This window comes from Schistocerca americana, chromosome 6, assembly GCF_021461395.2.
Source record: "Schistocerca americana isolate TAMUIC-IGC-003095 chromosome 6, iqSchAmer2.1, whole genome shotgun sequence".
NCBI classification, from domain to species: domain Eukaryota; kingdom Metazoa; phylum Arthropoda; class Insecta; order Orthoptera; family Acrididae; genus Schistocerca; species Schistocerca americana.
The window spans coordinates 158,780,501-159,068,858 of record NC_060124.1 but is presented as its reverse complement, the minus strand read 5'-3'; the positions used below and the strand labels follow the sequence as shown (position 1 = coordinate 159,068,858).

At 42.8% G+C, this 288,358-nt stretch overlaps 1 protein-coding gene and 1 pseudogene across 1 annotated transcript; both read left to right on the top strand.

Annotated features, from left to right (window-relative positions):
* The first annotated feature begins 20,935 nt into the window (after positions 1 to 20,935).
* LOC124621182 lies at positions 20,936 to 21,053 on the top strand (annotated as a pseudogene).
* Positions 21,054 to 122,835: 101,782 nt separating this feature from the next.
* Positions 122,836 to 278,511, top strand: LOC124620025 (translation initiation factor IF-2-like). The gene is made up of 4 exons (XM_047146692.1): positions 122,836 to 122,936; positions 136,854 to 137,129; positions 158,193 to 158,534; positions 278,178 to 278,511. Exons 1-4 carry the CDS (start codon positions 122,836 to 122,838, stop codon positions 278,509 to 278,511), a joined length of 1,053 nt encoding a protein of 350 aa, XP_047002648.1.
* The last annotated feature ends 9,847 nt before the right edge of the window (positions 278,512 to 288,358 follow it).

Below are 288,358 nucleotides of genomic sequence, written 5' to 3'. Positions count from 1 at the left end.
TTCTTGGCCGAAAGCTTATTTTGTGACAGTCTTTTTATTGTGCCTATGTGAGATTCATCATTTCCGCTATGAGGTGAGTAGCAACTATTCTTTTCATAACACAGTTAAATATGTCACCTACACAATTGCATTACTATACATCAGTTATTTCTTGGTGTTTCGGGTTTTTTTTTTTAGTGTATTTGGTAATCACGACGAGTGTTTATTTCCATCAATCGACGAATGCCGGAGACTGCTTCATTGGAAAGAAAAAAACGAGGGACCTGGCAACATGAATACCACTCGAATACCCAGTTACGTAGAGAAGGTGCTGGAACGTGTTGCAGCAGACCCCACTGCAAGTACTCGTCGTATTGCACATGAAATGGGCGCTGCATGTACTACGTGTGATGAGTACTCCACGTACAACAATTACACCCGTATCATCCATAACGAGTACATGCAGTGCTTGTGACTGACATTGAGCCAAGGGTCGCATTGTGTCAGTGGTTGTCTCAACAATCGATTAACCGGCCACATATCCGTCAGATCATGCTGTTCACTGACTATTTCTGACAAAGGCCTTCTTGGCCGAAAGCTTATTTTGTGACAGTCTTTTTATTGTGCCTATGTGAGATTCATCATTTCCGCTATGAGGTGAGTAGCAACTATTCTTTTCATAACACAGTTAAATATGTCACCTACACAATTGCATTACTATACATCAGTTATTTCTTGGTGTTTCGGGTTTTTTTTTTTAGTGTATTTGGTAATCACGACGAGTGTTTATTTCCATCAATCGACGAATGCCGGAGACTGCTTCATTGGAAAGAAAAAAACGAGGGACCTGGCAACATGAATACCACTCGAATACCCAGTTACGTAGAGAAGGTGCTGGAACGTGTTGCAGCAGACCCCACTGCAAGTACTCGTCGTATTGCACATGAAATGGGCGCTGCATGTACTACGTGTGATGAGTACTCCACGTACAACAATTACACCCGTATCATCCATAACGAGTACATGCAGTGCTTGTGACTGACATTGAGCCAAGGGTCGCATTGTGTCAGTGGTTGTCTCAACAATCGATTAACCGGCCACATATCCGTCAGATCATGCTGTTCACTGACTATTTCTGACAAAGGCCTTCTTGGCCGAAAGCTTATTTTGTGACAGTCTTTTTATTGTGCCTATGTGAGATTCATCATTTCCGCTATGAGGTGAGTAGCAACTATTCTTTTCATAACACAGTTAAATATGTCACCTACACAATTGCATTACTATACATCAGTTATTTCTTGGTGTTTCGGGTTTTTTTTTTTAGTGTATTTGGTAATCACGACGAGTGTTTATTTCCATCGATCGACGAATGCCGGAGACTGCTTCATTGGAAAGAAAAAAACGAGGGACCTGGCAACATGAATACCACTCGAATACCCAGTTACGTAGAGAAGGTGCTGGAACGTGTTGCAGCAGACCCCACTGCAAGTACTCGTCGTATTGCACATGAAATGGGCGCTGCATGTACTACGTGTGATGAGTACTCCACGTACAACAATTACACCCGTATCATCCATAACGAGTACATGCAGTGCTTGTGACTGACATTGAGCCAAGGGTCGCATTGTGTCAGTGGTTGTCTCAACAATCGATTAACCGGCCACATATCCGTCAGATCATGCTGTTCACTGACTATTTCTGACAAAGGCCTTCTTGGCCGAAAGCTTATTTTGTGACAGTCTTTTTATTGTGCCTATGTGAGATTCATCATTTCCGCTATGAGGTGAGTAGCAACTATTCTTTTCATAACACAGTTAAATATGTCACCTACACAATTGCATTACTATACATCAGTTATTTCTTGGTGTTTCGGGTTTTTTTTTTTAGTGTATTTGGTAATCACGACGAGTGTTTATTTCCATCAATCGACGAATGCCGGAGACTGCTTCATTGGAAAGAAAAAAACGAGGGACCTGGCAACATGAATACCACTCGAATACCCAGTTACGTAGAGAAGGTGCTGGAACGTGTTGCAGCAGACCCCACTGCAAGTACTCGTCGTATTGCACATGAAATGGGCGCTGCATGTACTACGTGTGATGAGTACTCCACGTACAACAATTACACCCGTATCATCCATAACGAGTCCATGCAGTGCTTGTGACTGACATTGAACCAAGGGTCGCATTGTGTCAGTGGTTGCCTCAACAATCGATTAACCAGCCACATATCCGTCAGATCGTGCTGTTCACTGGCTATTTCTGACAAAGGCCTTCTTGGCCGAAAGCTTATTTTGTGACAGTCTTTTTATTGTGCCTATGTGGGATTCATCATTTCCTCTATGTGGTGAGTAGCAACTATTCTTTTCATAATACAGTTAAATATGTCACCTACACAAATGCATTCCCGATTTTTCTTTACTATACATCAGTTATTTCTTGGTGTTTCGGGTTTTTTTCCATCAGTGTATTTGGTAATCACTGCTTGCAAGAAGTTAATTCTTCAAACTAGAAAAAACATTTTATTTACATTTTGTAGCTGGATAAAGAAAAACAAACTTTAAATTTAACAGAAACTATCCTATAACTTTTTTCCAAATTCCATCAGGCTCTGCCTCAACTACGATGATAATTCCTAGAAGCGAATCTCGTACATATACCAGTCAATGTTATCCACTTCGACAAGAGAAAAATTCACTGATGGGCCAAAACATTCTGAGCAGCTGCTTACAAGCGCGTTGGTCCACATTTGGAAGCGGTATATCAGCGATTCTGTGTGGCGTGGAGTCGACGAGTCCTTTTTGGGTTCCCAGAGTTTTAGGCTCAGTTCTCGCAAACTGCAGGCCGGAGGATTTTGGACGCGGAACTGATGGCTGATGGCGTCCCAGTTACGTTCCATAGGATTCAGATCAGGCAAATTTGGTAGCCAAGACATCAACATGTATTCACTATCACACTCTTCAAACGACTCTACCACGATTGTGACACTGTGACGTGGAGAGTTATCTTGCCGGAAGATTCCATCACAGTCGGGGCGCGTTGTCCGATGACAACCCGAGGGATCTTGCTATGAAAAGAAATGACACCCCAGACCATTGTTCCTGACTGTCGCGCCGCATAGCGGGCTACCGTCAGGTTGGGATCCCACCGCTGCCCGATTGGTCTCCAGACTCCTCTTCTCTGATCATTAGGGTTCAATTAGAAGCGGATTTCATCTCTGAATACACTTCTACTCCAGTTAATGAGATTTCAGGCCTGAGACGTGTCTGGAGACGTCACAGACAGCGGTAGAATACCAACATGGACGTTGCACGCCATACGGCCCGACAAACAGGGGTTATGGTCTGGAGTGCCATTTCTTTTCATGGCACTAGCCCTGTGATTGTCATCAGCGCAACCTTGCAGCACAACAGTACGTCGACGCCATTCTATTCCCTATTTTGTTGTCCTCCCTTGCAAGCCAACCTTGGCTTACATCTCGCCAAGATAATGCCCGCACGCACACGACGAGTGTTTCTACCGCTTGTCTTCGTGCTTGACAAATCCTACCTTGCCCATCGAGGCTCAACAGATGTCTCTCTAATTGAAAACGTTTGGAGCCTTATGGTAAGGGCCCTCCAACCAACTCGGGATCTTGACGATGTAACGCGCCAATTGGACAGACTGAGCATGACATCCAGTAACTCTCATCAATCAATCCCAAGCGAAATAACTACTTGCACGAGGGCCAGAGGTGCGCTAACGCTTTACTGACTTGCTCCTTCTGTGAAATCTTCCTCTTGAATAAATCATCCAAATTTTTTTCCGAAGTTACGATCATTTTTAAATTTTAAATGTGTGGTAAGGTCTTATGGGACCAAACTGCTGAGGTCTCGGTCCCTAAGCTTACGCACTACTTAATCTAACTTAAACTAACATACTCTACCCCGCGCGGCCTATGATCATTTGGTTGTCTGTGTATGTATCATTTTTTTTTTTTTACTTAGAGTACATAAAGACATCGACAGTAAACAGTGGTAAGGGACATGCGATGAGAAACAGAGTAGGTTTATTGCATGTAAAGATTAAAATCGCTGTACTTCATTTATTTTATTAGTTGATAGTTCCACAAGAAATTTCAGATTCTCGGTTGTAGTAACAGACAAAAACATGGCAATCAGCAATAATAACGCATGCAGGGTCGAGCCGGAAAAACGCTTTTCAGGGACGATTTAGACGAATCCGAGGGTGATGTGGATAACTGTGACTCAGATAACGAGCGTCAATATGTTTCCGGACAAAAACGCGCGTCAACAGTCGCTGCTGATCAGGAAAATGTGAGTGTTTATTTGAGCAAGAAATGATGATGTCTCCCTTCCTATTGTTCATGTGAATTAACGGAGCAGGGTGACTGCAAAACTGTCAAGGGGAACACTTAACATTGGTTACTTCATATAGTAAGGTACCAGCTAAAATTAATTTTATATCGTGGTAAATCGTAGATTAATCTTAGAAATTGTTATACTTTAAAAATGTGTAATGCAAATGATAGTACCAAAAACTGAAATAATTTGTATTTTTTCAATTTATTTTTGAGAAGATTCGGAGTAAGCTTTGTTATTCGCTCAGCAAATAAACTGTGGCACCCCAACGCTAATCCACGTCAAGTGCACTCAGTTTGCCAGTAAACAACATGAAGCACCTATTGAAGATTTATTAAGTACTATGTTTTGGGCAGACTTATTTGTTTAAAAGTACGTCGTCACTGAAGATATATTAGAAAACAACGAGTTATCTGAATAAAAAATCACCTTGCATGTACTTGATGTTTTTCGAAACAACCGGGTTGTACCTGACATTGTTTAGAACCGAAGACTTCATACACTTTCTCTACCCGTTTTTTTTTTTTTCGAGTCATCAGTCTTTGACTGGTTTTATACGGTCGGCCACGTGATTCTCACCTGTGCCATCCTCTTCATCTCAGATTAGCACTTGCAACTTACATCCTAAGTTATTTGCTGAATGTATTCCCATCTCTGTCTTCTTCTACAGTTTTTGCTCTCTACAGCTCCCTTTAGTGGGATAGAATTTGCTCATAGATGTCATAACAGAAGTCCTATCATCTTACCCCGTATTCTTGTTAGTATTTCCTCTCCGATTCTGCGCAGATCCTCATCATTCCTTACCTTATCAGTCAACAAATTTTCAACATTCGTCTCTGTCACCACATCTCAAATACTTCGATTCTCTTCAATTCCGGTTTTCCCATAGTCCTTGATTCACTACAGTACAATGCCAAAGTACATTCTCAGAAATTTCTTCATCAAATTAAGACCTGTGTTTGATACTAATAGAACTCTCTTGGACAGGAATGCTCTTTTTGCTAGTGCTAGTCTGCTCCGTCCGTCATTGGTTATTTTGCTGCCCACGTACTAGAATTTCTTAACTTCATCTATTTCGTAACCATCAATCCTGATGTTAAGTTTCTCGCTGTTCCAATTTCTGCTACTTCTCATTACTTTCGCATTTATAAGATTTACACTCAGTCCATATTCTGGACTCATTAGACTGTTCATTCCATTCAGCAGAGCATGTAAGTCTTCTTCACTGTCAGTGAGCATAGCAATGTCATCAGCTAATCTTGTCATTGATATCCTTTCATCTTGAATTTTATTTTAACTCCTGAACCTTCCTTTTCTTTCCGTCATTGCTTCTTCGATGTATAGGTTGAACAGTAGGGGCGAAAAACTGCATCCCTGTCTTACAACCGTTATAGGCTGAGCACTTCGTTCTTAGTCTTTCACTGTTATTATTGCCTCTTGGTTCTTGTAAACGTTGTATATTACCCGTCGCTCCCTACATCTTACCCCTATTTTCCTCGGAATTTCGAACATCTTGCAGCATTTTACGTTGTTGAACGCATTCTCCAGGCCGACAAGGCCAATGAACGTGTCTAATTTTTTCTTTAGTCTTGTTTCCATTATCAACCGCAACGTCATAATTGCCTCTCTGGTGCCTCTGGCGTTCCTAAAGCCAAACTGATCATCATCTAACACCTCCTCAATTTTCTTTTCCAATCTTCTGTATGTTATTCTCGTCAGCAACTTGGAAGCTTGAGCTGTTAAGCTGATCCTGCGATAATTCTCGCACTTGTCAGTTCTTTCAGTCTTCGGAATTGTGTGGATGATATTTCACCGAAAGTCAGATGAAATACTGCCAGCCTCATACGTTCTGTACACCGACGTGAATAGTCATTTTTTGTCACTTCCCCCAATGATTTTAAAATTCTGATGGAAAGTTATGTATCCTTTCTGTCTTATTTCACCTTAAGTCTTCCAAAGCTCTTTCAATTTTTGATACTAATACAAGATCCCATATCTCTTCTAATTAGGCATCTGTTTGTTCTTCTGATACATCAGACAAATCTTCTCCCTCACAGAGGTCTTCAATGTACTCTTTCCACCTATCTGCTCTCTCCTCTGCATTTAACAGTGGAGTTCCCGATGCTCTCTTAATGTTACCACCCTTGCTTTTAATTTCATCGAGGGTTGTTTTGACTTTTGTACACTCCTGGAAATTGAAATAAGAACACCGTGAATTCATTGTCCCAGGAAGGGGAAACTTTATTGACACATTCCTGGGGTCAGATACATCACATGATCACACTGACAGAACCACAGGCACATAGACACAGGCAACAGAGCATGCACAATGTCGGCACTAGTACAGTGTATATCCACCATTCGCAGCAATGCAGGCTGCTATTCTCCCATGGAGACGATCGTAGAGATGCTGGATGTAGTCCTGTGGAACGGCTTGCCATGCCATTTCCACCTGGCGCCTCAGTTGGACCAGCGTTCGTGCTGGACGTGCAGACCGCGTGAGACGACGCTTCATCCAGTCCCAAACATGCTCAATGGGGGACAGATCCGGAGATCTTGCTGGCCAGGGTAGTTGACTTACACCTTCTAGAGCACGTTGGGTGGCACGGGATACATGCGGACGTGCATTGTCCTGTTGGAACAGCAAGTTCCCTTGCCGGTCTAGGAATGGTAGAACGATGGGTTCGATGACGGTTTGGATGTACCGTGCACTATTCAGTGTCCCCTCGACGATCACCAGTGGTGTACGGCCAGTGTAGGAGATCGCTCCCCACACCATGATGCCGGGTGTTGGCCCTGTGTGCCTCGGTCGTATGCAGTCCTGATTGTGGCGCTCACCTGCACGGCGCCAAACACGCATACGACCATCATTGGCACCAAGGCAGAAGCGACTCTCATCGCTGAAGACGACACGTCTCCATTCGTCCCTCCATTCACGCCTGCCGCGACACCACTGGAGGCGGGCTGCACGATGTTGGGGCGTGAGCGGAAGACGGCCTAACGGTGTGCGGGACCGTAGCCCAGCTTCATGGAGACGGTTTCGAATGGTCCTCTCCGATACCCCAGGAGCAACAGTGTCCTTAATTTGCTGGGAAGTGGCGGTGCGGTCCCCTAAGGCACTGCGTAGGATCCTAAGGTCTTGGCGTGCATCCGTGGGTCGCTGCGGTCCGGTCCCAGGTCGACGGGCACGTGCACCTTCCGCCGACCACTGGCGACAACATCGATGTACTGTGGAGACCTCACGCCCCACGTGTTGAGCAATTCGGCGGTACGTCCACCCGGCCTCCCGCATGCCCACTATACGCCCTCGCTCAAAGTCCGTCAACTGCACATACGGTTCACGTCCACACTGTCGCGGCATGCTACCAGTGTTAAAGACTGCGATGGAGCTCCGTGTGCCGCGGCAAACTGGCTGACACTGACGGCGGCGGTGCACAAATGCTGCGCAGCTAGCGCCATTCGACGGCCAACACCGCGATTCCTGGTGTGTCCGCTGTGCCGTGCGTGTGATCATTGCTTGTACAGCCCTCTCGCAGTGTCCGGAGCAAGTATGGTGGGTCTGACACACCGGTGTCAATGTGTTCTTTTTTCCATTTCCAGGAGTGTATATGTTGAGTCAGCCCTTCCGCTAACCATTACTTCATCGATTTCTTCACATTTCTCATGCTGCCAATCCGTCTTAACTTCCCTGTACTTCCGATTTATTTCAATCCACAACGACTTCTATCTGTATTCCTAAATTTCCCTGTACATTTTTGTGCTTCCATATTTCATCGATCAGCCGAAGTATTTCTTCTGTTACTCATGGTTTCTTCGCAGTTACCTTCTTTGCGCCTATTTTTTCCTTTCCTGCTTCTGTGATTTGCCTTTTTACAGATTTCCATTCCTCTTCGACTGTACTACATACTGAGCTATTCCTTATTGCTGTATCTGTCGCCTTAGAGAACTTGAAGCGAATCTCGTCATTCCTTAGTGCCCCCGTATCCCATTTCTTTGCATATCGATTCTTCCTGACTTATCTCTTAAACTTCAGCCTACTCTTCAACACTACTACATTGTGATCTCAGTTTATATCTGCTTCTGGGTACGACTTACAGTCCAGTATCTGGTTTCGAATCTTTGTCTGACCATGATGTAATCTAACTGAAATCTTCCCGCATCACTCGGCGTTTTCCAAGTATACCTCCTCCTCTTGTGATTCTTGAACAGAGTATTCGCTATTACTAGATGAAAGTTATTAGAGGTTTCAATTTGTCTTTCTCGTCTCTCACTCCTTGTTCCAAGCCCATACTCTCTGGCAACTCCGTCTTCTACTTTTTCCCCTACAACTGCATTCCAGTCCCCCATGACTATTAGATTTTCATCTCCCTTTACGTACTATATTACCCTTTTAGTATCCTCATATACTTCCTCTATCTTTGCATCTTCAGCTTGTGACATCGGCATGTATACCTGGACTATCGTTGTCGGTGTTGGTTTGCTGTCGATTCTGATGAGAACAACCCTATCGCTGAACTGTTCCCAGAAACACATTGTCTGTCCTACTTTCCTATTCATAACGAATCCTACTCCCATTATTATACCATTTTCTGCTGCTGTTGACATTACCCTATAATCATCTCACCAGAAATCCTTGTCTTTTTTTCCATTTCGCTTCACTGACCCCACTATATCTACAGTGAGCCTTCGCATTTCGCTTTTCAGATTTCCTACTTTCCCTACTACGTTCAAGGTTCTGACATTCCACGCCCCGGCTCGTTGGTTATTCAATTTTTTCCTCAAGGCCGCCTCCCCCTTGGTAGTCCCCACTCGCAGATGCGAATGGGGGACTATTGTGGAATCTTTTCTCAATGAAAAGAGGATCGTAACACTTTTTAATTACAGGCCAATGTCATGTGGATACACGTTACCTGTCTTTAATACAGTGGTTTCCATTGCCTTCTGCCTCCTCACGCCGTTGATCATTGTTAATTCTTTCACCATTAGGGGCAGTTTCCCACTCTATGAACAAGAGAGTGCCATGAGCTTCTGTCGGCCCTGCCTCCCTCTTTGGCAAGGTCTTTGGCGGGGTGTGGATGACGTCTTACCCCGAAAGTCTTCGGCCGCCAATGCTGATTATTATTAGAAATGTAAGCGGAGATGGTGTTCGCACCTGGGACCTCGGACGTTTTTATTAGTAATCAAAGACGCTACCCCTTTTTTTCTTCTACTACTAAACGAGCGACATTTATGTCAACGTATAAATCCCTTTGTCAAAACGTTATGCTCATCGTCTTAACTCTTTGATGTACAAGCACTTAGAAATATGTGAGTTTAGAAAATTGGCCATTAACGACTTTTTTTTAATGTCTGTGCCGCGTTTTTATTTGATATTACGTAAACATAAATACGTATGGTAAAAAAGTAGGCTTAAAGACATATTTACACTTGTATTGTAATATATTGATAATTATGATATATGTTGACTGGTTCTTCCGTTGGTTCCTGGTAGCACAACATTATAATAAACGAAAAGCGCTACTTTGCTTTTGTTCTACAGTATTACTTTTGTTGTGTTAACCGGTTTTCGGCTTACAAGGCCATCTTCAGACATTTAATGGGTATTCTCACCAAAGAAGTTAAAATGTTTATAAACATTGTGACGTGGTGACAATAGTCACTAAATGTCTGAAGATGGTCCTGTAAGCCGGTGGACACAACAAAAGTAATACTGTAGAACAAAAGCAAACTAGCAGTTTTCATTTATAATTCTGATACAACTAAATTTTTCTTGAGAGTCTCATCTTCATCCACGAAGAAAGGAATGAAAATATGAACCACGGCAGAGACTTGAACTTGGATCTCATCACCCCTAAATCACGGGTGCCATTCAAGCGACTCCTCTGCAGAAGGGAAATATCTAGACCTAGCTCTTGATTGTACGCAACCTACAAGCAGCACTGTACCGACGCCAAAACCAAAGCCTTTACTAGGCTCAGTACGTATCCTTAAGAACAGGACATGGGATATGAAGCCAGTCCTAATATGAATAGAAGTTACGGCATTCTACCACCGGGAACACAGTTTTAGGCTGGAGCGCCATTGCAAACGCAGACAATGTGAGCAGTGCGACGTGATGCGTGATGCAAAGTCCGATGCTGTGACATTAGCCGGTTACTGGCATAGCGCCCCCTCACGCGTGCCCGCGCCTTGAGTCACACGTGGAGAGGACGACGAGGGGTGGCGACCACCGCCTATCAGACTCACGGTGCTCAGCCAGCTGCGAGGGGTCCGCGGCCGAGGAGAAGCATCGTGCCAAGAACATGGCTGACACTGGACAACGATCGAAACCAGAGACCAGTGCAACTGTCACAGTGTCCTCACCTACAGTATGTATACAAGGAGGGTAAAGGAACAGACCCGCAAAATTACAGACCAATATCCCTGACTTCAGGTTGATGAAGAATACTTGAACATATTCTCAGTTCGAATATACTGCAAATTACAGACCAAAATCGCTGCCTTAGTTTTGCTGCAGAATCCTTGACATATTCTCAGTTCGAATATAATAAACTTTCTTGAGACTGAGAAGCTTATATCCACGAATTATCATGGTTTTAGAAAGCAACGGTTGTACGATACTCCGCTTGCCCATTTCTCATTTGATATACCGCGAACTATGGATGAAGGGCAACAGGCAGATTCCACATTTCTGGATTTCGAGAAAGCATTTGACACAGTGCCCGACTGCAGGCTGTTAACGAAGGTACGAGCATAGTTCACAGATATGTGAGTAGCTCGAAGACTTCTTAATTAGTAGAGCCCATTATGTGCTCGACGGCGAGTGTTCATCAGGGACAAGCTTATCGTCAGGAGGGCCCCAGGAAGTGTGATAGGACCGCTGTTGTTCTCTGTATATATAAATCATTTGGCAGAAAGGGTCGGCAACAATCTGCAGTTGTTTGCTGATGATGCTGTGGTGTACGGTAAGGTGTCGAAGTTGAGTGACTGTAGAGAGATACAAGACGACTTAGACAAAATTTCTGTTTGGTATGGTTTACGGCAGCTGGCTCTAAATGCGATAGCTTGTAAGTTAAAGCGAACGAGTAGGAGGAACAAACCTGTAACGTTCGCGTATAGTGTTAGTAGTTCCTGCTTGACACAGCCGAATTGTTTGAATATATGGGCTTGACGTTGCAAAGCCATATGAAATGTAACGTGAATGTGAGAACTATTATAAACTAAGTTAAATGTTTATGATAATTTTGAAATGGGTGGAATATAGTGCAATCGCTCGCGAACCGCACAGGGGGAATGAAGGGTACTAGGTAATATTTTCTACAAAAATGACTGACTAGCTAAAAAGAAGGGATAATTAAACGGTCGCCAGCCCACTAGGGCAATGGATCTCCAGAATCTTAAGAAAGGTAATGGCAAAGGAATTTAAGCGAAGAAACACTGGCGTGGCACCACAAGGTGATCACGCTTTTCCACGGCACAACAGTTCACGAGAAAGTAAATGAATCAGAAAGCACCGAGTCCGCAATTACGTATTCTGAAATACTAAGTCTTGAAAGTAAACTTAAATGTAGTCTCTGGTTAAATAAATGACTGGCTTAACTTGTTTGTTATGTAAAAATAATGACCTTCAGTAACCTCAGTGTAACGTAATGCAAAATTTAGAAACATGAAAGCAATTCACTTTCGGTTATTGAAAGATTGAATTGAATTTACTTCAAGTAAATGAGCAACTGATTTTACTTTTAAAGTAACAACAATAAAATACATACCAAGTCAACAGAAGTCACTCGCTAAGCTAAGTATAGAGTAAATGAAGTTGTACATTGTTAATTTGTGCTGTATCTTTAGTTATTAGTTTTGCAAGTGATATTTTACGTTACCTTAACTGAATGAAGTTAAAAAGGAAAACTGCAAATTATTGAAGCCTCTGTTATGCAATACAAGAATGAACAGTTACCGAGACAGAAAATTTAGACAAACTGCTCATTGAGAAACACACAAAACTGGCAGTAAATTGTTAATTAATGTCATGTTCTTATGACACTTGGTGACTGCTTGCAAAGGATAGGGGCCCTGCCTGGTAATAATGTCCGAGGACAATTACAACGCAGGTGTCATTCATGTTTTAGCTACCGCAAGTTATTGTTTACGTTAGTCATACTTTGAGAAAGAAATTCGAATGGGTAAAGCCTCTAGAGTACTATATCTGTCAGTTAACAGTCTTACAATGTTGTAGCCGTGTGGACGACGAAGAATGTAGCCGATGACAATGCTGAGTTGCCTTTGTTGCTGCTCCTGCTGCTTGAGAACCCGAGTCATCTCCAGAGCCGCGGATGATTACGGGACAGGCAATAGTTAGAACAGCAGCTTCGTCCACCTGTCCACTCCTACCGTGCTCTCAATACTCACGGGTTAACAAATCACGCGTGTGTAAACTGGCGCGAACATAGCTGGACACCCCGTCTGCAGGAGCGCCTAACAAACACTTCCGCACTCTTTCGTAACCCAAGCTGCTCTGTCTCCTTTCTGTTCGCAAGGCGATAGACTCTCTCCATACGCAAAGATAAACAATGGCACAGGTACTGCCATTTCGTCGTTTCTGTCGTTACGTTTACATAAATTCTTGTCCATTACCCAGCAATTTACAATATGTTCATTATAATTACAATCAGCTATATACCGTCAGATATAAATACACTATTACATCGATTACTTATTAAATACAGTTTCTGTCTTACTAAATACAGTTTCTGCAATACAGCTTTCAGATTCATATCAGAAGTACAATACAAGTTATCAACGGATATTAAACGGCAAAACATTTTGGATGGTGCAGAAGGTATTTTATCTGCATTTTTGGTGTCACAATCGCCTCCTCCATACTTCACTGTTGGCACTACACATGGTGGCAGGCAAATTTCACCAGGAATTCTCCAAACCCAAAACCCTCCACCGGACTGCCACAGGATATAGCGTGACTCACCACCCCTAATCACTCGTGTCCAGTCATTCAGCGTCCAGTGGCGTGTCTCTCTTCAATACTTCCAGCACCGCATCGCCTGGACTACCGAAATGGGTGGCTTACAGGAAGCTGCTCCACCGCTTTTGAACTCCCTACAAACAGTCAGTGTGCTAGATGTACTGTTGATAGCACTCTGGAGCTGATGGGACATTCTTCAAGTGACTGCATCTCATTTTTTTTTTCCAACCATCTTCTGCGAATGCCAAGGTTCCCTGTCCCTCGTACATGAGCTGTCTGCCTGTCTTTGGTTCAACTGCCGTTGTTCCTTCATGTTTACACTTTACAAACACATCACCAGCAGTCGATCTGGACAGCTTTGCATGGAGTCAAATGTCCTTGGTCGATGTCTTACTCCGGTGACGACCAGTGAGTACTGCATGTTGGAAGTCGTTGAGCTCTCCTGACCCACTCATTCTGCTGTTAACTGCTTCTCTACTGACAACAGAGGAGGGTCCGCTTCCCGTGATGTGTAGCCGTCAGTTCCACATTAAATAGGGTTGTATGGGTACTTTTGATCAGCTACTGTACGTCAATCGACATATACCACAGATATTTTGAAACAGATTATACTGAAATTTCACAGATTTTTCAAAAGTCACGTCGCATGGAATACAGCTTTATACACTGAACGGTCAAAGAAACTGGTTTAGGCATGCGCATTCAAATACAATGTAAACAGGCAGAATACGGCGCTGCGGTCGGCAACGCCTATATAAGACAACAAGTGTCTGGCGCAGTCGTTAGAGTGCTTACTGCTGCTACGAGGGCTATCCACAAAGTACATTACGTTCTGGAATTAAAAATAAATAAAGTATTGGAAATTTTTTTTATTATATACAGATGAAAGCCACACTTAAATACTACATTTTTACATGGTTGCCATTTAAATTAAGGCACTTATCGTAGCGATGGACGAGCTTGGAAATTCCTTCGCCGTAAAATTCGGCCGCCTGCGCCATCAACCACGTGGTTACCTCTTCATGAAGCTGTGCGTCGTCATCAAAACGCTGCATAGCCAACCACTTCTTCATTGCTGGGCATAAGTGGAAGTCGCTCGGTGCCAGGTCGGGACTGTACGGCGGATGAGGAAACAACTCCCACTTAAAAGATTCGAGAACTTCACGAGTGGCATTTTTCGTGTGGGCCCGGGTGTTGTCGTGAATCAGAAAGATCTTTGAGCCCAACTTTCCCCTGTACTTGTTTTGTATTGCTCTTCTGAGGTTGTGCAGAGTTTGGCAATACCTTTGAGAGTTTATTGTAGTGCCTCTTTCCAGGAAATCCACAAAAATCACACCTTTTCTGTCCCAAAAGAGGTAACCACGTGGTTGAAGGCGCAGGCGGCCGAATTTTACGACGAAGGAATTTCCAAGCTCGTCCATCGCTACGATAAGTGCCTTAATTTAAATGGCAACTATGTAGAAAAGTAGTATTTAAGTGTGGCTTTCATCTGCATATAATTAAAAAAAATTCCAATACTTTATTTATTTTTAATTTCAAAACGTAATGTACTTTGTGGATAGCCCTCGTACAATGACAAGTTATCAATACTTAACTGAGTTTCAGCCTGGTGTTATCGTCAGAGCACGTGCGATGGGACACAGCATCTCCGAGGTAGTTACGGTGATTTCCCGTACGACCATTTCACAAATGTACAGTGAATATCAGAAAGCCGGTAAAACATCAAATCTCCAACATCGCTGCGACCGGAAAAGATCCTGCAAGAACGGGACCAACAACGACTGAATAGAATCGTTCAATGTGACAGAAGTGCAATCCTTCCGCAAAATGCTGCAGATTTCAATGCTGGGCTGTCAACAAGTATCAGCGTACGAACCATTAAACGAAACATCATCGATATGGGATTTCGGAGCCAAAGGCCCCTTCGCGTACCCTTGACGACTGCACGACACAAAGCTGTACGCCTCTCCTGATCCCGTCAACTCCGACATTGTACTGTTGATGACTGGAAACATGCTGCCTGATCGGACGAGTCTCGTTTAAAATCGTATCGAGTGTATGGACGTGTACGGGTATGGAGACAACCTCATGAATCAATGGACCCTTCATGTCAGCAGGGGCTGTTCAAGCTGGTGGAGGCTCTGTAATGGTGTGGGGCCTGTGCGATTCGAGTGATATGACATCCCTGATACGTTAGATACGACTCTGACAGGTGACACGTACGTAAGCATCCTGTCTGATCACTTGCATCCATTCATGACCATTGTGCATTCCGACTGACTTCGGCAAATCCAGCAGGACGATGGAACACCCCACAATTCCAGAATTGCTACAGAGTGTCTCCAGGAACACTCCTCTGAGTTTGAACACTTCCGCTGGCCACCATACTCCCCAAACATGAACATTATTGGAATGCCTTGCAACGTGCTGTTCAGAAGAGGTCTCCACCCCCTCGTACTCTTACGGATTTCTGGACAGCGCTGCAAGGTTAATGGTGTCCGTTCCCTCCAGCAGTACTTCAGACATTCGTCTACTCCGTGCCACATAGTGTAGCGGCACTTCTGCGTATTCGCAGGGTCCCACACGATATTAGGAAGGCGTACCAGTTTTGTTGGCTCTTCAGTGTAGGTGATCTGCCCCAAAACTGAATAACGTAGTACGTAGAGCGAACTCTTTCGTAAGAGAGTAGTTTCGTGTGGTCACATAGCTCTACTGAAAGATTTTTTTCATTGCGACGTAAGTTACAGATGGAAAACGACAAAACTCAAGCAGTTACGGTCGAATGCAAATCGTGAATTGATATTCTTTATTAATTTGGCGTGTTTGCCACGTACGTGGACGTCATTAATGTGATCAGATGCCTCAAGGCAGCCTGGGTGCACAATAGTAACGGTACAAGGCTCCCGCTTATTGTTAAGGAATAAATGCACTAACATCATAAGTAGGCGATTTTTGTGGCCTAATGGAAATCTCGCTTGCCGAGCATGGCGAGTCAGACAGTTGCAGCTGGCTCCGAAAAATTCGTGGTTCGAAACAGTCTTCCCAATTCGGGAGACGTTATCCTATACGCGAATCAAGGCAGAAAATTGAGATGAATTTTAAATTACGCACAGCACTACACAAAATGTCATCCCATTTTGCGAGAATACATCTTTCATATGCATGCACATATAACATTGGGAGACTTACGTTTGGAGTCACTGTTTTTATTTACCATTTGCAAATGTTCGAAGTCATCTTCATCGGACGCACGACAAATATCCAGACGGTGGTCAGACTCGTCCAGCACTTTTGCGATCACGTCTGGAGCCATTGCTTTCACTGCTGCTGCTGAGCGGCGTTGCAGTTCACCCAGAGTTGTTGGAAACGGAGGTACATAGACGAAGTGTTTCGCAAATACCGACTAAAAAGAAAAAAAAAGTGAATGCCGTGTGTCCATACTTTGCCATTATGACGGGTTGAACCCTGCAGGTGAGACTTTCAGTGAAGTGTTTGAATGACTGTGGAGGGAAGGCAGCTCATTCTTACTGACGATTAGAAACCAGAGAAGGAACTGATGTTTGACGTTGCAGTCTTGAGCGATGTCGAGGTTCCAGCTCAAATCAGGGGCGTTCCACTACGTTCAGATCGAGACTCTGGGCATATTAGTCCATTTCAGGAATGTTATTGTCCATAAATCATTGCCTCACAAATGTTGCTTTATGACACGGTGCGTTCTCACGCAGCATTAGAGGCCAGTGCTGCAATGCGATACCCTTACATCCTTTAACCTGTCCTCACACACGGAGAGGCCTCTGACGTTGACGTGGACGCTGACGGGACATCCGATCTCACGAGGGACAGCGCATTCGACACACGGGACGAGCTGGTTAACGTGATTTGCACTCTAATAGCTCTGGAGAGGTCGTTATCGGATTTACTTGGCTCGCAAACCACACAGCTTCTTCACGAAATTGCATATGCGGAAAATAGCTGCGTTTGTCAGTGATTGTCGGAGAAGAGCGGAGAAAATTGCGAAGAAGATTCTAGACTCGTCGATGGCTTTAACGGCGAATTGCTGGTACAGAAACACTACATAACGGTGTGCAACGATCTCAGATACACTTTGACGGGAGTTATTCCTTAATTTCATTCAATTTTCAGCCACTTTTCGGTTTCAAATTGAAGACAGTTATGGTATATTGTGTAATGTCAGTTTGCACATGCATAATACCCGTATTCTCGATGTTGCATTGACTACCACCGCTCTGAAATGACGTACTTCATCACACAGATTTTAAGGTAGAGATTCGTTTTGCAATTTCACTCGAATGGAAGAGAAGATTTTTTCGAAGCCGATCAGCATCACTGAAAAAAATATTTACTCGCAAGATACAAACATGAGTCAGTCCATAAACCTAGAATTAGGTATACACATTTTACAGAAAGTTTTGTAATAGCAAAGGCTTCCAGCGTGTAACTTGCGTTTTCTTTCAGGCACATTCTGACAGTCACGATAAAAGTTCTGGCCGCTGGGCAAGCATTCCAGACCTTGGGCTTTGCAACACGAATTGCAGCAAATACGTTGTTTATAATAAATAATGTCGACTTTTGAGGTAGTAGATATATTAAATGAATAAGAAAGACACAGAATCTTTTAAAAAACAGAAGATGAAGAAAATAAAAAAAAATATGGAAGGTGGTGGATGTGAATCTTCACAGCTTACGACGGTTTCAATTACGTTACAACTTCGTCAGAGCAGCCGAACTTCCGAATATGGCATGCACTGTCTCAGGGCTGCATCTGAAACTGTTATTATTTGATAGTTAATATTCACACTGCATAAAAACCACGCGCTTTTGATAGATCATCACGGTGCCGCAGCACTGAAACGCTGCACTTTCGTAGCACACATGTTGTCACACTAAAAACATCAGCTACAGCAAACCTTTACCTACCGATGTGTAGTTTCCTATCATTTTATTATAACAATTCGTAACTAAAGGGACGCGTTTTCGCGAGACCTAATTTGTTGATGCTCTGAAACAGCTAACATTCATACCACCTACTCTATGAGAAATAAGACACAACAAATACAATATTTAGCGCGATACAGTATGGCGTCTCCTATGTCCTTCTTGTGACATCACATCTCACTGGCCACGTTCCTCTCCACGAACCAAAAATCTAACACGCCAGATTCTTCATTTCGTGAAATTCCACGCTGTGACGTCACCAGCTCCTCGCCCACCTGCGTTTTCACGTCCAGTGAGGGGAAGGCTTTCGGCTGTAGAGTCCCGTATTCTTTACAAAAATCGCAGAGTTGTGACTGAATTGAACCAGTTAAAACGAAGAACGTTAAAAGACTATTATTACTATGCTTTCCTACCTCGACAAGACTTACTTTGCGTAATAATAAAAAACCTGCGAGCTGCCTACACCAAGGCGGCGACTACCAACAATGACATTAGAACTGGCGACAAGGTGACCTTTTAGTTTCGTTGGTGTAGAAGGAATACTCATGTGAAATCAGTTGAATCTGTTTTGAACACCGAGACCGCACAGCAGGTGTACCTGCCTGAATTGTACACCAAAGTGGGAGATTCCGCCCAGCGGTTAACGAAAAACAGCGGCAACCCACCCAGTCGGCGAACAGCCTCAAATTATTTGACACATCTGAGAATATAAATACACTTATCTGAAGATGGCTCTGAGCACTATGGGACTTAACATCTATGGTCATCAATCCCCTAGAACTTAGAACTACTTAAACCTAACTAACCAAAGGACATCACACAACACCCAGTCATCACGAGGCAGAGAAATCTGAAGATGAAGAGACGCTTATAAGCCAGAGGTTGATTCACGTACTCGATACAGTCGCGAAGCTACAGGGGATAGGCAAAATAATGTGAATAGCGGTAGTAATGGGATGGTTGTGTTTGACAGTCAACAACGCCGATAAGGCACGCGTCACGCTGGACTGTGTGTGTTCAGTACGGACTAGGCATCAGAGCAGGTTGTTTACGATTAGTGCACACTCCGTATTTGCACTCAGAGGCCGAGGTCGACGTGCAATGAAAGACCTAACAGAGTTCCAAAGAGGGCAGATTCTGGAGGCCCGATTAGCTGGATCATCAGAAACCAACACATGCAACTTATCGAATGTTTCAAGAGCAACTGTTTCAACAGTCATGAGAGCCTGGACAAAACATGGAAACACATCATCGTGTAAACGTAATAATGAGCGCAAGTCGAAACTAAATGACGGAGATTGTCGTACACTAACACGCATTGTGGCAAACCAACACAAAACTACAGCAGCTAAAGTGACGCCAGAACTCAATAGCCATCTTCGATACCAGGTATCTAGCGACACTTTCCGCCGAGAACTCCATAAAGCGAATATTCATGGATCAGCTGCTATACCGAAACCATTACTGACGACAACCAACGCAAAGAAACGTAAAACATGGTGTCAGGAGTATAAATCCTGGATGGCTAATCAGTGGAAACACATAATATGGTCTGACGAGTTCGTTATCTCCAACATCGCGCGGGTTTTACGCCTGGAGAACGCCAAAAGATGCCTACAGTCCTGATTGCTTGATTCCAACGAGCATGGAGATGGAAGTGCGATGGTGTGGGCAGCCATATCATCGTATTCTGCTGGTCCCATCATTACTCTCAAAGGCCCTGTTACAGCCAACGGTTTTGTGAACATTTTAGGTGATCAGGTGCACCCCATTATTCAAATGCTGTTCCCCAACAATGATGCCATATTTCAGGATGATAACGCACCCATCCACACAGACAGGACGGTACAATCGTCGTGAGAGGAGCATACAATGAACTGCAGCGTCTTCCCTGGCCAGCACATTACCCAGTCTTGAACATTATCGAACCCTTGTGGGTGGTATTGGAGCGCAGACTCCGGAAAGATTTCCACCTCCCTCGTCACTACAGGAGTTAGAAGAGGTTCTGGTCGAAGAGTAGCATATCATTACCTGGAGACTACACAATCATTATATGCAAGTGTTCCAAGAAGAATCGCAGCTATATTCCGGCAAATGGGGGTCCAACCCCTTATTAAGAAACCATTCTCAAGTAATTACAGGTGTTCACATTATTTTGCCTATCCCCTGTACACTGCCTGACAAAAACGTGAACCAACAAGAAGGGAAAGAAGAAAAACTAAAAAAGAAATGAAACTTCGTGGATTGAAACATAATAGGATTTCATTTCAGTGATTACAACATCGAGTGAAATTTGTAACGTACTTGGAAGAATGAATCCACGTGTCATTGCATCCCCTCTGACCTGTAAGCTTGCAGTGATTCGTTTGGGAAGGGTATCATAAAGCCACTGTATCCTCCCCTGAGGCGAGCTGTCCCGCAAGTTTGTAACTGGCCCTTGCTACGGAGACTGGCACTGGGAAGGGGTTCTCCAAGATGGCCCCACACCTGTTCTATCGACGACAGACCTGGGGATCTTCCCGGCCACAAGAGTAGCTCGACATCACGTAGACAGTTCATACAGACGAGTGCCATGTGCGATCAGTGCGACGGTACCTAACGGTTACAGCAGCCCATACGAGCAAACCAGCTGTGTCTTTTCTGCAGTTTCTCGTACTTTAGCCAACGGCCTTTCCACAATGGTAACACGGGTTCCCATCGGATCACCAAAGTTAAGCACTGTCAGGCTCGGATAGCACTTGGATGGGTGACCATCCGGTCTGCCGAGCGCTGTTGGCAATCGGGGTGCACTCAGCCCTTGTGAGGCAAACTGTGGAGCTACTTGACTGAGAAGTAGCGGCTCCGGTCAGGAAAACTTACTACCGCCGGTAGAGCGGTGTGCTGACCACATGCCCCTCCGTATCCACATCCAGTGACGCCCCTGGACTGAGTGAACGACACGGCGGCCGGTCGTTACCGTTGGACCTTTCAGGGCGAAGTTTAGTTTAGTTCTCGTACTTCGGGTACTCGGGATATGCACGCTCGATGTAGGGGTCAAGCGGCACACGTCTGCTTCCACGCCTCGCAGCTAATTCGCTGCAAATAATAACCTGTAGCTGTGATTCTGCAGTCAATGCATTGGCTAGAATTGCGAATTTATAAAATACACGGAAAAATAAAAGAAAAGATAAAAGAATAAATTAATAAAAGGGGTTCTCTTCTAACGTCTCTAATTGATGAAGAAGACAGAGAATTATGATGAATAATGTTTATCTAAGGAAGGATATCTCAAATACATGATAAGTGGTCCTACGATATTCAATTACAAGACAGAAAACACCCTTATCAAACCCAGTAAAGTTACAGTGAGAGCGTTACGAGAATGGTAGCAAAATTCCCAAACTAAACAGTCAACAAAGACTCCCAGAAACTAAGTCCATTTTGAAACTAAGTCCATTTGGAAACGAAGTCCATTTGGAAACTAGGTCCATTTTGTAATCACAACACATGAAACATTCACCAGCTGAAAATAGTTCAGAGTTCAATATGATTATTCACAATCTGACACACATGATAAAAGGAATTGTAACTCATACTCTGTCTGTCCTCAGTTCCGTAAGTCAAGCTCAGTAGTAAAGCCGCTTTATAATAAGGGAGAAAGGTGTTGTGGATTGGCAAGAGAGCCAACCCACTATGAGAGGAAGCCGAAAGACACGCGTTTTAGCTCACGCAGGCTGGCGTGAGGTCTGGAACAGGTCAAGGAAATGAGACTAGCAAAAAACGTACGTAGCTGCTGGAATACTTAACTTTAATCCATAATTGGTGAACATCGCTCTTGACGGTACATGTTTTACAGCATCAATAGTAACTGGTAATGGCGCCTTGCTAGGTCGTAGCAAATGACGTAGCTGAAGGCTATGCTAACTATCGTCTCGGCAATTGAGAGCGTATTTTGTCAGTGAACCATCGCTAGCAAAGTCGGCTGTACAACTGGGGCGAGTGCTAGGAAGTCTCTCTAGACCTGCCGTGTGGCGGCGCTCGGTCTGCAGTCACTGATAGTGGCGACACGCGGGTCCGACGTATACTAACGGACCGCGGCCGATTTAAAGGCTACCACCTAGCAAGTGTGGTGTCTGGCAGTGACACCACAAAAGGGATAATGTAGATAATTTTAGACCTATTTCTATGCCATCAGTGTTTGCTAAAGTTATTGAAAAGGCTGTGTATGTAAGGGTAATTGGTCATTTTATGTCACACGATTTGACATCAAATGTACAGTTCGGCTTTAGAAGTCCTTTAACAACTGAGAATGCTATATTCTCTTATCTCTGTGAGGTACTGGATGGGCTAAACAAAAGGTTTCGAACGCTAGGCATATTTTTTGATTTAACTAAGGCATTTGATTGTATTGATCACAAATTATTGCTCCAGAAGTTGGACCATTACGGAACATGGGGAGTAGCTCACAATTGGTTCATCTCTTACTTTAGCAACAGAGAGCAAAAGGTCATTACTCACAATGTTGTGAATGGCTGTGATGTGGGGTCTGGGTGGGTTACAGTCAATTGGGGAGGGGAGGGGGGTTGCCTCAGGTGTCAGTATTGTTGCGGCCACTCCTGTTCCTTATTTATATGAATGATACGCCCTCTAGTATTACGAGTAAAGGATGTTGTGTGTAACATTGGCTCGGTTTCAAATAGTGCATTTCATGGCTTGTAGAAAATAAACTAATCTTAAATCACAGTAAGGCTCAGTTTTTACAGTTTCTAACACACAATTTAACAAAACCTGACGTTTTAATTTCACAGAATGAGCATATGATTAGTGAAACTGAACAGTTCAAATATCTAGGTGTTCAGATAGATAGTAAACTGTCGCAGAAAGGCGACGTTCAGGATCTTGTTCAAAGACAAATGCTGCCATTTTTACTATTCAAAAGGTATCTAAAGTGAGTGATCGTTCGACTCGAAAATTAGTGTACTTTGCTTATTTACATTTGCTTTTGTCGTATGGTTATTATATTTTGGGGTAACTCTTCCCATTCTATAAGGATAGCTTTGGCTCAGAAACGGGCATTTCTGCCAATAAGTGGTGTAAGTTCACGAACCTCTTGTCGACCTGTGTTCATGAGTCTGGGAATTTTTACATTGGCCTCTCAATATATATACTGTCATTTCTTCTTAAGAGTATTAGCTTATTCCCAAGAATAAGCAGCTTTCACTCAGTTAATGCTCGGCAGAAAACAAACCTGGATTACGATCGGAGTTCCCTAATACTTTTGCAGAAAGGTGTGAAGTATATTGCTGCATCCATTTTCAATAAGCTACTACTCGAATTCAAAAATCTTAGCAGTAATCCATGCGCTTTCAAATCGAAACCAAACAGTTTCCTTGTGGGTCACTACTTCTATTTTGTCGAGGAGTTCCTTGAAAAATTAGGCTTATTCTTGTTGATTGGGTTTACTTAAGATTATGGATTGACTTTTTTCCGGTTCCTAAATATTTTATTTTTACCTGTTATTACTTTTATGTTGTAATTTCATGTACTGCCACGTTCCATGACGTTGGAGATTTGCTCCTCAATTTGGTCCTACGGAACTTGACGTGTAAATAAATAAATAAATAAAGTCAGAGTCCTACTCTGGAGTACATCCATAAAGTATTGTAGCGGGCGTTCACTGCCCAGAATCAGTTACCTACAAAACTTCATCAGACACGCTACCGCAGGCAGATATGTGTCCTTCAATAAAACCCCATTGAGCTCTTAACTCCAACGTCCCAGTCTCCATTTGACTCCCATAGTGTTCCTCTACTGTCTGTTTATCCATTGGTTGAAGTCCATTCCCACCAAAAGTACATCGTCCTTAAGCTCTACAGACATAATCTGATTCAACTTTACCACTTCCCGGACTTAGCTAATACATTACAGCAATATTTCAATAAATAAATGCCATCAACATTCGGTTCCACTCAGATCATTTGTAATAAATTTAAGTAATAGTCGATTCATAAATAAATAAGCCAGAATTCTTGCGCAAAAGTGCTCACAACAGATGACAACAGATTGTTCCTAAGTATTGTTTAAACAGTTATTTATGCCTTCTTCCCAAAAGTGTCTTTTGGTTTGTCTTTCCAATTGTGGTGTCCACTAACACATGTGATTGGCCACTTTTAAATTAGCCGGACGCTGTGGCCGAGCGGTTCTAGGCGCTTCATTCCGGAACCGCGCTGCTGCTACGGTCGCAGGTTTGAATCCTGCCTCGGGCATGGATGTGTGTGATGTCCTTTGGTTAGTTAGGTTTAAGTAGTTCTAAGTCTAGGGGACTGATGACCTCAGATGTTAAGTCCCATAGTGCTTAGAGCCATTTGAACCATTTTTGAACTTTTAAATTAATACAGATTTTTAATAGCACTGGCAATAACCATTTGAATAAAAATACTGGCAAAAGAATAAACTCTTCGCTAAATGAATATACAAGTATGACAAAATATGAGGTATTCATTCTGGATGCATTTGTAGTGTAAATGTGGAGAATATGATCTTCTGGCAAACACTTTCATAATGAAAAAGATATAAAATGCATCACAAATCAATAAATAAAACTTTCATGGATGATACCTATAGTGCAACGCTATCCACCTGTTGAAATTGCAGGAAGCGATTAAAAGTAGTTAATTCAGAGGGTCATTGTGGAAATGTTTATTCGCTGTGAAATATTAACTTCTTTAGTTTTAAAGATGTTGAGATAATGTTCTGTCATTGGATGTGCCTCATTTTTTTCTGATCTTGTAGATGTACTCAGATCTGCATTAATATTTGATGTGAGTTATCGTCGAATCTCAAAGAGCTGCAATTAGCCATCTTTAAGACCGCCTGACGCTCCGCCATTTCTCGGAGCATTGTCTCCTGTACAAAGTTAATGCAAGTGACAGCCCCCCCCACACCAAATGCTCAAGATTTGGATTTACTCATTTCCAGTGATGCTGACCGTTCTCTCATCCTCAGCTGGTCTGGAGTGTCCACTTTACCCCACACTGAGCACCGGACCTGCTATCGTTCAGCTGTACTTCAAATTCATTTTACCTCATAGCAGTTCTAGATGGCTGATTAGCCCACTTACATATGTGTAAAGTTACAACAAGCACTGTCCTTTTGAAAAAGTGTACCACGATACTGTCGCATTAGAATCAACACCTGAGGGCCCGGTCACTATCAACTGTGACTTGTTGTCAAATGTAATGGCTCCTCCATACCACGTCTCTAGCATTAATACAGCTGTGCCTCTCTAAAACATTGGAAGAATGGGACCTCTCCCTATGTCGCCGATAGACTCGTCGACGATGATCGTACTGGGTATTACAGCACCACGAATCTTTGCTGAACACAATACGACAACTTTCATCGGCAGTCCATGCTTTCCGGTCATGGCACCACACTAGACGCAGTCATTGTAGTTCGGGTGTGAACGGCATCCTGCACCTGTGACCGTGATCTCGTACTCTGGCTGCTTCTAGTCTCAGGCCAATGGTGCAGGGTGAAAACATGTTTCACGGTGGCCTTTACTTGTTATCATGACAGGTGTGAAACGTCTATGATGCGTTTGGTGTAGAACACAGTGTCCACCCTTGTGGTGGTCAGAGTTGGTCGACCAAAATCTTGAAGATGCAGTCCAACATGGGGTCACTGTCGCGTCCGTCATCATCATATCGTTTTGGTTTACGCATACTTGCTGGTTCCAGTTTCAACTGGACTGCAGCTGATCTTCCCATATCTTCTTAGGACGCCCAATATTCCTTTTCCCTTAAGATATACATTTGATTATTAGTTGCATACGGGCAGTGAACGGCAGTGAACTTCCACTACAATAGTTTAACTTTTCAAAGGGCTTTATATTTCAAGAGGTCTGGACGTACTTCAGAGTAAGACTAACTTTTGCCGCTTCTTCTGATATCCCTTGAATAATGTTTCCACTCTATTTCTTTCTGCACTCCTCTATTTTCTGAAGTATACTTTTGAAACCCACTTCGTTCTTTACTTCACTATTTTTTATTCGATCCACGTATGTGTAACCAGCTAGAGGTCTTAGGAGTCTCATCCCTGCTGCCTCAGTCCTCTTCCTTCAACTAGCAACTACAGTCTAAGTCACTGACTGGTATTGCCCTCACATCATAAGAGATCACACATACCAGGCATTTAAAAGTATCTATTTGTTCTAGCGGTCTTGCGGTTTATCTTCGTTTTTTTTTCCTCTGAAATACTCCTTGTGATGGAATGCCATTATTTTACTTTTACCTTTATATATTGTCATATTATAAGTATTTGGCACTTTGCGCTAAGACCAAATTGCTCTCTGTAATTTATCTTCTGGGTCCGCCAAGATTACTTGATTATCTGGACACAGAAATGTATTCATATATATTTATCATTAACTTTTAATGGTGCACTTGTTTATTCTGCCATACCTTTATGATGTTGGATATGTAAATATTAATTAATCTGGGTGATAAAGGACACTCCTGTCTCACTCCTTGACAGATGTTTCTCTCAAATGGACTTTCTTCTTGTACTTTGATTTTGTTGTGTACATACATACTTTTAATTACACTTACGCTGGGGTGTACCACTCTTTTCTAATTTCCCGTAATCTGACTCTGTTAACCATATCAAAAGCTTTCTCATCGTCAATAAAGGCTATCTATGTGGGATGACTGTATTCTCTGCGTTCTTCTATTATTTACCACACTGGAAAAACACTGTCTAAACAACCATTCATCTTCAGTAAGAAACGTTTCCTGAAGTACGTTTAGTCTATTTCTTATTGATTTCGCATATATCTTGTACCCAGAGTTCAGAACCTCGATACCACATATCTCAATAACTGTCACATTTTCAGCGAACCCCTTTGTTTAAGTAATGGGATACCAATTGCTATTTGCTAGTTCTCTAGTATTTTGCTACGTTTCCAATAAATATTTACAAAACTGAATAGCTTTATCAGTAACGATTGCGAAGCATATTTAATTAATTCCACATTGAGGTTTTCTTCCCCTGGAAATGTCCTATTTTTAGATGTTTTTAACACAACTCTTTAGTTCTTCCATTGACATAAGATCAACATGATCGTCACTAACTGCAATCTTCACATTTTCCTCATACCTCTCCATAGATTTTGGTAATAATCCAAACACTTATTTTTTGAAATGCGCTTATTTGAACCATATCTCTTTCAACTTTATTAAGTTGTTTCAGCATGCTATAGACTTTACTTTGTTTACCATGTACATCTTGCTCCATTTCACTCAGAAAATTTTCCCAGCTTTGTTGCTTTATTTTTCTTGTCACTCTTTTGACTGTTGCTGCACGTCACTTGTGGGCAATGTAGTGTTCCTGTTCCTTTAATTGTAGATATTTCAGGTAGGACTGTTTCTTACATTGTATAATGTCTGCTAGTTCTTCGTTCCAGACAGGGAGTCTCATTTTGATTTTATATTTCATCCTTTTCCCTAAGGCTTCACCAGCAGCTACGACTATTACTCTTGCTATTTCTTTCAACTATTCATTAATATTCTGTTTTTCTTGCACGTGTTTTAATACTTCATCTAAACGTTTTCTGTATAAACATTTAATGCTTGGATCTTGCAGTAAACTTATTTTATGGATTTCTTCCTGTGTTTGTTTCTTCATTATACTTTTATTGTTATACAGTTAGTACTGATATTGCCAGAAAATGGTCAGTACTAACAGCATATCCTCCGTAGAATCTTGTGTCTTCTATTAATGGTATAGCTTTCTCATTTTCAGTATCATAATCTATTATAGATGTAGTATCGCTAGCACTCCATGTAAATGTATGAATATCTTTATGGGGGAAAAACTGTTAGTCTTACGTGATTAAAGGCAGAAAAATCTCTTAATTGGTCTCCATTATTGTTTTTAGTGTGTTTTCCATGCGCCACTACTGTTCGTTTAATGATAGAATTGACTATCCTTGGATTAAAAAGTGTGGCAAGTATTAAATAGGTTTGCTTTAGGTGTTCCTATAATTGTCGTCTCCATGTATTTGTATGTTGCTTGCGTTTTTTCTCTCTTTCCCCTCTCTGGCTCATATACACCAATTATATTCACCAGCTTCCCCAGTATACATAACCTTAAATGTAACAATCTTTCATTTACGAACGTATATGATTGCAACCATTTTCTATCGTTAGTTTTGATCATAGCTGCAACAGACTCTGTTGCTAGTTAATGCAAGTTCAGTTCTACGTAATCCACTGTGTATTTAAATTTAACCATTAACTTCTTTAGAGCCTTGTAGTTTCTGATATTACTGTTATATCAGTTTTTGCAGCGTTTAATCCCCTTGTTGTTCTTCTTTATCGCTCATTCCTCTAACATTCTATGTGGTTATTTTCAGCATTTTCCCGTTCCATTTATTCTTAACCTTTTTCCTCCCTTTGGTTGTGATCAAATCATCTGTCCGTCTTTTTTAATTTATTTTTCTGAGTAGTGTTGTGATTCCTCCGTTACAAGATTCCGACCTGTAGCCAGGGCAGCTACGTGGTGGGGCTGCCACCTGTAGGTGTCCCAACACACCTGATTTTCTTCAGGTGTTGTCTCCCCTTAGATGGTTGCCTTCACTACAGCTAGGAATTCACCACTCCAGGTTTTGTACAGTGCTCTTCCCTCTTTCTAATCAGTGTTGCCTCCTCTAGGAAGGTCGGATTCCCTACGCCAAAGAGCACCAACCCCCCTCCCACCTCCCTGCCCCACTACGTTGTGTACTGCTCTTCGTGTAACTCCTGGCCAAAATACATGCCTGGGTAGGGTAGTCCTGCCAGAACCCGTGTCCATCATAGCTCTCTCGGTCACAGCAGAGTGCACAAACCTCTTCACCACGGTAAGGCACCAGTCATCGAGGACTTTCAGGTCCAAATTCGGATATTTCACGATCTGTCCAGCTGGCCAAATGGTGATCCACAATGAGCCACGTTAAAACTCTGGCAAGTGCTGGTGACGATCTCTCAGACGAGTACATGGCATCTCCATGTCCTTCACAGCGACCATGCAACATCTCACGCTCTTCAGCCAGGCCTCGTAAATGTTCTGTACGTGTATGAAGTACCACTGGCATCTGACCATGTCTTCTGGGTGGTTTGCATTTTTTGTCAGGAAATAAATACACACATCAAAAAAAGTTTTGCATCACCCCTGTTCCCAGAACTCCTGAAGATAGACGTTGACTGTGGATATTGCATCACAGACACCGTCCCTTTGACTGTTCAGGACGGCCGGGGTGGCCGAGCGGTTCTAGGCGCTACAGTCTGGAACAGCGCGACCTCTACGGTCGCAGGTTTGAATCCTGCCTCGGGCATCCATGTTTGTGATGTCCTTAGGTTAGTTAGGTTTAAGTAGTTCTAAGTTCTAGGGGACTGATGACCTGAGAAGTTAAGTCCCATAGTGGTCAGAGCCATTTGAACATTTGACTGTTCAGAGATGTCACTAAACACGCCCAAATATATAAACAACCATGCATGAGCAGCGCCTATTAAATGGAGGAGGTCCGTCAGCCGATCAGTTCCTGTCATTCCGACAGGAAGGAGGTACACAGCTCGTGTTGTCTGTAGTTCAACCATGCCTAGACGGTCAGTACCACGATTCGATTCGTCCGCATTGTTACTTTGTGCCAGTAAGGGCTCTCAACAAGGGAAGTGTACAGGAGACTAGGAGTGAACCAAAACGACGTTGTTCGGACATGGAGGAGATACAGAGAGACAGGAACTGTCGATGAAATGCCTCGCTCAGGCCGACCATGGGCTACTACTGCAGTGGATGACCACTACTTACGGATTATGGCTCGGAGGAACTCTGACAGCAATGCCACCATGTTGAATAATGCTTTTCGTGCACCCACAGGACGTCGTGTTATGACTCAAATTGTGCGCAATAGGCTCATGATGCGCAGATTCGCTCCCGACGTCCATGGCGAGGTCCATCTTTGAAACCACGACACCATGTAGGGCGGTACGGATGGGGACAACAACACACCGAATGAACCTCTCAGGATTGGCATCACGTTCTCTTCGCCGATGAGTGTCGTATATGCAATCAACCAGACAATCGTCGGAGACGTGTTTGGGGGCAATCCGGTCAGACTGAACACCTTAGAGACACTGTCCAGCGAGTGCAGCAAGGTGGAGGTTCCCTGCTGTTTTGTGATGGCATTATGTGGGGCCGCTGGTGGTCATGGAATGCGCCGTAACGGCTGTACGATACGTGAATGCCATCCTCCGACCGATAGTGCAATCACATCGGCAGCATATTGGCGAGGCATTCGTCTTCATGGACGACAATTCGTGCCCCCATCGTGCACATCTTGTGAATGGTTGCCTGCAGGATAACGACATCGCTCGACTAGAGTGACGAGCATGTTCTTCAGACATGAACCCAATTTAACATGCCTGGGATAGATTGAAAAGGGGTGTTTATGGACGACGTGACCCACCAACCGCTCTGACGGATCTACACCTAACCGCCGTTGAGGAGTGGGATGGGACAATCTGGACCAACAGTGCCTTGATGAAATTATGAATAGTATGCCACGACGAATACAGGCATGCATCAATGCAAGACGACGTGCTACTGGGTACTAGAGGTAGCGGTGTGTACAGGAATGTGGACCAACACCTCTGAAGGTCTCGGTGTATGGTGGTACAACATGCAACTGTGGTTTTCATGAGCAATAAAAAGGGCGGAAATGATGTTTATGTTGATCTCTATTCCAATTTTCTATAGAGGTTCCGGAACTCACGGAACCGATGTGATGCAAAACTTTTTTTATGTCTGTACGAACATAGGCTGCACAACAGAATGTTTATCTTTGTAGTTTGAGGTGACAACCACAAAAAATAAAAGTCCACATGTCATAAGAAACTTCCTGGCAGATTAAAACTGTGTGCCCGACCGAGACTCGAACTCGGGACCTTTGCCTTTCGCGGGCAAGTGCTCTACCAACTGAGCTACCGAAGCACGACTCACGCCCGGTACTCACAGCTTTACTTCTGCCAGTACCTCGTCTCCTACCTTCCAAACTTTACAGAAGCTCTCCTGCGTTCTGCCAGGTTCGCAGGAGAGCTTCTGTAAAGTTTGGAAGGTAGGAGACGAGGTACTGGCAGAAGTAAAGCTGTGAGTACCGGGCGTGAGTCGTGCTTCGGTAGCTCAGTTGGTAGAGCACTTGCCCGCGAAAGGCAAAGGTCCCGAGTTCGAGTCTCGGTCGGGCACACAGTTTTAATCTGCCAGGAAGTTTCATATCAGCGCACACTCCGCTGCAGAGTGAAAATCTCATTCTGGCCACATGTCATAGTTTTTATGCTTTGGATGTGATTTTTAGGCAGCTTCCCACATCCGACTAGGCAAATACAGTACTGGTACCCACGTTCCAAATTCGTTGCACGATTCGCAAAAATTTCTAAAATGTCCACACTGTTTCTCATGGGCTAACACTAGACGCAGAAAGTTTGGGTACGCCTACTCCGTACTGGGTGGAAGGGATTCTGCCACTAACACGCCAAATCCAGCTTAACAAACCAACGTGTGGAGACACGGTATAAGGTTAGATAAGGAAGAAAATAGCTTGCGTATTTAAAATAGAAAGCTAACGAATATTTTTGTATTAAACAGAAATAAAACGAGATCTACGAAAGACATTCATAGGTGGCGAAATATGTTTGAATAAAGAAACAGGACAAAAAGGAAAGAGGATTAGGGTTTAAAGCACCGTCGATAACGACGTCATTAGAGGAGCACAAGCTCGCATTGTTTGAAAGATGGGGAGTAAATTACAATGAAATGAACACCCATAGCTGCTTACAAGCGTTGACATACGTCCACGGGGACAGATGAAAATGTGTGCTCCGACCGAGACTCGAACCCGGGATCTCCTGCTTATATGGCAGACGCTCTATCGATCTGAGCCACCGAGGACACAGAGGATAGCGCGACTGCAGGGATTTATCTCTGGCACGCCTCCCGCGAAACCCACATTCTCAACGTATTGTCCCGCACTACATTCGTAGTGCCCCCGCCCATTATTCTCATTACTCGCGTCGCGTTGCCGATTCCCGTAAGAGTTCGGGCACTGTTTGTGCATTCGCACAGAAGAAGAAGATGGTCAAGTGGCCGGTAAGCCTTAACTACATATATACTAAGTATATAGTATATATGTAGTATATACATGGGGAAGAAATTGGTCGCGCCCTTTTCAAAGGAACCATCCCGGCATTTATATGCAGCGATTTTGGGATATAGTGGAAAACCTAAATTTGGATGGTCGAGCGCATATTTGGACCTTCGTCCTTCCGAATGCGTGTCCAGTGTGCTGACCACCGTGTCACCTGGCACGGTAAACAGGAAAAGAGGTAAGGCGTTATGTTTTGTAGAAGTCCTTGTTTAAACATGGAAATTTAATAAACAAACGTGGAAAAGGGGTAATAGGTGCTGAACCGCACCAAGACAATTAACTCTTATTGTTACTTTTTCGAGCAATCAGTCTCATGGTTGATTTGTTGCTACAGTCTTAAGGCCGATGTCTTACGACCCGCCTTGCAGTTCATGAGTCTTGGAGCACTCTGCACCCGTGTCCACGAACACGGAACCCCGGACGTCAGTCCTCGTCACTATCCGGCGTTGTTCTTCCCAGCCGGCCGGAGTGGCCGAGCGGTTCTAGGCGCTACAGTCTGGAACTGCGAGACCGCTGCGGTCACAGGTTCGAATCCTGCCTCGGGCGTGGATGTTCGTGATGTCCTTAGGTTAGTTAGGTTTAAGTAGTTCTAAGTTCTAGGGGACTGATGACCTCAGAAGTTAAGTCCCATAGTGCTCAGAGCCATTTGAAGCATTTTTTTGTTCTTCCCGCCGTGGTGCAGGGGCGCAACGGGCAGAAACTGTCGGCAGGGGACCGCTGTGCGGCTGCAGGTAATCGGATGACGCCTTTGTGTACACGCAGAGAAACTTCAGTGGCCGCCACGGCGAACTCTTTAATGGCTCGGCGAGAAGTGAGCCTTCTGCGGTATCAAGTGTTCCAAACCGAGCCAGAGCGGAATAGCACTGAAGCTTTTGAGCAGGTAGGACACACGCTCTGGGTAGAGACTCTAAAATTCGGTCACTATTAAAATTACTTGTAAATTTTTTAGTCTTAAATGATTTGTTTCAGCGATGCATGTAAATATTGTATGCCAGGTAGCTATAATTAAAGTGTAGCTACTCACAGAGGCCCATTGTGGCCTGTAGTTATGGTATGGCAGCGAAACTTGGTAGGTATGCAATGCGTTAAGGTGCAACCACTTTACGCAGAAAAAAAGTTCCAGTTTTGGCCATCTGGTGAAAATCTTCCTGTATACACTCACCGCATGACTGTATGAAATCCAAGCTCTCATTTGACACGGTATTACGTGAGTGAGCAGTGTTGCATTGAGTCTGGGGAGAGACCCTACGTCATTAAATGGTTTACAGAAGATAATAATGAAATTCGAAAACAGGGACGAACTTGGTGTGACATCTAGAAGAGGAAGGTGTCCTATCCCGGTGGAACTGGCGAGGTTGGCGTTCCGGTAACTGACCATCCAGCACGTCCACCTGGGAGTGTTACTTCTCATCCAGTATCACGAGAATTGTTTGTCCTCTGGTCAACAGTACGGAAAGTTTTACGGTCTATTTTACACTGGTACCTTTACAACATCCAGATGGTGCAGCAACTGAAGTCTCATGATCTGCAATAACGTCCTCAATTTGCTGTTCGGTTTCTGGAACGGAGCCACATTCATGGTTGGGCAATGTTACATGGAGTGACGAGGCACATTTTACACTACAGGGTGTAGTGAATACACAGAACTGTCGAATTTGGGTTTTTGTTAAATCGTGTGTTGTGCACCAAGAACCATTGCGCTCGCCGTATGTGACTGAGTGGTGTGGATACACAAGCGCCTTTATTCTCGTTTCAGTCTTCTTTGTCGAAAATACACCCAAAGGGCCTGTCAGGTGTGTCGTGATGTCTGCGCGTATTGAGACCTCTTTATACGGCACGTGATTCCTGTTTTGGAAGAGCTCAAATATGTCGAAATCACTGCTTTCATGCGAGGTTAGGCAACACCTCATGTTGCTTGCCCAGGGAAAGATCTGCTTAATGCAACCTTCCACGAAAGTGTTATCTCCAGAGGGTTTCCAGATGCATGGAGTACAATATTACCTGATCTGAATCCGTGTTACTTTTGGCCCGCAGGATATCTAAAAGAGCGCGTTTACCAGAGACACTTTCGGTCTCTACCTATATGAAAGTCACTATTGAATAGAAACACGTTGCTAAGATTCCACTGGAACTGCTGCGAGCTGAACAAATTGTGTAAGTAGCAGTTAATAATAAAGTAAACATTATGCGTTTCTTACTTGGTTAACCTGCCCACTTCCCGTTCCTAATCCATTACATAAGGAAACATTTCTATCCGTCTTTCTTGCACTCACGGCGCCACATTCGCGCCTTGTGGCCAAAATTGGAACTAAGTTTTATAGCATAAACAGGCTCCGCATTAACACTTTAGCATATCTACCACGTTTCGCTACCACACGATGATTACCAGTCACACTGGACCTCTTTGAGTAGCTGCACTTTAACCCCCGTTTAAAACTATTCAAAGAATGACCTAACTCTTGTAGGTGCGTTAAGTGGTTAATATGCTGCGATTTTCCGACCAAGTTCTCTTTGGTCATTGTTAAATAGCAATAACTGTTGGTGGGCTTCTACAATTGTAAATAACCCTTCGCTCCATATATTTTACCCGTGATACTATCAAACAGGTTGAAATTAAACAGACTATCGGGAAATAGTCTTGTACACGTCCTGACCATGTAATTCGCGATTCTGCATCATGCATGCCAGCCGTTAACCGTAGGCACCGTCCACCACACCTCTCTTCCGTATTTTAAAATGAAAATAAACAGCCTCGACTACAAGAAACCTTTATCTTTGTGGTTACGGGTTTCGGTTAGTTAGTGACCATCTTCAGGACTCATACCATGTTGGTAGGCGGCGGCGGTGGCGGTGAGCGGAGCAGGCGTTACCAACTCCACGAATGTTGACTGCAAAGGTTTCTTGCGGTCGAGACTTTTTGTGTTTTTTTTAAAGTACTAAGAAAAACCGCTGTTCTCCGCGATAAATTTTCTCAAAATATATCTTCAATACGTTAAATGTCACGTTTGCGGTAGCTTACAGTTCCATAGAGTCCACTATTTACACATATTCCGTCGCTGTCTCTAGTGAGACCAATAATTATTCCATCAGCAGCATTGTGTATCGATGCCCTTGATGTTTCCTCCCCAATCAGGCTAATTTATTCATTGCAGACAAATTCTTAAAATAAACAAACAATAAGTAAATACAATTAGCAAATAAAAATTTTGATAATAATAGTTGCAAATTAATGGCACATGTAAATCTGATGCAGCTCGACCACAGATATGCAACTATGGAAAGTGAGGCCTAATTATCGGTGCCTTTATAATTATCAGTTTTCAGTTCTCGGTTAATTGAGACTTCCTACATTTTTACTCATTTCCAGCATGCTGTGTGGCAGTAGGTAGCATCTTACTATGTTTCAGTGAAGTTACAGAACCGTCGAAGTTGCACAGAAGTTTGTTTTTATTTAAAGGGCGATTATTTAGGACTCTGTCCATTATCAAGCCATCATGTAGAACAGAGTATACCGTTTTACAAATAACATATACAGTGCATAAGGGCAGCCAACCAGGAGGACAAATGACAGGATGATCACATACCAGCCGGCCGAGGTGGCCGAGCGGTTCTAGGCGCTTCAGTCTGGAACCACGCGATCTCTACGGTCGCAGGTTCGAATCCTGCCTCGGGCATGGATGTGTGTGATGTCCTTAAGTTAGTTAGGTTTAAGTAGTTCTAAGTTCTAGGGGATTGACGACTTCAGATGTTAAGTCCCATAGTGCTCAGAGCCATTTTTGATTACATACCACATAATCCTACTATAAAATCATAACGTGCGTAGGCTGACCATATTGCTTGTATCAGTGACTAACTGCAAGATACTATTTTCGTACGACAATCCAGTGTTGCGTGCAGCAGAACAATGTTACGTGATCAATGAAGATAGTTAGGTAAACTGAGATAGAGGGCACTGAAGGGCCTGGGCGATGAAGGGGCCGATGTCGTTTGTTTTATTTTACAAAATTACAAAATAATGGATACATATGATGATACATAATGTCCGGTTTAGCTTCATGTTAAGACACAGTCACAATATAAAAGATACATGTGAAAAAGAAATCTTACGAACACATATGCGTTGCGTATCGCCAGAATTGAAGCGTAGATAATGGTATAAAATACCGTTTTCTTAATATAAAAACACTAAAACACCCAAGGTACAATATAAATGGTAGCGTGTACAAAACGAATTTTACGAACGCTTACGCGTCATAAGTCTTAGCGCCACCTGTGCCCAATCAGTATAATAATAAGTGAATGTAACGTAGATGATACACAACCCAGATTACTTAAACACAAAAGCTGAAATGTCCCAAACCAGTTAAGCAACGCCATAAGAAAGCTCTAGTATACGTTTTTATTTAAAATAAAACTTATAGCAATGCATACACTGACATATGAACCTGGATTAATAAACGCATAATAGAACACATTTACTGCATCATCTAATGCATTATAGCAATGAGACGTTTAATACCATGCTTATGAAGTCCATTCGTACTGACTAGAACCGTCACGCTAGTAGTACCCTACCAACAACCTTACAACCATTATAAAAAAACAGAACAGGACAGATGACGCAGAAAAACACAAAGAATGCCTTCGACACCACAGTGAATAGAACCCTCTCGCAGGTAACAGAAACCGATATGTGACGTAAGCGATAAAAGGGATCAAGCCAGTTATCCTCTTCTAAAGGCATGCCGAAACTGTCACACACAAAAATTACAGCACCATCCTGCGGAAGGGGAGGCTGAAATGGAATAAGGGCAGGTGGAAGGGTAGTGGCAAGGGAGTAAGGGGGGGAGGTGCGTCGCGGGGAAGAGTGAACGAAACTGTGGAAAGAACAGAAGAATGGCCGGTGAATAAGTGGGAGGGGAGGGGGGGGGGGGAAGAGAATATATAAATACTACACGAAGCAACCTTACTGTACGTACACAACGGATACATCGAAAGGATAATCTAAATGTTGTAAACAGTGGTTTCTCAGTATCAGACAAAATCGGACTTGTCGGTGTGCTACGTTAGACCTGATACAGCAACATATAAAGACAGTTCTCATTTAACAATTACTTTATTATTCATTTCTTTTTATTTCTTATTAAATTACGTAAAATAAGTTTATGAAACAATCTACTGGCAAATTTTCATGCGTACGGCACAGATGAATATGTACCGAATGCTGTACCCTCCCTCGTTAACCAGCGTCAGTGACTTATTTACGATGAAACCAAGATGACAGAATATGAATCTAGCAGAAATGTCCAAAGTGGGAGGTGTAGGAGGAAGGGGGGCTTCGAGGGGAGGGGGAGGAGCAAACGGGTGGAAGACCGGAGTGTGGAGCGCTACAGGGGTAAGAGTGCGGAAGGGGCGAGGTGGTGTAAAAGAGTGGTGTAATCGACCATTGGAACATACAATGCTGAGACAGATACTTTGTACTTTGGTTGACCTTACGTATTGTGTATGATATTTGTAACAGGGTACGCCGGCCAAAGTGGCCGTGCGGTTAAAGGCGCTGCAGTCTGGAACCGCAAGACCGCTACGGTCGCAGGTTCGAATCCTGCCTCGGGCATGGATGTTTGTGATGTCTTTAGGTTAGTTAGGTTTAACTAGTTCTAAGTTCTAGGGGACTAATGACCTCAGCAGTTGAGTCCCATAGTGCTCAGAGCCATTTGAACCATTTTTGTAACAGGGTACACTCTGCTCTACACGATGCCCTAATAATGGACAAAAGTCCGAAACTGGTCGCCATTTAAGTAAAAACAGACTACTGTGCAACTTTGGCGGTTTGTGATTTCGCTGTGAGTGTTCATATTCATTGTCGGTACCGTTACGTATCCTGTGAATTACCGTCTCCGTAGAACTGGGACACACAGATTTCAATTCGACATGCTCTCATACTTTGTTGTGAGACTTCAACAAGAATCACATGACTAAAAGATTTGTATCTTCCTATATCCACTTTCATGAATTTTGCTCCTGTAAAGCCTCAACTGGGGCGGTCCCCGTCGGACAAACATCATCACTGTCGTGCTTCAAAAACGCACTGCTGCCACTGTCACCTTCAGCGATAGTGTTCTACGCGTGTTACTCACTAAGTGGTATTAGTGAGACTGCAGAACGCAGTGCCCTCTACCACTTACTCACTAGCCACAGAGCACGAAATCAGATTGGATAAAGTTGCGGAAGGCGTCAGCCGAGTCACTCACAAAGAAACCATGTTAACATTAGCTCTGAACCATTTAGGGCTACCAAAAAATAAGTCTGGATGGTCTGCCAGACTCTGAAACCCGCCCTTCCCAACTGTGATGTCCTAACTTTTGCCCCACCTCCCTCAGTGCATGAATGATGGACACCGTCCACATCCAGTACTTGCTTTCCGACATCATCATATAGGATACCTTTTTTTGGTCATCAGTCTTCTGACTGGTTTGATGCAGCCCGCCACGAATTCCTCTCCTGTGCTAACCGCTTCATCTCAGAGTAGCACTAACAACCTACTACTCAATTATTTTCTGGATGTATTCCAATCTCTGTCTTCCTCTACAGTTTTTGCCCTCTACAGCTTCCTCTAGTACTATGGAAGTCATTCCCTCATGTCTCAACAGATGTCCTATCATCCTGCCTCCTCTCCTAATCAATGTTTTCCATATGTCCCTTTCCTCTCCGATTCTGCGCAGAACCTCCTCATTTTCCTTACCTTATCTGTCCATCTAATTTTCAACATTCGTCTGTAGCACCACATCTCAAATTCTTCGATTCTCTTCTGTTCCGGTTTTCCCACAGTCCATGGTTCAGTACCATACAATACTGTACTCCAGACGCACATTCTCAGAAATTTCTTCCTCAAATTAAGGCCAATATTTGATATTATTAGACTTCTCTTGGCCAGGAATTCCCTTTTTACCATTGCTAGTCTGCTTTTGATGTCCTCCTTGCTCTATCCGTCATTGGTTACTATACTGCCTAGGTAACTGAATTCCTTAATTTCATCCACTTCGTGGCCATTAATCCTGATATTAAGTTTCTCCCTGTTCTCATTTCTACTACTTCTCATTACCTTCGTCTTTCTTCGATTTAGTCTCAATCCAAACTCTGTACGCATTACACTGTTCATTCCGTTCAGCAGATCATGTAATTCTTCTTCACTTTCACTCAAGATAGCAAAGTCATCAGCAAATCGTATCATTGATATCCTTTCAGCTTGAATTTTAATTCCACTCTTTTATTTCCATCATTGCTTCCTCTATGTACAAATTGTACAGTAGGGGCGAAAGGCTACATCCTTATCTTACACCCTTTTAATACGAGCACTTCGTTCTTGGTCGTCCACTCTTACTATTACCTCCTGGCTGTTGTACATATTGTGTATGACTCGTCTCCTCCTATAGCTTAACCCTACTTTTTTCAGAGTTTCGAACATCTTGCACCATTTTATATTGTCAAACGCTTTTTCCAGGTCGACAAATCCTATGAACGTGTCTCGATTTTTCTTTAGTCTTACTTCCATTATTAACCGCAACGTCAGAATTGCCTCTCTCGTGCCATTACCTTTCCTAAAACCAAACTGATCGTCATCTAGCGCACCCTCAATTTTCTGTTCCAATCTTCTGCATATTATTCTTGTAAGCAACTTGGATGCATGAGCTATTAAGCTCATTGTGCGATAATTCTCGCACTCGTCAGCTCTTGCTGTCTTCGGAATTGTGTAGATGAAGCTTTTCCGAAAGTCAGATGGTATGTCGCCCGACTCATCCATTCTACACACCTGTGTGAATAGTCGTTTTGTTGGCACTTCCCCCAATAATTTTAGAAATTCTGATGGAATGTTATCTATCCCGTCTACCTAATTTGATCTTAAGTCCTCCAAAGCTCTTTTAAAGTCTGATTCTAATACTGGATCCCCTACCTCTTCTAAATCGACTCCTCTTTCTTCTTCTATCACATCAGACAAACCTTCCCCCTCATATAGGCATTCAATGCATTCTTTCCACCTATCCGCTTTCTCCTCTGCATTTAACAATGGAATTCCCGTTGCACTCTTAATGTTTTTTATCACCCCTGCTTTGAACGTCATCGAAGGTTGTTTTGACTTCCCTATATGCTGAGTCTGTCTTTCCGACAGTCATTTCTTTTCGATGTCTTCAAATTTTTCCTGCGGCCATTTCGTCTTAGCTTCATTGCACTTTCTATTTATTTCATTCCTCGGCGACTTGTTTCCCGGAACATTTTTGTACTCCCTCCATTCATCAATCAATTGAAGTATTTCTTCGCAGTTACCTTCTTTGTACCTATGTTTCCTTCACAACTTCTGTGGTGGCCCTTTTTATAGATGTCCATTCCTCTTCATCCTCTGTACTGCCTACTGGGCTATTCCTTAATGCTGTATCTATAGCCTTAGAGAACTTCAACGGTACCTCGTCATTCCTTAGTACCTCCGTATCCCATTTTTTTTGCGTATTGTTTCTTCCTGACTAGTCTCTTAAACTTCAGCCTACTCTTCATCACTACTGCATTGTGATCTGAGTCTATATCTGCTCCTGGGTACGCCTTACAATCCAGTATCTGATTTCGGAATCTCTGTCTGACCATGATGTAATCTAATTGAAATCTTCCCGTATCTCCCGGTCTTTTCCAAGTATACCTCATCCTCTTGTGATTCTTGAACACAGTATTTGCTATTACTAGCTGAAACTTGTTACAGAACTCAATTAGTCTTTCTCCTCCCTCATTCCTTGTCCCAAGCCCATATTCTCCTGTAACTTTTCTTCTCCTCCTTCCCCTACAACTGGATTCCAGTCCCCCATGACTATTAGATTCTCATTCCCCTTTACATACTGTATTACCCTTTCAATATCCTCATACACTTTCTCTATGTCTTCATCTTCTGCTTGCGACGTCGGCATGTATACCTGAACTATCGTTGTCGGTGTTGGTTTGCTGTCACTCAACTGTTCACGGTAACACACTCTCTACCCTACCTTCCTATTCTTAACGAGTCCTACTCCCGTTATACCACTTTCTGCTGCTGTTGATATTACCCTATGCTCATCTGTCCAGAAATGCGGAATTCGAACCCGGTACCGAAGACGTTTTGATTATGAATGAAAGACGTTACTCCTAGACCACGTTGGAACATGCAGGTTATCTATCACAAGCCAAACATTTTTGTGTAGCACAATCGCATTAAGTAGACAGTTAGCACATTCTTCACGCTGAAAATTCGGCATTGCACATTCAGTCAAAATTCTCTGGGATACCTCCATCATTACTTCAAACATACCACGTTGTCAGTGCCTGATACAATGGAAGAGGCAGAGGTCCCAAGGGGAAGCAGTCATAAAATTCTAATTATCCCTTAAAACAGAAATTTACATTATTAATATTTTCTTTGTCTGCAGTTACATGTCTGCAATCGCTTACACAGAGAAGCCTCCGCGGCACAATAACGCAGAACGCCTCTAGAATAGTGAAATTAAAGCAGCGTAACCCATTGATAAGATGGAGATGGGCCGAGCCGTTTTGATTTTGAATCCCCTAGCGCCTTGGTACGGCAATGTGTAGTGCGGATTCAGATATGTACCAGAATTGCAGACACGGACTTCCCCGCAGGAAGCAGTACATTTTCATTTAGTTATTGTGAGGTTTACTGTAAGAACAATAATGTAAAACATTGTAATGTACATAGTACTGTTGTAAACACATTGTCATTAGTGAAAAGAGAAACTTATTCCCTAAAACGTACATTACGGAAATCTCTTCCATCATTCGTGATGCTTTGTTGAAGGCATTCGCGGAAGGTACTCATCACGTTCTCAGTCATTTCTTGAGGTGTGGACCGTGTCTCTCCCTAGACTACGACATTCAACTAATCAGTATCGTCGAGACACCGTGGAAGAGCATTGATCTTGAGATGTCCCTACCGAAAATAAATTGAGGGTTGAGACATCAGGTGATCAGGCAGGCGATGGGATATCGCTCAATCGTGAGAGTAGTCGATGTGGAAAGTGGCACCTCAGCGTAGTCACTGAACTACACTGAATTACTGGTCGTCTGAGCTAGGACTCTTGATATATTTTAAGAATATCAGTCATGCGATATATCGATATTTAAAAACATCATTCTGCGACAGCGATATACCGAGGAAAGTATCGATATCATGACAAACACAATGTCGACGTTGATGTCTATAAAAGTATCGGCTGCAGATTGTAAATATATTGTCGGTCTTAGAGCTGTATACTTAAGTACTGATTTATTATTAGATATTCTGTACATCGACAAGCTATCAGGCTGCCTATCCCCCTCAGAGAACGAATGGAAAGCAAAACGATGCACGTTAACGCTTGGCGTCAATCGGTTTGGTAACAATGGAAACTGCATGTGAGTGGCACATTTCGGAATTGTCCGGAACACTTCATGTCTACTTCCCCGTTTTCTTTATTTTTATTTTTTTTATTTCTGCCAGTACCAGCGACCAAGCAGTTGCAGTGTCAAAATTGCATCGTGAAGCTTAACACTGCAGTTTCTCTTGGTAGCACAGAGCACCGATTACGTCAGCATTTTCCCTCACACGTTTCCGTCCACCACAAAGACCAATATTGTGATTAGATTTTCGAACATCATTTTCCGTAACTGGTTTTGAAGAAAGCGAATGTGAAGAAATATCACAGTAGTTGCCTTATAAATTGTTCTTTAACAAAACAGTTTTTTTAGCTTAATGAAAGCTCAAAAAGTAGTAAGACTCCTTTACACAGCGAAAGTAAAATTATGTTCTATTACAGACTTAAAGGAACAACTTGAAATATTTACCGAAAATTACGAAAAAATATAATACAAAATAAAAATTTCGGCACACAATGTCGCCATTTTGATATCGATGTAACGGTGAAAGATATGTCGGCGATATGTAGATACTTTTGGAGAAAATATCCATATATCGATATCTCGATATTTTATTAACAGCGCTGGTATGAGCTGTATCTCCACATTGCTCAGATCTCACCCCGTTCAGGCAACAATGTCCCTGCAACTGTGGAAAGAAGAAATTATTAATCATGGCCGCATACCGCTTGGAGTTGGCGCTCATTGGCCGGCCGTAGTTGTTTTTGAAAGTATGGTCTAACGACCAAAGGACTGCTCAGTAGTGCACCAGACGATGACCTTTCCGCTACGGGTGGTATCGTGAATGATTCCTGGGTATGTGTCCAAGTGATATCGGACTGTTGTTTATTGACAAACAGATGAAAGCTTGGTCCATCAGACATCACAAGGTTTGTCAGAAATGAGTTATCCTGGTCAGTTCTGTCCAGTAATGTTGTGCAGAAATTGCGCCTACATACTTTATCTCCCAGCCGCAGCTGTTGAGCCACTTGCAGCTTATAAGGATGATACGTTAAATCTCGTTCGACAGTCTGCAGCGAAGACGTTCGAGGAATTCGCTATATTATGCAAAGGCGACGGACACATGGCTGTGCACTTCGTTGGAGAGGTACACAAACTCTTCGGATATACGCGGCGTTCGAACTGTCAATTCAAGTCCTTTATGCATCACACTGTTTAAGAAACCAGTCTCGCCCCATTGTGTTATCCACCTACATATTGTCCTTGTCGGACATGTCCGAAAGAACAGATTCATCACTAAAAGATGTGGAGACGTGTGTTGAAAAACTAGGTGAGGGCTCGACCTGAGTAAACACAGAAAGACGGTGGGGGCAAGAGGACTAGATGGCAAGGCTTATGTGTCGAACAGACACAGCATGGGGCGGGAAACTGTTCAAGAAGAAGAAGAAGAAGATGATGATGATGATGAAGAGAAAATGTGTCATTTCTGTTCGTCCCATAGTGCATTTGTATCAGTTACCTTCTCTACTATACTGCAGCAATTCATTTTATGCACGGTCCATATTTCATCAAGCTGTATTATTTGTCAGTGAAACATCATGCTAAAGTAACTTAGCTCTTTAAGTTTTGCACTCCAATACAGATAAATTAGCCATCAGAATGACGAGATGGGAGCCCAATTTGATGTGTACCAGACATGTTCCCAGGCATCGTTCCTCGAGTGCTTTAAGGAGATGTTCCTTCGTCCACGAGACTAAGAACCTTGTTCAGCTCACCATGAAGCGCTAGCTCTTCTACTATCAAGGAACTGGATTGGTGAGCGAATGAGTGCTGATGGAAAGACTGGGCTCATAGACCTCATCCAGGAAGTCGAATTAGGGTGAAAGGACACTGTCTGGCATTAACTTCGAGGAAATGGGCTTTAAATCGAAGAAGGTAGGAGCGTAACTGATGCTTTGCTGAAATTTGCGAGGTATCCATGATGGGCGAAATGAAAGGCGCGCAGAGCCGGTAGCGGCCGGAGAGCGTCGTGAGGGCACGCAGCGACGTGCTCCCCCACCCCCTTCCCTGCCCCCGTACCCGGCCCCCCGTAGCCCCCGTGCCCGGGCTCGCGGCAGCCACGCCCTCGTGGCACTTGCCGGAGCTCGCTGGCTGGCTGCAGCTGGGCTGATCTGCATAGTCGTGCGCATGAATTTACAGCGTGTCGTTGGCCGGCGCGGCGCGGCCTGCACTGGAATTTCCATCGAGCGCGAAGCGAAGGAGGCCTCGACTGAAGGTCAGGGGTCAGACCGCAAGCGCCGTAGCCGCAGCCGCAGCCGCTGCCGCCCGCCCGCCTTCCGGGTTCAAGGCCGCGGGGGCGGGGGGCGGGGGTGCGGGCGGGCATCGGTACCTGCGTCCGCCGTCCCCGCGCCCGAGGTCACTGGCCGGGGCCGGAAGACGCACCCGCAGCTTTCCCTCCAATCACGCCCCCAGTGAAAGGTTCTACGTCGGTGGCCGCACTCCCGACAGAGAGGAACGACTGTCTGGTGTCGATCAACGACTTCACGGAATTTTGGAGACTGCCCTCGGTACCTAGCTCTAAGGAGAGTTGTAACGCCCTACCTTGACAATGTTAAATTGTCTACAGAAACGCGCCCTTTCCTCAGGAACTGTTGAGTACATACACTGTACAGCCAAAGAAACTGGTACACCTGCCTCATATTGTTTAGGGCCTGGCAAGCACGCGGAGGTGCCGCAACACGACGTGGCGTGGAATCGACTACTGTCTAAAGCAGTGCTGGAGGGAATTGACACCACGAGTCATGCAAGGCTGTCATAAATCCGTAAGAGTACGAGGGGGTGGAGCTCTCTTCTGAACACCACATTGCAAGGCATCCCAGATACGCTCAGTAATGTTCATGTCTGAGCAGTTTGGTGGCCAGCAGAACTGTTTAACGCGCGGGCTTAGCCGAGCCGTCTTAGGCGCTGCAGTCATGGACTGTGCGGCTGGTCCCGGCCGAGGTTCGAATCCTCCCTCGGGAGTGGGTGTGTGTGTTTGTCCTTAGGATAATTTAGGTTAAGTAGTGTGTAAGCTGAGAGACTGATGACCTTAGCAGTTAAGTCCCATAAGGTTTCACACACATTTGAACATTTTTGAAGTGTTTAAATTCAGAAGAGTGTTCCTGGAGCCACACTGTAGCAATTCTGGACGTGTGTGATGTCTCATTTTCCTGCTGGAATCATCAAACTCTGTCAGAATGCACAATGGACATGAATGGGTGCAGATGATCAGACAGCATGCTTACGTTATGTGTCACCTGTCAGAGTCGTCTCTAGGCGTATCAGGGATCCCCTGCACACACCACACATCATTACAGAGCCTCCACCAGTTTGAAGAATCCCCTGCTGACATGCAGCGTACATGGATACATGAGGTTGTCTCCATACCCGAACACGTACATCCGCTCGGTACAATGTGAAACGAGACCCGTCCGACCAGGCAACGTGTTCCCAGTCATCAACAGTCCAATGTCAGTGTTGACGGGCCCAGGCGAGGCGTAAAGCTTTGTGTCGTTCCGTCATCAAGGGTACACGATTGAGCCTTCGGCTCCGAAAGCCCATATCGATGATATTTCGTTGAATGTTTTGCACTCTGACACTTGTTGATTGCCCAGCGCTGAAATCTGCAGCAAATATGAGGAAGGATTGTGTAGTGTTGGCAGTTAGCCAACACTACGCACACTAATTGAGAGAGGAGGCCGAAATGCACGCGTTAAACTCACGCAGGCTGGCGTGAGGTCTGAAACAGGATACGGAATGAATGCTATAAAGAAAAGTACGTAGCTGCTGGAATACTTAACTTTAATCCATCATTTGTATACATCGTTCTTGACGGTGTGGTATAACTGGTAATGGCGCCTTGCTAGGTCGTAGCAAATGACGTAGCTGAAGGCTATGCTAACTATCGTCTCGGCAAATGAGAGCGTATTTTGTCAGTGAACCATCGCTAGCAAAGTCGGCTGTACAACTGGGGCGAGTGCTAGTAAGTCTCTCTAGACCTGCCGTGTGGCGGCGCTCGGTCTGCAATTACTGACAGTGGCGACACGCGGGTCCGTCGTATAATAGCGGACCGCGGCCGATTTAAAAGGCTACCACCTAGCAAGTGTAGTGTCTGGCGGTGACACCACAGATTGCACTTCTGTTAAGCTGAACGATTCTCTTCCGTCGTCGTTGGTCCCATTCTCGCAGGATTTTCTTCCGGCCGCAACGATGTTGGAGATATGGTATTTTACCGGAGTTCTGATATTCACGGTACTCTCGTGAAATGATCGTACAGGAAAACCCCCACTTCATCGCTACCTCGGAGACGCTGTGCCCCATCGCTCGTGCGCCGATTGTAATAGCACGCTCAAACTCACTTAAATCTTGATAACCTGCCGTTGTAGCAGTAGTAACCGATCTGAGCCGGCCGCAGTGGCCGAGCGGTTCTAGGTGCTACAGTCTGGAACCGCGAGACCGCTACGGTCGCAGGTTCGAATCCTGCCTCTGGCATGGATGTGTGTGATGTCCTTAGTTAGGTTTAAGTAGTTCTAAGTTCTAGGGGACTGATGACCTCAGAAGTTAAGTCCTATAGTGCTCAGAGCCATTTGAACCATTTAACCTATCTGATAACAGCGCCAGACCCTTGTTGTTCACATTGGCGATGCCGTCCGCAGCACTGTATTCTGCCTGTTTGCATATCTCTGTATTTGAATACATAGTTGATTTGGCACTTGAGTGTAATTACCAAATTTTTGCCACATGTTCTCCCACGTTTTGTGAATGTATTGCTCTACAGTCACTTTAAAATAACACCTAGAAGAAAAGTCTCAATTTTTTTCCTAAAGCTATAAATTTTGGATCTAAATTTTCACAATTTTTCTTTTTGAAAGTTTAACTGTTAGAGTAATTGCTACTAAAGTAGACCTACAACGTTATGGTACTATCTACGTTGCGTGGTAAATAATTGATAGGTGTGGATTTGGAAGATCCTCAGAAAAAGGGGCATTTATTCTGAAAAATGTCATTTTGAGAAAATTGCATTTTAAAGAAAAAATTTAATACACACCCAACTGATGATACAAAATATGTCAGAATCCTCCTGGCTGGTAGTTCTCATCTCCATCTTCCTCAACCTTTCCTGGTCTCCTTTTCTTCGATCTGGCTTCTTTGGACAAATTGTTTGCTGCAATCTCTGCCTTCCTGATTCGTAGTTAGTCCAAACCCATCACATTTTTAGTGGTATTGTAAACTTTACGAATTCCAAGATGCTCCAAAACCTGTAGTTTCCCGTAACAGCTATCTCTAAAGGTAAGAACAGCATCAAAAACACCAATTTCGAAGACTAACCTTCCTACGATTTTTTTTATTTTTTATTTTTTTTATTTTTTTTTTTTTTTTGCATCCTCGACCACGGAACTGTATTACAAGATTCGCTGGAATTTCCTTTTTTGCCTGTGAGACATTTTTTCTACAGCTCATCCTGAATCACAGGTTTTGTGGCAAGCACAACATTTGGTATAGTAATTTTGTATGAGAAAGTGTCTAATTTATCTTCCGCTTTTGGTTCAGGTATTTACACCACTCAACGGAACACAGGTAGCGTTTTAAAGAAAACAGTTTTATACACACCCAACTGATGATGCAAAATTTGTTAGATTCCTCCTGGCTGGTAGTTCTTATCTCCTGCTTCATCTACCTCACCCTTTTCTGCCCTCCTTTTCTTGTTGGTTCAGCATCTGTAGACATTTTTCGGAAATAAATTGCCCAAACAGCCCTCTTCATACCATTTAAGTTATCCCCATTACTACTAATATCCATACCATAATACTGTGTAATTTGACCAATTTTTTTATCAGCAAGTCGACGCCTTATATTCAAACCATCTGATAAACTGTTACTTCCCAATTGCGGTCCTAGTCCACGCAGTCTCGAGCCCATCTTCTTCTGCACGTGATTGATCCACACTACTTTTGTAATTGACAAGTTGCCATAGGGTTTACTCTCCACTACTGCCTAGTACTATCGTGAGTCTCCATTCTCAAGAAAACTCATCTAGTGAACAGCACGATCAGCATCAGCGCTGGAAAATTCTCACTATAGCTGGAGCCATTGATTCTATAGCACATCTCTTGACACTATTGCTTACTACAGAATTATATTTGACAGAGTTTGTTGGAGGATTTGGGAGGTTGAGCAAACCACAAAGAACCTTACCAGCTAAATGGCCTATTCCTATGCGTCTGTCCATAGAAGTAACTTAGACTAGTGTCAGATACGTCGGTCTCTCAGAGCCATAGCTCATTAAAGATAGAGTGTGATAACATGCAGATAACCGTCGTCCTTCTTTTTCAGTACCTTGATCTTAGTGCTTCTCACGTCTAAAACATCGTTCAACAGTCGGTTTGAGTTGTCAGTCTACTTGAGCTCATCTGCAAAGACTGAGACTGATATTTTTGTCACAAATGTTTATTACTTCATTTCAATATTTATTACTCCATTTCAATATTTACATGATCTTTTTCAAAGTACCCCCCTTCAACTTGAATGCAACTTTCATAGCGTCTCTATAAATCCTCGGAAACATGATGCACGCCAGGCTTTGTTAGGTCCTTGAGAATCGCCCCATTTTTGTTGAGTACTGCTTCAGAGCTCTCAACCTGTATGCCTTTAGTAATAGGAATAAAGAGAATTGACAGTGAGCAAGATCGGGGCTATAAGATGACTGCTGTACACAGGGAATGTTGAATTGTGCCAGAGACTGCATGACTTGATTTGCGACGTGAGGCCACGCATTGTCATGATGAAGTTGTAGCGGGACTTTGAATTTCGCCGCGCTACACTCGTTCCCTCAGACATAAATTATACCGTCGCAGCGGTATGAGCGCTCGACGGCAGAGAAAATTCTAAAATTGTAGCTCTTTTTTTCTATCCGTTTCTTTTGTCTCTCGAGAGCGGAAGCTTAATGCAGACGTAAAAAACTTGTTAGTTAGTCTTGATCTGATTTTAATGTGTGGACATATTGTGGAAGTTGTTAAGAAATTCGGAGGATGGCAGTAGCAAAGTAAATTAAATTGCATTCAGTATCAAGATGATTTTAATTTGTATAAATTAGAAATTCCTGGGCAATGAAAATTATTGCAAGATTTCGGAGCAGATTTTTCACGCAGAAATTAAGTAGGAGATTTTTGAAGACCTGGACGCCGCACGAAAGAAGACATGTTAACATGGTAAAGGAAGAACTCTTATCTACGCCATTTCCCCCTGTCAGTTACATTTGTTATTCTCTGTCTTTTTTCAAATAATGTTTGTAGTGGAAATCGGTTTTACTTTTGCTCAGAAACGTCACAAGGACCACCCCAACAATAGCTTTTCCGAATCACGAAGTCCGATAACTTTTCTGTAATACGAAGTCCGATTTTCATTTCATTCTTTCACTTTTTTCACGGTCATTAGCGATTTTAAAACCCCCTTTTTATTCACCATTTCTTCCCACATTTTCAACCTTTTTCTTTTTCTTTTCTTCTCATTTTCTTTTGTATTAACCACTGCAAAGTCGTCACCCAGTCCGAGAAAGTTCTGGTCGTCTTCTTGCCATGGGCTTCCTCAGCTCAGCTAATACTGACGTGTTATACACTGCTGTAACAACAGAGTGAGGGGGGACTGCATGCTGGTAAATCATCCCATGACAGTCAATGTGATCATTATCACTTGCCCTGCAGACAGGACAACTTTCGCCTTTTTTGATGTTGGAGAACCTTGCGATTTTCACTCTATGCAGTCTCGTTCTTCATCATAATGATGCAATGTCACGATTCATCACCGGTGATTCCAGAAATGCATCCCTTCCATAAGTAAAGAGACGCGGCACCTCATGGCTTGTGTCCATTCACACAATCTATCGTTCGGGAGTCAATAGACCTGGCACCCAACGGGCACAAAGACGTGTCATATGGAGATTATGATGCATAATCTTAAAGGCATGGTCATATGAAATTCTAAACACTTCAATGAGGAGACGTAATATTATCCGCTGATGTTCACAGACAAACAGTCATGGCAGAAGCCGAAACACCAGGCCCCCTTGCTTGACACAGAGAAGTCGCCTTCTCTGCAGTTCTTGAACCACCGAAACACTGTTGCACGTGCTAATGCATCTTCACCGTACGCTTGCTGCAGCTTTTCGTAAGTTTCAGTGGCTGTATGGTTTAAACGAGCACAGACGTTTATTGTGCCTTAGAGCTCCTCTTCCGTCACCTCCATTGGTTAGTAAGAGAAATGCAAAGAGCGTCTACAAAACAGAGCATTACCACCAACCTACCGATGCGAGAGTGCTGGCACTCATGGACATTATACACAAAACCCAGCTATAATTCATGGTGCAGATAGGAAACTATCACGGCAGCTACAGGAAGAAATCAGCCTCAGTCTTTGTTGATCAGCTCTCGCAACGATAAAGTATATTACATACAGCTCAGTGCGAAACTGGGTACATGGAGCACGTATAATTAGTAAGTCCAATACACCAAACGTTTCTAATTACTAAATATTCTGATTTCAATTGGTTTTTTGCATTTTCTCATTTTGTAGCACTTCATTATATGCTTCAAGTAATGTTATTTTTGAGCTATGGCATGGTGCAAATTTCTAAGAAGAGAAAAATGTTTGCACCTGGTCTAAATTTGAACTTTTGCTGCAAGATTCTGATGCTGATCCTGATTTGTGTTAGTTGATGCTCACTATGAAACAAAAGTGGTACTACTGAAGAAAATACTTTACTGGTAGAGGAGCCTGTTGCGATCTGTACGACAGATAATTCATCACAGCAAACACAGTACAATTATGGAAAGAAAATTCAAGTGGGAACTTCTGAACCGGTTAGAGCAAGATAGACACTTCAGCGTAACATTTTCAAAGGATTAATGTCTTGACTAACTGTCACAAATCAGATTACCGGCGAAGGCCTACTAAATCTCAAACGTGGGAAAATTTATTTGATGACGCCGTGTTGGAGGTATTTCAAGTGACAGAATCGAAAAGTGGAAGACGTGTATGAAGTGTTTGGGTCCGAAGGAAACCAGCATACAAGTACACCAAATCTGAGTCAACCAATTTACGTGGAATATAGTACAAACAGATGCTTCGAATGTGCAGAAGTTCAGTGATTTAATATTTTCAATATATTTCATTTTTACTTACGTTTACATCTTCTGCAAGCTCCCATTTATATTCGTGAATATCGTGACTGGTGTAACAATATTAACAATGATTTGAAGACTGCTGTTAAATGACTGCATATACTCAAGATATTTCTTGTTTGTTTTAGACAATATAAAAAATAAACCCTTTATACATGCTGAATATAATTAAATTTACATGTAACATGAATTAGCTGACTGTTTACTCAATTTCTGTCAACTAATGTGCAGCTGTGTGACAAAAAACATTACGAGCTCTAAGCGACGGCATGCTTCTCGTTACACACATTTGAGAGCTCTTTCAGTCTAGAGAAATGTCTGAGTACGTCGCCCAAAACACCTCCTATTTTATGCTCTTACGAACTTCGTGTCGTTGTTATGGTCTTCAGTCCAAAGATGGTTTTGACATAGCTCTCCGCGCTATTCTATCCCTGCAAGCTTCTTCATCTCTTGGTCTCCCTCTATGATTTTTACCTCCCCCCCTCCTCCCCCCAGTTCCTCCCAGTACTAAACTTAATGACAGAATGTGTCCTATCAGCCAATCCCTTCTTTTAGTCAAGTTGTGCAACAAATTTCTTTTTTCCTCAGTTCTATTTACTTTCGATCCCATTACCTTATAAAAAGACCTAGCAACCTACATTCCACGTCAACAAATTCCTCTTTTTCAGAAATGTTTTCGTAGCTAATTGCCAATTAGCATTTTATATCCCCTCTACTTCGTCTGTCATAGTTATTTTGCTGATCCACTAGAACTTTACTATTCTACTACGTTAAGTCTCTCGTTCCCTAATCTAATTACCCCAGCATAGTCTGATTTAACTCGACTACATTACGTCACCCTCGCTTTACTTCTCTTGTGGCCTATCTTGTAACCTGTTTTAAGACACTGCCCATTCCGTTTACCTATTCTCCCAAGTTATTTCTTGTCCATGACGAAATTACAGTGCCATCGGCAAACTTCAGAGTTCTTGTTTATTCTCAGCGAACTTTAATTCCATTTACAAATATCGCGTTCGTCTCCTTTACTGCTTGCTCATTGTACAGATTTAATAACATCGGGTATAGTCTACAACCCTGTCTCACTCCCTTCTCAACCTCTGCTTCCCTTTCATGTCCCTCGACCCTTATAATTTCAGTCTGGATTTGTACAAGCTGTATACAACGAATTCGCTCCCTCTATTTCATCCCCGCTACCTCCAGAACTTAGGAGAGTGTATTCCAGTCAACATTGTCAAAGGCATTCTACCTCTACATCTACATTCATACTCCGCAAGCCACCTGACGGTGTGTGGTGGAGGGTACCTTGAGTACCTCTATCGGTTCTCCCTTCTATTCCAGTCTCGTATTGTTCGTAGAAAGAAAGATTGTCAGTGTGCATCTGTGTGGGCTCTAATCTCTCTGATTTTATCCTCATGGTCTCTTCGCGAGATATACGTAGGAGGGAGCAATATACTGCTTGACTCCTCGGTGAAGGTATGTTCTCGAAACTTCAACAAAAGCCCGTACCGAGCTACTGAGCGTCTCCCCTGCAGAGTCTTCCACTGGAGTTTATCTATCATCTCCGTAACGCTTTCGCGATTACTAAATGATCCTGTAACGAAGCGCGCTGCTCTCCGTTGGATCTTCTCTACCTCTTCTATCAACCCTATCTGGTACTGATCCCGCACCGGTGAGCAGTATTCTAGCAGTGGGCGAACAAGTGAACTGTAACCTACTTCCTTTGTTTTCGGATTGCATTCCCTTAGGATTCTTCCAATGAATCTCAGTCTGGCATCTGCTTTACCGACGATTAATTTTATATGGTCATTCCATTTTAAATCACTCCTAATGCCTACTCCCAGATAATTTATGGAATTAACTGCTTCCAGTTGCTGACCTGCTATATTGTAGCTAAATGATAAAGGATCTTTCTTTCTACGTATTCGCAGCACATTACACTTGTCTACATTGAGATTCAATTGCCATTCCCTGCACCATGAGTCAATTCGTTGCAGATCCTCCTGCATTTCACTACAATTTTCCATTGTTGCAACCTCTCGATATACTACAGCATCATCTGCAAAAAGCCTTAGTGAACTTCCGATGTTATCCACAAGGTCATTTATATATATTGTGAATAGCAACGATCCTACGACAGTCCCCTGCGGCACATCTGATATCACTCTTACTTCGGAAGACTTCTCTCCATTGAGAATGACATACTGCGCTCTCTTACCTAGGAACTCTTCAATCCAATCACACAATTGGTCTGACAGTCCATATACTCTTACTTTCTTCATTAAACGACTGTGGGGAACAGTATTAAACGCCTTGCGGATGTCAAGAAACACGGCATCTACCTGGGAACCCGAGTCTATGGCCCTCTGAGTCTCGTGGACGAATAGCACGAGCAGGGTTTCACACGATCGTCTTTTTCGAAACCCATGCTGATTCCTACAGAGTAGATTTCTAGTCTCGCGAAAAGTCATTGTACTCGAACATAATACGTGTTCCAAAATTCTACAGCTGATCGACGTTAGAGATATAGGTCTAAAGTCCTGCACATTAGTTCGACGTCCCTTCTTGAAAACGGGGATGACCTGTGTCCTTTTCCAATCTTTTGGAACGCTACGCTTTTCTAGAGACCTACGGTACACCGCTGCAAAGAAGGAGGGCAAGTTCCTTCGCTCACTCTTGTGTAGAATCTAACTGGTATCCCATCAGGTCCAGCGGCCTTTACTCTTTTGAGCGATTTTAATTGTTTTTCTATCCCTCTGTCATCTATTTCGATATCTACCATTTTGTCATCTGTGCGACAATCTAGAGAAAGAACTACAGTGCAGTCTTCCTCTGTGAAACAGCTTTAGAAGAAGACATTTATATTTCCGCCTTTAGTCTGTCATCCTCTGTTTCAGTACCATTTTGGTCACAGAGTGTCTGGACATTTTGTTTTGATCCACCTACAGCTTTGACGTAAGACCAAAATTTCTTAGGATTTTTTGACAAGTCAGTACCGGTACATAGAACTTTACTATCGAATTCGTTGAACGTCTCTCGCATAGCCCTCCTCACACTAAATTTCACTGTGTAATTTTTGTTTGTCTGCAAGGCTTTGGCTATGTTTATGTTTGCTGTGAAGTTCCCTTTTCTTCCGTATCAGTTTCCTAACTCTGTTGTTGTACCAAGGTGGCTCTTTTCCATCTCTTACGATCTTGCTTGGCACATACTCATCTAATGCATATTGAACGATGGTTTTGAACTTTGTCCACTGATCCTCAACACTATCTGTACTTGAGATAAAACTTTTGTGTTGAGCCGTTAAATACTCTGAAATCTGCTTTTCGTCACTTTTGCTAAACAGAAAAATCTTCCTAGCTTTTTTAATATTTCTATTTACGGCTGAAATCACCGATGCTGTAACCGCTTTGCGGGCTTTCAAAATAACTACGCACCCTCAGATTCAGAGTTGCGATATTTAAAGTTTTGGCTGGTTTCGTTGTCTAGGGGCTGGAATAAGTAGTTGCCGCATTACAGGCCAAATACTGCTGAGTCTGCAGTATACAATATGAATACACACATGAATCGAATGGTCGAAGGTTCGTATCACTCGGAAATTTCTTCATGAGTAGTATATATCGGATATATACAAAGACATAGATAAATAAATATATTTATAAGCATGCTGCTACGTTTTATCGTTTAACTGTGGAGTACTTATAGCCGGACGCGATAGATAGTAATCGGCCACTTTGACCTCCAATAACTCACGTAGTATTTTTAAGTTACATGCCTGTAATTCATACCAATTTAGGTTTACACTAATAGCTTTCCAAAGACACATAGATCGACGAAATCGGAAGAACCATTTAGATTTTGGAAATTCATTGCTGGGTGTTACTTGTATAATTTACCATCAGATACTAAACTTTAAACTAATAAAGATATTGAAATCTGATTACACCATCAGAATCGTCGTGCAGTTAATGGTAATGTACATGATGCATCTGGCTACTATTAATTTCTGTACGAACTGTGGAATGTCTGCCATTAAGATTTCACAAAGTCCGCCATCTTTGGCACTCCCGGCGTGTCTCCTTCATTGTCACAAAGCCCCGTCCTCGTGACAGCGGAATTCCCAGCCAGGCGGCTGGACCATGCGCTGGGGCTACCCCTCTCGTTCGGCTAACGTTGGCCACCACGTGTTTGCTGCTGGGCCCCGGCTTTGACGAGCGTCCAGTGCGGCCACGCCAACTTAGAATATTCTCAGGGCGCCACAATTCACCCGTTACCTCACATGCTTTATGATCGCTGATTTCTCTGTTTAACTGCTCAAGGTAGTTTTCAGATAATGCACTTAAAAAATTTCGTTGGATTCTTTGTCCCTGCCACCCGCTATAAACGTTCGAGTCTCCCAGTCTATATCTGGTAAATTAAAATCTCCACCCAGAACTATAACATGGTCGGGAAATCTACTCGAAACATTTTCCAAATTTTCATTCAGGTGTTCTGCTACAACAGCTGCTGAGCCAGGGGGCCTATAGTGACATCCAGTTACCATGTTTGAGTCTGCTTTAACCGTGACCTTCACCCAAATTATTTCACATTTCGACATTTCGAATCTCCGTCAATTTCCTTCGATACTATCGCACTTTTTATCGCTATAAACACGCCTCTCCCTTCACTGTCCAGCCTGTCTCTGCGGTATACATTCCAATCTGAGTTTAGAATTTCATTACTGTTTACATCTGGTTTCAGCCAACTTCCTGTCCCTAGTACTATGTGGGCATTGTGACCGTTTATTAATGAGAGCAGTTCTGGGACCTTTCCACAGACGCTCCTGCAGTTTACTATTACCACATTAATATTGTCATTCCCTGTTGCGTTTTGCCTACTGCTACCTTGTCGCGTCTCAGGAGGCGTCCTGTCGGGCCTAGGGAGGGAATTCTCTAACCTAAAATACCCACAAGTGCACTCCACACGTACTAGGCTACCCTTGTAGCCGTTTCCTGCGTGTAGTGCACGCCTGACCTATTCAATGGGACCCTACATTTCTCCACCCCATAGCGGAGGTCGAGAAATTTGCACCCTAGATCACCGCAGAATCGTCTGCCACTCGGCTCCAAACCAGAGGACCGCGATCGGTTCTGGGAACGAAACTACAAATGGCTCTGAGCACTATGGGACTTAACAGTTATGGTCATCAGTCCCCTAGAACTTAGAACTACTTAAACCTAACTAACCTAAGGACATCACACAACACCCAGTCATCACGAGGCAGAGAAAATCCCTGACCCCGCCTGGAATCGAACCCGGGAACCCGGGCGTGGGAAGCGAGAACGCTACCGCACGACCACGAGCTGCGGAAGACACTACAAATAGTTAGCTCAGATTCCACCCCGCTAGCGAGGCTTTCCGCCTTCACCAACTGCGCCAACCGCCTGTATGAACTGAGGATGACCTCTGAACCCAGACGGCAGGAGTTATTGGTGCCGATATGAGCAACAATTTGCAGTCGGGTGCACCCAGGGCCTCCTCCACATTTCGGGTGAGACTCCCTTCAAGCAGACAGAGTGAACACTGGCCTTCTACCCCGACCTTTCCGTTATTTCCATCCATCACCCGCCTAACATTGAAGCTCCCAGTCACTAATAAAACCCTCTCCCCGTGTGCCTGCTCGGACCTTGCTGAAGGAGTGGCCACATGTCCACTCACAGGCAGAGCGGGCGATGCCACACGGCCAGCCTCTACATTATCTAAATCTGCAAATGCTGAAAACTTAGATTTGCATTTCTTTAATCGATATTGGGACGGATTTGGCCCGCATGTTCCCACATTTCTCTGGAACCAAAACCGATTTTCTGCGATGTCGGCTTCTACCAGCCTTTCCACTCTTCTGGAAATAATTCGAGTCATCCAATCATAATTTACTAAGCTAATACACTCCTGGAAATGGAAAAAAGAACACATTGACACCGGTGTGTCAGACCCACCATACTTGCTCCGGACACTGCGAGAGGGCTGTACAAGCAATGAACACACGCACGGCACAGCGGACACACCAGGAACCGCGGTGTTGGCCGTCGAATGGCGCTAGCTGCGCAGCATTTGTGCACCGCCGCCGTCAGTGTCAGCCAGTTTGCCGTGGCATACGGAGCTCCATCGCAGTCTTTAACACTGGTAGCATGCCGCGACAGCGTGGACGTGAACCGTATGTGCAGTTGACGGACTTTGAGCGAGGGCGTATAGTGGGCATGCGGGAGGCCGAATTGCTCAACACGTGGGGCGTGAGGTCTCCACAGTACATCGATGTTGTCGCCAGTGGTCGGCGGAAGGTGCACGTGCCCGTCGACCTGGGACCGGACCGCAGCGACGCACGGATGCACGCCAAGACCCTAGGATCCCACGCAGTGCCGTAGGGGACCGCACCGCCACTTCCCAGCAAATTAAGGACACTGTTGCTCCTGGGGTATCGGCGAGGACCATTCGCAACCGTCTCCACGAAGCTGGGCTACGGTCCCGCACACCGTTAGGCCGTCTTCCGCTCACGCCCCAACATCGTGCAGCCCGCCTCCAGTGGTGTCGCGACAGACGTGAATAGAGGGACGAATGTAGACGTGTCGTCTTCAGCGATGAGAGTCGCTTCTGCCTTGGTGCCAATGATGGTCGTATGCGTGTTTGGCGCCGTGCAGGTGAGCGCCACAATCAGGACTGCATACGACCGAGGCACATAGGGCCAACACCCGGCATCATGGTGTGGGGAGCGATCTCCTACACTGGCCGTACACCACTGGTGATCGTCGAGGGGACACTGAATAGTGCACGGTACATCCAAACCGTCATCGAACCCATCGTTCTACCATTCCTATACCGGCAAGGGAACTTGCTGTTCCAACAGGACAATGCACGTCCGCATGTATCCCGTGCCACCCAACGTGCTCTAGAAGGTGTAAGTCAACTACCCTGGCCAGCAAGATCTCCGGATCTGTCCCCCATTGAGCATGTTTGGGACTGGATGAAGCGTCGTCTCACGCGGTCTGCACGTCCAGCACGAACGCTGGTCCAACTGAGGCGCCAGGTGGAAATGGCATGGCAAGCCGTTCCACAGGACTACATCCAGCATCTCTACGATCGTCTCCATGGGAGAATAGCAGCCTGCATTGCTGCGAAAGGTGGATATACACTGTAATAGTGCCGACATTGTGCATGCTCTGTTGCCTGTGTCTATGTGCCTGTGGTTCTGTCAGTGTGATCATGTGATGTATCTGACCCCAGGAATGTGTCAATAAAGTTTCCCCTTCCTGGGACAATGAATTCACGGTGTTCTTATTTCTATTTCCAGGAGTTTAGTTCGGTAATATTCATACCTGTTAACAAAGCAGAACAAGAAATAACCTTTCACTGAAATTTACTTGTTGCGACAACAACGAGTGGTTACTCTTCGCACTGTATTGCACTGCATCCACTTGTCTTATTAATGTACTCCACTCCACATCAAATGAATTCAGAGATTGTCTCCTGGGATTATTACAGATGGGTATAATCCATACGAAATTGTAATAGAAATGCTCTAAAAACTAATAATGAAAATCCTTAGAAGAAAGACAATATCGTTCTCGCGAAATACAAGTATCAAAAAAGTTTTGATTCACCTCAGTTCCGAGAGTTCCGGAACCTGTACAGAAAATTGGAATAGAGATCAACATAATCATCATTTTCGCCCTTCTTATAGCTTATGAAAACCACACATTGCATGTTGTACCACCATACAGCGAGACCTTCAGGGTTTGTGGTCCAGATTGGTGTACACACCGGTACCTCTAATACCAAGCATCACATCCTCTTGCATTGATGCATGCCTGTATTCGTCGTGACATACTACCCACGAGTTCATCAACGCACTGTTGATCCAGATTGTCCCTTTCCTCAACGGCGATTCGGCGTAGAACCGTCAGAGTGATTGGTGGGTCACATCGTCCATAAACAGTCCTTTTCCATCTATCCCAGGCATGTTAAATGGGTATCATGTCTCGAGAACATGATGACCACCCTAGTGGAGCGATGTCGTTATTCTGAAGGAAGTCATTCACAAGATGTGCACGACGGGGACGCAAATTGTTGTCCACGGAGACGAATGCCTCGCCAATATGTTGACAATATGGTTGCACTATTGATCGGAAGACTCCATTCACGTATCGTACAGCCCTTACGGCGCCTTCCATGACCACCAGCGGTGTACGTCGGCCCCACACAATGCCATCCCAAAAGAGCAGGGAGCCTCCACGTTGTTGCACTCTGTGGACAGTGTGTCTAAGGCGTTCAGCCTGACCAGATAGCCTCCAAACAAGTCTCCGACGATTTTCTAATTGAAGGCATATGCGATACTCATCGGTGAAGAGAACGTGATGCCAATCCTGTGCTGTCCATTCGGCGTGTTGTTGGCCCTATCTGTACCGCGCTGCGTGGTGTCGTGGTTGCAAAGATGGACCTCGCCATGGACGTCGGGAGTGAAGTTGCGCATCATGAGCGTATTGCGCACAGTTTGAGTCGTAACACTACGTCCTGTGCCTGAACGAAAAGTATTATTCAACATCGTGGCACTGCTGTCAGGGTTCCTCCGAGCCTTAATCCGTAGGTAGCGGTCATCCACTGCAGTAGTAGTCCTTGGACGGTCTGAGCAAGGCATGTCATCGACAGTTCCTCGCTCTCGCTCTCTCTCTCTCTCTCTCTCTCTCTCTCTCTCTCTCCTCTCTATCCCCTCCATGTCCAAACAACATCTCCTTTGGTTCACTTCGAGACGCCTGGACACTTCTCTTGTGGAAAGCCCTTCCTGCGGACCCTATCGAACCGCGGTATTGACCGTCTAGGCATGGTTGAACTACAGACAACACGAGCCGTGTACCTTCTTCCTGGTGGAATGACTGGAACTCATCGGCTGTCGGACCCCCTCCGTCTAAAAGGCGGTGCTCATGCATGGTTGTTCACATCTTTGGGCGGGTTTAGTGACATCTCTCGAGAAAGCGTAAAAACTTGAAGTGGATGAGGATATTGTGACCTCAATGCCTCTTAATACCCATATCTCTATTGGTATTGGTATGAATAATTATGACTTCTGTCCAACCCTTGGCTATGTTCGTGTGAAAATAACGTGCCGACGATATTATCCATCTTTGTAACGATGTATAACTTATATTTTGAAAGTCACACGGAATATTCAACCCATCTAAATTATTCGATACCCCTGCCATACTCATTGATGAACGACGGCACCACTCATTTCCATTTTCAAGCTCTCACACAATAGACACATTATGTTTTTTCGTTTCGAATGGGCTCCTGAACTAATTGTTCAAAATAACTTTCTGAGAAAGCATTCAGAACGACTTCGGATGACGTCTCATGTCAACCACTGACTTTAAACATCTATCTTCGCCAACATGTCTAGGGTAGATTATAGTCACCACCAACTATAATAGTATGGTTTTGGTTCCTATTTGAAATGAGACTCAAGTTTTCTTGTAACACTTCAGCAGCTGTATCATCTGAGTCGGGAAGGTCATTAAAAGGAACCAATTATTAATTTATTCCTGTTGTCAATTATAATGTCTACCCACACTAAATCACAGGAACTGTCTACTTCGATTTCACTACAAGGTAAACTACTTTTGACAACCATAATCGCTCCACCATCAACTGTATTCAATCTAGCCTTTTCTGACATGGTTTGGTCCTTTCTAAAATTTCGGCTGAAGTTATTTCTGACTTTAGCCAGTTTTTCGTACCTATAACGATTTGAGCTTTCTATTAGTACTTGGAGCTCTGGTTCTTTTCCAACACAGCTACGACAATTTACAACCACAATACCGATTGCTTCTAGGTCTACCTTCCTGTGTCGATACTGCGCCCTTTTAGAGTGACGCCCTTTCTGTAGTATACCTAGATCCTCTAACCTAAAAAACCGCTTAGTCCCCTCCAGACAGCCCCCTCTGCCCATGAAGCCAATTCCTGAGCGCAGTGGGCCTCTGATCTAATATGCAGAACCTGGAAACCCTCCAACCTGTGGTGGAAGTCGAGGGATCTGCAGCCCTATCTGTCGCAGAACCGCCTGCTGCCCTACATGCGGCTCTGGCCAAACGACCACAGTCTCTTCTGTCGACAATGCTACAGGCTGTGAGCTGCGCCTTCATCCCGCAAGAAAGACTGGCAGTCTTTACCACATGAGCTAGCCGCTTGAAACCCAAGAGAATCTACGAGGTGCATTCAAGTTCTAAGGCCTCCGATTTTTTCCTAATTAACTATTCACCCGAAATCGATGAAACTGGCGCTACTTCTCGACGTAATCGCCCTGCAGATGTACACATTTTTCACAACACTGACGCCATGATTCCATGGCAGCGGCGAAGGCTTCTTTATTAGTCTGTTTTGACCACTGGAAAATCGCTGATGCAATAGCAGCACGGCTGGTGAATGTGCGGCCACGGAGAGTGTCTTTCATTGTCGGAAAAAGCCAAAAGTCACTAGGAGCCAGGTCAGGTGAGTAGGGAGCATGAGGAATCACTTCAAAGTTGTTATCACGAAGAAACTGTTGCGTAACGTTAGCTCGATTTGCGGATGTGTTGTCTTGGTGAAACAGCACACGCACAGCCCTTCCCGGACGTTTTGTTGCAGTGCAGGAAGGAATTTGTTCTTCAAAACATTTTCGTAGGATGCACCTGTTACCGTAGTGCCCTTTGGAACGCAATGGGTAAGGATTACGCCCTCGCTGTCCCAGAACATGGACACCATCATTTTTTCGGCACTGGCGGTTACCCGAAATTTTTTTGGTGGCGGTGAATCTGTGTGCTTCCATTGAGCTGACTGGCGCTTTGTTTCTGGATTGAAAAATAGCATCCACGTCTCATCCATTGTCACAACCGACGAAAAGAAAGTCCCATTCATGCTGTCGTTGCGCGTCAACATTCCTTGGCAACATGCCACACGGGCAGCCATGTGGTCGTCCGTCAGCATTCGTGGCACCCGCCTGGATGACATTTTTCGCATTTTCAGGTCGTCATGCAGAATTGTGTGCACAGAACCCACAGAAATGCCAATCTGGAGTCGATCTGTTCAACAGTCATTCGGCGATCCCCCAAAACAATTCTCTCCACTTTCTCGATCATGTCGTCAGAGCGGCTTGTGCGAGCCCGAGGTTGTTTCGGTTTGTTGTCACACGATGTTCTGCCTTCATTAAACTGTCTCACCCACGAACGCACTTTCGACACATCCATAACTCCATCACCACATGTCTCCTTCAACTGTCGATGAATTTCAATTGGTTTCACACCACGAAAATTCAGAAAACGAATGATTGCACGCTGTTCAAGCAAGGAAAACGTCGCCATTTTAAGTATTTAAAACAGTTCTCATTCTCGCCGCTGGCGGTAAAATTCCATCTCCCGTACGGTGCTGCCATCTCTGGGACGTATTGACAATGAACGCGGCCTCATTTTAAAACAATGCGCATGTTTCTATCTCTTTCTAGTCCGGAGAAAAAAAATCGGAGGCCTTAGAACTTGAATGCACCTCGTATTCCGATCCAAAGCGACAAACATCGTTAGTACCAATATGAGCCATCTCCTGCAGTTGGCTGCACCCTGTGCTCTTCATGGCTGCAGAAGCAGCCTTTCCCGGTATGCACCCATATACGCTGGATTCCTTCCCCTCCTTGGCAGTCATATTCCAAAGGGGCCTTATTACACGCCCAGTGTTGGAGCTCACAGCCACTGGTAATCCCATCCTCTGTGTTTTCCCAGACCCTACCAGCCGAGAGGCTTCCTCTGGAACAGGGAAATCAACTGCATCTGGCTCAAGGACCTACGTCAGCCATAGATAGTGCCCGAAACCTGTTCGTCAGACGAACTGGGGAGGAGCTCTAATCGGTCTCCTGGATTGGTTTTCGCCGCCTGACACACCTTGGATATGTGGGACTGCTGGACGCCCCATGGATCCCCACGTCCGGCCTTCCACAGTGACGCCGATTGACTACAGCCTCAGGCTGTGTGACTGAAGCCAGCACCAGCTGGAGCTGTGTGCGGAGGATCACCAACTCAGCTCGCATCTGAACCCAGCAGTCACTGTCCCTGTCCATACGAAAGACGACATAACTGTGCAATACACAGTTGTGATAACGGAGGACTGTGCCTATGTAAGGTGCCGGGACATGGGCACTTACACGTTAGCTTACCAACATTAGTATTATTAGGGACTGGCAAGGGCATCAGATCATGACTCTATTGAATTATGATAAATATGAAGCACTCTCTAGCAGTATTCCCTGCATACCTGCATGATTGAGCCACTAACTTAGAGCATTGGTGAAAAGTGTCGGAAGTTGAGAATTGTGGAAGATAAAGTCTGCAGATGGCTCGCCGGGCCGCCGCAGGTAGCGGTCACCGGAAACGTGGGACAATACGGCGCTTTTGGGGATAGCCCGGCATCCGGAGCCACCTGTGCTGGGCAACACGTGGCGAAGACGGGAATTTCGTTTGCCTAGGGGCGATATGACCCACTCGAGCATTGGGTAGATCTCAGAAATGCCGTTGGAGGGATTTCGACGATGATAGAGCGTTCGACATTGGCCGAAACTGAGTATTCTTCCGCCACGTTTTCGTACGCGTGGGACACGGGAGAATTGTGGAGAGAGAGGACTTCGCCTTCAGCCATCGAGCGGTACGGACTTGGAGACGGCGTCTTGGCCATCGTCTTCGAAGGAAGATATACGGTCTTTATAGCAGCACTGCAAAAACGCGTGTTCCGTGCTGAGTTCCGCGGTTAGAGCTCTTTGTGTGCTCAGAAGCGAGATGTTCACCAACGCTTAACCACTTCCAACAACTTACCTAATATTCTTGATCTGGTAGTTATCCTTGCGAGGTGCCAAGTATTTATCGACGTAGCTGCCGGTAATAGGGGCGCGTAATTGCAAATTGTTAATGTACCATTCTCAGGAGTGTGTGGGTGGACAAAGAAATTTACATTTTTTTGTAAATTTTGTCAGTTGTGGGGATATAGAATTAAAATGCCAGTATTACAATCGAATTATCGACTTCATTGTAGCTAGCATTTACCCTGTCCCAGTAAGCTTTACATGTACTCTAGTCACTGCACAGCTTGCCCAGACGGGTAGGAAAGATGGTTTGCGGTCTTCTATGTCAGCGACGGACAAATAAGCTTACACCTAGTAAGCACAACAACATGTAAGAAACTAGAAATCTAAACTAGGATTCACACCTGAGAGCGAGGTAACAGCCGAAACCGGTTTGTAAAATGATAAATACTATGGAACATTACACCGGTGTTGTGTGTTTTTTCATTCATAATGTATAAAATATTTTACTAAGAAAGAACGGAACAGTAAATTATCCCCAAACATAAATCATAAATAGGCGGCGCGAACAAAAATGTTGAAGGTTCTCTTCTAAGCAAAATGAAGACACGTCATTGCCCCGATCAGCAAATCAGAAAGTAGCGTTCTAAACAATTTGTTAATTAGATATTAGGAAGGGCATGGTTGGTACGGAATATCAACAAGGAGAGATCAGTATTCTGGCAGGCTAATTGAGCTTCAAATTACATAGAGTGTCAGAAGCTGATGTCGTTGTAGTAGCTGGAAGCAGTCCTCTTCCCCTCGCATCTTCTACAAACTCATCAGCTGCCGGGTCGACTGAAGAGGTCCTAAGACCTACTCTGCTTCAGGTGAAACATGCGTAGATGGTAATCTGGCGTAGTTGTAACTAGCACTGCTCTGTGTTGATAGTGAGTACGTTTTATATAGGAAAATGAGTCGATTACTGTGCAACTAGACTATTCATGGCCATACAATATCTAGGAGCAACCATCTAGACCCATCTTAAGTGGAATGACTACATCAAACAAATAGTAGGAAAAGCGATGCCAGACTGAGATTCATAGAGAGAATCTTAAGGAAGAGTAACTCATACATTGAAGGGTTCCAAGGCGCTTGTTCGACCGTTTCCTGAGTGTTGTTCACTAATATGATATCCTTACTGGGTAGGACTGATAGAGGAGATAGAGAAGAGCGGCGCATTTCGTCACAGGATCGTTTAGTCGATGCGAAAGCGTTACTGAGGTGCTCGACAGACTCCATTGGTAGGCATTATAAGAGAGGCATTGTGTATCACGGAGAGGTATACAACTGAAATTTCGAGAAAGCAGCGCGATGAGTTGGACAACATATTACTTCTTCTCACAAACATCTCGTGTAATGACCGCGACGAGAAACTTCCCGAAATTAGAGTTAATACACAAGCTTACCGACAATCATTCTTCCCACCCGTCATACTCGAGTGGAACAGGATAGGAAGTATGAGTTAGTGGCACCAGAAGTAACCTCCACCTCACACCATAAGGTGGCTTGCGGATTATGATGAAGACGTAGATAGACGTATTTTTTTAAAATTTCAGTTCGTGCATGTTAACTCTGTTACTCTGATTTACTCATTGTGATGATGAGAAGCTAACAACGCGAAACTTTGTCTCTCATAGATGTAGGTGTTAACGAATTATTCTTCTCTGCAGAATATTCTAATAGGCTTCACATAAATGTATGTAACAGCCTAGATGAGGGCTGTTAGCTGAGGTAGCTTGCAAAAGTAAATACGTTTGTGTAGAGAAGGCAAGTGTTTCAAATACATACGTTTACTACGTTTATTATTGTTCTGAATGAGTGTTCAGTGATGATCTGTCTCTATAAGAACAGTGATTGCTACTGATGGGTTCAAACTTTCTCAGCACATAGTCTGAGTCCATGTCGCGTCGAGTTGTTGCCCTATGCTCGGCAAAAGAAGGCCCAACAGATTCAGTGTGGAAGCTGTATATATTTTTCACGTCTTCTCGCCTGCAACTATCAACAACCACCACCAAAAGAGAGCAATGTGTGCCAGGTTGGCGATGCTACATGGAGCAACACACATTCTAGCTTCATGAGCTTAGTAGCCCATTCTAGTTGCCTTCATGAAGTAACACTGCCCGCCAACTAGGCAGTTTCTGGTGCTAAATGTTAAATATCAAAAACAAAGATGAAAAGAGAATTGAAACTTGCTTTACACATTTGCGAAGCAGCTCGGTGAAGGGTTAACGTTTGCTCCGTTTTGTTTTGTTTGTGGAAACTAGTCTAGAACGTTGACACTGTCGCCCGCTGCGGATTCCGCCGTGTATCAGCGGCTGGCGAGACGCAGCGCCGGCGGGCCCTGCTCTAAACACAGTGTCCGGCTCGGCGCCATTGTCCGGAGCACGCAGCCGGCGAGGGCTTTCACCGCACGGCCGCTACTGTAGTATCGGCGCCGGCGGCTGGGCGCGTGTATAAGCTGTGAGCTGTGAGCGGCACACCTCGCCACGCCTCGCCCGCGACAGCTGCGGTTATTAACAGCATGCGCATGCGCCGTCGGCGCTTGCCGCTGCAAAGCCCATTGTGACGCCGCCCGTGTAACTATGTAGCCGACGTCGCCGCGGCGGAGTGAGCCGCTTTTTGCGGACCAGGCGATCGCTCGGCAGTCGGCGTCATCACGCACGCACACCGCCGGGCCATCAGATTCAACAGCTAGCGTGGGACAACAGCACACAATCTCTCTCTCTCTCTCTCTCTCTCTCTCTCTGTCTCACACACACACACACACACACACACACATACACACACGCGCATATACCGTCAAATGGTGCGCAACAATCAGTGTCTATCTCTCCACAAGCAATCTGCACCAAACTCGACTGACACATCGAGAAAAATAAACACCAGCTGTGTTACCTAACACGTTTATGTGTATATTTTCAGTTGTAGCATTAGCGAACTCTGTTCTCAAACTGTACGTATTAGTCCTTTGGTATGATAGATCGATACCACCACCACTGGCGTCATACAGTTGGCAACGGAAATGCATGTTTCCGACAGATGGCGATAGCAGTCGCACGGCGACCCTGCGGATCCAATGATGCGCGCCCGCTGAGTCACGGCTAAGAGCGCCCTCTGCCGCCGCGATATAGGATGGCCAGCAGCAACTACACGGTCCTGTCTAAGTGGCAGTCTTCAGTCTTAGTCAGCCTTCGACAGTTCACTCGTGTCACAGTAGTTCGAGTCTTACACTGCTCTATGTGCTTCAGTTCACTTCTTGTACTAGCTGGACTTTATTGCTGTTTGTTCATTTATAAAGTTTGTTCGAAACTCTAGGAGAAAGCTGCAACTTAATCCACCAGTGGCGTGTAAGGGTGTAGTATCCCCAAACAACGAATTTATATCGTTAATCGCTAGATGGTATGTCGCATGCTTTGTAGTTCAAGGTAGCTGCCACTGATGGCCATAGTGTGATACAGGTGAGTTTCCATAACTTTAGTTGTGAACAGGTCTTTATAAGTTGCTGCTGGAACAAGTTGGAGCACGCTGAGCTTTATTAAACCCCAACATACCGCTCTAGTCCCGCAAGAAGAAAAGTAAGGTAACAATTTTAGTGCATTTTTGAATGTCTTTTCCGTAAGATATAACGTTTAATTGAATAATTACAGCAAATATTGTTACAGATGGATCCTTACGGGCCAGGAGAGGACCAACTGCGAGCGTTGGTTGATGATGTACTTGAAGAGGGGCCTGTCGATTCCGATGATGAAGATGAAGTAGATGTTGTTATTGTTAGTGATCACGACACATCATCAGAGTAGGAATGAGATGAAAATGGTGAAAATAAGGTCAGTGATAGTTATTATCTTGGAAAACACGGAACGACTAAATGGTGTAAAGAATTCCCAGGACCTAATGTTAGAACAAGGTCGCACGATATTATTATTCACCTTCCACGCGTCGTTGGTGATGGTAATCAATGTACTACACCATTAGAATGTTTCAATCTCTTTATATGTCTCGACATTACTGAACAACTTGCTTTGTGTACATTTAGCGTATGGAGAGTCAGAGAGAGAAGTATTCACAACAATACCTACGAAAACCTAAAACGAAACACGAAATGATGGCAGTACTAGGACTTCTGTGTTTAGCAGGGACACACAAGGCACGTAGGTTGAATTTAGAAGATCTTTGGGTATCCGATGGAACTGTGAAAGAGATTTTTCGGCAGTTATGTCCCTCCAAAGATTCCGATTACTCTTGTAGTGTTTTCCTTTTGACGACCAAGATACTCGAGCAGCCAGAAAAGAAGCAAACACACTTGCTCCAATTAGAGATGTTCTTACCCAGTTGTGGGCAACTGTAATAAACATTTCTCTGTCAGTGAATGTCACATTAGCCACGTTTCGTGGGAACTGCTCCTTCAGAAAGGACATACCCACAAAGCCATAAAACTACGGTTTGAATGTATCTGCCCTAGTTGATTCCAGGGTGTATTACACCGTGACTTTGGAAGTCTATGTACGTCAGCATCCGGACGGGCCTTTCCAGTATCACGACATATAATTGGTTCACAAGTTGCAGCCTTCCCTCCAAACTTCTCAAGGAACATAAACTTATGCTGGTTGGTACAATGCAGAAAAACAAGAGAGAGATTCCACCACCATTTGTAAACGCACGAGGTCGAGAAGTTCATTCCAGTATTTTCGGTTTTCATGAGGACAAAACTTTAGTTTCATGTGTCCTCAGAAAGAATAATATGGTATTACTGATGTCAACAATGCATCACGATGCTGCTATTGATGATTCCACATGTGTTACGTCCAAACTGGAGATCAATACTTTCTACAATATTACAAAATGTGGTGCTGATATTGTAAATGAACTTTTTGGCTCATATAATGTATTATGAACGGTGGACGGTAGCCACTGACCTTATCCTTTGCTATAATGAATGTGGCAGGAATTAATACTCAAATAGTTTATGTTTCTAATACAAAAACGAAACATATACGTTGGGAGTTCTTGAAGAATTTGTCTCTTCAGCTTCTTAGGAGCCAAGTGAATCGGAGACAAAATGTATATCTCACTACAGAACTCGCTGTAAGTGACAGCCGATATTCAACAGAACATTTACCTCAAGGACGTCCTAACAAAGTCAGTAAAAACAAAGTGGTTGTGTCTAATGTCGAAGAAATAAAGACTGCAAATCAAATTATGCTTGCAAAAGATGTGACAGATATTTATGCATGGACCATTTCGTACTGATGTGTGATGATTGCGTCAGTAAGGAGAAATTAGGTGATGAATCATGAACATGTTTTCCATAATAAGTGTGTTTGGTACTGTCTACATCAAACACATTTTCTTGACTGTAATCTTGTAATGAATAACAAGTAAATGTATCTCACGTAATTTAGGGTTTTTACGTTTTCCTACATTATATTGATCTCTTTTGTTAATCTGATGTATTCAGTTACTTCAGTACAATAGCTTGCACTTAAAAATTTATCGGTATTGTGTGACTCAATTCGTATGTGACTAATAATTAAAAAAGAAATTCAGTTTTATTATTGTAACTATATATTACTTATATGCAATAATATTAGTAGATAATAATAACTTACAATTGATTAAACCACTGATTTCAGTGCTAAAATATTCAAAATATATATAAAAAAACTACGTGGGGTGTACTACATCCCACACACCACTAGCGTAAGAATTACAGGCCACAGTACTGCCAGGTTAAATAAAAGATGTTTACTCTATTTACATTTCGCTAATCTTTTCTAATGGTGTCCAGCTTCCACTCTGCAGCCCATCTCGCTTTACTGTTGTATACAGAGTAGCACACGGGTTCTGTAAGAAATGCAGATAGATTTCTCCGGGGAGGCCGAGCGGTTCTAGGCGATTCAGTCTGGAACCGCGCTACCGCTACCGTCGCAGGTTCGAATCCTGCCTCGGGCATGGATGTGTGTGATGCCCTTAGGTTATTTAGGTTTAAGTAGTTATAAGTTCTGGGACTGATGACCTCAGATGTTAAGTCCCATAGTGCTCAGAGCCGTTTGAACCATAGATTTCTCAGCACACAAATGAAATTATAGTATAGCATAAACGTTTTTCTAAACTATAGAGGATGAGCTAAAATTTTCCACTGGAAGGCGTTGCTGCTGTGTATGTGCTACATAACGTGACTTCGATGCAGGTATATAAGCACCGACCTGTACGCAAGATACGACCTGTACGCAAGATATTAGTGTGGCATTCGTGTCTCTCTGACAAGCGTGCGGTAGACGCCGAAACGTGAATTATGCTGACGTGATTACCAAATGCCTCCAAAGAGGACCAACGTGCTCTCATTCTTTCCTTGGCTGCCGATGGATTAACACCGGTAAACGTCCATCGGAGAATGAGTAATGTGTATGGGTCAGCATCATGGCCGAATATCACTGTTGTGCGACAAGAGGTGGTGCTGCTTCATGATTTACTCATACCGCAAATGTCGTAGCTCAGAACGCACGACAGCTCAATTCGGAGACACTCGAATACCCTCTCAATAGTCCTGAAACCTCTCTCCCCCCCCCCCCCCCCCCCGCCCCTCGGCACCACAACGCGAGTATCACGCTTTCACTCCCTTGAAAAAGGTCTTGAACGGTTGCCAATTCCTGTCGGACGTGGATGCGTAGCAGGCAGTTAAGGACTTTTTCAAGCAGCAGAACACTTTGTTTTGCGAAACTGCTGTATTCAGTTTGGTGCGTCGGTAGGATCATTGTCCACATGCTGAAAACGATTTAGTCTGATTCGCATATCAATTCTGGATTATACGGTCTTCGAATGGAAACTTTTTGTTCGGCCCTGAGCCGTGTGGCTCGATCAGCGATATTCCCGCCCCCGGTATGGGTCATCTTTCCGGCAGTATGCGCAGAGCAGGCGGTGGCGCCACCTACAAGGCCGATCGGGAGCGAGAGGAAAAGCTGAGGAAGAGGAAGTGGTTTTGGTTTGGGACGCCGAGCAGTAACGGCGTTTTGGGAACTATGGCGGACAGCTAAGGTCCGGTGTCAGCCAGCAAGCAGTGCACGTCTAAAAGGGGCTGTTTACCCGGGTGATGGCGCCGTGGCAAATATCGCCGACGTGTAAAGAGACATTACTGGGAAGCCGTTGCTGTTTTTCCCGCTTGCTTCATGCCTCCTGGCATCAGGATCTGCGGCTGCTGGCTTCGTCGAACAAGCAAGAGGGTAAGGGCCTTGCTTGTCCTGTAAATTGTGGTGGGAATCCACTACTGGGTTCTGTGCGGTTGACTGTAATTTCTTGGGCGACCGTCGCTACTCCTCCTGAGTCTGGCCTTCAGTGTGTTGATTTTAATTGGTTTAGTACGTAATGTTTTAAGGTGTATGTGGTGCGATCATTAACATTTACGAGGGCCTGGAGTGCTGGCCTGGTTATTGTATTTATATCACATATTTCTCTGGATATATTTATCTCTGAATTGTAATAATATTACTGTTACGTTTCTGTCTGAACTAATAGTGTGTCTGAGAGAGACGTGTATAATATTGAAATTAGTACTTTCCTAAATTCTTACAAGTTATTGAGAGGCCAGTTGTTACCGTATATTTAATAGCCTGAAACGGATTCTATTAATGGTGGTACTAGAATTCCTTCAATGACAGTAGATTGATATTGTAATTAATTTCATGCATTAATTTAACTGATGATGTGTTGTAATGAGTTATTGTCTTTCTAGTTATTTAAGGCAGATGTCAATCTGTTGTAGATATCCACTAGTTCTGGGATTTTCTCGTGCCCATTCGTGACCGTTGCTGCTTCCGTCTGGGGTCCATGTCAAGCCTGTACTGGAAACAGCTGAGCGGGTGGGCATCCGTTTTCTGAGCGTAGTTGTTGAATCTCACGAGCTTGTTTGGTCACATGAAATCTTATATGCTAAATTATGTGGTGTCTACCATTTAAGTAGCCTGTTGTGTGCCATGGTATCTGATTGTTGCCTGAACTCTGAATTATTTTGGTAATAACAATCACTGTCGTAATAAAAGAATACACTAGTTAAATTTTAGTAAATTTTTCTTCAGCTTGATTACAATTTAGAGTATATAAAATTTTACTCATTCAGTAAATGCGTAATAGGCCATAAGTGCCGCGTTTTCATGAATGTTTAAAATTGAAGTAATTTATTTCCACCTGAATCGTAATTTTTAAAGATGTGTGGTAGTTTTAAACTTGGTTTTATTTCTCAAGTTCTCTTGTTTAAAGGTGCCAAATAAAATGTTCGGTGCAACTGTCGATGGTGATTGCCTGATGTGTTACTTTGGTCCAGTCCTACCACCCTACAGCCTATTGTGCTGACTTTGTGTCGTTGCACAAAAGGTGGAATTACATGTTGTTTCGACACTTTAGCACGTTATACATTCACGGAAAAAAATCTCAAAACCGAGAAGGAGTTGTGCGACATAAACAAAAGCTGGTAGGCGTGTTTCTGCTTCTAAACTGTGATGTCTGTCCAAGTTTCTCGTCAGTCGCATAAGAGTGGCGCTGGTAGCCTCACTACGAGGATGAAAGTCCTGTTTGCTTTAAACACACGCTGTAACGGTTGTTAGCGTTAGTTCCCTTTGAGACTGAACGTGGTGAGTTGATGTTGGTCAAGAAGCTTTTAATGCGAGAGAGACGCCATTTCAGCATCTCACTGAGTTTGAACGAGGTCGTGTAATAGGGTTACGAAAAGCTGTACCCTCCTTCCCTCTGTTGTGTTGTCAAGTTGGTTCTCCCTCAGTGCCAATGACAGCCGTGTCTTGGTTTGGTTAGGAGGAGGCCAGTTGAGGGCCTGCAACCAACCTGTCTGTGTGACAGACCAACTGGACCTGCACCTGGAGTTATGCTCTGGGTTGATATTTCGTATGACACCAGGAGCATTCTTACGGTTGTTCCACGCACCCTGACTGCGTATTTGTAAGCCTGTCTTGTGATTCGACCTGTTGTGCTGCCCTTCATGAACAGCATTCCAGGGACTGTTTTCCAACAGGTTAATGCTCGCTCACACAGGGTGTTACAAAAAGGTACGGCCAAACTCTCAGGAAACATTCCTCACACACAAATAAAGAAAATAAGTTATGTGGACATGTTTCCGGAAACGCTTAATTTCCATGTTAGAGCTCATTTTAGTTTCGTCAGTATGTACTGTACTTTCTCGATTCACCGCCAGTTGGCCCAATTGAAGGACGGTAATGTTGACTTCGGTGCTTGTGTTGACATGCGACTCATTCCTCTACAGTACTAGCATCAAGCACATCGGTACGTAGCATCAACAGGTTAGTGTTCATCATGAACGTGGTTTTGCAGTCAGTGCAATGTTTACAAATGCGGAGTTGGCAGATGCCCATTTGATGTATGGATTAGCACGGGGCAATAGCCGTGGCGCGGTACGTTTGTATCGAGACAGATTTCCAGAACGAAGATGTCCCGACAGGAAGACGTTCGAAGCAATTGATCGGTGTCTTAGGGAGCACAGAACATTCCAGCCTATGACTCGCGATTGGGAAAGACCTAGAAAACGAGGACACCTGCAATGGACGAGGCAATTCTTCGTGCAGTTGACGATAACCCTAATATCAACGTCAGAGAAGTTGCTGCTGTACAAGGTAACGTTTGAAACGTCCCCTTTGAAAAATAGTACTTGACTGTGCTTAAACTGACACACAATATTTTTGGCGCAACGCAATCTGACTTTCAGTAATCCCTACAAAAGAATGGCCCTGACTAACATTAACCTATACGTTTCACAAATCACTTACCTCACAAAAATCTTCGTTACTCGAACTACTGCAAAACAGCGAGCGCCACTACTGCCAGCTAAATAAAAGATTCAAACTATGGAAGGCACTAACTACTGATAGGCATAGTTAGCAAAAGATAGATTTTGATAGAGAACAAACAATGTATTTACCATAATAGTCATAATATATATAGCAGTTCATGACATCCATTCTTACAAATGTCAAAACTCCGCCATTTCTCTCACCACATCCACCACTGCTGGCGGCTCACCTCCAACTGCGCAACGCTACGCGCTGTTAACATCCAGCTGCCCAACACTACAATGGCAGACAACAATGCAAACTAGCCACAGACTGCACACAGCACAGCCAGTGATTTTCATACAGAGCTCTACGTGGCGTTACCAATAAGAAAACCTAAACAGCCTACTTACATAGCCCCAATGCTCCCCACAAAAAATTTTACAAATTGTTTTGGGCACTGGCCAATACATATCTGTTAAAAAAATTTCACAATTACAATAACAAAGAAATCATATGCACACACTTATTGATACAATGGCCATTACTGCCAGCTAAATAAAAGATTCAAACTACTGAAGGCACTAACTACTGATAGGCATAGTTAGCAAATGAAAGATTTTGATAGAGAACAAACAATGTATTTACCTTAATAGTGTTCAAAGATCATAATATGTATAGCAGTTCATGACATCCATTCTTACAAATGTACTGTTTCTGATGGACACACGTCCAGATCATCCGCTCTCAAAATTCCTCCATTTCTCTCCCCACATCCACCACTGCTGGCGGCTCACCTCCAACTGCGCAACGCTATGCGCTGTTAACATCCAGCTGCCCAACACTACAATAGCCAACAACAATGCAAACCAGCCACAGACTGCACACATCACAGCCAGTGATTTTCATACAGAGCGCTACGTGGTGTTACCAATATATAAAACCTAAACAGCCTACTTACACGTTGACCACGTCACTGTATGGAGAGTGCTACGGGAGAACCAGTTGTTTCCGTACCATGTACAGCGTGTGCAGGCACTATCAGCAGCTGATTGGCCTCCACGGGTACACTTCTGCGAATGGTTCATCCAACAATGTGTCAATCCTCATTTCAGTGCAAATGTTCTCTTTACGGATGAGGCTTCATTCCAACGTGATCAAATTGTAAATTTTCACAATCAACATGTGTGGGCTGACGAGAATCTGCACGCAATCGTGCAATCACGTCATCAACACAGATTTTCTGTGCACGTTCGGGCAGGCATTGTTGGTGATGTCATGATTGGGCCCCATGTTCTTCCACCTACGCTCAATGGAGCACGTTATCATGATTTCATACGGGATACTCTACCTGTGCTGCTAGAACATGTGCCTTTACAAGTCCGACACAACATATGGTTCATGCACGATGGAGCTCCTGCACATTTCAGTCGAAGTATTCGTACGCTTCTCAACAACAGATTCGGTGACTGATGGATTGGTAGAGGCGGACCAATTCCATGGCCTCCACGCTCTCCTGACCTCGACCCTCTTAACTTTCATTTATGGGGGCATTTGAAAGCTCTTGTCTACGCAACCCCGGTACCAAATGTAGAGACTCTTCGTGCTCGTACTGTGGACGGCTGTGATACAATACGCCATTCTCCAGGGATGCATCAGCGCATCAGGGATTCCATGCGACTGAGGGTGGATGCATGTAACCTCGTTAACGGAGGACATTTTGAACATTTCATGTAACAAAGTGTTTGAAGTCACGCTGGTACGTTCTGTTGCTGTGTGTTTCCATTCCGTGATTAATGTGATTTGCAGAGAAGTAATAAAATGAGCTCTAACATGGAAAGTAAGCGTTTCCGGACACATGTCCACATAACATTTTTTTTTTTCTTTGTGTGTGAGGAATGTTTCCTGAAAGTTTGGCCGTACCTTTTTGTAACACCTTGTATACCGGCGTTTTAACCGAACAGGCTCCACAGGTTGTCCACGTGTTGCCTTGGTCCCCTGTCCGATCACCAGATCTGTCTCCGGTCGAGCACATATGGATCATCATCGGACGAAAACTCCAACGTCATCCGCTAACGGCATTAATCGTCCCTGTATTGATCGACCAAGTGCAACAGGCATGGAACTCCTTACCCCAAGCTGACATCCGGCACCTGTACAACACACTGCTGCACATATGCATTCCTGCTGTCAACATTGTCCATTACATCGATTATTAATGTACCCGCATTTCACTTTTGCAACGCCGTATCTGTCGCTTACATTCACCTGTGATCTTGCAATGTTAATCACTTATATCTGTTGCCTACAAAAAATACTAGGGCTATTCGGAAAGTAAGGGAAACCACAGTGAAAATCAAAACTGTTTTATTTTCAACAGTTAGCAACAACTTCCAGTCCGCATCTCGTGGTCGTGCGGTAGCGTTCTCGCTTCCCGCGCCCGGGTTCCCGGGTTCGATTACCGGCGGGGTCAGGGATTTTCTCTGCCTCGTGATGACTGGGTATTGTGTGATGTCCTTAGGTTAGTTAGGTATAAGTAGTTCTAAGTTCTAGGGGACTGATGACCATAGATGTTAAGTCCCATTGTGCTCAGAGCCATTTGAACAACTTCCAGCTACTTATCTCCATAGTCGCCGATCCGACTTACACATTTGTCGTAGCGTTGTACCAACTTCCCAATAACCTCGTTATAGAAGGCAGCTGCCAGTGCTTTCCGCCAATTCTCTACGCTGGCCTACATCTCGTCTGTGCCAAAGTGTTGTCTTCATAGCCAGCGGTTCAAGTGAGCAGAGATGAAACTCAGAGGGAGACAATTACAGGATGTATTGTGGGTAATCAAGCACTTCCAATTGAACACGATGCAGGAGCATCTTTATTGCCCCTGCAGAATGCGGCTGAGAATCGTCTTGAAGAAGAAACCGCACAACAGTTATGTAATTTTGGCTGCATAGCTTCAGGCGAAATTTCTCACCAGGCCGTCACACTTGTTCTAGGTATCTTTATGTGCTTCCTGTGTGCTCAGAACTAAAACGAACGAAACTAAAACGAACGACGTAAGTCGATCGATGGGCATACTAGAGACACTGCCCAACACACCTGTGTGCACAATCTTGTCCGATTTTCACTGTGGTTTCCATTTCGCGACCGATCATTCCTTAGTTTCCGAATAACCCTCGTATATTCCCGCAGTTTAATTACTCTACATTAATTATTTTTTGATGTTGCAATTTTTTCCGTCAGTGTATGTTCAAATAGAAAAAACAGAAGTTCATTATTGTTTTTTTGTGTTTTTCTGCCGCAAAAATATTTGTCATATGTTGTGGAGAAAGGGAGGCCTAGCGAGACAGGAGGCGAGTGACAACTGGGTATGAAAGATGAAAACCACCTAGGTTGTCTTTCGACGACGAGATTGGTATGTGTGAGTTGGCGATGTAAACTTGAAATAGACTATTAAAATCTGCGGCATTTGTGTGATTATTCAAGAGTCAATATTCTTTGCTTTAGATATGCAATTAGGCTGTCTATAATTTTCTATAACTTGTACAGAGACAGAAAAGTTAAGAAGGCGTATGTGCATAAAAAGGTAGTTATTATTTGCAGTAATATATATTACGGTTTATTATAGACGTAAACAGATGAATTATGACAGTACCTGGAGCGCAAGATGGAGCGTCAGGACGCCGGGAATAGGTCACAGACGATGCTTCTTGTCCTGTTTCTCCATGTTTTGCTCTAGCTGCTACAATAAATTATTACATTACATTCCCCACCTCCTCAGATAAATCTAGTCTCCCGATTTCCGTTGAGAAGTACCTGTAACATAAGCACTAATTTATTTACAACTATTTACACTTCCGTAGTAGGCTGTAATACATGTATAGTACATGCACTATCGACTGTCTAGGATGAATATGTACCTGTGAAAGAAATTACCAGCTGCTGTCAGTTACCATATTGCTGTAGAAAGAGCGAAAATTCGAATACGATCATAAAAGGTGTCGCTGTAGTGTGCATCCTTTCGTAAAATGACGGAATATGGTCAATTTTTACTTATAATTAAGAGTAATTTGAAAATAACATGAAATACGTGTGTTACAAAAGTAAGTAAAAAATTTGTAGAGTAATGTTTTGTCTTAATGTGAGACGTGTAATGTGTTACTTATACATGACGATGTATGCAGACAACTTAGTGGTTTTCTATGTTGGTTTTACAAGTGCTTGAAAATGACGCTTAGCTAATCGCACGATTAAATAAACATCTCATTACAGCCTACTACGGACCATGCTTACGTTTATTAAGCATCTGGAGGCTGTGCATCGCCACAAATACAAACTTTTGAATTACACTTCGTGACTCCTACTTCTCTCGCTGTCCTTTTCATTACTTACTCTTCTTCTCGTCCTCGCTGGCACTTGGTTCACACACGGAGTTTTCTTTCATGGCTAATTCTGTCCTGTATCAGAGTCTTCCTCATTGGTGTCGCTATTATTGGTTTCATCCGCAGTATGACTGTTGGCAGCTACGGAATTTGGCCCACTTTCCACATGAAATGGTCGTATTCAGCCACTATTATGGCTAAAATCATGCAGGCACTTGATGATGAGCTTCCTATAGTTACGAGCTCGCATTGTTGTTCTGTATTAAACCTTTTTACCTGATCTGAAAGGTGCTCTATTGGTATGCAACCATTTTGTGCACCTAACATCTGATCTAGTGGGGTGAAAAGGATCAGGTCTGAAGTGTTATTTAGAAAAGTCCAGTTTTCAGTGGGTAGGATCTCTAGAGGTAGGTTGGGTGAGTAAATTAATATGTGAGTGATATTTAAGTTGTTGGGTTCAGCAATGACAGTGGGTAACCGAAAAGCTGGTCTGGAAAAATCGCATCGAGTGTCATTGATCAATAACCCTTGACCCTGTAATTTTATGTGCTGTATTCCACTGTAACGTCCTTGATGACAAGTAAACGTAATAGTTTGGTTTATTTTGGGGGCATACAGTTAGGTTATCGGTTCCAGTAAACATAACAACTACCAGATGAGTACAATGAATTTGTAGCTAATGTGAGGTGTCAGCTGGCTTGGTCTATTCTTAGTTATAGCAACCGCATTTATAGGATACGTTTTACCTTTGTTTTTTATCATTGGTTGCAGTCCAGTGGTGTCTTATTTCCTCTTCGGTTACCGCCATAACGTTGCTGTCTTCTCTCCGTGAGTGGCAGCAACATGTATCGATACTACTACTGTTGTGTTATCTTTGGTGTGGCGGATACATTTTCCAGGTGTGCTGTGTGTCGTAGTCGGTCAGTTGGGGCAGAGCAACGAGGCAGTCTCTGTGGCGCACGGTCAGGCCGGAGCCGCTGGCGGCATGCAAGCGTGCTTGCAGTTGTGAGGCGCTTTTTGCGAGAGTTACGAAGTTCGTCGCCCACCGATCCAGGACACTAAAGTTGAGTGCTCACTTAACCTACTATCAAGCCTCAACTTCATTTGATCCTGGTTGTCGCTTTCTGGGATATTCCCAAGACCAACAACGTGTGTGCATTGAAGTCGGCTAGAATTGCAGCCATCTTCCTGTGTCGGGTTTAATTTAATTCATTCCTTCATTAATGAATTGTACCAGCGGTATTTTGTGCCTTGTGGCCGTTGACGTTCCGGTGACCAGCCCTGGTCGTTGACGTAGTTTTCGGCAGTGTATTTTCCTCGTCGTGTTGATGCTGTCCAGCAGGTAGTTTTGGGTGCTTATTCTGACTTGGCTGAATTGGGCACCAGTGTCTAGAACGTTTTGCTATTGGCATCTTGTTGTCGTTTTGCTGGTCGGGTGGAGTAGAACTGATCTTGTTGGTTGGCTCGTCGGCAGGCTTTCGGTTGGGTTGCCTTCCGATTAAGAGGTTGTCGGTCTGGCTGCCTGTCTCATCTAAACGTGCGTTAGCGTTACCTTCCGAGGCCGATCTTTGGAACCCTCTGGGCGCTGCTCCTTATGTTTTACATAGTGATTTCCTTTTTAGTCTTAAGTATTCTGTGTGGCCTTCAGCTGAGTTTTAGCTTATTAAAATTGGAAGGCTTTTCTTCTTAGGCCTTAAGCCACAAAAGAATTGTTTCTTTTTTGGTATGTGGCCTTCAGCCCAGTTCTATGGGAAAAATTTAAGCTAAAGCTTTCGGCCTTTTTATATTGAAGATAATTAATTTTTCTAAAGAAGTGAAACCTCCAGAAGAACTCCTGTACATCAATTCCTTGCTTAGGACTTGTGTCCTGGATTTTCGATGTGGCCTTCAGCCGATCTAAATTAAATAAAAGGAGGTCTTTCGTTAAAACCTTGAGAGTTTTGATTCTTGCTTGAGTGATTGTGTGATAAACTTTATATATTGAGTGCAACTGACAGTAACTTATTTTGGCCCTTTTCCACAAATATAACCGCATCCACTGTGTCCTGCTAGCTCAGGGATTTCAATCTTATTTGTTTTATGTCATGTATCGATACTACCCCAGAGGCATCGCGAAAATGGTAACGCGACATCAAGTTTCCGATAGTGGTCACACGGGGTATACCGGACCCAGTGTGTGCAGCCTCTGAACAACGCCGCCACTGGCTGCGTACTGCGAGCGCCCTCTGTTTCTGCGATACGGAACGCCCGGCAGTAGCCTCTCAGCCCACTTGTACTCCGAACCACTTCGCTATGGGACACTAAGCTGATGCTGCCCAGTCGTGACTCTCACATCATAGTTCGTGCCATGGTGCACAGAACATTTTCCTTGGAGACGCTGTAATACCTGCACTCTGTTTCTTGCTGCATTATTTGCAATGAGTCTTCGTGCATGTCGAGAAATACAAATAAAGTAAGTCTTCTGTTTGTTGTGTTAACTGGTTTGTTAATCAGTTCTGCTCCTGTCCAGATTTCCGAAGACGACAGTAGACGCACCCCTCTGTAGGCCACAGCTCCTTACCATCGTGTATGAAGTTGTACACAACATTATTAAGTGAACATTATTAGGGGCGATGCAGGTAAGCATGAAAGTATTGGTATCACACCTCACACAGTCATATTAATGAAGGGATCTGTGAAACTACAAAAGGAAACTAATGGTCACTATCACAAGGGTCAAGGGATTAGCAAATGTAAACTATAGTGCGTGGATACATAGAAGAATGATACGACGCTACGTCGTGAATGTGGCCAATGACTGCGATGAGGGTTAGTGTTTCAAAGCAAGAGCCTCAGGAGAGCAGAAACAGTCACCAATACTTTCAGCCAAGTATATGATGGGTGCAGCTATCTGGCTGCCCAAATTAGATCTGCAAAATGAAGCCCTGACACAACTAACTGACTTCACATTCAGTGGCTGCAATCATGCACATACTTACTCAAGCTGCGAGAGGGTATAAGACTGCTGCACAGGTGGTTGAAAACTATAAGCCCTGCTCGGCCTTTATTCTGCTCTAAAAAGGAGACATATCTTTCTGCAGCTCTCAGCAATGACCTGAAGCATGTGTGAACATTTTAGGTTATGCTTTACCTTATGCTTTACCGTGACTGTTATTGACATTAAATGAAACAACAAGTTTACTGTTGCCAGTCACTGTTTATTTATCTCCGCGACGCGTTTCAAATGTTTAAACTGCCATCATCAGGTGGATTTACATTTGTTAGTATGATATTTGTGTGTGTGTTGTGAGACGATTTTTTGGAGGAATTTGGGGCACTCTCTAATCGATAAATGCTCTGAAATAGTGTTTCGTTTCTCCACTAGACAGTCCACAATTCCTCCATAAAATCCTAACACAAAGCACACACAAATATCATAGTAACAAATGCAAATCCCCCTGATGATAGAGGTTTAAACCTTTGAAACGCGTCGCGGAGTTAAATATACAGTGACTGGTAACAGTAAACTTGTTGTTTCATTTAATGAAGTAAGTGTGTCTATGGCTGACTTCCAGAAAGTGTGTTCTCTTCAATCTCACTGCTTAAGTGTGTACTATGGCGGCCTAAGGCGAAATTTCCTCTGACCTTACTCTAAAAAACTTAGCTTGTTCTGCCAGCATTGAACTCTCGCCAATCAACTGCATCAGACCTTGTGAGCTACAACCATTGATTATGGTTTAACGAATTCCTACTCGTGAGGATTCTGACGTGGTTAACCAATAAAATCTATTTCTCCTATGACGCAGGAAAGAAGAAAGAAAATACTTCCCACTACATGACAGACTTTCAGTCACAGACAATCAAAAGTCGTGCACAGGTGGGAACTCGCCTCCACTACCGATATAGTTACTACGATTCAACCTAAGAATCCCTTATTGGAACTTGAACAAACATTGCAGCAGGCCATGCCTCTGTTTAATTTCTGCTCTCACACTTCATTGCCTTGTGTTTTCTCCTGTTTAGCTTCTTATAGTAGCTAAAAAGGATTCCTTTTTGCTTCTCACATACTGCAGTTTTATGGAGCCCCAGCCACCCTCCTTAATTTTCCAGCTGGGCAGGATAGCGTCTCCCTCTGCACTCTGCCTGCATGGAGAACAGATTTCAGCAGCAAACAACTTTATGAGTGTTTCATTCCCCTAAATGAACTTCCCTTTGGGAGCCGGCTAAAGGATCCAAGACTGCCGAAATAATAAGACTCCCACACTGCGCCAAGAACAAACGAGAAATAGAAATAATTAGAAATTAAATCGTTGGCAGTGGTGAATACTGCCTTCAGTTGCCACGCAGCATGAATGATTTGACTTGACTGACTATTGGAACTGCATATTAAATTATAATATATACATATGTAAATACATTAATCGTTGTTACATAGATAATGAATACGACATTTCGTAATGATGTGGAACGCATCACTTTAACATAAATTTTCTTTACACAAATTGATTAATTAATTTTTTTACAGTTACTACTTCATATCTAAGAATTCATCTATTGGGCAGGAGTTGTCATTCAGAAATTCTTTTAATTTGCTTTTAAATTTTGGTTGGCTGTGTGTCAGACTTTCAATACCATTTGGCAAATGACCAAAGATTTCTGTGGCAGCATAATTCACCCCTTTCTGTGGCAAAGTGAGATTAAATCCAGAATAGTGAATATCATCCTTTCTTCTAGTGTTGTAGCTATGCACTTCACTGTTATTTTTGAATTTGGATGGGTTATTAATGACAAATTTCATAAGTGAATATATGCAGTGCGAAGGTACTGTGAACATTCCGAGTTCCTTAAATAAATGTCTGCAAGGTGATCTTGGGTGGGCTCCAGCTATTATTCTGATTACACGCTTTTGTGCAATGAATACTTTCTCTCTTAATAACGAATTGCCCCAAAATATGATGCCAAATGAAAGCAATGAATGAAAATAGGCATAGTAGGCTAATTTACTGATATGTTTATCACCAAAATTTGCAATAACCCTAATAGCATAAGTAGCTGAACCTAACCATTTCAGCAGATCATCGATGTGTTTCTTCCAACTCAATTTCTCATCAATGCACACACCGAGAAATTTTGAGTATTCTACCTTAGCAACAGACTTCCGTTCATAGTCTATATTTATCAATGGTGTTATGCCATTTGCTGTACAGAATTGTATAAACTGTGTTTTCTCAAAATTTAGCGAGAGTCCATTTGCAGAGAACCACTTAATAATTTTCTGAAAGACATTATTTGCAATTTCCTCAGCTGATTCTTGCTTGTTGGGTGTGATTACTATACTTGTATCATTGGCAAAAAGAACTAACTTTGCATCTTCATGACTATAGACTGGCAAGTCGTTAATATATATTAAGAACAATAAGGGACCCAAGAGTGTACCCTGTGGGACACCATTCTTGATACCTCCCCAGTTAGAGGACTCTGCTGGTTTTTGTAGACTATCTGTACTGTAAATTTCAACCTTCTGCATTATTCCAGTTAAGTATGAATTAAACAATGTGTGCACTGTCCCACTCATACCACAATGCTTAAGCTTATCTAGAAGAATTTCATGATTCACACAATCAGAAGCCTTTGAGAAATCACAAAATATCCCAATGGGTGATGTTCGGCTACTCATTGCATTTAATATTTGATCTGTGAAAGCATATATAGCATTTGCCTTTGAAAAGTCTTTCTGAAAACCAAACTGACATTTTGCCAGTACTTCATTTTTACAAATATGTGATGCTACTCTTGAATACATTACTTTTTCACGAATTTTGTATAATGCTGTCAGAAGTGAGATTGGGCAGTAGTTGTTAGCATCAGATCTACCCCCTTTTTTATGCAATGGTTTAACAATAGCATATTTCAGTCTATCTAGAAAAATTCTCTGTTTCAGTTACTACTACATTTGTGGCTGAGAATCCTACTTATTTGTTGGGAACAAGCTTTCAGTACTCTGTTGGAAATGCAATCAATTCCATGTGAGATTTTACTTTTGACTGAATTTATTATTTTCCCAATTACAGTAGGCGAGGTGGTTTGAATTTCAATTTTATCAAATTGCTTAGGCACTGCTTCTTCCATATACTGCCTTGCATTTTCTAATGAATAGCTTGAACCTATTTTCTCTACAACACTTAAAAAATGATTATTAAAAATGTTTTCTACTTCTGGCTTCTTGTTAACAAACTTTTCATTGTGATTGATAGAAATACAGTCTTCCTGTGCTCTCAGTTGCCCTTTTTCCCTTTTCACAAAATTCCAAATTGTTTTAATTTTGTTATCAGATGTGCTAATCTCAGACATAATGCACATACTTCTGGACTTTTTAATAACTTTTCTTAATATAGTGCAGTAGTTTTTATAATGATTCATTGTTTTGGGATCATTACTCCTCCTAGCTATTAGATACATTTCCATTATCTGTTTACAAGATATTTTTATCCCTTTAGTAAGCCATGGCTTTTTACATGGTTTCTTACAATTATATTTCACTGTTTTCTCAGAGAAACTGTTTTCAAATATGCTCACAACGGTATTGTGAAAAAGGTTAAATTTTAAATTAGCATCATGTTCCCTGTACACCTCACCCCACTCTGTTACAAGCTTTCCCTAAAATTCTGAAGTGTTAAATCGTTAATGGAATGCACTATTTTGGAGGACTGTTTTGCATTACTGTATGGAGCTATGTCATATACTGTAACTAGCTGTGCATCATGATCAGACCATTCTTAACAGGAAAAGTTTTTATTTGATTAAATTTATCTTGGTCTATGAAAATGTTATCTATCAGTGTGCTGCTTTCCTGTACCACCCGAGTAGGAAAATCAATAACTGATGTCAATTTGAAAGAACCAAGTAATACTTCAAGGTCAAGCTTTCTATCTGACTCTTTCAGAATATCTACGTTGAAATCCCCACAAACAATAATTTACTTTCCTTTGTCTGACAGGTAGCACAACAAAGAATATAACTTTTCCAAAAATAGTCGAAAAATTTCCCAATGGGAACGTATACAAGGCCGCAATTATAAAAGTGCCTTTATTTACTTTAAGCTCACATGCACATGCTTCTATGTGTTGCTAAACGCAAAATTTTTTCGTTTCGAAATTTTTCACACTATGACTGATTTTAACATATATGGCAACTCCTCCTCTCCCATAGTGTCTCTGCTTACATGTGCTGAAAGCTTATATCCACCTACATTTACCATTTCTACACCTGTGACTATATGATGTTCAGACACGCATAGTACATCTATTCCACCCTCAGTTTCTAAATCTCCTATACGAACAAGAAGCTCATCTACTTCGTTTTTTAATCCCCTGAAATTCTGATGCAACATATTAACTTTATTTTTTACTGTGCTTTCATGTGAATCTTGTGATGTACTAACATTATTTGTCTCTGTACTGTTGTGGGAATCTCGTGATATATTCACATCTCTAGTACCTGCCTGTCTGAACTTTTCATTAAACTTAATTTCAATCAATGTATGATGATTGATCTTAGCCCAAAAAAGGATTCCCATGAGTTTCAGTGCACCCTTAAAGATTTTGGTATCATCCCAGCCAGTTTATCCTTCCCTTTCCTACTGAGATGCAGGCCATGTCCTGTGAAGTCCCACCTACCAATACCATCAACAGGAACCAAATCTTTGCTTGACAAAGTAGCCGCCTGAAGCAGCTGATTTAGCTCCATATTGACCCTCCTGACAGAGCTGTTCAATTGGGCCTGGTCATACCGCATGAAAGCAGGAACCGAGCCATCGTTTGTATGGTTCGTTGCAGATGCTATTTTTACCAGGTCACACTCAATATTGTAACCCTGATCCCTATCAATACTGTTTCCCGCACCACCCACTACCACAACATGATCCTGTTTTGTAAAACCTTTGCACAATGATCCTAGATGCTCTATCCCTTGGCTAAGACATGCACTGAGCTTGAAAATACTTGTGACCTTGTATCTGTCACCTAATTTTTCCTGCAAAATCTGGCCCACACCTCTTCCGTGGCTACTACCTAACAACAGAACTTTCCTCCTACTTTCTACTTTTTTTGCAACCGTTGGTTTCCTAGTGAAAGTCTGTTCAATGCTGACTAAACTTACATCTACTTGAGCCTCTTCCTTAGCTGAATGAGGTAGCAAGGCAAATCTGTTGTTTGTGCCTATGATGAAACTGTCTGATACTGTTCTCTTTCTCTGCCCCCTGTTCCTTGCTACCACTTCGTACCTGTCTTCACCCTCCTCCCCCCTTAACCTCCTCCCTAGCACTGCCCAGTTCAGCCTGAAGGGATCTAATCTTCCCTTCCTGTTCTGCTATTTTCCTATACCTGGAACATAATCTACAATGCCATGGAAGACACCCATTTACTTCCCCGATTCCCATGTCACTACATTCACCCCAATGTAACCATTTGTCACAACAGCTGCACAGAACCCCAGAACTGACTTTCCTACGGCAGCTCAAACATTTCTCGCTCATGGTTGTTTACAATATTTTTTACAAAATTTATCTAGGCAATAACAATAACATTCTATTAACTACAGATCACAAAAGCCACTAAAGTTATGTGGAACACTAATATACGTGTATACTATTAATATAGTACCATAATGCAGTTAAACTAAGGTTAAAAATAAAAAATTGTATACCCGAAAAATTAGGCCTAAGATCGTGTATGCGTGATATATACTTTACGATTTTTGAAAGGAAATATACGATAGATCTTAAAACCTTTAATTGCCCGCGTAGATACGGTACTACTAAATATATGTGTAACGAAAAAAACCTAAATTCTTCAGGTAATAGTTAAAGAAATGTCTTAAATTTGTATGTAAACCTACGTCAAAAATACACCGAAACCGGCCCTTATGTTTTTTTTTTCGAGTGAAACCTTAAATAGATAATATAAAACAGACTCTAATTAACTTCGTTACGGTGTAACATTAACTTAATTGACAGTTATTATAGAATTAATTACTTATCTTGACGAGCTTAATATTCAAGCGTGTGCGATCTGCACCAGTGCTGCCATCATCTCCTGAATAAAACATGGGATGGGTTGTTACTGTTGTATAGGGCAGATGGGATCGGTCTCAATCAACAGCACAATAATTCCTGCATGAAGAGCAGTGTGTGGACTCTTTGTTTAACTCTAGTCTTCACCTTACATGAATTAACTGACGTAACAAACAAACTTAGAAGTTAAATACGTGTAAATAATGCTCACACATACACACACACATCCTCAGTGTGCCTGCAGAGCATAAGCAATTATTTTCACATGACCTAAACACACACTCATCTTAAAATAATTAAGCAATTGCACTACGTAGCACTGATGTTGCCTACCACCCTAAGCAGTAAGGTTCTATTACCATTAAGTATATTGCAAGTTGCAGCCAAAATTTCTTTAGTCAGTATTTGCACAAAATGTTTCTTTTATGTTCACTCGAGAGTACTTTCGCAGAGCATCACTCTATAGAACTCAGTACTTCCGAAAACGTAAACATAGCCATAACATATATGTTGTTGTTGTTGTGGTCTTCAGTCCTGAGACTGGTTTGATGCAGCTCTCCATGCTACCCTATCCTGTGCAAGCTTCTTCATCTCCCAGTACTTACTGCAACCCACATCCTTCTGAATCTGCTTAGTGTATTCATCTCTTGGTCTCCCTCTACGATTTTTACCCTCCACACTGCCCTCCAATGCTAAATTTGTCATCCCTTGATGCCTCAGAACATGTCCTACTAACCGGTCCCCTCTTTTTGTCAAGTTGTGCGACATACTCCTCTTCTCCCCAATTCTATTCAATACTTCATCATTAGTTATGTGATCTACCCATCTAATCTTCAGCATTCTTCTGTAGCACCACATTTCGACAGCTTCTATTCTCTTCTTGTCCAAACTGTCTATCGTCCATGTTTCACTTCCATACATGGCTACACTCCATACATATACTTTCAGAAACGACTTCCTGACACTTGAATCAATACTCGATGTTAACAAATTTCTCTTCTTCAGAAACGCTTTCCTTGCCATTGCCAGTCTACATTTTATATCTTCTCTACTTCGACCATCATCAGTTATTTTGCTCCCCAAGTAGCAAAACTCCTTTACTACTTTAAGTGTCTCATTTCCTAATCTAATTCCCTCAGTATCACCCGACGTAATTCGACTACATTCCATTATCCTCGTATTGCTTTTGTTGATGTTCATCTTATATCTTCCTTTCAAGACACTGTCCATTCTGTTCCACTGCTCTTCCAAGTCCTTTGCTGTCTCTGATAGAATTACAATGTCATCGGTGAACCTCAATGTTTTTATTTCTTCTCCATGGATTTTAATACCTACTCCGAATTTTTCTTTTGTTTCCTTTACTGCTTGCTCAATATACAGATTGAATAACATTGGGGAGAGGCTACAACCCTGTCTCACTCCCTTACCAACCACTGCTTCCCTTTCACGCCCCTCGACTCTTATAACTAGCATCTGGTTTCTGTAAAAATTGTAAATAGCCTTTCGCTCCCTGTATTTTACCCCTGCCACCTTTAGGATTTGAAAGAGAGTGTTCCAGTCAACATTATCAAAAGCTTTCTCTAAGTCTACAAATGCTAGAAACGTAGGTTTGCCTTTCCTTAATCTTTCTTCTAAGATAAGTCGTAGGGTCATTATTTCCTCACGTGTTCCAACATTTCTACAGAATCCAAACTGATCTTCCCCGAAGTCGGCTTCTACCAGTTTTTCCATTCGTCTGTAAGGAATTCGCGTTAGTATTTTGCAGCTGTGACTTATTAAACTGATAGTTCGGTAATTTTCACATCTGTCAACACCTGCTTTCTTTGGGATTGGAATTATTATATTCTTCTTGAAGTCTGAGGGTATTTCGCCTGTCTCATTCATCTTGCTCACTAGATGGTAGAGTTTTGTCAGGGCTGGCTCTCCCAAGGCCGTCAGTAGTTGTAATGGAATGTTGTCTACTCCTGGGGCTTTGTTTCGACTCAGGTCTTTCAGTGCTCTGTCAAACTCTTCACGCAGTATCCTATCTCCCATTTCATCTTCATCTACATCCTCTTACATTTCGATAATATTGACCTCGAGTACATCGCCCTTGTATATACCCTCTATATACTCCTTCCACTTTCCTGCTTTCCCTTCTTTGCTTAGAACTGGGTTTCCATCTGAGCTCTTGATATTCATACAAGTGGTTCTCTTTTCTCCAAAGGTCTCTTTAATTTTCCTGTAGGCAGTATCTATCTTACCCCTAGTGAGGTAAGCCTCTACATCCTTACATTTGTCCTCTAGCCATCCCTGCTTAGCAGTTTTGCACTTCCTGTCGATCTCATTTTTGAGACGTTTGTATTCCTTTTTGCCTGCTTCATTTACTGCATTTTTATATTTTCTCCTTTCGTCAATTAAATTCAATATTTCTTCTGTCACCCAAGGATTTCTACTAGCCCTCGTCTTTTTACCTACTTGATCCTCTGCTGCCTTCACTACTTCATCCCTCAAAGCTACCCATTCTTCTTCTACTGTACTTCTTTCCCCCATTCCTGTCAATTGTTCCCTCACGGTCTCCCTGAAACTCTGTACAACCTCTGGTTCTTTCAGTTTATCCAGGTCCCATCTCCTTAAATTCCCACCTTTTTGCAGTTTCTTCAGTTTTAATCTGCAGTTCATAACCAATAGATTGTGGTCAGAGTCCACATCTGCCCCTGGAAATGTCTTACAATTTAATACCTGGTTCCTAAATCTCTGTCTTACCATTATATAATCTATCTGATACCTTCTAGTATCTCCAGGATTCTTCCATGTATATAACCTTCTTTCATGATTCTTGAACCAAGTGTTAGCTATGATTATGTCACGCTCTGTGCAAAACTCTACGGCGGCTTCCTCTTTCATTTCTTAGCCCCAATCCATATTCACCTACTATGTTTCCTTCTCTTCCTTTTCCTACTCTCGAATTCCAGCCACCCATGACTATTAAATTTTCGTCTCCCTTCACTACCTGAATAATTTATCTCATCATACGTTTCTTCAATTTCTTCATCATCTGCAGAGCTAGTTGGCATATAAACTTGCACTACTGTAGTAGGCGTGGGCTTCGTGTCTATCTTGGCCACAATAATGCGTTCACTATGCTGTTTGTAGTAGCTTACCCGCACTCCTATTTTTTTATTTATTATTAAACCTACTCCTGCATTACCCCTATTTGATTTTGTGTTTATAACCCTGTATTCACCTGACCAAAAGTCTTGGTTCTCCTGCCACCGAACTTCACTAATTCCCACTAATCTAACTTTAACCTATCCATTTCCCTTTTTAAATTTTCTAATCTACCTGCCCGGTTAAGGGATCTGACGTTCCACGCTCCTATCCGTAGGACGCCAGTTTTCTTTTTCCCGATGACGACGTCCTCTTGAGTAGTCCCCGCCCGGAGATCCGAATGGGGGACTATTTTACCCTCGGAATATTTTACTCAAGAGGACGCCATCATCATTTATCCATATAGTAACGCTGCATGCCCTCGGAAGAAATTACGGCCGTAGTTTCCCCTTGCTTTCAGCCGTTGGCAGTACCAGCACAGTAAGGCCGTTTTGGTTAATGTTGCAAGGCCAGGTCAGTCAATCATCCAGACTAATGCCCCTGCAACTACTGAAAAGGCTGCTGGGCCTCTTCAGGAACCACACGTTTGTCTGGCCTCTCAACAGATACCCCTCCGTTGTGGTTGCACCTACGGTACGGCCTTCTGTATCGCTGACACACGCAAGCCTCCCCACCAACGGCAAGGTCCATGGTTCATGGGGAAGGATAACACATATACACACACATAATTCTAATAATTAGTAAGCAAACGCATGAGAAGGGGGAATTATATATGTATATATGTATATAACATATATACACACACATAATTCTAATAATTAGTAAGCAAACGCATGAAAAAGGGGGACATTATTGTGTCCTCATTTATTTTGAAATCTTCTTATTAGCTCACCAGTCCTACTCGTGGCCTAAGTACATAGCAATCTGTCAGAATAACTGTAGGAGAGTCCTGTTATTCTTGTCTAATTTTATCCTTCTTTTCCTTTTTCCCGGAGATTCCCCTCCCCCTTCTGAAGACACTGCTGGCAATGGAGGCAGCATCTCTGGGGTTCCTATGAAACGATGGACACAATTTATGTGAACTATCACGGCGCGAGTTAGAAGATGTAACTTCACATTGATAAATGATGCCATTTGAGTTATTGTTTCATGTGACAAATTCTTGTAATTATAAGTTGAACGTAATATATGCTACAAAACCCTAAAATCCTAATACTCATTTTGGAACAACCACTACTATTATTATGGTTATACAAACTGTAATAAAATTTGGAAGGAAAACAGTCTTAGTAATAATAAATCGTGCTGAATATGGTCATAGCAATGGGGGAGTTTAATGCTCGTTTAGGTGATACCTGAACTGAGAAGTATGTAGGTCCTCACGGGGAAGAAACATGTAATTGTAGTGGGTAGAGTTTAATTCTTAAATGTGTTCAAAGTGAGCACCACTCGTCACACGGTACACATTGAGTCGATAGGCTAATTGCTCCTAAACCATGATTAGTTCATCTGGAGTAGTTCTTGCAACAGCTGCTTGAATCTTGTTTCTTAAGTCGGGTAGATGAGCTGGTAGTGCAGCCACATGCAAGTGATTCTTTATTAACCCCCAACGTAAAAATCGCATGACGTCAGATCGGGTGAATATGGAGGCCATGCGAAACACGTTCTGTCAGCCGGTCCCTTGCGGTCAATCCAGCGGTCGGGTACAACTTGATTTAACCAATCACGGATGGAGTTACGACAGTGAGGTGACGTACCAGCTTGCTGGAAATAAAGTTCTGTGGTTCAGCGGCCGCTGTGGCCGAGGGGCTCTAGGCGCTGCACTCCGGAACCACGTGGTCGCAGGTTCGAATTCTGCCTCGGGCATGGATGTGTGTGCTGTACTTAGGTTAGTTAGCTTTAAGTAGTTCTAAGTCTAGGAGACTGATGACCTCAGATGTTAAATCCCATAGTACTCAGAGCCATTTGAACATTTTTGTGGTTCAGCTTCTTCCAACGAAAGAGCCATAGTTCTATGGCATCCAGATAAGAAACACCATTTATAGCTGCTTCACCGAAAAAGAAAGGCCCATAAACTTTCCGCCGTGATATGGCACCAAAATCCACTCAATTTAAGAGTGTCTCGTTGCAACTGTACCATCTCGTGCGGATCTGCTGCCTCCCAGATGTGAAAAGTATGTGTGTTCCCAATTCCACTTAGGTAAAATGTCGATTCATCACCGAAGATGACACCATGCAGAAAATGTTCATCGTCACGTAGTAACATTTTCAGCCAGCCGAGGTGGCCGAGCGGTTCTAGGCGCTACAGTCTGGAACCGCGCGGCCGCTACGGTCGCAGGTTCGAATCCTGTCTCGGGCATGGGTGTGTGTGATGTCCTTAGGTTAGTTAGGTTTGAGTAGTTCTAAGTTCTAGGGGACTGATGACCTCAGAAGTTAAGTCCCATAGTGCTCAGAGCCATTTGAACCATTTGAAGTAACATTTCATTTGCAAAGTTGGCATGTAAATCGTAGTACACAGGCTTTAGAGCCCGTAAGGTCTTCAAGCGATCAGGACAGTCGGCCGAGGTGGCCGAGCGGTTCCAGGCGCTACAGTCTGGAACCGCCCGACCGCTATGGTCGCAGGTTCGAATCCTGCCTCGAGCATGGATGTGTGTCATGTCCTTAGGTTAGTTAGGTTTAAGTAGTTCTAAGTTCTAGCAGTTAAGTCCCAGGTCATGTTAGTGCCTCCTTAGTAGCCTCAGACGTCACTAAAAATGATAATTCACGACTAGCCTACCGAAATGATTTCTTCTGATTACGCGTGCATGTCTCTCTGACTCATTCAACACGCCCTTGAGCAACAGGTTGTCCCGTTCTCTTCCCTCTGCAACGACAGCCAGTGTCTTCAGACTGGTAATACCATTTACTGGTGTTATTCCCACTTGGAAGACTACATTGGAACTTAATGCGGAACGCACGTTACTTTGGACTCGTAACAACAGAGTCAGTCACTGCGAAATGTAAAACACAAAAAGCTTTCTGTTCACTTGTCGCCATCTTAGCTACTAGCGGTTTCTACCAGAATTCACAGCAAACAGTGCATGTTCATGTGCACAGGTAAACAGACAGAACTGTTTGAGGTGGTCTTTCATTTGATATATTATACACAACTGTAACTTCAATGTAATAAATGGTGCACAGCCGTAGTTCTGTGATGTTTTCTTCCGTGTGTTTTTTGTACAACGAGTTGCGCCTACACTCTGAGGTAACTTTGGACATAAACCAGACGATTATGCGTCATTCCCGATTCGAATTTCCCAACCTCCGCAAAATGGTGTGCACAGCACAAAGGAACCAGATACTCTCGTAGCGGAGTAACTGTGACCTGCAGGTTAGGGGTTTTGTGTGTTAGAGAAACTTTCCTTAGGTTCAATAATGTACTGCCTTCCTAAAACTAAGAGAGATTTACCACATTACTCAGCTATAGAATAGGAGATTCGTGCTCTTAAAACCAGTCCCAGAGATAGTAAAGCGAAGAACGAACAGATGTGTGGGTCACAGCGCATATAGGAAACCAACGGACACACATCTGTATCTCCGTAACTCGAAGCAATCAGCAGTCGATAGAAAAAAATTCGGGTCTATAGACCTCGAACACCTTCAAATATGAAGGTCCTCAGCGTAGAATTAATTAATTTATTTTATCGTATGGCTAGAGGAAAATTGTAAAGATGTAGAAGCATATATCTCTTGGGATAAGATAGATACTGCCTACAGGAAAATTAAAAAGACCTTCGGAGAAAAGAGAACCACCAGTACGAATATCAAGACCTCAGATGGGAAACGAGTCCTAAACTAAGAAGGGAAAGCAAAAAGGTGAAAGGAGTATATGGAGGGTTTATACAAGGGAGAAGTACTTGAGGGCAATATCATGGAAATGGAAGAGGACGTAGAGAAAGATGAGAAGGTAGATATGATACTGCGTGAAGAATTTGACAATGTACTGAAAGACTTAAGTCGAAACAAGGCCCTGGGGGTAGACAACTTTCCATTAGAACTACTGATAGCCTTAGGAGAGCCAGCCACGACAAAACTCTTCCATCTGGTGAGCAAGATATATGAGACAGGCGAAATACCCTTAGACTTCAAGAAGAATATAATAATCACAATTCCAAAGAAAGTAGGTACTGACAATTGTAAAAATTACCGAACTATCAGTTTAATAAGCCAGCAAAATTCTAACACGAATCCTTTACGGAAGAATGGAAAAACTGCTAGAGGCTGACCTCGGGGAAGATCAGTTTGGATTCCGGAGAAATGTTGGAACATGGGAGGCAATCTTGACCCTACGACTTCTCATAGAAGACAGGTTAAGGAAAGGCAAGCCTATGTTTATAGCATTTGTAGTCTCAGAGAAAGGTTTTAACAATGTTGACTGGAACACTCACATTCAATTCTAAGGGAGGCAGGGGTAAAATACAGAGAACGAAAGATTATTTACAACGAACATCAACATAAGCAAAACGATGATAATGGAATGTCGAATTATATCAGGTGATGGCGAGGGAATTTCATTACGAAATGAGACACTTAAAGTAGTAAATGAGTTTCGCTATTTGGGAAGCAAAATAACGGATGGTGGTCGAAGTAGGGATGATATAAAATGTAGACTGGCAATAGCAAGAAAAGCGTTAATGAAGAAGAGAAATTTGTTAACATTGAGTATAGATTCGTCAGGAATTCCTTTGTGAAAGTATTTGTATGGAGTATAGCCATGTATGGAAGTGAAACATGGACGATAGACAGTTTAGACAAGAAGAGAATAGAAGTTTTCTGAATGTGGTGCTACAGAAGAATGCTGAAAATTAGATGGTGCGATCACATAACTAATGAGGAAGTACTGAATTGAATTGGGAAGAAGAGAAATTTTTGGTACAACCTGACTAAAAGAAGGGATCGGTTGGTAGGACAAATTCTAAGGCATCAAGGGATCGTCGTACTGGAGGGAAAGGGGGGCGGGGGGGAATCGTAGAGGGAGACTAAAGCATGAACACAGTAAGCAGATTCAGAAGGAAGTAGGTCGCAGTAGTAACTAGGTGATGAAGAGGCTTGCACAGGATAGAGTAGCATGGAGTGCTGCATCAAACCAGTTGTTGGATTTAAGGCCATAAGAATATCATCGCACAAGTACAACTTTAGGTATAGAAAACAACGGCACCTTGAAGAGATGAAATTTTTGAACCTGATTTGTCTTCGTAGCAGCGTCTTCTCTTCTCGAAATTCCGAAATAATGGAACTTGATTCGAAGGAAGCCCTTAGCCAGTTAAATACCACACCGATATAAATATTTATGATCAAAATAGCTAGGCGCTGAAGGGATGAACTTTTTGACCCTTCATTTAATATATAACATTAGCTGTTCGTAAACTGTTTTAATTTTTTCCAAAATCGCGGATTAAGGTTTGCAACTATATTGATAATTGCAAAAAATTATACGTTTTTTTTTTCAAAACTGGACCTTACGCTGATCAATTTGATACCCCATTTTTTCCATTTCCCCCATCTTCGTTTAGCTATTAAAATTCGGACAAATTTTCCCTCAAATCACAAATTAAATTTTTCTTAATGACCCTTATTACTTTCAAGCAATTAAATGTTTTTTTTTACAAAATCAGACCTCGCGCTGATCAGTTTCATACCCCATTTGTCTAATTTCCATCCTTAGATTGGCTGTGAAAATTCGGACTGTAAACTATTGAATGATTTGTAGGGAATACGGTTTTCGATCCGCTCACATACTGAAGTCGGTCGTGTAACGTAGCAGTCCGCCTGGTGTTGGTGAATTATGGAAGTATTGTACACTGCTCACACTATCGTCCGTGTAAAGTCAAAGTACTGCACTGGTTGCGGTATGGAGAAATTAAAAACAGTCATTTCTATCTGTTGAAAAACAGGGATACATTTGCTCCCAAAGAGCAGCGAATACTTCTTGTGGCCATCTTTTCCGACTATGTGTTATCCTAACAATAGCGCGCGGTAAAAAATCATTAGTAACGATATTGTCGTATCACGGATCCTTCCTGGAATTTCACTTAAGAAGATTTTACAAAGTAAGAAGGCGTTCGAAACGTTATTTGAATTAATGAGGGCATCAGGAAGGCAGTGCTGACGTAGCAATTTTGTCCAGTATTCGGTTCAGCTTGTTCACAGATGCCTTAATAATCGCCATTACGCCGCACAATAGAGCATTCAGGCGAATAATGGACTTCAAATCGTTTTCTATTTCAGCTGATACCCGCCAGCTATCGGATAATAGCGATGCGTCAGTCAAAAACGCAGAATATTAAAGGCGCCAATCATGTTTCCAAGATCCATAAACTATTATTAGCACGTATCTATGGAAAAAGGATAATTACAAGATTTCTAGAACTTCTGTTTGTGCAATCTGCGATGCAACCTCAGTCACTGTCATCTATAAGATTAGACAGAACTGTATTTATTTAGTGACCATTGACATTCAATTGCTGGTACCAAAGACCAAAAACGAGCTGAAAGGCAAGAATAGCATTACGACTCTCTCTTACCTTTACACAACTTTTGCGTTTCAGAGAAAATAATGTAACAATGTTGTAGATTGATCCAATACCAAATCCTGTCATGACTTGTGCTACAGAATAAACTGTGAATGAAATGAAAATTTCGCCGGCAGGTGTGTCCGTAAAGTTCTAGGCGCTTCAGTCTGCAACCACGCGACCGCTACGGTCGCAGGTTCGAACCCTGCCTCGGGCATGGATGTGTGTGATGTACTTAGGTTAGTTAGGTTTAAGTAGTTCTAAGTTCTAGGGAAGTTGACCACAGATGTTAAGTCCCATAGTGCCCAAAGCCATTTCAATTATTTTTGAAATGAACATTTCCGTGTTAATAAGGTAGTCTCAGACGATTTATTGGAGGAGAATACTTTTTTTTTTAATTTTCTTGCTAAACATATAAGGGGTGATCATAAAGTTTCCGTTCGAATGCCGTACATTGCATAATCGGTATGCCAACCAGCGTACATCGCCATGGGCATTGAGGCAATCACACCACCGACACACCAAACTGAAGATACCATTTTTGTAAAACACGGTGTTCTGCTGCGTGAAGAGCTCTTAAAGGTGAGCTGCACATCCTCGTCCGTCAGAAATCGACGACCATCCATGGCCTTTTTTAGGGAACCGAAGGCATGATAACCGCATGGAGAGAGTTCAGGATTGTTGGGCGGGTGCGCGAGTGTATATGACTTGAGCTGCCATAACTTCATTTGCGATGTGGGTACGTTCGTTATCATGAGGAAGCAACGACCCTTGTCTCAGGTTTTCCAGGCCTTTCGTCTTAATTCTAGGCCATAATTTCTCCAGAGTTGTGCAGGACTGTTCCCCTGTGATGGAGCCACCAGGGTCCTCGAAATCAACGAGCAATTGGCCCCGGTTATCAAAGAGGAGGCTGAGCATCACCTTCCCAGCAGACGACTGGCTCTTGAACTTCATGGGACGTTCCCAGTGGTGGCACCAGCTTTCGTCGGCTGCAACAGTCTGCTCAAGGAACGCGTTGCGCTCAGCATTCAAACTCTCTACGTGCTTCAGGTAATCAGCAATCCAGATTGCTTCTTGTTCAGCATTCAGTGCCCGGGGTATCCACTGACTGCAGATCCTACAGTAGCCTAACACCTGCTGTATAATATGTGGCACGACACTGAGGCTGATGTTAATATCCTTTGCTAACACACGAATGGTTATGCGCATTCTACTGTAATCGCCTCATCAGCCATCCACTTGTTTATGTCAGTAATGGATGAGGCTGGCCCGCCAGATCGACCGGCGTCTTGCGTCAGATCGCAAACAGCACGGAACTTGGAAGACCATTCCATAATGGTGGTTTTCGACAAACAGTCTGCCCATACACATTCTTCACTCTCCAATGAATGTCTGCCGGTATTTGCCCTTAGGTAACGAAGAAAAGAATAACGGTACGCTGATCCTATTTGGACGCATTTGGTAGTAATGTCACCAAAGTTCACGTTTCTGCTGCATTTACCACATGCATATCAAATGGCTCTGAGCACTATGGGACTAAACATCTGGGGTCATCAGTCCCCTAGAAATTACAACTTAGAACTACTTAAGCCTAACTAACCTAAGGACATCACACATATCCATGCCTGAGGCAGGATTCGAACCTGCGACCGTAGTGGTCGTGTGGTTCCAGACTGAAGCGCCTAGAACCGCTCGGCTTCACAGGCCAGCACACGCACATCAGAAAGAGGTGAATGCCACATTAACCCATGTCCCATATGTCGCTGCTTATATACCTGTTTCGGAGGCGTGCTACGTTGCATATACACTGTGTCAACACCCTGCAACAGAAACATTTTGATCGTCCCTTATAAGTTAAGTCCTGCTGGTATTTTATGATCTTGGACGGTACTTTACACTTAAGCGGCAAAGAAACTTGTGTAGGCATGCGTATTCAAGTACAGAGATACGTAAACAGGCAGAACGTGGCACTGTGGTAGCCAACGCCTATGTGAGACAACACATGACTGGCACAGTTGTTAGATCGATTACTGCTGCTACTATGGCAGGTCACCAAGATTTAAGTGAGTCTGAACATTGCCGTACGACCATTTCACGAGAGTACCTTTAGTATCAGGAATCCGGTAAAGCATCACATTGTAAAGTATCAGGCAAATTCAACACCTTCCATGAAAACCCTGACATGATAGCAAATTCAGCAAGATGTCACATAGCTCCGAATAAATCCCGACATTAAATTAACCAAAGTAATACGATCAACGAGTGACCAAATGGAATACCACAGACTAACACAACAACGCCTAAATGCATGTCATACCTTCCCACCGTGAAACAGACGCAGATCCGAGGGGAGAAACGAGAACAGAAGCTGAGAGCAGAGCCGTGTAGGCTAGAAGGCCCTACGATAAGGGACACCCTCATCGCCGGCCAACCGCTGGGAGGTACATCCCCCAGCACATGGTAAAAGATAGAGCCCTCCAGAAGAACAGTATAGATCTTACGATAACACTAAAAAGGTCACACCAGCAGCAAGTTTTAGCGCGAGACTATACACATCTCTGTTTTGTAGCAAACATTAATAACATTGCCCCACCACGAAAAGTATAACGTTTCTCATTCGACAGACAGAATTTTCGTAGGCAGAGCTTAAGGTTAACATTGAGATGCTGATTGGCCAGTTGAAAACACAGCCCGATACCTTTTTCTTAAACCAACTTCGTTAAACAGTAGTAATGACAGGTTCGAGAGAGTTGCTATCGAGACGGTGAGGTGTGTGGAGCTGCACCGCCCGCCGCCCCTGACGCTGCCTAACAACCGACGAGGTAATGAACACACACGATACAGCATAAGTGCGCATCAGGCTTCACTCAGAACTGCGGAAGTCTCACCTGTTACATCCCCTTTTTACGTAACACTAGTGTCGATCGTCAATTAAACTTTGTGCTATTCACATTTGCAGGTAAAATCTGAAACGCAATGATTTTTCTGTTTGAGAGGTGGCAGAAGCCCCCTCTCATATTTCTGTCTTACTCTGAGTAGTTCGATTTCCCTCTCTAATTGCATGTGGTGAAAAGTTGCTATTCCTTCACACGCAGACTTCCCACGCAGCGTCTCTCATCATGCGGATGGTCTGATGACAGGTAGGGTCTGCTGATCTTGGAAGGGTTAAGCTGACGGGTGTGAGGGAGTCGAGTGAATGCTTTCCAGACGCCGACATTGTCATAATAGCGGCGGAGACACGCCCGCAAGGGCCTGAAGGAGCGGCTGGGCCAGAGATTCCGTTACTTCGCAGAAACTTAGCGAAAACACTTTCTGGCGGGCTACCAGCGAGGCGTGGGAATGACTTGTGTTCCCATGCAGTCTTGGCGGGCAAATTCCCGCGTTTTCTGCAAAATCAGAACTGTGATTGGCTTGCTCAGGGCATAGCTCCGTGACGTACCAAAATCGGCGCAGAAATTGGCGCCAAGAATCTCCATTGGTGGAATGGTAGTGCTTTGGCAATAGAGTGGAATTTTCCGCAGGTTTTCGAGTTGCTGATTGGAACGTTTAGCCACGACCACTGTCGTGGGGGCGGGAATGTTCTGTGTTCGGTTTGTACGGGTGCTCTTGTGGTAGTCGGCTCTTGCCTTTCAGCCGGAGTAGATTACAAGGCTGAGCTCTCGCTGCTCTGGACAGCCTGCCTTCCGTTGGCTGTCTAATATACTTTTATTTAATTGTAACTGTTTGACGAAGTTGCTGAAGTTTCGACTTCAACGTAACTTTCCGAGTACAGTTGGCAATTGAGCGTTCTGTGTACAAGGGGCCTATGTAGTCTATCTTGAGCAGTTTTGGCTAAAGTTGACTGTATCGGAGTTACTGTGTGACTTCGCTTGTTAAAATCAATCACTGTACCGTCAGTGATTGTGTGGCGAGCCTTCTTCGTCTCCCTCAGAGGCACATTTGTATTGCTAGAAAGTCTTTAGTCTGGATCAACCAGACCTGTTTCGGGCTATACTCGCGACATTATCATCACCACGACGGGACATCGAAGCAACCAGCCATCGCCTCCGGTACGCCGATTCGTGTCTGTGCAATTAAGAAGACAGCTTGGTAACCTACGTCCGCAGCACTGGCAAAGCAGGCAATTTTGCTAGCCGATAATCAGAGCTCAGCAGAGCGCGCCTGTTTGTCATTTCTAACTTTGTTCTGTCTTGGGTGTTCATTGCCTGAGTTCTCACTAATGTAGCAGCAATCAATGTTGGGTTGGCTGTGTGTCTCTCTTAAGATTCGAGTTGCAAGGAATTGGCTCCACATACCACTTCGTCATAAATGTCACAATCTAGTTTAGGGACAACTTCACCTTCACAGCATTTATTTGAGTATCCATTTGAGCCAATTTTATGTATTGTAAATGTTTCAGGTGTTTTTGCTTATTATTTTGAGTTGAGTCATAAAAAATCATATTGTTATTTTGGACAGGACTTTCATTCTGTTAATTGGTGCAGCAACCCTATCATTTCTCACTACGTTAATGAAACTTTCCTTTATTTATCTTATTTATCAAATTAAATTATTGCAGGTGCCAAACTCTTTTCTACTCCGCTTGCAGGGTCGATTACAGTCAGTTCACGTTTCTTTTTAATCCATGTGCAATAGCAAAAGTCGGAGTTAGAATAGGGGGGGCTTAGAGCATCATTTACATATGTAGATTCTAGAAGAATTTAGTGTTAAATACACTGCTAGCCCCGGCACCTCGCATAAAAGGGCGACCCTTAGCCTCGGATCTTTCCTGTGAATCACTGATAAGCAAACAGTATTCTTAGTAGGAACATTCAATTTTTTTCTCTAATTTTTTTAATGATTAATACCCAAGTTCTTTTTCTTGTAGTTCCGTGATTAGTTTTAAGTAACGGCGCATGATTACTGTTTTTGTTTTCAGCGTATATATTTGTTTGTTTGTTCATTGTTTTATGTGTTTCTTTGATGTGGTGTCCGCACCACATCACATTTTGTCGGGTTTGTGTGCAGTTTCTGTACCAAAACAAATCGTGCATGTAATTACAGCGTTGGAACGGCGTTGTTGAAATTTTATGTCTATGTGGAAAAATATATGGTGTAGATTATTTTTGTTGTGCATTGTAGATAAATTAGTTTTTCATAAATGATCACGAGAAGTAAGGCACGACTATTATCCAGCGAAGCTAAAACAAAAGTGGATAGCATAATGGATAAGGGGCAATTTACTGATGGGGATAGGTTCGGAGATGAGATGGGCACATTTTTAGCAGGACAGGACGACCGGGCCATTCATGAGGACGGTGATTTGGACGCGATCTTAGAGCAACGTCGCTGCCGTGATTATGATAGTGAGGTAGAGGATGAAACAGAGACAGGCACACACGTCGAGACGGTAGCAGAAGTTTATAATCAAACGAACGAGAGCAGACAGGGTCCAACTTGGTCACGTCAGAGCTCTAGCGCCCAGGTGTCCAGAGTTACATCGCCCATGTGTGACGAGGATCAAAAAGATGACATAAACCCAATACTGAGCTTCCTACGGTCAATGAAAGAAGAAGCTGACGAACAGAGTAAGTAGGAGAAGGAAGAAGCTGACAAACAGGGTAAGAAGGAGAAGGAAGAAGATGATGAACAGCGAAAGAAGGAGAAGGAAGAAGCTGACGAACAGCGTAAGAAGGAGAAGGAAGAAGCTGACCAACAGCGTAAGAAGGAGAAGGAAGAAGCTGACGAACAGCATAAGAAGGACACTCAAGCAATAATTTCGCATATTGGAGAAATTCGAGTGGAATTACTAACAATAAAGAAAGAATGTGGAGAAGTAAAACAAATGTCAATGGCTGCACAAAAAGTAGCAGGCCTGGCCAAAACGGCAGCAACAGGGGCAATGAAAGTCGCGGAAGCAACTTCTAAACTCGCAGGGCGCTTGCGACGTACAACACAATCCCACTCAAAATCCCTAGCGTTCTTAAAAACCCAAGGTAATATCGCGGTTGCGAACACCACGAAACGAATGGAAGAAGTAGAGAGTCGGATAGCAAAACTAGAGCAAAACGGGCACACGAGCACTGAGTGTTCGGATACCAATGATGGAGTACACAGAATTGTGTCTCCGAGGAAAAGCCCGCCGTGCTCTAGCCCAATGACCGAGTGCGGAACTAACAATGCACACGCAGAAACAGCGAGTAATAGCTCCAATAACTGTAGCCCACTTAGGAGAGTGAATCCTTAGTGCCACTTCCACTGTGATACAGAGGTAGCACATCACAGTTATCAGCAAGATAGAACAGGACACTCAGCAGACGTGCAAGTATCGGAAACGAGTGACAACACCAGTGCGAGGATCAGACAGGATTTTGATCACAACCACTTCCTGTCGATACTAAAATTCCAGAAGTTCAAAGAAAATGGAGGGTCGATGCATCCGAAGAGCTGGGTGATGCAGTTTACAAATTCATTACCGGCATCATGGCCAACCCAGATAAAATTAGAATTCATGTGTGCACACATCGAAGGCCAAGCCGCGGAAAAGATGCGGGCTGTGGCAGCGACGTGTCGGACTTATCAGGAATTTGTTGGTGCATTGCTGCGGACCTACTGGTCAAAGGAAACGCAAGACAGGATTAAAGAGGAAATAATATTTTGTCCTGAACTGGAAGTGTCCGGGCATAGGAGCGCAACCAAATTTCTTGATGATTTACTCAAGAAGAATCAATTTTTAGATAGTCCATATAGCAACGGAGAAATCATTAAATTTTGCTTTTCGAAATTGCCAGTTAGGTACCAACAGACACTTGCCGGGAAGTGTGGATCTGACATAGAAGCATTCAAGAGTCTATTGCGCGAACTCGAAGTAGTCTTTGATAAACAAGACGCAAAGGACAGGAAGAAGGGGCAAAGTAACAAATACCACGGGCCAGGATGGGAAGACGACTACAGATCGCATAATCGCACTGGTCAGGAAACCAGGGTTACGGAAGTCAAGGTTGCGCTATTCACGGTTATGGAAACCAGAGACACGGAAACCAGAACGTCAGGGAACAGGGTCAATCTAGACAAGGAATCTGGGATAGGAGGAATAACGAACGGCAAAGCGACCGTAATTGGAGACAGCGAAACCAAGGACAACAATGGAGCCAGGAGACTGAAACTATACCCCCAAATCCTAATGCACGTCAGAGGAGGGGGAGCTTAACAAGGGATTGACGCCAGACTAGTGCGAACACAGGCCGCCGGAATTTCGCACGTAATCTCGGACCTGGCCAACTACGGATGATAAATTACGAAGATTTATCAGAAATCCTGCTCGAAGAACATAAAACAACTCCTCGACAGGATCGGCAGCCTCTTATCACAGTAGCAATAGCTGAAAAGAGTATGAATGAGATAATAGACAGTGGAAGCTACATAACAGCAATATCTGAGGCAGCATACAAGAGGTGCTCTCAGGAGATGGACTGGCCTGTCCTGTCGGTTAAGAAAACCAAAATAAAAGGGGCATTAGCGGGTAAATGTACGGAGGTCACCCAACAAACAAGACTGGAATTCTCCTGCCAAGGACACAAAATAGAGTCTAACCTCTGGATCGTGCCAAATCTGGCGATCGACATGATAATAGGAACGGACTTCCTAAATGAGCATGAAGCGATAGTTGATCTAGGACGAGGTGAAGCGGTTTTGAGGAAAGGGAATCCCGTCCACATTAAGTTCGACGACCAGCTGATCCCAGCTCAACTACCGTCTAACTGTGTATGGATAAACTATGCGTGTCTGAAAGACAGAAAGGAAGAACAGGTCGACGTTGCGGGTAGGGGAGAGGACACGGATGAGAATGAAGTCGGAATAATGTGATAAATAAAGGAGAAAATAGGAGAAAAAGTGGAAGCAATAAAGAATATAAGGTGCGACCACCGCAAAGAACTTCATAAATTACTAGTAGAACTTGCGGAGGTTTTCATTCCCAAGACAGGATCAATAAAGAACTTCCAATATGAATTCCTTGTACGTCCGCACAACCAGTTTCGTGTGCCACCCTACCCAATCCCCTTGGCATATGGACAGAAAGTAGCAGTTGAAATTACGCGAATGCTGAGTGAAGGAATAATAGAACCTACGGCTTCAGCCTATAATAACCCGTTAAGAGTAGTCGAGAAGGCAGATGGTAGTATTCGTTTAGTCTTGGACTCGCGACAAATTAATACCGTAATAGAACCCGAAACAGACAGACCGGAACGATTAGAGGAACTCTTACAAAACTTCCATGGAATATCAATCTTCTCATCAGTTGATCTAAAATCGAGTTTCTGGCAGATCGAGCTCCACCCAAATTGCAGAGAGTACACAGCCTTTTTAGCATTTGGAAGATGTTACCGGTTTCGTCGTCTACTATTTGGTTTGAACATTTCGTCTGCCGCATTCATTCGGGGGCTGGACGGCATACTAAGCGATAATTTGAAACGTCATGTCACCAGCTATGTGGACGATTTGCTGATCGCGGAGAAATCTTGGGGAGAGCACAATGCGGTCCTCGGTGAACTCCTTGCGACATTCAAGGAATTCGGAGTGACTATCAATATCGAAAAATCAAATTTTCGGACGTCCTCTGTCAAATTTCTAGGACATATCATCACGGGTGAGGGCGTTGCGCCAAATCCCGAAAAGATCGAAGCGATTGAAAAGTTTCCCATTCCTACGACAAAGAAGCAGTTAAGGGGGTTCTTAGGGATCATAAATTTTTACAACCGCTTTATACATGTCAAAACTCAGAGCAGTCCTAGGTTGCATCAACTTACAGGAAAGAAGATTCCTTGGGAATGGGATGAGGCGGCCGAATCCGAATGGAAAGCATTAAAATTCGCATTATTACAAGCACCCATCCTCTCACACCCTAATTTAGCAGAAGAGCTTTGCATAGTAAAGGACAGTTCATACTCAGGTCTGAGTGTCATGGTGTTCCAAGACTATGTACGTGAAGGAAATAGGGTGTGGAAGACAATTGCGTTTGGTAACAGAGTACTAACCAAGAGTGAGAGGAATTACTCAGTAACCGAGTTAGAGGCGCTGGATATTGTATGGGCGTTTGAAAAATTCAGATACCTTCTGATTGGTCGCAAGACGAGGGTCTACACAGACCACAAGGCACTCGAGTTCCTGATGACTGCAAAGCTTAATCACAGGTGGCTCATTAGGTGGGCATCATATCTGCAGCAGTACAATTTTTCGATAGAATATATCCCTGGCAGTCAGAACATTACTGCAGACGCCTTATCACGGTCACCGATCGGCATTTGAGCACAACATGGAAAAAGATCTGGAGGAAAATCACTACTGCCTTTTCTATATGCAGAAAGTAGCCTTTGAAAATTTTATTACCTGTAGTATGTAGGACATCAAGAAGGAGCAAGACAAGGACCCTGCCCTAGTGTTATTGAAACAGAAATGGATAGACACCGTCAGGCAGTTCAACCTCTTGCGGAAAGGCATAATTTTCCACCGAAATTATGTCAATGACACTGAATGGGGGGTATGCATCCCTGAACAGCTAATAAACAAGGTTATATGGCATACTCACCTCAGCTATGGACACTTCGGACCACGCAAGTGCAATCTCAAGCTAAGGACGATGTGTTACTTTCGAAACATGGAGCGTCCAATTCGGAGGGTACTGTCGGTGTGTAAAGACTGCCAAAAAGGCTAAGCACACCACTGTGAGCATGCAGACACCATTATACCCAATCGTACCGACCAAATTAAGACAATTAGCGGCAACAGATTTGATGGGGCCTCTGCCAAGAACAAGAAGAGGATATACTTACGTATTAGTGTTTTTTGAACTAACGTCCAAATACGTTACCTTTACGGCACTGAAGAGGGCGACAGGACAAACTGTATCACGAGCCTTTATCCGGGATTTCCTACCACAGGTTGGTCATGTGAATAGAATTATTTCTGATAACGGGCCACAGTTTAAGTCAAAAACATGGAAGGAGACGTTGCGTCGATGTAAAATTGATCCCATTTTTATATCTTCACACCATCCGAGCTCGGAGGCTGCAGAACGGGTTATTAAGGAACTCGGTTGTACTGTAGCAAACAGCACACTACATGGGACGTTTTCCTTAAAGACTTCCAGGAAGTGATCAATGAGACACCCCATGGGATAACAAAATTCGCACCCATTACAGTACTGAAAAACCGGATTCCTAAGGACTTGATAACCGAGGTCGTAAACTTTCCACCAAGGGCGCGAACGCAGCACCGAGCCATAGTGGATTTGGCTCTCAAGAGGATACGGGCTGCAGCAGAGGTCAGGAAGAGACTTGCCGACAGGGGAGCTCGTCTACGACACTTCCAAATTGGACAAAGGGTGCTCGTGAAGTCTTTCCGACTCTCTAACAAACAAAAAATGAAATGCCAAAAATTCTATTCTGTTTACAACGGCCCGTAGCGTATAAGGAGAGCAGCTCACCACAATGCTTATGAATTGCAGACGCTGAAAGGAAAGAAGTCCATAGGACTCCACCACATCTCTCACATAAAGTAGTTCGTGGAATAGTAGTAGTGTAAGTGGTGTACATAGTAGAATGGGCAAATACATGAACCTTGCTATAGTAGTAGTGTAAGTGGTGTACATAGTAGAATAGGCAAATATATGAACCTTTCTTCGGGGAACAATAATCGTTGCATTAATAGATTAAGATTGCTAAAGTATTAACACGCTTCGTTGTCTCGCATAAGAATTTACTGCTGCTATCCTTTTTTTGGTTTATGTTCGCGACTTCCAATGGCGATGGAGTAGGAGACACTACCTTTCCATGAGCAATGTTTTTGTCCTTTCCTGTCTGGTGTCCATGTTGAGGGATAATGATGAGTGAGGGGATGTCGCACAAACGGGAGCATACAAGAACGTGCTCGTAGAAGCGTTCTGAGAAGTCGTGATACGCTCCATAGCGGCCACAACCAGTTCGTGAGACGTTCATACCAATGCTTGCAGGCACGCGTCAGTGCACTGCAAGATTGTGGTATATTGCGTGATTTCGAGGATGAATATGGGCAGTATAGTTTTTTTTCAGAGCTGCGCCAGCATTGTTGTCTTGCAAGTCGGTGTGAACCTGTGAGCGTTTGACTCCAATGGTGCCCTAGACGGTAGAAATGCGGGCATAAAGCCTACCATGCCAATGTGCTGATTGGGGATTTAGCGTGCTGCTTGTGAGTGTCACAGATGAATAACCAAGGAATTATACTTGGAGATTCGTGACATACTGTGTAGCTGGTGTGTGGTGGGCGACGGAATCCTCAACAGGAACCAGTCCTGGCTTGGTCATATTACATTGCCTCTGGAAAGGTGTGTTCTGATCGCGAAAACCGCTTCACATAGAAAAAGAAGTTGCAACTATAAATTTATTGTCTTGTATAGCCATGGCTAATCCAGTCTCTGGAGTTTCAGTGAGGCGTAGTGACAACTCGGAGGCCATGTCGTACGGCGCGTACGTCACTGTCGTCAATAGCAGCGAGCAGCGAGACATCTCAGCGTAACAGGAATTATGTAAGAGTGTTGTATAACGTAAAGAGAGAGAGAGAGAGAGAGAGAGTACCATATACTAGGATAAGTTAAACTTAAGGATTTAACAATAACTAGATCCTTAATATTGTGGGGGTTTTCTACCACAAGTGTTTGGCGCGAGGCCTTTTGGGATGCTATTTTTCAGGTCACCAAACCACAGACCCGAGATGGAGGGACGACGGGCGAGCGAAAGTAGAATAGTTGCATGTTCTTTATAGCACAGTAAAACTTTGACCGGCATAATAACATAATTTATTCAAAAGACATAGAATGTAGATCGTTGGCAAATGGTAGTTAATTCTTGAGCATGTCTACTGTCGATCTATATAATTAATAGTAATATTAGTGCGGGCCCGCACATTTAGTTGTTCATCCAATATAGCGTCACACACCATTTACAGTAGTGAGATCGGTCTCTACACAAATATCAAGATAGATTATTTCCATGTCTAGATTAGTTATAGCAAGATTTTGTTATAATGATAGCCATAGATTGATAACTATAAAATTAAAATAAGAGTGTCTAAAATGACAGACCATCAATGTATCGTTACGTAAATTTATTATAACATAGAAGGTCATGGGAAAAAGTTAGGCGTAAGATTTTTGTCAGAACTGTGCAGATGACGAGAATCGTGGCAAAGCAGAGGCCGGCCGGAGCAAGAAACAAGAGGTCATCGGCTATCTGCAAGAAGGGGAGCGTCAGCGTGCCACCTGACGAGAAGGGTGCGGCAGCGTCCGGTCCGACAAGCTGACAATCACCGGGCCGTATACCTGAGGGATTAGGCGTCAGACAGCCCTCGCCGGGCCAGAAGCGAAAGTGTGGCTGGCCGTTGACACTGACATGCGACCAGCACGCAACAGCCAGCTAGCTCTCCAGACACGGCAGCCGTTGGAAGGGATTCCCTGTGGCAGACCACGTTGTCGTGAGTACACGAAGATCACATAAGGTTTCAGAACCTGCGCCTCATGTGTCTCAGGACAGAAAGGGACGCTATATAATCACCTATTTGAGTTTTTACAACTCACTAGCATTGGCTGATCTGCATACACAAAGCAGTATCGTGCCACAAACTCTAACAAATGAAATGTCTCATTTCTAACTCCTCCTCTCACCTAGAGAGCAGTTGTAGCAATCGTCGCTCCTAGTTCGATCATGTCTGGATGACCTCACACACTTGTGGAGTCACTCCACGTGCCATCATCCCTCGTCGAACTGCAATGCTGGGAAACGCAAAATACCGTCCAGAGAGAGAAGAGACTTGGACTAGTGATGTATCCCAACTAGTAGACCTCAGAGACAATTAATCGACGTGAGGAGAGCCTATCACTATGTCTTCCTACCGTACTGCCGTGATCATACGTGTGGGTCTTGCTGCAATCTCAACAGAGTACTGCAGATGCTCCAGCACACCCTATTGCTGTTGCAACAATGTAGCAACAACACCCGACGTTTAGCCCTATGTAATGTCAGTACTGTGGTCCCCATCCCAAAAGCCCCCCTCCGATGCTCAAGACATGGAACCACGTGCATCAATGCATATGACTCAACATACCAACCCCCTCGGAGAAACTAACGAATTTGTGAAGTGCTTCGAATATTTCTAACAATGTGATTTAGTGCCTCATTCTCAGCACAATCGTGAACATTGTGCAATGTGCAAGCACAACTTGACACCCCATGAACCTTGTTTTCTTTCTTAAATTTCTTTCTCTAGTGTTGTTTTTGTAATGTATGTTATACCTTGTATGTGTTTGTGAATTTGCACTGTAATTCTTATGTAAGTATTGTTCTCTACACCATGTTTTTTTTGTATTCTGTACTTTTTTGTTGTGTGTATGCAAACAGTGTGCCTGAAGTCCCCATAAACTGAAGCAGATACCACCACTGTCATTGTGAATGGACCATCAGTTCAGGGAACATTTTGTAAAGGTTATTCTTGCTCCAGGGACACAGAATAAATCAGAGGTTGTAATTAGATTCTGAAAGCTCACAAAGAGATTGTTAACTTAAATATTATCATGTGTGATTGAGTTCAGGTTAGTTTGATGATTGAAATTGTTGTAACATCTTGGGCATTTAATTGCGGAGCACTCCAACTCTGATTGTAAAGAATAAACTGCTCCATATTTGGCTCACGTGCCCGGTCCATATTTAGAGCGTGAATGTCTGTGTGAATCGGTGTTTTGAAGGGGCTCCCTGGGTATAGATGTGTGATGTGAGTGTTCGAGTTCCATATTAAGAAGGTGAAGTTGGCTACATCATAAATAATCCTCTCTCTATGAGCTGCATTTTTCAGTTGCAGTGAATTTTTTTTATAGAGTGCGGCATGTGGAGTCAGTTTGCAAGATTGTTCTTGGGCGATTGACTCACTACCTTGCTCCTAAGTGAGCCAACCGCTCACCAAATACAATCTAAAATGGCGTAGGGGCTATGAGAGGTGGCAGAAGCCCCCTCTCATATTTCTATCTTACTCTGAGTAATTCGATTTTCCTCTCTAATTGCATGTGGTGAAAAGTTGCTATTCCTTCACACGCAGACTTCCCACGCAGCGTCTCTTGTCACCCAGGTGGTCCGGTGACAGGCGGGCTCTGCTGATCTTGGAAGGGTTAAGCCGAAGGGTGTGAGGGAGTCGAGTGAATGCTTTCCAGATGCCGACATTGTCATAATAGCAGCGGAGACACGCCCGCAAGGGCCTGAAGGAGCGGCTGGGCTAGAGATTCCGTTACTTCGCAGAAACTTTGCGAAAACACTTTCTGGTGGGCTACCAGCGAGGCGTGGGAATGACTTGTGTTCCCATGCAGTCTTGGCGGGCAAATTCCCGCGTTCTCTACAAAATCGTAACTGTGGCTTGCTCAGGGCATAGCTCCGTGACATAGCAAAATCGGCGCAGAAATTGGCGCCAAGAATCTCCATTGGTGGAGTGGTAGTGCTTCGGCAATAGAGTGGAATTTTCCGCAGGTTTTAGAGTTGCTGATTGAACGTTTAACCACGACCACTGTCGTAGGGGCGGGAATGTTCTGTATTCGGTTTGTACGGGTACTCTTGTGGTAGTCGGCTCTCGCCTTTCAGTCAGAGTAGATTACAAGACTGAGCTCTCGCTGCTCTGGACAGCCTGCCCTCTGTTGGCTGTCTAATATACTTTTATTTAATTGTAACTGTTTGACGAAGTTGCTGAAGTTTCGACTTCAACGTAACTTTCCGAGTATAGTTGGCAATTGAGTGTTCTGCGTACAAGAGGCCTATGTTGTCTATCTTGAGCAGATTTGGCTAAAGTTGACTGTATCGGAGTTACTGTGTGACTTCGCTTGTTAAAATCAATCACTGTACTGTCAGTGATTGTGTGGCGAGCCTTCTTCGTCTCCCTCAGAGGCACATTTGTATTGCTAGGAAGTCTTTAGTCTGGATCAACCAGACCAGGATAATTTGTTTCGGGCTATACTCACAACATTATCATCACCACGACGGGACGTCGAAGCAACCAGCCATCGCCTCCGGTACGCCAGATCGTGTCCGTGCATTTAAGAAGACAGCTTGGTAATGTACGTCCGCAGCACCGGCAAAGCAGGCAATTTTGCTAGTCGATAATCAGAGCTCAGCAGAGCGCGGCTGTTTGTCATTTCTAACTTTGTTCTGTCTTGGGTGTTCATTGCCTGACTTCTCACTAATGTAGCAGCAATTAATGTTGGGTTGGCTGTGTGTCTCTCTTAAGATTTGAGTTGCAAGGAGTTGGCTCCACATACCACTTCGTCATAAATGTCACAATCTAGTTTAGGGACAACTTCACCTTCACAGCATTTATTTGAGTATCCAATTTGAGCCAATTTGATGTATTATAAATGTTTCAGGTGTTTTTGTTTATTATTTTGAGTTTAGTCATAATAAATCATATTGTTATTTTGGACAGGACTTTCATTCTGTTAATCGGTAGAGCAACCCTATCATTTCTCACTGCGTTAATGAAACTTTCCTTTATTTAACTTATTTATCAAAGTAAATTATTGCAGGTGCCAAACTCGTTTCTACTCCACTTGCAGGGTCGATTACAGTCAGTTCGCGTTTCTTTTTAATCCATGTGCAATAGCAAAAGTCGGAGTTAGAATAGGGGGAGCTTTGAGCATCAGTTTCATATGTAGATTCTAGAAGAATTTAGTGTTAAATACACTGCTAGCCCCGGCACCTCGCATGTTATATAATTATTGATAAGTCACATCAGCCACTGTAATTTACAACAAGTTAAATAATTAATTAAAGATAATTGAGGGTCACTGTAGACCATTTTTGATAGTTTTCTCTTTTATGAAAATTAATTTAAACCTAGATTATAGATGTAATATGGCATAGGTCATCCTTAGATCCATTATAGAACTTGGAAACCCATTCAGGGAATATTCGTTCACATTTTTGTTGAACGCAGTTGGTTTTCATCATCCTGTATTAAAATATTTCCTTTTACCAATAGTGCAATTTATAAACAATGTTTTGTGAGTAGAATAAAAATTCTAGTGGTAAACTTAACTGCTTTTTTGACGTTATTTCACCAGCTAACTAAAAATAGGAAAGCGTTAAACTCCTACCACTAAATTTAGTTAGTATTAAGATTGTTTTACAGGGAGTGCAGTGGAGCTGACGCTGAAATCATTAAGTATTTGATTATATCATCGCTAGTCTCACTGAATGCTTCTGAACTCTACATGTCATGTGCGGTCTGGCGTCTTCTTGCCAGCAACAGGTCCCAGGTTCAAACTAGTCAATTCCCTAAAAAGCACGCTCACAGCGTCATTGCCCAAAAGTGGTAGGGAGACACGACTTAGAACAAACAGACACCACGCAGAATGTTAGAACATCTCTGATATCGCTACGACCGGAAAAAGGTCCTTCCGCAAATTTTTGTAGATTTCAGTGCTGGGGCATCAACAGGTGTCAGTGCGCGAACCATTCAAAGAAACATCGTTGATATGGGCTTTTGGAGCCGAAGTCCCACTTGCGCACCTAATGCGACTGTTGACACAATGCTTTACGCGTCGCGTGGGCCCGTTAACACCGACACTGGACTGCTGATGATTGGAAACATGTTGCCTGGATGGAGGGTCTCGTTCCAAATTGTATCGAGCGGATGGGCGTGTTCGGAAACGGTGATATATCTAGAAACAACTCTGACAGGTGACACGTACGTATGCATCCTTTCTGATAACATGCCTCCATTCATGTCTATTGTGAATTCCGACATACTTGGGCAATTCCAGCTGGATTCTGAGTTTATACACTTCCGCTGGCCACCACGCTTCCCAGACATGAACATTATTGGGCATACCTGCGATGCCTTTCAACGTGTTTTTCAGAAGACATCTCCACCCCCTCGTACTTTTACGGATTTATGGACAGGCCTGCAGGTTTCAGGTGTCGTTTTCGTGCAGCACCACTTCAGACGTTAGAAGATTCCATGCCACGTCGTATTGCGGCACTTCTGCGCGTTCGCGGCGTTCCTACACGATATAAGGCAGCTGTAGCAATTTCTTTGGCTCTTCATTGTAATATAATAATGTCTAACGTATTTCTTAAAGGGACCATTCTTAATGACCAACTTGTTGATGATCTTATCATCGTTTTATCAGATTTGTTTCGAAGTTCCCTAAAATTTAAACGCAAGCTGACCCAGCATTAACGATTCAGAGAGAGAAGCCCGCAAAAGACAGATTGCATACCTACTGAGGAGCAGTACTCCACATCTGATTTCGGATGCGGCCATTGCGATTAGCTGTAGTTATCTTTTCAAGCAGGTGGCAACCGTTAAACTCAGATAAGAACTGAAACGGGTCCTTTCTTCTTCCCCAAGAATGTGCAGTGGTACAAGGACGACCGCGTTTTGACATTTTGAGCCAAAGTAGAATGTGAAACTTTTCTGGGCTGCAGAATGTTGTCTCTTCTCGAAGTTCCAACAGATAGTTCTTGGTCGGTTACGTCGCGGAATGAGACGCATGGCCTATTATTTGAGGTCAGAACCACACTATAGAGAGGGCACTTCACGTCATAAAACCCGCAGCCTAACTCCACAGCCACACTTTTTACCAGCTTCTCTTTGGATCAACAGTTGCAGCAGCCAGACAACTCCGATGCGAACTCACTCTGCTCTTGCCACTTGGTGCCTTGAGTCGCATTACCGTTCGCCTGTTCGTTATCTTAAGCAGAAGGCAGCTGTGTCACTCGCGCACAAGTGTCACCGTATTCATTCAGGGTGAATGGCTACATCGCGCTTTGTCCGTGAGGCGACATCTTCAGCCACATGGTGAAAAATCACCGCAACCGCCCCTGCTTCTCTCGTCGACTGTTATCTCATCGCTCTACCTCTCGAAGGCATTTAAGGATTCTCACATTCGTTCTGCTCTTTCAGGAATGGCAGTCGTACAAGTGGTGTTTACGGTGTGTTGTACAAGAGGCGTTCAATAAATAATGTAACAGTTTTTTTCTCGGCCAATGTCAGTTGAAAAAATACAGAATTTGCTGTGGAACATCATGGAATATTCGTGCCTCACCTCCTATAGTTTCATGAATTTCGATAGGTGGCGGCATTGTGCGTAACCGTCAAAATGGCGTCTGTAACGGACGTGCGTTTCAAACAGAGAGGTGTCATATGTTCAAAACGTTCAAATGTGTGTGAGTTCCTAAGGGACCAAACTGCTGAGGTCACTGGTCCCTAGACTTACACACCACTTAAACTAACTTAAACTGACTTATGCTAAGCACACCACACACACCCATGCCCGAGGGAGGACTCGAAACTCCGGCGGGAGGGGCAGCGCAATCCGTGACATGGCGCCTCAAACCACGCGGCCACTCCGCGCGGCCAGAGAGGTGTCACTGAATTTATTGCACACCATTACAGATATTCACAGGAGTTTACAAAACGTCTACGGGGACCTGGCAGTGGACGAAATCGCGGTGAATCATTGGATGAGGCGGCTGTCATCTTCCCAACAAGGTTGTGCAAACCCGTCCTGTCACACGCATACCGACGGCCGCGTGCAGCTGCGCTGCCCTCAGGAAACTGGAGAAATGACTTCAGCGTTCTTGTGAAACACAACTAGCTCTTTACACACACGAAGTATTGAGTGTTACTGACGAGGTGTATCAAATTAATTCCGTACTTCTAGACTTCCAGAAGGCTTTTGACACTGTACCACATCAGCGGCTTGTAGTGATGGAATATCCTCTCAGTCATGTGACTCGACTCCTGATTTCCTGCCGGAGAGGTCACAGTTCGTAGTAATTGACGGAAAGTCATCGAGAAAATTAGAAGTGATTTCTGGCGTTCCCCGAAGTAGTGTTATAGGGTCTTTACTGTTCCTTATCTATATAAATGATTTAGGAGACATCCTGAGCAGCTGTCTTAGGTTGTTTGCAGGTGATACTGTCGTTTATCGTCTAGTAAAGTCATCAGAAGATTAAACAAATTGCAAAACGATTTGGAAAAGATATCTAATGGTGCAAAAATTGGCAAATGACCCTAAATAATTAAAAGTGTGAGGTCATCCATATGAGTGCTGAAAGTAATCCATTAAACTTGGGTTGCACGCTAAATCAGTCAAATTTAACGGTCGTAAATTCAGCTACATACCTAAGAATTACAATTACGAACGACGACAATTCAAAAGAACACATAGAAAATGTTGTGGGCAAGGCAAGCCGAAGACTGCGTTTTATTGGCAGAACACTTAGAAAATGTATCGTATCTACTAATGACAATGTCTACACTACGGTTGTCCGACATCTTTTGGAATACTGCTACGCTGTTTGGGATCCTTACCAGATAAGATTAACAGAGTACATCGAGAAAGTTCAAAGAAGAGCACTACGTTTTGTATTGTGTAGAAGTAGGGGAGAAGACTGCTGCATGCTCCCTACATCTACAGCTACAAGAGGCTCCTCTCCACTCAACTATGACAGTTGTTACCAATATTAGTTTATTCCCAGGAATAAGCACATATCGAAACTGAAGAGTTTCCTCATGGGGCACTCCTTCTATTCCGTCGAGGAGTTCCTTGAAAAATTAAGCTGACTTTTATTGTATTGCTGATAGCTGTTACTTAAACTTATGGACTGACTTTTTAGAAGGTTAATGAACATTTTTTTATCTGTTATTGCGTTTATGTTGTAATTTCATGTACTGACACGTTCCATGACCTTGGAGATTTGCTCCTCAATTTGGTCCTACGGAACTTGACGAGTAAATAAAAATAAAAAATAAAGAGTGTCACCGACATGATACAGGGTTTCGGGCGGACATCATTAGAACAAAGGCGTTTTTCATTGCGGAGAAATACTCTTATGAAATTTCAGTCACCAACTTTCTCCACCGAATGCAATAATATTTTGTAAACGCCGACCTATATAGGAAGAAACGATCATCACAATGAAATAAGCGAAATCAGAGCTCGCACGGAAAGATATAGGTGTTTGTTTCTTCCGTTAACTGTACGAGACTGGAATAATAAAGAATTATTGTGAAGGTGGTTCGATGAACCCCCTGCCAGGCACTTCAATGTGATTTTCAGAGTATCCTTTTAGATGTAGATGCAGATGTAGCTTTTTCTTCGCCACTGAAAACGAACTTCTCCTTCTGCATGAAAACTAAAGGCCTCGGATAAGTCTGCGCACTCGAGAGGAGCTCAGAAAACTTCACTGGATTATTCTGCCTCATCCTCCCTTCAGCCTGGATCTCGCACCCTCCAACTTCACCTGTTTGGCAAAATGAAGGATTCATTCCACAGGAAGCTGTACGTGGATGATTGGGAGATTACTGATGCAGCAAGACATTGGCTCCGATGCCTGTCCTACATTGAAGAGCCAAAGAAACTGATATACACATGCGCACTCAAATACAGAGTAACGTAAACACGCAGAACAATGCCCCGTGGTCGGCAACGCCTAAACAAGACAACAAGCAACTGGCGCAGTTGTTGCATTGGTTACTGCTGCTACAATGGCAGGTCATCAAGATTTAAATGAGTCTGAACGTGGCGTCATACTCGGCGCACGAGCGATGGGACGCAACATCTCAGTGGTAACGATGAAGTGGGGATTTTCGCGTACGACCATTTCACGAGTGTACCGTAAATATCAGAAATCCAGTAGAATATCTAATCGCCGATATCGCTGTGGCTGGAAAAAGATCCTGCAAGAACGGCTCTAAAAACGAATGAAGAGAAATTGCTGCAGATTTCAATGCAACCCCATCACCAAGTGTCAACGTGCGAACCAATCAACGAAACATCATCGATACGGGCTTTCGGAGTCGAAGGCCCACTCGTGTACCCTTGATGACTGCACGACACAAAGCTGAACGCCTCGCCTGGACCCGTCAACACAGACATTGGACTGCTGCTGACTGGAAAGCTGTTGCCTGGCAGAACGAGTCTCGTTTCAAATTGTATCGAGCGGATGGATGTGTACGGGTTTGAGACAACCATATGAATCCAAGGACACTGCATATCGGAAGGGGACTGTTCAACAAGGTGGAGGCTCTGCAATGGTGTGGGGCGTGTGCAGTTGGAGTGATATGGAGCCCTGGTAGGTCTACATACGACTCTGACAGGTGACACGAACGTAAGCATTTTGTCTGGTAAACCTGCAACCATTTATGTCCATTGTGCATTCCGACGGAGTTGGGCAATTCCAGCAGGACAGTGCGATACCAGACACGTCCATAATTTCTAAAGAGTGGCTCCAGGAACACTCTTCTGATCTTACAAACTCCCGCTAGTCACCAGACTCGCCAGATATGAACATTATTGAACATATTTGAGATGCCCTGCAACGTGCTGTTCAGAAGAGATCTTCACTCCCTCGTACTCTTACGGATTTATGGACAGTCCTCAGGATTCATGGTGTCAATTGCCTCCAACACTATTTCAGACATTAGTCGACTCCATGCCACGTCGTGTTGCGTGCTCGGGGGGTTCTTCACGCTATTAGGCAGGAGTACCAGTTTCTTTGGGTCTTCAGTGTGTATCTGTCTCTGTTGCGAAGTCACCCATCCTATCAAGAAACCTGACCGTCTTTCCCACACAAAAATACACACTGTTCTAGTTAAAAATACCATTTGTCTCATTCTTAGCCTTAATTTGGAATACCTCTTCACCATCAAGTACCAACCCACAAATAACAAATGGAGCACAAAATCCTACCTGGAACGATTATAGCCCAAATCTCCCCGTCTCTCCCATAGCCATTCTCTTCAAACTTTCCAAGGTCTAGCATTGCTTCTCAGTCTGTCCCTAGGTATGTTACTGAAGCCTCCAGGTGAACCTCTTAAACCAAGCACCCATATTTTTTACCTACCGCCTATGACACACGGAGGTGACGACACTGACCATTTCACTGTGGTAGTATTAAATCTGCAACCGAATGTATCTCACTTCTGAGAGACGAGAAACTACATTACATCATCCAGAGTTTCCCCTCCCACACAAAAGACACGAATCACTTCCCGGTGTATTTCAAACACATTCTCATTCAATAAGACCTTTCTCTCTGCACTGATGTCCAACACACAGACGGCGTTTCAATTAGTGAGCGCCATCTCTTATAAATCCCTGCTGAAAGTTCCCTGGAAGCCTCATTCATTACCGCGCTTGTTAACGTCACCCTTCCTCGATAACTACTGGGCCTTCGAGATCCAGACATACAAACAAAGAACGGGGACAGTTACTGAAACCAAAATAGCCCAATTTTATGCCAACTTCTTCTATCACATCAGACAAATCTTCACCCTCATAGAGGCTTTCAATGTATTCTTTCCACCTATCTGCTCTCTCCTCTGCATTTAACAGTGGAATTTCCGTTGCACTCTTAATGTTACCACTGTTGCTTTTAATGTCACCAAAGGTTGTTTTGACTTTCCCGTATGCTGAGTCTGTCCTTCCGACAGTCATATCTTTTTCGATGTCTTCACAGTTTTCCTGCAACTATTTCGTCTTAGCTTCCCTGCACTTCCTATTTATTTCATTCCTCAGCGACTTGTATTTCTGTATTCCTGATTTTCCCGGAACATGTTTCTACTTCCTCCTTTCATCAATCAACTGAAGTATTTCTTCTGTTTCCCATGGTTTCTTCGCAGCTACCTTCTTTGTACCTATGTTTTCCTTCCCAACTTCTGTGATGGCCCTTTTTAGAGATATCCATTCTTCTTCAACTGTACTGCCTACTGCGCTATTCCTTATTGCTGTATCTATAGCGTTAGAGAACTTCAAACGTATCTCGTCATTCCTTAGTACTTCCGTATCCCACTTCTTTGCGTATTGATTCTTCCTGGCTAATGTCTTGAACTTCAGCCTACTCTCCATCACTACTATATTGTGATCTGAGTCTATATCTGCTCCTGGGTACGCCTTACAATCCAGTATCTGATTTCGGAATCTCTGTCTGATCATGATGTAATCTTATTGAAATCTTCCCGTATCTCCCGGCCTTTGGCAAATATACCTCCTCCTCTTGTGATTCTTGAACAGGATATTCGCTATTACTAGCTGAAACTTGTTACAGAACTCAATTAGTTTTTCTCCTCTTTCATTCCTTGTCCCAAGCCCATATTCTCGTGTAACCTTTTCTTCTACTCCTTCCCCTACAACTGCATTCCAGTCGCCCATGACTATTAGATTTTCGTCCCCCTTTACATACTGCATTACCCTTTCAATATCCTCATACACTTTCTCTATCTGCTCATCTTCAGCTTGCGACGTCGGCATGTATAACTGAACTATCGTTGTCGGTGTTGGTATGCTGTCGATTCTGATTAGAACAACCCGGTCATTGAACTGTTCACAGTAACACACCCTCTGCCCTACCTTCCTATTCATAACGAATCCTACACCTGTTATACCATTTTCTGCTGCTGTTGATATTACCCGATACTGATCTGACCAGAAATCCTTGTCTTCCTTCCACTTCACTGACGCCTACTATATCTTGATTGAGTCTTTGCATTTCCCTTTTCAGTTTTTCTAGTTTCCCTACCACGTTCAAGCTTCTGACATTCCACGCCCCGACTCGTAGAACGTTATCCTTTCGTTGATTATTCAATCTTTTTCTCATGGTAACCTCCCCCTTGGCAGTCCCCTCCCGCAGATCCGAATGGGGGACTATTCTGGAATCTTTTGCCAATGGAGAGATCATCATGACGCTTCTTCAATTACAGGCCACATGACCTGTGGATACACGTTACGTGTCTTTAATGCGGTGGTTTCCATTTCCTTCTGCATCCTCATGTCGTTGATCATTGCTGATTCTTCCGCCTTTAGGGGCAGTTTCCCACCCCTAGGACAAGAGAGTGTCCTGAACCTCTATCCGTTCCTCCGTCCTCTTTGACAAGGCCGTTGGCAGAATGAGGCTGACTTCTTATGCCGGAAGTCTTCGGCCGCCAATGCTGATTATCTATCAAAATCTGGGCAGTGGCGGGGATCGAACCGCGACCGAAGACGTTTTTGATTATGAATCAAAGACGTTCCCCCTAGACCACGGCGCCAATCTTAGCTGGTCGTTTTCGAAATACAGTTTCACCTCCTTTGATGTTGACCTCCATCATTTAGAAGGTCGCATCTTGAACGCAGTCCGCGTCAGCCCAACCACTAAGCAACAATATCTCCGTTTCTACAACTGCCGTTCCTTCAACATCAAACAGAATCCTACAGAATAGGCATCCACGGTAAATGTATCCACTACAACACAAAATTCTTTAACATCTACACAAGTAATCTTCCTCAGACCTGCTTCCGCTTCAACACTGCTAAACCCTGCGACATAAACGACAGAGTGACGCTTAAAGCCACTTAACCCGATTACCAGATAACACTGTTAACTGAACAGTTTTTTTGTGTAGGAAGTATCACCATCAAATTGGCAAAATGCTTGAATAGGCGCTGAGCTTGATGATATTCAGTACTCAGCTGCTTAGCCTGCTCGAGAAAACTGAGAGCATCTTACTCGTGAACCATTCAATCTTTCTACCCACCACAAGTTTTCATGTACTCTTAAGACGAGATTTTACTCTCCAAGACGTACTCTCATCTTTACACTTCCACTGGACACAACTTCTGCTAACATAACTTCAGTTTCGCCATAGGAAAGCTCTCTGTCTTTTAATTATACTCATAATATCAGCACTAACAAAAAGAAATTTACAATAATTCATGAAATGTTTCCATTTGTTTACAAGCCATCATAACAACCATCATCTACTTGACACCTAGTGTAGCATAAAAGCCTCTTCCAACCTTCCCCATTCAATAAAAGCCTCAATTATACGTGCCCACGTTCCTCCATCATATTTTCTGTTGTATTTAACCCACTACCTTCCAGTGCGTAACCTTCTACAGTTTTTCGTACCTCCTGGAATCCAGCAAAGAACTTCCGTGGTCATCCGCCATCCAATCGCTTGGAAAGAAGCTAGAAATGAGAGAATTGGATAATGATGAAGGAAGTGGAGAGGATGAAACAGAATTTAGTGGTAATGAATCAAGTGATAATGCGAAAGATTTGGAAGATGATATTGAGTATTGAGGAGGAGGGTGGCGGGTATAGTCAAGTAGATGATTTTGTCGGCACTGGCGAAAATAATGAAGGACAGGAGACAGCCAACAACGAAAACATCCAAGAAACTAAAGACGAACAAAACAATTAGATCAACATGTTGACAGATTAGTTGGAAGTAAAATATTATCAGTGCAATAAATTTGTTGGAAAGAAGGGAGAAAGAGGTAAACTCAAAAAAGGTCGAAAATAAAGATAAATTCTAGAGAAATATTGCGCTGCCGGGACAAATGAAGATGATTTGCTAAGGGAACAAAATGAAAGAGGATTAGCAAAGAAGGGGCAACCTGTAATAATGATTAACATTTATAGCTTAAAGGAAAAATTTTGCTGGGCATGATCTGAGCTCAAACATAATGAGATACCTCCTCAGTGGCAACCAGCATGGATTTCGAAAAATCGATCATTTTGAAACCAACTCGCACTTTTCTCCCAAGACGTACTGAAAGCTTTGGATCAAGGCAGTCAGGCAGATGCTGTATTTCTTGATTTCCGAAAAGCATTTGACATCTACGCTTACTGTCAAAAGTACGATCATATGGGGTATCAAGTGAAATTTCGACTGAGGACTCCTTGGTAGGGTGGGCGCAACATGTTATCTTGTCTGGCGAGTCATCGTCAGATGTAGAAGTAACTTCAGATATGCCACAGGAAAGTGTGTTGGGACCCTTGCTGTTCATGTTGTATGTTAATGAGCTTGCAGACAATATTAAAAATAAATCAGGTTTTTTGCTGATGGTACAGTGATCTATAATAAGATAAGATGCGTAAATATTCAGTCACATCTTTATCATATTTCAAAGTGATGCAGAGATGGGCAACATGCTTTAAATGTTCCAAAATGTAAAATTTTGCACTTTACTAAATGAAAAAAAAGCAGGACTTTAATATCATTGAGTCACTGTTGGAATCGGCCAACCTGGGTGTAACACTCTGGACGGATATGAAATGGAATGATCACATAGTTTAGTCATGGGTAAAGCAGGTGGTAGACCTCAGTGAATTGGTAGGATACTGGGGTAGTGCAATGAATCAACAAAGGAGATTGCTTACAAATCACTCATGCGACTGTTTCTATTGTTCAAGTGTGTGGGACCTGTAACAGATAGGCCCAACAGAGGATACTCAATGTATACAGAGAAGGGTAGCACGAATGGTCACAGGTTTGTTTAATCCCTGGGAAAGTGTCACAGAGATACTGATGGAACTGAACTGGAAGACTCTTGAAGATAGATATAAACTATCCCGAGAAAGACTATTAACAAGGGTTTCAAAGAATAGCTTGAAATGATTACTCTCGGAATAAACTACAACCCCGTACGTATCGTTCACACAGGGATCGTGAAAATAAGATTGGGATAGTTACTTCACGCACAGAGACATTTAAACAATCATTGTTTCCGCCCTCCATACATGAATGGAATAGGAAGAAACCCTAACAACTAGTACACTGGGGTGTACCCTCTGCCATGCATCTCACGGCGGTTTGCTGAGCGTAGACGCAGATATATGTAGAACAAATTTTGTCTCTGTTCGAAGCATCACGAGAACACTTAAAGAAAAATAACAAAACTGTCGAAATGTCTGTATCAAGAATAAGTGTGGGTAGTGCTTTAGGGAAATCGCGAAAAAAGTAAATTTTAAGCGATATTATTTTATGAAGGTGTGGGAATCAAAGGCCATTTTATCAGGTAATGGGTTGCAATTGTGTTTAAAGTATGGAAAATGGAATGATAGACTCAGATGTAGAATTAAAATGTAAAATAGCTTACTACCCAGCCACTAATCCAGTTGAACTTTATATGAGAGAGTTGGGAAGACTATATAGAACATATTGTAACCAAAGCATAATGAACTGTTTAAGCCCTGAGACCACTGGGTTAAATCCTGATGAAATTATGACCGAGGTAAGGAAGAAGATTTTGATTGAAGAAATCCTAAAGTTTCCACACAAACAAGATATGAGCATCCAGACAAAGAAAAAGTTGATAAATCAACGTATGTAAAAACAGATCTGGGTTAGGAAAATGAGGGATGATTTGGAAGTCAGATGGCAAGATTAAGATAGGGGACTTGGTATTAGTAGAGAACCATGGGAAGACCAGAAAGATAACATCTCCGATTTCCAAGTTCTTTAACACATGTCATAAACATTTGAGGTATCTGACATACCCTAAGCTAATGCCTATTACTTAGTTTTTCCAAAATCTCAGAAAAAGTTTGGTTTAAGAAACATAGTGGATTTCAAATAGTACAAGTAGAGAGATAACTGATGAATAGACCTCAGGAGGATTCCCATTTTTTGTGATAAGCACAGTGCACCAAGCTACGCAGTGCTGTTTTAGATTTTCGTTTTTATGTGTTGCATTTTATTCCAACTGTCCTGCCAATCTGATATTTCAATATGACATTTATTAGCATTAAGTGGATGATGTACATCTTACTGGTTTTCAACATTATGCAAATCTGTCCATGAAAAGTAATATCGTTTATGATATCGGTTTTATCCATGGTCTTAAGTATGTTTCTGGATGTTGCTTGTGATTATATTCTATTTGAACTTCTAAGTACTAATTTTACTGACACATAGAGATGTTTTCTTACTTTGTCAAGAAATGATGTAGGAATAAGAGCAGTGATTTAAAACTGAGATCATGATGTAGAAACAAGGTTAATGAACTAATAGTGAGTGTGGTACAATTATTTAAACTTAAATTGAATAGCATGAGTTGGTCCATTACATATTAAGTGTCAGATATGTTCAATCAGTTACACTGTAGGAACTATACATGGTACAACAATTGGTTGTGTCATTAGTTAATCACTAATTTTATTGTGGTTATTCATAAGTAACTGTGATTCTATATGTGAAGGAGTAGGTGGAAATGGGGAGAACAGTATGATTTTTGAACAGAACAACCTTACTTGTTGTGGAGTAGAGTTTGGAGTAAGTGCACTTTATATGGTTTGTAAAAGAATCTGGTAAGAATTTGTCAGTGTTAATGTACTTTAATTTCTGAAACTAATTAGGCCAAGGGACAGTAATTCTTATAATTATGTTATGAGTTTCCAAGGCTATTATTTTTATATATGTCTAGGGATGGACATGAATGTTGGTATGAGTGAGAAGTAGTATTACTTGAACCATTTGTATTATTGTAAACTTTACAACACTAACTTAAATGAATGTAATATTGATTATCGTCCTGCCTATTCAAAGAAGAATAATGACAAAGATGTCAGGAACCTACCAGACAAGAATATAAGAGCATTCTACTTGTAGATTTTATGTTAGCAAGGACTGATAGATTTGTTTCAGATGAGATGACACATTACTTGCAATTGATGAAATATAAATGGTAAATATAATAATGTGCAGTAGCGCCCAAGAGGCAGATGAGAGTCAAAAGAAGGCCTCAGAGAAAAGACAGACATGAGGCACACTCCACTGTGAGGACATGTCCAGGGGCAGTGTTAAAATTATGCTGAATGTCCAGCAAGGAATAATGAACCAAAAAATGATGATTTGGAAGCAAAATAATAAGATTTTTCTTTCACTAACCGTGATAAATGTGAAAGAGGTGTGTAGGAGTATTTTCTGAGTGTTTTCATTGGTGCACAATGTGGAAAGATACGTAAGACTTTGTTTTCTACTAACACGTTTCTGACGACGAGCGGTAGCTAATGGAATAAACTAAACGCCCTTTTTTTCAGGAACACACATAATTTTGTGCATTAATAAGACTTTTCTTTCATAGCCTTGAGCTGCATAATTATTTTCCAAGTTTTTTATTGGTCCATAACGTGGAAACGTACATAAGACTATGCTTTCTATTAATATTTTTGAAAATGTAATTAATTCAGTTCAGATCAGAATACCAGATTTAGTGAGATTAAGATTTTGCAGTACAGTGCTCATTTTGTTTGTAATACATTAATCATATAGATACATCAGTTTTCATATGTAATAATAATGGAAATAATGCGTCCACACTAGGGTGACTGATTGTTTGCCCGCTGAACTTACGACGTCCTTGAAACATTTCAAAAGAATCGATATAGATAAATGGTCAAGAACATTGTAACAAATGATACAATATGCAAAAGTCAAATTCTCAAAGCTTTTTTAAAATGTTTCTAAGTGTTCTGTGTCTCTACATAGTGCCACACAGCATACATCTAATTAACAGTCCACTGTTGGCCGTACCCGACCCAGCAATTAGGGCTGACAGTAAGAATAGCTGCCGTCATGCGGTGTCGCGAGTCTTTGAGGTTTCGTGGTGAAAGTGGAACATAAACGCTATCCGTGTGATACAATTCCCTCTCCCCCCTCCCAAAAACAAAAGTCTCAAGGCGTCAAGTGCAGCGGCCTCTGTTGCCACTAGACTAGCGCCAGGTCGACAGTCCATCCAGAGATATGACGGCGTCTCATTCAGGTAATCTCCTGCACAACTGCGAAAATGTGGAGGGACGGTATCCTGTTGAAAGATGAAATCCCTGGTACCAGTTTTAAGTTGTGGCATGAGCCACAACTTCTGCGTGTCGGAAGAAGTGATGTCATTGAGCGTTCCTTCAGAGAAGAAAACGGGTCCACAGACTGTCTTGTTGGACATGGCAAAGAATACGTTCACTTTCTAGGAATTCCGAACGTGTTCGACAGTTGTGTGTGGATTGTCTGTCCTCTAGATATGTGTTTTCTGTCGTTTGACTCTACCCGAAGGATGAAAAGTGGTTTCATCACTGAAGATTAATTTGCTTGCAAAGTCGTCATTATCAGATGCTTCTGCATATCACTGAAGAACCGCAGACGGCGTAATTTCTCATCATGGCTTACGGCTTGCAGGAGCTGCACTTTGTACGGCATCATTTTTAGTCGCTTACGAAAAGTTTTCCAGCACTAGCTCTACAGGTGGACTACATGAGCCTTGGCAACATCGCTTCCCTCAAATGGTACACTGTTTGTTCTGACACTCGCTGTCAGCCCGAACGTTTTGCATCGCACATACAACCATCCTCCTCGATTTTCTTGTGCCAGTTCACTACGCTGTAATAAACTGGTGGTGCCTCCTGTAACTTGGCAGGGAAAGCTCTTTGAATGCTTGCTACCGATTGGCAACCGGGTAGATTCTAGCACACAAAATTATTTAATGCCTAATTTGCCACCATTTTCAGCAGGTACAATCAGTGGCGTGCCTGCGGCATGGACAGATTTGCCCACTCCACGTAAAAAAAAAGAAGCTTTCAGAATTGTTTGTTAGGTTATGTTTGGACATTTACTTATACCTGATACTGGTGTTACTTACCACCTGTTTGTTTAACCTTTAAATCTAAACGGCGGGGAAGGGCTGACCCAATAAAGTGAACATTTCAATTTCAATAGGTTTACTAACTACCCAAAACAATCACATAAAATTTGACAGGCGCCACTCGGACAAGATTATTCAAGAGACTCGCATTACATAAAATCATAAGCAAGTTAATAAATCATTCGGCAAACATTAAGAACTGACACTCACGCAAAATATTTACGAAGTTTTCATTACATAAAATCGTAAGTTAATAAATCATTAGCCAAACATTAAGAACCGCCACTCAGCAAAATATGACCATAACTTTAGCAAAGCAACTCTAGTTAAGACACAACAGAAAATGTGTACCAACTGAAGCAAGGCCCAAGCCTGTAAGGGCGAAGTTTAACCACGAACGGTGGAACCGACTGAGAGAAGTAATACTTAACTTCGAACCAAGACGTGGCTCCGTTTGCAACCCCACGTCGAGTAGGCCACCAAAATGCGAACCAAGCAAACGCTACCGAAGAGGAACACACGAACTCAGGCGAAGTCCACTGCCCGTTAGCCAAACTTGTAATCTAAAGGGAAGCTCTACGCTTCGGTTGCCCGCTGCCTCAGCTCACTGAAACACAGACCACACCCGACAACAAGAGGCAGAAAATTTTTCTTAACTTTAACATCTAAGATAGACCAGTAAATTAGCTCTATAAAATCCAGGCTAAACAACAACTAATTTCACTCGTAAGTCCTTCAAGTGAAACAGTACTTGATAAAAACTAAGAGTGGGAAATGAACTGGCTCACGAGAACTGACACTGACTACAACTTATGGACACACATCTGCAAATACAACGATATTACGGGGAAGCAGAGCACACGCTTAGTAAGAGGCCTCAAATGAAATCAAACAAACACAACATCACACGTCTTGCAACGTCTTACTGTACCAATAGCGATCACAATGACAATTAACCAAGCGCTCTTTGTAAATAGCGTACTTAACTTGGTGTCTTGAAGCTGGGGCGATTTTGCGAAGACGTCAAACCATCTCTTCGCAAGACCATAACAGCGTGTCCCTCCAAGGAAGTGGGCACGTCCACAGCTCACGAGGTCGCCGGAGAACGCACAGCGCCGGCCAACTCCCGCCGACTCCAGTACAACCTCGTGACAACCGCCGCCCGGCCTCAGGCACGCCGTCTTCGCTTCTGTCCGCCAGCCAATTGCCGACTCGCGCACCGCGGCGTAACCTTCTCAAAGCGTTGTGTCCCCTTCTACTCGCGGTCAGCACTCGCTTATATCCCAACCCGGCCAAGACCAACGACAAACCTCTGTACTAGGAACACGATCATACTCGTGCCAGAAACACTACTCGCGCCGGTCCCGCCACGGCTCAATACCAATGTATATCAATGTCTTAAAACATTTCATCGAATTAATCATTACCCTATAAAGTGTTGTCCCTTCTAAGAGCCGTCAGGAGCATTTTCTCCGGCGTTTCGGCAGGTATTTGAAATTTCGTTCTTGCAGTTTGTAGCTGAGTCAGCCCAAATAAATACTGCTCACCTTGTGCTTCATGCGACACGCTGTGTCAAACGAAACTGGTTTCCTTCCCATTACAAGCAAAACGATTTTTGAGGCGGGCCTTTTATTATGGCACCATACACAATCATTAACCCGGCCCCAGGGAGGCAGGGTCCCCTTCCCTATTCCTCTACTGTGGTAATTCCTGTCTGGCGCGTCCACTTTGTGGGGGTGGGCATCGTACACTTTAGTAGGGCGGAGTGATAGGATGGCTGAGTTCAGACAGGGACCCAGTCCCATGGGGTATAACACGGAATCCATGCCCAGAGTTACGGGTGACGGTGGAGAAAAAAGACTTCGGAACGGCGAAGCTGGCAGATGAGGCAACCCCCACGCCCGGGTTCCCGGGTTCGATTCCCGGCGGGGTCAGGGATTTTCTCTGCCTCGTGATGGCTGGGTGCTGTGTGCTGTCCTTAGGTTAGTTAGGTTTAAGTAGTTCTAAGTTCTAGGGGACTGATGACCATAGATGTTAAGTCCCATAGTGCTCAGAGCCATTTGAACCTTTTTTTTTTTTTTTTGATGAGCAACCCTCCTTCCTGGGGATTAAATGAGAAGGGAAACACTGCCTTGTGGTGGAGGAGAAAGTCCAAAGGCTAAGGGAGACAACCCCAACAGAAAATCCTTTGTTGCGTTAGGCCTAGCAAGGCAGTAGGAAAGTCTTCATATATTGCTTTCAAAACACAGACGAGCCTCGGAACAAACCACTCAGGATTTGACCCACTGCTTCTTCAAGTACTGGTGCGAATGATGGGAGACCTGATCATATTCGTCAGTACATCATTAATATATTAACCATCAATGAAAAAATGGGTGAAATGACAGATGTACGAACAGAGAGAAAGTTAGACATTTTGGGGTTAAACGAAACGAAGTGGAAGGGAAAAGGTGAGAAGAATTTGAGTGGAGGAAAACTGTACTGGAGTAGGAATAACAGGTTTGGAAGAAACGGTGTGGCAGTGATGGTGAATAAGATGCACAAAGCTGTATTGAAAGGGTGAGATATATAACAGACAGCATCATAATCTTAAGCCCGAAATTCCAAAAAGAAACACTAAAAGTTATCCAGATTTATGCACTTCAAGTGAGATGTAGCGAATAAGAGAAGATGGACGTTAAAAATGAGTTAGAGAACCAAATAGAGTGCTAATGTAGTGATAGGAGATTTTAATGCATCGGCAGGCAAAGTCAGAAAGGGATTTGAGCAAGTATTGGGATGTTTTGGATATGGAGGCAGAAATGATTTTCTAGATTTGTGCCAGAGGAATAGAATGAAAATAGCAAACAGCTGGTTTATGAAGAGAGAAAGTCATGTTATAACCAGATACAGTTGGGATGGAAGAACCAACAGTGTAATTGGTTATATTCTAGTAGATAGGGAATGAGGAGAGAAAGTAACAGATGTGAAGGTAATTCCAAGTGTGAGTGCAGATGGAGCCATAGATTACTGGTAGAACAATGGAGAATAGAAGACAGAAGAAAGTGATGAGGAGACGAGATTGGAAACTAAAGGAGAGTGAAAGTGCTGAGAAGCATAGAGAATTAATCACACAAAAATTTTCAATAGAAGTTTTCTGTGAGGTAGAAAAATAATAGAGTTTATTCAAAGACGCTTTAGTCGAAGCAGCACAAAAAGTATGTCGTAGAACATCTGGAAAGGAAAAAGTAAGACAGACAATTTGGTGGGATGATACCACAATCCAAGCGGTTAGAAGAAAACCTGGATGCAGTTTTGTCATATGATGACATGGTTGGAGACCGTGGCTGTTATTTGAAAACAAATGTTAATGGTGTTGGGACAGCAACCAGCCACAAATTTACTTTCAGTTTCTTTATTCAAAGGGTACCGTTACCGGTTTCGAATCGTTGTGATTCATCTTCAGACGCTTTACATCCTTTTCTTACAACATGTGGTGTGTTTCTTTTACAGATTAATTGTCCTAAAATATAAATAATACGTTATTATAAGCACACCACACAGATGGATGCGTTCCAGATTTGGAGAAATTGCTGCAAAACTAAAAATGACGAGGACCTTAAAATATATATAGATGAAAAGAATAAGTGCAAAGAAATAGTGGAAACAGCAAAGAAAAAGACATGGGAAGAGCTTACAAAAAAAAAAAAAACTTGAAGAAGATGTGAAGAGCATTAAGAAAATGTTCTATAAAATGACGAAAAATAAAAGGAAGGTTTCTGAAGTACCAGTAAAGATGGAAACAGAGGATGGTACTGTGGTTGAAGATCCAGGAAATATAAAAGATCTCTGGAGATAACATTTAAAAAAACTGTTAAACGCTGCGGAGCTGGTACACGAGAAAACAACAAATAATGGAGAAATTGAGAGAAGTTGGGAAGCAGAAGTAGGACAAACTACACGGGAAGAAATGAAAATAGCTATGAAGAAGATGAATGGGGGGGGGGGGGGGGGGTAAGCCCCAGGACCTAATGAAGTATCAGTGGACATGACAAGAGCAGCAGGCCCAGTGGGAATGCAGTGGCTGTACAGAGTACTATCAAGTGTGTGGAGAAGTAGTACAATACCTGACGACTGGAGAAGAGGAGACATTGTTCCCATCTTCAAAGAAGGCAATAGAAGACTTTGTAAAAACTGCAGAGGAATAACCCTTGTGAGCCATACAGCCAAGATTTTTGAAAGAATTTTATTAAATCGAATAAGTGAAAAGATAGAAAACGAGCTGAGTGAAGAACAGCATGGGTTTAGGAAAGGAAGAAGCACGATCGACCTGATATTTTCTATCCGTCAACTGATGGAAAATTTTGGGAGTATAACAAAAGGGTGATAATGGTTTTTATAGACATAGAAAAGGCATATGACTCAGTTAACAGGGAAATACTCTGGGAAGAAATGAAGGAGACAGGTATAGAAGATGGCTACATTAATGTGAGAAAGACAATGTACAGAGGACACAATTGTAGAATCAGAACACCATTGGGGAACTCTGAATACTTACAAATAAGACAAGGACTTAAACAAGGAAGTACTCTATCTCCCGCACTTTTTAATGTTGTGATGGAGGGAATGAATAGGGCAATTAAAGATATAGTAAAAGAAAAAGACATAAATATGATTTTTGCAGATGATATTGTAATATGGGGCGATAAAGAGGAAGGAAGGAAATAATGAAAAGGTATGGATTAACAATAAATAAAGATAATGAAGTAATGGTATTTGGAAGAGACAAAGGGATCAACGGGAATATTACTTTGAATGGAGAACCCATCAAAGTGGTAGACAGCTTCACTTATTTAGGGAGTGAAATATCTAGTGATGGAAGAATAACCAACGAAATTAATACGAGGTTACAGAAGGGACGCAATTTCTACCAAACAACAAAACACCTGATTTGGAATGAGGAAGTTTCAGAAAAAGCAAAACTCCTTATGTATAAAAGTTATTACTTCCCTATTTTCACCTATGGCACTTGGGCAATGACAGAAATGGACTGGAGCAGACTGCAAGCAGGGAAAATGAAACTTCTCAGAGCAGTTAAGGGAAATACAAGAATGCACAGAGTAAGGGATGAAGATATTAGAAAGGACCTTAAACAAGAAAGTAAAAGAGAAGAAATCGGAAACAGAGTTTAAGATGGTACAGGCATGGTAAGAGTTTGTGTGGACAGAGACTTCCCAAAATTATGGAAGAACTAAATATGGCTGGAAAAAGAGCTAGAGGGCGCCCAAGAACACGGTGGAAAACGAGAGTGAGAGTATCTGTGGAAAGGAGAGGTGTGACCTGGCAACAAGTGGAGGAAGAAACGTGCTGGGAGGACCGAGCCAAATGGAGAGGACTCATCAGCACCCAGCATGGTACAGGCATGGTAAGAGTTTGTGTGGACAGAGACTTCCCAAAATTATGGAAGAACTAAATATGGCTGGTAAAAGAACTAGAGGGCGCCCAAGAACACGGTGGAAAACGAGAGTGAGAATATCTGTGGAAAGGAGAGGTGTGACCTGGCAACAAGTGGAGGAAGAAACGTGCTGGGAGGACCGAGCCAAATAGAGAGGACTCATCAGCACCCAGGCCCAGCTGTAGCTGGAGCGGGATCCGGATACAACAACAACCCAAATTAGTTTGCGCAATATCTGCTTTGTCTACAGGTATTTACAGTGACAGAAAACACGAGGAATAACCATTACTCCATCAGCGACTGAACAGCGCTGCTCTGTGGCGGTAGCGGTCAGTGCTGACCAGGGCAGTGCTGGAGTAATGGTTATTCTTCGTGTTTTCTGTCACTGTAAATACATGTCGACAAAGCAGATATTGCACAGGCTAATTTGGGACAGCTTTATCGAATGGGAAGGTAAATTTTCGCTTCAAAAATCACTTTGTTTACATGGGGAAAGAAACGACAACTTCCCGTTGACACTCGAGCGTCTTAGGAGAGAAGTGATGAACAGTGTTTGGGGCAATTTCATCTATACATTGAAAAAAACAAAAGTATAGTGCCGAAACACCAGAGAAAATACGCCTGAAGGCTTAGGATGGACACTCTATACACGCTGAAGTGACAAAAGTATTGGGAGAGCAACATCTGCGTATTGTAAAGTCCCCTTACAAAAATTTATGGATGACTGTGCTAGTAAGACTCTTACGTTATTTGATTTTCTAACAGCTGAGCAAAACTGAACGTACTCAGACAGTTCTCTCTTTACTTATTCTGATCATCACTAAACTGACACACAATATTTTTTAGCGCAACGCAATCTGACTTTCAATAATCCCTACAAAAGAATGGCCCTGACTGACAATAACTTATATCTTTCATGAATCACTTACTTCACAATAATCTTCGTTGTTCGAACTACTGCAATATAGCGAACGCCAATACTGCCAACTAAATAAAAGATTTTAACTACTGAAGACACTAACTTCTGATAGGCATAGTTAGCAAATGAAAGTCATCAATTCATGCTATCCATCTTTCCAAATTTCCTTTTTCTGGCGGACACACTTCCAGATCTTGCTTATAGCAACCTCTCAAAACTCTGGAATCTCTCTCTCCACATCCGCCACTGCTGATGGCTCACCTCCAACTGCACAACGCTAAGCGCTGTTCACATCCAATTACCCAACACTACAATAGCGAATATTCCAACAATGCCAACCAGCCACAGACTGCACACAGCACAGTCAGTGATTTTCATACAGAGCGCTACGTGGCGTTACCAACACAAAAACCTAAACAGCCTACTTTCAGTATACAGCCGGCGGTAGTATCGCGGAACATTGTATAAAAGTGCAGTGCGTTGGCGGACCTGACATTTGTACTCAGGCGATTCATGTTAAAATGTTTCAGACGTGATTATGGCTGCACGACGCGAATTAACGGATCTTGAACGCGGAATGATAGTTGGAGCGCGGCGCATGGGACATTCAATTTCGGACGACTTGACGCCACTTCGGCGACTTGCGCGTCGATGGGGATGAAATGATGATGATTAGGACAACACAACACCCAGTCCATGAGCTAAGAAAACCTCCGAACCAGCCGGGAATCGAACCCGGGCCCTTAGGATTGACTTCCTGTCGCGCTGACCACTCAGCTGATGGGGCGGACATTCAGTTTCGGAAATCGTTGGCGAATTTGATAGTCAGAGATCCACAGTGTGAAAACTGTACCGAGAATAACACTTTTTGAGGCATACCGCTGACCATGGAGAAGGAAGTGGCCAACTGCCTCCCCGTAACGACCGAGGGCAGCGACGTTTGCGTAGAGTTGTCAGTGCCAACACACAAGCAACACTGCGTGAAATAACGGCAGAAATTAATGTGGGAGGTACGAAAAACGTGTCCGTTAGGACAGTGCTGTGAAATCTGGCGTTAATGGGGTATGGCAGTAGACGACCGACGCGAGTGCCTTTGCTAACAGCACGGCATTGCCTGCACCACCTCTGCTGGTCTCGTGACCATATCGTTTGGACCCTAGACGACCGCAAAACCTTGGCTTGGTCACAAGAGTCCCCATATTAGTTGGTAAAAGCTGATGGAGGGGTTTCGAGTGTAGCGCAGACTACAAGAAGCCATGGATCCAAGTTGTCAGCAAGGCACTGTACAACTGGTGGTGGCTTCATAATGGTGTGGGCTGGGTTTACATGGAATGGGCTGGGTCCTCTGGTCCAGCTAAACCTATCATTGACTGAAAAGGTTACGTTCGGCTGCCTGGAGACCATTTGCAGCAAATAACGTTGAAATTTTTGTGGTTCAAATGGCACTAAGCACTATGTGACTTAACATCAGAGGTTATCAGTCCTGTAGACTTAGAACTACTTAAACCTAACTAAGCTAAGGGCATCACACACATCCATGTCCGAGGCAGGATTCGAACCTGCGACCGTAGGAACAGCGTGGTTCCGGACTGAAGGGCCTAGAACCGCTCGGCCACAGCGGCCGGCTGAATTTTTATGGACAGTGCCCAGTGCCACTAGGCCACAATTGTTCTCCATTGGTTTGAAGATCATTTTGGATATTTCGAGCGAATGATACGACCACACATATTACCCGAATCCCCTCGAATGTTCATGGGACTTAATCGAGAGGTCAGTTCGTGCACAACATCCTGCACTGGCAACACTTTCGCAGTTATGGACGGCTGTAGAGGCAGCATGGTTCAGTATTTCTGCAGCGGGACCTCCAACGATTGTTGAGAGCATACCACGCTCGAGATGCTGCTTTACGGAGGGCAAAAGTTGCTGTGACACCATGTTAGGCGGTGTCTCTAGCACCGTCACTAGGTTTGATGGTCTCGGTTTCATTTTTTTTTTTTTCTCAAGATTTATGATTACCCATTGTAGACCGGACGGTAGGTAGCGCAGAGAGGTGACGATCACTAATATGAACCAACAATGCGCAGCCACCAGCCGGACGACCCAGCCACCTAACACACGTACCGACGCCCTATCGTGCGCTGGCCGGCAGCGCTGAGCGTAGTGGGGGCGGCGTCGCAGGTCGGTGGCGGCGGTGGCGCTGGGGGCGGTGGTAATTAATTAGGGCCGCGGCCCTCCGCCCCCGACCAGCACTGCCGTCAGCCGCCAGCCGCCAGCCGCCAGACGCCGCTATTGATGCCGTCTGGCGCGGTGCTGCCGCCGCCACTGCGCACGCGCCGCCTCTGACCCAGTTGCGGCGCCGCGACGCACCGTCTGGCCGCCGGCCTCCGCCATCGCCCCCTCCACCCCCGCGCGGCGCGGCGGCGCGTGCGGCCTCTGCCCCCCGCCCCCGCCCCCGGCGCCGGCACGTGGCGGCGCGGCCTTGGCCCCCGGGCCGGCTGTGCGTACCCTACCTAGGCCGTGCCTAGGCGGCGCCTAGGTCCGCAGCGCTCGCTGCCCCACCAGCCAGCAGCCAGCAGCCGCCTCCCCGGGATTCGTCCGCCACGCGCTCGCTCCCCTACAACAGCGCTCCGCTTTCTCCTTCACAAAACTGACAGTGAAGAGGCGTGTCGTTGCGCCGACTCTGAAAGACTGGTGCGAGTCAAACAGACCAGTACAGTCGTGTTACGACAAAACTGAGCTCCCCTAGGGAGATCTCCTTCATTTTCATCTGTAATGCACAAGCAACAGTATGGTGTGTGGTGGAGGGTACTTCGAGTCTTCCACTCACAAATGGTAGGTTGCCACTTACGGTACACTTCGGCATTGACTATGAACTCAAATTATAGCGTCGTGGTTATTACACGATATATCAGGGGGTACCAATATCCCTCAAGACTACCTTAATATTCGAAAGTATTTTATTTGCGTATCGAGTTTATGTCCAGCGGCGATTTAGTGAAGAGCGCTGCGTTCTCAGCAGTCGGTTTGAAGCTTGTTGTGAATGCAATTCTGCAAAATGTCCTTTTCAATCGAACAAAAACTGTTTATCGTTGTAACTTTTTTGACATAAATCCTTTAAAACGAGCTGCTCCTGCAAAAAGTGTTGCGCTGAAATTGATCACTAAATTTATAGCCACAGATTCAGTTGCTAACGCCGATGGTAGCCGTGTAAAAAAAGTTTGTTTACGGTAAAATACTGAACGCGTTCACGAGACTAATGATAAGAAGTCCACGGAAATCAACTAGACGTTAATCCTCCCAACGAATCATCAAATGAACATGTTTAAGCTGTTACATAAGCGAGCATACAAAGTAAGAGTGAAACTAACATTACAACCTACGGATTACGCACAACGACAACAACAAAAAATTGCTCTGATCACTATGGGACTCAACTGCTGGGCTCATTAGTCCCCTAGAACTTAGAACTAGTTAAACCTAACTAACCTAAGGACATCACAAACATCCATGCCCGAGGCAGGATTCGAACCTGCGACCGTAGCGGTCTTGCGGTTCCAGACTGCAGCGCCTTTAACCGCACGGCCACTTCGGCCGGCACAACGACAACACTTCTGCGAATATCGCTGATGGATATCTAGATCCAAATCTTTACTTCAATTCAGACGAAGGACGGTTTCACCTTAGCGAGTACGTGAAACAAGAAACACGCGCTATTGGTCTACAGACAGTCCTAGGGAATGCTTTTAGTTGCCTCCGCCTGATGTAAAAGTAGTCATTTCAGGCCATCGGACTGTAGGCCCCGTTTTCTATAAGAACACCATGACCTGTCTCGTGTATATAACGAAATTATTGCAAACGGAAGAGCAAGATGGCTCAACGGTGCAGACTTCACGGTTTCCAATCTCATACGCTCATGAAGCTTTCAGTGAAGAACGTACAGCTTTCGCTGGTTTATAGTCTTCCATATCGCCCGAACTCTCTGTGGTTTTTATTTCTACACTAATTTAAAGGGTAAATTCTATGGTAACAACCCGTATATAATTGAAGAGAGGAAAGCAAACATTCTCACTGCGATTGAGGAAACCACACCAGATGAACTGACAAAAGTTTCCTGTAACATATTATGATGTGCTGTGTTTCTATCAAAGTACATGGAGAACATTTTCAGGACCTTCTGTGAACTAAGGACCTTATGAATATCCAGTACGTTGTCTTCTTAACAATAATTTACTACTCTGTATTCTGTAATTGAAATAAACGAATGAACTGTCTGTATGTTGTTGTAAGACATGCGACCTCTTTTATTTTGGCCACCATGTAGAAGAAGAAACGTGAGTCGACAGGGAAGAGACAGGAGATCTATTAATATTAGAGTCAAAATTTAAAAAAAGGTTTGTACAACTCAAGATCAAATAAGTCTGAAGTGATAGGTAACATGTTGTTGTTGTGGTCTTCAGTCCTGAGACTGGTTTGATGCAGCTCTCCATGCTACTCTATCCTGTGCAAGCTTCTTCATCTCCCAGTACCTACTGCAACCTACATCCTTCTGAATAGGTAACATACCATCGGAATTTGTAAAGCCATTGGGGGAAGTGGTAACTCTCGATAGTTGTAGATTGTATGAGACTGGTGACATGCCATTAGACTTTCGGTGAAACGTTATCCACACAATTCCGTAGATAGCATGAGCCGACAACAGCGAGGATTATCGCACAATCAGTTTAAGAGCTCAGGCATCCAAGTTGCTGACAAGAGTAATGTACATAAGAATGGAACAGAAAACGGAGCATCTGTTAGATGGCGACTAGTATGACTTTATGAAGGATAGTGGCACCACAGGGGCAAATCTGACGTTGTGGTTAATAATGGAGGATAAACTAAAGAACAATGAAGACACTTTCATGGAATTTGTCGACCTGCAAAAACCCTTCCATAATGTAAAATGGCACTAGACGTTCGAAATTCTGACAAAAACAGGAGCAAGCTACAGGGACGCACGAGTACTATACAGCATGTAGAAGAACCGAGGTGGAACAGTAAGGGAGGAAAATTAAGAACGAAGTGTTTGGATTTAAAATAGCGTAAGATAGGGATGCAGTCTTTCGCCACTACCGTTTACTCTAAAACCAAAGCAGCAATGACGGAAATGAAAGAAAGTTTCAAGAGTGGGATTAAAATTCAAAGTGAAATGTTACCAATGATAAGATTCACTAATGACATTGCTATCGTCAGTGAGAGTGGAGAATAATTATAGGATCTGTTTTATGGAATGAAAAGGCTAATGCGTACAGAATAAGGGTTGAGAGTAAATCGAAGAAAGACGAAAGTACTGAGAAGCAGCAGAAATGAGAACAGCGAGAAACTTAACATCAGGATTGGGATCACGAAGTAGATGAAGTTAAGGAATTCACCTACCTTGCCAGGAAACTAGCGGATCATTAGACGGAGCACGGAGAACATAAAAAGCATACTAGCAAGGGCGTTCCTAATGACGTCAACCATAGGCGTTAATTTGAGGAAGAAATTTCTGAGAATGTAAGTCTGGAGTACGGTAGTGAAACATGGACTGTGGGAAAACTGGAACAGAAGGGAATGGAACCATTTGAAATGCGGTGCTACAGAAGAATGTTGAAAATGAGCTGGATTGATAAGGTAAGAAATGAGGAGATTCTCGGCAGAAACTGCGAGGGAAGGAATATATGGAAAACTCTGACAAGACGAAGGGACAGGATGGTAGGATACGTGTTACATCAGGGAATGACTTGGTTGGTTGTTTCGGGGAAGGAGACCAGACAGCGAGGTCATCGGTCTCATAGGATTAGGGAAGGACGGGGAAGGAAGTCGGCCGTGCCCTTTGAAAGGAACGATCCCGGCATTTGCCTGGAGCGATTTAGGGAAATCGCGGAAAACCTAAATCAGGATGGCCGGACGCGGGATTGAACCGTCGTCCTCCCGAATGCGAGTCCAGTGTCTAACCACTGCGCCACCTCGCTCGGTCAGGGAATGACTTCCGTGGTACTGGAGGGATCTGTACAAGATCGAAAGAGTAGAGGAAGACAGAGATTGGAATACATCCAGAAAATAATAGTCAACGTAGATTGCAAGTGCTTCTCTGAGCCGGCCGCGGTGGTCTCGCGGTTAAGGCGCTCAGTCCGGAACCGCGCGACTGCTACGGTCGCAGGTTCGAATCCTGCCTCGGGCATGGATGTGTGTGATGTCTTTGGGTTAGTTAATTTTAAGTAGTTCTAAGTTCTAGGGGACTGATGACCACAGAAGTTAAGTCCCATAGTGCTCAGAGCCATTTGAACCATTTTGCTTCTCTGAGATGAAGAGGTTGGCACAGGAGAGGAATTCGTGGCGGGCCGCATCAAACCAGTCAGAAGCTTGACGAGTAAAAAAAAAAGGAAAAAAAAAGAAAGGTTCGTCACCCGCAGAGTTCCTCGACTTGAGCTGTGGATCATCCACCGCATGCTGACGGATTCTTCTTGAGAGACACGGTGTTCCTCCTTCTGCTCCTGGATCAGCAGCCTAGGAGCCTCGGGACCAACTTGGATAAACTACTCTGGAAATGTTTCGATAGCCACCTCTGTGTTGGAGGGCGTAGTATGTTTGATTACGAATTTCGAAACGTGCCCTCTCGTTTTTTGTGAGTGAATCTCCCGAGCAAGACAGTCTTTCTTGTGATGTCTGTCCTGAAGGTTGCTGACCACTGCTGCGGGGTTCTCACGTTGGCTCAACAAATCCATAAGTAATCGAGCAGATCTTGGTGTGATCTTTTCTGTTTCTTCCGTTAATTCAACTTGGTAACAGTCCTAGAACAACAAACAAAACTCAAGTATTCTTCCATTAATTCAACTTGGAAACAGTCCTAGAATAACAAACAAAACTCAAGTATTCTTCTAGCAAGGTGACAATCGATGTGTCTCCTCCACATCACTCGCTCACCTTACATTTTTAATACCTAAGCACGCAGTTTGCATATGGTTTTGCGGAGTCATTCTAAACATTTCTAGTTATCCAGAATGAGATTTTCACTCTGCAGCGGAGTGTGCGCTGATATGAAACTTCCTGGCAGATTAAAACTGTGTGCCCGACCGAGACTCGAACTCGGGACCATTGCCTTTCGCGGGCAAGCGCTCTATCAACTGAGCTACCCAAGCACGACTCACGCCCCGTCCTCACAGCTTTACTTCTGCCAGTATCTCGTCCCCTACCATTCAAACTTTACAGAAGCTCTCCTGCGAACCTTGCAGATCTAGCACTCCTGAAAGAAAGGATATTGCGGAGACATGGCCGAGCCACAGCCTGGGGGATGTTTCCAGAATGAGATTTTCACTCTGCAGCGGAGTGTGCGCTGATATGAAACTTCCTGGCAGATTAAAACTGTGTGCCGGACCGAGACTCGAACTCGGGACCTTAGCCTTTCGCGGGCAAGTGCTCTACCAACTCAGCTACCCAAGCACGACTCACGTCCCGTCCTCACAGCTTTACTTCTGCCAGTACCTCGTTCCCTACCTTCCAAACTTTACACAAGCTCTCCTGCAAACCTTGTAGCAGAAGAAAATAATTTAGATAGTGTCGGTTTCTGTGACTGAGCCACAACGAGAGAACGGCCGAGTCGGGGCGGCTTATAGCGGCCTCCCCGTGTGGCCCTAGAGAAAGCCAGCGACGCGCCGCTCCCGGCGGGCGGCAGCCTTTGTACAGGGCGGGGGTGGGGTGGCGCCCTCGTCCAGTACCGTAAAACTGAAAGCTGCGATTTCTCCACTACTTGTAAAGCTGGCTCAGACTTAATACTAACACAAAAGACGCGCCTGCCGGCCGCGGTGGTCTAGCGGTTCAGGCGCTCAGTCCGGAACCGCGCGACTGCTACGGTCGCAGGTTCGAATCCTGCCTCGGGCATGGATGTGTGTGATGTCCTTAGGTTAGTTAGGTTTAAGTAGTTCTAAGTTCTAGGGGACTTATGACCTAAGATGTTGAGTCCCATAGTGCTCAGAGCCATTTTGATGTCGGAGATTTGATGTTTTACCGGATTCCTGATATTCACGGTACACTCGTGAAATGGTCGTACGGGAAAGTGCCCGCTTCATCGCCTCCTCGGAGGACCTGTGTCCCATCGCTCGTGCGCCGACTGTAATACCGCTTTCAAACTCACTTAAATCTTAATAACCTAGCATTGAAGCGGCAGTAACCGATCTAATTACTGCGACAGTCACTTGTTGTCTTATATAGGCGTTACTGACCGGGGTGCCGTATTCTGCCTGTTTATACAGGGTGGAGAAAAATTGTGTAACGAAATTTTAACCCCGGACAGCTGATGCCAGTAGGGACCCAAATTACTAATACTGTGTACGCCGACAACGCACCATTTTTAAACTACGGCAACTTTGCGCCACACGCTCCGATTGGCTGTGGGAGTGTCCTGTTGCTGTTCGTCGGTTGGTGGGGAGCGCTATGTTTGTCGGTTCACACATACAAACCTCCCTCGCCCCCTCATTGCCATTGCCCAACGTCATAAGCACAAGTGTCGGATATGTCTTGCTATTTGTCTCCACCTCACGTCAGAGGCAATTCACAAGTAAGCTTCGCTTAGGAGCACACACACGTCACCTGCGATTTAGTCATATAGTAAGCATGGCGGCACAATGTTCGTTTGATGAACAACGAGATATGGTTTTTATTTATGGTCTAGCCAAAAGAAATGCGCATGAAGCTCGACGGTTGTATGACGAACGGTACCTAGCAAGAAGCCACCCACACCCGCAAACGTTTACAGCAATTCACCAGCGACTTGGCGAAATAGGCTCGTTGGCGGTACATCATGGTTATGCTGGAAGACCTCGAACGCGACGGGATGCTGCGTTTGAAGAGACTGTTCTCAAGTGCTTCGAGGAATATGGCAAGTACTCGAGCGGTTGGATACGACATGGGGGATCACTCATCGGCTAGTCTGGGGGGTTTTGAGGGATGACAGTATCAATTTAGTTTCCACTCTGTCCAAGACCTAAATCCTGTGCTATGAACACATCCTAGGGTTTTGCCGGTGATTTCTGCGACGTGTTGCATGAGATACGAACTTCCCCGCCACTGTGTTGTTTACCGACTAGTGCACCTTCCATCGGGATGGCCACTACAAAACTCGAAACGTTCACTGCTGGGCAAGAGGAAATCTTCACGTCACGTACGTCCACGGCCACCAGGAACGATTTTCGGTCAGCATTTGGCAGGCATTGTGGGTGACGATCTGAGTGGGCTGGTCCGTCTACCTCCTCGACTTACCGAGGCAAATTACCTTCAATTTTTTCAAGAAGCTCTACCTGGCCAGCCGGTCGTGGTGGCGGAGCAGTTCTAGGCGCTTCAGTCTTGAACCGCGCGACCGCTACGGGCGCAGGTTCGCATCCTGCCTCGGGCACGGATGTGTGTGATGTCCTTAGGTTAAGTAATGTTTAAATAGTTCTAAGTTCTCTAAAACTGATGACCTCAGATGTTAAGTCCCATGGTGCTCAGAGCCATTTTCTACCTGGCCTGCTGGAAGGTGTTCCCCTGGACATACGGCTACGCATGTGGTTGCAGCGTAATGGGACGCCCGCACATAACAGTCGTACTGTGCGCGGATATTTAAATGAATTCGACGGCCGGGTAATTGGCAGAGGTGCTCCTAGGACATTGCCCCCGCGATCACCAGACCTCACGCCACCGGACTTTTTCCTTTGGAGACTCTTCAAGGTTCTAGTTCACCCATCCGGACGCGAACAACCTAGAAACGAAGAGGAATTAATGGATCGCATTCAGCATGCCGCTAATCACTCTGGCAATACCAGGAATCTTTGACAGAGTTCGGCACACCGTTCGACTTTATCAAGCTTGTGCCGCGTCAGAGGATCGTCAGTTGGAGCACCTGCTTTAAGTAAACAATGTCCTAGCTGCAAATATGGCCATTTTCAGGGCCGACACAATTTGTAAAAGACTTTCCGTACTCCAACTGACAGCTGTTGGCGGGTTTGTTCCCGGTAAGTCTTATCATGAAACTACAATGGATGTGTTGGGACCCCGCGGATTCGCTCCCAGGCCCCCAGAGTGGCAGGCTGGCGCGATACCAATGAGCGTGCGGGCCCCTTTCGATACATCGCGTTCTCCGGCAGGCAAAGCATTCGCGGTCATGTGTTGTCCAGAGCATCCGGCAACAGGGCAATCCCGCGGCCAATCTGAATGCGTGACACCAAGTTCCCGTAGTTTAAAAATGGTGCGACGTCGACCTGCACAACATTAGTAATTTTGGTTCATACTGGCAACAACTATCCAGGGTTAAAATTTCGTGACACAATTTTTCTCCACCCTGTATCTATCTGTATTTGAAAATGCACGCCTAGACCAGTTTCTTTAGAGCTTCAGTGTATTTATTGTTACAGTGTTACACTGGTAGCACGTATGTGCGTGTGTGGAGAGGACCGAAGTCTCCACAGATGGCAGACCAATTACACTCCTGGAAATTGAAATAAGAACACCGTGAATTCATTGTCCCAGGAAGGGGAAACTTTATTGACACATTCCTGGGGTCAGATATATCACATGATCACACTGACAGAACCACAGGCACATAGACACAGGCAACAGAGCATGCACAATATTGGCACTAGTACAGTGTATATCCACCTTTCGCAGCAATGCAGGCTGCTATTCTCCCATGGAGACGATCGTAGAGATGCTGGATGTAGTCCTGTGGAACGGCTTGCCATGCCATTTCCACCTGGCGCCTCAGTTGGACCAGCGTTCGTGCTGGACGTGCAGACCGCGTGAGACGACGCTTCATCCAGTCCCAAACATGCTCAATGGGGGACAGATCCGGAGATCTTGCTGGTCAGGGTAGTTGACTTACACCTTCTAGAGCACGTTGGGTGGCACGGGATACATGCGGACGTGCATTGTCCTGTGGGAACAGCAAGTTCCCTTGCCGGTCTAGAAATGGTAGAACGATGGGTTCGATGACGGTTTGGATGTACCGTGCACTATTCAGTGTCCCCTCGACGATCACCAGTGGTGTACGGCCAGTATAGGAGATCGCTCCCCACACCATGATGCCGGGTGTTGGCCCTGTGTGCCTCGGTCGTATGCAGTCCTGATTGTGGCGCTCACCTGCACGGCGCCAAACACGCATACGACCATCATTGGCACCAAGGCAGAAGCGACTCTCATCGCTGAAGACGACACGTCTCCATTCGTCCCTCCATTCACGCCTGTCGCGACACCACTGGAGGCGGGCTGCACGATGTTGGGGCGTGAGCGGAAGACGGCCTAACGGTGTGCGGGACCGTAGCCCAGCATCATGGAGACGGTTGCGAATGGTCCTCGCCGATACCCCAGGAGCAACAGTGTCCCTAATTTGCTGGGAAGTGGCGGTGCGGTCCCCTACGGCACTGCGTAGGATCCTACGGTCTTGGCGTGCATCCGTGCGTCGTTGCGGTCCGGTCCCAGGTCGACGGGCACGTGCACCTTCCGCCGACCACTGGCGACAACATCGATGTACTGTGGAGACCTCACGCCCCACGTGTTGAGCAATTCGGCGGTACGTCCACCCGGCCTCCCGCATGCCCACTATACGCCCTCGCTCAAAGTCCGTCAACTGCACATACGGTTCACGTCCACGCTGTCGCGGCATGCTACCAGTGTTAAAGACTGCGATGGAGCTCCGTATGCCACGGCAAACTGGCTGACACTGACGGCGGCGGCGCACAAATGCTGCGCAGCTAGCGCCATTCGACGGCCAACACCGCGGTTCCTGGTGTGTCCGCTGTGCCGTGCGTGTGATCATTGCTTGTACAGCCCTCTCGCAGTGTCCGGAGCAAGTATGGTGGGTCTGACACACCGGTGTCAATGTGTTCTTTTTTCCATTTCCAGGAGTGTATTACACTTAACATGTGTAACATGTCGCCCTGATTACTTAAGGGTATTCAAAATAACAAGTTATGTAAACTGGACAGAAAAGAATCTCTGACCACTGGAGATACAAAGACGTGACAAAAGTTATATCTAATTCTAATTCCAACTCTAATATCGGTATTTTGCAGCAACTCGACGTATCATGCGCTCGACAAGTCGTAGGAAGTCACCCTGCGGTAATACTGAGCCATGCAAAGTGTTGTCGATGCAGGATTTCGTGCACCAACTGAACTCTCTAACATGTTCCATTAGCTGTGGCCCAGTGACGCGGTGCATTGTCCATAAAAATTCCATCTTTGTTTGGGAACATGAAGTCCGTGAATGGCTGAAAATGGTCTCGAGGTAGCCGACCATAACAATTTCCAGGCAGTGATCTGTTCAGTTGGACCGGAGGACTCCGTTCATTTCATGTAGACACAGCCCACACCATTATGCAGCCACCACTAGCTTGTACAATGCCTTGTTGACAATTTAGATCCATGGCTTCGTCGAGTGTGCGCCACACACGTACTGTACCATCAACTCTTACCAACTGAAACCGAGACTCTTGTGACCAGGCCACGTTTTTCTAGTAGCCTAGGGTCCGACTGATACAGTCACGAAACCAGGAGAGGCGCCACACACGTGCTGTTAGCAAAAACACTAGCGTCAGTCGTTGGCTGACATAGCCCATTAACGCCACACGGATACGTTCGTCGTGCGTCCCATGTTGATTTCTAAGATCATTTCATGAATTGTTGCTTGTCTCTCAGCACTCACAACTCTATGCTGCTCTCAGTCGTTAAGTAAAGGCCGTGGTGAGAGGTAATGCCTCAGATTTGGTAGGTTCGGCACACTCTTGTCACTGTGTATCTCGGAATACCGAATTCGCTAACGATTTCCGAATTGGAATGTCCCATGGGTCTAGCTCCAACTACCATTCCGCCGTCAGAATCTGTTAATTCCAGTCGCGCGGCCTTAATCACATCGGAAACCATTACACACGAATCACCTGAGTACAAATGACAGCTCCACTAATGCACTACTCATTTATACCTTCTGTAAGCGATACTACCGTCATCTGTACAGGGTTATTACAAATGATTGAAGCGATTTCACAGCTCCACAATAACTTTATTATTTGAGATATTTTCACAATGCTTTGCACACACATACAAAAACTCAAAAAGTTTTTTTAGGCATTCACAAATGTTCGATATGTGCCCCTTTAGTGATCCGGCAGACATCAAGCCGACAATCAAGTTCCGCCAACACTCTGCGCAGCATGTCCCCATCAATGAGTTCGAAAGCATCGTCGATTCGAGCTCGCAGTTCTGGTACGTTTCTTGGTAGAGGAGGTTTAAACACTGAATCTTTCACATAACCCCGCAGAAAGAAATCGCATGGGGTTAAGTCGGGAGAGCGTGGAGGCCATGACATGAATTGCTGATCGTGATCTCCACCACGACCGATCCATCGGTTTTCCAATCTCCTGTTTAAGAAATGCCGAACATCATGATGGAAGTGCGGTGGAGCACCATCCTGTTGAAAGATGAAGTCGGCGCTGTCGGTCTCCAGTTGTGGCATGAGCCAATTTTCCAGCATGTCCAGATACACGTGTCCTGTAATGTTTTTTTCGCAGAAGAAAAAGGGGCCGTAAACTTGAAACTGTGAGATTGCACAAAACACGTTAACTTTTGGTGAATTGCGAATTTGCTGCACGAATGCGTGAGGATTCTCTACCGCCCAGATTCGCACATTGTGTCTGTTCACTTCACCGTTAAGAAAAAATGTTGCTTCATCACTGAAAACAAGTTTCGCACTGAACGCATCCTCTTCCATGAGCTGTTGCAACCGCGCCGAAAATTCAAAGCGTTTGACTTTGTCATCGGGTGTCAGGGCTTGTAGCAATTGTAAACGGTAAGGCTTCTGCTTTAGCCCTTTCCGTAAGATTTTCCAAACCGTCGGCTGTGGTACGTTTAGCTCCCTGCTTGCTTTATTCGTCGACTTCCGCGGCCTACGCGTGAAACTTGCCCGCACGCGTTCAACCGTTTCTTCGCTCACTGCAGGCCGATCCGTTGATTTCCCCTTACAGAGGCATCCAGAAGCTTTAAACTGCGCATACCATCGCCGAATGGAGTTAGCAGTTGGTGGATGTTTGTTGAACTTCGACCTGAAGTGTCGTTGCACTGTTATGACTGACTGATGTGAGTGCATTTCAAGCACGACATACGCTTTCTTGGGTCCTGTCGCCATTTTGTCTCACTGCGCTCTCGAGCGCTCTGGCGGCAGAAACCTAAAGTGCGGCTTCAGCCGAACAAAACTTTATGAGTTTTTCTACGTATCTGTAGTGTGTCGTGACCATATGTCAATGAATGGAGCTACAGTGAATTTATGAAATCGCTTCAATCATTTGTAATAGCCCTGTATTTCAGTTTATCGCTTCCCACCACTTTTGTCACCTCAGTGCAAAACGTTATGACTACTGACCACCACGAGGCTGAGTGCCTCCTGGTGGTCTTGCGAGCACGTGACGCAGTAAGGGACGCACCAAGGAAAGAATGTAATCAGAAGAGAGACGAATGGGCAGCCATTATAACGGAGATACGGGCCGCAAATGCGGAAATCCACTGATATAAGCGATTTCGACAAAGGGCACATTGTTGTGGCGCTGCGTCTGGAATCTTTGAAACTGCGAAGCTGGTCGCCTATTGGCGCACTGCTGCCGTGAGCACCTGTGGAAAGTGGTTGAAGGATGGTGGAATACCGAGTAGGCCGTGTGGTACTGGATGACCACGTCTCATCAGAAAGCGTAGATGTCGGAGGATGCCCCACTGTATAATCCAGGATAGGCAGCTATCTGTGGCAGACATGACTACAGAGTACAATGCTGGTGCAGACAAGTGTTTCGGAGCACACCACTCAAAGGCCGTTGTTGAAAATGGAGCTTCACATCACACGGCCCTAAGTGTTTCTATGTTGACCCAACTACAAGGCCTCTCTCCTGATAGGTGTGCTCGATCCATCGCCCGCTACCGATCTTCTCGCAACCTCTTTGCCGACCTCTGTGCTGGTGACAGCTTACGCCAGCCCTGTCAGTCACAATCTCAGTCTGCCACTATTCTAGTTGGCATTTGTCAGTTCACGTCACCGGCTACGAGAGTGTAGAGTTTATAGCGGGACTTGTACTTCACCAGCAGTGCGGCTAATGTGAACAGTTACGGACAATCTTGTACCACGACTATGGACTAGCTTAAAGATGAGTAGCTTTCTGTTCTGGAATATAGAGAACCCTGTTAATACATGTATGCAGTTGTGTTGTAGAAAGAGGATACCGGCCACCTAATAACATCCTTTGCCTTGCTTCCCCTGGTGCAACACTCTACAGTGGCAATGACGACACAAAAGTTACAATGAGCATGAACGTCAACCTCAGTGACATCCAATTGTCAGCTATAGACCTCTAGGAGAACTTTTACTACCACGTGGACCTAAGAGATAACCCAATGAAAACTTAAAATACAAGAGAAGAATCATTCTACGCTTGGGACACCTATAAGATATGAAACTTCCTGGCAGATTAAAACTGTGTGCCGGACCGAGACTCGAACTCGGGACCTTTGCCTTTCTCGGGCAAGTGCACACTCCGCTGCAGAGTGAAAATCTCATCCTGGAAACATCCCCCAGGCTGTGGCTAAGCCATGTCTCCGCAATATCCTTTCTTTCAGGAGTGCTAGTTCTGCAAGGTTCGCAGGAGAGCGTCTGTAAAGTTTGGAAGGTAGGAGACGAGGTACTGGCAGAAGTAAAGCTGTGCGGACAGGGCGTGAGTCGTGCTTGGGTAGCTCAGTCGGTAGAGCACTTGCCCGCGAATGGCAAAGGTCCCGAGTTCGAGTCTCGGTCCGGCACACAGTTTTAATCTGCCAGGAAGTTTCATATCGGCGCATACTCCGCTGCAGAGTGAAAATCGCATTCTGGAGACCTGTAAGATATGGCTGGAAGTCAACGTAATTTTGCACAGATGCGCCATCCATGGGTATATAAATGATAATAGTTGCACTTATCTTGCTCCATTAGAATGGAGGGTCACCAGAATGACTTCGTGTTGATCGTGTTTGTGACCAGTCCTGGTAGGCTGTGTAAAGACTGTGAACAGAGTCAGGTGTTGAGTGATCATTGAAGGACACAGAGATGCTGAGCATTCATATGAGACAGCTTTATCAGCACCTGACAGAGGTGGAAAGGGGCCTCATTGACCAGCTGGTCGAACTGTTAAGTATCCAGATTTGTGGGGCATTCAGATGTGATGGTGACTCAGTGTAGGACTGCATGGAAAAGTAAAGGCAGGCGTACTCTTCGTCAAGGCTCCAGTCGCCCATGTATGACCACCAGAAGGGAGAATCCCCATACCGTGCATCAAATACACCTTAACCCCTCCACATTTGCGCCTGTCATCCGACAACAAGTACTGGAGTCTGTGCAACATTCTGTGTGATCCCACATCACTGGTCAGAGACTAGCAGCAACTGGTCTAGGGAATTACTACCTATGAGGCTGCAGTTAACACCACCGCCCAAACAGCTCCGTTTGGCGTGGTGCCATGACTGGGAAGCATGGACTGCTGATGAATGGTGACAGATCGTGTAAATGCGTGACTAGCAGTTCTGCACTCCCTCTGATGGCTATCGTCGGCGGGTATGGTGGCAATATGGGGAGAGATCCCGTTCTTCCAATGTTTTGAAGAGACACAGCAGCATTATTCCAGGCTTCATTGCATGAGGAGTCATTTGATATGATTGCACGTCTCAGCTGTTAGTGATTGAGTGAGCTACGATGGCATCTACATCTACCTGACTACTCTGCAATCCACACTTCAGAGGGTTCTTCAAATCACCTCCAGGCTATTTCCCTACCGTTCCACTAGCGCACGGAAAAATGGACGTTTAAATCTGTGCGAACTCCATTTCCCTTATTTTATTATGATGATCACCTTTCCCTTTGTAGGCTGGCGACAATGAAATATTCTCACATTCAGAGGTGACAGAAATTTCTAAAATATCTCCTCGCAACGAAAAATGCCTTTGTTTTAATGATTGCCACCCCAACTCTTTCCCCTATTTCGCGATACTTCCAAACGAGCTGCCCTTCTTTGAACTTTTTCGATGTTCTCTGTCAGTTCTATCTGGTAAGGATCCCATACAATACAAAAATACTCTAGTACAGGACGAACGAGCGTACTGTACGTCCGACGCCCAGTGTCAACGAAAAGCGCCGCTTTGTTTCCCGTTACAAACAAAACGAGTTTTAGAAGGGGAATTCTACGTCCCCATTCAACAGAGGGGTCCAAAATTAATCTAGTGCGATATTCCTTTTATTGAAGTGTATTTAGAGGAACAGTAAAACACGAAAAATAACCAGCTCTCCAGCAACTATAGCACTGCCTTGACCCGCGATGACCGCTACTTCCACGTAGCAGTGCTGCTCATTTGCTGCTGGAGTACTGCTTGTACTTCGTGTTTCACTGGCCCTGTTAACACATATCGATAAAATGAATATCGCACTAGACTAATTTGCGCCCCTCCGTCAAATGGCGACGTAAAATTCTCATTTAAAAATCGTTTTGTTTGTAACTGGAAACAAACCGAAGCTTCCTGTCGACATCGATAAAGCGGTGGTTTGTTTCCCGTTACAAACAAAATTATTTTTAAAGTGGAATTTTACTTATCCGTTCGATAGAGCTAGCCTAGAGAGATATTCGTTTCAGCGATATGTATTAACATGGACAGTACATTACGAGGCATAACGTGATTTTTAAATTGTAAGACATTTCCAGGGGCAGATGTGCACTCTGACCGCAATTTACTGGTTATGTACTGTAGATTAAAACTAAAGAAATAGCAAAAAGGTTCGGAAATTAAGGATCTGAGACCTGGATAAGTTGAAAGAGTCAGAGATTTTTCAGAGATGAACCGTGAGCAATCTGCAACTGTCGGCTCGAACAGGAGAAGGAAATACAGTAGAAGACGAATGGGTAGTTTTGCGAAATGAAATAGTGAAGGCAGCAGAGGGCCAATAGGTAGAAAGGCAAGGTCTAGTAGAAATCCTTGGATAACGCAGGAGATATTGAATTTTATTGATGAAAGAAGGAAGTACAAAAACGTAGCAAATTAAGCCAGTGAAAGGGATACAAATGTATAAAAAATAAGATTGACAGTAAGTGTAAAATGGCTAATCAGGAATGGTTAGAAGACAAATGTAAGGATTTAGAAGCATATATCGCTAGGGGAAAGATAGGTACCGCCTACAGCAAAGTTACAGAGGCCTTTGGAGGAAAGAGAAGCAAATGCATGAACATCAAGAGCTCAGATGGAAAACCAGTATTAGGCAAAGAAGGTGAAGCTGATGTGTGAAACCAGTGTATATAAGGTCTATACGTGGGGGATGAACTTGAAGACAGTATTATAGAAATGAAGGACGACGTAGATGAAGGTGAGATAGGAGATACGATACTGCGAGAGACCTAAGTCAAAATAAGGCTCCGGGAGTAGACGACATTCCGTCAGAGTTACAGGTAGTCCTGGGGGAGATATCTATGACAAAACTCTGCCACTGGTATGAAAGATGTATGAGACAGACGGAACGTCATCGGACTTCAAGAACGCTCCTTGAACTTCAAGAACGTAATAATTCCAAATCCAAAGAAAGCAGGTGCTGACAGGTGTGACTATTACCGAACTATCAGTCTAATAAGTCATAGTTGCAAATTACTAACACGAATTCTTTACAGACGAATGGAAAAACTGATAGAAGCCAATTTCGGGGAAGCTCAGTTTGGATTCCGTAGAAATGTTGGAACAAGCGAGGCAATACTGACCCTACGACTTATCTTAGGAAATACGTTAAGGAAAGGCAAATCTACGTTTATAACATTTGCAAAATTATGGAAAGCTTTTGACAAAGTTAACTGAAATATTCTCTTTGAAATTCCAAAGGTAGCAGGCATAAAATGCTGGGAGAGAAAGGCAGTTTATAAGTTGTACAGTAACCAGACGGCGGTTATGAGAGTCGGAGTGTTTGAAAGGGAAACAATGGTGAAGAAGGGATTGAGACAGGATTGTAGCCTATTGCCAATGTTATTCAATCTGTACACTGAGCAAGCAGTAAGCAAACAAAAAAAATCTGGAGCAGGAATGAAAGTTCAGGGAGAAGAAATAAAAACGTAGGGGTTTATCAATGAGATTGTTAGTCTGTCAGAGACAACAAAGGACTTGCAACAACCGGACAGTGTCTTGAAAGGAGTATATAGATGAACATCAACAAATGTATGATAAAGATAGGGGGATGTAGTCGAATTAAATCAGGTGATGCTGAGGGACTTAGATTAGGAAATGAGAGAGTTTGAGATGTGTTTCGTTATTTGGAACAGCAAAATAACTGATGACGGCCGAAGTAGAGCGAATATAAATAGTAGATTGGCAATGACAAGAAAAAGAGTTTATGAAGAAAAGAAGTTCGTTAACATCGAATATAGACTTATGTCTTAGAAAGTATTTTCTGAAGATATTTTTCTGCATTGTAGCGTTGTATGGAAGTGAAACTTGGACAATAAGATTTGAGATGAAAAGAGAATAGATGCTTTTTAAATGCGGTGCTGCAAAAGAAAGCTGAAGGCTAAGTGGGTAGCTCACGTAACTAATGAGGAGGTGCGGAACAGAACTGGTGAGAAAAGAAATTTGGGGCACAGCCTGGTTAGAAGAAGGGATCGGTTGACAGTACCTCTTCTGTGACGTCAAGGGATCACCAATTTAGTATTGGAGAGGAGTGTACGGATTAAAAATTGTAAAGGACGACCAAGAGATGAATACCTAAGCAGTTTCAAAAGAATGTAGGTTGTAGTAATTATGAAGAGACGAACAAGTTTGCACAGAATAGAGTAGCGTGGTGAGATACATCAAACCAATCTTCGGACTGAAGACCACAAAAACACATCAGCCAGTGACAGCACTGCCCAGGAACCTGCTGACTGCTACCGTCACGCAGAGGCGCTACTCATTCGTTGCTGGAGTACTGGTTAGTCTTCTTGTTTTGCTGTTCCTATCGATAAAACGAATTACGCACTAGACTAATTTTGGACCACTCAATCGAAAAGGCACGTAAAATTCCATTTTAAAAAGCGTTTTGTGTATAACGAGAAACAAATCGACGCTTTCCGTAGACACAGAGCGTCACATGAAAGACGTATTGGATTGCATTTCTTTGGACTGACTTCAGCTGCACACTGGAGCAACGAAATTCCAGATTTCTGCGGAAAGTCGGAGAATGTATATACTGCCCGGCAAAAAAAGTGAAGCAGCTAGAAAATATGGTCAGGTATCAGTGTAATTTAGCACACGTACATATCGTTGGTGGGTATGTAAATGATTAGAGTCATAGTTCTCTGTGACAGAGTGCCCACCATAGTACCTTCGAATTATTCATGTTTACTGTAGGCGCCCCGGTGGTCCCAGTCGCCTATGGTGGACAGGATGGCCGAGCAGTGACCTCTCCAGTTGTCAGGATGCTAGGAAATAGCTGTAGAAGCGTCAGAAACGCCAAAGAAACATTATTAATTCACAACACCTTTATTCCTGCCGAGTATAATGTGGCTTGCTGATATCAACGACCTTCCCAGAGTCCTCGCTGACTCCTAGGGATGACACCAGATCCGGGGCGCACAGTCTTGCTAGCGCAGCGCCGCGTGCTGTGACGAATCGGAGGAATGTCCTTACTTCGTACTTCAGCTGCGTGTGGCTGGCGGCTCCCGGCTGGGCGGCCGGGTCGGCTGCGGACAGCAAGAGGCTCCGGGTTGGAGTCCCGCCGCTGTCGGCACGAGAGGCGTTCTCGTAGTGCGGAGTGTACTCTATCCCACCCCGTCTTCCTCCCTGCTCCTCCTGGTGGTTCGTCCGCGGTGGACGGGCGGAACGGGCTGCAATCCCCCAGCGTCGTCGGCTCACCCGGTTGTGACGGCGGATGCACAGGGCCTAGGCCCCACACAATCTCGACGACGGCTCACTGATGTGGTCACCATCCGCGGTGAGCGAGTCTGCCGCGATGTCTGCTAATCCTGGGTTGATGATTGACAGCGGCAGCAGAGAGGACCAGAGCTGGTACTGTCCCCTCACGTCTGTTGCTGGATGGGCTGCCCTTACTGCAACATCTCCTTAATAAAGATTAACATGTCGATCACCGAGCTGGGCGCTACGCAGCGACCCAGTACACATCCAACTGTAAGTCTAACTGTGGGTGCCTTGTTGCTATCAAAGCTGGCGTATTTAAAGGAAGCAAGAGCGACGTCCTGGCGTCACGCTCGTTTGTAATGAACGCATTCGTTCCACTTATACTGCTGATTCATCTGTCGTACTCGCCACTTAGGTGTTCTTGCGACAGAGTTACGTGTTGTTACGGCAGACTTACGCGAAGTTGTGAAATGCAGTAGAGCTGACGTTATACCTCTGTCTTGCACTGTATGAAAGTCTCCGTCTAATGCAAACCCGCGTGCTAAGCAGTTGTCTTTCGCCTGTTGTGTGTAACCAGGCCATTGCCCCTGTGTGAGGACACATTCCGACATATGTGCAATCCTGCTACCTCTTGGCTAACGCCGGCCGAAGTGGCCGTGCGGTTAAAGGCGCCGCAGTCTGGAACCGCAAGACCGCTACGGTCGCAGGTTCGAATCCTGCCTCGGGCATGGATGTTTGTGATGTCCTTCGGTTAGTTAGGTTTAACTAGTTCTAAGCTCTAGGGGAATAATGACTTCAGCAGTTGAGTCCCATAGTGCTCAGAGCCATTTTTTTCTTGGCTAACTTACTGCCTCTGGTTCTCGGCATAGGCAACGAAACTTTGACAATATTCCACGTTTCCAACTCTTTACTATTCCGCGACACTAGAGGACATATAAATGGCATGAAAACGTTAGATTTTCAGTAATAACTGTGAAGGACACTAAGATGCTGCATATTGCTGTGATACAGCGTTACCAGCATCTGAAAGAGTTTGGGCGGATCCCTCACCGTTAGTTTCCATTTAGCAGCTGGTCGAATCGTGGAATATCCAGATTTGTGGAACATCTGCTTGTGACAGTGGCTCGACATTGAGATGCGTGAGGGCGTGAGGGCTGTTATCGACAAGGTTCTGGGCAACAACTTCTGACCTCCTCAAGGGAGGATCGCAGCCCTGTGCACATTGTAACTCCTTCACCTCCGTGCTTGTCACTCGATAACAAGTAATGGAAGGCCTGAAAAAGCCTGTGTCTCCACGCATGCTGGTCAGAAACTAGCAATTGCCGGACACGGGAATTACCGTCCAGTGCGCAGGCTGTGTTAACACCACAGCGCAAACGGCTGCGTTTCCAGTGGTGCTGTGACAGGAAAGCACGATCTACTGACGAACTGTGTTGCTTTATGTTCAGCGATGATCTGTGCTACCGCGGATTTCCATCGTCAGCAGGTTGTTGGTTGGTTGATTCGGGGGAGGAAACCAAACAGAGAGGTCATCGGTCCCATCGGATTAGGGAAGGATTTGGAGGGAACCATCGCAGTGTTTGCCTGCCCCGATTTAGGGAAGTCACGGAAAATCTAAATCAGGATGGCCAGACAGGGGTTTGAACCGTCGTCGTCCCGAATGCGAGTCCAACGTGCTAACTTCTGCACCGTATCTGTCGGTCGTCAGCGGGTATGGTGGCGATTTGAGAGGAAGTCTCATTGTTCCAATGTTTTGGAGAGGTTTAGTGGTGTTACTCCTGGCCTCATGGTGTGGAGAGTCATTTGGTTTGACTTCAGGTCTCGACTGGTAGTGATTGAGGCAACTCTGGCGGCAAAAAAGTTTATCACAGACATCTTACATCTTCATGTGCTACCTCTCATGCAACAGTATTTCCATGCCATATTTCCACAGGACAATGCTCGTCTACGCGTGACACATATCTCTACGCAGTGTTTGCCTGCTAATAAGCTGCTCTCATGTTCAGCAAGGACTGGTAGAATTTCTAAGGCACCTTATCAGACGAATATCCCATCCCAGTACCAGCATCTAGAACACCAATTGGTCCTTTGGTGATGTCAGAATGTTATGAGTGGAACTTTGAATTCACAGTAGTTTCCCAATGGAATTGTTTAGCCATGTCGCCACAAAACTCGTCAGGTCCGTCGGTAGAAAGCCTGTACATGTCCTGATATTGCATCATGGATCCTATGTAGGAACGCCATGACAGAGCGGGGTCCGGGTGGTATAGGGCCTCGCTATCACTCATTTCAGCAATTAGGCAGACCTCGCTCACACCACACTGCAACACGATTTACAACTGTTGCGAGCCAGTTTGTCTCAAAAGAGCACAAAACGGCTTTGTGACACCCTTCCCAACCAAATCACTGCATTATCCAGGAGAGTGGCACTGAAATGTCATACTGATAAGTGGGCTTGTACCACCGTGTTCTTCGTCAGTTTGAGGCTATTTTGTAATAAAGTCACTTGTCCTCTCAACCAGTGAAGTTTCGTTTCCCCTTACCATTCCGCGTGCTTCACCTAGAGTTTTGTCAAGTGTTGTTAAGCTGTTGTGGATCGACGAGAGGAGTTAACAGGCTGCGTGGCTGTCGGAAGATGTAATTTGCGTCTGCAGGGCAGTGATAAACCAGAAATCGAGTCGGGCGGAGTGCGCTCCGGCGATCCGCAGCAAATTACGGCGAAAGCGAGGTCCGGCGAAGGGGCGCCGCCCCCGCCCCCGGCTGCACGCGCCGGCCGCCCACGGTCCGCCCTCGGTGGCGGCGGCGGCGGCGGCGGCGCGCACGTGCGGCCGTTGGCAGAGCCCCGGCGTCGCCCACGCGGCGCCACGTGTCCGCCCGGCGGCCGTGACCTTGCGCCGCCGCGCCGCGCCGCAGCATCCCCCGGCGTCCGGCGCACCCCCGGCGCCGCGCCTACCCCTCACCGCCACCGACTCCCCTGCAGCGCAGCCCGCGCGTGGGTACCCTTGACATTCGCACTTGCGCTTGCTGCGCATGAAAGCCCCCGGCAAAAGCGAGAACGCGAGCTCCGCTCACGTCGTAAAAACTTTACAGCTAAAAACAAAGTTTATGATGCTTCAAGTTAAGAACGTCACAAGAGACTTCATAACATCTACTGGAGAGACTGTTAGAGTACAATATTATTACATATCACTAGCTATTCCCCACGAGGTCTTACTGTGTCTCAGTCAGGTTAAAGGGAAAAGAAGGAAAAGAGAAAGTACAGACTTCTAATATTTATGGGAATTGGACATGTGTTCTAATCTTCTTCTCCCCTCCCCTGTCTCTCTCCATCTCCTCCTCCCCCATATTTTTCCATCTCCTCATCCTTCCCCTCCTCTGCCTGTCACCTTTCCCCCTTTCTCTATCCACCACCTTATCCCCCCACATCTCTCCATCTCCTCCTGCCCCCTCTCTCTTCCCCTCTTTCAGTCCATCACCTCCTCCCCTCATGTCAATCTTCTCCCCCCCCTCCCTCACCATCTCCTCGTGTTCCCTGTCTCTGTCCATCTCTTCCTTTCCACTTTCTATCCCCATTTCCTCCCACCCCTCTACCCATCTCTTCTTGTCCTCTCTATCTGATACTGAGCTTTGCTTATTGTTATTTACTTTTACATTACTTTACTTTAGATGTGGCAAGGGCCTTATCGACCATACGCCTGCTCTATGAGCCTCCTCCACTTCTGCCTGTCCAATGCGCTGTTTGTCCAGTTGCTGTTGCTGCTCATCCTAGTTGTGTCGTCCTGAATGTTATCCCCCCATCTGATTCTGGGTCTCCCTCTTCCTCTCGTTCCATCTATTGTTCTGCTGAATGCCATTCTAGGTAGCCTGTTCTCTGTCATCCTTGTTATATGTCCTGCCCAATTCAACCTTTTCCTCTTGAGTACTTCGACGATGTTAGGGTGTTTGTACAGCCCTCTTAATTCTTCATTTCTTCTTATTCTCCATACCATGTTACTTTCGTCGTATACAAATCCAAAAATTTTCCTTAGTACTTTTCCTTCGAATATTAACAGTTTTTCTTCATCTTTCTTTCTAAATATCAATGTTTCACATCCACATAATATCACAGGTGTATATATATATATATATATATATATATATATATATATATATATATATATATATATAGTTGTATGTACAGATTACATCTTATGATTTGAATGATACTCCAGAATATGAATTTGCAATAACAATAAGCAAGGCTCAGTATGAGAGAGTGACGGCAAGAAGAGATGGATAGAGGGGTGGGAGGAAATGGGCATTGAAAGTGGAAAGGAAGAGATGGACGAAGACAGGGAACATGAGGAGATGGAGGGGAGGAGAAGATAGAAGATTGATATATATATATATATATATATATATATATATATATATATATATATATATATATATATATATATATATATATATATATTGGCAAAACGCCAATTATATATGTTGTTGTTGTGGTCTTCAGTCCTGAGACTGGTCTGATGCAGCTCTCCATGCTACTCTATCCTGTGCAAGCTGCTTCATCTCCCAGTACCTACTGCAACCTACATCCCTCTGAATCTGCTTAGTGTATTCATCTCTTGGTCTCCCTCTACGATTTTTACCCTCCACGCTGCCCTCCAATGCTAAATTGGTGATCCCTTGATGCCTCAGAACATGTCCTACCAACCGATCCCTTCTTCTAGTCAAGTTGTGCCACAAACTTCTCTTCTCCCCAATCCTATTCAATACCTCCTCATTAGTTACGTGATCTACCCACCTTATCTTCAGCATTCTTCTGTAGCACCACATTTCGAAAGCTTCTATTCTCTTCTTGTCCAAACTATTTATCGTCCATGTTTCACTTCCATACATGGCTACACTACATACGAATACTTTCAGAAATGACTTCGTGACACTTAAATCAATACTCGATGTTAACAAATTTCTCTTCTTCAGAAACGCTTTCCTTGCCATTGCCAGTCTACATTTTATATCCTCTCTACTTCGACCATCATCAGTTATTTTTCTCCCCAAATAGCAAAACTCCTTTACTACTTTAAGTGTCTCATTTCCTAATCTAATTCCCTCAGCATCACCCGACTTAATTAGACTACATTCCATTATCCTTGTTTTGCTTTTGTTGATGTTCATCTTATATTCTCCTTTCAAGACACTGTCCATTCCATTCAACTGCTCTTCCAAGTCCATTGCTGTCTCTGACAGAATTACAATGTCATCGGCGAACCTCAAAGTTTTTATTTCTTCTCCATGGATTTTAATACCTACTCCGCATTTTTCTTTTGTTTCCTTTACTGCTTGCTCAATATACAGATTGAACAACATCGGGGAGAGGCTACAACCCTGCCTTACTCCCTTCCCAACCACTGCTTCCCTTTCATGTCCCTCGAGTCTTATAACTGCCATCTGGTTTCTATACAAATTGTAAATAGATTTTCGTTCCCTGTATTTTACCCCTGCCACCTTTAGAATTTGAAAGAGAGTATTCCAGTCAACATTTGCAAAAGCTTTCTCTAAGTCTACAAATGCTAGAAACGTAGGTTTGCCTTTCCTTAATCTTTCTTCTAAGATAAGTCGTAAGGTCAGTATTGCCTCACGTGTTCCAGTGTTTCTACGGAATCCAAACTGATCTTCCTCGAGGTTGGCTTCTACTAGTTTTTCCATTCGTCTGTAAAGAATTCGTGTTAGTATTTTGCAGCTGTGACTAATTAAACTGGTAGTTCGGTAATTTTCACATCTGTCAACACCTGCTTTCTATGGGATTGGAATTATTATATTCTTCTTGAAGTCTGAGGGTATTTCGCCTGTTTCATACATCTTGCTCACCAGATGGTAGAGTTTTGTCAGGACTGGCTCTCCCAAGGCCGTCAGTAGTTCCAATGGAATGTTGTCTATTCCGGGGTCCTTGTTTCGACTCAGGTCTTTTAGTGCTCTGTCAAACTCTTCACGCAGTATCATATCTCCCATTTCATCTTCATCTACATCCTCTTCCATTTCCATAATATTGTCCTCAAGAACATCGCCCTTGTATAGACCCTCTACATATTCCTTCCACCTTTCTACTTTCCCTTCTTTGCTTAGAACTGGGTTTCCATCTGAGCTCTTGATATTGATACAAGTCGTTCTCTTATCTCCAAAGGTCTCTTTAATTTTCCTGTAGGCAGTATCTATCTTCCTCCTAGTGAGATAGGCCTCTACATCCTTACATTTGTCCTCTAACCATCCCTGCTTAGCCATTTTGCACTTCCTGTCGATCTCATTTTTGAGACGTTTGTATTCCTTTTTGCCTGCTTCATTTACTGCATTTTTATATTTTCTCCTTTCATCAATTAAATTCAATATTTCTTTTGTTACCCAAGGATTTCTACTAGCCCTCGTCTTTTTACCTACTTGATCCTCTGCTGCCTTCGCTACTTCATCCCTCAAAGCTACCCATTCTTCTTTCCCCCATATATATATATATATATATATATATATATATATATATATATATATATATAATTGGCGTTTTGCCCTTAAAGAGTGCAGCTGGACTAAACTGCATGGCCAGTTCCTTTTGCTGCCTTCCTTGCTGCCCAAACTTCCCTCATTCGCTCGCTGTGTTTCTGTTTCCGGTCTTCTGTCTATGCTTCTTGTCGGCTTCGTGTCTTCAGCTTCATCTTGGTTGCCTTTATGGTTGCCCATATTTCTTTCATCTTCCGGCTGTGATCTTGTTTGCGTTCTTCGGTCCATTTCACGCCTGTTCGTTTGTCACAGTGTATCTTATGTAGTTTACTTTTCTTAATGGTGTTTCTGAATTTTATTAAAAAAAAAAAGGTTCAAATGGCTCTGAGAACTATGGGACGTAGCTGCTGAGGTCATCAGTCCGCTAGAACTTAGAACTACTTAAACGCCGGCCACGGTGGCCGTGCGGTTCTAGGCGCTGCAGTCCGGAACTGCGTGACCGCTGCGGTCGCAGGTTCGAATCCTGCCTCGGGCATGGATGTGTGTGATGTCCTTAGGTTGGTTAGGTTTAAGAAGTTCTAAGTTCTAGGGGACTGATGACCTAAGATGTTAAGTCCCATAGTGCTCAGAGCCATTTGAACCTTTTTTCTTAACTACTTAAACCTAACTAACCTAAGGACATCACACACATCCATTCCCGAGGCAGGATTCGAACTTGCGACTGTAGCGTGAATTTTATTCTTTCGTTTATTGTGTCTGGTGTGATAATGAATTGGTTCAGGTCGTTATTTACCTCTGCCACCCATTTGTTGTTTGTAGTGGTTACCCAGCCAAAGAACTGTTTGGTCAGTCTGTGTGATGGCATTCCATATAGGTGTCCATAGACTTCTAGTCTGCGTTTTCTTATCTTTTCTGTGATTGCCTCCGTATGTTTGTATAGTTAATCTGTAGGTTTCTTGATCCATATTCCAGTGCTGTTAGTTGCGCCAAATATTTTCCTAAGTATTTTCCATTCTACTTTTTCTAGTTGTCTGATACGTGTATGCCCTAGGATTAGTGTGGTCTCTACTGCATAGTGTGCTTCGGGGAGTACCACCATGTCGCAGTGGCGTAATTTGGCTTTTTGTGAGATAGACTTCTTGTTGTAATGATTCCACACTACTTTTTATGCCTTTTCCAGCTTAGTTTTTCTTTCTTCGTTTGAGCCTCTGTTATGTTCGATCGTTTGCAGTGTTTTGCCTAGGTATCTGAAGTTTGCCGCTTTGTAAATTGTGCCACAATTTGTGTTCAGGGATGAAAGTTTCTTTATGCTTATAAACTGTGTCTGTAGTCCAGTTTAGGAAGCCGTTTCGTGTAGTTTTTCAATAGCTTCTTTCGTTTCGTTTATACCTTTCGTGACAATCGCCAAACTGTTTGCAAAAGCCAAGTATTTAATCTGCAGATTTCCTAAGGTTATCCTCTGTTGTAATATTTCCCATCCTTTTATTACCTTATCTAACACTAGATTGAAAACGAGAGGTGAGAGGCCATCGCCTTGTCGGACACCTGTGCGAATTTCAAAGGGCTCTGATAGTTCCCCACAGAACTTTAATTTGGAGGTCGTGCTGATCAAGGTGTTCTCTATGATAGTCCGTGTTTTGTTGTCTACTTTGTATTCAGCTAGAATTTTGAAGAGAGTTTTCCGGTCGACAGAGTCGTACGCCCTTTTGAAGTCGACAAGGGTAACGATCAGGTTCTGTTTATGTTGTAAAATCATACTCAGCTTCCAAATTTGTTCCGCACAAGATAACCTTTTACGGTAGTCTACTTGGTATTCCCCAATCAAGTGGCCGGTCTGGCATTCTAGTCTGTTTAGGAAAGCTTTAGACAGGATCTTGTGTGTGAGCGGTGGTAGGGATGTTCGTCTGCAGTTGTTCGGGTCAGTCTTGTCACCTTTTTTTTGTAGTGGGTGTACCACGGCAGTTTTTCAGTCGTCAGGAATTTTCATGGTCTCCCAGATATCTTCCAAGATCCTGTGGATGTCTTTGGTGAGTTCTGTGTCTTGTAACTTCCAGATTTCCTCGATGATACCGGCTTCTCCTGGTGCTCTGTGATTCTTGAGTGACTGGATTATTTCTTTAACTTCTTCTAGAGTTGGAGGTTCACTATCTGGATTGTACGTACTCGTTTCTGTCATCAGTTCTTCCGTAGGGGGGTCCGTATTGACGAGTTTTTCAAACTACTTTGCCAGAATGTCACAATTGTTTTTCGTATTGGTTTCTATGGCTCCATCCGGTCTTCTGAAGTAAAAGTTGGGTGGTTGATATCCAGTTATATTTTCTCTGAACGTTCTGTAGAAGTTTCTCGTATTGTTCTTCGTGAAGGCCGATTCGATCTCCGTCAGTACTGTTGTTTTTCACTGCGAATGATTTTGCTTGATTGCTTCTGTGTTTTTAGGAATTTCATCCAATTCTCTGGGGATTTACTGCTACTAATTTTTTTTCATGCACTGATTCGTTGGTCAATAACTTGGTCACATGTGTGGTTCCACCAACGGTGTTTCCTTAAGCTTGGTGCTTGTGCTAGTTTTGCGGCCTCTCGGATTCTTCCTGAATGTTGTGTCTGGTTTAAAGTAAGGTATTCTGTATCTGGTCTAACAATTTTGTTCTTCTGGAGCTTTTTTTGGGGGGGGGGGGGCAAAAGACGAATCCTGATTTGTAGTAGGTGGTGGTCTGAGTCGAAGTAGCCCTTAAGTGTGTCTGTGTTCAAAATTTCTTTTGTATGTCTTCCTGGACTAATGCGTGGTTGATTTGCAGTTCTTGCTCTCCGCGGGGGATTTCCAGGTGGTAAGTTTCCGTGTTGGTTTCTTGAATTTTCTTGACATAATGGCGAGGTCGTGGCTTTTGCAAAGGTCTATCAGGTGTTTTCAATTTTTGTTTGTGTCCTGTGTGGAGTATGTTTTCCTGTGGTATGTCTGTATTGCTTTTCTTTTCCGAGCTTAGCGTTGAAGTCTCCCAGTATTATTCTGACTCTATGTGCAGGAATTTTCCTGATAGTTTCTTCCATTGTCTTCCAGAAGTCACCAATTTCGTCCAGGTTTTTCCTGTTGTAGTCATTAGTCGGTGCATGTTCGTTGATTATTGTGTAGGATTTGTTGACTGATTTCGCTGTGACGGTGCGATTCTTTCGTTTGGTGACGAAAAGTCGATTATGCTGTCCGTGATTGACCTGTGTACTGCAAATCCAGTGCCAAAAAGCCACAGGTTTTTCAGTTGGCTCGATGGTTTTCCTTTGTATATTCTAAAGTTCTCCATGTTGAAATGGTCTTCGTCTGTGATTCATGTTTCTTGTAGTGCACATATTTTGATTTTAAATTTTTCGAGTGTGTCTGTGACTTCATCTTTCCTGTCTTCACCAGTGTTCTCTCCCTGAGTGTGCCGATGTAGTGTTTTCGTTTGATCTTGAGGGAGTTTGAGAAGCTCCGATTCTTCTCATGATGTCCGTGAGCCCCCGGAATCCGATGCTCACGGCGATCCTAATCTATTGACTGGGGTGGGGCCCGGGGTAATAAGATTTTTCTCGTTGTAGCATCATGATGTTTAGTAGTGGGTATATGGAATGCTACCGAGTACAACCTGACTTTCCACATCAGGAGGCTGGTGAGGCCGCCACTGACATGTGGAACAGACGCCGTTTGTAGCCGCCCACTATGGGAACAGACGCTACTGGTAGTTTTGGTCCACCCCGAGTATTTCATTTCCTCAGTACCACCTATATCTAGGAGGCATTACCCTATCCGCCACCTGGGGAAGCACTCGGTTGCTGGTCTACTAACCTCCCCAATAAATAAATAAATAAATAAATAAATAAATAAATAAATAAATAAATAAATATATATATATATATAGCATAAGCCCATTCTCATTATTGGGTAAAAAACTGAAGCAAATCGATAAAGAACTTTCCAGCTTTTTTGATAATAGTCTTTCTCCTATATGTATTAAAAATATATTTATGTATTACATATATTTAAAACATTGATATCTAAGAACACATGCATATTTGAATGCAACATTTCGAAGCAATCGATGAACAACTTTCACAGATCCAACAAACCATTACATATTGTCTCTAGTAATATATAAATATTTATATATTTTGTGGAGTTCCAGTAGGTATATAAAAACACATGCAGATTCGTGTACAATGCTGTGTCAAAATTTCAAAGCAATCAGTGAAGAACTTTCAGAGATTTACGATGTTATACAAACATTATTATTTACGTAAATGAAAATGTTCATTTGTACAGAATGACAAATCTTCGAAAGTTTTTCACCAGTTTCTTTGAAATTTAGATACAATGTTGCATTAGAATACACACATGTATTTACATACGTATTGTAGCACCATATGGTAATAAAAATTATATATATATATATATATATATATATATATATATATATATATATATATATATTGAGGCATTTAGAATTTTTTTGTCGTAATACTTTGCAAAATACACATTGGGTTCAAAAAATGTAATAAACAACATTTCCACCTCAAAGAGAGACATCCATTAACACAAAGCTCGACCCCCCCCTGTACCACCCCTGGGGGTGGGAGGGGAGGTAACATGGATTTGTTAAATAGGAACCCCAATATTTTATTGCAAATTTGGATTTATATATATATATATATATATATATATATATATATATATATATATATATATATATATATATATAAACAGTGTCAAAATTTCAAATGAATTCGTCAATAAATTGCAGAGATTTAAGACTTTGAACAAACTAACATCAGATTTTTGCTAACAATGTATCCCATAAATATATTACATACATATTTATACACCACATAGCTCTCCATCAGGTATATAAAAATGCACTCTTATTCACATGCAATGTTATGGCAAAATTTGAATGTATTCGGTGAAGAAATAGGTAACGGATTACTAAAAATTTGAGTAAGGTAATGTGATACACGTGTTTTTGAGACAATCATTTTGACACCCTCATGTGTCCAGCCAGGTGTACCGTGAAATGGATGTCGTTTGTATTGCCGTCTTTTGCGCTCCTGTTACCTACTATCACTACTTTCCCATTTTAGCGAAATAGAAGGCAAAAATACAGACATGTGTTTATATGTACAAATTGTTCTCTATAAGATGATTCTGCTGGTTTTTTAGTAATAATATACTTTTTTAAAACATATTATGAAAATTGTATGTCTATTGATTACCCTTCTGTAAAGAAGTCAATAGTTTGGCTTCTCTGTGTCTGAACATAGTGTCTAGGGGATGATGACCTACGATACAAGGCATTCGTTAAGCCTGGCACCCCAGTAATTAATGGATTGTTCATCTTTCAATATTTTGTGAAATTTGTATTTATTTTAAATGTTATTTTAATGTATTATTTAAAACATTTTATTATGTTTGTTTCTATGCACTTCAATAGTCTTTGTTCACCTAGTATCTGATATACAACTGATCAACTAGCTCTGGCACGCCACTAGAGTATGTAATGTTCCTCTGACTTTTGCTACCCATAGTTCTTCAGTGTTTGTATGTATGTGTATCTTTGATAACATTATATCAAATGCTGTTAGTTGTCAAGCTGTAATACCTGCAGCAAAGTTTCCAAAACGACGTTTAAAGCAGTCTCATTGATGCGGATCTATTCCAGATATAGAGGTAGATTATAACGTCTACTTTTTATGTGTAGTGAAAAATAATTTGACAATTACATGTTATATGTACTGTCATACATGAAGTAGGAATTTTGCACAGTATGCTAATGTGAGTTGCGTATTCTGCTTCTTATAAGTGGCGATGTCTGAGGATGTATGCAGACAATATGTTTACAGGTGCCTGAAAATGACAAGTCGTCGAAATTACCGGATCGCACGGTTTAAATGAAGATCTTTTGCATTACAGTCTGCTATGGACCAAGTGTTCTTTTAACGGAATTGAGATGTCATGTCTGATGCTGGAGTTTCATTACATTAACTGCGAAAATGAGAGTAGCCGCTGATCTTTTTTCCTTTCGTCAGTTTATGGGGAGTCTCAGTGAGAATAAAGTTTTGAAAACTTTGAAATTATTTGTCATATTTGTTGGTAGCTATTTAGTGCTCCCATTCTCAAACACTGGATGAATATAGGCGGGGCAGTTTGTCAGCATGGGCTATGCTACCTCAATACAGTTTTTTACAGTAACACTCGTTTCACTGTGAAAAACCTTTACTATTATACCTCTTAAGACTGTGGCAGCCTTTTGAAATTTTTAAATTTGGTCAATAATTGTATGAAATATTGAAAATCTAGCTTTTTTTGCCCCTGGAAGCCGTTACATTCGTAGTCAATGTGGGACAGGGTTGGCTGTAACAGATTCCATTTTCATTTTCTTGGTTGGCACTACCTTTCCATTAGTTGCCTTTACGTAAGATATATATGGGGTGGAAAGCGAAAAGGACATCTCCTAGAAAAATTTGGGTTTTGACCTGCTCTAGCTCTAACTTTCAGTATTAAATACAAAATAATTTGTAAAACTAATGTATCTGTCTCTAAATATGAGTGAGTTATGATAGGATGATGGAAAATAGTTGTTTGAGATAATGGGTTTTAAAGTTTCACTTTATTACCATTGTTTATTTTGACACATTTAAAAAAACAAATTCTGCATGTATGTTACCCTCAAAATGTCCTTTGTGAAGTGTTACAGACGTCTTTATATTAACGTTGTACATTAAGTGCTTAACCTTTTCAGACCTGTGGCACCTTATAATGTACAAAATTTAAAACCAAATCAGTTGGCCCCAAATTAATAAAAGTTAGCGTGCTCTCCTCATTTTTTTAACAGAATATTGGCATTTTCATTCTGTCTTATGTCATCTATCATACCAAAATTGGATTTGAAGCGATTAATGTCCCTAAGCAATCGATAATTTTGGATTCACAAAACCCGCAAAAATAGATTACTAAGAACCCATATTTTATAGCGGTCGAAGGATTTGATTTGCTACTCTCTCACAAACGGCGCTTTCGCTTCCTCTTCGTTGGTTCTGGAATATGTGGCTGGTCACGTTCTTCCTCAGGATCTTCATTGTCACTGACTTGACGTTCTGATTCTACTTCAGAACACCAAATGTCTCTTTATTCCACTTTGCATCTGGTTCTGCTGTTTTTTTTTAAGAAAAATAATCTTTTCGTTGCCTTGCTATCCCCGCTGCAATTACTGCACCAGGAAACACAACGGCCTTGTTTTCTTCGAGACAGATGCAGTGCACAAATTCATTTTCGATGTTGGCCATTTCGCAATGTATGCTATCTTTGTAGCTATGAACTCAAAGTGGATATATTTAGTTATGAGAGGTACTTTGTTAGCATTAGTATTCCTCACGACGTTTAGCCAGCCATACGTATTCACAGCAACTTCATCTTCAAATTTCTAGCAGCAGCACCTAAGTTAAAATGTGTTGTAGGTGTCGGTCTTTGTTGCTATAGTACCGTCAGCTGTCAGCTGCCGTCTTAGGGCTCCCAACTGCAAGCCGGTAACATCTGTAGGCATATATAACTATCATGTAAAAAGGGACCACTAGTCTTGCTATGCGTTCTTGTATTCATAAAAAGTTGTCCTTTTGCAGAAAGGTACTCTGAGCCCCATAAATGGCTACAAAATTTAGGAGATACTATTTTTGAAGCACAGCATACGCAACTGCAAGATTTGGAAAAGTGGCCTCTTGTCGGATCAGTGTTATTTCCGCATAACGACAAGACATTCGCTTTCAGAAGACTGACATCAATTGCTTTTAACAGCACTATTGATTGCTGTTGGATTCAAATAACTTACAAATCGATAAGATTGTGTACAGAATGAAGTAAATTACTGCAATATGCAGAAAAAAACCAAAATAGGTATTTTAGACATTACTGAACGTTTCTGCTCGTACTAAAAATTTTACTTCTGTGACAAAAGGTTCCTTCTCACTTTCCGTCTCACATGGTCAAAAGGTGGCAGACTTCTTCAGAAAACTTACAACTTTCGGCGGATGTGCAACGTTATTCTAGAGATCTAACTGTTCACAGGAAATCAGAAATTCAGAGAAAGAGAGAGATAGAGAGCAGTCCACTATGGACTGCTCTGTAACAAATGTAGGGTCTATATATATATATATATATATATATATATATATATATATATATATATATATATATATATATATATATATATATATATATTCTCTTTTTATGAACTGTTCCGTCGGTTAGATGCTGCCCTCCTCTTTCTCCTATCTGTGCTGACCTTTCTGTACATAATGTGCAACTATTACTCCCAACATATACATAATCTGTTTGTCACATTCTCATTTTTGTTTACCTCTTATCATTTCTCCCCTGCTTTGCTTCTTTCAGCGCCAGGTCAACTGAACCAGTGAACCAAAACGTTGTAGCAGATTATCTCCTAACCTATCCCTTCTTCACATTAGTGTCTCTCATATAATTCAACTCTTGTCTTTTTGTTTTAATACCTCCTCATTGGTATCCGTCCATTTAAGTTTTAAAGTTCAAATGGGTCTGAGCACTATGGGACTTAACTTTTGAGGTCATCAGTTCAGTCCCCTAGAACTTAGAACTACTTAAACCTAACTAACCTAAGGCCATCACACACATCAATGCCCGAGGCAGGATTCTGACCTGCGACCGTAGCGGTCGCGCGGTTCCAGACTGTTGCGCCTAGAACCGCTCGGCCACTCCCGGCCGGCTAAGTTTTAAGGGGACTGGCTCGTCACCACAAGGTTAAATCTTGAAGAATGTCTCAGTTTTCTAAATAGCATAGGCCAGAGAAGAAGAAAGAGAAACCCACGTTACATTTGCCATCTTTTAGCATTTTTTTGGAACAATTTAATGCACGATCTGCAACTTTTGGTGTCACACTTTTTTCTGAATACTTTTTGGTGTTCCAAGTGAAGTAAAGCATGTTAATTATTTATGTACGTCATGGGCATACACACCTCGAAATAAAAATAAAGTAGACGCTTGATTTTTTCCTTAAAGTTCTTTACACTATGAAGTTTAAAGCAGACTTTTAAAAACATGTTACTGTTATAAATTATGGTTCAAAAATTGTAGTGATGATTATCAAAAACTTCAGCAATCAAATCACGCTTTTTCTCTAAAAAGGCATTTAATTTACAGACTTCAGTAATAAGAAAAGTCTACGTATTTTTGAAACAGTATACAAAATTTCTGAACTTCCGGGAAATTCTAGTTAAATTTAAAGCTTGTTTCTCTACCTATCCTGCATAACACGAATGCGCCCCAGGCCCATATTCATCTTCTTTCTGGTGTTGTACTCTCTCTCTTTTCTTTTTCAGACTTCTTTTTCGTATTCCTGCTTCTTTGGTGGCTGCCAACACTGATTTCTCTGCTTCGAAGGGTCTCCTGCGGTCAGTGTCAATTAAAGTTCTTTGCATATTTCCAGCCACTCCCACCAATTCCATAGCACACATATTTTCAAAGTATTTAGTCCTACCGGAAAAGTTTTTGGTATACGTTCCTATATGTGATTGTTAAAGCTCTCAACTTGGTATAGAGTCCTACCATGAAATTTTTGTTGTTGTGGTGGTGGTCTGATGCAGCTCTCCATGCTACTCTATCCTGTGCAATCCTCTTCATCTCAGAATAACTACTGCAACCTACATTATTCTGAATCTCCTTACTGAATTCATCTCTTGGTCTCCGTCTATAATTTTTACCTCTCCCCCTTCACCACACACACACACACACACACACACACACACACACACACACAACATTTCCCTCCAAGACTAAACTGATGCTCCCTTGAAAACTCAGAATGCGTCCTGTCAACCGATCCCGGTGCCACAATTTCCTTGTCTCCCCTGTTCAGTACTCCGTCGTTAGTTACGTGGTGTACCCATCTAATCTTCGGTATTATGCTGCAACACCACATTTCAACAGCTTCTATTGTCTTCCTGTCTGAACTGTTTATCGTCCACGCTTCACTTCCATACACGGCTACACTCTAGGGAAATACTTTCGGATAAGGCTTGCTAATATTTGAGTCTGTAGTCAACATTAACAAAGTTCTCTGCTTCAGAAACACTTTTTTATTGCCATTGGCAGTCAAGATTTTATGTCCTCTATACTTCGGTCAACATCAGTTATTTTGCTGACCAAGTAACGAAACTCTTCCACTACTTTAAGAGTCTCGATTCCTTATCTAATCCCCTCTGCATCTCCTGATTTAACGCAACTACATTCCATTATTATTTGGTTTTTGTTGATGTTCATCTAGTATCTTCCTTTAAACACACTATCCATTCCGTTCAAAAGCTCTTACAAGTCCTTTGCTGTCTCTGACAGAATTATAATATCATCGACAAACCTTCAGGCTTTTATTTCTTCTCTCCGAGCTTTAATTCCTACTCCTGATATTTCTCTTGATTTCTTACTGCTTGTTCAATGTACAGATTGAATACCATTGCCGACAGATTACAACACTTCGTCTCTCCCTTCTCAACTATTGCTTCCCTCACGTGCCCCTCGACTCTTATGACTGGCGTCTGGTTTCTGTACAAATTGTAAATAGCCTTTCGCTTCCTGTATTTTACCCCTGCCACCTTCAGAATTTCAAAGACAGTATTCCAGTCAACTTTGTCAAAAACTTTCATAAAGGTACATTTGCCTTTCCTTAACCCATCTTCTAAGATAAGTCGTAGGATCAGTGTAGCCTCGCCTGTTCCTAAATTTCTCCGCAATCCAAACTGAAATTGCCCGAGGTCGGTTTCTACCAGTTTTTCCGTTCTCCTGTAAAGAATTCGTGTTAGTATTTTTCAACCATGACTTAGTAGACTCATAATTCGGTATTTCTCACACCTGTCAGCAACTGCTTTCTTTGGAATTGGAATTATTTCGTTCTTATAAACAATCCTGCTAGAGGAACATCCGCAGCTCAACATTATAACGTAGGTTCAAAATACCGCTTCAGCTGTAGGGTTCCCTTTATTTTTAAGTAGTTAAAACACATCATCAGGTGCTATAATTTGTGCTATGGCCCCGACAGCCGCGGTGTAAGAGTACAGGTCACGGTGCATCACCAGCAAGCGTAGGGCATGGTGTACCTCCACTGGTGATACACAGAGACCTGCACTCGTCCATCGCGGTGCTGGGGATCGTAGCAGAAAGTTATAGCACCTGATGATGTGCATGTAAAAACTCGAAACCGGTCGTGTTTTAACTACTGAAAAATAAAAGGAACCTTTACAGCTGAAACGGTATTTTCAACTTCCACTTTGTCATTCTTCTTGAAGTCTGAGGGTATTTCGCATATGCACCCAGTTTCTGTTTCCCCGCACGTCCTGTGTTCCACGATGCTCCCGATTTAAAGTTTCAGTAGTTCCTTCCTCCCTACCATATCGATTTCTGGAGCTCTGTTATTGGAGACAGATTTCTTCACCTATTACAGTCTTCTTCAGGTATCTGCCTCGCTAAAGCCATCCTGTGTAATCTTGCTTCCTAGATGCAGATTCTTCCATTACTTTATCGTTCTAATTTTTTAACGAAGTTATGGTTCTCGTCCCTGCTGCCCTTCACCACCTTAGAATTTTCTTTGTTTATCCTTAAGCCACATTCCACGACAAATATATTGTCCATTCGCTTTAAGGGGTTCCGGAAAGGCTCAAAGTCATGAAAAGTTCAATTTTTACTTTTTTGCGTTTTCTGAATCTGCAGACTATTACCTTTTAATAGATATATAATTTATTCAATTCCGAAGACTACAACTATTTTTAAATTTTTTTTGAAATGTGTTCTACATGGGCGTGACCCACTGTGGCGCTGTTAAACTGCTGTCAAATGGTGTTATTATTAACGTCCGTGTTCATCAGGTACATTTTAGTGATGTGAGATAAAGTATGTGTTGTGGCTAATCTGTGATGGTTCAATATATATCGCTGGTGTGATTGTCGATTGTTTCATGTTTATATACTCTGTCGTTATCTCGAAAATATTAGTAATTAATTCTATTTCTTGAGTCTCTGTTTTGTTGAAGTATAATAATGAATAAAAGTAAAGTTATTAGAAATCCTCTGAAGGCTTTTAAGAAAAGGAGAAATGTTGGAAAGCCAAAGGTATGTGTTATTACTGTAAACAATAAAGACGATAACAAAGTGAGTGACCCTAACCTCTCAAGTACACCTGCCCATAGCAGTCAAAGTGGGAAAGAAAATACTTCACAGAAGAAGCTTGGTTCAATGAGTGAAAACTATGAATGTTTTATGGGCGAATCGTATGTGAATGAAATATTTGATATGTCGATGCTCAAAGGAATTTTTTCAAACTGTGTAAGATGTATTCATTGTAGTGAAGTTGGTCTGGAACTCTCCATAATAAAGCACGTAGGACTTGCTAGTGAAATACAACTGAAATGTGATAAGTGTTCATACATGACCACCTTTTGGAACAGTGTTGCAGTAACTGCAACTGAAGAAAATGGTAGCAAAATCTACGAACACAACAACGAGCGATGCTTGCTTTAGGCAAGGAACACCTTCGGGCTGCAGACAGGGCTGTAAAGAGTCTAGAAATACAAGCAAGAGTAAACAGGAGGAGGAACAAGAGGAAGCTGGAGGAGGAGTTTGCAGAGGATGAAGATAATCCATCCTATGGACCTGGAATGCACTAAAAAGTTAATCCAATCTTTGTCGCTCGATTCCCAAAACTTTTATTTTCTCATACTAATTACATGTTTTCTAAGGATCTTCCAAACATATTTGTTTCAAACTTTGAGTAAATGTTACACAGTACCTTCTGCATAATTTAACACAACCTTTTTCCAAAAAACTGTATATTTTTGAATATATAAATAAAAAATTGCAAAAAAATGTTGTGAATTTTCATTACAATTGAAAAGACATCATCTTTAATAACTGAACTAAAATTTTGTAAAATCCCTGTGTTAAGTTGTAGCCCATACTCCAATAAATAATCTGTAAAATGTTCAACTTCCTACCTCAAATACTTTGTGAGGAAAAATGTAATTTATAAGCGTTATTTTAACATTGCAAGTATAGGGCGTTCCGGAGCCCCTTAACATATCTCCAAAGCTTTCCTATATTTTGTAAAGAATTGAGCCGTGTATCGACTCGTGCTGCACCTTGTGTTTAGATTGTATTGGTTTTCCTTTTCTCCCCCTGACATGTTTGTTTGATATGTTGTCTGTCATTAAGTGACTGCTTGGTTGTCTTTTCCCTCTGCTATCAATATCTGCGTTTTTGCTTCCGGGAAACTGCTATGGAGGAAGTGAGATCTTTGACCGGTTGTAACATCGTGTGGTGGTGCGGAAGCAGGGGCGTTGCGCGGAGAGAGTGTGGTGGACGCGGGAGGGCAGTGTGGCTCTCCAGCGCGAAGCAGGCGTGGTCCGTTGTACCGAGTCGCCACGTGATGTATGTCAGTTGTGTGTAACGATCGGGTCGAGTTGCTTGTATACCGAATCGCCCCACGAGTAGTTGCTGTTCATTTCGCCTTGGTGGGACGTTAGCAAGCTTCTTTAAATCCTCCGTTTCAACACTGGAGTTTAAAAGGAGACACCTAACATGAAGGAGCGGTCACTACCCGTCAACGTTGCAGATAAGACGTGAACTCCAGTGACAGAGCGTGTTGTCGCGTGATCGTGGCGTGTTGGCTACGCTGGCGACGCGTGCGCGGTCGGATGTGTAGATCCTTGCCATCGGAGGTCGTGTACTGCCTGCTCGAGCATAATTGCAAGTTAAGTTCGTGGAAGGTTGAACCATTAAGTAATAATTTTGTGTAACCAGCGCCTCTTCTGCCTTGTGGCCTCCGGCGACCGGGTTTCCTGTCCCTGGCACCAGTGTAATTGAAGACAGTGATCTTTGCTCCTCCACTCGTTACTGTCCGATGGGAGGTGTAGTTTTGGCAGTTTAATTTTTTCGCTATTCTGTCCTGGGTTATGAGTAATTTCATGCTTCTTGTTGGTTGATCATGTGATCGCTCATTCAGGACTGTGTGGTGTAATGTTTCCTTGCACGAGGTTAGCTCTAATTCTGTCAGCAAGTTAAGCCAGCTTATAACACGTTTTCGCAGGCTAAAAGTCGGTGCAGTGACCAGCCTGAGGTTAGCAGTTGTGTTTACAGGCGTATTTAAATTGGTCAGTATTCTGTCTAGCCTGAGCACCCCTGAGTGGGTGATTTGTGGCCGCCTTACCCGGGTCCGTCATATCTGTTATGTTCTAATGATATTCCAGGACACTTTTATTTAAATTTTTTTAAAATTACTCCAAGTTTGTAAATTCCTTCTATTGCCATTAATCGTGTGTTTGCTGAGACCTGTTTAATATTTTTAATGGCGGTGTTTGTAGCTTCACTACTTCACCGTACCTTGTTAACAAAGTTCTGTATTTACTTTAGTAGCCTGTTTACTAATGCTCTTTAAATTTTTTAAAATTGTTGTACTACTATAAATTACTTTCATTGGCGTTAGCGACGTGTTTTAAAAGGTAGTTTATTGCCGTACTGCTAGCTTCTGTGTTCTTTAAAAAAAATTTAACTCTTATATTGCTATAAATTACTTGATTGCCGTTAGCGGCGTGTTTAAAAGACTGTTTATTGCCGTAGTGCTAGTTTCTGTAAGATACGTGTGGTGTCACCGCCAGACACCACACTTGCTAGGTGGTAGCTTAAATCGGCCGCGGTCCATGTAGTACATGTCGGACCCGCGTGTCGCCACTGTGATCGCAGACCTAGCGCCACCACCAAGGCAGGTCTCGTGATACGAGAGAGCACTCGCCCCAGTTGTACGAGAACCTAGCTACCGCCCAGTTGTACGAGAACCTAGCTACCGACCAGATGTACGAAGCCTTTCTCTCTCATTAGCCGAGAGACAGAATAGCCATCAGCTAAGTTAATGGCTACGAACTAGCAAAGGCGCCATTTGTATCAGTGCCTATAGCTTACGAGTATTCAAGAGAGATGTATTCCAAGGACTAATTAAAAGATAAGTAATAAGCATCTACATACTTTTCTTCTTATTCATTTATAAGTTCTCATGTTCCAGACTTCACGCCCGTCGGCGTTAGCCTTGCGTGCCCTATCGGCTACAGCGTTAGTCTAGCGTTCATTTTCAGCCATCTCAACTTCACGGTGTCGGCCCAGATACCGACACAACAATACGAATAAAACATTTGTGAAAATCTCAACTCGACAGTAAACTACTAGAAATTTGGCCCCACTTCCCAACTTGTGGCATGGCTTGTAGTAACCGTAGCCACTGTGTGTTTCAAGAATCTTTTGTCACAGTATGGCCCCTGTGTTAGAGGCATGATTATGATAGAGCATTATGTATATTTGTTCAAAGTTGCAACTACATAATTAGATTTTCGTCAGAACAGCACGTTATTCACAGCTAAGCAAATAAAGGTCGGTTTAAGGCCTCTGCAGCACTGCTTCGTGGACCTTACTGTTTTATGTATGGCAGATTTTACTCACGGCATTTGGTAATAGCTCCGTGACACAATACGTTAAATATAGTGTCTATGAAGTGGTTGTAAATTTAGCACACAATGTTTGTTTTGTAACACAACGGTTCTTTGATTTGCATCACACCGTACTGTTAGTCCAGAGATGGCGCCTCAAGTCCACACGACACGGTTTACGTCAGTGGTAGTCATTCTGCTCCCCACCGTCCACCAGTGAGCGTTCAAGCCTTCATTGTGGGCGGTAGGCGGTTGGAAGTTAAAGATATTTTCATTGGATTTTCATAAAATTTTGATCTACTGCATTTGGTAAACTATTATTAATATATGCTTTAACTTGCTGCAACTCTGCTGTATAAATTTTATAAAGTAAAGTTACTTGCGTACTTCATAAATCGCCAGTACTGTGGAACTGCTGGGTGGTTAGGAAATTTTACTGCCAACAGAGATACAAGAGTGGGCGTTAGGTAAAGGAGGTTAACAACCTCTGGTTTACGATGTTATACCTCACTGTACGCATTCTCAATGTTACATGGTTTTAAGCATATTCACATACTTTAAATCTTTTATTGGCTGAATTTTTGTGAATGAATTCTAATTCCTCAGTCTTAATATTGAATGCAACAAGCATTTGTCGTATATTGATTTCTATACAAGACACTGCATGTCCTTATGTCTTAACTCACATACCTTTTACGAATTTGTAAACGCTATGCATACACTTTCATAAGAATCACTTATCAGTTATGGTTTTATTACAAAAATGATTTTTAGACAAATATTAAATCTTTTTATGTATACTCCAATAGGGGGCACCACAGTCCCTCGACGATGTATGTCCAGGTCGACTTCGATTATGTAAACAGTGCCCTCAGTTCTGTCAGTCACACGCATGTAAACATCATGTATCAGTGTTTATACCTCGACACACTGGCACCTATGTCACCTGTTCGCACCTGGTATGTTGTTACTGCGTACTTACTTATGGACTCCTGTACCTGTGGTATTCGATGTATAATTTGTACCCGTTGTTATCCACTTTTCCTTGTACTTTTTAACATCGATGGTATGAAACAGTCGAAATCTAGATCTTCTCCAATAAAAGACGGATTTTGCGACTGGTTTCTGTCCTTTCCTTAATGCTGGAATTCTTTATGTCCTTTCAGAAGGGCTATGTCATATGAGAGTCTCACCACCTACCAGGTGTAGAAGTATGGAGCCAGAATTTCCCTATGCATGGTGCTAGTCGTCAGTGTAGGGCCCGTGAGACCGCGCCTGCAGTGCCATCTGCTTCCTGTAACGGCTGACGGCGAATGTCAACACACAGTAACCCAAGTTACATACATCGGTATCTATTTCAGACCTGTAAACCTGTCGCGTTTTGTGCCCACGAACTACGGTTTGCGGACAGCATTGGTTTTCGATTGTCATTTGAAGAAAACTGCTGCAAAATCACGTCGAATGCTTGTCGAAGATTTCGCCGAACATGTTCTTGAGAAAACACAGTGTTTCGAGTAGTTCAAAAAATTCAAAAGTGATGACTTTGACGTGAGAAACGACGAACGCGGGAAACCACTGAAAAAGTTCTAAGACGTCGAACGCAGGTGTCATTAGCTGAAGATGACACTTAAACTCAACAGGAACTAGCAAAACAACTGAATGTGACGCAGAAAGCCGTTCCTCATCGGCTGAAAGCTAAGGGAAAGGTGCAGAAAGTGGAAAAATAGGTTCCACATGAACTGAATGAAAGACAGCAAGCAAATCGAAAGACCATTTCTGAAATACTGCTCGCCGGATACAAAAGAAAGTCGTTTCTCCATCTAATAGTAATAGGTGATAAAAATAGATATATTTTGGTGATTCTAACCGTCGTAAATCATGGATGAATCCAAGCAAACCAACAACATCCACTGCAAGACCAAATCGGTTTGGTGGGATTAGAAGGGTGTCATCTACTATGAGCTGCTAAAACCTGGTGAAAGCGTTAAAACTGATCGCTACCAACAGCAAATGATCGATTGAAGTCAAGCATTGCGTGAAAAATAACAGGAATATGGAAAGAGGCGACACAAAGTCGTATTTCTCCATAGGCTCTAGATACCGGCTCCCAGGTTGATGCCAATTTCTCGACTTTCGAAAGGCGTTCGACTCAGTTCCGCACTGTCGCATGCTCCAAAAAGTGCGCGCTTATGGTCTATTCGATGACGTATGAGGTTGGATAGGACGTTTTCTAACAGACAGGGAGCAGTATGTCGTCCTGAACGGGGTGACTTCAACAGAAACAAGCGTAACTTCAGGTGTGCCCCAGGGCAGCGTAATAGGTCCGCTGCTTTTTACGATTTACATAAACGATCTGGTTAATGGTACTGACAGCGGCGTTAGACTGTTTACCGACGATGCTGTAGTCTACAGGAAAGTACTATCACACGAAAGTTGTGAACAAATCAATCAGGATTTGCAGAAAATAAATGCGTGGTGTAATGACTGGCAGTTATCTCTAAGTATTAGTAAGTGTAACCTACTAAGTATAACAAGGCGAAAATCCCCATTAATGTACGACGAGTACAAAATAAATGCCCAGTCTTTGGAAGCGGTAACATCGGTCAAGCATCTGGGTGTGACTATTCGAAATGATCTCAAATGGAATGATCAGATTACACAAGTAACGGGTAAGGCGAACTCTAGATTGCGGTTTATTGGTAGAATCCTGAAGCGATACAGCCCTTCAACAAAGGAAATAGCTTACAATACGTTAGTTCGTCCAGTCTTAGAGTATTTTTCGTCTGTATGGGACCCTTACCAGTTGGGTCTGGTTCAGGAGATAGAAAAGGTCCAAAGAAGAGCGGCAAGATTCGTGACTGGTACATTTACCCATCGCGAGAGCGTTACAAATCTCATGGAAAATTTGAAGCGGGACACAATTGCAGACAAACGGCGGCCTAACCGGAAGGGGCTGCTCAATAAATTCCGAAATCCGATCTTTGCCGAGGATGCAGAGCATATATATTACCACCAACTTTCAAATCGCGCAATGATCGCCATTCAAAGATAAGGGAAATTAGAGCTCGTACTGAGGCATTCACACAGTCGTTTTTCCCTCGCGCGATCCGCGAGTGGAACAGAGGGGAGGAAATATGACTTTGGCGTGAATTGTGCCCTCCGTCACACACCGCTTGCTTGGTGACTAGCGGAGTATATATGTAGATGTAGATAATGCCCCATCACACATAGCAAAACATGACCCGGACACGATCGAGGTGTTCAGCTGGGAAATACTAGGTCATGCGGCTTGTTCTCCAGACTTGGCTCCGTCCGATTATCATCTATTTGCGTCACTGGGACATGCTCTTGCTGAACAACGCTTCAATTCGTACGAAAATGGCTCGCTGACTGGTTCGCTTCAAAAGAACTGCTTTTTGACGTGGCATTCATAGCCTGCCGGAGAGGTGAGAGAAATGTATAAACAGCAATGGAGATTACTTTGAATAAAATATTGTTTATCAGTTTCAAACAACAGACGTGTAATTATTGTATCCCAATTCCGGGTTCATACTTCTACACGTGGTATATTTGTCACCCTTGAAGTTTTATTCCTGTTTGGAAACTTTAACTTCCTTTATTGCTTCTTTGACGTATCACTTCAACAAAACTATTGATAAACTGAAGTCCTTTAATTGCATCATAACGGGAACTTATGTTTTTCGCGCAGCTTACCCCGTCGGAGATTCGAGTCCTCTCGCTGGCATGGGTGTGTGTGTTGTCCTTAGCGTAAGTTAGTTTAAGTTAGATTAAGTAGTGTGTCAGCCTAGGGATGACGACCTCAGCAGTTTGGTCCCATAGGAACTTACCACAAATTTCCAAAGAACTTATGTTTGTTGACGAAGACGAGGTCTGTTAAAATGTCTTACACTGTCTTGCGTGCAATAATGAGACACACGAATAGGACCTAATCAGTTTAGTACCGGGTCTAAATCTGGGAGGGAGCAGTATTTTTTTATTCTGAGGTGATGCTCATTTAGCCACTGAACGAAAAGTTTATATACACTATAATCCAGTATCTCGTATGTTGCCTTGTACTGAACGAGACATATCACTATGGGCCGCGGTTGGTTATTATCAAAAACAACTGTTTTTCTTAAATATGGTTTCAAGAGCTGTCGACTGCCGAGGAGCGAAACGTCATCATCATCATCAGCGTCAGTGACAACAACGCGCCACCGGCACGCTCGACGCAAACTTCTGTTGCAGGGAGGCAATGGAGACCACAGTCGTTTATCAGCGTGGGATGTAACTGCATTGTAATAAACAGCAGAATCACATTGATGGCCCGAAATATCCATGCTTTTATCGCGCAGTAATACACTTTACTTCTTTACTTCGCTAAACTCATCGCCAGTTCACGTATGTAGGGCATTATGTTATGGAAATAGACGCACAACTCATTTCCATTCTGTCAAATTTAAGAGTGTACTCAAATTGACGTAGTGCCATGGGATACCTATGACGCTTTTTTTAAATTCATAACAGTAGCATGTAGAACCTGGTACTGTAAATCACATGGTTTCTCATATCTCAGTATGCAGCGCAGATGCTGTATGGGGATAAAATGTACTGAAGTTTCCTTATACCACGCTGTGCCATAAGTTGCAATAAAATGTTACGTTTGTCTACCATATTTAGTCTCTAGCGAACCATGAAAGTCGTCTCCCTGACGAGAGGCAGAGTTCCATATCAGTTAAATAAGGATTGTAAAAGGGAACTATCTTAATTAAATTATAAACAGTCGACCAGTTGCAATGGATAAAGAAATTCTTTACCTAGGTTTCGACAAATATAAATTTGTCTTCTTCAGACGGTAGCAATTTTACATTATTAAGGACTAATGTACCATGAGAGTCGGTTGTGAGTTCTGCAAGATCCATTAACTATTTTATATTTACGTGACAAGCCCTAATTCAAATGGTTCAAATGGCTCTGAGCACTATGGGACTTAACTTCTGAGGTCATTAGTCCCCTAGAACTTAGAACTACTTAAACCTAACTAACCTAAGGACATCACACACATCCATGCCCGCGGCAGGATTTGAACCTGCGACCGTAGCGGCCGCGCGGTTCCAGACTGAAGCGCCTAGAACCGCTCGGCCACTTCGGCCGTCCAAACCCTAATTCTGCGGCTATATTTCATTTTTGACAAATGGATCTATGCCGACAATTGTAAAAACCGTGCCGGCCGAAGTGGCCGCGCGGTTCTGGCGCTGCAGTCTGAAACCGCGAGACCGCTACGGTCGCAGGTTCGAATCCTGCCTCGGGCATGGATGTGTGTGATGTCCTTAGGTTAGTTAGGTTTAACTAGTTCTAAGTTCTAGGGGACTAATGACCTCAGCAGTTGAGTCCCATAGTGCTCAGAGCCATTTGAGCCATTTTGTAAAAACCGCGATGGTACATTAGTCCTTGCTAATGTAAAATTGCTTCCTTCTGAAGAAGACAAATTTATATTTGTCGAAACATAGGTAAAGAATTTCTTTATCCATTGCAACTGGTCGGCTGTTTATAATTTTATTACGTCGAACTGTTGCTGTTGTGCAGCTATGTTTCAAATATTGAAACTATCTTAATTATTTATGGGAAGTTCCTGTAGTGTAACATTACGAAATCAGTGTCTTAATAACAACGCATAACACCATAAACTTGAAGGCTTGGAGTTTAAAGTAACGGAAACTGAGAATAATTTTATTTTTATTCACTGCTTTTAACTCCTAGAAATTCTTCTCTGGATTCCTATAAAAATTATAACCAATATACAGTTGTTGAGTTATATGGGGTGCGCCAGGAGGAATGGACAATATTCAAGGATATGACAGGAATAGTCATTAGAAGCAAATGTCTCTCGTAAACACGGGCTGTACAGAACGCATACCTGAGGAGCTATAGACACTTCATCTTCTATTGTGTGAAACAAATTTCTTCTACTCCGAGCTCTTTGCTTACATATTTTGGGAGGAGATAATGTAGCAAAGCAAGAAAAAATTGTCCAATAAACATGGGCTCTAACTGCAAACTGCATGCCTTAAGAGCTATGAGCTCTTTCTCAGTAGGTGAGATGTGTTCAAACGTAGCGAAGCTGAACAAGCGGCCATAGCTCTTAGGGTAAGCCCTTTAGGGCCCTTGCTTATTGGATTCTTTTTCCATACTACCACGTCTCAAAATATGGAAAGCAAAAAGGTTGCAGTAGGAGATATTTGTTTCAGACTATCGACGATAAGAAGTGCTCTCAACCCTGAAGGGATGCATTTCGGATCCCCTGTGTACTAGACGTTTTTGCTTTGAACGGTAATTCTTGTCATATCCCGGAATATTGGCCATTCCTCCTGGGACGCAAATTGCTTAAGCGCTAGCGCCAAGTAAACAACAATTCCATTTCCTCTCACTAAATTTCCTATCTACCGAACACTTTGTTTGTGTCATCTTTCCCTCCGATGATGTCTTGACAGAACCTTCTTTCGTTGCTGATTCTCATGACTTTGACCTTTTCTTTGTTCCTAATATTTCCCAGATCGAAAGATTCGGAAGATTTGCAGCTTTCTCATTGCGCTTTCCGCCTCCCAGTACTCTTATCTGTCATCGTCTCGCCTACTTAATCTTGACAGCTTACATGGATAAGACTAAAATTGGATTAAGTATGGATTTTTTCCTTCTGTGATCGTAAGAAGTGAATAGGTTTATGCACGTCTAATATATTTTCGTCCTCTGTTCAATTGATTTCTCGCGATTCGGTGGAAGTAAACCATCATAAATTATAAATTTGTTAAAAAAATGTTCAAATGTGTGTGAAATCTTATGGGATTTAACTGCTAAGGTCATCAGTCCCTAAGCTTACACACTACTTAACCTAAATTATCCTAAGGACAAACACACACACCCATGCCCGAGGGAGGACTCTAACCTCCGCCGGGAACAGCCGCACAGTCCATGACTGCAGCGCCTTAGACCGCTCGGCTAATCCCGCGCGGCAACAAATTTCTCATTTCCATTGGTACCAATACATTGTAGAAGTATGAAAAACATTCACTTCATTTTTCCTATCCAAATCGTGTAAGCAGATTGATAATTACATAAAGATCAGTGAAACGGGTATCTCCCAGACCTTTCCGGGCTACGTATTATTAATTTGTAAGATGATCGTTTCTACCAATGAAGGCGCTGTCAATACAGGATACAGGTGTGCTACCGTACCAGTCCACTAAGGTCTTTTCAAGAGAAACAACGTAACGGGGCAGAAGGTTGGCCGTACCGGGATGCAATCGATATATGATCTTCGGCGATTGTCAGAGGAAATGGCCAATTATTGTTGTGCCTGACTCGACTAGTTGTTGGTACACGTGCAGAAGAAAGACACTGGCTCCACAATCGGGTCTAACACCGTGAAGCTAAAAACTGCTGCAATCCTGCTCCTGCTGTTAAAAAGACCACTCACAAGCGTGAAATGTGAACCACTCATGTCGAGTCTATCATTTCAGAGGAATACATGGTTTGAAACCTGCAGTCACGAGTGTTCAGTTGACCGTTTTCCCACATTCACTGTCCCTTCCATAACGACCTCTGGGTTAACAGGCTCAAATAGCACATTCTTGTGAATAGATTTGCAATCAAGATAAGATCATAACGAATTCATCTGAAATCATAGAATCTAATAATGCATTAGTAATTTTCCTACTGGCTTACTTTTCTTAATTCATTTGATCTCTGGATTTCAAATCAATCACTTTAATTTAGCAGATCATCAAATTGTAGAAAAGTGGCTTGTTAATCATCATTATTAGAAGTAATATATTTTCTTTATTTAGCGTATGGCTAGCATTACTTAATAATACATATACAACAGGGTGATTAACTGCCCCTACTGCTGCCATTTTATGCAGCCCGCAATGTTATAGTTGTCCTTCAGTAAACCACGCGCAAACTATTAGTCCTACATAAGACCTTTATAGAAAGTTGATCTGGTTAAATTTTTTACTGGGATACGTTTTCGCTAGAGGCGTAGGAGTTATTTAAGAAAAACCCAGCACACCCCCATTCCCACATTCAGCCCCACAAGTCAGGATTTCTAGTATGTTGTTCACGCCACTCCCTCCTAGCACTGTACAAATATTTGCGACTCCATGAATTTTTTCTCACATTCGACCTTTTTTGGTTGCCGTTGACTGGTCTTATTCCTCCACCGGCTTAGTCAAGCACTTACAGACAGTAAAATTAACGTTTCTGCAAAGCTTACCTAACAATTTTGTAAATTTTAACGGCAAAAAATAAACAATTACACCGTTCCTTTAGCCCTGCCTTCTGACTACGAAACTACTGTGCTTGTAAGAGTTAACCTTGGATAGAATTGCCAGCCTAATAAGTTTTAGTGCAACATTCAAAGAAGTTGTTTTTCTTTGATTATCCTCATGGGCACGTTTAAATTAATAATGTTAATGAAGTAGCTGACTATGCTGATAGTGTAAAATCCCAATCAATAGAGATCGAAAAAGGTCCAATATCGAGAGTAATTTGTGTAGTCGGGAATTTTTGCACAGTGGTAGGAGGAAATACTACGAACAATGTACCAGAAATCCTGACTGGTGAGGGATGAGTGGGGGGTGGAGATGTGTTTCAAGGTCACTTTTCTACATTTTTCTTGAATAACTCGAAAACCGTCCGCAGCTCGTGGCCTCGCGGTCGCGTTCTCGCTTCCCGAGCACGGGGTCAGGGGTTCGATTCCCGGCGGGATCAGGGATTTTCACCTGCCTTAAGATGACTGGGTGTTTGTGCTGTCCTCATCATTTCATCATCATTCATGAAAGTGGCAAGATTGGACTGAGCAAAGATTGGGAATTTGTACGGGCGCTGATAACCGCGCACTTGAGCGCCCCACAAACCAAACATCATCATCATAATCGAAAACCGTGGCCTCCAGAGAAAAGTATCCCGGTACAAAACTTAACTACATTTGTATGAAAACCCCGCTGTGAAGGCCAGCTATAACATTGTTTTTTGCATGAAACGACAGCAATGGTGGTAGCTTAATGATACTGTATATTTAATGCATAGAAAAAAATCATAATTAAGATTACAGAGTTTACAAAGCACAGAATGTCATAGACTTATATCCAACTGCTGAACATACACACCTGCTGACTTTGTTGCCAACAGGAACGCCTCCGGATCGACAGAAAAGGATCATTTTGGTCATACACGTGAGATAGGTTGAACAGTTTGTTGTTCTGCACTAGAATGAAGCTGGGCGATGTTGTTAATCTCCTTTGTACATTAAGTCAGCACGTCTTCCACTATCTGTCCTTATTCTTTTGAGTGCTGACAAGATCAAAAGCAGATGTCCTGGTCGAGATGCAGAGCATCTCCGGCCGTTCTGGGGCACCTTTCTTCGGTCATATTTCTGTCCTTTACAAAAACAGACATAATGTCTGATGGGATACAGCAATCACTGGTTATACAATGTTACTTAAAATCCGTCTTGATTCCAAAAATGTTTATTCACATGACCGGTTTCGGTCCCTCTAGAACCATCTTCAGATCTGCAGTTTCGGTTACAGGAGTAACCCGTCCACACACAGCAACCTTCACATGCTGCGCCACATTTCTGTAACCGAAATTGCAGATCTGAAGATGATTCTAGAGGAACCGGAACCGGTCATACGTTTAAACATTTTTGAAATCAATACGGATTATAAGTAACATTTTATTTCTGTCCATTTGTCTGTTGTTGTTGCTCCATTGTCCATCAAACATTTTGCACCTTGTACAGTTGGTGATGGGAGCGAAGTCTTTTTTTGTTGAGAGCAGGAATGTCCTCAGGTACAGGGAGGTAAGAATCATCAGATGTTGTAAATTCCCGCTTGAGAGCGGAATATACGGCTGAGAATAGGCAGCCAGAAAGAAAGAGTGCCTCTGACTTTTCCTTTGATGATGTGCGTAGTCTGGTTAAGCTGAGTATTGACGAGTCTTAAGAATGGGCCGTTGAACCAGACTGCAGCGCAATGTTCTGCCACAGGATACACAAGTCCAGGAGCACGTATCCTCAGCGTAGGAGCCGATGATCCCCATGTCATGCCACAAAGATTCTGCAAGATGCTGTTTCTTGACTTTATCTCAGCGGCGGTTTTCAGGAAGTACTCTTTAAGCCTGAGCATCTTGTCAAAATTAACCGCCGAGATAAAGTGGACTTCCGTAATGCCTCAGTTGTTACCCTTCGGAATATGTCTCTGTTTACTTATTTGTGAGCTTATTAAGGCGGAAGATGGTGACTTTTGGTATGGCGGCACTTGGCTGTATGTGGACGTGATCTCTTGCAATCCGTCAATGAGTCCTGACACGAATGTGAGTGTGAATGTGACGCTGTAGTTCAGCTTTTGTTTACACATGCAATCTGCCTTCATTGACGTTGATCTGAAATAGGAAACCATGTCATCTTGCTCTTTACATTGTCTTGTGTGAGTTCTGATTATTATCAATTGACAATGTCAGCGCTTTTAAACTAAACTTCCTGGAAGATGTGCCGAACCGAGATTTGATCCCGAAACCGTTGCCTTTAGCAGGCACACGCTCTAACATTGAGCTATCCAAGCACGACTCACGACCCGCCGTCACACCTTTACTTCCGCAAGTACCTCATTTCCTGCTTCCAAAACTTCACACAAGCTCTGCTCCATAACTTTCCTATGTTCAACTGTAGGTCCTGTCATCTGTGCCTTCCGAATGGATCTGAGAAGGAAAAAGTTAATATCAAAACATCTTCTGGGTACGTGACGACGAGTAACATACTTTGGCATTCAAACCGTCACTTGCACTGATGACTGATTTTATGTTTGCTTCAGCTTGTCATAGTTCCTCGACACACCACTGCTGTCATTAACAGAAGGCAGAATGTGGTTAGGAATACATGCACTGTTTCAATCGTGGAGCTTGTCCGAGCTTTTTTTGTTTCATAGGGATAGTGTCACTGAATCGATACATCGTAAGGCTTTCTATCGCAGCGGGAGTAGCCATAACTCTTCCAAGCCCAGTCGCTTGAGGTGTCGGAGGCTGGTTCCTTGTATGATGATCCCGGCCCAGGTATCTGAGATTAGAGTTTTAGGTGGTCTATTTCAGCTTCCTAGCTGAAGTGGCATGGGTGTTCCACTGCCCTCAGTGCCGACGTCCATCCATTCAGAGGTGATTTCGCGCGCCAACCCTACCACAACGACGGCCCTTGAACAAGGCCACATGCCCGTTGGTAAAAGGGTCCCTAGTTGTGTTCCGCTCCAGCTAGCTGTGGTGGAAAGTAGCGGCTTACGCGTTTGGATTTGCGTCCCAGTGCTGTCGTCGCCTGTGAGGGCGACTTAGCGCAACGTCAACTGGAAACAAGCCTCCGACGTACAGACGTGTCCTACTCCAGGGGGATGAACTGTAAGCAGTCCATATACTAACCAGGGTAGAGGACCAGTCATAATTATTAAGTGGTCTTACCTTAAGAGACGTATATTCCTCTCTGTTTTCCATTTGAAGTAGACCACGTCCGATTTTTCTAGCGGGACTTAACAAAAGACAATCATCGAGGGGGCCGAATTATCTGTATACAGTCCACCGTCAACTTTATCTACAGACAAATTGTGACTCTGAGACAGGGTACTGTATTCAAATGTTCAATGAGAAGCCAAATATCTTGTCTAAAAATCTCTCAGAATCTCACAGTTGTGAGGAATCACTAAAAGGTAATGAAAGGTTATAAAATTGGGTGGTGTCAAACAATAATAAAACAAAGCACTTTTACTCTGGCGCACACGTGTTCGTATTTCTCTCAGTTCACAGTGACTTATGTTTTGCATTATCTTGCTTAAGTACACATTAATTGTCAAGTGTCTCGTCCAGTAGACCTACACATTATACCTATTGCCCATTTAAAGCTGCGCTAGAGATTGAACCGTCCAATGGAAGCTTCAGACCAGGAATGGAACAATGCGGGATGAAAGTGGCCAACTGAAAACTGCATACGCTGTGGACATAGACGGAATTTTATGGCAATTTTTTTAAAAAAATATATGCATTTCGATGACATAGCCAACAGTAACGTACGAACCACCTTAGTTCGAAACCAAATTAGAATTAAAGCAATTCACGTAGTACTGGGTGATAAAAACGCACTGCCGGCAAGTTAATCTAGTGTAACGTGTAAACGTGGAAGTTGTAGTACAAGATATTAAAAGAAATAGTAGGAAATGACAGAGAGACCCGCCGTATTAGAAGATGCGTACACAGTACCGTGCACGTCTGTCTTCCCACAACTTCCTTTCTCTCTAGCGACACTCATTAGAAGATCACTGAACGTACGCGAAGCTAGCCGAAAAATGCTGAAATTGCCAAAGCCATGTTTCACATCGTAGATTGTATTATTATTCCACTGTTCCGCCATCTGCCTCCCGTGGGACCAGATAAGGTGTTTACAATTACATTAAAATTTAAAACAGATTGCGCGTTGCAACCCCCTTCGGAATTCGTCGAGCTACCCGTGCAACGTTGAGGCGTCGCGGAACACAGCTAGTGACACGGCTTTGCATGCGGAACCCATTACCGAACGTTCAGTGAATACAGAGTCTGACTTCGTAGCGTGAGCACATTTCATTTGCATTTACACATACGCCATCTGTTCACAAGTAACCGGACACCTGTCAGTGGACATTAATACGGGGTGTGTCCACAGTCGCCTTTATGACGGCTTGAACTCTTTTGCCTAGTAATCAATGCCATCAAATATTTACGTCGTGCCTACAGCACCTGCACCTCAAAGTGAGACTGCGGCATTTCGGAAGCTCAGAAATGTGAAACACATGCCGTAGCAGTAGAATCAGTTACTGACAATTAAAGTTTTTGTCATCTTCAATTCCTACCGTGTGTAAATATTTTTCCTACATCATTACTACCGTCATTAGGATCCTGTTCCCATCTTTATAATAACGGAGAGTCACGTTTTTAAAACTGACGTAAAATCAAATATAAAAATATTTATTATGCCAGAAAGTGAATCTTAAATTATGCCATTTCAGTGAAGTACAGAAACTTTGTGATTCAACAGAAAATATTATTTCAGATTTGTTAATTTAACTACATTCGCTATCTTTTGAGAAGAAAATTTATTAATTATCATAAATAATTTGTCTGGCAAAACAAGAGTTCATAATATAATCTAACAAGGTTATGTAATTTTATGTATGTGTTCATGTGCCTCGTGATTTTGGCTCTCGTACTTTCGACGTTGACTATTCTAATTTCTCCTAATGTTCGGCTATTACATTTCTGATAACGAGCTTTGTATATTAGATCGAAGTGATAAGTAAAACCCGAAGATAGTAAGCATTACAGCGGAGTAACGTTTCTCTACCATTACTGCCTTACGTGTTGCACTCAGTAAATTTCTTTTTACTTTGAATAATTGCAAAGTGTTCACTGTTATGATAATTGCCTTTTTTTATAATCTTTTGTATTTTCAACCGAGCTCTCGTTGTCACTTACATGCGTTTCAGTAATTGTTACGTAAATTCAAATCTTAATTCAACAAAGTTTCATGACTTTTGTCTTTAAACAGGCTGGTTACTGTATTATTTCATCAACAACTACAGTTCCACTAAATTACAAGCTCGTAATAAATACAATTTTCGTTAATTAAATAAAATCCATATACACAGTAATACATGGATTTTTTTTTCGATCGCTATTAGTGCAGCATATTTCGCTGGCATTATAATCATCCGCAGTACAGTTATTTGCATTGTGTCGGTACAATTAATTTGGAATTTATGCCTTTTTTGAAATTACGGAGCCTCAGGTAGGCACACGTCTCATGAAACTGGTTGTTCAATCTGTGCATGATAGGAAGGGGTCGATTCTGAAGTACGGTTTTGCTGATAAAACATAGCTACCCTTATCGGGGTCGGCGAATTCGAGAACAGTTCATATTATAACTCCAAAATTTTCATCATTTACATGAAGAACCTCTGCACCCGCGTCTACATCGATATGAATACTCTGCAATTAACAACAAAGTACTTGGCAAAGGGTTAGTAGAGACACCACCAGACTACTTCAAGACCATTTTACTTTGCAATAGCACGTGGGGAAAACTAACACTTAAATGCTTCCGTGCGAGCTCTGATATCTGTTATTTTGTTACGATCGCCATTTCCCGCTATAGGTGGGAGTCAATAAAATATGTTCTCATTTGGAGAAGGAAGTTGGTGATTGAAATTTCGGAAAAGATCTAGCCGCGACGTAAAACATCTTTGTTTTAATGATTCCCACCCCAGTTCGCTTATCATATCCGAAACACTCTCTCCTCTGTTTCGCGATAATACGGGCTGTCTGTCAGCAACCGTGTATTAGTTTCTGTGAGGTCTAGCCCTTCGTCGCTTATAGGGTGCCTAAGGGATGCTGTACAACAATTCAAGCAAATCACTTTAGTAGTTTTATTTCAATAAAGCAGATTGACAATACTCATCTTATAATTTTCAATGGTGTCGCACGCGATGGGCGACATGCAACCAATGAGAGTCCTTTGCTGTAAGCAAGGTCCATGTAAGCAACTGATATGGATCACACGTCATTGCTATCTGCTAGTACCGTACTAATACTGTACGTATACTCTCCGACCGAAGCTGGCAGGAGATGGGCTTATATTCTCTTCGGCTCCTATCCTGGTGACGTCCTAGTCAGCTCGATATTGGCCGACGTCGTCTAACCGCCTTCTCTTCTCTTGCCTTCTTCATCTTCGTTCCTGCGCTTGTGGTTACTACAGAACAGTTTCAAAATAGGAATCACACAGTTAAGCGGCTGCAAATAACTGTTTGGTGCATTGACCTAGGTTTCGACACCACCAAGGTTGTCCTCATCAGAATGAAACGGAATACATTGAAAATTAAGTATGACAAAAAGAGTTAACCATGATGACAGTTGTCATGACGTACAAAAGGTATCTATGTACAATTACACTGCGAGAAAGCAATCGTCAGAATTAAGAGCACACACATTGTGATCAAAAGTATCCGGATAGCCAGCTGAAAATGACTTACAAGTTCGTGGCGCCCTCCATCGGTAATGCTGGAATTCAATATGGTGTTGGCCCACACTTAGCCATGATGACAACTTCCTATATCGCAGGCATACGTTCAATCAGGTGCTGGAGGGTTTCTTGGAGAATGGCAGCACTGAGGAGAGGTGTCGATGTCGGTCGGTGAGGCCTGGCACGAAGTCGGCGTTCCAAAACATCACAAAGGTGTTCTATAGCTTTCAGGTCAGGACTCTGTCCAGGCCAGTCCATTACAGGGATGTTATTGTCGTGTAACCACTCCGCCACAGCCCGTGCATTATGAACAGATGCTCGACCGTATTAAAAAACGCAGTCGCCATCCCCGAATTGCTCTTCAACAGTGGGAAGCAAGAAGGTGCTTGAAATATCAATGTAGTCCTATGCTGTAGAAGTGCCACGCAAAACAACAAGGGGTGCAAGCCCCCTCCATGAAAAAGGCGACCACACCTTAACACCACCGCCTCCAAATTTTACTGTTGGCACTACACACGCTGGCAGATGACGTTCATACCCACACCCTGCCATCGTATCGTTACATTGTGTACCGTGATTCGTCACTCCACACAATGTTTTTCCAGTGTTCAATCGGCCTTTGTTTACGCTCCATATACCAAGCGAGGCATCGTTTGGCATTTACCGGCCTGTGGCTTATGAGTAGCCGTTAGACCATGAAATCCAAGTTTTCTCACCTCCAGCCTAACTGTCATGGTACTTGCAGTGGATCCTGATGCAGTTTGGAATTCCTGTGTGATGGTCTGGATAGATGTCTACCTATTACACATTACCACCCTCTTCAACTGACGGCGGTCTCTGTCAGTCAACAGACGAGGTCGGCCTGTATGCTTTCGTGTTGTACGTGTCACTTCACGTTTCCACTTTACTATCACATCGGAAAAACTGGACCTAGGATCGTGGAAATCTCGCATACAGACGTATGACACAAGTGACACCCAATCACCTGTCTACGTTCGAAATCCGTGACTGCCGCGGAGCGTCCCATTCTGCTCTCTCACGATGTCTAATGACTACTGGGGTCTCTGATATGGAGTACCTGGCAGTGGTGGCAGCACAATGCACTTAATATGAAAAACGTATGTTTCTGATGGTGTCCGGATGCTTTTGATCACATAGTGTATATGCTCAAGTCAAAAAATAAAATATAACACGTTCCAGCCTTTGCCACGTGTGCTTAGCTGGGATCATCAGCCTGATCGGCCCAGTGGCTTACATTGCTACCACTAAAACAATACTAGTGGCTCCACCTATCGGGTGTAGACAGTGACATGCACCAATTTGAAACATTATAATAGAAATAATAGACACAAACGACAGTTAATTTAAAAAAAAAAACAAAAAACAAAGAAAGAGAACTCAATGCATTTTTGAAAATACACGGTAGTCAAGCACATGAAGCATAACTAAGAGGCATATATTAGGCTTTACAGAAATTACTATCACGTAAAGGAAGAATTATACAAACAGCTGTACAATCCAGAAAATATCTACATGAAGATAACTTTAGCAGTATACATCTATCAGATTCGAAGATAATGATGTTTCGGATCCAGGGGCAGGAACATATAGTAAAAGACAGAGGAATAAAATCCTGCGAGTAGTGGATTAAAACCATTGAAAAAAAATTGTTACCTAATTTTAACTGTTTATTGCGGATGAAGCCATCGTTCTTAGAAATATGCTCGTAAATCTCCAGCGCTTCGAGTACGTCGAGCCTATGACCTTATTTTCTCTATGTAAAATGGAAATTTCTTCAACGCATTTCGGTTTGCGTATGGAAATTAACAGATGATCAGCAAATGTGAAATTGTGTACTTTGCTCCCCCTTTTTCCCAACAAATGTTCCTTGTACCTGATAGTAAAAGATCTTCAAGTTTGTGCTATATAAGAAACGGGACACCTACGACAGGTGATTTTATACATTGCTGAATTGTGTACACGAACAACTGTGGACTAGAGATTGTGAATGACATTTTTTTTGCAAGTTACTGTTAGTGGGAAAGGTGACCTTTAATCCATACGCTTTGATTAGAAGAGGATGAATTTACACGAAGTAGGGCCTAAAAATGAAATCTAGGAAATATTTTTGTAGTCGTTACTGTCAGAAACAGCACTGCTGTCTAAAGTGGTCACTTTAGCGTCAGTTTTAACTTTGAAAATCTTGTCACCTAACGTGGGATCATAGCCGTTATTAACTTCAATAGTTTTTATTATATGCATCTCTACATTAAGCTTGTCAGGTGACAAAGATACAGAATCTGTGCGATGAATGGCTGAATGGAAAACACTTTTTTATGAGAATGAGATGCTCTGAACCGGCGGACGCAATTTTCTCTGTATTAGTGGCTTTTCGGAAAATACCGAAAGAAAGTCTGTCGTTGTCAATAGCAATACTGCGGTGCAAGTAATTAAGCTGACGGTCGTTATTTTATAATTCACAAGGGAAGCTGATTTTTTCATGAAGACTATTACCAATTTCAAACAAATGCTGAATTCCTTCCCGGGAACGAAACGTCTACGTACCGAGAATACGTCAAAATACCCAGATCAGCAGCTGAAAAATTATTGAAGAATTTCTCTTCAAGCGAATTAATGAAAATATCGGCTAAGGTGCTTGCTGGTGGGTGACCCACTGCCAGGCCGTCAAGCCTTATGGTTACAGTTTAATTTGTTAGTAATTGTAGGCCTTTGGTTTTTAGTTGAATTGGCCACTATTATATCCAGTTGTTTTGTTGAGTAACCCAAAGATAATGGATTCCATTTAGTATTCATATGAAGAACCTCACGCTTTTTATTGTTCTGGGTCAATAGCAATTTTTCGCACCATGCACGTATCTCGTGCAAATTATTTATCAATTCGCACTGAACTTCTGGCGAGGTTACTAGGCTATAAATGACAGTGAGATCTGAAACACCTAAGGGGGCTGCTCAGATCGTCTTCTAAATCATTTTTACAGATTAAATGCAGCTAAGAGCCTCTAACACTTCCTTGGGGAAACCCATGTATCACTTCGGGTTTACTAAATGACTTCCTATTAATTACCACGAACTGTGACATTTCTGACAGGAAATCATGAATCAAATCGGACGACATTCTACTAACAGGCAATTTGATGAGAAGCCACTATTGTAGAACGGTGTCAAAAGCCTTTTGGAAATCTAGACACATGGAACCAATTAGAGAATACCTGCCGACAGCACTCACAGGTTTGTCTTGTGTAGTCAGTGCAGCACGAATTGTCGTAAAGATATTTTCCCCAACAAATCTACGCAGCTGGTAGGTACGTGAACAATATTCTGGTACCATGTTATGCGAGAACTAACAACTAATGTCGACCACTCTTATTTAAAGCAGTATTGTGCAGAAGCACATACCGGCAATGCGCATATGACACTACTAAGAAGTTTTTTTTTGAAGAAAGGACAGTTCTAACAGTATCAACATCTCTCATTCATAGACTGCAATAGGCAGCTGTAGTTCTGCCTTGTAGTAGCAGTATGTGAATCTGTCAGTCGACACACATCCGTTGCTTTGTAGGTTGCAGGATCAGTCTGTATCCAGCCGTTTGCACAGACGCTACTGACCAAATATCTGAATTGCTAAACGGCGTAAAGTTTTTTCCAAGGCCGTTCCCAACTTGTTAAGTTTATTCTCAGTTCAGTTCGATGTCCCACCTGCCGTATCACACTGTTCAGGCAACGGTCCGAAGAGCCATGCGGTGACCGTAGCATGACTGCATGTGTAATGGTTGCCGCGCGTCTCCAGCGACAGGGCTTGAGTGATGCGTGAAACACACTCTATCTGTGACTACTTGCACTCATTCAAACAAACAGTGACGGGCGTAGTCGGGAGCAAGCATTCTTAGGCGCTGTCCGCATTCTGCACTAGGTATATCTCCCTGTACAGCAGCCTGTGTATAAGAAAATAATACTCATTATTTGTCAATATCTACCTAGGGAATGTACAAAAGCTATTTAATACAACACATTCACAGCTAGTGGACTGACGCCAACAGTTTCCATAGATTGACGATTTAAAATGCGAACTGTTAGAGTGATCAAAAACTAATAAACTGTATCATGGATTTATACATAAATAATATTAATACAGTTTACCGATAGTGCTGACGCTTCCTTACACACTGTTACAAATAATAATGTCGCCGTCCTGTCACGTTCGTAGAACGTTACGAAGTAGCTAATTATAACACACAAAATTCTAACTCTTGTGAACCAAAACAAGTCTTATTCAAACAAGATAGTAAGAGCTATGAAGATAATAAAAATACCCCAACTACTCCACACTAGCAACATGCTCCAGCTTCGCATGGGTATCATTAAATATCTACAGGCGGGTGAGCTGTGCACACAACCAGTAATTAATTATCAACACAAACCTTCCTCTTGAATCAGTCAATTTATTAGTGAAACCCCTACGGTAATTCTTGAGATTAGTCTTCACATGCAGGCAGAAAAACATGATGGGAACTTTTTTTATGCTCTTTATATATATAAATTTGACCACCTTGGATCTATGTGCTACCATTCTCCTCACCTATAAATCTCTCATCCGCCCTATCCTAATCTGAGCCAACATTGTCTGGATTTCTGCCTTACCTAAATTCTAGAAGTGCCTTGAAATCCTCGAAAGACCTGTACTCCATCTCACCGTCCGCATCGATCTATCCCCCCCAACTTGCATCCTGTACCAACTCCTCCACATACCACACCATTTTCTCTTACTAGAGCACCTCCAGATCCAATAAACTAATCGCAAGCCGAGCCCGGCACCCAACATCCCACTCACTGATCAACATTCCAGGTACGATGCTGCGCAACTATGTCCATAGTCCACCTTCCATGCACCTACATACCCTACACATCCTCTCCCATCAGAATTTCAATCAACTCCCACTCTCCTACAATTGAATACGTCGTCAGATGTACATATCTCTTCAACCCTAGTCAAAATGCTCCGCTCCACAGCATATTTCCATTTTCTCCCTCCGTCTACCTACCCCTTCTAGAGGGCTCCATATTCGTATTCATCAGTGCATCTTCATCATGGCCATAATCATTTTCATGTAGCACCTCATCACAATTACATCATGACGTCATTCACATTATCATTAGTGCTCATAATTTAACTGCAGTATAAAATCATAACTCAAGCTTAAAAAAATCATCACTATTTTCCACCAACATATTTTTTAAGAAGTCATCACTTATTGTCATCTATCTTCATGTAGTATAATCTCCTTCAAAGTACTGGGTGATCAAAAAGTCAGTATAAATTTGAAAACTTAATAAACCACGGAATAATGTAGATACGGAGTTAAAAATTGACACACATGCTTGGAATGACATAGGGTTTTATTAGAACCACGCCATATTGCTAGACGCGTGGAAGATCTCTTGCGCGCGTCGTTTGGTGATGATCGTGTGCTCAGCCGCCACTTTCGTCATGCTTGGCCTCCCAGGTCCCCAGACCTCAGTCCGTGCGATTATTGGCTTTGGGGTTACCTGAAGTCGCAAGTGTATCGTGATCGACCGACATCTCTAGGGATGTTGAAAGACAACATCCGACGTCAGTGCCTCACCATAACTCCGGACATGCTTTACAGTGCTGTTCACAACATTATTCCTCGACTACAGCTATTGTTGAGGAATGATGGTGGACATATTGAGCGTTTCCTGTAAAGAACATCATCTTTGCTTTGTCTTACTTTGTTATGCTAATTATTGCTATTCTGATCAGATGAAGCGCCATCTGTCGGACATTTTTTGAACGTTTGTATTTTTTTGGTTCTAGTAAACCCCCATGTCATTCCAAGCATGTGTGTCAATTTGTGCCTCTCTATCTACATTATTCCGTGATTTATTCAGTTTTCAAATTTATACTGACTTTTTTATCACCCGGTATTTACATCCTTTAACTGGAGAACGGTTTTTTCTTGTCGTTGCCAACCCCCACCCCACGCATTTGTGGGGAATTGAAGTAACAGTAAAGGGAATAAATAAGTTTGTTCCTCTTTCAATTTTCTGATTTTGTTTGTCGCATTACTTCGCCAATAATAACAATACGCAGTTTCGTACTTAGTGATCTTACCACTGAGCTATAATGGTCGAACTCAGTTACTTCATTAACTAGATACGTCGCAGTACCTCACAGTGCAAATCAGCAATGGTGCTCGAAACCTAGTTCTAGTTTCGCCATAGCAACCATGTCATCATCAACATCACCATCAGCCGGCCAGAGTGGCCGAGCGGTTCTAGGCGCTACAGTCTGGAACCGCGCGACCGCTACGGTCACAGGTTCGAAGCCTGCCTCGGGCATGGATGTGTGTGATGTCCTTAGGTTAGTTAGGTTTAAGTAGTTCTAAGTCTAATGGACTCATGACCTCAAATGTTAAGTCCCATAGTGCTTAGAGCCATTTGAACGTTTTTGAAGTACCTAGTCTCCAATATGATCCATGTCATTCCAACTTTCTGGTATTTTGCACAATCCAGGCAGTTACACTTACAATATCGAGTTGTCCATTTAAACTTTCACTGAGAAATCACAGTTACCAACTATGTTTCACTCCATGCACATGTAAACAGTTTTTGGACAATACACTGAGAAAAAAGTAGCAATACCAACAAAAAAAAATAATTAATGTAAGGCAACGGAATTTCTGGAACACATTTGTGAAGATAACATATTCAAGTGATTAACCTTGTAAAATCACAGATTAATGAAAGTGCGATATAAGTCTTTGCAAATGTCAAATGCTGGTACATTAATAACCGCTATAACTGTCAAAATGTTTAATGTGTGACCGGGCTAGGTGGGGCAGTGATTAGCACACTGGACTCGCATCCGGCAGGACGACGGTTCAAATCCGCGTCCGGCTATGCTGATTTAGGCTTTCCGTGATTTTCCTAAATCGCTTCAAGCAAATGCCGGGATGGTTCCTTTAAAAGGGCACGGCCGATTTCCTTCACCATCCTTCCCTCATCCGATGGGACCGATGATCTCCCTGTCTGGTCCCTCCCCCGAATCAACCAACCAACCAATGTTTAATGCAAGCATGCAAACGTGCATGAATTGTGTTGTACAGGCGCCGGATGTCAGTTTGTAACCTCCGTCTTACTAATCGGCCTATCCTGCTTGCGATATAAAATATGACCGTGGATCGTGTGTATGCCTAATGGATTTTTCCTAATTGTATAAGGCTATCTTCCCCGAAGATGTTCAAATGTTCAAATGGCTCTGAGCACTATGGGACTTAACATCTGTGGTCATCAGTCCCCTAGAACTTAGAACTACATCAGTCCCCTAGAACTTAGAACTACTTAACCCAACTAACCTAAGGACATCACACAACACCCAGTCATCACGAGGCAGAGATATCTTCCCCGAAGAAGTGATACCGATAAGTAGGAGGAAAATGTACAGACGACCCTTCTGATGGAAAGTCTACTAAAAATAAAAGTAATTAAACAGAACATGGCTATAATTTGGAAAATGAAAGTTATTTTGTGCATTCACTCACGAACAACACTGGACAGAAAGGGGTACCACTGATAATGAATCTAAAAGTTACACTAATGAACGAAAAGGAAGTAATTAACGGATCCTGTACAAGATGATGGGAAAGAAAAACATGTATTATTAAACACTGAAGTAGCAACTAAAGATTGCCACGTTCTTTTTCTGACACTAATTTTGAGTGAGTATGTAATGATAAAGAAAACTGAGAAGTCACTCTTACGTTATGTTTGGGATTAAATTTTGAAAAAGGCAATCACCATAACGTCATCAAAGTAATTTAGAAAAAAAAGCAAGCACTTTTTACTTTGCCATTACTTATTTTGCAAATTGGATTTCATATTATTGCCTGAACAACTGAGCCTTTTTTACTGACTTGAACGAAATTAAATACTAGAATACGTACCAAACTAAACAGCCATGTGCTCCAAGCTATATGTAAAATAATAAAACTTCCGCACTCTTAATTTGTGCATTTCTTTAGATTTGGATTTTTTTTCCAGTGATTGATTCTCAAACTTGAAAAATGAAATTGCTTTACTTTAGTCATATACTGAAGCCTGTGTTGTACAACAGTTAATTGAAAGTAGACTGAGGCTAAAATTGTTAAAAGAGAAATTATTCATTAATAAACTAGCTGTAACTGTCCAATTAGTTTTCTTATGACACCCAGTTATATTAGGAAAAAGAAACGAGGATCCTGCTTGGTAACAATGTCTGGGGGCAGTGAGGACACAATCGCCCTGAGTTTAACTGATTAGTATTTAAATAAATCTTATCAATCAAACCACATTCAGTTGTGCTGCTGAGTTAGCCGTTAATACTTTCTGCCAGTGAACAGTCTTACTTCAGTGCTGTGCATACGACGAAACTCGGAGCCGACGACGAAACTGTGTTGCTGGAACTGCTGCTGTTGTTGAAGACGGTAGCATATTCTGTAGCCACGGCAAATTATAGGAACGGGCAATCGTAATTAATACAGCCTCTTCCGCCTGTCCACTGTCTGTACTCCTGCTCCAGACATCTGGTCGGCGTAAGTACATGATGCTGCCGAAAATGGTACTCTCTACTGCGAGAGCGTTAACACCACGCTTCCGTTCACTACAAGCGCTGGAACCCGTCTCTCTCTCTCTCTCTCCGCGCACTCGGCGCAACAACTCCCTACCCAAAGATTTTACAACGCACAAGCACTGCTATTATCGTTGCTAGTCGATGCAAATAACAATTTCTTTGGCTTTTTCCCAGAGCTTATACGTTTCACGGTAAAACACAGATAAATACAATGAAACGTCAACAGACTTCCACCTAAATGAACACATACAGTGAAGCAATGTGCTTACTTATTAAAGGAAAGCATTTAAATTACAAAAATTTACATACAATTCAGAAAAAAGTTATATATCGGTAGCAGGTGCGATGCATCCTGCATTTTCGGTGTTACAAGTTTGTGGGATGAAATTTCGTGCTTGTTCCACTTGGTCGGTCAATAAAGATACAGTTAATGCTGTTTGTAGATGACGCTGGAGTTGTCATGCGATGATATCCCATATGTGCTCGACTGGACCCGGATCTGGTAATCGACCAGGTCAAGGCAACATGTCGACACACTGTAGAGCATGTTGGAAAACAATCGCTGGAATGCTGTTCATGAATGGCGGCCCAACAGGTCGAATCACCAGACTGACATACAGTTCTCCAGTCAGGACGTATTGGATAACAACGAGAGTGCTCCTGCAGTACGAAATCGCACCCCATGTCATAACTTCAGGTGTAGGTCCAGTGAGTCTAGCATACGTGATACGACCACGTTCAAACTCACTGCGGTGTCGATACTGGCCTGTTTGTCGCCTTAAAGACAGTCCGGAAGACAATCCATTCCGGAGGACGACGGTTCAACCCAGCGTCCGGCCATCCTGATTTAAGTTTTCCGTGATTTCCCTAAATCGCCCCAGGCAAATGCCGGAATGGTCCCTCTGAAAGGGCACGGCCGACTTCCTTCCCTAATCCGATGAGACCGATGACCTCGCTGTTTGGTGTCTTCTCCCAAACAACCCAACCCAACCCACACCCAATTCCAAAGGCAACTAACGCTCACGACCTTTACATCGTGTATTTAAAGCAAACCTGATTTGAATCCTCATAGTGACGCTACTTTCGCCACTCATATGCGACTGGCACCAAATCTGAATACACATCTTTCAGCTGTAGAAACATCCCTACCAACTTTGTTTATTTGAGTAAGGACAATCGAAATCGACAGCTGTATTGTAGCCCAACGCCATTTATTCGAAACAAGTTACCAGTTTCGACACCCAAACGTAATCTGCCATCAGTCTACGAACCACAGTGACAAAGACCAACGGAGTTTTCAAATGAAAACAGTACAACTTATGAAGAATGTTACGCCAGCATGTGCAACCAACGAAGTCGCGCGCAGCGGGGCCAAAATCAACTGGATTCTGTATTTTCCTGTGACGAGCACACCAATGGTCAGACGTACTCGACGCATACGGCCGGGTAATATGTTTTCTAATAACTTGTACTGTTTCCATTTGAAGACACCGTTGGTCATTGTCATTGTGATTCGTACTTTGAGACAGACTACGCCCGAAGATGACGCTTTTTAGCTTCGAAACTGGTAGCATGTTTTGAATAAACGACGTTGGATTCCAGTGCAGCTGTTGGTTTCAGTTAATATTATTCAAGTACTTCATGTCCAGCGGCTGTCCCATTGTCATCAATGGGTTACCAGGAACTTTCGTTTATGTCGCACAACTCCATCGTGGTTTTGCAATTTTTTTGTATTAGTGTATGAGGGAACCTGCCCCTCTTATGATATGGCAGTTTCTGCATTATCCCGAATTAAGATGTTAAGTTCCTTCGGACATTCATGCATCTCCGAAAAAACAGACAGACTACAGCCTTTATTAAATACGTGAACTGTGTTCGCAGTAATGGAACGACTACTACTACTACGTGGTCAGGCCCAGTGGACCGCACGCATATGCAAGTTTCCTCCACCACTGTATTCTGTCCATTGCTGCTATCCGCCATCCGTTCACAATGAAAATTTGTGTTGGATCGAATCCGGATTTCCCGCTTATCGCAAGCGGTCGCCTTATAATTTAGCTATCCGTGCCAGCTTACTGCCAGACCCAAACTTCCATGTGTCTGCATTCTGTACTCGTACGTCCATTATGTGTATTCCCATACAGAGGAGACATTTGACCACGTCGAAATGGTGCGGTGGGCGAGGATTCTCTCATTTACAATCGTCACTGGCAACTGATTTGCCTTAACCATCGTTCAAGCGGTGAAAAGGTGTGAGAAAATTCCATCAACTGACGACCAGAATTTTATCTTGTGTAGGCGCTGAGCTATTGATCCTGAGAACCAGAAACTGCAATTTTCCGTTCTTTGTTTCCCATTCAACGCACGCAAAGTACGTCTCTCTCCTTTACGCCAGTACTTTTTACTCTTGCTTGGTTTGCAGTGTCGTAATCAGTTTTTAACAAATTACAGTGTTAAATCTCACACTGCTGTTATTTTTAGAAACCTACTGTTGCCTCACTTAAATTCTGTGCCACGTTTATGTTGAAGGTTGCAATTAGCGTTACGTACGGTAATTGCAGGTGTCAGTACATTTCGCGTAGCAAGGCTTCTGAATTCTAGTCTTCTGACAAATTGTCGATGGTGTGCATGCACGTTTACTTCATAAGTTATATTCATGTCTCACAATTAACAGCATTTGTTACAACCATCGGTATGCAGCATCCATATGGGTAAAATATTAGAGCCCTTGTAATCAGTCAACTGTCTGGCAGCCAGCCAAAAGGCGAGTGGAACAACGTACGGTCACTGTCATTAGCTTTGGCTCGCTGGCTGTCAAAGAGTGATCATAAACCGCTGCGATAACCCTGAAATTTGCGATCAGGGCTTACCAAGGATGGCACTGAATTTATGGGGACATATTATCATTGCTGAGTTGACGTTGTCGACACATAGAGAATTAATATTCATTGCGACTGTTTATTTACACAATACAGATTCGGAAACCGCTTGTGGTGAGTGCTCAGTTGTGGGAACAGCGTTTAATAACTACAAGAACATACACGTACAGTAATGCTGCCAAACTTTGCTTGGAAATTCATAAACTCTGAATTGACGTTGAGACGGCCAAACTGTGAACGACGTTGAGCACTAGTGAACTTACATGTTAGTTGCTGCAATTTTTCCGAATTGTGTTCATTCGTTCCGAACTCCAAGTACAAATTGCTAATAAAAAAATTATGAAGTCTCAGAACGAGGGTCGAAAAGTAATTTAAAGTGTATATACGGTAGCTGTTACAAACTCTTAAGTCGAAGAATTATAACTTGTGGGAGATTCTATGAAGCCTGTGGCTTTCACCCGGAAATTTACAAGGTGTAAGAGTCACACACCTCAAAAATGTAAGTCAAGTCTTTGCAATGTACAACCAGAATTCATTCCAGGCCCGTCTAACGCATGCAGGTTTAAACTTAAATTTATCCATATTATCTGGAACATTTTGAGGACAGCGACTGTATTGTAAATTCATGAAATAATTTCTACTGTCACTTTTTACTAATATCGAACAAGGACGACGCGTATCGGCAGAATGCTGCCGTGATCAGGTGCATTCCAGTTACATGTACATTACTTTAATCTGAAGTGCGATGAGGATTATTTGCTAGATGTGCCAGGGAGATTATGTATCCTGTACAGAAAAAGACATTTTGTGTGGTTTGCATGTTTAGATGATTTCGTTAGTGCATTTACCTACGTTTTTGTTGGAAGTTTACTTGTCTGGCACTAATGAAACGGTCTAAATATACAAATCACTTAATGTACAACACTAAAATCCTTATAGGATTGTATTTCGATACATAACCTCACTGGCACATACAGCAATTAAACCTAATCACACTTCAGATTAATGTGATGTACATTTAACTACTGTAGAACGCACCCGAGGAGAGCAGGATGGTGCCATTACGCGTCGTCCTAGTTAAATATTAGTAAAACAAAAACACGCAGCTTTATTGCTGTATGTATTACTCCAAGACGGTCATTCAGGCCATCCGCTTTACAAATAAGCAGTTCTTATTCAATATTAAACAACATAAGTTATATTAAAACAAAAGTTGACAATATCTTTAAATCAGTGGTTCCCAACAGGTGGTTCGCGAACCCCCAGGGGTCTGCGAGCTATGCCAGAGGGGTCCTCAAGATGCTATTAGAATAAAAAATATATTAAACATATTGCCTATGATAACAGATTTTTTGTTTTGTCCGCTTCCTGCATGAGCAGAGCCTTAGCGAACGCTAACTTCTGCGTCTAGCGTCTTCCTAGAGACAACTGACACTAGCACACTCTAGCGCAAAACTAGAATTAGATAGAGGCAAATAGTTCTGCTGTATGCCGTTAGACTGCGCACGCTGCCTCTTTGCAGCTGACAACTGACAGTCACTTTACACAGAAACTCGCATTTCAGACGATAATCGGCCATTGTTAATATATTGCCAGTGCTTTCACAGACCGTGTTGTTTACATATTCAGTACTCTGTATTAAAACAGTAGTGTTTGTAAAGCGTTGTTTTTCGTGGAAGCTACAGTGCGTGTAGTTAAAAATGGACCGTTGGTTAAAAAGTGGTTCGTTAAAACGAGAAAGGCCTACAGATGAAGAGGAAGATAATGCATTTGATGTTCAAGCGAGTAAGTCAGTGACTCTCGAACTGAAGTTGTCAGTGTCTATTGAACCTAAATCGCCGATGTCCCTTGAACCTAACCCTTCCAAGATCAGTGTTAAGCTTACTGGAAAAATTAGAAAATATAACTCTGATTACTTGGAAATCGGTTTTACGTTCAACAACAGCCTAAACCTCAATGTGTAATTTGCAATGAAAGTTTTTCAAATGAATGTATGAAACCGGCAAAACTCCGGAGCCATCTTGAAACAAAGCACCTAGAGTACAAAAGTAAGTCATTAGATTTTTTCAAAAATAAATTAGGAGAGTTGAAAACATCTCTTTGAACAATTACTAAACATTGTGGTGCAAATGTAAATGAAAATGCAACCCTTGCTTCTTACGAGGTGGCTCAGATTGTGGGAAAAACCACACAATTGCTGAGGAACTTATACTGCCATCAGCAATAATACATTGCAAGAGAATGATAGGTGATGCAGCTACTAAGGTAATAGGAACTGTCCTGCTCTCAAATAATACTGTTCAAAGACGAATTACTGATATGACAGTTAACATCGAAGAAACATTGCTGGCTAAATTTTGCATGAGTGGCATGTACGCTCTACAATTGGATGAAAGCACAGACATCAAAAAAAGCTATAATGTTGGTTTTCGCACTTTTATTAGGGGAGGACCAAGTGTTCGAAGATTTTCTTTTTTCATGCGAACTACTGCATACAACAGCAGACGATATTTTTACTACATTTAATAATCATCTCAGTGAACACGATGTCACCTGGAAAAAATGTGTAGGCTTGTCGACGGATGGAGCAAAGTCAATAGCTGGCAAAGAAACAGGACTTCTAGCTCGTATCAAAGCAGTAGCCCCTGAGGTGAAATGGACTCACTGTTGTATCCATCGTGAAGCCGTAGTAGCCAAAAGATTGGCTGAACTTTTGCAAAAGATACTTAATGAAGTAGTTCAAATCATCAACTACATTAAAACTCGACATCTGCAATCCAGATTATTTTCTTTGCTGTGTAAAGAGACCAGCAGTGAACATGAGCAACTTCTTATTCATACAGAAGTAAGATGGCTTTCTCAAGGTTCGATCTTGTCAAGATCGAGGTTCGTGACTTCCTTCTTGACACAAAGTACGCAGATTTTCTCACTAACTTTTCTTGGCTTTGCTCAGTTGCGTACTTAGCTGTGTTTGAACACTTGAATGTGGTAAACTTGAGTTTACAAGAAAAAAAATGTAGACATGTTCAAAGCTGAGGATAAGATTAGTGCTATGGTCAAAAAGTGTCAGATCTGGGCGTCAAGTATAGAAAACGAGTCACTAACTAACTTTTATACTTTAAAATAATTCTTGGAGTCATCAGAGGAGAGTTTGCCTGACCAGATCAAGATCAATGTAGCCGAGCATCTACGCAGCCTAGCCACTACTTTTAGAGAGTATTTCCCTGAACCAGACCCTGACGTCAGATGGATTAGAAATCCCTTCAGCTGTGAAGAAATAGACAAAATCCAAGGCCTCGCTGAAGAAGAGCAAGATCAACTTCTGGATCCAGCTGTGGTACGATGATAAAAATTTTCATCGGTGATAAAATTACAGACTTCTGGGCATCAGAACGCAAGGACTACAAGAAACTTGGAGATAAGGCAATGTAAAAGAACGTTCCATTTGTAACCACATAACGACCTGAGCAATCATTTTCTTCCATGTGTTTCATGGAAAACAAATATAGGAATCGGATCGGCTTGCGGTCGGATTTCAGAGTGAAAGATTCAAGTTTGGAACCTAACATTTCAGAAGTAATGGACTAAAAGGTCAGATTGAACTCATCTCATTAAGAACCGAAAATTAAAACTGTAACTGTGTTTTTTCAAATAAATAATACCTTGTATGAAATTAGTGCTTTCTTATTTTTCACACATGACTACTCAATGCATTCTCAAGTGTAGTCCACCTGAAAAACCAATACACTCAGTTATAATTTTTTTCCTGTCATTTTCAGGTCATACTCAATTTTTATTTTTTTAAGGAGTTTGTTATACTAAACACTCAGATTTGAAGACAAAGATTTTGAGCAATAATCAAAAATTTAACAATAACAATTATGGCTAAATTGAAAAAGTTTTAAGCTCAATATTATTTTAATAATGAATATGTCAATTTTTTGAGCAATAATCAAAAATTTAACAATAACAATGATGACTATATTGAAAAAGTTTTCAAGCTCAATATTTTTTTAATAATGAATATGTCAATGTTTTTTCTAAGTACCAAAAATAAAATGTATAAAAAGACTCTTAATTTGGCTTTTTTTTAGGGACTTGATACTGTGATATGACAAGGTACCAATCATACTCGATGAGGGGCTCCTCGAGAAAATTTTGTTGGGAACCTCTAGTTTAAATGATTTAATACTGCCTGTAGTGGGTATTTTTAACTTCTTTATTCAGTACTCATTTGTATGACGTTTCGGCCATTATGAGTATATTGCGTATGATGGACACTCCTTAATGGTCTAAGCCCGAAGTTGTACAATCGTACAACGAACAAAGAAAAAAGTGAAAGCTGCTGGCGGTATTAAGTCATTTAAACGATTCATCGCAGCTGCGGCTTCAGTCTCAATGAAGATCGTTCACAAAATTGAGTCCGCTGAGGTGTTGATCAAAGCAGCACCAGTACATGAATCTTACAATATGTGGTCTTCTAGTGAACGCCTAATTATGACTTTGCATTTAGTGTGATTTCAGTCGGATAAAACATTATTTGTAATGAGCTCTAGATAGCCATTCAATATTGAAGAGGATTTTACGCAACTTTTTCTGTGTTGTGCTCAAAATTTATGTGCCTTTGACGGTTTTCTCGTAATTAAGATAATTAGTGTCATAAAGTTTCGTGAGTCAGTAATTATATGGAAAATGCATGAACCTGTAATGTTAATCTGTATTGTTATTGCTGTGTACTAATCCTGCTGGATTCTGTTGCGCGTCTTTGTGTGTCTGTATTTAATTAGTTTTCAGTTAAAGACCAAAGTTAATTCACGATGTTTCGTATCTGACGGCTAATTGCTTTAATGATTCACAAATATGTCTACAGAATTTGGCAGCACTTGAAAAGCGCCAACCATCGGCATCTCTCTGATCATCGTATCAGCTTTCTAGCAATTTTCTAATTAAGTGTTTTAAAATAATAATAAGACCTAAGGTTTTCGTCGTGTGATTTAGTCTTTTATACCACAAATTCATATTTGAAATATCCTTTACAACTGTGTACATAGTTTCACCGCAGTTCACGTGGAAATGATATTTATCATTCACGCAGATTCAGTACATTGTTTGGTTTCATGCAGTCTCATCGTTCAACATGCAACTTCATTACTGCATTCGCTGCTGCCACTGGACCTAGGAAATCCTCAAACTCTCCCTCTACCTTTACAGACTATACGGTCGCCTGATGTATCTCTGGTTCTATTCCGCCTTCTCTGTACCAGAGACAGCCGACATGCGAACATTCATGGCCGGCTTACAGCTTGTTATCCGCACTCTGACACGCATGGCATCATTACTTTTTCATTTAATTGTTTAAGATTTATTTATGTTGTTTTAATATTTCATTCCCAATTAATTGTGCAAAGTGGGCTGTTGTAGAATCCTTGCATCTTTTCAGTCAGGTCACCTGATAATGTAGTAATGGAGATACCAAACTGAAATGTTGCAGGTTGACTGCCAGTAATAGCATGACCCCGGACAACAAAGTAAGTGTCAGCAAACCTTGCTCAAAACAGAGTTTGAGGTCAGTTCTTAACTTGTTTCTGTGAGAGTGCCTGCAATATTATTTGTTCAACACACAGATACGCCTTTCTCCGTCACGTACGGGGAGATTGTGGCAACAAAAGTCACCTGGATATTGCCTGTAGCCCCTTCATCAAATAATTACACTTACCTCGTCAATGAAGCTGTCGTTACGCCCATCCTCTAATATAACTGTTACCTCACTATTTTTGGATGTGAGCTTTCATTCATAATGTGCTGTTGAGTAACACGATTTTGGTTTTGGTCGTCGGAAATTGTAACGGAACATCCTTCTCTAGCATTACTTTTCGTCAACAGTAGTTGTCGATACCAGTATTATTTTGAGAATTTTGGACAACTCAGTATTTTCTCAGCTGGTTTTCTGAAAACTTTCGTATTAATATTATACGCGGTATGTTATATTTCAAGCTAAAGTTTTTGAAAAGGAATTACTTTATTTCGGATGATATTATCGATGAGTACTGGTTCTGAATGTACAGTTAAATTTTTTAAATTTGAAATTACGAATTAATTGGCACACTTAAAATTTATATTATTAATTGCGGAATCTAGTACTGTTTATTATGTTTCTTCCTAAAAAAAAATGATTCAAAAGGCTCTGAGCATTATGGGACTTAACTGCTGAGGTCATCAGTCACCTAGAACTTAGAACTACTTAAACTTAACAAACCTAAGGACATCACACACATCCATGCCCGAGGCAGGATTCGAACCTGCGACCGTAGAGGTCGCGCGGTTCCAGACAGTAGCGCCTAGAACCGCTCGGCCACTCCGGCCGGCATGTTTCTTTCTAGATTCATTTAAGAAGTAATAATCGAAACTATTAGAAATTCGTTTCTCAAGAAAAATGTAAACCCTTTGGAATATTGTTAATTCCGCTGAGACAGCAGTAAGCATGCCTCTAATGTGATCGGACGTATTTTTGTATTTTGTGCGAACAATGTAATTTCGGCTTTGTTAATGTGAAAAATCAAAAGACTGAATGATGACAAAATATATTAACGTAACAACAAAAATTCTGCAACAACAATCTTCAGGTTTATTTAGATTAATTCAACCATGAGGACCTAAAATGTGAGAATTTTAGCTTCAAGAATCAGACCCCTCGACAAGAAGAACCAGAGCCAACTCTATGTGAAAAGATAACTAAACTAGAAAGTTCATTGTAATCTTCGCTCATCTCAAATCTTAGTAAAAGCTAATGTGGACAATAGCTGCAGGTAGGAATGGGGGGGAAGATTACGAAACAATTTTGTCTCACGGCACTTGCTGTCGTAACTATTGATTGCTACCAAGTTCCAAGTTTTTGGCCACCAGTTTAACGTAGACTAAGATTTTCATACATGTACAGTACACCTACATCTACATGACCACTCTGCGATCCACACTTAAGTGGCTGGCAGAGATTCATCAAATGACTTTCACACCTTTTCTCTACCGGTCCACTCCCGACCAGAGCGAGCGGAAAACTAATATTTTAATGTTTCTGTTCTAGCTCTGATTTCTCTTATTTCACTGCGATAATCATTTCTCCCTATGCAGGCAGGCGCCAACAAAACATTTTCGCATTCGGATGAGAAAGATGGTGATTGAAATTTCTTGAAAAGATGTCGTTGCAACGAAAAACGCCTTTCTTTTAATTATTGTCACCCCAACTCTCGTATGATATCCGCCCCACTCTATCCCATATTTCGTGATAGTACAAAACGAGCTGCCTTCCTCTGGACTCTTTCGATGTCTTGCATCAACCCTATGTGCTAGGCATCCCGCACCGCACAGCAATAAAGGCGGCGAAAAAGTCTGAATATCCCTCTATAAAAGCCGAACGGTGTGAGTAATCATAATGGCGTCTGGTATGGGATAACAGTATGTGTGGGAGCAACTTACAGGAGCTGCGGCGACAGCGGCGGCCATCTTGAAATCCGACATTTTTGATTTGGGTTACGTGTTTGAAATGGGAAGGGGGTCATGTCACACGTCGTTTTGAACTGCCGCTTTCTGAGGAATACAAATGTGAAATCTGTTTTAAGATATCTTTATTTCTGAAGGAGTTATGACCTGTTAAAGCACAGGACACTTGTCAGAGTCGACATTACAGCATTTGCTCAGTATGACCTCTATTGCGCTAGACACAGTATCGGATCCTTTTTTGCAGATCCTGCTGCATGCGCCGCAGGATCTGTGAATCAACAGAGGCACACACCTCCCCAGTACCCCGGCAAAGATGGGCTATATCGTTGACTTTTACCTCCTACACAACTTATTTCAAATGTCCCAATTGATAAGTGTCAAGAGATGTAAGATCAGGGAACCATGGTGGCCATTCGACCTGTCCAGTAACCTCCAAACTGTTGATCCAGAAACTGTCTGGCTTCAGTTGCATAGTGGGAAGGTGTCCGGAGTTTGGAGACGCTAGTACTGTCTCCGCTACCTTGACCACTCACCCCAGCTCTGCTCCACTTCACCGGAGTTTGAAGCTTGACTGTACCCTGTGCTGTCTTCTGAACTTGATGTCAATAAGCAATTACGTGCTGAGCGCTCGTACTATTACTCCACAAATCTATCTTTATGGATCTCATAAGCAAACAACGATGATTCACGCCTGTTGCAGTTCATTCCCTGAGTTTGGTTCAAATGGTTCAAATGGCTCTGAGCACTATGGGACTTGACAGCTGTGGTGATCAGTCCCCTAGAACTTAGAACTACTTAAACCTAACTAACCTAAGGACATCACACACATCCATGCCCGAGGCAGGATTCGAACCTGCGACCGTAGTAGTCGCGCGGTTCCGGACTGCGCGCCTAGAACCGCGAGACCACCGCGGCCGGCTGAGTTTGGTCTCAGGTGTAATTGTCCCATAAACCAAGCAATAAATCAAAACATGTTCTCATACATTTTATTTATTACGTAAACCTTGTTATGAATGTAAACTGAAGTGGAGAAGGAAAATTTGTATCAAAGCTGGGGAACGAACTCGTGTCTTCCGCTTACAAGAGAGGGCCGTGAGCCACTAAGCCACCTTGGCATAGCTGCCCACACAACTGGACAGAGTAACCTGGCACGCCTCCCTCCTCAGTCCAAATTCTCTACATACAAACTCTATATACATAAAATCATATCTGTATGAGACCAGTGAAGTCTTTGAAACTGTGTCATTTCATTTGTACACTGAACCGCAAAACAAATTGGTATGGGCATGCGTATTCAAATACACAGACATGTAAACAGGCACAATACGGCGCTGTGGTCGGCAATGCCTAATAAGGTAAAAAGTGTCTGGCTGACTTGTTAGATCCGTTACTGTTGCTACAATGGCAAGTTATCAAGATTTAAGTGTGTTTGAACGTGCTGTTATAGTTGGTGCACGAGCGACGGGACACAGCATCTCCGAGTTTCAGGAGGCAGAGTCTAACGTGGGCTTTGTGTTGGTTCATAAGAAGATGGGGAGTCCATGCGAGCTAATTTCACTTCCAAACACAGCATTTTACAGTAGCAATCAATAAGCACTGAGTAAGTTGTCAGCATGTTGTAGGTGATGAAAACACCAGTAGAGACCTTGAAACGCAGCAGCACACAAGTAGAACGACTAGCTCCATTTCGCATATGTGTATGGGCCTGGCGTCAAACCCAGAGCCAGCACACTGTCTGGGCAGTAAGAGTGTGGGATGCGCGCTTGTAGTAGCAGCAGCAGCAGCGAGATGGTACAAGTGCTCTGACATTGGTACGATTTCCGTATTAATAGGTGAACGGTGACTTCTGGCTTTCTCTGTCCGTTAACAGAGAGTGCACCAAAGGCAATTCGATGGCTTGACATTCCCTGCATGCAAAGCGACTGCGGTGGCACGAGCAGGCAAATAAAAGCCACTGGCCAGCCGAACACTCTGTTGTCCATGGCCAGGTACATGGCGGACCAGAAGCAAGCGTCGACCACTCCCCCCCTCCCCTCAAATTCTATAAGACCCTCCAGATCGTCATGCACTCTGCCTCGCCTTCCATATACGCCTCCCATCCCCCATGCACTTCCTCTATGACATGATTCCTTTCCCCCATCTGCTCCTTTTCCTCAAACATATCTGAGTCCTCTGCACCTCCTGCAGACTTGAACCCCCCATCCCCCGGTTGCTCCTCTCCTCTCCAACCCCCACCCACTGCTGCGGCTACACTTTGTGTTCCACCTACCCTCCCCCTCTACACCCTTCATCGCCTTTCCCAAGGTGGGTTCCATCAACTGCTGCCAGCCCGCTGCCTTAGGGGGAAATTGCAAACCAATAAAAAAAAGTCGAGCGTCACTGCATTTGATTTCGTAGACACCATTTTTTTTATATGCTACGCTGTGGACCTATTCAATGTTGTGTCTAGTGACAGGACAACCGACTGTAAGAACCGATTCATCAGTTGATTGTTTTTTCGTTCATTCGGCTTTTTCAGTCGAAAGAGACAACAGAATGAAACGACTCTCTGCAGCCATGTTATCTATTTGAATGTTTTCACTCACTCACCACATTTAATTGGTTTCACTCTGTGCGAGATAATCGACTGAAACAACTTCCCTTATGGTGCGGCCTTTATATTAATCTTTTCACTCATTGACCAGGTTTGAGTGGTGTCATTCAATGCGAGAGAACTGACTCACACAAATCTTTGTCGGGTTTGGTTGTTATGTAAATGTTTGAACAGTTTTATTTACACCCTTTTTCAGCCTTTTCGGTTATACATGAGCCATGACAAGGACTGACAACTTTGTTTACAGACAAATAAAGTACTTTATGTCAAGGAGACGTGAATGAAACTTACACTTCTAAAACTAAAATATATTCAAAATGTATGTATTTACTTACTTAAATACGAATTTTCGTAATTGCGGCATTAAACATCAATTTTTGGTTGGTTTTATTAGTATAATATCTGGAATTGTCCTATAAATTTATGTATATACAGGGTGTTACAAAAAGGTACGGCCAAACTTTCAGGAAACATTCCTCACACGCAAATAAAGAAAAAATGTTATGTGGACAAGTGTCCGGAAACGCTTAATTTCCATGTTAGAGCTCATTTTAGTTTCGTTAGTATGTACTGTACTTCCTCGATTCACCACCAGTTGGCCCAACTGAAGGAAGGTAATGTTGACTTCGGTGCTTGTATTGACATGCGACTCATTGCTCTACAGTAGGCATTGTTGGTGATGCCTTGATTGGGCCCCATGTTCTTCCACCTACGCTCAATGGAGCACGTTATCATGATTTCATACGGGATACTCTACCTGTGAAGCTAGAACATGTGCCTTTACAAGTACGACACATGTGGTTCATGCACGTTGGAGCTCCTGCACATTTCAGTCGAAGTGTTCGTACGCTTCTCAACAACATATTCGGTGACCGATGGATTGATAGAGGCGGACCAATTCCATGGTCTCCACGCTCTTCTGACCTCAACCCTCTTGACTTTCATTTATGGGGGCATTTGAAAGCTCATGTCTACGCAATCCCGGTACCAAATTTAGAGACTCTTCATGCTCGTATTGTGGACGGCTGTGATACAATACGCCATTCTCCAGGGCTGCATCAGCGCATCAGGGATTCCATGCGACGGAGGGTGGATGCATGTATCCTCGCTAACGGATGGCATTTTGAACATTTCCTGTAACAAAGTGTTTGAAGTCACGCTGGCACGTTCCGTTGCTGTGTGTTTCCATTCCATGTTTAATGTGATTTGAAGAGAAGTAATAAAATGAGCTCTGACATGGAAAGTAAGCGTGTCCGGACACATGTCCACATAACATATTTTCTTTCTTTGTGTGTGAGGAATGTTTCCTGAAAGTTTGGCCGTACCTTTTTGTAACACCCTGTATAAATGACGAATCTCTATTTAACACTTGTTTATTATATCGGTTTCTTAACTGTTTGTTCGGTACAAATTTTGCAATGGATATTAAAATAACTTCCTGAAAAGCTGTACACTTAAAACTTTCAACAGGATGAACTGCACTATTAACTCACTGTAGACTCTGGTGAGTGGAGGAGGATACTTCGTTCGTCGGTATGCCTGTCTCTTCGGTACAAATTTTTCAACTGATTTTAAATTAACTTCCCGATAAGCTAAAGACTTGAAACGTGTTACTTAGTCCAGAACTGGATGGTAACGCAATATTAACTCTCCTTATTTTCGGGTATTCTCGGGTGTTTGGCGAAGAGTACTGGTACTTCCCTGTTTCTCCTGATCGAGTCGCCAATGTTTCAAATTAAAAAAGATTGCTGCTGAGCTTCTGTATGAGCTCGATTATCTCTAATTTTTAAATTCACGATCTTTTCATGAGATATCCGTAGGAGGAAGCAATATATTGGTTGACTTACAAGGGGAAGGCCTCAGACACAGCCAACCGATTCGGCTCAAATTTGGCAGGTCGCTTGTATACAACCTAAAACGAAGGAATCTAAGATATTTTGGGTCAACACCCCCGCAATTCTGAGAAAATCACCCCTAAAGGTTATGACGAGCAATCGACTCAAAATTGGAGGGATCGATAGATAATTGTAAATAGAGCATTTTTCATCATCTGGTATTGGGTCCGCAAACGCAAACGTTTCCAGAAATCGAGGAAAGAAACTTTTACAGCTGCCTCTTCTGTACCCACATGGTAAACGCTTTTCGCCGACAGCACCGATACCGCAACGGACGAGGTAAGTGGCTGGCAATCTGAAAACCCGGGTTCGAATCTCGAAGAAATCTAGCAGCTGTCATTCCTTTCGTTTGTATTTTTCCACATCTCAATTGATAGGGATAGGAGGGTTAATAAGGTAAGTAAATCAATAAGGAATGATAATAATAAGGTAGGCAAACTAATTGCCCAAACTCCGTGAGTTAGTAAAGTATGAAACTTTCAAGCCTTGTCACATGAAAACAACTCCGAGTAAGAGTGCTGCAAATTCCTCACGAGGGACCACAGATAGCCAACCGCGCACTTGTTTACAGCGAGGCACGGGACAGAATGCACGCGAGGAGAGTTATGTTGTCCCGGTTGCCTCTTCGTCATATTGTAGTTGTGAACCTGGAAGAGTGAAGGTGTCCAGCATGAGCCTTATAAAAGTCACTCGGAAAGAGTTGTTTTCCGTCATCAGGCTGCCGCGAACCTCGCGGATACATGTCGTGATTTATCCGTCGTTAAAGCGCCGAATGAAATACGTTTTGTGAATGAATACAGTTTCTTCGAGATTCGAACCCGGGTTCTCCGATTCTCAGGCAGTTACCTTGGCCGTTGGGTTATCGGTGCTGGCGGCGAAAATCGTTTACCATGTGGGTACAGAAGGGACAGTTGTAAAAGTTTCTTACCTCGATTTCTGGAAAAGTATACGTTTTCGGGTCCCACACCTGATGATGAAAAACGCTCTATTTACAATTATCTATCGATCCCGCCAATTTTGAGTCGATTCCTCGAGATTACCTTTATGGGTGATTTTCTCAAAAACGCGGGGTTGTTGAACAAAAATATCTTAGATTACTTCGTTTTAGGTTGTACACAAGCGACCTGTCAAATTTGAGCGAATCGGTTGGGCATGTCTGAGGCCTTCCCCTTGTTAGTTGAAGATAAACTGAAATGAAAGTGAAATTTACTTCATATCTCTGTTGTAATCTCATCAAAAAGTTTGAAACCAGTCGAAATATTTCACACACACACACAAGGCTAAAAAGCAGAAAATAACTATTTAAATAATTTTTTTTGAATATAACACTTTTTAGAACGGTGTAAAAAGCATTAAATTATCTCTCCTAGCTTCATAAAGATTCCTAACACCATACAGTTAGAACTGAAAATTTGTGGTTGTGAGTTTTTAATAGCTATGGCAATACTTGCAAAACTGAAGACCGAAAACTTGGGGCGCATGCAGTAGATAACAGTTAGGAGAGTAGAGTATAACCGCCATTGAGAAAAATCACAGAAATTTGAAATGCAATAACACTGCTGACGATTTACCTGAAGTATTCATGTATAATATTTTTCGTGTAAGTATTACGAGTGTTGTCATATCTATCAAAATTCACAAGCGCAAATTTTCAGGACTATCTGTACGCTATCAGAAATCAGTATTGGGCCAGAAGAAATTATTCATTTCATTTTAGTCCATTTTAAAAAGTTTTATATTTAAAAAGTTTACTTAAACAATTATTTTTAATTTAAACTTATTGAAGCTCCGTCTCTCTCTTCCGGTCGATTAGCACCCAACATCGATAATTCTTTTTCGCTAACTCCTGAGATGAAGTGAAGATAAACCACAATCGATATAATTTCTTTATTGGTGACTTGATCAGTTGCATTTTAAGCATATACTGCCACTTGTAGGAAGTAGTTTTTTCCTGTAAAATATTTTCATCATTCGTTAATTTACTTTGAATTTCTTTGGTTAATACAGTTTCATAACATGAATCACCCTTGCAGATATTGTATATTGCATTGAATTTATCTCGATGATCATGTCTTACTCCGTGATATGATTTCTCTCATTCATACATATAATCCAGTTAACACATATTTATGTAATAGTGAAGGCTTTGTTTTCATCAGGCTTTTGGCACATGAGAAAAGTTTGTAGTGTTATTTCTTTCCATTTAAGCAGTAGAAACGAACAAAATACATATATAAATTTCAAACTTTGTAGCTTCTTACAACAATCGTACCTCATTAATCTTGAAGACGTAGCCGGCCGGGGTGGACGAGCGGTTCTAGGTGCTACAGTCTGGAACCGCGCGACCGCTACGGTCGCAGGTTCGAATCCTGCCTCGGGCATGGATGTGTGTGATGTCCTTAGGTTAGTAAGATTTAAGTAGTTCTAAGTTCTAGGGGGACTGATGATCTCAGATGTTAAGTCCCATAGTGCTCAGAGCTATTTGAACCATTTTTTTGAAGATGTAACACAAGGTTACCTTGAGAGGTAGTCTTACGTGTGTTGAAATGTGTTTGCATAAGAGTGTTAATGTGTAGATATGTTTTTCGTGTTGCAATCGTCTCTGTGTCATATAAATGAGGCTGAAATCGATGACCAGCCCAGCATTCGCCTGGACGACTGTGGAGAAACCACGTAGTAAACCAAACTCACGCTGGCTGGAAAAAGCAGTTCCCAAGCGACGGGGAACGACGGCTCTCACTTTCCTAAGTCTAGAGCACACAGTGGGCAGATACACTTTTACAACAGTACCTTAAATTTGCTTAGGTGAACTGCATTATAAGATCTTGTGCCCATGTTGTTCAAGTAAGCTGTAAGTGTAATCGCTCAATGTTACTATGAGCACAAATATCTTTCTGTCAATTAGCGTAGGGAAAATTTATTACTGTGCTACATTCCGCATCCCCCGATTAATCCCAGTTTTTAGGGCGTCCAGTTGCGTACTGGAGGGATTTTTATACAGCTGTCAGGGGTATAATTGCGTTGATAGGAAATAAATAGAATGAACGAGGGTTCTCCAGAAAGTAACGAACTGCATTTTTTTCTTCAACAATTCTTTATCGAGCATTATGAAAATTGCACACACAGTTCTGGTGTTTTATCTACACATCCTATTTTTCATGCAATCACCATCCCGTTCTATGGCCTTCCTCCAGCGAGAAACAAGGGTGTGTATGCCCTGTCGGTACCAACCCTTGTCCTGTGTGAATCACCTCCTCATCTTCGTCAAAATGCCTTCCACAAATGGCATCCTTTAATGGCCCAAACAGGTGGAAGTCCGAGGGGGCCAGGTCAGTACTGTAAACTGGATGGGATAACACTGTCCAACCTCGTTTTGCGATGTGTTCAACAGTCCTCAGACTTGTGTGGGGCTGAGCGTTATCGTGTTGCTCTTGGGTTGCTGTGGCGCCGAAGTCACCGGATGCGCTCCTTGAGTTTTGTTAAAGTGTTGACATATGCTTCTGAATTAATGGCACCGCCTCTTGGCATCACATCAATGAGAATCACATCTTCACAGTACCAGAACACGGTGATCATGTCCTTACCGGCGGTAGCAGTTGTTTTGAATTTTTTCTTCTGTAGCGTGTGAGAAAGCACTCAAACTGGTGAACCCAGGTTTCATCGCCTGCCACAGTCCGGGGTAAGAAGGCCCCCCCCTCAGATTCAAAACGTTTCAAGAAATCAAGACAAATATTTTCTCTGTGCAATTTGTGATCCACCGTTAGACACCGCGGAACCCATCTTGCCATCACTTTCGAATATCCAGGAATGCGCATAATTGCATCCACACTTCCTCTGCTGATTGACAGGTGCAGCGCCAACTGCCGAGTCCGTCCTCGCGAGTGACATCAGCTCGCTGCAACATGCCGGGTGTGACAGCCGTGGATGGTCCCCCCGACCGCTGCAAATCGTGGAGCTCCGCAGAACTGCCTCCTGATGACCTCACCCTCCTTGCCCAGCGACTAACTGTACTTTTGTCGACAACAGGTGCTCCATAAACTTTGCAAAAGCGTTTGTGAATATTCCCCACAGTTCTTTTTCTCTGCAGTGACAAACTCGATGACGGCACGTTGCTTGTAACGTACATCACCTACAGATGCCGTTTTGAAACTGTCCTGCAGCTACCCTGTGGTGTGCTCACTCAGGAGACTTCAAATAATACATACGTAACATTTCGCATTCGTAACATTGTTTTTGGCTGAGAAAAAACTGGGGCGCGTTACCTTCTGGTAAGCTCTCGTCACAACTCTTAGTTAAAATTCATTAAATGTTGACCGGAGTATAGGTAGCTTCTTCGTTTTAGCCTTGCTCTCTTTTACTCATACAAGATGTTCAAAAATGATCTTTATAACTTTGACCACGTATATTTCAGAAATGAGAATAGGCAGAAAGGTGAGGTTTGCGGCATAATGTTCACACACACCGAAAGATTTTTTTGTCTTATATTCCTACGTTAGCATTTGCCTGACCACCCCCCAGCAGTTGGCACAGTGTATGGAATGTTTAGTAGAGATCAGATCTGACACCTACGTCTGCGGAACCCCCAACACATTTTATTTTCTTTGGACAAGACATGCAGGAACTGTGAGTTCGCATCAGAGCAGCAACAGCACACTTTAATGACACTCTAGGCCAGACATGGTATTGGAAAATCGCTTAGATAGCTCGTGTGCTACAGATGACGCACGCATGTAAGGTGATCATTGCCCTTTTTTTCGTGACAGTCACGACTTTTCTAGCTCTACCCGACTCTTCTCAAAAGTAATGCGAGACAACTATTTATTCGGATTTAACAATTATGAAACGATTTATCCCAAATTAGATCTTCATTTCACGTGTATGAGTATGCTGGTACTGAAAGGGTGTTTTCCCAGATAACTGGAGCAGTGACCAATCACAGTTTCTTGTAGAAACTACCAAACCAATGTTAGTTACTTGAGTTGAATATTTTCATGGGCTGTTGAAGAATACAGGCATGCTGAAGATAATTTACAGCACCGATAATTACTGTATATTGCTCGCATTGCTTCATCTTAGAAGGCACTAATAAAACATACATTAATGTACTTTTCTTAACAAATTAAAGTGACAGTCTGCATTTATTACATTTAATTAAGACTTTTTTGTACTATCAAAAATTTTTATGTGCCCGAATTTGAGTCTAGAAATTATAGTCACCTCAACATAATGAACTCTGTTAAGTGGCTACTAGAATCTTAGGTGCGTATGAGCATTATGTCGCAAACTGCACACTTGTATCTATCCCCACTTCTGAAATATGTGAGATCAAAGTTGTAAACATCATTTTGTAACATGCCGTATTTTCGACACTTCTTCGATGAGACAACGAGAAGCCACCGATAATAGCCGATCACATGCACCGTGACGCTGCCCCGTCCACCAGACAACTGAATATTTTAAATTGCATTTGCCTTCTACTCATTAAAACTGATTTAATTTACGTTCATATTCCTTGCTGCAGATGAATGCTACGTTTGAACGTGAACATCTCTATAGTGGGCTTTCACAGATCTTTGTTAATCTCGTGAGAATTATTGAACTACACTCCTGGAAATGGAAAAAAGAACACATTGACACCGGTGTGTCAGACCCACCATACTTGCTCCGGACACTGCGAGAGGGCTGTACAAGCAATGATCACACGCACGGCACAGCGGACACACCAGGAACCGCGGTGTTGGCCAATGTGATCATGTGATGTATCTGACCCCAGGAATGTGTCAATAAAGTTTCCCCTTCCTGGGACAATGATTTCACGGTGTTCTTATTTCAATTTCCAGGAGTGTAGTTCAATAAATGCGACTCTCCCAGTAGCTGAGTGGTCAGCGCGACAGAACGTCAATCCTAGCGGCCCGCGTTCGATTCCCAGCTGGGTCGGAGATTTTCTCCGCTCAGGGACTGGGTGTTGTGTTGCCCTGATCATCATCCTTTTATCCACATCGACGCGCGAATCTCCAAAGTGGCGTCAAATCGAAAGAATTGCACCCGGCGAACGAACTACCCGACGGGAGGCCCTAGTCACACAGCATTTATTAATGCCACCCTGTATCTGCTGATCGGTAGAAGGCTTTCGACCACTGGCGTTGTCAGATTGTCAGCACTTAAACGCAAGCAAGTACACATTCCCCACCCACCCATCCCCACCCCTCCACCCTCTCATTTCTCACTCTCTGAGCAACATCGTGGCCTACGGCCAACTTAACGTCTACGGCTGTGCCTGTACGCGAAAATATTCCTATCTGACGCTGCTGTCCGGGATTTTCGAAGATTTTGTCCGGGGTCGGCAACTTAAGTGATGGCAGGCCTACCACAGCGTCAACTTAATTAGTTACGCGTTAATGGCACCAGAAACGACTTAATCCACAATATATGAATCAGTTTTAAATGATGAAACGAATAGTTATTCTACCAGACCATAATTACATGCTGCCCGGGGTGGCCGAGCGGTTCTAGGCGCTTCAGTCTGGAACCGCGGAATCGCTACGATCGCAGGTTCGAATCCTGCCTAGGGCATGGATGTGTGTGATGTCCTTAGGTTAGTTAGGTTTAAGTAGTTCTAAGTTCTAGGGGACTGATGACCACAGATGTTAAGTCTCATAGTGCTCAGAGCCATTTTAACCATAATTAAATGAACATTTATGGTGCTTACTTTAACTTGATGTACCTCCTGAGCCATTTCTTCACTTACTCCTGGGAGTAATGTTACCCTCTGGTGGTATAAAGTAGCACTGCTTTAATTCAACAAATGAAAGTACTGCAGGCTGGTTTCACTCAGGAGAATGAATGGATAACTCAGTATGCTAAAATACTAAACAATTATTTCAGCTGAAAGAATGAATACATGGTTCAGCCGATACAAAAACGTCTCACTGTTTCCACTTAAGACGAAAGAATAAATAGTTCAGCAAATATGTAAAACTATATGTTGTTGTTGTTGTGGTCTTCAGTCCTGAGATTGCTTTGATGCAGCTCTCCATGATACTCTATCCTGTGCAAGCTTATTCATCTCCCAGTACCTACTGCAGCCTACATCCCTCTGCATCTGAATAACATCGGGGAGAGGCTACAACCCTGACTCACTCCCTTCCCAACCACTGCTTCCCTTTCATGTCCCTCGACACTTATAACTGCCATCTGGTTTATGTACAAATTGTAAACAGCCTTTCGCTCCCTGTATTTTACCCCTGCCACCTTCAGAATTTGAAAGAAAGTATTCCAGTCAACATTGTCAAAAGCTTTCTCTAAGTATACAATTGCTAGCAACGTAGGTTTGCCTTTCCTTAATCTAGCTTCTAAGATAAGTCGTAGGGTCAGTATTGCCTCACGTGTTCCAACATTTCTACGGAATCCAAACTGATCTTCCCCGAGGTCGGCTTCTACCAGTTTTTCCATTCGTCTGTAAGGAATTCGCGTTAGTATTTTGCAGCTGTGACTTATTAAACTGATAGTTCGGTAATTTTCACATCTGTCAACACCTGCTTTCTTTGGGATTGGAATTATTATATTCTTCTTGAAGTCTGAGGGAATTTCGCCTGTCTCATACATCTTGCTCACCAGATGGTAGAGTTTTGTCAGGACTGGCTCTCCCAAGGCTGTCAGTAGTTCTAATGGAATGTTGTCTACTCCCGGGGCCTTGTTTCAACTTAGGTCTTTCAGTGCTCTGTCAAACTCTTCACGCAGTATCACATCTCCCATTTCATCTTCATCTGCATCCTCTTCCATTTCCGTAATATTGTCCTCAATTGTATAGACCCTCTATATACTCCTTCCACCTTTCTGTTTTCCCTTCTTTGCTTAGAACTGGGTTTCCATCTGAGCTCTTGATATTCATACAAGTGGTTCTCTTTTCTCCAAAGGTTTCTTTAATTTTCCTGCAGGCAGTATCTATCTTACTCCTAGTGAGATAAGCCTCTACATCCTTACATTTGTCCTCTAGCCATCCTGCTTAGCCATTTTGCACTTCCTGTCGATCTCATTTTTGAGACGTTTGTATTCCTTTTTGCCTGCTTCACTTACTCCATTTTTGTATTTTCTCCTTTTATCAAGTAAATTCAGTATCTCTTCTGTTATCCAAGGATCTCTACTAGCCCTCGTCCTTATACCTACTTGATCCTCTGCTGCCTTCACTATTTCATTCCTCAAAGCTACCCATTCTTCTTCTACTGTATTTCTTTCCCCTATTCCTGTCAATTGTTTCCTTATGTTCTCCCTGAAACTCTGTAGAACCTCTGGTTCTTTCAGTTTATCCAGGTCCCATCTCCTTAAATTCCCACCTTTTTGCAGTTTCTTAAGTTTTAATGTATAGTTCATAACCAATATATTGTGGTCAGAGTCCACATCTGCCCCTGGAAATGCCTTACAATTTAAAACCTGGTTCCTAAATCTCTGTCTTACCATTACATAATCTATCTGAAACCTTCTAGTATCTCCATTGGTCTTCCATATATACAACCTTCTTTCATGATTCTTGAACCAAGTGTTAGCTATGATTAAGTTGTGCTCCATGCATAATTCTACCAGGCGGCTTCCTCTTTCATTTCTTAGCCCCAATACATATTCACCTACTACGTTTCCTTCTCTTCCTTTTCCTACTCCCGAATTCCAGTCACCCATGACTATTAAATTTTCGTCTCCCTTCACTACCTGAATAATTTCTTTTATCTCATCACACATTTCATCAATTTCTTCATCACCTGCAGAGCTAGTTGGCATATAAACTTGTACTACTATAGTAGGCGTGGGCTTCGTGTTTATGTTGGCCACAATAATGCGTTCACTGTGCTGTTTGTAGTAGCTTACCCGCACTTCTATTTTTTTATTCATTATGAAACCTACTCCTGGATTACCCCTATTTGATTTTGTATTTCTAACCCTGTATTGACCTGACCAAAAGTCTTGTTCCTCCTGCCACCGAACTTCACTAATTCCCACTATATCAAACTTTAACCTATCCATTTCCCTTTTTAAATTTTCTAACCTACCTGCCCGATTAAGGGATCTGACATTCCACGCTCCGATCCGTAGAACGAGTGTTTTCTTTCTCCTGATAACGACATCCTCTTGAGTAGTCCCCGCCCGGAGATCCGAATGGGGGACTATTTTACCTCCGGAATATTTTACCCAAGAGGACGCCAGCATCATTTAATCATACAGTTAAGCTGCATGCCCTCGGGAAAAATTACGGCTGTAGTTTCCCCTTGCTTTCAGCCGTTCGCAGTACCACAACAGCAAGGCTGTTTTGGTTAGTGTTACAGGGCCAGATCAGTCAATCATCCAGACTGTTGCTCCTGCAACTACTGGAAAGGCTGCTGCCCCTCTTCAGGAACCACACGCTTGTCTGGCCTCTCAACAGATACCCCTCCGTTGTGGTTGCACTTACGGTACGGCTATCTGTATCGTTGAGACACGCAAGCCTCCCCGCCAACGGCAAGGTCCATGGTTCATGGGGGGTACAACTATAACGGTGTCAAATTTTTTCATTCGGTTGTTCCCACTAACTGCTTTCACTCAAAAGAATGTGCGATTGGTGCAGTCAACTGAATCTATTGTTATAATTAAATATTTCCCTAAGACATTTAAGTCTCTTTTTATTATCATAATTTGTAACGGGTTCAGTGTGTCCGGCAACTCTTGCGGTTAGATTTGTTTGCCATGGCGTCTATCCTAGGTGAAGAGGCTAGGCAACACACCTTTCGCCTTGCCACAATCAATATCAACGCGATAAGGACACCACACAAACTGACAATGCTACAACGCATGCTTGACGCGGCGGACATCGACGTGGCCCTCTTACAGGAAGTATGTGTCGCTAGTTTCCCTGACTTCTACGGATATACCGCCTACATCTCCCACGCCTCTTCTACCCATTGTGGTGTGGCTGTCCTGCTACGGGACGGCTTGGCGGCTACGGACGTACTGTACTTAGTGCAAGAGTGCAAGAGTGCAAGAGCCATGGCAATCACTGTCAACGGTGTACGACTCATCAATGTATATGCCCCTTCAGGATCAGGGAGACGGAGAGACCGGGCCCGCTTTTTTTCGGAAGATATTACGCGTCTATTTATCGGCCACATAGACGATATGGTGATCGGAGGAGATTTTTACTGTACATTATGTCCGTCTGATCAGCAGCCACATCACGTCCCGTGTGCGGAATTGGAAATGCTAGTGCGTGACCTCCACCTGATCGACACGTGGCGTCACATCCTTGGCCCAGCTCCTGGTTACACCCACTATACAAGTCATTCGTCAAGTCAGTTAGACAGGATTTACGTCACAAGCACCCTTTCGACAGCGATTAGAGGAGCAGAGCTCTGGCCCACTGCATTCACCGACCACACAGCCTATATTTGCACCATTTCCCTCCAACCTGCACGTGTGTGGCGCAGTAGGCCCCCCTGGAAACTGAACGTCGCCCATATGGAAGAGCCGGCATGTAAAGGTGCTATCGAAGAGTCGTGGAACGCGTCCTTACAGCGTCGTGGTCGTTACCGATCGACCCTCAGTTGGTGGATTGAATGTGCGAAGCCTGCTCTTAGGCGCACCTTCATGGCTTACGGCCGGGAAGCGGCGGCGTGGAGGAGGAGCACGGAAAACTTTTATTACACCGTCCTACAGGAATGTCTTGCTATGGAGCCCTCATCTAACAGGCAGATCATAGTCAATCGCGCGAAAACGTAGCTCGTCTCCTTAGCATGCCATCATTTACAGGGCGCTGTTATATGGTCGCGTGTTCCAGACATGATACAATCAGAAAGGCCATTTATGCATCACTTGCTCCTAGAACGCAGGAGGCGCCGTAGGGCACTGGTATCCGACATGATAACGGACGACGGACGACACGTGGTAGAACAAGCAGATATAGCAGAAGCCTTCTATGGGCATTACGCTCAACTTTATTCAGCAGTGCTCCCTGATATGGCGGCGGTAGACACCGTTTCAGCACATGTGCACGGTACAGTTCCACCAGACATGATACCGGCTTTACTGGGAGAAGTGACAGAAGAGGAAGTGCTCGACGCCATTGGTAAAGGTGCTCCTCATAAATCACCAGGAATCGATGGATTACCATTAGAGTTCTATCGAGCCTTTAAACAACTGTTGGTACCGTGTTTGATTGAAATTTCTCAGGAATTGATGTCCCCGACTATAACATTGCCTGCACCGTTCTTGGAAGGTCTGATTGTTCCCATCCATAAGCCGAAGGGACGGAATCATGTCCGCGATTATCGCCTCTTAACGTTATTGAACAGCGACTTCAAGATCTTTTCGAGGCTACTATCAGAACGTATTCGCGGCACACTATTGCACGTCCTGTCCAGCGATCGGACGTCCTTGGGGGGGCCCGCATCTCGTGGTCGTGCGGTAGCGTTCTCGCTTCCCACGCCCGGGTTCCCGGGTTCGATTCCCGGCGGGGTCAGGGATTTTCTCTGCCTCGTGATGGCTGGGTGTTGTGTGATGTCCTTAGGTTAGTTAGGTTTAAGTAGTTCTAAGTTCTAGGGGACTTATGACCACAGCAGTTGAGTCCCATAGTGCTCAGAGCCATTTGAACCATTTGAACCTTGGGGGGACCCAACAACATCAGAACTGCGTTATGTCGTTACAGAGATCTCATCTCCCTTGCACGGGTGAGACGTTTGCCGGCAGCCCTGGCGTCTATCGACTTTAGCCAGGCTTTTGACCGTGTGGGCCACACTTTCCTCACGACCGTTCTACGGCGCATGGAATACCCCGACCCCGTTATCACCGTGTTGACACGCCTTCTGCATGGGGCTACTTCTCGAGTTCTTGTTGATGGAAGACTGACGGCATCCATGCCGATCCCCCGATCAGGGATGTCCATTATCAACATTGTTATTTGCATTGGCCTTAGAACCTTTGTTGTGTGGTCTCCGAGACAGGCTCATTGGGATACAGTTCGGCGGCTCCATCTATCGCTGCACCGCATATGCGGATGATTTGATGATCGTCATACGTGGAGCTGACGATATGGCCGCGGCTTTGGACTGGATTGCAACCTACGGTACAGCTTCTGGTAGCCAAATCAACGTTGACAAGTCTGTCGCCTTGAGCATCGGGATTGGGCTACCGCAGGAACACATTGCCCCCTTACGCTTCAGTGATACTGTCCGCTGCTTGGGCTTAGATTTCATGAACGACATGCGACGCGCGACGACACTCAATTATCGACGCCTTCTTAACCAAATTAGGGCCGGAATTGCAAACCAGCGCTTGCGATCCCTCAACATCGTTCAGCGGGCGTATTATGCCAATGTATATCCTGCGTCCCGCATACCGCATGTCGCCCAAATGCTACCCATTCCGAAACCCTTGGCTCGTAGCATTATGACAGCGCTGGGATACTTCGTCACCGCTGGTATGTTACTGAAGATCAGATACGTATCTCTTACCCTCCCCAAGGAAAAAAGTGGTCTCGGCCTAGTTAACGTCCATGATAGGGCATTGTCCTTTATGTTAGCTCACATTTATGTCTGCTGCGCCGTTGTCCTACGAGCCTCACGAGTCTGCTTCTGACGACGCTACGACCTGCTTCACTAAGAGCGCCGGTGCCACTACAGGACATCCCAGCGCCCCTCTTTTATATAGGACGTTTCTATTTAGAACAAAGTTATTGCAGTGCAGCGCTCACGACACCACAAATGGCCACAACTCGACGCCTATATCATGACATGCTGCAAGGCCGCCCCCTAAATGTGATCGAACTAAAATATCCTGACGTACGGTGGCGCGTGGTGTGGAAGACTGTACACGATGCCATGCTTGATTCCGATGTTGTTTCCCAATGGTACGTAGTCGTTAATGGGAAGCTGGTGACGCAAGGACGTCTCTACAATATCCACATGGCAGAATCTCCCAATTGTGTGGGTTGTAATACAGTAGATTCTGACGAGCACCGCCTCAGCTGTGGAGAGGCGGAACCGGTTTGGCACCTAGTGCGGCAGATGCTGGCTTATCTCTTGCGAGTTAGGCCGGAGCATATATCTGCACGCACGTTATTGTTTCCGGATGAGACATTTTACCCCAAGACTCGAACCAACTCCGTCACCTGAATACGTGGATATGCCGTCCATTTCCTCTGTCGTGACGGACACAAGGATTTCCTTGACTTCTGGCTCTATTTGCAAGAAAGACATCATGCTATTTCCGGACATACCAGATATCAACAATGCTTCGAAAACTACCTATGGAGTGCCTTTCACAGTCCGCCGTGTAGCTGGAATGTTCCAGGCAGTGACAGATGAGGTCACAATTAACTGCAAACGATCATATATTGAACAATCTTTATCAGTGGGTGCAGTTGCTGGGAAGCCTAACTACGAAGTGGTAGCTTTATTTTCATGTTATTTATGTTTACTATCTTCGATGGTGCCCCCACGCTGTTTTAGTTTTCCAGGCTTGATTAACAATGACTGTTCGCACATTGATATCTATATAAAATAAACAAATAAAATAAAATAAAATAAAAATAAAAAGTGCGCAGGAGACCTGCGTTCGAAAAAAAAGTAAGAAGACCCGGGTTTGAGTCCCGACTGGATCGCAAATTTTAATTCATTTCGTCTGCTTCGATGAATCGATTGTTTTCATTCGGTTGCTGCCACAGACTGGTTTCACTCAAAAGAAGGAATGAATAATTCAGCTAATACGTTAAACTACATCCGAATGAATCGACGGTTTTGCACAACCAAATGAATCGTTTTGGAAACACTACGATTTTTTGCGACATCTTGCCAGGGTAGGTCATTGCTGTAAAAGGTGCGGGCCGGTGTGGCCGAGCGGTTGTAGGTGCATCAGTCTGGAACCGCGCGACCGCTACGGTCGCAGGTTCGAATCCTGCCTGGGGCATGGATGTGTGTGATGTCCTTAGGTTAGTTTGGTTTAAGTAGTTCGAAGTTCTAGCGGACTGATGACGTCAGATGTTAAGTCCCATAGTGCTCAGAGCCATTTTTTTTTCCTGTACAAGTCAACGGCCTTGCTGCGGCGGATTCACCGGTTTCCGTCAGATTACCGAAGTTAAGCACTATCGGGCGTGGTCAGTGCTTGGATGGATGACCTTTCGGTTAGGCCGCGCGCTGTTCACACCCTCCCCTTTGCCTTTACGGCAGAGGGGACAGGAGGGGAGGCAGCGTGGAGTCCCTTGCGCCAAATGTCCTGGATTAAATTCATTCTAAGCCTCTCTACAACGTCTCATGAAGTGAGGTCTCGCGACATTGTTGATGGTGATACGTCATTCGAATGGGAAGGTTAAGCTCGGCACCAGGTTTCACCCACTCACCCCTCTCAGTATCTCCAACACGAACGTGAGGCTACACGCCACACACACCTTTCACAGTCACCTCCACTTAACCGACGCACTTACGTACACAGCTCTCATACTTCGAGAAGGAAAGGTGCCTGCGGGCGCAATGGATAGGGAAAAACTTTCCACCTGCGCGGCTGAACCTGCCCTTTGCGAATCTCTCAGCCATTTAAGACAAACGACTTAACTTTATTGCTGTAAGTTTAGTTTTAGTTGTGTGATTACTATTACCATTAGAGGCTGTCATCTAGACATGTCTTTTTTGTCTTATTACAGCAGATCGTAACATCTCATGTTTTGTAGCCATTGTCCAACGGAATTTGTTTAAGAAGCTCCATCTCCTTACCAGACTCACACTGCTCTAACGGAAGCAGCAGTAGATAATGAATCATAGGACGAAAGAAAGATGTTTTAACTGTTGTGGGTGTGACGGATCTACATTGATAATTGCTCCAGTGCATGTAGGTTTCTTGGACGTTCCATACATGTGCTTCCCATTATTTTTAGGAATAGTCAAGTCTGAATAGTTTATTGAGCAACCGCTATTCTATGCCAAAGTCAAAATGATTTTAGGATGTATAGAACTCATTAACGATGCAAAATTATGTGTGTCAACCTCGTTGCCTAAAAATGAAAGAACATCATCAATATACCTCTTATAGTATATTCTTTTCTCGTTCAATGCATCATATTTCTGCAAGAGTTTATTTTCCAGGACCTTAACGAAAATCTCCGCCAAGATGCCAGCCAGGGTACCATCCAATGCCAGCCCATCCTTTTGATCATAAAATTACGATTAAATTCAGAATAAATATATGACAGCGGTACGTCAAGTATTGAGGCTGACATATATAATTTTGCAGCACTAATGCGTACTATGCGTCCTAAAATTGTTTTCACTTTGGAAACAGAACAGGATTGGTCAATAAACTCTTTACACTTGATGTGTACTAAAGAGAATGAAAAGCACATATTTGGCACATGTAAGAAACCTACATGCATTGATGTAACAATTGATGCACATATGAGGAACAACTAATCAATATGTATAATATTCATTGATTCAAATTTTTCAGAAAAAGCGAAAAACTTATATCTGCTAAACTATTCAATGGAACATAATGCATTTATCAAAACTGATTCCGAGTTGGGATATTGAATTCGATCCCACTTTGCAACAGATCAAAATTTGATTAGGATAGCTGTAAAATCAATTCATGTTTCGGAAAAATACGTTTATATCGGTCACCTAGGACAACACATATTTTGATGGGTTTTCAGTATTAAATCTTCATTAACTCACACGATCTTTAATACCTGGAAATAATTATTAACTCACAGTAATTTTCAATTGCTTTACATTAATTTTAAAACTTAGAAAATGTAACATTAATATTTACTTGAAGTACTGATACAGAGCCTTAAATTACATAAAAAATTGTTCGACACAATTATTTGTTACAGGCAGATTTAACTAAATTTTGTCCATTCCAGCTTCTTCTTGTAAACAATCACATTCGATATCTTCTGGAGTGCAGCTGCTACATAGAACATCTTAAGTCCGTAAAAAAATTAAGTTGTTCTTCGTCTTTCCAATGCGTGACAAATCTTAACGTGACCAGTTTCTTCACATCTTCCTCCTTGTGTTCCTTTGCCGTGTTTGACAATGCCAGTATAGGTCTTTCAGTAACGGAGAACATATTATGTCCACATTTTGCTAATGTTGTGAATGATTTAGAAGGGTCATCGAAGTAATAATGAATTGCTGTTTTAAATTTTATATCCTGATCGCTGACACTCTTCAGTTTTGAATTTTTTTAAATTATTCTTTTTACTTCACTGATAACATCCATCTTTTTCCATTCCCTTGAGAGTTCTGTACAGTTCTTAAGATCCCAGTCTTTTCCAGTCACCTGCGTTTCCCCAACTTCATTATGGCTCTGTACATTCAAAATTTCTGGAATTTGGCGCAGTATTCTCTCAACTCGTCCAAAGACCATGTCTGCAGGTAAAAAGGAATGACCTCGAACTGGAAAATATAGATACACACCCATGATATGTAATGAAGAACTGTCCAGTAGACAGATTATATTAGCATGAATCAAATGTTGATTTTTATTCTGGCCACCACACCCACCAACAAAGAGTCTGAGAGATGTGGTAATCCGGTTAAAGGAGGTGCTAGAAAGAAAATCTGTGATGTCTCATGCAATTCCTTGTAGCCCTCTTCCATCTTGCTCTTCATTCCATACATAGAATACAGGGTGTGTGTTTTCTATATTTGTTACACAGAAGCTATAAAATGCAATTTGTCGGGCCTAATATGCCTCTCCGATATTCAGTTTTGGCAGAGGCTGGACATGCTGTAAGTCAAATGCAAAGGTTTTACTTCCATGTGCCGTCTCCTTCATTAATTTACGAAAATCTCGAGCTTTCAGCCTATGAGCATGAAGTTCAATCTCTGACTTGTTCTTTTGATTTGTATCTACAGCACTGTGAATTTCATGCCGCGTTCTGAAGCAATAACTGCATCTATCACTGGCAGGGAAGCGGAAACCTAAATTGAATTTGGAGTTGAAAATTCTGACGAAGAATGGTTTTTTAACTTTGAAGTAACTTGCTGTTGAGTTGTTGTATAATTTTAAAAGCTTTTTTTATATTTAATACTCACGGTAGATACAGACTTTTGCTTTTGTTCCTAGTGTAATGACTTTCTGTAGCTTTCAGTTTTGATAAGAATTCTACTACATGCCTTCCTTTGGTTTCATACTTTACAATCTTATGATCACCCCCATCTTTTATCTGTTAGTCCTCTCCCAGATGCAATTCCTTTCGCAATGCTCTTTAATCTTGTTTGTCCAATATAAAAGAGTTTCCGAAAAAATGCAGCACATACAAGAATTTTCTCACCTCCTGATTTCACCTTCAATTTACAAAAACCCATGTTAGCATGCGATAGTTACTCACTATACTGTAAAATAATAACAGTATTTGTTTAGATTAGCACGTTGGAACATTAACTGCAAGTGTTCCAGAGTCTGTTGGAGCATTTCTTGTTGAGTAACGGTATAAAGCTACATTTCATTAAGAAGAAAAATTAAAATAAAAAATAGTGCGAATCTGTATTAAATTCCGCAAATTACGTGATATTTCACTGCGACAGATGTTGGTTTTACTTTGGCACTTTCTCCGCGAATGCGGCGACTCTTTGGATTACTTAAATCCTGAAGATAAGACATTTTTTTATTTTCGTGTTTTTTATTTGGTGTAGAAAAAACATTTCTTTTGGTTCTATATAGAACGTTTACTGGGATAGAGCAGCAATTAAAACGACCCTCTCTATATTGCCAGGGAGGATCAAAATTCATTAAATGATGATCTTTATCACGATATCTAGGGCAAAAAGAATAAGGAAGTGCTATTTATCGTACCATCATTTACTGATGAATATTGCGGAAACAAATTCTATTTTTCTAATAAGAAATTGTAAACAGAAGATTCAGCTGATTTCAGTTTCCACTTCTCTTTTTGGTCTCTTCTTCATTCTTTTTCTTGTTCCACGATCTTTACGCTCCTCCCCTAAAGTCATACTTTCCTCTACTAAATCCACTGGATGCACTACACACAAAACACAACAGCATACTGCAGCTATGCAGTGATTTTGATAAAACGATGTCAAACAATACCAGAAGGCAATAATGCCGACTAAATCTTTGAACAGTCGCAGGCATTGACAAAAGTTAAACCCGACAGTACTGCCAAAGTAGATTAAACAAAAGCAACCTGATACGTAAGTGGTGGACATTATACATTCTGACTCATTCTGTTGTGGACAATATACAATTTGTTTTAACCGCTCATTTTCAAAATACTTTTTCGGTGCTACAGTATACAGATAGACGCAGTCTGATTGGTGGGTCATGTAGAGCACATAAAACATCACTGAAAATGATATAAAACTCAATTTTGTCCATGCGGTTTGACTGGTTGCTCGTCATATGTCGCACCCTCAATGATATTAAACATCTTTCTTTTGTTCTATGGTTCATCGTCTACTGCGGCTTACGTCAACACAGTGCACTTTTATACCAGAATGGCCATCCTTAAGAAAATCAATGGCTACAAAACATCCAGCTGCGAGCTGCTATAATAAGAGTAAAAAGAGAAAAAAAGACGTATCTTGATAACAAGACCTCCCCTGATGGAAATAGTATTAGTACAACAAAAACTAAATTTACAGCAATGACCTACAACGGTATGGTGTCGCAAAAGTCGAACAGTGTTTTCCGCAAGACGGACGTTAGCATTGGTCTTCAGACAATTAATTCGTCGAGGACATACTAACAATATGGAACAGGCCCAAAGCTTAATAAATTTATCATATCTGATGCCTACAAGTTCACCTGCACTGGCCGCTACTTTTACTACATCGGTTAGACGGGACGCTCTCATGTTGAAAAGCACCTTCTCGCTATATTTTGTAGTAATCTCAGGATTGATCTCCAAAGTACAAGAAAAGAAAAAAAACACGTAAAGTTATCATATAGATATATGTTCTTCATGTAGGTCATCTGCAGTACAGATATTGTGGTACAATCTGTTATTTGGTTTCCCTACAATACATTGGAAAAATTACACCCAAAATGAGTTTATTGGTGTTTGGATTATTTTGCGTTTTATTAATGTTACTTATTTTACTATTACTACTTATTTATTAATGTCTGCTGTCAACACTGCTATGTAAATTACGTTTATCATTTGTTTACTGGGTATTTGTAATTGGTTTTCTTTTTTTTAAAAAAGTCCCTGATTGTTGGTTGTGAGAATATGTTACTGTAAATTCGTGTGCGTGGTAGGTGTATGTAATTTGTTTTTTGCTGTTTGTACGTCTTCAACGCTCTATGTAACTCTACTCACTATATCACTGTTTGCGAAACATTCAACTGGCGACATCTTGATTTATCTGTTATGGACTCGTATTTCGAATTTTGTTTTGACAGTGGGCTGTGCGGCGCGAGCGCGCGCGCGCGCTCCTGTGTGTGTGTGTGTGTGTGTGTGTGTGTGTGTGTGTGTGTGTGTGTGTGTCTATGTGCGTGTGTGTGTGTGTGTGTGTGTGTGTGTGTGTGTGCGCGCGTGTGTTCGCAAGGTATCCACGCTTCCTTGCGTCAATATTCTTGCTCAAGTAGTAAGTGGGTCTTTCTTAAACAAAGAGAGAGAGAGAGAGAGAGAGAGAGAGAGATGAATATAAAAATTCCGAGTTGAACTTATCAGTGTTCGCGTCAACCACGCCGGCCAATGGATTAAAGTGTTGATCAAGTGAGTATATTATCCGAATAGCGTATGAGAATATTTCGATGTTCTTGATCCGTGTTGAGATTAGACGTGAGTAATCTGTAGGGTGAAGGTGTTGACTGCCACTGGTTTGCAAAACAATATATTGTTATTCGCAGAACAAAACTGTCTACTATATCGATAGTACAAGTGTGGTGTGTCAATTGTCACCTTATGGTGTCCATGTGTCCTATCGGACGTCGAAATTTGTATATGTCTCCCCGATATAAATGCACTTGCGGTCTCTACTGTGAGCTGATAAATGCTTGATGTATTGTGTTTGTGATGGTTTTAGCTGTCCTCAGTTTCTTTGATACTGAGTTATTCGTTCATAAGAAACCAGAAGGGTGAAGCGAGGAGCAGAGAAAGATTTTAGTTAAGACATAAAAGAACTGCAGACATTGGCTGTGACCGGACATCGACTGAAAATTACTCCCAGGCCCGGATTCGAACCGCGTTCTCCTCCTTGTGCTCTGACCACTAAGCTTGTCCAAAAGAACACACGCCACATACGTAATTAAGGCGATGACGGCCAATTACCCCTTCACTGCGGATGTACATCAGACTCAAACTCTTACGGGAATTGGCGAGATGCCGCGAGTAAAGAGGGCAATGAGGAGGAGCAGTATATCAGTAGTGGGTGAAATAAGTTGAGAATTGGGTCATTTGCCAGGACCACTGTGTCCGAACGGCTTCCTGGTTGTCCACCTCCTTAGCTGAGTGGTCAGCGTGTCGGATTGCTATGCAGAGGATCCGGGTTCGATTCCCGGTCCGGTCGGCGATTTTCTCTGCCTGAGGACTAGCTGTAGTGTTTTTCTCATCATCACCCAGCACGGCAGCTCAATGTGTTCGTTCAGAGCGTTTGCTATCCTTTGTAACAAAAAAAAAAAAAAAAAAGACGAGAAACGTGAAGGTGTGCCATGTGACGTCCACACAGACCAGATGACGAGAATAGAGACCAAAACAAAAAAAAATGGTTAGAGCATCTGCCTAGTAAGCAGGAGACGCGGTTTACATCCTGGTCTTGCATAAATTTTCAGTTTTCCCGATTGATTTCAATCAATGAGCGCTCGCATTCAATCTCTGTAATTCCTTTGTGTCTTAATTCATAATGGCTGCTGGATGAAAATTGTGTCTGTAACCATTTTATTGCTAAACATAAACTAAGGAGTCTCATTGGTTTGTGGATATTGCCATACTCACGTATGAATGAAGCTTATGTCTTTCATACTAAAAATTTCTGATGTACTGGGAACCAGTAACAGGGACAAAACCTCTGTAGTCTATCAGTTAGTTGTTTTATACAAAGTTGAAATCTCAGTTGCCATAGACTGGGCAGCACGTTTCTGCACTAGTGTCGCATGGCATTCTAGTGGCAGTGTTTCGCTGAGGCTAGGAACTGCTTCGAAAGAGTTATTTCTCTCTGTTAAGTCGGTATTTCCTTCAATTACCCCTATTATACACAAGCACTGGAATATGACCACCCAAGAATATTGACAGTATTGCAGTTCCTTCCGTGACGGATTTTACTCTGCGCGTAATATCATTGATAATTATTTTGTTGGCCGGCCTGTGTGGCCGAGCGGTTCTAGGCGCTTCAGTCTGGAACCGCGCGACCGCTACGGTTGCAGGTTCGAATCCTGCTGCAGTCATGGATGTGTGTGATGTCCTTAGGTTAGTTAGGTTTATGTAGTACTAAGTTCTAGGGGACTGATGACCTCCGATGTTAAGTCCCATAGTGCTCAGAGCCATTTGAACCATTATTTTGTTCTAAAGACTTAATACTGACGGTAACTGATGAAATCGTTAACATCGCAGCATGCCACATAGGCCTGTAACCTACACGCCGTCATCTTAAATATCCTAGATGTTTTCGAAATGAGTTGCACACAGTAATGTTAGGAATTCCTTGGACCGATGAAGTAAGAAATGGAGGAATACTTGGACAGAGACCATCATATATGGAACAAACAAACATCAGAAATGATGTACTTAGGTCACGTAAACAAACACATTCATAAAGCCAAGATCCATTGAACATCAGTGTGGTTTACTAGGTACTGTCGAATACAAGTTTGCATGCCCACGAATTCGGCGAACGATTTAAGACGTTGGACTTGTATTCGGGATTGGCGGGATTCAAACCAGCGTCCTATTATCTCGATTTATATTGCCTTAGTTTCACTAGCGTAATATTCGGATGAATATTAATGACAAATCCTCAGAATTCTATGGCGGATTTCCACCTTATCTTTGACCTATTGAGTTGGTGCTCCATTTCAGTCACAGATACGACTACGATAATTTAAACTCTCGTGTTTCTTGGTGACATGTATGTCATCCAGCAAATTATACAATATTCGGGAGAACTCACTTTCTTGACACAGGTATCACAACTTGTTTCTTTCTGCGACACGAGTTTCGCGTTATTAGCTCATTGTGTAACACGATTGACGAAGATGTTGTTATGCATACTGGCAGAAACATAAACAAAGTAAAGAATTTACAATTGTCAAAGAAATTAACTGCTAATCTTTACATATAAAAGGGATTGTCCTGACTGACTGATGAACTGCATCATCATTGGCCAGCCCAGGCCGCTAAGAATAGAAAACTGAAATTTGGACAGGGTGTAAATCTTATACTGTAGGCGTCGTTTAAGAAGGGATTTTTCGATATTCCATCTCTAAGGGGGTGAAATAGGAGATGAAAGGTTTTTGAAACCATGTCGTTATTGATATAATTTTGAAGTTAGAACTATGAAAATTGGTATTTGGTTTGTCAGTCAGAAATAAAAAAAAAAGATAATCCAGCATTTTTAGGAATCAATACCCCTTGGGGACGAAACAGTGGATGAAAGATCTTTTTAAAAAATGAATTGTTATTAAAAATATACTGAAGTATTTTAGTAGCTACGTCTACGAATATTGGAATTTGACTTCTTGATTAAAAAAATACGTGTTTCAGTGTTATTGGAAAGTCAGCCCGGAAGGGGATGAAACACGTTTTGAAAAGATATATGACAAATTTCAATGTGGAAGCATTTTTGAACCTAAATATATGAAAATTGATATTTGGCTCCTACATTAGAAATTAAAATATTATGTTTCACTGTTCTGAAAATTTCAACCCTAAGGTGGTGAAATAGGGGATGAAAGTTTTTATGGAAATAACTTATTTCATTATTTTTGAAAATTTGTACTGGGTTTCTTAGTTAGAGATAAATAAATATGTGTTTCACTGTTTTTGGAAATTCAGCACCTAAGGGAGTGAAATAGGTCTTGGAAAGTGTCATGAGAAATTTCATTGTGTAATCATTTTTAAAATGAAACCTATGAAAACTGATATTTGACACCTCGGTTATAAATTTTAAAAAATCGTCTCTCACTGTTTGGGAAAAGTTCAACTCCTCATGTGTGGGAATAGGGTCACCTGATTCATTGAATCATCATCACATAGCGCAAAGGGCTAAGGATAGAAACTTAAAATTTGGAAAGTGTGTTGATCTTATCCTGTAGGCATTGTTAACTGGGCTCCTGAGAGGATGAAACAGGGGATGAAAGGTATTTGCAAATATGATGCTATTATGCCAATTTTGAAGGTATAACAACCAAAATACCTCTGTCAGAAATTTAAAAAATTGTGTGTGTCAGCATTTTTGCAAATTCAACCACAAATTGGGTATAATACTGGGCGAAATATTTTTCGTGTCTTGAAAATAAATCATTATCAGAGAACAACTAAAGCAATTTTAAAGCTACATCTAGAAAGATCGTAATTCGATTTTTCAGTTGGAAATATAAAGAATATGCGTTTCAGTGTTTCTGAAAATTCAATCCCTAAGGGACTGAAATATGGCTGAAAATTTTTAAAAAATATTTTGCTACATTAAAACATTTTTAAAGCCAAATATATGAAAATCTGCATTTCACTCTTGGTTGGCAATAAAGAAATGTACTAGGGGATCAAAGTTTCTTTTGCAATATCACCACAAGAACTCAAAAGGTAGGGTTAACAAAAACCTCCGACCCCCAGATACCAGAATCGTTTCCTGGATAAAGTTCATTAGCAAAAGACCATGCTCCTATGGCCTTAATTAGCGTGAATAGTTTAGTATATATTGCAATTTGTGAACAATATGAAGAGCTTATTAATGGAAAAAATTAAACAAAAAAGATCTGTGCAGACCATACGGTCTACGCGAGCGAAGCAGCTGGGCTGGGATAGTACAAAATATACAAACTAGTATAGTCACAATATAACAAAAAATGGATTGGGTACGCAGTACGTTCTACAGTAACAAGGTAGCAAGTAGTGGATTGTTCCTGAAGGGTGTCTCTGCAGTCAGTAGAGTGTTTCTTCTGGTGGCTCTGTTTCCTTTACATTTATACCGGTGTGTGCAATGATGTGTAAGTGACATTCAAAAACAAGCGATTCCTAGGCTGTAAAACGGAAACCGCTGAAGGGATCGCAATGCCATACCCTACAGAAGAAGATGTAGTCCGTGTAATAGCGCTGATGAGCAACTTCGCTGCTAGATGGACATGGGCGCACACCCACATGACGTCAGAGCGAGCACGTAGACGCGCCAACCGTCCACTGTATTCAGTCGTGCTGGAAACAGTAGTGGGGTAAGATCAGCTGACAGGACTTTTCCTATAAAAGAACCTCTCACTGAAAACGTCCTGGAGCTATGACTTTTCGGCAACAACGTATTGCATCCAATTAGACAATGATTACTTTTACTAAATCTGACATTCTCTAGGTTAAATAGTTCAACTAAAAAGTTCAATTAGAATATTATAGTGTAACAGGAAATGCTGCAAAGTGGTTCAAATCTTGTATCTCTGGCAGGAAACAAAGGGTGTTATTAGGAAAGAGACATGTATCAAGCTATCAGGCATCATCCATCTGGGAACTAATTACATGTGGGGTCCCACAAGGTTCCATTTTAGGGCCCTTACTTTTTCTTGTGTATATCAATGACCTTTCATCAGTAACATTACCAGAAGCCAAGTTCGTTTTGTTTGCCGATGATACAAATATTGCAATAAATAGCGAATCAAGTATAGGCCTAGAAAGGTCAGCTAATAAAATAATTGTGGACATTAATCCCTGGTTCCTAGCAAATTCTTTGTCACTAAACTTTGAAAAAACACACTACATGCAGTTCAGCACTTGTAAGGCGTGTCCCACGAGTATATGCCTAACATACGATGACAAGCAGATAGAAGAAGTGGACAGTGTTAAATTCTTGGGATTACAGCTTGAAAATAAATTCAACTGTGAGGAGCACACCACAGAACTTCTGAATCGTCTTAACAAATCTCCATTTGCAATGCGAATTGTGTCAGACATAGGGGATATAAAAATGAAAAAGCTGGCATACTATGCTTACTTTCATTCCATAACATCATATGGGATTATATTTTGGGGCAATTCATCAAACCAAGCTAAAGTTTTCCAGGCACAAAAACGTGCAGTAGGAGTTATATGTAGTGTGAACTCAAGAACATCTTGCAGAAGCCCGTTATTTTAAATTCAGTGCATTAGTATTTGTAAAATGATTCTTTCATATAGCGTTCATTAAAAAATGACGACCATGCCACTTGGGACGTGTGGAATGGTAAATTATCTTATTTGTTTGAGTTGTAAATATTTGTCATGTATTGTTGTTTTTCTGGCATGTTCTACATCCTGGAGGACCTCCTCACTGGGGATCAGTTGGAATGAAAGTAAATCTAATCTAATCTAATCTGAACTCCAAAGGTCCTTGGGTTATTAGCCTACCTGATCTTACCCCAGTTTCCCCTTCATTTGTTCAGACTCTTCAGAGTAATCGGTAACGTCTGTGGTTTCGAACACGCCAATAACGAGTATCGTCTATTTAATATGACAACGAAATAACTACATGATAAGAATAAATGTGTAAATACTTCGCACGGAATGTCGATATAATGTCGACATGAATTCGGTCGGAAACGGCGTCCTAGGATCGTATTTCTCGAAGAGAATAATTAAAGTAGAGCAAGAACGACTCTAGCGACCCCAGGCACAAAATAACGGCCGTAGGCTGAGCGCTGTGCGACGATGCGACACTGCAGTTTTCCGGACGATGGTTCCGTATAATGGGCGGGTCGGCGTAAAACCAACAGACTGCCAGGCGAGCAATCGATTACGTGTTTTTGCCCTCATTGTCTGCGACCCTCCATCAACCAGAGAGGCCAAAGGGGTTTTTAAAACAATCGCCCCGGCGCAGCAAAGAAAGCCAGATACCGGTTTAATGACCTCACTTAACCAGACTGGATGCCACACCAAGTTTCCTGCCCTCCTACAGCTACAAGTATGTCTACATACACAGTCCACAACCCACCGTATGGTGCATGGCGGAGGGTACATTGCGCCACTACTAGTCGTTTCCTGCTCTCTGCCCCTCGCAAATAGATATAGGAAAGAATGAATATGAAATGTTTTTTATTCCGGGCCTTGATCAAAATGTCAATTCTTTTGACGATGACCGGTGTCAGTCCGTAATGACCATCCTCAGATCTATAATATACAAATATATACACCTAGTGATCAGTGTGTGTTTCAACACAATACAGCAGTACATATCACAATGTATTATCATACAACCAGGGAAATGTACAGATAAAATACGGTAAAACATACCTTTTTTACAACATGTCCTAAAGTGATCAGGCCATAATGACATCGTCAAAACTTACAAATATAGTCAGCAAAGCATCGTCACATAGATCTAAAATAAGGTGTAGAATAGGCCACATCGTCCACATAGTCATTACAGCAACTGGCTACTGAAGTACAGTAGCTACCAGAAATTTGTTTACCTACATCCTACCTAGATGTCGCTACTGTGAGCTTAGATGTAGTCATCATTTACGCAAAAAACATAATCTGATAAAAATACATTAGGTAAAATACATGTAGTAAACTTTTAAATATTGATAACTGTCATAGAAACCAACTGTGATACAGTAAATAATAATATGGGTCATTGTATTCGTCTTCTACTCTATCACAATTGGTTTCTATGATAGTTATCAATATTTAAAAGTTTGCTACATGTATTTTACCTAATGTGTTTTTATCAGATTATGTTTTTTGCGCAAATGATGACTACATCTAAGTACACAGTAGCGACATCTAGGTAGGATGTAGGCAAACAGATTTCTGGTAGCTACTGTACTTCACTAGCCAGTTGCTGTAATGACTATGTGGACGATGTGGCCTATTCTACACCTTATTTTAGATCTATGTGACGATGCTTTGCTGACTATATTTATAAGTTTTGACGATGCCATTATGGCCTTATCACTTTAGGACATGGTGCAAAAAAGATACGTTTTACCGTGTTTTATCTGTACATTTCCCTGGTTGTATGATAATATATTGTGATATGTATTGCTGTATTCTGTTGAAAGATACACTGATCACTAGGTGTATATATTTGTATATTGTAGATCTGAGGATGGTCATTACGGACTGAAACCGTTCATCGTGAAAAGAACTGATATTATGATCAAGGACTGGAATAAAAAACATTTGACAGTATTTGATGACTGTTCATATACGCGACTATGTCGCAGCTGGTGCAAGAATGACTATCTAGAGGGTGATTCAAGAGGATATGCAAATATTTTAACATGTTATTCTACAAGTAAAACCAAAGAAAAAAGTTCATATAAACGTAGGTCCTAAAATATTTAGTTACGAAGTTACGGCTAATAAAAGATTTGGCTTGAAGTTAGCAACTTGACTAATATGAAGGCATTGCAAAACCGTACGAGGTTAAAGTAAAGCGCGATTTCCATTTATTTTGTTGTTATTGATCTGGTGAATCTAATAAAACACGTCCCAGACGCTCGTACTGATTATGATTCTGGCTAGAGAACCTGTCTCCCGTAACTTGGAACGAGTTGGATGACGTACGCGATATTCGCTAAGTGCAGCCGTAGCATTACCATCACATTTTCTATAAATAAACACCATATCGGCGTATTCCTCTGTCGTAAATTTTAAAGGCATCCCTATTCCATAAATAATCTACGAACTACAACAGTTACTCTGTGGTTTCAATTAAATACACTGTTGTTTTCGTGTTCTTTCACTGAATAATACAGGAAACTAACTCGTTTCAAGGTTAGGAAACGACTGAAACAACTCACTAACGGTTGCCAACAATGACATAAACATTTCTACATTCTTAATGGAAAGTAAACAAGTTTACTTTTATAATAATCTTTGCTTCTCTTGATTTTCTGGAAAACTACTGCAGATACACGCCTGGGACATGTTTTATTAGATTCACCAGATCAATAACAACAAAATAAATGAAAATCGTGCTTTACTTTAAGCCCGTACAGTTTTGCGATGGCTTCATATTAGCGGAGTTGCTAAATTTCAGGCAAATTCTTTTATTGGCCATAACTCTGTAACTAAACATTTGCGGACCTATGTTTATATTAACTTTTTTCTTTAGTTTTACTTGTAGAATAACATATTAAAATATTTGCATATCTTCGTGAATCACCCCGTACGAGCCCTCTCTTATCTTCGTGATCCTTGCGCGAACTATTGACAGTATTTGATCACTGTTCATATACGCGACTTTCTGTTCTTGAGAGGACTCCCATCACGAGCGAGTAATCGTATGACAATGAAACTTTGTGCGGAAGAGAAATAACCAATAAACCATTGAAAAAACGCTCTTTAATTTCCGCATTAGAGGATAATATTTGTTAAGTGCTTACACTGTTTATGTTCTAGGTTACCAATGCTGCTCTATTTGATGACCATCTGCATCTACGACAGACAGCGTTAGAGATTGCTCTACTGCTGCTCGAAACAACGGTGGACCGTGGAATGTTCAACTGTCTTGGCACAATGAGTCCAGCATTCTCAGCCATGGTAACCGTTACTTCTTGAACAATCTGTGGCGCATTTGATTGTCGATCTCTGCCACAAGCAGTCCTAATCGCCAGTTAACTGGAACTTCCGAATCTTGTTCTTCAATCCCGGAAAGAGAACCTCTCCGCACTCCATTAGTGTGTCGATGTTCGCAGAAAGTAGTAGCGTTGTTGCTGGTGGTCAGAGCGGCGGAATATCGCGCCAAGGGGTCCGGTTTCGATTCCTGGCTGGGGCAGGATATTTTCTCCGCTCAGGGACTTGGTGTTGTGTTGTCCCCACCATCATTTCATCCCCATCTCCGACGCGCAAGTCACCCAATGTGGCGTCGAACGCAATAAGTACTTGCCCTCGGCGGCCGAACTTCCCCGAATGGGGGACTCCCAGCCCACAATGCCGTACGCTCATTTCCATTTTTTCCACGAGTAAAGCCCTGCTCACCTTCTCCAAACCCTTGTTGACTGTCTGCAACGGTAATTCACATTCATGCTTGTCTTTCAACCCTACGTCGCCGTAGCAGTACTGGGGTCTAACGTCAAGTTATAACACTAATTGCACACCAACGTTCCCGATAACAAAATTATTGCAGGTGATAATTCCTAATGCATCCTTCAAGGCACCATGCTAAGATCTGTTCAAATAGTTTCAGTACTCGGTAAAAATGAAAAACAACAATATTTAAAAAGAATTGAACTCTGGGTGGAATATGGAACGTCCTTATGCGAAATTTACGCTGTAACATCACACATAATCATGAAAAAACCAAACGTATCTATTGATATAGAAGTATGTTGCAGAAGAAAAAGTGTTTCCTATAGTCAAATAAAAAAAACCTAAGAAAAATGTAATGAAATGTGTTGTGTGGCATCTTGCCAAGTGTGGTGTTGAACATGGACACGCTGATGCTCGGAAGCTTTTGAGATGTAGAGATTCGAGAAGAATGGGTAGTACGTGTGATATGGGTAGGTAAAGTAAGGAACTTTGCGCTACACAAGCTGAATGAGAAAATACAAGTAGAGGAAACAGTTAACAGAACGAAAAAGAACTGCTTAAGACACGAGATGACAAGAGACTATATCGTAGAAAATGCGCTACAAGAAACTGTGAAGGGGAAGAGGGCCAAAGTATACCAGCCAACTGCCAACACCGAGATAGATGCCTCAAACGGAGCTCCGGGTTCGATTCTCGGCGGGGTCAGCGATTTTCACCTGCCTCGAGATGACTGGATGTTTATGCTGTCTTCATCATTTCATCCTCATTCATGAAAGTGGCGAGATTGGGCTAAGCAAAGGTTGGGAATTTGTACGAGCGCTGATAACCGCGCAGTTGAGCGCCCCCCCCCCCCCAAACCAAACATCATCATCATCATCATCAAACGGAGGTACGAAAAGGGTGGTGGAAAACCAGGATCGGTGGGGAATGCTGAACTTACAACGATGGACCTCCCTAATGGCCAGATCACATCACTCTCAATATCATCATCATTACTTACATACATGCACTATCTGATCGAAAATATCTGGACACCGCTACGTAACGTGGAATTGACCACTATATCGCGTGAGAGGCGGACTCGACATTATAAAAATAGGTGGGGTGTACTGTATTGTCAGTAGAGGAGGAGAAACAACAGCGTGGCGCAGTATAAGAGCACAGTGACTTCTGTCGTGGACTCGTTACTGGATGTCGCCCGACACGAGAAACTCCCCATTGCAACCCCACTCAGATTTATTGGTAAAATGGTCCAGTGGGTACCTTGTCAAAAACTGAACACAGATCAAGCATAAAACCAGGAAGAAGGTGGACTGAACTGTGAAAAAAGAAGCAAAATAGAAGCAGTGAAGGGTCCAAGAAAAAGACGTGCGACATCGAGCGACTTGCTAAAACCACGGCGTCGTGGTTATGTGGACACGCTGTTGGACTACCAAGCAGAAGATTCGTATACAAATGTCTCTTGCGCCCCTTTTTTTCTATAAAATTATAAACCGTCCATTTGGTCACTGACGTGTCTGTTCTCCTTCCGTAGTCTTAGCAACTGCCATACTGCACACTGCTTATAGAACATGAGTCATGTGGTAAGAGTACATTACCGTCGCGAGTAAAAATGATGAATAGAGAGAACAGGCGAGACGCAGCATAGAGCTCTCACAAAAATTAAAACAACAAATAAAATGCTGTGAACTGTGTTACAACCAATGAATTCAAGAGTCAAAATTTCCAAAACGGAACACAAGAGTCATAACATGTGGCACTTGCGTAGAAGAAATAGGAAGTGCGTAGGTCTGGAGTTCCCTTCGTTACACCTTGCTGTAGCAAACGGACGCTACACCACTACACAGACATAAACTGCAGTATAGCGAGCAGACACATCAGTGACCGGATTGACAATTCATGGTTTTGTAGGGAAAAGAAAAATTAGGAATGGAGATAGATTTGAACGCGTAACCCCATAACTACAACGCCTTGGCTACTTAAATTCGGTCGATGTTGCACATCTTGTGCTTCGATCGCTTACTATTTCTATTTTGCTTCTTTTTTCACAGTTCAGTACACCTTGTCCTTGTTTTCATGCTTGATTTGTGTTCACTTTTTGACGCGCTATCCACTGAGCCATCTTACCATTAAATCTAACGGACATTCAATGGGCAGTTTACCTAGAGAGCAAAAAAACCATCACAGTCATTTCAACTCTTCTAAATATACCAAGATGTTCAAATGTGTGTGAATTCCTAAGGGATCAAACTCCTGAGGTCATCGGTCCCTAGACTTACATACTACTTAAACTAAGTTATGCTAAGAACAACACACACAAGCATGCCCGAGGGAGGACTCGAACCTCCGGCAGGTCTAAAGATACCTTCACACCGGAAACCAACTCCAACAAACTCGGTTAACAATTGTTTTCCACTCTAAGTTTTACTTAGTTTTCAACTGTTCTCAACAGTCGCTTGAAATTGTAAGTTTTAAAAGCTAGTTTAGGGACTTTTTCTCTCGAGTTTGTAGTTTATTGTGAGAGAGGAAAAACACGACAGAGTTGGATGACTGACGCACGCGCATTTGCGTAGCGTCTGCTTTGTTTCTTTATTGTGTTTGTACAATGGCGACTCCAGAGGTTTACTTTTACAAACCCCTCTCCGATAAAATTCTTGAAACATTGCCTGTCTTCGATATAGAGCTCCACCAATACAGAATTCTCTTTGTAACAAAAACTTTCCGGATCACTTGCGCCTTTTTCTGCTCGATTTTCGCGACAAACAATTACACCAAGAATTATACGAGGGTCGTCCAAAAAGCAAGTTCCGTTTCTATTTCTATCCACGGCAGCGCTACGTTCGCAGTTCCGAGCATGTGCGGCAGATACTCTGACTCATGTACGCCATTTTCAGATCGCTGCTGCCGACGTGTGCTTTGTAGAGCTTCTTTATAATGTCAGCCGTAATTGAAAATGCCGCCGCGTGTGGAATCTGATCTGTGATTCGTTTTCTAAATGCAACGAAAGTTAAACCAAAGGAAATTCATCGGCAAATCTGTGAGGTTTATGGACAAAATGCTGTGAGTGATTCAATGGTTAGAAGATGGGTCAGACTGTTCAATGAAGGACGCGATGAAGTGCACGATGAAGAACGAAGTGGACGCCCATCTGTGGTTACTGATGAACTGGTTCACACAATTGAAGAGAAGATTAAGCGCAACCGTAAGTTTACAGCTAGTGCCCTTGCTATGGAAGTTCCGCAAACCTCACGATCACTAATTCATGAAATTGTTAATGAAAAACTGAAATTTCGAAAAGTTTTGTGACGTAGGGTACCCAAAATTCTTAATGGCTCTGAGCACTATGGGACTCAACTGCTGAGGTCATTAGTCCCCTAGAACTTAGAATTAGTTAAACCTAACTAACCTAAGGACATCACACACATCCATGCCCGAGGGAGGATTCGAACCTGCGACGGTAGCGGTCTCGCGGTTCCAGACTTTAGCGCCAGAACCGCGCGGCCACTTCGGCCGGCCCCAAAATTCTTACTGAACAACACAAAAAAGAACGGATGCGCAGTGGACCTTAGTTTTTTGACATGCTACAATGAAGAAGGCGATGGTTTTCTTTCACGAATAGTCACGGGGAATGAAACTTAGGTATCGTACGACACCCCTGAAACAAAACGGCAATCAATGGAATGGAGGCACACTTCATCCCCAACGAAGGTTAAGCCTAAGCAAATCTTGACTCCTCAAAAAGTCATGTGCTCCGTTTTATGGGACATAAAGGGAATTCTCCTGATTGATTTCTTACCACGAGGCCAAACAATCAATGCACATGGTTACTGCGAGACCATTACGAAACTGCGCCGCGCAATACAGAACAAGCGCCGAGGATTACTGTCAAAACTAGTTGTTTATTTCCACGATAATGCCCGACCACATACAGTGAATGTGACCAAACAACTCTTATTGGCCGGCCGCGGTGGTCTAGCGGTTCAGGCGCTCAGTCCGGAACCACGCGACTACTACGGTCGCAGGTTCGAATCCTGCCTCGGGCGTGGATGTGTGTGATGTCCTTAGGTTAGTTAGGTTTAAGTAGTTCTAAGTTCTAGGGGACTGATGACCACAGATGTTAAGTCCCATAGTGCTCAGAGCCAGCCAACTCTTATTGAAATTTCACCGGGGCTCGTTTGATCATCCTCCGTACAGCCCGGACCTCGCTCCTAGCTACTTTGATCTCTTCTTACACCTAAAACCTGTCCTTGGTGGTCAACACTTCAACGATGATGACGAGCTGAAAGAACATGTTACCAGATGGTTTAATACACAGGCGGCGACCTTCTATGAAGAAGGCATACAAAAACTTAAACCACGCTACGACAAGTGCCTACAAAATTTCGGAAGCTATGTAGAAAAGTAGTTTAACAGTTGTAGATTTTTGTACAGTAAATATTTTTTCTGTGTCTGTATACGTTTGTTTTATATAACCAAACGGAACTTACTTTGTGGGCACACCTCGTAGCACACAGCGCTAATGCATCTTCAGAGTCAGAATCCATTTTTTCTGTAAAAAGGGAGAAAAAATCCGAATGTGTGTGTTTACAAGTTTTTGAAACTACTGTCAACATTTTGCAGTAGTTTTTGTTCGTTGGAGTTGGTTTTTCAGTGTGAAAGTGCCTTAAATCCGCCCAGGTCGGCTGTCGGTGGTGTGAACTGTCAAACCACAGTAAAAACGAGGCCAGGCACGTCTCATGTACTGGCGGCCAGGGACCGGCGAGCACTGCGGAGGGCGGACGTAAGAAAATCACATGAAATCAGCAGAAGGAATTTCTCGTAAGTTCCAAAGTACTACGGAGCAGTCGAGCTGGCAGAATAAATGTGTGCAGAAAGTTAAAAAGAATTAAGCACAGTGATCGAGGAACTCTTCAAAAGCCGCACATTTCTGCAGTGATTGCTAAGCGAAACACGAAGTGGTGTGCACGGCGACGCCGGTGGACAGTGGGTGACTGGGGAAGAGTGATTTGGACTGATGAATCACGCTATCTTCTTCTTCTTCTTGGTTGGTTCTACAGTCCTTGAAGAACCTTGGTCTCCTGTATCACCTGTCTCCTTTCTTCTCTGTCCATCACCTTCCTTCTCCAATTTCTTATTCCCGCCGCCTTTAGATCTTCTTCCATATCGTGCAGCCACCTTTACCTAGGTCTACCTCTTCTCCTTCTCCCGTCAGGTTTTCGCATAAAAACTTTCTTGACACTCCGAATTTCTGGCATTCCCTGCTTAATTTTAACAACAACATGCGTCTGCCCAAAAAGTGTTTGTAGTTCTACATTTGATCTTACTCTCCAGCCATCTTCCTGTCTCACTGCTCCAAAAATCCTTCTCGGTATCTTTCTTTCCCATCTCAATAACCAGTTCTCCTCCTTTAATGTCACTACACAGCCTTCTGATCCATATATTACTATAGGTCTCAATATGGTCGTGTATATTTTGATTTTTGTATTCCTACTAACATTCCTGGAATTAAATACGTTATGTAAGACAAAATAGCAACGATTTCCACTCTCTATCCTTTCTTGAATCTCTACTGCTACTTTATTGTCCTCCGTTATTACAGAACCTAAATATTTAAATGTTTTCACTCTTTCATATTCTTTCCCGTTCACTACTATTGAATTCTTTTGTTCGTTTATATTGGGCTCCCCCATCAACATATACTTTGTTTTGTTTATGTTTACTTCTAAACCAACTTATCTTGCTGCTTCCTCTAACACATCGTAGTTCCCCTTTAGTGTCCTTACATTCCTTGCCACTAATGCTACGTCATCCGCATATGCTACCACTTGAACTTGACGATAAAGTATTGTTCCTCCTGGGTTTATCGGCATTTGCCGCATCACCTTTTCTAAAACTAAATTAAATAACATTGTAGAGATCACATCTCCCTCTCGTAGCCCCCTCTGTACTTGGAATTCACCAGACAGTTCTTGCTCTATTCATACTTTACACACTGTTGCTTTCATTGTCATTTCCGTTAAACTGACCAGTTTTAGTCGGATTCTAAATTCTTTCATGATCCGTATAATATTCTTCCTCCGTACGCTGTCGTACGCTTGCTTAAAATCAATCTACAACTGATGTAACTGCATGTCATCCTCATAAAACGTCTCTAGCACTTGTCTTAATAAAAATATCTGATCCATCGTGGGTCTGTTCCTCCTAAAACCAGCCTGATAGTCCCCCAATCTCCCTTCTATCATCCCTTCAAGTCTGGAGGCTAAAATGTTACTAAATATCTTATACGTTACGTGTAAGAGACTGATTCCACGATAATTACAACAATGAATCACGCCATACCCTATCACAATCCGATGGAAGGGTTTGGTTGGACGAATGTCTCGAGAACGTTACCTGCCATCATGTGTATAGACAACAGTGAAGTACGGAGGAAGTGGTGTTGCGGTATGGAGGTGTGCTTTTCGTAGAGTGTGATCCCCTTATTACGCTTAATAAACCGCTAAATGCGGAAGGATATGAATACTTTTTACACAGTTGTGTACTGCGTAGAGCAGCGGATCTCAATCTGGGAGTAATTACACCCTGAGGGGTAACATGAAATTTTCTGAGGGGTAAAAACTTAGCGGTCCTATTCTGTTTCAGTCACGAAACCAAATTATTTTCTGAAGATCATTTCTATTATCAAATTTTGGAATACTCTTACACTGATTGCATCAGTTGTCAATAATTACTTTTTCTCAATTATCAGCATTAATGCGATGGAGGTTAGAGGTCCCTCACATACACTCATGCTCATAAATTAAGGATAATGCTGATACATGGTAAACCAACGCTCTGGTGGGCTGTTTGCGGGTTTAGATCACCTCGTGTTATGATCATGCTGTGCATTTGACCTGCGGTCTTCGCACAGTGGCGATGACAGCAGTCCGCATACGCAAAGGTGTATTGGTGCACGTCAGAGCACGGTGCAGGGAGTAAGTGTGCAGACGTTTTCAGACGTGCTAATGGTGACTGTGTGTTGAAAATGGCTCAAAGAACACATATTTATGACGTTATGAGGGTCAGAATACTAGGACGACTGGAGGCAGGTCAAACACAGCAGGTCGTAGCACGGTAGCACGGGCCCTCCGCGTGCCACGAAGTGTCATCTCAAGATTATGGCAACGATTCCAGCAGACAGGAAACGTGTCCAGGCGCTACAGTACGGAACATTTAACACTCTGCGAGGTGTCTGTTTGTTCTATATCGTGTCTCCCTACCACTTTCGCGCAACGATGCTCTGATCGTGTTTTTTAGGGAATTGACTAGTTTGAACCTGGGACCTGTTGCTGGTAAGGAGACGTCAGACCACATATGACATGTAGAATTCAGAAGAGTTCAGTGAGACTAGCGATGATATAACCAAATACTTAATGATTTCAGCGTCGGCTCCACTGCACTCCCTGTAAAAGAATCTTAGTACTAACTAAATTTAGTGGAAGGGGTTCAACGTTTTCCTATTTTTAGTTAGCTGGTAAAATAACGTCGAAAAGGCTGTTAAGTTTACCATTGGAAATTTTATTCTGCTCACAAAACATTGTTTATAAATTGCACTATTGATAAAACGAAATGTTTTAATACAGGATGGTAAAAACCAACTGTGTTCAACAAAAATGTGAACGAATATTCCCTGAATGGGTTTCCAAGTTCTACAATGGACCGAAGGATGACCTATGCCATATCACATCTATAATCTAGGTTTAAATTAAGTTTCACAAAAGAGAAAACTATCAAAATGGTCTACAGTCTAAAGTTTGCAACGTAACAGAGACGCGAAAAAGCCTCACGCTAAAACTTGCAGCTGGTTTGATCCTTTTAGCGTTATCGTAAGATCTGTACTGTTCTTCTGGAGGGCTCTATCTTTTAACATGGGCTGGGGGTGGTCCTGACGTAACAGACACGCGAAAAAGTTTCACGCTAAAACTTGCGAGTGGTGTAGCCCTTTTTGTGTTATCGTAAGATCTATACTGTTCTTCTGGAGGGCTCTAGCTTTTAACATTGGCTGGGGGAGTGGTCCTAACGGTTAGCTGGTGACGTGGGTGTCTGTCTCTTATCGTAAGGCCTTCTAACTTAACACGGTTCTGCCCTCGGCTTCTGTTCTCGTTTCTCCCCTCGGAACTGTGTCTGTCTTACGGTGGGAAGGTATGACATGCATTTAGGCATTCTTGTGTTAGTCTGTGGTATTCCATTTGCTCACTCGTTACTCGTATTACTTTGGTTAATTTAATGTCACGATTTATTCGGAGCTATGTGACATACTACTGGATTTGCTTATCATGTCAGGGTTTTCATGGAAGGTGTTGGATTTGCCTGACAGCTTACATATCACGACCCTTCGAACTTAATTTTTGTACTGAAGTTAGGCAATGATTGAATCGTTGTCTAAACCAGTCAAAAATTATTCCGTTATCTAAATTTTGTTGCCTACTGTTCAGCCGCGTTATTCTGGTTCTATGCTAGTTTGTACTACGAATATATATTTTTATATTCTTCCACATTATTCTCAAAAATGACAAGAGAAGAATATTTTTATGCTATTATTAGTTTTTAATTATTTTCTTTCTTTATTTAAGTGTGAAGTTTACTTTTTAAGAAGTTTGTTATCGAAAGTGAGGAGTCTTTCACATCGATTTTCTTAGAAATAAATTTTTTTTGTAAATGTAGTAATTAAGTAAAATCTATTTCTAACACATTTTCTAAATATCATGTACAAGTAAAATGTTTTTGTTTCTAGACACTCATTTCAACATTGTTACACTAAAAAATAAGAATTAATTCCAAGAATTCCTTTGACAAAGAAATATACATACACAAGTATTGAGATATTATCCTAACAAATGGTACAATAGTTAAAAAAAAAAGGGAAAGCATCCAACAAGATAATTTTTTATTCTTTGTTTTTATAAGGAGAAGGTAAGTAAAATTTAGATATTCTTTTAATTTTATGAAGAGAAAATAAGTGGTATATAGTTTTAGTGTTTATTATGCCTTATTTTTGTTCTTTATATACTGTCCATTTCAGAACTAATGACTTATTTTTATCGATAGTTTATTTTTTACTTAAGTCCATAGTCAGTGACTGCTATTTTGTAGTTTATTAACTGTCTGGCGTGCTTAACTTATTTAGTTTTTTACACGTTTCTTTTGCACAATTCCTACATCACATAATTTGATTTCACACATTCACACAATTCTATGAATGTTTAAGCATGAGGTTGGCGAATGTTTTTTGCACAAAGGTGATGGACTTGAGCTAGATGAATGTGGGCAAGTATTTGATGTACAGCTTCGTTTGTCATTCCTTGTTGGCTTTGCAATTGTGTGTTGCTGTTGTGGAGGTCCCGTAATGGAATGGAGCTGTCAGTCCAGAATCTCGTTGTTTACTGGCTTTGTATGCGTGAAAGTCATCGTTATGTGTCGCTGAAAGCGGTCGTTTTTTGTTGTAATACTTTGCAGACGACTAGTTTGCAGTAGGATAGGGATTTGGAAAGGTATGTCGTCTATTCTTCACCCATCTTCTTTCTTGGTCTCAATCTTGCGAATTTTCAACTTCTGTTCTTCCTGCTTTTTCTCTGCTTCTTACTTGCTTCTTGGTTCTTCTCTGGGCAGGAGATGGAAATATTTATTGGTAACTAGTCGCTTTGAAGTTCTCCTCCTAGTAACAGTTTGATAAATGGTTTGGACATGTCATTTCTACTTTGTGGACGTTTTCTTCAGTTTCGTGCATCATCGTGCTGTTTGATAGCGGTAGTGTAACTTTTACACATATTTTTTTGCCAGTGGTGGCTTGCCCATGCGATCTTCTCATCGGGCCATTTTTTGCCCGCTCCGTTCATTCGGGGTGCTCGGAGACCCTTCCGGCGTTCGGCGTCCCATCGCGTCTCTGCAGGGCTCTGCCACTGTGCGGCTCTGTGTTCCGTCCCAGCAGGGTTCCGCCTAGTGGGCAAATTTATTGCCCACTTTCGATACAAGGGCCTTCTGTTGGGCTCACTGTCCTTTACTTTCTCTCAACGCTTGTGCCTTGTAGGAATCGTGTCTTGCTAATTACGTCCTTTTCTTTCTTGATACTTCTCTCATTGCAACTAGTGGGTCATTGCATCTTGTCCTTGCTGGAGTTTTTACAATGGTTCTTACAAAAAGTTTAGCTTATAATCATCTAACATATGTCTAGTATCTACATTGTTTTACGCCTTCTTAAAAAGTTTTACAAATTTTGGCGCCCTTTCCATGTTACAATTCTAAGATATTTTGAGTCTTAACTTGTACAAAAATCCTCAAATTCGTTTATTTTTTATTTTTTGTGTAGTGTTGTGGTGTATAGCATTTTAGTATTTCATGCTGTTAGACTATCTACGCTTTATCCCTTCACCTTAATCTATGGTACTATTGGTGTTATTTTTGTTTTTGTTTTTATTGAAACTACTTTCTTTTTCCCATCTTCCTCTCTCTTCATTCTTCTTTCTCCTGACGATCTTATCTGCAACATAATCTTGAAATATTGTGCTGATTATTTACCAGTAATAAATTTAATCTTTAAACTTTTTGATATGGCTCACATGGTGAAGTCCTAAGGTTTTGCCTGTTTTTGGGTTCATTAGTTCCACAGCATTATCATGAGCAATTCGGCTAATTATGACAGGTCCTTTGTATGCAGCGTAAAACTTATGTATTTTGTGTTTCTGTTTGCTGGAGACATGGTGTGTTTTTACAAATACTTTCTGGCCTACTGAGAATGTTCTTTTCATTGCTGTTCTATCTCCTCTTTCTTTTCTTTTACATCTACATCTACATCTACATCTATACTCCGCGAGCCACCTTACGGTGTGTGGCGGAGGGTACTTATTGTACCACTATCTGATCCCCCCTTCCCTGTTCCATTCACGAATTGTGCGTGGGAAGAACGACTGCTTGTAAGTCTCCGTATTTGCTCTAATTTCTCGGATCTTTTCGTTGTGATCATTACGCGAGATATATGTGGGCGGTAGTAATATGTTGCCCATCTCTTCCCGGAATGTGCTCTCTCGTAATTTCGATAATAAACCTCTCCGTATTGCGTAACGCCTTTCTTGAAGTGTCCGCCACTGGAGCTTGTTCAGCATCTCCGTAACGCTCTCGCGCTGACTGAATGTCCCCATGACGAATCGCGCTGCTTTTCGCTGGATCATGTCTATCTCTTCTACTAATCCAACCTGGTAAGGGTCCCATACTGATGAGCAATACTCAAGAATCGGACGAACAAGCGTTTTGTAAGCTACTTCTTTCGTCGATGAGTCACATTTTCTTAGAATTCTTCCTATTAATCTCAATCTGGCGCCTGCTTTTCCCACTATTTGTTTTATGTGATCATTCCACTTCAGATCGCTCCGGATAGTAACTCCTAAGTATTTTACGGTCGTTACCGCTTCCAATGATTTACCACCTATGGCATAATCGTACTGGAATGGATTTCTGCCCCTATGTATGCACATTATATTACATTTATCTACGTTTAGGGAAAGTTGCCAGCTGTCGCACCATGCATTAATCCTCTGCAGGTCCTCCTGGAGTACGTACGAGTCTTCTGATGTTGCTACTTTCTTGTAGACAACCGTGTCATCTGCAAATAGCCTCACGGAGCTACCGATGTTGTCAACTAAGTCATTTATGTGTATTGTAAACAATAAAGGTCCTATCACGCTTCCCTGCGGTACTCCCGAAATTACCTCTACATCTGCAGATTTTGAACCGTTAAGAATGACATGTTGTGTTCTTTCTTCTAGGAAATCCTGAATCCAATCACAAACCTGGTCCGATATTCCGTAAGCTCGTATTTTTTTCACTAAACGTAAGTGCGGAACCGTATCAAATGCCTTCCTGAAGTCCAGGAATACGGCATCAATCTGCTCGCCATTGTCTACGGCACTGTGAATTTCTTGGGTAAATAGGGCGAGCTGAGTTTCACATGATCTCTGTTTGCGAAATCCATGTTGGTTATGATGAAGGAGATTTGTATTATCTAAGAACGTCATAATACGAGAACACAAAACATGTTCCATTATTCTACAACAGATTGACGTAAGCGAAATAGGCCTATAATTATTCGCATCTGATTTATGACCCTTCTTGAAAATGGGAACGACCTGCGCTTTCTTCCAGTCGCTAGGTACTTTACGTTCTTCCAGCGATCTACGATAAATTGCTGATAGAAAGGGGGCAAGTTCTTTAGCATAATCACTGTAGAATCTTAAGAGTATCTCGTCTGGTCCGGATGCTTTTCCGCTACTAAGTGATAGCAGTTGTTTTTCAATTCCGATATCGTTTATTTCAATATTTTCCATTTTGGCGTCCGTGCGACGGCTGAAGTCAGGGACCGTGTTACGATTTTCCGCAGTGAAACAGTTTCGGAACACTGAATTCAGTATTTCTGCCTTTCTTCGGTCGTCCTCTGTTTCGGTGCCATCGTGGTCAACGAGTGACTGAATAGGGGATTTAGATCCGCTTACCGATTTTACATATGACCAAAACTTTTTAGGGTTCTTGTTTAGATTGTTTGCCAATGTTTTATGTTCGAATTCGTTGAATGCTTCTCTCATTGCTCTCTTTAATGGCTGCCTTTCTGATGTTGGAGAGAGCTGTTGCTATGACTTGTTTGTGCTTCTACGTGGTACAATAGGAAATCTAACATTTTCTCTGGTTATGTTTGGGGGTTCAATATTTTTAAGTACAGTAACTGGAGGTAGTAGTGTAGTGCTATGTGGCATTCCATTTATTACTTCTTGAAAATCTTTAAGGTATATATCCCAAGTGTTGTGTCTTTTGCCTGCATATAATCGGCATAAAGTGCCTATGTCCTTCATAGATCGTTCTGCTGGATTTACGCTAGGTTTGTGCTTAGATATGTAGATGGGTTTTATTTTGTGTTGTTTTAACGTGTTCTGCCGTTGCACTGATTTGTATTGTGGGCCATTATCCGAAATTATTCGTTCCACTCGACCTACTTGTCTGAGAAAATCTTTTCTAAATGCTTTACTTGTAGTAAGACCTGTTGCCCGTTTTAATGGTGTCAAGGTAACATATTTAGAAGTAAGTTCCAAAACGACAAATATGAAAATATGTCCATTTTTTGTGCGTGGGAGGGGCCCCATCAAATCTGTTGCAGCTATTTGTTTTAATCTTTCAGGGATTATTGGAAACATAGGTGGTTTGGTTTGGAAAGTGACGTGTTTAGCCCTCATACATTTTTTGCATTTGACTAATACTGTTCTAATTCGTCTTTCCATATTAGGAAAATGGCTTGTTTGTTTTATTTTTAAAAATCATTTCTTTGGTCCAAAGTGGCCATTACTTAAATGTGTATACAATATATACTTATTAATTAGTTCATCTGGGATATAAATTAACCATTCATTCGTTGCAACATTTCGTCTAGAAAATGAAATATTGATTTTTACGAGATAGTGCTGTCGAATGTCTGGAAAATCCTTACTTCTCCACTTGATTCCTAGTATTTCGGGATCCTTGTCCTGTTCTTTGCCTATGTTTTTCAATGCTATCGTAATGAAGTTTTCGAAAGGTACTTGTCTCATATAGTACATTGTAAACTGGTCTTCTGCTGCTTCCAAACCTATGTTATTGGATGCACCCTGTGGACATCGTGATAAAGCATCTGCTAATACACTCGCTGGTCCTGGTATGTGTGTAATAGTGAAGTCAAATTCTTGTAGTATTAACATCCATCTGGCTAACCTCCCATGAGTTAGTCTGACGGATAACAGAAATTCTAATGCTTTGTGGTCAGTGTATACTTGTGTTTTTCTTACGAATAGGAAGTATCGAAAACGTTGGAAGCCCCATACAATGGTCAATGCTTCCAGCTCCGTGACTGAATAGTTTTTCTCGCTTTTTGTGAGTACCAGACTGGCAAATTCAATTGTTCTATATGACCTTAGCCCTGCCTGTTCGTATTCTTGGAATAAAACAACTTCTAAACCTGTTCTCGCGCTATCAGTGGCCATACAAAAATTTTGTGTTAGATCAGGATGTGCTAAAATCGGTGCTGTTGTTAGTGCGTTTTTCACTTTTAAAAATTCTTCATTGGCTTGTTGATCCCATACCCATGGCGTGTTTTTTCCAGTCAATGCACATAGGAGCGGTGTTGCGAGAGAGTCGATCCAAATAATTTTTTTATAGAATCCGGTGAGACCTAGAAATCCTCTGAGAGTTTTCTTATTATATGGAGTACAGAATTCTTTGATTGCCGTTAGTTTTTCTGATTCGGGCATTACCCCTTTCTTGGAAATTTGACCTCTCGCCTTCCAAATTTCGATTTTGTTATATTTACTGTGACCCCATGCTCTTTCATGATCTGTAAAAAACTGATTTAATGTGTCGTTGTGATGTTCCCTAGAGGGTTCTGCTATAATCACATCATCAACATAACAAGTAAATTTTTTGTAAAATGTCAAGACTGAGTATAGTATTAAATCCCCTAATAAACGCTGCTGATGATATGTTTAAACCAAATGGCAATCGTTTAAACTGGTAACATCTACCGAATACGATAAATGCTGTAAATTTTCTACATTCTGGGGCCAATTCTATTTGCCAGAAACTACTCCGTAAATCAATTCATGAAAATATCTTAGCACCGTGGAAGTTTTGTATCAATTCCTCTAATTTTTCTGGGCGATCTGTCTCAGTGATTATGATTGTGTTGATCTGTCTGGAATCAAGCACTAACCTGATGCTCCTATCTCGTTTTTGTACAATATGGAGCGGGCTGTTATATGTGGAGGTAGCTGGTTCAATAATATCGTCATCTAACATTTTAGATATCTCCTGGAATACTTTACTCCTGTAGCTTAATGGGATTGTATAGGGTGGCACTCTAAATGGTTTGTGCTGTTTTACTTCAAACTTGTACTGAAAGTGCTTAATACTGCCAGTCTTAGGTAAAAATACCTCTGCTTATCTCGTAAAATACCCTCTAATTTTCTTTTACTGTGTTCCGAGATACCTTGAACTTCTTGCAATTTTTCGTCGATCTCTTTATGGACTTCTAACATGAGTTGAAGCGATTCGCCTTTTGTGCATACCATTCTAATTCTTCATCCTCTTTATCTCACGTCATTCTTAATTGTTTGTTTATAACTGGTATTTCTTCTAATTTCAGCTTTTGCTCAAAGAGAAGTGCGAGATTCCCGAATGTTACGCTTCCTCTCCCCATATCTATTATCGCTCGTCTCTCATTTAAAAAATCTGCACCTATAATCAAATCTACAGTTAGTTTAGGTATAATCACGAAGTTGGCTTCGATCTTTTGACCTTGGCACGAAAGAGTTAACCTTGTTTGTCTCGTAACTTCCGCAGCATTGTTTCTAATAGGACCTCTTACTTTAATCTTACGAGTTTTCAGAACTGGCAATTCCTCATTGGCATTACACTGCATGAATAAATTTTCTGAGATTGCAGTCAGTTCACTTCCGCTATCAATTAGAATATTGACTGGGATATGCTTTACCATGGCCTTCACAATTGGTTGAATTTGAAAGGGTTGGTTCTGTTCTTCTTCTTCTTGCATAAACGAATCCTCCACTGAAAGATACATGAGTCCTTTTAGGAATTTCAATTGTGAATTCGAACTTTCTGTAGGATAAGCTTCGACTGCTACTTCTCTCTCTTTTATTTCCTCTTCTCTATTTCTTCCTTCATTTACGCTTTCTTCAACATCCTCTACTTTTTCCTCATCCTCGTCTAGCTTCTTCTTCTTCGTCACTCCTTCCACATAATCGCATCTAAATGCTGTAACTATCGCTTCGTAACTTCCTTCATTATGTACGTTGGGTTGTTTGCCCCTCGCAACTTATTTTCAACTTCTGTCGACTGCGCATTATCTTCATTGAATTCGCTTTCCCTGGTTTCCATCTCAAATAGCTCTGCAATACTCATTACTTCGTCCTTTCCTCCTACATTCGTTGTGCATGCCTCTGGTAATTCATCTTCCTCGTCAGTATTCTCCCAATTAATTTCGTCCCAACACGATATTGTTATTTTCTTGTCTTCGTTTTCATCTGGTCCCTGCGGATTTGTTTCTTCCTTCTTCTCTTCTCGTGATAAGATTTTTACTTCTCTGTTCAAGGTGCTGGAATTGTCCTGAGTCGGTGCGTCATTCTCTTTGGCATGGGCGCTCAGCTGTCAATTCGAACATTTATCGGGGTTTGGTGGTCTTACCTCCACCTCCTCTATCTGTATTCTCTTTTCTTGTTCAGCTTGTTGATAGTGGTTTCTTTGTTGATAATTTGTCGGTCTATTGGTTCTCCAGTACCCGTTCCGGTTGTCGTTATTCCCTCTGTAATAGTTGTTGCCGTTCCTGGGTGAATTATAGTTATTGCCTATTCTCTTCTAAATCCATAACCGGTTCTTTGTTGAAATCAATTGTCGTTTCTTGGTGCGAAGTTATCATATGGTCCGTAATTATTGTTTCTTCGTACTGTCTTGTGGATTCCACTGCTTTTTGCTTTCGTTTTCACGTGCGCTTCGTCTTTTTCTTGCATCTTCCGAAAATATGAACTCTAGTTCCCTTAGAAAATGTTTCGACGTCATTGTCTCCGCGACCTACTAATGATTGCTGGTATTTCAATGGTAGCTTCATCGCGCATAATTTAATCAACTCTCCGTCACTGTATGGTACATCTAAGCATTGATTTTTCTTTGCCATTAATTCGAAAAATTTCACGGGACTCTTCTCTCCTGAATTTTCAAAATTTGGGTTCTGTAATAATTCGTACTTCACTCTGTTCTGTGCTTCGCTGGACCAATATCGTGAGAGAAACTTCTCTCTGAAATCTTCGTACGATCGGCATGTCGCTGCAACATTCAGCATGGTTTCTGCGACTGTTCCTGACATTTGTGCACATATAAAGTCTAATTTGTGTGCTAGCGTCCAGTGTTCTGGTAATCCTACTCGGAATTGATCAATAAAAGTTCGTGGATGTAATGAGTTTCCTTCTCGAAAGTGTTGAAATTTTCTGACTGTGAGGAAATGATCGTTGTTGGACTTCGTCATAGTTCCATATGAAATTCGCGATTCTTCGCCACTTTTGTTTCTGATCATTTCTCCCGTCGGTCTTTCTGGTTGTGGTAGATCCATTGGATATTGGCCACTGTAACTTTCGCCTACCCTTGCGTAGTATCGTTGGAGTGGTACGCAATAATTTTCTTCCATCGGTTGTGAACGTGTAGCTGAATGCATTGCACTGTACTCTTCGCGGCCTGGCTTTCCATTGTCACGTATTGTTTGGGTGTCTTGTCTGGCTAACCTTGCCGCTTCATTGCACGATCCAAACTGTCTTGAAACATACATTTGTGGTTCCGCATGTGTTTGTGATGACGTTTGTTCATCAAGAATTTCGAAACGTGTTTGTTGCTGTGCAGGCTGTCTGGTTTCACGTATGTTACTTTCCGCCTGTGATTGGAATCGGAAATGCGTAATATCTTCTTTAATTGCTTGTTCTTCCGGTGCTATTACAGATATGTATGTGGTTGCAGACTCTGTGCTTGTTCGATCCTGTTCACTACGCTCTTCAATGGTTTGCAACAACTCTGTTTGCAATTTCTGAAGTTGTCGCTTCGTTTGCGCTTCTATTTTGACTATGCGGTTATCATATCTTTTCAGCGCTGCTTTTGTGATACGTTTGTGTAACACACTGTTTTCAACAATTTCACGCGCTGTACCTGCTGCTTGTCTAGTAATTTCGTTTATCTGTTTCTCTAGTTTCTTGACTTCTCCCTGGGTGTTGTTACGTAATGTTTTGGTCTCGTCCTGAACGTCATTACGCAATGTTTGTACGTCCGCTTGTACCTTGTCAATGTCTGTTCTCAATTGATTGTGACCTGTTATTAAGTTTCCTATCACTTCTCGAGATTCTTTTTCCTCGTCTTCAATATGACTTAGGTGTAACTGAATTTTTTGTTTTGTTCTTTAATCGCACGCTTTTGTCTCGGTGTTTCTGCATTTTGTTTCGTCATTTCTGCATTCTGAATTTTAATTTGGTTCGCAATTTCTTTATTTAATCTTGTCATGGTTTCCGTCATTAATTGTAATAATTCTGTCAGAATGGTGGGTCCTATTGCGTTTTCTTCCGACGTCCTACGCTCTGTGTTTTCGCCCAAGTGTTGGTTTGCAACCGATTGCATTGAACTGTGCGGTGACACGTTTCTGCTCGAATTCCTTGTACTCTGTGGTGAGGGAGCTCTGATTACTTGTACTATGGGTTCTACGTATTCAAGACGCAAGTTAGAATCCTCATCGGCTGTCTCTCAACTTTCCTGCTCCTCTGTAGTATGCTGACTTATGTTTTCTAAGCCTTGACGTACATTATCCTCGTTATGGTGCGTTATATGTCCTATTTCTCGCGATACTGCATCGTCTGTTGTACTGTCCTCTATTCTCTGTCTATTTTCATGCTGGGTCTCTACCTCAATTCGGTCAAGGTCTCGATCTGCCATTGCTAATCTTTCCGAATCCCTTATTTTCTGTATTAAAAGCAATTCACGCGCCCTACTTCGTGTCAACATGCGCTCATACGATCTCACGCGCTTCATAAACTTTTTGTTCACACGACTTTACAATCAATTCACTTACTTGTTGGGTCAGAACCAACTTGTCAACGATGTATTGGCCACCTGTGCGCTTGCATTGGAGAGAAAACTTAATTCTAACAATATTAAAATTCATAACTGAATTATGCTATTGTCTCTGCCAGACTCACTTTCTATTGAATACTTTTACTATCTATCGCTGCAGCTACTGTTTTCGACTATGTATAACTTTAAAAAAAATTTTTTTAACTACGAACATTTTTCAACAGGATATTTTTATGACCTAGTTAGGCATGTGGTCGACCTTCAATCATGGTATTTTACCATCCTGGCAGGGTCGCCATTTTCTAACATTCTGTGTGGTGTCTGTTTGTTCTATTTCGTGTCTCCCTACCACTTTCGCGCAACGACGCTCTGAGCGTGTTTTTTAGGGAATTGACTAGTTTGAACCTGGGACCTGTTGCTGGTAAGGAGACGTCAGACCACACATGACATGCAGAATTCAGAAGGGTTCAGTGAGACTAGCGATGATATAACCAAATACTTAATGATTTCAGCGTCGGCTCCACTGCACTCCCTGTAAAAGAATCTTAATACTAACTAAATTTAGTGGAAGGGGTTCAACGTTTTCCTATTTTTAGTTAGCTAGTAAAATAACGCCGAAAAGGCTGTTAAGTTTACCATTGGAAATTTTATTCTGCTCACAAAACATTGTTTATAAATTGCACTATTGATAAAACGAAATGTTTTAATACAGGATGGTAAAAACCAACTGTGTTCAACAAAAATGTGAACGAATATTCCCTGAATGGGTTTCCAAGTTCTACAATGGACCGAAGGATGACCTATGCCATATCACATCTATAATCTAGGTTTAAATTAAGTTTCACAAAAGAGAAAACTATCAAAATGGTCTACAGTGACCCTCAATTATCTTTAATTACTTATCTAACTTGTCGTAAATTACAGTGGCTGATGTGGCTTCTCAATAACTATATAACAGAAAAATCATCGCGTTTCAGATTTTTACTTCAAGTGGCAAATGTGAACACCATGAGCTTTAATCGACGATCGACACTAGTATTACGCAAAAAGGGGGTGTAACAGATGAGACTTCTGCAGTTCTGAGTGAAGCTTTATGCGCTGTTATGCGGCATTGTATGCGTTCATTACCTTGTCGGTGTTCGTCAGGGGACGGCGGCCGGCGCAGCTCCGTCCAGCTCGCCGTCTCGAAAGCAACTCTCTCCTTAACTTCTCCTTACTACAATTTGCCGAAGTTGGTTTAAAAAAAAAACTATCTGGCTGTGTTTTCATCTGACCAATCAGGGTCTCAATGTTAACCTTAACCTCCACCTACAAAAATTCTGTCTATCCAATGAGAAACGTTATACTTTTCGTGGTGGGGCAATGTTTTTTTAAAGTTTGGAACGTAACAGAGACGCGAAAAAGCCTCACGCTAAAACTTGCAGCTGGTTTGGTCCTTTTAGCGTTATCGTAAGATCTATACTGTTCTTCTGGAGGGCTCTATCTTTTAACATGGGCTGGGGGTGGTCCTGACGTAACAGACACGCGAAAAAGTTTCACGCTAAAACTTGCGGGTGGTGTAGCCCTTTTTGTGTTATCATAAGATCTATACTGTTCTTCTGGAGGACTCTAGCTTTTAACATTGGCTGGGGGAGTGGTCCTAACGGTTAGCTGGCGACGTGGGTGTCCGTCCCTTATCGTAAGGCCTTCTAACTTAACACGGTTCTGCTCTCGGCTTCTGTTCTCGTTTCTCCCCTCGGAACTGCGTCTGTCTTACGGTGGGAAGGTATGACATACATTTAGGCATTCTTGTGTTAGTCTGTGGTACTCCATTTGCTCACTCGTTACTCGTATTACTTTGGTTAATTTAATGTCACGATTTATTCGGAGCTATGTGACATACTACTGGATTTGCTTATCATGTCAGGGTTTTCATGGAAGGTGTTGGATTTGCCTGACACCTTACAAACACTCACAGAGTACAACACCACAAGAAGACCGAAATCTCACCATCAGTGCCCACAGACAGCCACTGAGTATTGCAGGTAGCCTTGCTCAGGACCTTACCGAAGCCACTGGAACAGTTGTCTCCAGACACACAGTCTACAGACGACTGAACAGACATGGTCTATTAGCCCAGAGACATGCAAGGTGCATTCCACTGACTGCTGGTCACAGGAGAGCCCGTAAAGCCTGGTGTCAAGATCACAGTACATGGTCATTGGAACAGTAGTCCCAGGTTATGTTCATGGGCGAGTCCAGTATAGTCTGAACAGTGATTCTCGCCGGGTTTTCATCTGGCGTGAACCAGGAACCAGATACCAACCCCTTAATTTCCTTGAAAGGGACCTGTATGGAGGTCGTGGTTTGATGGTTTGGGGTGGGATTATGATTTGTGCATGTACATAGCTGCATGTCTTTGACAGAGGAACTGTAACAGGTCATTTTGGAGCAGTATGTCCGCCTTTTCAAGGGTGCAGTGGGTCCCACCTTCTTCCAGATGGATGATAACGCACGGCCCCACCGAGCTGACATCGTGGAGGAGTACCTTGAAACAGAAGATATCAGGCGAATGGAGTGGCCTGCCTGTCCTCCAGACCTAAACCCCATCGTGCACGTCTGGGATGCTCTCGGTCGACGTATCGCTGCAGGTCCTCAAGCCCCTACGACACTTCAGGAGCTCCGACAGGCACTGGTGCAAGAATGAGAGACTATACCCCAGTAGCTGCTCGACCACCTGATCCAGAGTATGCCAACCCGTTGTGCGGCTTATGTACGTGTGCGTGGTGATCATACCCCATATTTATGTCGGGGTACATCCGCAGGAAACAGTGGCGTTTTGTAGCACATGTGTTTTGGGACGGTTCACTCAACTTATCACCAATACCGTGGACTTACAGATCTGTATCGTGTCTGTTCCCTATGTGCCTATGCCATTAGTGCCAGTTTTGTGTAGTGCCACGTTGTGTTGCACCACATGCTTCGTCCCGCACATTGCTGACGATAAAAGTGAGAGATAGACGTAACAAATACTAAAGATCTCAAGAAAATGTCTTTTCCAAGTTGTAGACAATACCTGCAGTAGTCCAGGTTGCTCCATTACCCGTTGCGAAACAGATAAATGAATTAATTGACGGCACGACACAGCAGTAAGTACATGAGGGCAACTATAGTGCTGTGCACAGTATGAAAGTGGCTAATTAGTTTTTGTCTTATAGCAATGTATAGTTATCCAGCGGTATTTTGTCTGTGTAGTAATGTGAAGTTAAACTCGTGATTAGAGTAACAGTTAAGATTGTATTTAAGTTCGTACGTTATCTCGTAACTCCTGAAAAGTGATCATTAATGCAAAAGTTAATCAGAAATGCAGCATTAAACTGTGTCCTGCAACGCTCATGGCGAGAGTACTGTTCTGTTACTTTTAAGAAAACTGTCCTGTTAGTAACAACACAAGCACTCTGACTGAGAGAAAAATATGAAATATTAATTACCACCAAAATGCCCTGTCTGAAATGTATGTCACTGTTGAAATATTAACTGCATCACACGTGAGTTATAAATGGCCTCCCTGTCTGCACTATGAATAAATGCTGTGCTGCTGCAGTCTCCAGACTGCTGTGGCTGCTGCTGCTACAATGGTTAAAAAAATCAAACTACTAGCAACGCAATGTGCAATGCATGCTTTAAACTATAGAGACATCCACAAAACGTCTTTGCTAGTAAATCTCATTACCCCAATGATAATTGTCAATTAAAGTTCTGTTACTGAGAAACTCGGGGAGCAAAATTGTATACACGAAACTGGAAATAAAGAGACGATTGCTGACTGATGGAAAGAGAATAAAGTAACTGTATTAACGAAACTTTACATCACTAAGACAAAATATTTTAACACCTGAAGTACTAAAAATTCGCTTCACATTAATGGGGGAGAAATATCAACAAATTCTGTTTACGTTCTTACAAACATGTATGTTATCCATATTTGAAAAAAAGAGTAAATCACACATTGTTATGTTATCATAAAAATCTCCAATTCTAAATCTCTGACCAAATTAATTACTACCCTTGGGTGTCTCGGAAAATGAACTATTACAGTATGTTTTCAAGTGTTCTGAATGAAATTTACAAAATATTTCTCCATAAATGAAAAATAATGTAAGAAAATTATTACTGGCACACAGCACGACCAAAAAACATCTTTCTCCATTACAACACACAAAGCGACTCCTCCTGTGCCTCTTCAAGACTCCACTCCACTCACAAGCAAAGGCTCTACTAACAGTCTCTTACAGAACACTGTTACTCAAATGCTATTGACGCTTCACTTTTCAGCGTGACATCCAAAATATTACCAAAATTACAATTCTCTCTATAAAACAAAACTCTTCCAAGTATTATTACTATTATTATTATTACTATTACTTTTAGTAGGTCGGGTCAGACACAAAGCATTAACAGCCAAAACTAAGGAGTGCAGCTATGAAGTGATTTACGAACAGTAAGTATAGTGCACATATTTTAAATTAGTTGATTTTAAACGGGGTTGCAGTGTGCAGTTCAAGCAAATGCCGCAGTGCAGAGGAGTAATGGTTTGTAGCAAGTGTGTATGCGATATATACATATCATTCATCTTTCATCATTTTGAAAATAAAACTGTTCCAAGACAAGTCTTTCATCCTACAGTTTAGTTAGGTGCTGGTGACAATGTAGTGGAGGGGGGGGGGGGGGGAAGGGGCAACAGGAAGGGGGGGGGATGTCGGTGGTACTAGCTAATGTCTAATTGCACTCAGGCGTAATGGTCTAAGAAACTTGCTACCCGCTGGGTTAGAGGAACAGTTCGGAGGCCATGACTGTTTGTGTTAGCATGAAAATGTACCCTGTTACAAAGCAGCATGTGAGGCGATTCTTTGTGGACAATAACATTCCTAAATCGAACAGGCCTTCCCCGAATCCCGGCCTGATCCTAATGGAACGCTGCGGGAGCCTAGCGTCCTATTTCACTACCTTCTACGGTTTCTTCTATTGTATGAGTGTGTTGTTATTTTTCAGCAGATGCATCACTGCAGGTGTCCCCAGCAAAGCTCAAGAATAATAAAGGCGAAGTGTAGCGGCAAACCCCATTTAATATCAACTAGTAGGTGCCCTGATAATTATGATCAGATAGTGTATGTTTACGTTGTGGGTGTCTCTCCCAGCCCGTTCACTTATTTTTTGACAAGTTACAGTGCAACATATTCAGATCATTTGATATGACACATTAAGAAGTGGAAATAAGTCATTATGCCATCAGCGTGACCCGAGATATCTGTATAACGTAGTATCTGTAAGTCCCCAGAAACTGAATCTTACACGCAAATGGCGAGCACTCAAACATCGTTAGGTTTCTCCCCATACATCCTTATTGAATAAATGTGGCAACTGGCTGTGAAGTGAATGTCTTTCTGACTTACTGGTGAGTTTGCTGTTTTGCGACTCCTGACATGAAAGAGCAGTTGGTTGCTACAGGGTTCACAGAAACTCTTTGAGACTATTTCTCGACCGTTCCGCTCCCGAGTAGCACCTGGGAAAAATGAACACCTAAATCTTCCCGTAAGAGCTCTGATTTCGTATTTTATTACGATAAACATTTCTCTCTACGTAACCGGAAATCAACAAAATATTTTCGCATTCTGAGGAGAAAGTTGGTGACTGAAATTTTGTGAACATATTTCGCCGCAACTAAAATTGCTTTGTTTTAATGCTTCCCACCCCAAGCCGCGTATCACGTCCTTGACACTCTCTCCCCTGTTTCGCGGTAATACGAAACTAGTTGCCCTTCTTTGGACTTTTTCGGTGCCCTGCGTCAATCCTACCTGGTAAGTATCCCATGTCGGTAAGCTGTACTGTAACAGAGAACGGACAAGAATAATGTAAGCTGTTTTCTAGTAAGACCTGAGTTTCTCCTGGCGTATACAACTTTCAAATAACTTCCGGGAATTCAGCCAGGTAACACTTTCAGCGACCGCCGATATTTCGGCGGGAGAACACCCCGCCATTTTCAAGGCAGTTTGCCTTGAAAATGGCGGGGTGTTCTCCCGCCGAAATATCGGCGGTCGCTGAAAGTGTTACCTGGCTGAATTCCCGGAAGTTATTTGAATGTTTTCTAGTAGATTTCTAACATCTTCTAAGGTAGTCTTCTGCCAATAAAACGCAGTGTTTCGTTCACCTTCCCCACAACATTTTCTTTATGATCGTTCCAAGCCTTAGGAATTCAGTTGAATCAACAACCTCTAATTTTGTATTATTTACAACGTAACCGTAATTTAATGGATACTTATCACTCCTGCACCAACAGCGAGGACAGGATTAGACTAATTTCTGATTACAGAAAGGCTTTTAAGCTGTTTTCCTTCATGCGCAAGTGGGCTGGTAAGAAGGGATAATAACTGGTACGATGGGACAAATCCAATTTAGATGTTCATTTTTCCCAGGTGCTACTCTGGAGCGGAACGGTCGAGAAATAGTCTCAAAGAGTTTCTGTGAGCCCTGTAGCAACCAAATCGATAGCATAAGCGTTTCTCAGGTACCAGTTATCGACCCATGCTGCAACACCCATATTTGTACGCGATGTTGCCTACACTGGCGGCAATGCAGGCTCTGACTCTGGCGTGGAGTCGATCGTACAGGTGACGTATACTGTCCTGGGATACTTTACGCCACACCTGCTGGACCTGTTCACGTAATTCTGTAGGAGTTGTAGGTTGACGAGTCGCGGAAGTCACTTCTCGTCCCATCATATCCCACACACGCTCGACTGGAGACAAGTCTAGAGATCTCTCTGGCCAGGGAGGTTCCGTACGTGTTGCAGAGCACGTTGAGGTTGACAGGTAGTGTGCGGGCGAGCATTATCCTGTTGGAACACCACATCACCTTTCTGTTTCAAGGACAACGCAAGAACGACTCTGACAACAATCTGCATGTACTGAGCGCTGGTTAGCATCCCCTCCAGAAATACCAAAGGTGAACGAGAGTTGTAGCTTTTCGTGCCCCAGACCGTAAAGCCTGTGGCGGGGGTAGTTTGTCTTGAACGAATGCACTCTACGAGGTATCGCTCACTAGGTCTACGTCGACCGTTCAAACGACGTGTAGGCAGGATCTGCTGTCATCGCTAAAGACCACGGCACACTATCCCATCTTCCAAGTGATCCTCTGACGTCACCAGTCGAGCTGTGCTCGTCAGTGCTGTGGCGTGAGTGGAAGACGGGCTGGAGGCGTGCGTGCCCGTAGTCCCACTGCTAACAACCGGTTCCCAACAGTTCATGTTGACACATCTGGGCTCACAAGCCCCCTAATCTGTGCTGTGGTAGCTGTACGATCTGCCACTGCTGCCCTTACAATACGACGATCCTGGCGGGCGTCTGCGCTGCGTGGACGTCCAGAACCTCGTCTGCGGGTGTGAGAACGTTCATGACCACTGATACTAGCATAGTTGGTCAACTGACGCAACACGTCCAACCTGTGTGGCAATTCTCTGCCACTCGGAAGACTACAATTTGACCCCATTCAAACTCGCTCAATCGACTTAGGAAGTACAACTGCGTCTCTGAAGCATGGTTGAATGCTTACTTCATACTTTTGCACCACACTCAGCCTTATAGCTGTGAGCATTCCCTATTAAAGGGTAGACACAAATGGCAGTATGGTAGCTGTCTACTACACTATCTGTTTGTGGACAACATTGGAACCTTTATCTGTACATCTACTATCCACCAGGTGGCATGTGCCGCCATCAGATCAAAATCGAAGTCATCTTTCCAGGTGTATTAATTTTTTTTTTTTCGGCAGTGTACAAGCTCAGCACTGAGAAGGTTACAATATTCGTCGAGCAAACAATTGTCTTTCTTCATGTTATGCACGTTATCTCGAAAAAAATATTAAAAAGTGTCTGTGTGCGCAATTTGGGTCGGCATCGTACATTTTTTCATAGAAAACCTCGGGTAAAATAGTACAAGTGTTTCGTATTGGTTCAAATGGTTCAAATGGCTCTGAGCACTATGGGACTTAACATCTGTGGTCATCAGTCTTAACCTAACTAACCTAAGGACATCACACACATCCATGCCCGAGGCAGGATTCGAACCTGCGACCGTAGCAGCCGCGCGGTTCCGGACTGCACGCCTAGAACCGCTAGACCACCGCGGCCGGCTGTTTCGTATTAATATGCAATTCAGTTATCAATCTCTTTAATAAAATGGTTAAACAGGGTAGTATAACCATTGCAGAATAGATACATGACTACTTTGTACAGTAGCTCGTCGTTGTTTGCCCGATGGCCCATCTACGTAATCGATTTGCGCCGTTTTTTCATTTCCTTTTCGACGCTGCCGTTGCTCTGGCGTTTTCTGGGCACTGTACTAATTAATCTTTTTGGGTTTCTTTTCGGCGCGACCTTTCATCTGGCTTGCATTCTCTACTGTTCCCAGCATATTTACGACGTCTTTCATCATTTCGTGATTTTCAGTTCAATCCCGATTTGCACTTATATTCTGAAGAATGTTTGTATTTTCTTCCTTTGAAATCTAGTAGTCCTCCGCAATCTCTACACAGTGATATCCGAGTCAATGTCCCAGCTAGCCGCGTTTCCGCATTTTCCAGTTTGTAACTTTACACGGAGATAATCAACAAGCCCATGCGCGTAAACTGGTACCATGACGTCACAGACCAAACAAATACTGCGCGAAGAAACACGTACAGACACCCATTTTGCTTCAAATGGCTCTGAGCACTATGGGACTTAACATCTGAGGTCATCAGTTCCCTTAGAACTTAGAACTACTTAAACCTAACTAACCGTAGCGGCCGCGCGGTTCCAGACTGAAGCGCCTAGAACCGCTCGGCTACATCCCTATTTTGGGTTCGACCATTGTTTACGCATCATTAGTCTCCTAGCTATTAGCGATTCAGATCTGTCGGTCTTTTGTCATGCAAGGAAGTTCGACCGACGGTCGGGTAGAAGTTTTCACTCTAAAAATATCTAAATTGCTAAACTTCTTCAATGGTTGCAGTTTGTCTATCTGATAGCAGCCAGGAGCAACAAAATTTGGTTTTCAGGATCCATGTCTATAAAGAAGACTGCAATAAACAAGCACCAAAGTTTTTGAACATGAAATATGGAAAAATAAAAAGGGTTTCTCAGTTTAAATACTTGGAGGAAATCAGAGAAGCAAACGGTCTAAAAAAACTGCAAACGAAGATCGCTCTCAAAAAATGGCACCTGCATTAAGGTTAACATAAAATATTTGTCATAAAAATCACTTTCTAAATTCAGTAAACTTAGGCATTACAGCTCTGTAATCAAACCTGAATGTCTTTATGGAGCAGAAACTTTAATTTTAAATAGATAGAAGGATACTGAAGAAATTCAAAAGGAGGAAAGAGTATTGGGGAAACATTAAGCCCCAAAATTACTGATAGAGAAACTTGCGGGCTGGGAAGTACTGAGGAAATAGAAGGAACACAGACATACATGGTGACATGAGAAAACGAGGACTGAAATTTTATGGGTACCTAAAAAGAATGGCACCCATTACACAGACAAAAAAAATAGTAGAATTCTACCAAAACAGAAGTAACGCCAAAACTGAGCCAATCAAATGGATCGCTGCGATTAACGAGCATCTTAAAGTAGCCGGTATAACTCAGGCAGACGTTACAAATAGAACAACATTCAGGCGAAAGATATTTGCTTCGAAAGTTGGTCAAAGGGAAATTAGAAAACAGACTGGAACACCGTAGTCTGATGAAAGAAAGAGTCTTCATTCTGAAAGGATGAAACAAATTTGGACAAAAAGAAAGGCCAACTATCAAAAGGGTCATTGATGGATTGTACCTCGCGTGGTCCTATTGGGCCCATACGTGAATAATAACAATAAAGAAGAGTGTCAGTTTGTTTGTAATTCATACAAAACTACAGCTTCATTCCGATCTTTATGAAATTTTGAACACATTACCTTCAATAGAAGAGGAATATCACTGTCTACATAAGATCTTGTAATCTAACTTGAAACAAATGTGTATTTGCAGACCTTTTAAGTAGGGCAACCACAGCTACGATAAGTTCTCTGGGGTATTAATTAACCGCTGTATTTACAGCTGAACTTAGTTCTTTATTATAAGATCTCTACCAGGTTCCGTAACACTAAATGCCTCATCTTCATATAATTAAAACATTAGAGCTGAAAAGCTCGGAACTTTGTACCTAGCATTCGTTTCCCGTCATAATAAAATGCCACTAAAAGGCGGTGTGTCATAGAATAAAACATCAGGATTCCAATATAGTCACTTTCCTGCCGTCATTATGTCACAGCAAGCGGTCGCTTCTCCTTCGAATTGAAGCGACTGCAGTTTCCCATCCGACTTGTTTTTGTTGTGTCTATGAGCAAGGCACAAGGTCAATCACTATGTGTGGCAGATATTCAACATTTGTAAATAATAGATTTCAGCTATCAGTTGCCCTTTGGAATTTTTATTGGCAGTTCTAGATTTCAGCTAGAAACTAGCCATTCTCAATGCACTATTATTTTTGCTGATCAAAAATAATAGTGCGTTGAGAATGGCTAGTTTCTAGCCGAAATCTAGATCTGACAATAAAAATTCGAAAGGATGACTGATAGCTGAAATCTATTATTTACAAACCAAAAATAACGGTCGCTGCGTGCAACAGGCTCTGAATGGAGCGTAACCTGATGAAGATATTCAACATCCCGGGCAGCATTGGGCACCGGAGCTAGTTTAATGTAAATAATGACTGAATTAAAAAAATTAAAATGCTGTCGCATCCTACTCATTAAGAGCTACACTGAAGTGCCAAAGAATCTGGTACACCTACCGAATATCGTACAGAGCCCCCGCGCGCACGCAGTAGTGTCGCAACGCGGCGAGGCATGGACTCAACCAATGTCTGAAGTAGTGCTGGGGTGAATTGACTCCATGAATCCTGCATGGCTCCCCATAATTCCCAGATATGCTCAATAATGTCCATGTCTGGGGAGTTTGGTGGCCAGCGGAAGTGTTTAAATTCAAAAGAGTGTTCCTGGAGCCACTCTGTAGCAATTCAGGACGTGTGGGATATTGTCCTGCTGGAATTGCCGAAGTCCTTCGGCTTGCGCAATGGACATGAATGGATAGAGGTGATCAGACAGGATGCTTACGTATGTGTCACCTGTCAGAATCGTATCTAGTCGTATCAGGAGCCCCATATCACTCCAACTGCAGACGCCCCACACCATTACAGAGCCTCCTTCAGGTTGAACAGTCCCCTGCTGACATGCAAGGTCCATGGATTCATGAGTTGGCCTCCATACCCGTACAGGACCGTCCGCTCTATACAATTTTAAACGACACTCGTCCGACCAGGCAACATGTATCCAGTCACCATCAGTCCAATGTCGATGATGACGGGACCCGGCGAGACGTAAGACTTTGTGTCGTGCAGTCATCAAGGGTAAACGAGTGAGTCTTTGGCTCCGAAAGCCCATATCGATAATGTTTCGTCGAATGGTTCACACACTGACATTCGCTGATGTGCCGGCATTGAGATCTGCAGCGATTTCAAGGGTTGCACTTCCATCACGTTGAGCAATTCTCTTCAGTCGTCGTTGGTCTCGTTCTTGAAGGATCTTTTTCGGACCGCAGCGATGTCGGAGATTTGACGTTTTACCGGATTCCTGATACTCACGGTACCGTCGGGAAAGGGTCGTACAAGAAAATCCCCACTTCATCGCTACCTTGGAGATTCTGTGTGCCATTGCTCGTGCATCGACTATAACACCATATTCAAACCCACTTAAATCTTGATAACTTGTCATTGTAGCAGCAGTAAGGGATCTGACAATTGCGCCAAACAGTTGTTTTACGCAGGCGTTGCCGACCGCAGCGCCGAATTCGACCTCTTTACGTATCTCTGTGTTTGAATACGTATGCTTATACCAGGTTGCTTTGTCGCTTCACTGCATAAACATATTTCACAGGCTTACCACAATAAATCAAGTGTTGCTCTTAGAAAGTTACAGCCAATAAATTAGACAGATTATGTTTTCCAATATTTGAGATTGAGAGCACTCGGCGACTTCCAACTAACTTTAAACAAAATTTGAAATCTTTATAAAAGATTTTCTCGCTGAAACTCCCCAGAAAATGATGAAAGTAAGAAAGTTTATCGCTTACTGCATTTTTTCTGGTTCCGCAGCTCGTGGTCGTGCGGTAGCGTTCTAGCTTCCCGCGCCCGGGTTCCCGGGTTCGATTCCCGGCGGGGTCAGGGATTTTATCTGCCTCGTGATGACTGGGTGTTGTGTGATGTCCTTAGGTTAGTTAGGTTTAAGTAGTTCTAAGTTCTAGGGGACTGATGACCATGGATGTTAAGTCCCATAGTGCTCAGAGCCATTTGAACCATTTTTTCTGGTCATACATTAAAACTTCGGCATCAGGCCTTCTGCGTAGATTATTATTACAGACTCTATTCGGGATACAGTTTGCAGACAGCATCCACATATACCACTCAATAGACCTGCAAAATTATGTCGCTTACCGTACATAGTTCAGAAGATATGACGTCATAAACATTGTTATGCGTGAAAAACTACCTTTTTTGGAACGGAGCACAAATTACACAAGCTATTCTCACCCGGTGTTTGGTATTGAGAGCGTTCAGCAACTTCCAACAGACTTCAAACATTGTTTCAAACCTTCTCTAAGCTTTTTGTCGTCTACATGGTTATTGGCAAATATTTAACACAGTAAGTCATTTTCAAAGTAGTCAGACGTTAAAAGCTGTTTTATGCACATTATATCGATTCTCTAAAGAATCCGGGGTTTACTTGGTAAAATATTCAGGGTTACTGTAAACGATTCATTCGTTTTCAGAGTTCTATATTTTTCAAAGTATTACACTAACAAATATAACTGGTGCATGAATAGAACCACAAACTCACCGATTTTCCATTTACCCATCAGCAGGAGTTGCGAGTGCAGCATCTTGACTAAACAGCGACAAAGCAAAGACAGAGTTCTTGTATGTTGGAAGATGTGAGATATTTGTCTGTTACAACAGTGCACAGCGTATTCAGAAAGAATTATGAAAAAGTATCGCCACTTAAACAGACCACTGTGCCTTGGTATCGACAGCTTAGGGACGCTGGTTGTCTCTGTTAACAGACAACCACCGGTCGACCAAGTGCGTCAGACACAATCGTAGAGATGGTTAGGGAAAGTTCCATATGCAGTCAAAAAAAGAAAAGTCAACGGTGAGCGAAATCAATTACTTGGAATACTGCGGTAACTGTTTAGAGCATTTCGTGACATAGAGTACGTTTCAAACCGTACCGTCTGCAACTCTTGTAACAATTGAAAAAGAAGATTATGGCCATTGCCTTCAATTTTGCATCGCAATGCAGGAAGCACTTGAGGACGAAGATTTCGCCTCCAAGCTGACGTTCAGCCACGAAGCAACCTTCCATTTATGTGGAAACGTTAATCGCTACAATTCGATAGTATGTGATACTCAATACCTTCGTGACATTGTGGCACTTGAACGAGATTCGCGGTGTAGAATAAGACTCATGTGGTAAGAATACAGTACCATCGCCAGTAAATGTGATGGATAGTGAGAGCAGGCGAGTTAGCGAATAGACCTCTCACAGAAATGAAAAAAAAAAGTAAACGGGTGTGACTGTGTTACGACAAAGGAAATCAAAAGCAAAAACTTTCAAAACGGAATGTAGGAGGCATAACACGTGGTAATTGTGTATAACAAATAGGATATATGTATGTCTGGAAGCCACTTCTTTACGCCTCGCTGTTGCAAACCTCACGATAGAGACACAGATTTGGGTATGGGGAACAGACACGTCAATAACCGGATGGAGAGTTCACAATTTTGTGAAAAATAAAAGGAGGGGCACGAGGCAGGACCAAACACGGATCTTCCCCTCCGTATTCAAACACTACGACCACAGAAGCACGACGCCATTCCTGCGAACATTCATTCGATGTTGCAGATCTTGAGCTTGGACCCTTCAGTGTTTCTATTTTGCTTCTTTATACGTAGATCTGCACACCTTCTTCTTGTTTTTGTGCTCGTTTTTGGCGGACTATTCGCTGGGCCGTATCACCACTACATCTGAGGTGGGTGGGGAGTTCCCCTTGTGAGAACTTCCGGCGGCCTTGCCATCTCCCTTCCTCCCGCGGCGCCAGCGTAGGCGGAATGCCTCGAGGCCGCTCCGCCCATTAAGCTTGCGGCCGCCTCCCGCGGCAGTGTTGTGTCGCCAGAAAGCCGCAGGGGCGAAGCTGGGGGCGGCGTCGGCGGCCCGGGCGGCGCTGCAGCCCGCCTAGGCGCGCCGCGCCTAGCCTTGCCTAGGCTAGGCCAGAGCCAGCCTGCGCTAGGCGGGACTAGGCCGGCCAGGGCGAGGCCACGCCGGGTGACCCAGTTCGCAGCCGGCGCCGTTCGATACCTGCCCCAGACGGCCGCCGCTCCAGACCAGCGCACCATCACCACCACCACCACCACCACCACAAACATGGCCACCAACACCAGCACCAGAGGCGCACACGGACGCCGCGACGGCCGCCCGCCGGCCCAGAGCAATTAGCGTCCAATCCCCTACAGGAGCCACAATTTCCCGGCCTCGCTACGCGCGTGTATCCACGTACGTGCGCGTCAGCAAGAGCCGACAAGTACGAGAACTACCGCACAGTCAGCTTAACGGCTCATGCATCCACGTTGCTGACAAGGATAATGTACAATTGAACGGTAAAGAGAATTCAGTATCTCTTAGATGGTGATCTGTTTGGCCTTAGGAAACGTAAAGGCTCCAGAGAGGCAGTTCTCACGTTGCAGTTGATAACGCAAGAAAAGTTTAACAAAAATCAAGATACTTTCATGGGATTTGTCGACCTAAGAAAAGTAGGGGTAAGCTCTACGGAAATACGCGTAATATACAGTACGTCTTTTTTTTATTCTCTTCTGTTCTGGTTTTCCCATAGTCCATGTTTCACCACCATACAATGCTGTTCTCCAAACGTACAATCTCAGAAATTGCTCCCTCAAATTAAGGCAAACGTTTGATACTAGCAGACTTCTCTTCGTCAGGAATGCTCCTACCCCCAGTGCCAGCCCGATTTGCATGTTCTCCTTACTCTGTCCGTCATTGGTTATTTTGCTGCTTAGCTATCAGAATTCCGTAACTTCATCTACTTCGTGACCATCAATCCTGATGTTAAGTTTCTCGCTATTCTCATTTCTGAAACTTCTCATTACTTTTGTTTTTGTTCGATATACTCTCAATCCGTATTCTGTACTCATTAGATCGTTCATTCCATTCAGTAGATCATGTAATTCTTTTTCACTTTCACTCAGGATAGCAATGTCATCAGCGAATCGTATCATTGATATCCTTTCACCTTGAATTTTAATTCCACTCCTGAACCTTTCCTTTATTTCCATCACTGTTTCCTCGATGTACGGATCGAGTAGTAAGGGCGGATGGCTACATCCGTGTCTTGCACCCTTTTTAATCCGAGTACTTCGTCCTTGGTCGTCCACTCTTATTATTCCTCCACGGCTCTTGCACATACTGTGAATTGCCTATCCCTCCCTATAACGTAGCCATATTTTTCTCAGGATTTCGAACATCTTGCACCATTTTACATTGTTTTTTTTCTTCAGGACGATAAATCCTATGAACGTCTCTTCATTTTCCTTTAGTCTTGTTTCCATTGTCAACCTCAACGTCAGAATTGCTCTCTGGAGCCCTTGCCTTTCCTATAGCCAAACTGATCGTCGTCTAACACATCTTCAATTTTCTTTTCCATTCTTCTGTATATTATTCTTGTCGGCATCTTGGATACGTGAGGTGTTAAGGGGACCACACCCTGCCTATCTAATCCATGTTAATTTACGCAAGTATTTGACCGATTTCTGAAAAAAATTATTTGACGCAGGGCCTTAATATTTTACTGTATGTTGCATGATGCTAATAGAGTCAACTGTACTAAAATCTACTTTATCCATTTTATAGTTTTTAAGAAATACTTTTTAAACTTATTAACAAAAAATATTAAGTTTTTCTGCAGAAAATATTTTTTGTGAACTTCCTAATGGGGGAATATTAATGAATGTAGTACCAGAGGTGGTTTTTATATTATGCAGAGTCTCTGAAAATTTCATTCATTTATCTATGATCATTTCTGATATAATGGGGCATATGTACTGTAAATTTTAGTTTGCGGGAAATTGACTTTAAAGAAAAAACTTTTGAAATTTGTTACTTACCGTTAATTAAAACTGTCCTGCTGCATATGATGGCCCTTCTTTGGCCTCTACCAGGTCTTCCAGATTCTTTTTCACCTTCCTGGATGTTTGTCTTGCTTTCTTGGCCATATTAGATGCAGACCTGTCCGCATCGGCTATCCTCATTTTATCGCAATGTTGCAGCCCGGTGATCATATTTTCACCAGGAGTGATTCCCAGCTTTTTCAGTACCCAACACTTTCCAGAATTACCACAATTGAATGTAATAACAGCATCATGAACTCCTAGTTTAATTGTATGCATGCCTACAAATACAGTTTTAGAAAGTCAGTTCCAAGTTATGCTGTCGAAACATTCATTTGGGTTCTGTGTCTGCCCATGCAGACATTTCCTTAGAAGTTCAGGATGAGCCAAGTCTCTGAAAATACGTTTAATTGCTGTAATAACAGCAGCAGGAAGAGAATGCTGGTGAGAATAAGATTCTCCAGTTGCCTGAGCCCTATTGTAATTGCACCACGACTTTTCTCCTGATGGACACAATCCACGACATGGCTTAACATCAGTACAGGACTTACGGAAGAATATGGCCCAAACATCTCTCTTCATTGCCTCCAAATTTTCTTTATTTCTCCTAATTGCCTGCCCATATTAGACCTGCAAGTTTTCTATTTCAATTTTAGTTAACCGACCCTGTCTGGTCAACAATTTTCCATCTTTTAATTTCTTTCCTCTCATATCAACAGTTAGTTTCCTCAGCCTTGTTCCCAAACGTTTTTGAATATGGCCTACACATTCTATTTTGATAATAATGGCATCTCCATATGGCTTAGAGTTCACTGTTGTATGCCTTACTGTCACCATCACCCAAATATTTGGTGTACCGTACGCCTGTTGTTTCTATGGAGCAATGAAATATTTGTTGTACTCCATGAACTTCCATACCACCACTTGTTCCTCTAAAATTTGTCACACAGTTGTGTTCTTTATGTTCATTGACTTTACAACATTTGCAATACTTAGACATTATCTACACATCTAACACATTACCATTGTCTACACACGTGGCAGTCACTACTCCATTCAGAGAAGTATGTCCTCTTTTCTGCCAACTTCCATCAAGTGCAACTGCAATATCCGAACATCCATCATTTTCTTCCACTGCTTTCCTAGCAGCCAGTAGCATGCTTTCTTCACTGACCTCACATACATCTTTCTCTAATATTGCATTCAGTTTTTCAAATTTATTTCGTGGTTGATGTAAGTTCATCACTGAACTGAATGTTCTCCCTACAGCCATGCCCTTGCCAATGGATCGTAAGGCATAAACTAATCTAGTACTCATTTCATAACGGCCACTTGCATCTGGTTTTGAAGAACTCATAAATGAAATCACAGCTGAGCATTTAGTGCAAATTTAATCCAAAGGAATTGCTAGGCCTTTTCTCCCACTGGCACTCTCACAAATTTTCACACTCTGTGACTTACCACACTGTCAACATTGTACAAATTTAGAAATTACATCTGATAATATTCTCAAATTTTTAATAATGTTACTGCACCCCTTGTCACTTACAGTGAATTCGTAGTAACTCTCTTGAAATGGTGAGACCTTCTTTGATGATGCACTTGTTGAAGAATTACAATTAGAAACATCGTTGCCAGGTGACATAACCTCTCGTACAGAAAGCTTTCTAAACTTGTTTCCTCTAAATTGTCGTTTCTTGAAAATGCCTTTAAGTTTCCTCATCGTCAATAAACATAACAAAGCACACGTAAACAAGCACTGGAAACATAACAACTACTCGCAATCACACTTGAACAAAATTAACCACGTGTTTGAAAGCGTTTTGTTTACAAACAGCAGAAACAAAAGAATACCGACCGTTGCATTCCAAGGATAGCCAACACACTCGGGAGTAAAAAAAAATCCCTAACGTGCAATGTATGGGATATAAAGATCTAAAATATATGCAGAAAAGTGGGTGACAGAAAAGTGGGCTTGGCACATAAACAGTCCGCAGCTCGTGGTCGTACGGTAGCGTTCTCGCTTCACACGCCCGGGTTCCCGGGTTCGATTCCCGGCGGGGTCAGGGATTTTCTCTGCCTCGTGATGACTGGGTGTTGTGTGATGTCCTTAGGTTAGTTAGGTTTAAGTAGTTCTAAGTTCTAGGGGACTGATGACCATAGATGTTAAGTCCCGTAGTGCTCAGAGCGATTTTTGGCACATAAACACACGTGGTAGGAAAATGCTCTTTAAATGCTCGAAAAAAAAAATTCAGCAAAATCCTGTTCAGAGTACTTAAATAAAACCTTCATCTATCGAAATATGACGAAAACCGAAAATCTATTTTTTTTTACCTGAACCACAGTGTGGTCCCCTTAAGCTGATTGTGCGATAATTCTCGCACTTGTCAGCTCTTGCAGTCTTCGGAGTTGTGGGGATGATGTTTTCCGAAAGTCAGATGGTTTTTCACCAGACTCATACGTTCTACACACCGACGTTAATAGTCATTTTGTTGCCACTTCCCCAATGACTTTAGAAATTCTGATGGAAGGTTATCGATCGGTTCTGCCTTATTTGCTCATGAGTCCTCCAACGCTCTTTTAAATTCTGATTCTAATACTGGATTCCCTATCTCTTCTAAATCGACTCCTGTTTCTTCTTCTATCACATAAGACACATCTTCCACCACATAGACGCCTTTAAGGTACTCTTCCCTACTATCCAGTCTCTCCTCCATATTTAACAGTGGAATTCCTGTTGCACTCTTAATGTTACCACTCTTGCTCTCTATTTCACCGATAGTTGTTTTGACTTTCCTAAATCCTGAGTCTGTCCTTGCGACAATCATTTCTTTTTCGAATTCTTCACATTTTTCATGTGGCCATTTCGCCTTAGCTTCCCTGCGCTTCCTATTTATTGCATTCCTCAGCGACTTGTGTTTCTGTATTCCTGAATTTCCCTGAATGTTTTTGTACTTCGTCTCTTCATCGATCGACTTAAGTATTTCTTCTGTTACCCATGGTTTCTTCACGATTACCTTATTTGTACCTATGTTTTTCTTTCCAGCTTCTGTGACTGTCCTTTTTAGAGATGTTCATTCCTCTTCAACTGCACTGCCTACTGAGCTATTCCTTACTGTTGTGTCTGTAGCCTTAGAGAACTTCAAGCGTATCTCGTCATTTCTTAATAAAGTACGTTCAGTATGTTAAATGCAGATGAGAGAGCGGATAGATGGAAACAGTACATTGAAGGCCTCTATGAAGGGAAAGACTTATCCGATGACCTGACAGAAGAATAACAAGTTCTCGATATAGAAGAGATAAGGTATCCGGTATTATAATCAGAATTTAAAAGACCTTTGGAAGACTTAAAATCAAATAAGGCAGCAGAGATAGATATCACTCCACCGAAATTTCTAAAATCGTTTGGGGTAGTGGCAATAAAACGATTATTCGCGTTTGTGTGTAGAACGTAAGAGTCTAGCGACGTACTATTTTACTTTCGGTGAAACATCACCCACAAAATTCGGAAGATTGCAAGGGCTGACAAGTGAGAGATTTATCGCATAATCAGCTTAAACAGCTCAATCATCCAAGTTACTGACAATAATAATATACAGAAGAATGAAAAGGAAAACTGAGCTCGTGTTAGGTGACTATCAATTTGGCTTCAGGAAACGCAAAGGCACTAGAGAGGCAGTTCTGATGTTGCGGTTGATAATGGAAGCGAAATTGAAGAAAAATGAAGACACGTTCGTAAGATCTGTCGACTGGAAAAAGCGCTCCACAATGTACAATGGTGAGTATGTCATAAATTCTGAAAAAAGTAGGTATAAGCTATACGGAAGGACGTGTAAATAGAGAGCGATCCATATAAACCTGAACTACTGTAATGACTCATAACATTTGAACCAACAATGGGACACATATGCAATTTTGGGAGATGATAATACACATTGGGAGATAACATACATACCTACGAACTCCTCATAGCAAATGTTGGAAGTGTCCTACACCAGCACAGATGCAGAACTGTATTCATATCACGATATTCCGTGACATCCTGTGTATCCTCCCCAGTATTGCTTATTTCGTGTTTAATGGCCTGATGGAGTCCTGCAGTTGTCCGTGGTATATTCTAGTACACTCGACTTTTATAAGGTACGCACAAGAAAAACTCCAGAGGGGTTACGTCAGGTGACAATACAAATTGTATGGAAGCTTTAGCCGTGTGACACGTTGGTCCATCTTGTTCGAAATAACTTTGTGCAAGTTCGACATCACCCAGCAACTCCACAAATGTATTGAAGATATTTATATAAACTGTAGTGTCTACAATCGTATGAAATAAAATGGTGCTAATAATCCTGCAAGCTGACACCGCACACCACACTCCAAACTTTTCGTTATGCAGTGGGGTTTCGTGGATGATATGGGTGCTTACACCAGCCCACTATCTGCTGTTTTATATGTTGATGTAACCTGGCAGATGTAACCATGCCTTCCTCATCTGTGAACCAAGATACGGAGAGAATGTCTGGACGTTTAATGAGAAACCACTGAAACCACCGACAGTAACGTATTCTTTTCTCATGCACCTGTTTCTTGCAATGCTTGCATCTTATGCTCTCTACACAATCGCAATGCCGATTTCTTCGCGGCTCTCTCGCATGTGCCATGTGAAATGCCAGTGTCCTGGCTGAATCGACGCAACTATTTCCTTAGAGTGTTCTCCAGGCGCCTTCGAACATAATGAATAACCTCTGCTCTCTGCCCTCAGTCCCCAGCTTCCCGTGCCCGTTGTGTTGTAACCAATGAGTCAGCCTTCCAGTATATTCTCTCACTAAAGACCCGCTCTTGAATTGTGTACTGCACGTTTCTGCCGGCTAAAGACAGCGAACGTATCACTAATTTGCTCGTTATTGTCACGTGGCCCGTCCTACATGCTCAGCAGACTTAACAACCGACGAGGCTGCGAGCGAAGTAACACGAGTCGAGCAAGCGCCACATTACGAGGTGGAATCAAAAATTTTCGGGACTGGTGCTGCCATCTGGAAAGCAGGATCAGTAGATCTTTGCACCGCTAGGTGGCGGAAGCTGCATATCTGATAAGTCCGTGTGAGGAGTGTCATTCAGCTGGGAGGACGTGTTGTGTGTCCACAGTGATTTCTGTAATACTCTGTGTTTGGTGTGTGACGATTTTACGATGGATCCGCGAACAGAAGAGTGCGTGTGTATCAAATTCTGTGCAAATCTCCGGAAAAAAGTGCAACGGAGACCCTTGCAATGATTCAACAAGTATTTGGGGGAGAGAGCATAAGCCGTAAGCGTGTGTTTGAGTGGCATGCTCGGTTCATGGCCGGTCGTACAGACATCGATGATGATGCTCACACTGGAAGACCTTTTAGCCGCACAACGCCAGACATTGTTGCCAAACTTCTACAACTGGTTCGTGCAGATCGACGTCGAACCATTCAAGACTTTGCGGATGAAGTGGATATTGGTTATGGGACATGTCAACGAATGTTGACTGATGAATTGGGCATGCATCGTGTAGCCGCAAAATTTGTGCCAAGGCTCTTGACTGCCGATCAGAAGGCACAGCATGTTGTAGTGTGCACAAACTTTCGTCAGACCGCATCTGATGATCCAACCTTCTTGTCACAGGTTATCACCAGTTGCGAGAGCTGGATTTACAGTTATGACCCAGGGACAAAGCAACAATCGTCCCAGGGAAAGAGCCAGGGCTGTCAAAGACCCAAAAAAGCGAGACAGGTGAAGAGCAAAGTGAAGAGCATGATCATCATTTTCTTTGATACCAAGGCAATTGTGCACAAAGAATTCGTCCCACCCAACCAAACAGTGAATTCTATGCACTACTGTGACGTTTTGCGATTGCTCCGTGAAAACGTGCGGCGATGACGGCCCGAACCTTGGCGTCAAGGGATGTGGTTGCTGCATCACAACAATGCGTCACACGTCCTTGCTCACCAAGACCGTTTTGTCAAAAAACAACATGGCAGTTGTACTCCACCCACCGTAATCGCCAGATTTGGCACCTTGAGACTTCGCGCTATTCCCAAAACTGAAACTCAAGTTGAAAGGCCGGCGGTTCGACACTCTAGAGAGGATTCAAGAAGCATCGCTGGTGGTGATAAACAGCCTCAAAGAACAGGACTTCCAGAAAACGTTTGACCAGTGGCAGAAGCGCTGGGACCGGTGTGTACGTGCGGATGGGAACTACTTCAAGGGTGATGGTGACCATTGGTCCAAAGATAAGGTTTTCAACAGATGGCAGCATGAGTCCCGGGAATTTTGGGTAGCATCTCGTATACCAGACAGAGGACCTCATACGCTGAAACAACGATCAACTTCCGAACAGGTGGTAAGTCTGATTCTTCCAGAGCTACTGACTTCAGTAAAAGAATTTTCCCATTTCTACTAGCTTTCAGATGGGAATTACGACCCACTGAATTAGTTCAGGTTTATATGGAGCGTCCTATGTACAAGAACCAAGAGGGAACACTAAGACTGGAAGACTGAGAATGAAGAGCTCGAATTAAAAAGGGTGTAAGACAGGGACATAGTCTTCCGCCCCTACTGTTCGATACATACGTCGAAGGAGCAATGAAGGAAATAAAAGAAAGATTCGAAGTGGGATTAAAATTCGAGTTATATTAATGATAAGTTTCGCTGATGATGTCGCTATCCTACAGACGTCTGCAGACATTAAAGTAACCTCTGGCGTGCCACAGGGGAGTGTTATGGGAACATTGCTTTTCACAGTATACACTCCTGGAAATTGAAATAAGAACACCGTGAATTCATTGTCCCAGGAAGGGGAAACTTTATTGACACATTCCTGGGGTCAGATACATCACATGATCACACTGACAGAACCACAGGCACATAGACACAGGCAACAGAGCATGCACAATGTCGGCACTAGTACAGTGTATATCCACCTTTCGCAGCAATGCAGGCTGATATTCTCCCATGGAGACGATCGTAGAGATGCTGGATGTAGTCCTGTGGAACGGCTTGCCATGCCATTTCCACCTGCCGCCTCAGTTGGACCAGCGTTCGTGCTGGACGTGCAGACCGCGTGAGACGACGCTTCATCCAGTCCCAAACATGCTCAATGGGGGACAGATCCGGAGATCTTGCTGGCCAGGGTAGTTGACTTACACCTTCTAGAGCACGTTGGGTGGCACGGGATACATGCGGACGTGCATTGTCCTGTTGGAACAGCAAGTTCCCTTGCCGGTCTAGGAATGGTAGAACGATGGGTTCGATGACGGTTTGGATGTACCGTGCACTATTCAGTGTCCCCTCGACGATCACCAGTGGTGTACGGCCAGTGTAGGAGATCGCTCCCCACACCATGATGCCGGGTGTTGGCCCTGTGTGCCTTGGTCGTATGCAGTCCTGATTGTGGCGCTCACCTGCACGGCGCCAAACACGCATACGACCATCATTGGCACCAAGCCAGAAGCGACTCTCATCGCTGAAGACGACACGTCTCCATTCGTCCCTCCATTCACGCCTGTCGCGACACCACTGGAGGCGGGCTGCACGATGTTGGGGCGTGAGCGGAAGACGGCCTAACGGTGTGCGGGACCGTAGCCCAGCTTCATGGAGACGGTTGCGAATGGTCCTCGCCGATACCCCAGGAGCAACAGTGTCCCTAATTTGCTGGGAAGTGGCGGTGCGGTCCCCTACGGCACTGCGTAGGATCCTACGGTCTTGGCGTGCATCCGTGCGTCGCTGCGGTCCGGTCCCAGGTCGACGGGCACGTGCACCTTCCGCCGACCACTGGCGACAACATCGATGTACTGTGGAGACCTCACGCCCCACGTGTTGAGCAATTCGGCGGTACGTCCACCCGGCCTCCCGCATGCCCACTATACGCCCTCGCTCAAAGTCCGTCAACTGCACATACGGTTCACGTCCACGCTGTCGCGGCATGCTACCAGTGTTAAAGACTGCGATGGAGCTCCGTATGCCACGGCAAACTGGCTGACACTGACGGCGGCGGTGCACAAATGCTGCGCAGCTAGCGCCATTCGACGGCCAACACCGCGGTTCCTGTTGTGTCCGCTGTGCCGTGCGTGTGATCATTGCTTGTACAGCCCTCTCGCAGTGTCTGGAGCAAGTATGGTGGGGCTGACACACCGGTGTCA

What these genes read in the sequence shown, in the direction of transcription:
- LOC124620025 (XM_047146692.1), top strand. Translation starts at nt 122,836, where the DNA reads ATGAGAGAATTGGATAATGATGAAGGAAGTGGAGAGGATGAAACAGAA. An exon ending in GATTTGGAAGATGATATTGA is followed by an intron (nt 122,937 to 136,853) that starts GTATTGAGGAGG and finishes GTAATTAATTAG; the next exon opens with GGCCGCGGCCCTCCGCCCCC. An exon ending in CCTTGGCCCCCGGGCCGGCT is followed by an intron (nt 137,130 to 158,192) that starts GTGCGTACCCTA and finishes TTGCGTCTGCAG; the next exon opens with GGCAGTGATAAACCAGAAAT.